Genomic DNA, 288,358 nt, shown 5'->3' on the forward strand with positions numbered 1-288,358 from the left:
TAATTCTTCTAGCCCGGGGACTGGGTGTTTGTGTTTGTCCCAACACTTTCCTATTCGTATTCACACAACACACTACACTACCAACCACCACAGAAACACGCAACAGTGCTTACATCCCTTCATATAGGGTTGGCGTCAGGAAGGGCATTCGGCCGTAAAACAGGACCAAATCCACATGTGCGACACAGTCCGCACCCGCGACCCCACAGGTGTGGGATAAGCGGTAGAAAAAGAAGAAGATAATACAGCACTGTATAAATACATAAAATAAATTCATTATAATGAATAATTATTATAGTATTATGCTTTCTAACAGCCTCCGTGACCGAGTTCGTTAGCTGCAGTCGCTTAAGTGCGGCCAGTGTCCAGTATTCGGGAGATGGTTCGAACCGCACTGTCGGCAGCCCTGAAGATGGTTTTCCGTGGTTTCCTATTTTCACACCAGGCAAAGGCTCGGTCTGTACCTTAGCTAAGGCCATGGCCGCTTCCTTCCTATTCCTAGGCCTTTCCTATCCCATCGTCGCCATAAGACCTATCTGTGTCGGTGCGACGTAAAACAAATAGCAAAGAAAAAAACAGCCTCCGTGGCTCAGGAGGCAGCGCGTCGGACTCTCACCGCTGGGTTCCGTGGTTCAAATCCCGGTCACTCCATGTGAGATGTGTGCTGGACAAAGCGGAGGCGGGACAGGTTTTTCATTGGGTACTCCGGTTTTCCTTGTCATCTTTCATTCCAGCAACACTCTCCACTATCATTTCATTTCATCTGTCAGTCATTAATCATTGCCCCAGAGGAGTGCGACAGGCTTCGGCAGCCGGCACAATTCCTATCCTCGTCGCAAGATACGGGCTTCATTCATTCTATCCCTGGCCCGGTCACTGACTGGATAACAGGTTGTAGGCTTTCATTTTCATATGCATTCTACCGTACCTTAACAGCTGCCATGTTGTCCTGTACGCTAAATGAAATTTTTCACGCGAAAGCATACTGTATAAACACTGCTAACCGCAGGTACAGTATTTACACACATTTTAGCACATGAAACTGCTCACTTTAAAAAGTTAGTGATTTTGTTTGTTTGGGTTTGTTGAGTTTTACATGATAGACAAAATCTTCAATTTCATTTAAAGCTTGAAACGCGTCGTAATAATCATTTGACTAAGCTACAACAAATTTTCTTTAACTTCCTACCTTTTTGAAAGCTTCAGACGTGATGTACAGTAGTCTCTTCTACGACGTCAGAACTGCTCTCATCTTCATTATAGGTGGTAGTGTCCTGCGCAGATATACAAAATATTATCCGCATCCACGAATGGTTATCCGCGGATATTGTAAATATTTAACTATATTACACCGAAGGTATTGAAACGGGTAGATCTGTTATAACGTGATAAAACATGCCTGATACCCGGCACAAGCCCACTACAGTGACAAGTTTATGAGGGATTGCCTCTTGGGAGAACTACGGACAGATTGAGCCGTTCCCTTCGGAATCTTTGTTCCTTCCTTCCACTAATTGCGGACATAAGCCAGTTAGGCTTAGGTAAGATTTGCGGCTTTATGTCACATGGCTCCTTATATATCATCATTCTCCCATACCAAATGTCAAGGGTCGTCTAACCACAAGCAAAAATAAGAGTATACCTGAGTGAAAATCAATACACTTCATTATTCAGAAATAATCAGCAAAATTATCCGCACTGCCATACAATTTGCATCCGCCAAGACACTACTTCGCGGATATCCGCGGATAACCACATCCGTGCAAGGCTCTAATCATAGGATGGATTGGAATTTTGTAGCACTTGATGCAGACTGTCAACGGCCGTAGCCGTGATGAAACAACGGATCCCGCGAGATCTCCGAAGTTAAGCAACATTGGGCGTGGTCAGGAGTTGGATGGGTTGCCACGCGCTGTTGGTTGGAGGTAAGGGAATGGAGGAGCGGAAAGGAACTGGCCACCCTACCGCACGTAAACTCCGGCTCGGGAACACCTCTGCGGATGTTCAGACCTGCCTTCGGGCAGAATAACCCTTACCTTACATGATGCAACATCAGTATCAACTGTTAAATACGCGCCATAACTGACATCAGTCACTACTTCTTGCCATTGCTCAGGTTCCACGTGAACTTCTAGTTCTTCAGGAACAATTTCTGCATTGTTTTCTTTATTTTTGAAACCTGTTTTACGGAAACAGTTTGCAATTGTTTGCGCACATTCCAAGGTTGAAGGGAACCGGTGGCCAAGTGCAGATGCCCGTAAATAAGCAGTGATCCATGCCATGCCGATCCTACAATCATTGACAGTCGCAGGGATAAAGGTTAAGTCTGTTAAAATAGTGACTATCTGATCATAATTAGGAAGCGACAATAAAAATAGAGAATTCTTGAGAATTATTTGAAGGTTTCAATTCGCGGAACAGTTGCAAAAGTGACTTGTGATAAAATCCTGGCTCCGAATTATCCAAATTTAAGCTTCGAAAATTCTAAAAGGGGAATGAACTTTTATTCCAATTATCTGATTTTCGAATCATACAATGTCGAATTAACCAGAGTCCACCGTACTATAACCCCCAGAATCGTTCCTTTCCCTCCTAGAACTCTCTGCATACGGTACTGTCAATATAAATACCTCTGATGAGATGTTTTTCAGTCTTTTAGGTTCATAGGAATAATAAAAAGTCAAACACTGTTTTACGTGTGGTCTATGGAAGATAAACAGAATCAGTATTTATTGGCACCAGAAATGGCTGATAGCGTACATAAGGTAATATTTTTGACAGAGTCTATTAAAGCAGCATTAAGAATTATATTTTCAATTTTGGGGGAAAATAAATTGTGATGATAAATAACGTACTTGAGAGGTTGGCATGAGGTGAACAAACTACTCAAATAATACATTAGACACTGAATTTATTTTAAAATTTTAGGCTCTAGTTATCATTAGATTACAATGTTTGTTCATCCAGGAAGTACGAAATCATTTCTCTCCATTTGTTGTAATTGCCAGGTTGGATCATCGTGAGACAGATGACTAAAATCCACTGCCCTAAAAAGACCAGCAATCTCAGATACTATCAGGTTTGCGATGTCTTTAGAGCAGATTGTGTGAGAAGCTAAAAGAAACAATAAAGATGTTAATATTAATCTACCATAGCACAGACTTGCCTCGTATCACAATGTGTCATATCAGACCAAGATCGACCCTGATTTGTTTGAAACTGTATCTGTAAGTGTCTCTTTCCCCAATTTTCCTCTTGGTACTTTTGTATTAATAATCGAGGTAATGAGGAAAACTGGTTTTAATGTGTTTAATATGAGGCCATTTTCAGAGATGACGGAGAAATACTCACTCGCTGCTGGAACCCAAACTTTCGTTCCGTCTCCAGAAGTACTTTTCTCGTTAAGGAAGTTGTCCATTGGAAGTGGATTCCTACGAATAAGGAGTTCTGACGAATCTGTACGAAATCAGTTCGTCCAAAATCATGCGTTCTTTGGCTGCATATTCGGCCAAATTATTATACGTCTGAGGTAATGGCGAAGAAATGAAGTTGTGAGACGGGAAAATAGAAGTAACTTACGGTACTGTTACAGTCTATGATGTGAGAGATACAAGAGACAGTTTTGAAATTTAATTTGTAAGCAACCCTCAACTGTAAAAATGAACCAGAAGAGGAAATAGAAGTACTGTTAGAGTTAATGATGCAAATAATATTTGTAAATATTCTTCAGACATAAGTGTTATAAGGTGAATAAAATATATAAACTGAAGTTCTTACACTTCCCTCCCCAACTTCACAACTTCTTCTGGACATTCCGCATGTGATAATTCGACTCTCGTTGGTCCCATAAATACTCCCTATCTTGTATCAAAAATATCAGCTTTTCAATATCCCTGGTAAAAGGCAACTCTTCGTTCGAAAATTCCAAACCAATTCCTGTGTTCGCTGACGAACAATGTCGGTTCTAATGGATGCAGACCAACTTGATTCCAGTGGTTTGGATCGTTCGGCCGTTTTCTTGCATGTTCGTACGAACTCCTCATCAGAACTTTTCGCAGGCTTCCGCTTCCAGTGGACGAGAGTCGTAACACCCTTTGTAAATGAGATTATGATAAAATCGGAATGAAATGATTACGGACTGTCTATAATACTTGATGTGATGGTCTTTAGAAAGATGCATACAAAAAGGTATGATACGACCCAAGTCTGGAAAGTCTAGCTGCTATGAGTGTTCTCGTGGCTCCTTCTCTTCGTGGTCGCAGCACAGCGACGCCTATTTTCCGAGCAGGATCTTGCGCGTGGCGCCGAAGTTCTGGCCGGCCTGCGTTGCTCCCTTGTTGGTGCCAGCCTGTAGTCCTATGATGGTCTCCCCAGCTCGGAGCTGTTCCTCAGTCCACTCTCTGCGGTGCTCCTCTGACGGCCTGGGCCCCAGATAGGGACCGCGGAACTCAGGGTGTTTGTAGGCCTGGAACAACAGCAAAATATTAGCTTCAAACACTGTTTCTCGGACAAACAATTATCGGATATGAGCAAACAATCTTTCACCTCCTGTATTAACCCTAAAATTCATGGTGTAACGCAGGGATGCACAGTAGCGACAACTGGAAATTAGAATTGAGGGGACCGGGCGAGTTGGCCGTGCGGTTAGAGGCGCGTGGCTGTGAGCTTGCATCCGGGAGATAGTGGGCTCGAATCCCACTGTCGGCAGCCCTGAAGATGTTTTCCCGTGGTTTCCCATTTTCACACCAAGCAAATGCTGGGGCTGTTCCTTAATTAAGGCCACGGCCACTTCCTTCCAACTCCTCGGCCTTTGCTATCCGATCGTCGCCATAAGACCTATCTGTGTCGGTGCGACGTAAAGCCACTAGCAAAAAAAGGAATTGAGGGGAGGGGAAGGCACAAAAATTTAGAGACAAGAAAAAGTACCCGGGTTTGAGAGACATAGCGGGCGGCGGGGCGGTGGGTGCGGGGTATATATATAGACTAAAATCTAAAAATGAACTGCAAAATGGTACGTTTATGATGCTTTCAACAAATTTCAACCAGGGGCGTATCCAAGTGAAGGGAGGTGTTACTGGGAGTTAGACCCCTCTCCATGAAATGTTACTTGTTATGTGAACGGTTCCTCTCGGTTTTTTTCCTAGTCGTTTAATTTCGCACTGACACATCAAAGGTTTTCGACGGCGCAAGGATGGGAAAGAGCTAGGACTGGGAAGGTAGCGGTCGTGACTTTAATTAAGGTTGATGCAAATGTAATGGAAACAATTCTCTAAACCCATGGGTAAATAGTGAAAATATCGAGCTCGATTAGTAGGTATTATTATTATTATTATTATTATTATTATTATTATTATTATTATTATTATTATTATTATTATTATTATTATTATTATTATTACTTGTGAGGTGTGGCTATGAAGTTGGTCACGTCAATTATTATTATTATTATTATTATGGCTCCACGGCGCAATGGTTAGCGTGCTGGCCTTTGGTCACAGGGGTTTCGGGTTCGATTCCCGGCAGGGGCGGGAATTTTAACCATCATTGGTTAATTTCCCTAGTATGGGGGCTGGGTGTATGTGCTGTCTTCATCATCATTTCATCCTCATCACGATGCGCAGGTTGCCTACGGGGGTCAAATCAAAAGACCTGCACTTGGCGAGCCGAACCCGTCATGGGATCTCCTGACACTAAAAGCCATACGCCATTTCATTTTACATTTCAATATTATTATTATTATTATTATTATTATTATTATTATTATTATTATTATTATTATTATTATCTACGTAGTTATGTACGACAGGTTGTCAGTACGGACTTTATTTGGTATAAGCCTGGGGTGAAAATAGGAAACCACGGTAAACCACTTTCGATGCTACCGGCCGTAGAGTTCGAAGCCGGAATCTCCCGAATGCAAGCTCATATCATCGCGACCCTAACTGCACGGCCAACTTGCTCGGAGTTCAATCGTGTTGACTGGCGATGGTCTTTGTCATAATTCTCCTAAGATATAAAACCGCGAGGTCATAGATCCATATCGACAAGGAAAATTGTGAAGATGATTATAAAAAATGAGAACAAACTGTAAAGAAACGATCGCTTAAAGAATATGTCCAGAAGGAGTCATGAAAGAGGGAAGAAGGACTCGCTTTACATTAAATGCCCTAACATACCAAAAGCTCATAAAAATGATCAACAATAACATTACATTGACCATTGTTGTGATGTGATTTGTCTCTTCACCTGCCACTCATCTCCAATAGATGGGAGTACTGCTGCGTCCCAAGTAAAACAGCATGTCTGAATATTGACCGAAAACAGCTGGGGAGTTGTCCCGTCAACAGCTAGTATTGTACGAGGGGCGTGCTATATTGTTTCACACTTTATTTATTGTACGTCCGGGTATAGTTCACATTTCACTTTTGAAGGTGGTGACGTGTAACTAGTGTCTTGTTCCACCGTCTGGTAGCAGCACATGCACAGACGCCAATGAATGCACTCGTCATACCATTTCATAACAACACTGTCAGCGTAGCAGCAGACAACGTGGAAAGCAACCGTCGGGGACAGCGCTATACGACTTGGTTCCTATGGAAAGAAGGCGTGACCACTGCAGAAATTCACCGGCGCTTGGTGGCAGTCTGTGGAGAACATGCGCCGTCACGGAAAACAGTTTACTACTGGGTGGAAGGTTGGAAAACAGGGCGCACATCGGTGGTCAAGGGAACCAGTTCTGGAAGGAATGTGACAGTGTCAACTCTAGCCAACATTGCCCGGTCGAACAGGCCATCCAAGGAAACAAATGCATCACATTTATGGAATTAAGGCAGCCACGGGAAATTGCCGAAACACCCTGCAGCGGATCGTGCACGGCCACTTACAGTTGGGGAAGGTGTCATCCACGTGCGTGCCTAGACTCTTGCGTGCAGACTAAAAGCAGAGGCGTGTGGTACCAACTGATTGTCACCTGTTCCGGAACATGAAGAAACATCTGCGTGGTCGCCATTTTGTGGATTTTGGAAAACTGGACACAGCTGTCAAGGCATGGGTACGCAGCACTCCGAAGAATGGTTTCAGGAAGGTCTGGAGAGACTGACACATCGATGGCAAAAATGCATACAAGGAGATTATGTTGAGAAGGTGGTCGTTACAACTGATGTATAATGTTCTTCATTTGGGTAGCAAAAATAAAGTGTAAAACAATATAGTACGCCCTTCATATACACTGACTGACAGAGCAAATGCAACACCAAGAAGGAGTGGTCAGAACTTTATGCCAATTGCAGGGTAGACTGACGTCACTGAGGTATGCTCATGATGTGAAATGCGCCGCTGTGCTGCGCACGTAGCGAACGATAAATGGGACACGGCGTTGGCGAATGGCCCACTTCGTACCGTGATTTCTCAGCCGACAGTCATTGTAGAACGTGTTGTCGTGTGCCACAGGACACGTGTATAGCTAAGAATGCCAGGCCGCCGTCAACAGAGGCATTTCCAGCAGACAGACGACTTTACGAGGGGAATGGTGATCGGGCTGAGAAGGGCAGGTTGGTCGCTTCGTCAAATCGCAGCCGATACCCATAGGGATGTGTCCACGGTGCAGCGCCTGTGGCGAAGATGGTTGGCGCAGGGACATGTGGCACGTGCGAGGGGTCCAGGCGCAGCCCGAGTGATGTCAGCACGCGAGGATCGGCGCATCCGCCGCCAAGCGGTGGCAGCCCCGCACGCCACGTCAACCGCCATTCTTCAGCATGTGCAAGACACCCTGGCTGTTCCAATATCGACCAGAACAATTTCCCGTCGATTGGTTGAAGGAGGCCTGCACTCCCGGCGTTCGCTCAGAAGACTACCATTGACTCCACAGCATAGACGTGCACGCCTGGCATGGTGCCGGGCTAGAGCGACTTGGCTGAGGGAATGGCGGAACGTCGTGTTCTCCGATGAGTCACGCTTCTGTTCTGTCAGTGATAGTCACCGCAGACGAGTGTGGCGTCGGCGTGGAGAAAGGTCAAATCCGGCAGTAACTGTGGAGCGCCCTACCGCTAGACAACGCGGCATCATGGTTTGGGGCGCTATTGCGTATGATTCCACGTCACCTCTAGTGCGTATTCAAGGCACGTTAAATGCCCACCGCTACGTGCAGCATGTGCTGCGGCCGGTGGCACTCCCGTACCTTCAGGGGCTGCCCAATGCTCTGTTTCAGCAGGATAATGCCCGCCCACACACTGCTCGCATCTCCCAACAGGCTCTACGAGGTGTACAGATGCTTCCGTGGCCAGCGTACTCTCCGGATCTCTCACCAATCGAACACGTGTGGGATCTCATTGGACGCCGTTTGCAAACTCTGCCCCAGCCTCGTACGGACGACCAACTGTGGCAAATGGTTGACAGAGAATGGAGAACCATCCCTCAGGACACCATCCGCACTCTTATTGACTCTGTACCTCGACATGTTTCTGCGTGCATCGCCGCTCGCGGTGGTCCTACATCCTACTGAGTCGATGCCGCGCGCATTGTGTAACCTGCATATCGGTTTGAAATAAACATCAATTATTCGTCCGTGCCGTCTCTTTTTTTTCCCAACTTTCATCCCTTTAGAACCACTCCTTCTTGGTGTTGCATTTGCTCTGTCAGTCAGTGTATTTGGAGAGCTTGTTTGACTTCATGTGTTTCAGATACTGGATTCTGCTACTCATATTTTCTTTCCAAATGTCTACGTTTTCTGATGTTGTTATTTTGTATATTGACTGCCTGTACAGTATCTTTCAGCCCATATTCCATTGTGTAGATTCCTGATGGCTGGAGCAACGTTGGTTTTGCGTAGTGTGTTATTTTCGTCAATGTTTATTGCAGCACACATGACATCGTTGTTTGTATTTTATTGGTAGTCCCCGTTCAAATTAAAACTGGATCGTTCATTATCCCTTTGTATTTAATTCCTTTCGTGAGTAGGAAAGCATGATTTACTTGCACATAAGAATCCATATACTCAAGGGAAGGAAGAATAATTCTCTTCCAAAAACGTGGACGCGCAACACCCACTAAAATATCCCCACGCCGTCGCTGCCGTCGACATTGTGACTTATTTTGTTCTATCGTATAACCTTCTTCTTCTTCTTTCTTATTCTCTAGCCTATTTCAATCCACTGCTAGATATAGGCCTCTTCCATATGCTTCCATCGTCTTCGGCCTTGAGCCACTTGGAAACAGCGTGTTCCAGCCAACAGCTTTGTCATCGAGCCATCTCTTCCGGGGTCTTCCAACGCCTCTCTTGAGTTCCCATGGTCTCCAGTGAACAATCCTAGAGGTCCACCTGTAACAGTTGTAGTCTTGCCATTTTAGTCTTGCTACTCTCTCTAGGATGTCTGTTATATTCGTTCTTCTCCTGATGTCCTCTGAACGGATCTTATCCCTAAGGCTGATACCTAGCATCTCTCTCACCATGGCTCGTTGTATTCGCTGAAACTTGCGAGCACTTGCCTTCGTCAAAGTCATCGTTTCCAGACCGTAAGTAGCAACTGGCATCACGCACGTATTATAAACCTTGGTCTCCAACATCCTTCTTGGTCAGGATGAATCTTAGTTTTCGGAATGCTATCCAACTCATATCTACTCTGTGAGGAATTTCTGCACGTTGGTTTTCCAAGTGTTATCTTGTGTCCAAGATAGATGTACTCATCGACAGCTTCTATATGTTCGTTTCCCATTGTAAGTGGTTGACTTTCTGGGCTTAGGATTTTCGTTTTCTTTCTTTCTTAATTTGGTTACCCTCCAGGGTTGGTTTTACCCTCGGACTCAGAGAGGGATTCCACCTCTATCACCTTAAGGGCAGTGTCCTGGAGCTTCAGACTCTGGGTCGGGGATACAACTAGGGTGGATGACCAGTATCTCGCCCAGGCGGCCTCACCTGCTATGCTTAACAAGGGCCTTGCGGGGGGATGGGAAGATTGGAAGGGATAGACAAGGAAGAGAGAAGGAAGCGTCTGTGGCCTTAAGTTAGGTACCATCCCGGCATTTGCCTGGAAGAGAAGTGGGAAACCACGGAAAACCACTTCCAGAATGGCTGAGGTGGGAATCGAACCCACCTCTACTCAGTTGACCTCCCAAGGCTGAGTGGACCCCGTTCCAGCCCTCGTACCACATTTCAAATTTCGCGGCAGAGCCGGGATTCGAACCCCGACCTCCGGGAGGGGCAGCTAATCACACTAACCACTACACCACAGAGGCGGACGATTTTCGTTTTACTAATGTTCATTTCCAAACCAATCTTAGTAGAGGCAGTTTTTAATTCTTGGATCATGCTTTCTAGCTCATCTACATTATCACTTATGAGCACCATGTCGTCGTATAACCTGCATTGTCAAAAATATAGCTTATCTTTTTCGGTACTAGTATTTGCAAAAACAATCCATTACTTTATTAAGAATGATCTCATTACGTCCGACTCCATGGCTAAATGGTAGCGTGCTGGCCTTTAGTCACAGAGGTCCAAGGTTCGATTCCCAGCAGGGTCCGGAATTTAAACCATATTTGGTTAATTTTGCTGGCACGGGGGCTGGGTGTATGTGTCGTCATCATCATCATCATGCCATCCTCATCACGACGCGCAAGTCGCCTACGGGAATCAAATCAAAAGACCTGCATCTGCGCGGGGCTCTAAAAGCCATACGCCATTTCATTTCATCTCATCATGTCATTGGTGAAGTTTGATTAAAGTGCTGGGAAATACTGTACTGAAGGTTGCTGCCCAAATTCATCAACGACTATTCAATCTTGAATAAAGAATGTAGCCTAAGGACAGTTTCACAATGTGTGAGGTTATGAACTAATGCTGGCGTTAATATTTTAAATATATGATTTATAAGGAATAATAATAATAATAATAATAATAATAATAATAATAATGTTGACTAACCAAAAATATCTATAACAAAAATGTATCTCCAAGCACACAAAACTAAGACATTACAATACAGTAATTACCAGAATATCTTTATGGATTAGAAACGCTAATTTTGAACAGGAAAGCAAGCATTGAAAACATTGAGGAAAAAGGAACGGAAAATCATAAGAAAAATTCTGAGCCCGAAACTCAGGGACGGAAAATATCAACTTAGAGGCAGACTGGAAATCAAACAATACACAAATATTCACAGTGACATTAGAAAACGCAAACTAAGGTTCTACAGACATATGAAAAGAATGCATCCAAACAGACTTACCAAACAAATAGTCGAATTCTATAAAAACAGGAGTATGCTAGAACAGACACAATGAAATGGATTGGAGAAATTAAAACCGATTTGAAACAGGCAGGAATTACACCAGCAGATGTCCAAAACAGGGTAATCTTCAGATCCAAAATTCACAAATGGCAAGTTGACCAAAGGAAAGACCAAAGAAGAAGACTGAACAACCTACTCTAAAGACAGAAAGAAAGCCCATAGTAAAAGAATGAAAGAAATGTGGGCACTGAAAACAAAGGCACGCCTCTATGTACTTTGCGTAGTCTTAACGGGCTTAATCGCATTTAATAATAATAGTATAATCTTAGCTACCGTGTGCAGACATTTTAATTTGACGCGATATGGCTGTCTGCTCGTCAATTTCGACGCTCCGTTTTGCTGTAAGGCCTACTAGATGGCAATATCTCTCTCGGGCGTCTATGGTTGTTTTAATTAATGTTATCGGGTAAACACCAAACGTGTCAACAGAGATCTTTTACATGCCGACATCGTACGACATGGAGTGTCGAATGGACTCTTTTTTCTGTCCTTCCAAAATCCGACTACCTCTGCCGGGTTTCAACCCGCTACCTTGGGATGCGGAGGCCGACACTACGACTGATCCATAGAGGCAGATGTGTTATGAATTAATTTAAATTCTTGGAACAGATTTGATGTATATTTGAATCTTTGTGGGACATTGATGATATACAAGCATAGACATCTGTGGAATGTTGGATGCTATTGGTGAGAGCGAGATATCATTGTTGTGTGGTCAAGGGAATCCGTCCATTGTTGACGAGGCATGTGAATCAATCAATCATGCAATATTGAATTAATTATTGTGCTTCTCTAAGCGGCGGTGCGGCTTTGATGTTCCTTGCCTTGTGCCGTGCCAATGACACCTTCAGTAAGATGGAATGGGGTTCACCCTCCGTCGTGAGTCCAAGTCCCGAGGTGGTGCAGCTCTTCTCAGACACACCCCCAATGGAGATGAGTTACACGGACCATTTTAACCACATGCCAAACCTCCTGCCGTTCTTAAATATTTGGAAGTACCGGGAATTGAACCCGGAGCATAGAAGGAGGACGGCACTAGCCGTACGCCAAGGAGAAGGACGTAAAACCAAGCGAGGAGCTGACTGATACGAGAGGCAGAGGACCCGGTCCCAAAAGCCAACAAAAGGCTGGGGATGTCGTCACACTCACTGGAACACACACGGTATCCCCTGCCTGTCGTAAGAGGCCGTAGGGGCTCTGGGCTTGGGATAGTGGGTTGGCGACCACGGGCCCCTTAGCTGAATCCTGACATTGCTTCCACTTACTTGTGCCAAGCTCCTCACTTTCATCTATCCTATCCGACCTCTCTTGATCAACTCTTGTTTTTTCCGACCCCGGCGGTATTAGAGCATTCGAGGACTAGGGAGTCTTCCATTTTCACGCCCTTCGTGGCCCTTATCTATCTTTGGCTGACACCTTCATTTTTCGAAGTGTCGGATACCTTTCATTTTTTCCCTATGATTAGTGTTATATAGAGGATGGTGCCTAGATGTAGTTCCTCTCAATACAAGGATTACTACCACCACAACGCCTTCGAAACAATAAATAACCAAGTTATTCAGCAAGTGGCAAAGCCCTAGTGAATGAAATCAGACGACTGGTATGTGAAATTGCAGCTATGGAGATACGACGAGTGTTTCGGTTTTGTTTTTGTTTTTTTGTTTTTTGTTTTTTTTTCCACCGATGCAACGTTTGTATGGGAAACGATCATTTTCAACAGCTGATTTAATGAAAGGAAAGATCTACACTAGTTTCCAACGTAACTCATTGTTAACTCTCAAGTAATAATTTATCCGCCTCTGGGGTGTAGTGGTTAGTGTGATTAGCTGCCACCCCCAGAGGCCCGGTTTCGATTCCCGGCTCTGGCACGGAATTTGAAAAGTGGTACGAGGGCTGGAACGGGATGCACTCAGCCTCAGGAGGTCAACTGAGTAGAGGGGTTTCGATTCTCACGTCAGCCATCCTGGAAGTGGTTTCCCGTGGTTTTCCACTTCTTCTCCAGGCAAATGCCGGGATGATACCTAACATAATGCCACGGCCGCTTCCTTCCCTCTTCGTTGTTTATCCCTCCGAATCATCCCAACCTCCCACAAGGCCCCTGTTCAGCATAGCAGGTAAGGCTGCCTGGGCGAGGTACTGGTCTTCCTTCCCAGGTGTATCTCCCCGATCCAAAGTCTCACGCTGCAGGTCACTGCCCTTGAGGCGGTAGAGGCGTGATACCTCGCTAAGTCGGAGGGAAAAACCAATCCTGGAGGGTAAACGGATTAAGAAAGATGGAAAAAAGTAATAATTTAGGTCTACAGCAATGAAACTGATTGCCCGCCCGCGCTGTCAGAGCTCACCGGTGAGTCTAGCAATGGATTGCGGGCAGTCTGTTCCCCCGTTGCCCCCGGCATAGTACAGTAAGTTTTGCTGCCTCGCCCTCTATAGAGTGTGTACGACAGACAGGAAAAATACTCATTCGCATCCTCATTGTTTGACAAGCTGACGCGGAAAAGTATGGCTTCTCTACCGCTTTTCACGAGAGTTCAATCCTGATGTAAAATAGGCGGAGCACCTTGCCTTTGCTCGTGGATATGGACGTAGTTGATTGGAGAAGCAACCGTCGCACTCAGTCGACTGTATGTGAGCTCGAAGCAAAGTAGTAGACCTACGTCGCATTAATTTTATTTTAGTTTATTACATTTAGAGAGTTTGGAATGCGTAATCAAATTAAAATATGGTTGTCATATATACCGGTATATATATGCCTTTTATATAAAATAGTGATTAAATAACGAGAAATGAATGCACAAGGCGTGGTGTAATACAGGAAGACTTCTGGTAGTGGGGGGAAAGTCCCAAGCTGCACAGTGTGTTGATAAGGTGTTGCATCTTCCAACAGTCAGTAAGTATTCATAGTGAGAGAAATGGAGCAATAGGTAGGACCATCGCGTGTAGTGAAGCACAAAGAGAGAAAAAACGCTCAGAAGTGACCATAGACAGGGCATTGTGAATGTGCTTAAAAAACTAAGTGAACAGAATCCAGGTTTAGTCGTAAAAGAGTTAGGGAAATTAAGTACAGGGTTGTTTGGTGTGTCGGCTAGTTCGGTTCATAATGAATAAATAAGTAAATAAATAAATAAATAAATAAATAAATAAATAAATAACATAGGCCTTAATCTTCAGCAGATCTCCCTTCAAACCCCTCCGTTTAGTTTCACACAGCTCAAAAACTGTTCCTCATCTATTTTAGGTAGGGTTCACAAATATGTTTATTCAGAAGTTCAGATCTTCGCACTGTTGTCGTATGCGATGCGCAGACCTGTACGTCCGAACACGAGACGTTGACGGGGTGGAGGTTGGTACTACACGCTCAGCGAATCGCAGCTCTTTCTTTGGTGGAGGCATGGACATACCATGTTTACATCAGGATTAAACTCTCGTGAAAAGACATATAATCAATGAGACAATGATAACAAGAGAGACTTACTGTTCTCCCGAGAGCGAAGATGGTCATGGTGACGTTAGCGATGTCCTTCTTGTCCCACAGGTCCACGGTCTGGAACAGGTCAACGTCAGGGACACCGTACTTCACGCAGGCCTTCTGGAACCTGCAAGAGAGATAACAAGAACTCAATAAATAATAATCTTAGCCAAAAAAACGAGAAGACGCTCAAGAGATGCTGGAGAGCCTGCATGAAATCGCCGAAAAAGTGGGTCTTTAAAAAATCTGTTATGAAAAGACATTATATGGAGTACAAGCACCACAGCGAGAGGTGCAGAGTGTGTCCGTGATTATGTTACAAACTTTTAGGGATGATGGAGGACGACAAATGGATCAATGTGACATAAGGAACCGTAGTCCGGAAACGTTCAAGTCAAAAGTTCTTAATGATTGTGTGGCAGGCCAGTTTCTTCTTCCTCTCAGCTTAAATGCACCAGTGTTTCACAGTGGTGCTCATAAATGTACTACCCACGTTCCTGGAACACATCCCACTTGCCCTTCCTCAACGGATGTGGTTCCAACATGATGGAGCCCCACCTCACTTTGGACTGAACAACTGGATCAGACATTCCCTGCAAAGTGGATAGGAAGAGGAGGTCCTGTTTCGTGGCCCGCTAGTTCACCTGATCTCACCCCACTTGATTTCTTCTTGTGGGACCATGTGAAAAGCCTTGTGAATGAGACACCTGTCAAGACTGAAGAAGATCTCTTGGCAAGAATTCTCGCTGCCTGTGATGCTGTTCAAACGACATAGGGGATATTCGAACGGGTACGGCAGGACTTTGTGCGACGATGTCATGCCTGCATTGACGCCGGAGGATGCCATTTCAGACGTTTGTAGTAAATAGAGCTGCTTTTGAAACTTGTGCAGGTAAACGGAATTAAATAAGTAGAATTTTGCTTAACTTTCGACTCGATCGTTTCCGGACTACGGTTCCTTGTCTCAAATTGATCCATTTGCCGTCCTCCATCACCCCTGGAAGTTTGTATGATCACCACGGATACACACGGTATATGGAGGCAAAACATGGCAGGATTAAAAGGACAGACAAGTTCAAATACCTGGGTGATGGATCCAACTCAACGGACTGGATAAAAAAAAAAAAGCAAACAAGGCAAGAGCCAGAAAATTAGATCTGGTCCACAAGCTAACATAGAACAGGCATAACAAACAGGCATCCGACATAATAACTCAGTAATAAAACCGGAAGGATTATACGCTTCAGAGTGCCTTATTTTAATTCTTTTTCTATTTGCTTTACGTCGCACCGACACGTATGTCCTATGACGACGATGGGATAGGAAAGGCCTAGGAATGGGAAGGAAGCGACCGTGGCCTTAATTAAGGTACAGCTCCAGCATTTGCCTGGTGTGAAAATGGGAAACCACGGAAAACAATCTTCAGTGCTGCCGACAGTGGGGTACGAACCCACAGCTCACAGCTGCGAGCTCCTAACCGCACGTCCAACTCACCCAGTATTATTATTACTACTTCCCAACTCTGGTAATATATACTATGCATTATACTGTATATAAAATGATAGTTCGGGTAACACAACGAACTCACGAAATAACAACAAAATAAAATTAAGTGTAAACTAAACTGATAACAAGATAAAATTAACGTATCCATGTGCCAAACAAAAACAGATCCAAGCCATAACAAGATCGAACTGCCACAACATAAAAACATTCACAGTCAATCACTTAGCTTGTACAATAGTCTATTATTATAGACAACATGGTAACGGTCACAATGCAGTCCACATAGGTAACAAACACAGCTGGGATCAGGCGTATGGCAGAATTTAGACTTGCAGACCTTACGGTGGTAGCCATGCACCGCCAAAGAATTTACAAAGAATTCAGTGTCACAAGCCCCCCAAAGCCCGTAACTTCACTGAATGTGAGGCCGTAACTACAGGCGTGCAGTTGGACATTGTCGAGCAGCTCGCCCCTGAATCGACTGAGAGTAGGGGTCCCATCCTCCAGAAACAGGGACTGTGGCATCCAACTCACTATTAAATTGTGTAAATGTGGTGACTTCCAGAATCGCACACAGCTCCTTGTCTGCAGCAAACCGGGTGAACCTTGCAACTATTCACGATCTTGAAAGGCAACGACAAGGTCACTGCGGCTGCTGAGTTTTGAAAAAATTAACTTGATTTGGACACGGTAAGTAAGTATTGACAATTTCTGGGCTTCATTTCGTCAAATATTTTCAGACGGACTTGGTTCACAATGGTTCTGAACTCCTCATATGACTTGTCAAACATATTTTGGATGGAAATACTATAGTTGTTTTTAAAGAAATACGGCAATGCGATTAGCATATTTCTCTAAATACAATGCATCTGTTTGGTTCTCAAAATGTGATTTATTTCTCATTCATTTCGAAAAATTCCGTAAGAAAATTACATCTGAGAATGAATAGTTGGTGGTTCAAACTAACGATCGCGCGGGAATTATACTACTGCCACCTGGTGGCGAACATCCTAAACAGCCGTGACCCCACCCAAGGCCATCACGTCCCGCCCCTACATGAAGATGACCCATGCGGTGCAGCCACATGCTCCAAATGATGGCCCTGCCCAGAAGGAAAACATGAATTGAAAGAAGGTATATTTTATTACTCCTGTACGTTGATGTTTTCCCATTACAAGATCCGACGCCTGCCGATCTGCACGCGTCCTCCTCGTCCTTACTTCATCGTAGCGCCACTTCCGTGAGAGTCCGTCATCCCTGTCCCTCCCTTCGTGTTCTCTTCAGACATAACAGCGTTAATTTCACAGTATTGAGCATTTCAAATTCTAATAAAGCCACTCGTTATTTTTTAAAGATCACTGAGCATTCATTTCTACCAGAACGATCTTGGAATATACAACCTTTTTAATAAAAGAGGCTGCGAGAAAGCTTAGGAAGTGAAATTTATTGAGATATTTCTACGATTTAGTTTTCTTTAACGAGATTTTATACTTGATAACAGAAGAGATAGTTTGACTCGCACTTATTTTTCTGCATGGGAAGACCTCGAGTGTCAAGGGAGATGTCTCCTTGACAATGAAACGAGGGTCAAATAATACTAAAACGGCCATCTTAATTTAGAAATGCTGAAAACAAAACTTACTTTTAATTTAATGTTGAAAATGCATACGTCATGATGTTTTTTTCTTGTTTGATTTTTATATACGCAACCCTAACGAAAAATATTCACTCATTATTCTTATTCCAACAACGGCGAGCTTCGTTGAGGTGTAAATATTGTCATTGAGATGGTGGAGGTGTGCGTTATAGTTTTTAAAATACAGTATTAAAGTAAAATGTAACATTTCAGCGAATCCCACATAAGCAAGTTTGTGTGTGGGCTGGTATGCAGTTATATACATTACTACACTGGTTCGTAAAATAATAATTAAATAACAAGTGGCTAAAAAGGGGGGTTTATTACCATCGGGAAGTAAAAATCAAGCCGCTGTTAAGTCATGATGAGTTACTTTCTTTCACTATTCGGATGTTTACCGGAAAAGCAGAATAATTTTAAATGTACAAACTTTACTTAATTATGAAAACAACGGGAAAAAATGAAACTTAGTTGTATGTAAAATCTAGATACATTTCCAGTTTTTCTTTCATTAAAATCCTATGATAATATTTATTAAACACGCTGTGTACATTAAGATTATATAAAGTTTTCGTCATTTGCCTAAAATGTTAGCGAATTTGTCCTCTCTTTGCAATCCAGCAAATGATACTGATCTCACATCATTGTTCACATAGGATCCAGATTATTGAAGTGAAGCCTGGTAAGCCTATATAACCACATTCCTGATGGTTAGCACGTGAGAGTAAAATTACATTTCAGATAACAGTGGTGAAAATAGTTATTTAAATAATAATAATAATTTCGTGTGGCTATTTCCAGCTGAGTGCAGCCCTTGTAAGGCAGACCCTCCGATGAGGGTGGGCGGTATCTGCCATGTGAAGGTAACTGCGAGTTATTGTGGTGGAGGATAGTGTTGTGGTGTGTGAGTTGCAGGGATGTTGGGGACAGCACAAACACCCAGCCCCCGGGTCAATGGAATTAACCAATGAACCAATGAAGATTAAAATCCCCGACCCGGCCGGGAATCGAACCCGGGACCCTCTGAACCGAAGGCCAGTACGCTGACCATTCAGCCAACGAGTCGGACAGTTATTTAAATGATGAAACTATATAAAAAGTTTTTTTTACAATTGGCTTTACGTCGCACCGACACGGATAGGTCATATGGCGACGATAGGAGAGGAAAGGGCTAGAATTAGGAAGGAAGCGGCCGTGGCCTTACTCAAGGTACAGTCCCCCAGCATTTGCCTGGTGAAAATAGGAAACCACGGAAAACAATCTTCAGCGCTGCCGATAGTGGGGTTCGAATCCACTATCTCCCAAATGCAAGCTCACAGCTGCCCCTGACCGCACAGCCAACTCGTCGGTAAACAGAACAAGATAGATTTTTTTTACAGAGGAACATAATTTGTTTTACTTTGTATGACCTAAGCACTAAAGTTAATGCAGCGTTAAGTATTTTTGAACGTGGAGTTACTAATAATACTGATAGCACTTGTAGCATGTAGCGTTTTGGAAGAAATTATCGTAGGTGAAAATTTATTATGTGACTCCCGTCTGTCTCATTGTCGTAACTGTCTTTGTAAGGTGCGTTACCACGTGATCATCTGCCCTTTTTAAAGAGGAAGATCAGGAAGATGACCATCGAAATGCTATTTTTTTTTTTTTTTTTTTGCTATTGGCTTTACATCGCACCGACACCAGATACGTCTTATGGCGACGATGGGACAGGAAAGGGCTAGGACTGGGAAGGAAGCGACCGAGGCCTTAATTAAGGTACAGTCCCAGCATTTGCCTGGTGTGAAAATGGGAAACCACGGAAAACCATCTTCAGAGCTGCCGACAGTGGGGTTCGAAACTACTATCACCCGAATATTGACTATCGAAATGAGACGAAACATGTGAAATACGACCACTCGAAGAAAGTGGAGTGAAAAGAAGAAGCATGGCTGAGGTGGGGTACGGCTAGGCCTGGGATGCTCTAATATCGCTGAGCCAGAAGAAAACGAAATTGTCCAAAACTCCTAAAACTGGTCAACACAACATAACAGTGACTTGACTGTTAATAGCACTACGGCCAACTTGATGTGTCGCTTGAAGTACCTCTAGCCAGAGCTGAAACCCCCTCTTCGCTACGTAAATTTGGAAAATGAATTTTGAGTAATTTAGTGAGAGTCAGGGATGGGAAGAAGCAGAAGAAAGGGTCCTTTTCAGGGTCAAAGTTTGATTTATATTAGTGAGGTAGGGTGCAAATGTAGAATAGTCCGAAAGTTAGCTTAAACCAGGTTGCGAGCCAGTTCTGAAGGCACCACTTCCAGAACAACGAAATCCACGATCTTTTTTGCTAGTGGCTTTACGTCGCACCGGCACAGATAGGTCGTATGGCGACGATGGGATAGGAAAGGGCTAGGAGTTGGAGGGAAGCGGCCGTGGCCTTAATTAAGGTACAGTCCCAGCATTTTCCTGGTGTGAAAATGGGAAAGCACGGAAAACTATTTTCAGGGCTGCCGACAGTAGGATTCGAACCCACTAGCTCCCGGATGCAAACTCACAGCTGCGGGCCCTTAACCGCACGACCAACTCGCCCGGTAATCCACGAATTCGATGCGGAAATGGCATCTTTGTTTCTCTTACTTGAGCTACGTACAAACAGCTATGCCATCTGCGTACTGTTGGACTTCCACTCCCTGGCGAAATGGAAGGTCATTTACATATAAAGTGTACAGGATTGCGGAAATTGCAGCGCAATTTACTTCGCAGTGTTAGGACCGCGGTTAGCACAGCTAGACAGCTTTTGTGTGTGTGTGTGTGTGTGTGTGTGTGTGTGTGTGTGTGTGTGTGTGTGTGTGTGTGTGTGTGTGTGTGTGTGTGTGTTTTGTGTATATTGTCCAGTTCATTAAGCGCTAGCTAATTTTTCTACAATTAAGCTCTTTTTAGCGCATAAAAAGTAGTTTCTCCTTAAGACAAAGTTGGCAACCCTGTGCTTTCTTAACTTTCAAAATTAACCTAATGAGTCTTAATCTCGAGTGGAAACAACGACCATTCTTATTACGCATCAATTGTTCATCAGATAGGATATTTTCTCTCCGAAATCGTTTCAGTTAATAATAATAATAATAATAATAATAATAATAATAATAATAATAATAATAATCAAGGAGGTCTGTTTGTTCTGCGGAGGTCGGAAACATGCAGTAAGTTAGGTCCTGTCATTCCTCGTCCTCACCTTGGAATCGGTTGAAGAGGAGCACAGAAGTTGTAAAGAGGTTCAACAATAAATATCAACCTATTACCTCTTTATAACGTATGCTTCCTTACTATGTGCAACCGTCAGTGCGGGGCTGATGTGTCGCAGCCTGCCGTCACGTCTTGGTAAGGAAGGAGGAGCTCAAGGAGCGCCGATGGTTCCTGTCTGACACATATAATACATATTTTTTTTAAGTTTATTTATTGTCGCGACATTCATATTTATACATACAGGATTAGGCTATTACATAGATTTACAATTGCAAAAATAACAACAGTACATAGTGATCAGATAGTGATTACATATCATTGAATAGATTTATTTGTTTGTCTAAAATACTTAATGATGTGTGCGAGAGTCAGTTTGCTATGGCCTATATGTATTCTAGTAATGAGCACTTGTTCTCGACGCTGAAGGAATGAAACATCAAATTTATCTGTAGATCCACGCCTGATATCATGGAGTCTTGTGGGTTGTTCCCGTGTCCACTCAGTTAACCATTGTTTTCGGATCTTTGTAGTAAGAGAAGGAGCAACATCAGGAAGACGAGTTGCATCTTTAGCTGATATGTCAGCTTGTTCATTGCCTTTTATTCCTTTATGGGAGGGAATCCATATTATGGTAACTTGCTGTCCTTTATTTTTCACAGTATTGTAAGTCTGCAGTATGTCTTGGGCTAATGTATTTGAGGATGATGCATTTTGAATGAGTTTTTTTACTGTTGATAAAGAATCACTAAGGATTAAAAAAGGTTATTTTGGGGGCGACTCTTTATGGATTCCATGGCTTTTAGGATAGCATACAGTTCACATGTGAATAGGGAGCATGTAGCTGGCAGTGCATACTTCATTGTGTGATCGAGGTGGACAACAGCACAGCCGCTACCATATTCGGTTTTCCAGCCATCAATGTATATAGGAGTGTGACTGGGCAGACTTTCACACTTTTCAGATAGTATTTGTTTAAATACGGTATTGTCTGTTGTTTCTTTATTGAATTCACTTAAATCCAATATTATTGGTGGTGGTTCGGCTTTCCATGGAGGTAATGTGATGTCTTTTTTAGTTCTTAAAGCAATCAGGGGAACTGAAGAATTAATTTCCTGTAAGTATTGCGTAAACCTAATGTGATTTCCAAAATAAACTTTCTTTCTTTCTTTCTTTCTTTCTTTCTTTCTTTCTTTCTTTCTTTCTTTCCTTCTTTCTTCCTTTCTTTCTTACTTTCGTTCTTTCTTTATTCCTTTCTTTCTTAATCCCTCATTCCTTCGGACTCGTTAGCCAATCAGATTACTTCGCGGGCGAATTCGAATGGGCTTTGCGCGGCGGTGTTGTTAAATCTGTACGTGACCAGTCGAAGAATAAAACTTCGCCAGGGAAGGGGTTTGAATACAGAGCTCCGAGCTAACAGCATCGCGACAAAGCAAGTTCGTTACGATGACACTGGCTGAAACCAACGGTGTGTTTGTCGTTGCTTCATGGCTTTCAAGCCGTTCTTAACTCGCTGCAGATTTAGCAGCAGTGCCGCTCAAAGCTCATTTGAATTTTTCTAAGTAATTATTTTATTTCTCACAAATGACAAGGTACAGTTTTAACATACAAAAGTAATATAACAAGCAAATCACTTCATCTCTTATTACAGTATAATGTTCACTTGTCACATGTCCTTCTGTCCTTGAAAAAACAAACAAAAATATTTTTGACATTTTCTCACGTATCCTATTGTTCTAGGAAATTGCCATTTCAAGTGAGAAAAAAGAAAAAGGAAAAAAAAAAGCCATTGACACAAAACATATTGCTTGAAAAACACTGCACGACTGTTATAATGAAACACTCTCGAGTTCCTGAACGTGATGTTTCTCTGTCGGTGGCACACGTTTCAATCATTTTTGTTTGGCATATTTTAGAAGTCGGATGAATGTGTTCAGGGACCGCTGTTCATTTTGCTGGACATAATAGAGATACCCCATGACAAGCCAAATTTCAAGTGCTGCGTAGCGAAATCTAGCTCTAAAGTTGCCCTGTAAGCTGCATTAGGATTCGCTGATCCTGTCATCTGTCTCAGCACAGAACAAAACCATTTCCAGACAACTTTGACACTTCCACAGGTAGTAAGTTTATGCCTCTGTGTGTCCAACTCCAGACATTTTTTTTACAGAGTAGGGACTGGGTGATGTTCTGACGGAGTTTTTTATCTTCTTGTTAGAATAATCTCCTTTATAGCTTTATATTGGAATATGAGGGTCTTTGAAAATTCTCCAGATTTCTTTCCATTTCCTATTGTGGTACTTCTCCGTGATCTGGGGTTGTGTTTCGTTCTTCTCTAATAGAGTGATGTATATTACGGTACTCTTGTAGGAGGTTCGTTGTTTCCTGTCACTCGTATCGTATCTATCGCTTGCAGCGCTCTGCTAAAACATCGTGTCGGCACTGAATACTTGAGGTTTTGCTGGCTTGTATTCCAAAAATAAGTATGATGAACAGCTCCTACTCCTGTCTTTGCATTCATTAACTCTCGCATTAAAAGCGCTTGACATTTTTCATCGACTGCTATGAGACCCAGTCCTCCTTTCTCCACTAATTTTCTCGCTTGTGATCTTGCTACACGAAACATATATCCTCGCCATAAATAATAACTAATACATACAGTAGAACCACGCTTAACCGAACTTCGCTTAACCGAAACCCGGCTTAACCGAAATGCTCTGACAAAATTAAATTTAAATATTTTGTTTTTACCCTCTCGTTCTTAGCCGTCGATATTAGTAATTCTCTTGCTATACAGTATGTGCTGAGAGCTACTAGGCAAACCCTATTTTTATATTATGACTTATGCCAGAATGCACGTGTAGCATAAAACAAAACAGTTTCTTACCCTTAGTTCGTTCCATGATACATTTTTCTTGAACAAGCAGCAATTATTATTATTATCATTATTATTATTATTATTATTATTATTATTATTATTATTATTATTATTATTATTATTATTATTATTATTCGTCATGAAGATTATGCAGACGACTCTGACCTTGACAATAGCAGTTCTGAGAATCGAGTTACATTAGATGATGGATTTAATGCATTGGAGGTAAGATTGATTTCGAATTTTTATTGAAATACAGTACCACACGCTTTAATTGCAGTACTGTAATAAAATTACTACATACAGTATTCAGTTCAGTAGTAACAAAAAAAGTTTAATCATTTCAGATTGCTTTGCGCTTTGTTGAACAAAGCGATTTTTTAAATTTCGTGTGGCTATTTCTAGCCGAGTGCAGCCCTTGTACGGCAGACCCTCCGATGAGGGTGGGCGGCATCTGCCATATGTAGGTAACTGCGTGTTATTGTGGTGGTGGATAGTGTTATGTGTGGTGTGTGAGTTGCAGGGATGTTGGGGACAGCACAAACGCCCAGCCCCCGGGCCATTGGAATTAACCAATGAAGGTTAAAATCCCCGACCCGGCCGGGAATCGAACCGCGACCCTCTGAACCGAAGGCCATTACGCTGACCATTAACAAAGCGATGAACCTACACCAGCTGATATATTGTTGATTAAACGATGGCACGACAGCGCTGCACCAAGAAAATTCAGAAGAAAATGAGTGATTTTATGCAATGAGTGATATTCTGTAAACATTTTAATGTTAATATATAGCATGCACCTTTGCTTAACAAAGTTTATGCATTTAACTTCCGAAAGTACTGTATTTGCCATGTGTCATCCGAAAACACGCGTCAACCGAAGTGGCTCCACCCCCTTTATTTCAGATAAACGGGGTTCTACTGTAGTTCAACTCACTGGCTTATTTTTTACCGGCATGGGTAGAATTTGTGCTACATACCACAATTTAGATAAGGCACACCTTTTGGATGATGTTCAGGTTTCGACTCAAACTGATTGAAAATGTGGCGCCTACCCCTGAAACAATGGTTGTCCAGTTTATGTCAATATTTTGAGCCATATTAGGGGTGGACACTAATCCCATAATCTTTAATAGGTGCGAACGCTATTGACATCTCTTATGACCAGCTACCATTCGCCCGCGAAGCGATCTGATTGGCTAACTTCAGCAGCTGATAAAAATGACAACCGTGCGAGATCTTTCAAATTATTTACCAGTACGACCAGCCCTCCAATACTCATATACCCGGTCCACGTTGTTTCCGACCAACCTGTGTACATTTATAATTCCTGGGATGACCTTCCTGGAATCTGTTTCTGCCTTAAAGTACCTATACTTCCCCTTCCATTTTTCGCTAAAAGTCGCACTATTGCCAATAACGCTTTCCATTATGCTATCCTTATCTAACTTCTTCGGAAAATTCAGTTTCCTGGCCATTTCTCCTTACTTCCCCAATGTTTCCTAACTCTATTCTTTCCAGCCTGCACTTCCTCCTTAATCTCTACTTTTCTCTGTTATAATATTATTTTTTACCATGCCTTACTACCTTTAAGGGTACATACCTATTTTCACACTCCTCAACAACTGCTTTAAACCCATCCCACTAGCTGTTCATTTTGTTATTTACCAACCCCCACGGATCATAATTACTTTTTTTTTAAACTTCCTCATGCCTTCCTTATCAACCATATGGTACTGTTACAAACTTCCATTCAATCACATTTATTTTTAACTACAACAAAAACAGCTTCGTGATCACTTATCACCCTTTATCAATTCAGTTTCCCTTGAGAGCCTCGTCCCACGCAATGAAATGAAATGTCGTATGGCTTTTAGTGCCGGGATATCCCAGGACGGGTTCGGCTCGCCAGGTGCAGGTCTTTCTATTTGACGCCCGTAGGCGACCGGCACGTCGTGATGAGGATGAAATGATCGTGAAGACAACACATACACCCAGCCCCCGTGCCGTAGGATTTAACCAATTAAGGTTAAAATCCCCGACCCGGCCGGGAATCGAACCCGGGACACTCTGAACCGAAGGCCAGTACGCTGAGCGTTCAGCCAAAGAGTCGGACGTCCCACGCAGTAAAATATTGTCTTAACTCTTTAATAAACATTTTCCATTCTATCGTGTTGAAAACATGTCCTAGCAATTAAGCAATTTCCTCAATTGTGCCGAAAGTTGAAGGGCTAAATGGCCCGGAAAGGTTTCAAATTGTTAGTCTTGAATAGCTCTATCGAATTGAAAAAACAAATTTCGAAAAATCACTTCCGGCCTAAAAGCAGTTCTGGAAAAAACAGCCTAAAATCGCTTATTTCCATACTCGTTTTCTTTTTAATTCAAATTCTAGCCATATTAACTTATTTACATAATTCTTTCTGTAATGTATTCCTTGGTTCAATACCTCAGACGCTTTTTGATTCTTTTGAAAAATACCCACACCGAATGTAGTTATAAGGGCTTAAAGTCAAACTCTGAATTGACTCACATTAGCGCTCGTAGTGGTGCTTAAGTGAAACAATGCATTGACTCACATTAGCGCTCGTAGTGGTGCTTAAGTGAAACAATGCATTGACTCACATTAGCGCTCGTAGTGGTGCTTAAGTGAAACAATGCATTGACTCCAATTAGCGCTCGTAGTGGTGCTTAAGTGAAACAATGAATTGACTCACATTAGCGCTCGTAGTGGTGCTTGGAACAATGCATTGACTCACATTAGCGCTCGTAGTTGTGCTGCTTAAGTGAAACAATGCACTGACTCACATTAGCGCTCGTAGTAGTAGAAAAAGGCGAACTGCTAATCTAATCGACCAGATAACGATGATTAAGAAAAGGATTGTATTTTTAGAAATAAGTAAAGAATACATTCTCATACTGTATTATATTTTATTTACCTAAAATTCTCAGATCATATCCCAAGGATGTTTTCAACCTTGAGTTGCTTGCCTGAAGGGATGGAACTGTGGATTTTTTAAATTTAATTTTTATTTTTTATTTTTTAAATGTTTTTGCAAGAAATGTCCGTACGTCAAATTACTGCTAGTATTAGGCTGTTCCTCCTGCAAATGAAGAAATGACAGTACGTAAAATAATACGAATAATATTCATGGACCAGCTCCGTGGTCTGAGGGTAGCCAGCCTGCCTCATACTGAAGTCCACGGGCTCGATTCCTGACCGGGCCAGGAAATGAGGGCTTGTTCGAGGTCCACTCAGCCTAGTGATTACAGTTGAAGAGTTATCTGCCAGCTCCGGTCTAGAAAACCAAGAATAACGGCCGAGGCGATTTAACAAGCTGACCACGCGTCACCTTTTATTCTGTCCGGCTCCATGGCTAAATGGTTAGCATGCTGGCCTTTGGCCACTGGAGTCCCGGGTTCGATTCCCGCCGGGGTCGGGAATTTTGACCATAATTGGTTAATTTCGCTGACACGACGCGCAGGTCGCCTACGGGAGTCAAATCGAAAGATCAAAAGATCTGCATCTGGTGAGCCGAACTTGTCCTCGGACACTCCCGGCACTAAAAGTCATACGCCATTTCCATTTCATTTACCTTTTATTCTGCAGGCTTTTGGACTGTTCAATACTAATTGCCAGATCTAAAATAACCACATATCAAGAAGGCTGTCAGAAATGTAGTCCTTGCAAAATTTAAAATGAAAACTCAACCTAATTTATCGAAATCTCATCACCACTCTCTTGAAGTCACAAATTTATTGCAGTGTACCTAATACTTAGTCACTAAATGTAAGTTATTTATAACAAGCTTATCTTCTTATGGTTAAATTAAAAATTTCGCAAAACATTACCACTATTCACAGTCTTGTATTTTTCTAAATACTGTAGTCTATAATGAAATATCTTTACTACTTGATAGGCCTTTGCTAGCGAGATGTACTGTTTACAGTGCACTATGTCTTCTGGTATGGGCTACATCAAATTTGTTACTTTCATTGACCTGTCTCAGTCTCATCCTTGGTTTTGAAAATATGAAGGTGACTGAGGTATGAGTGATGCTAGTAATACCATTGCTTTTGCAGCCAGTCCCTGTTATGAATGGTGTGAAAATATCGCTCATAGGTTTGGTTGGTGCATGCATTTCAGTGGGCTTGGCAGACTGATATGTAATAGCAACGGCTGGCTCGGTGAGGAAAGCAACGGGAAACTACCTCATTCCTCATTTCCCTAGTACACCTCTTCAGTGACGCCTAGGCTATTAATGACAGCTGTTGGCGGAGCTGCAGAGGATCAAACCAGCCTTCGGGCTGAATACCCAACATACAACAACATACACTTGATATCGTCCGACTCCTCGGCTGATCGAGCGAGTTGGCTGTGCTGTTAGGGGCACGCAGCTATGAGCTTGCATTCGGGAGATAGTGGGTTCGAACTCCACTGTCGGCAGCCCTGAAGATTGTTTTCCACGGTTTCCCATTTTCACACCAGGCAAGTACTGGGGCTCTACCTCAATTAAGGCCACGATCGCTTCCTTCTCACGCTTACTTGTTAGCCCTTTCCTATCCCATCTGATTCGGCGCAACGTAAAACAATTAGTAATATTTATATACATAGTTTCAGTGGTAAATAAATCCATGAGAAACAAGTGTTCTCTGTTGTTTATAGGCCTATGCAACATTGTTAGAAGAAACAAAAATGGAGGCTAGCTTAATATTGTGTGTGTTTTTAGTTCGAAAGTTTTTTCATTATGAAAATTATTGTGTATTCACCTTCATGAACGCCGCAGTTATAATTAAACTCGTTGTATAACCATAGCAGTGAGCATGTTTATTGACGCTGCGTAAACAAACCTACTTGTATGAACCTTTTCACTATCAAATTTCATTCACCCTCATACATGTCCCATCCCAGGTGGTTCTGGATGTTTTGACAATGGCTACATTAAGTTAATAATTATTGACTATGTGTTGATCATGTCCGCCTCTGTGGTGTAGTGGTTAGCGTAATTAGCTGCCACCCCCGATGGCCCGCGTTCGATTCCCGGCTCTGCCACGAAATTTGAAGGGTACAAGGGCTGGAACGGGGTTCACTCAGCCTCGGGAGGTAAATTGAGTAGAGGGGGTTCGAATCCCACCTCAGTGAGGAGTGGTTTTCCATCGTTTCCCACTTCTCCTCCAGGCAAATGTCTGGATGGTACCTAACTTAAGGCCACGATCGCTTCCTTTCCTCTTCCTTGTCTATCCCTTCCAATCTTCTCATCTCTCTACAAGGCCCCTGTTCAGCATAGCAGGTGAGGCCACCTGGGTGATGTATTGGTCCTCCTCCGCGGTTGTATCCCCCGACCCAAAGTCTCACGCTCCAGGACAATGCCTTTGAGGCGGTAGAGGTGGGATCCCTCTCTGAGTCCGAGGGAAAAGCCAGTCCTGGAGGGTAAACAGATTAAGAAAGAAGGAAAGAAAGTATTGGTCAACATGAGTTTTATTATCGCCTTGTGTGAAAAGATTGTTGCAGCGGGTTGAAAATGAGTCTTCAGCTCGGAACTGCAAGAAAACCAAGGTGATGGTTGTCAGTAGAGGAAAGAAGCTCACATTTAGTGGTCGTCTCGTAGGCCTAGATGTTGTTAATTCATCTGTTTATCTTGGTTCCTTGCTGAGCAGCACTGGCAGCTCCGAGCAAGAGATCAGAAAAAGAACTGCTCTTGGAAAAGTTGCAGTGGACAATCTCCGAACGATATTTCGTGACCGAGCAAACAGTAAAAACACAAGGAAACGACTGGTTTGTGTCTTCGTGTTTTCAGTCTTCTTTTATGGTTGTGAATCATCAACAGTGAAGGCCAAGGACAAACAGTGCATCGGCGCATTTGAAATGTGGTGCTGGCGAAGGATACGACGAATACCTTGGACGAAGAAAAGATCTAACTCCTCCATAATCGAAGAGCTTGGTATCCCGAATGGGCTTTCCACTCTCGTTAGACGGAGAACACTGCAGTTCTTTGAACATGTATGAAGGAGAGGAAATAGCCTTGAAAAACTAGTTGTTCAAGGAAAAGTACACAGTATCAGGCCGCGTGGAAGAGCTCCCACAAGATGGATAGGCCAGATCAAAGACGCAACTCACGTACCTCTTCGAATGACAATCCGGAAAACAGAAGACCGTAGACAATGGTGACTGCTGGTGGACACCTCAAATAGTAAACTAAGCATGAGATTACGATACTCAGGTATGAGTTATGAGACTGAGAAGAAGTGGAAAGACTGAAGAATTACCTGCTGGCTTTTTCTTAAATTTGATATTCACGTGACTTGAGCCTCCTTGGTTCAGGCGGCAGCGCGTCGACCTCTCACGGCCGGGTTCCGTGGTTCAAATTCCGGTCACTCAATGTGAGATTTGTGCTGGACAAAGCGGAGGCGGGGCAGGTTTTTCTCCGGGTACTCAGGTTTTCCCTGTCATCTTTCATTCCAGCAACACTCATCTGTCAGTCATTAATCATTGCCTCAGAGGAGTGCGACAGGCTTCGGCAGCCGGCACAATTCCTATCCTCGCCGCAAGATAAAGCCTTCATTCTTTCCATCCCTCACCCGGTCACTGACTGGAAAACAGGTTGTAGGTTTTCATTTTTCATTCACGTGACTGATACCAAGTACGAAGCCCTCAATAATCAACAAGGAGAGGACGCTACTATATGGTCGCCGACTTCGCTCAAACTTTGGGAAGCCGATCTACGTCAAATATAAAGAGATCCGTGTCCAAGCCCTTATGTTACAGGAAAGCAGCCCTTGAAATCCAACAGCTTTCATACCTGCAGACAAATTTTCATGCGATTATCTGTAGCACCGCGTCCCTGATTTTCATTTTTACTTCATCTTTCCTTTCCTTTTTTCCCCCCCTTTGTCTTTGATTTGTTTTTTTATGTCCATGCGGACTGGGAAATGTGCAGATGAAGTACAAGTTGTATCGTAACAAATATGTTTACTATCGTAGGCTAATATTCCATTTTCCGCCTACTTTCCGTGCACACTTTTACACAAAAATATCTTAAATTCATGCGTTCTGCATTCCAACAATTTAGCCATGGTACCGGACACTAACAAGACAATGATCCTGCATTATGTTTGTTAAATGTGTTGAAATGAAATGTCGTATGGCTTTTAGTGCCGGGATATCCCAGGACGGGTTCGGCTCGCCAGGTGCAGGTCTTTCTATTTGACTCCCGTAGGCGACCTGCGCGTTATGATGAGGATGAAATGATGATGAAGACAACACATAGACCCAGCCCCCGTGCCGTAAGAATTAACCAATTACGGTTAAAATCCCCGACCCGGCCTGGAAACGAACTCGGGACCCTCTGAACCGAAGGCCAGTACGCTGACCGTTCAGCCAACGAGTCGGACGTTAAATGTGTTATAGATAAGTTAATTCTGCCAAGCTTTTCACTTTTCTTAAGATGTGAGTGTCTTATCATAATAATAATAATAATAATGTTTAAAACCAAACCCCATGGCGCAACAGCCTCGAAGGGCTATGGCCTACCAAGCGACCGCTGCTCAGTACGAAGGCCTGCAGTTTCCGAGGTGTCATGTGGTCGACACGATGGATCCTCTTGGCCGTTATTCTTGGCTTTCTAGACCGGGGCCTCCATCTCACCGTCAGATGGCCCCTCAGATGTAATCAAGTAGGCTGAGTGGACCTCGAACCAGCCCTAGATCCAGGTGAAAAATCCCTGACCTGGCCGGGAATCGAACCCAGGGCCACCGGGTAAGAAGCAGGCACGATACCCCTACACTTCGGGGCCGTCTTTAATAATGTGCCCGTTGCATTTTCGCACGTGTTCCAAAATGGCGCCTAGGAAAGGTATAGACCACTCAGACCCAAGAGAGTATACAAGAAAGTCTTGACATGTGAATACAATATGAGGCCATGATTAACTTGGAACGACTACTTTTCAAAGGCGGTGCAGAACAGAGCAATGTCAGGGAATTGTTTAAAAAAAACAAGTAAAATAATAAAGATTATTGAAAAACTTACTTGAAAAACTGAACTCGAGAAAAGAGGAAGCCAATTGCTGTCGCTGCGTAGAAGAAAGGAAATTGTAAAAATTACGGCAGAAGTTTTTGAAGAATAAATATTGTAATTTAAGAGAAGACGGCAAAATACCTGCAGAAACACAGTGGATAATATAGATACAGCGGGATATACGAGAATTTATTTAAATACGTACAGTGATAGACCCGAGGCGCAAGATCAGCGATACATCGGAAATGATTAATTGGAAGCCGTAAAAGAAAAAAAGGATATGAGAGAATTACTCCGTCAGAAGAAAAATCAAGGAAGGAATAATACATACTGTTCCGAAGTATCTGTGGAACAGCAGAGGTGAAAGAAGGTGCGGGGGTGAACAGGTATCAGGCTACGAAATTAAAGTTAATTTAAAATTTAACAAGGTTATATTTTCTTTGCAAAATCAAGAAATAACAAGCATGGCAGGTACAGAGTAGCAAAGCAACAAAAGTACAATTACAGTATTTACAGGATTTGGGCTTCGAGCCCCGAACTCACAATTCTTGAGCAATTAGCCCAGCTTTACCCCAAAACAAGTTTCAACAGAGGGGCAGAAAACCCCATTCATGCCCAGGAGCACTTGCTCCAAATTACACAGTAAAGCCTCCTCGAGGCACGCAGAACCAAATTTCAAAAAGAGCAAACCGCTCTCAACGTTCAAGCCTATAAAAGGCCACACCAAACTCCACCTAAGGACATAAACACAGGGGTAAAATACCCAACCTACTGAGGCCTATTAAGTGAGAAAAGGTTAATTACATGGCCTCTAAAATACCAATTTGAGAGGAGGCGATCAGCACTCCTAATACATTTTGTTTAAAACCTAATCTGGCTCTAGGCCGCTAATGCAAGGGCTAATCCCATACTAAAGAGGTGACTTTAGAATGAAACAATTTACATTACGTTAAGGAAGAAACGGTTGAGAAAAAAATAAGTTCACCTCAATGCAATATGAGTGGGAGCTCGAGAGGGTTAAGCACTCTCTATCCCAATATGCAGCTTAAGAGAGAATAGATACTAAGAGTCTTTACATTTTAGGGAAAGGTTACATGGTGGAAAAGCATCGGACCTGCCCCGAGAGTTAAACTGCTGAGCTAGCAAGAAAAGAAGTTATTAAACGGCCATTACCTTGTTGTTGAACTGCTGCCCGAAGAAAGAGGTGCTTCCCGCCCCCCTGCTATGTACTTTACACACCAAAAGATGTTACTGGAGTGGCGCGGAGACCCGAAAATCAGCAGTTTATATACTCTCGCGGAAAGTTCGAGGCGTTTCAGGAATGAAAACACCCGCCCACAATCATTTTATTGGCTAGGGTTAAGCAACATATCCCCTTTGGGGAAGATACACCTGATTGGTCATAAATTAACTAAAGAAATTCGGGATTGGCTAAATTCAAAACAAGGGGAAAGAAAGGGTTAATACTGCCAACTTAAACCATGACTGCAAGAAATCTAACAAAGAACAAACTTATGAATTCAAATTTTCTCCAAAAAACAGTTCTTTCACTTCGCACTAGGGTGCACCATTGTAGTTCTTCAGTAGTGTCCTCTAGAAGAGGCAAAACTACAGGCAAAACAAAAATACATCGAAAACGACCCAGTTCAGAAACTTCAAAATTTCCAAGTAGTTATATCTTCTGAGAAACTTGAAAATTAACACCTTAGATAAAGTTCAGACTTCCTCCAGTAGGGGAGTTTCAACTGGCGTAAAGTTTGAATTAGCGACGTGGAGGTGTACCGCCCGGTACACATACATACATACATACATACATACATTATCATTATAGACTGTTATGCCTTTCAGCGTTTAGTCTGCAAGCCTCTGAGAATTTATTAAACATCGCCACAATACTCGATTTGCAACTAGTGTTGTGGCGTCATTTAGTTCTATACCTCTTATCTTTAAATCGTTAGAAACAGAGTCTAACCATCGTCGTCTTGGTCTCCCTCTACTTTTCTTACCCTCCAGAACAGAGTCCATTATTCTCCTAGGTAACCTATCCTCCTCCATTCGCCTCACATGACCCCACCACCGAAGCCGGTTTATACGTATAGCTTCATCCATTGAGTTCATTCCTAAATTAGCCTTCATCTCTTCATTCCGAGTACCCTCCTGCCATTGTTCCCACCTGTTTGTACCAGCAATCATTCTCGCTACTTTCATGTCTGTTACTTCTAACTTATGAATAAGATATCCTGAGTCCACCCAGCTTTCGCTCCCGTAAAGCAAAGTTGGTCTGAAAACAGCCCGATGTAAAGATAGTTTCGTCTGGGAGCTCACTTTTTTAGAAAATAAATAATTTAAAATTGAAGGTTTTCGTAAGACAAGACGGAAGATTTAGAGAATTGGTTAACTACAACACAAGAGAAGACTGAATAATTTAAAAAGAAATATTACTTTAAGAAAAACTTAAAATGAACATTTACTTGTCGACATTATTTGATTATATTGGCAGTTATTCCGAGAAGAAGATGACTTGCTAAGCATCCAGATGGACCAACCTGGAGGGAGATATCATCCAACCAGCTGAACCTACCTAGGATGAGATGAGGAATCCAACCAGCTGAACCTACCTAAGATGAGGTGAGGAATCCGACCAGTTGAACCTACCTAAGATGAGATGAGGAATCCAACCGAACCTCGAACCATGGTCAATGAACCAGCAATGTGACGAGCAGGAGGAGAGCAACTCACGACTGATATGATGAAAGACGAGCTAAGTGTTTGCCATAAGTATTATAATTCTTAATTTAGCTAGGCATATGCATTAGAATAGAGTATTCTAAGTGTGAAATATTTAAGAGTGTAAGTGAAACAGTGAAGTGAAGTGCGTTACATTTAAGCTGCTAATACTATATTAAGTTTGTGTAGGCCTATAATTAGATTGATATCTCGTGGAGTATGGCTATGCATGAAATAAGTGAATTACGAAGGTAATTGAGAATACGAGTAGGAAGAAAAGTTATCTAACAGCTGAATGCAAAGATTATCGTATGGTGAATAATAATATCTAGGGATCTTGCGAAACCATTCAGTCAACAATTACGTCACAGGGGGATCGCATGAGAGGAAGTGAAAGATGTAGTCGAGTTATTCCTTGTAAAGTACAGTAATGTTGTTAAATGCACGAACGCAATATTTAAGGTTAAGCATCGTAATTTTTAGAAGAGAATTGATCTATTTGAAGGGGTGTTTAGGTAAAGAAGAATGTTACGTCTTAGTAATTGCATTTATTATGAAGGAGGTTATGAATGATGAGAAATGGTATTGAGAAAGATGAAATAGAATTAATTAAAGGTATTATGATGAAGAAAGGAGATATATGAATTAATTTGAGTATATAATGTGCGTTATGGTAATTATGAGACGTATATATGGATGGTATATGCCAAATATGAATATATTGGATCAGTTAGACGATGCAAGCACAAGGAAAGATATACACCGTGGGAGTGACATAAAATAAGGTATGAATGGTGAATATTCACATATAGTTGAGATTTGAGAGGTGGTGTAACGTCAAGTACAGCTGTTAATATTCAAATATATGTATCTTATGACGAATTCTCGTAACATATGTGAAGTGAAAGGTGTGTTAAGCCAATATAGATTGTAGAAGCGACGCATATAAATAGTACCGACATATCATAACGTAGATACTTATTGAATTACTTGCACATATGATATATTAGAGATAAGTTTAACGAATGGGTGCATATTGAGCCGTACAGCAGTAAATTAAGAATTATTTAGATAGAATAGTAAGATAGATTATTTTATATTGTGAGTGTTGATTTTTAATTCATGTGATAATTGTAAATAAGAAGATAGTAAATTAGGAGCCGTGATTTAAAAGGCAATAGGGATGGAAACCTTAGCACGTCAGTCATCATAATACATTTCTTCACCAATGATATACTGCATAAACGAATTCAGATTTCATGATTTCAAACTTTATAAATTATAAGGAGGAACTCCAAGTTTTTTTTTTAAACTACGGTGTAATTGTGATGCAGTGATAGTTGTGAATGATTGATTTAATTTTTGAAAGATGATTATGAATATTGGAACTTGAGTTCATTTCAGAAATAGTGAATTCATTATATCATATTATTTTGTTAGTAAGCCAGCGCTGACTTAAATGTTGAATTTTACGAATTATTCTTGATTTTAATCAACGATTGTGGAAGTTCAAAATAACACGAGTTCTCAATTCTTTCTTACTTTTCCTTAGTTTAATAAATATGTTTTCTCATTATTTTCTAATACAGTGAGTGATAATTTGTAGTAGTTGTGAGTAGATTGACTTAGTTTTTAAGATGTTTATCGTGCGATTTGCGTTAGAATTATGCGGTAAGTGATGAATTCACACTTGTATGCGATAGGATGGAGACGTTCATCGGTGATTATCGCTTGCGGTCCCTACCTTTTTCTTTGAATTCACGTAAAGCCTAGCCTAGAAGAAAAATTAAATATTTTTCTTACGTGAAGAGACCCTGAGATTACATCTGACTGTCGGGATATTATGGCCGTGTCGTACCTGGACGCGGGAAGGGCTCAATAATAATAATTTAAAAAACAATAATCACCACCACTACCTTCTACTGCAGTGCAAAATTATTTTCTGGGTACGCCCTACTCTCCTACGCATTCCCTTTTTAGTGGAAAGGGATATTCACGAATAGTTTCATCCAGGAGACCAAACACTGGGAGAAATCATTCTTGCACCTTCTTATAACTCATGTTCGCCTAATACAAATGTTCCTCTTAGCGGGATTGTGGCTGTCCGTCAATGGTGGACAAGCGTGAAATGCAACTGTACCGCAGTATCTTCAGCATCTCTTCTCGTGAGAACTTGTCCTTAGCGTATTCCAGAATCATCGAACTCGAAGGTAGGATGATTATTGTTATTATTTCGGTCTTCTGTTTAGTTTTCATTAATGCCGCTGGGAGCAGCAAAGATCAGAACATCATTTAGCGAACAACTGAAATAGTTTACCTCATTGCCGCCAGATGCCAGTATCTGGCATATCATTCAGCGCCCAACCGAAATAGTTACTCTCAAGACCGTCAGATGCCAGCAGCTAATAGTTCGACCTTCTACGACTTGCTGCTTGCCTAATACATTGGATGTATACAGAAGCGAACAAGGCGAAGGGGGACCAACCATCATGTCGTCTGTCACTCACTCACTACGCCACTCCACTACCCGTCGCTTGGTTGTGGTGCATTTGGTAGTTCAGCCGCCTGTACAATACCGATCTTTCTCGAACTGTAAGGCCTCCATTAACGTTCGGTATCCAATTGGTCATCTCTACGTAATTCTTTCTGTAGTTTCCAGCAATTTCACCTGTCACAAGATCCAAGTACAACCTAACAACCTTCACTGAAGAAACGAATCTGCCACATCTGAGTAAAGAAAGCCTTTTTACTCTTAAGAGTATTTTAATAAAATTGGGGGGGGGGGGAGAATGTATATCATTTCCTAAACGTTCTACCATGAAAGGACAGTCGTTTCATGATAAGCCTATTCACGGCGTCATAGTTTAACAAATACAGTAACGGATTCCCTCCTAGTTGGGATGCGATTCCCCTTCAAGCTTTTTATGCAAGATTCATGGAAATCTTCGGAAGTTTCCTGTTGAAAGTTGAACACACAAACAAACGTTGGCTGAGAGGGCTTACCACGGGAGTAATGCCATACCGATACTCGAAAATTTCGCTGAAACAAACAAGTCTAAACTATTTGTTCAACATCAAAATACATGCCTGGATAAGAGCAGACCACCTAACTCCCATAGGACGGCAAAAATCGCCCCGTCGTGGTAGAGCAATGTACGTTTCGCGTTGCTGCTCGTAACTTGGAAATCATTGTGATCCATTCTCTCTCCGAGTGGAAAATCTACAGTAAATTTGCACCTGACAGGATTTGCAAAATACTGCAGAAGAAACATGTGATACAGAGCAGAAGCGTTTGTTTGATTGGATTGTTGAATGCTATCAGCAGGGTGGGGGATGTATTCCACCCGTGAATTAATGAAATTCGTAGACATTCCTAGGACGTGTGCAGGTCAGCTTCTTTCTGGGTTTCTGCTCGGGGCCGAATAATTACAATGTTCCGATCTCCTTCGTCGTCCGTCAGTTTTCTCACATCTATGTATAGTTTTCACTCTGAATGTAATTTCCTTTCACATGCAAGTGTGCTGTAAACAGGGGCGTAGCGAGGCGAGGGGGGGAGTGTTCTAGAGGGGTTAGACCCCGTTCAATAGAAATTTTACAAAAAATAAAATAAACAAACTGACAATAAACGAAATGAACATTCAGAGACATCATAATTGTAGAACCAACAGATGTGATGAATCTATTCTCTAAGAAGCCTCGAAAGTTAGATTTTAAATCGTAAACTGAACATACCATTCGCTGTAAAACTGTTGACCTTGATCGCATTATTCTTGTTCTGTATTTTCATGTAAGATTTTATAGTGTACTACAATCTGAATAACAACATAATTCACTTGTCAGTGTCATAATGACAAGTCTTGATTGCGCGCACCACACACGCACCTTCATTCTGTAACTGTAACTCCCCCCCATCGGCCGATCCTGGTTACGCTACTGTCTACCGGGCGAGTTAGCCGTGTGGTTAGGGGCGCGCAGCTGTGAGCTTGCAACCGGGAGATAGTGGGTTCGAATCCCACTGTCGGCAGTCCTGAAGATGGTTTTCCGTGGTTTCCCATTTTCACACTAGGCAAATGCTGGGGCTGTACCTTAATTAAGGCTACGGCCGATTCCTTCCCACTCCTAGCCCTTTTCTGTCCCGTTGTCGCCATAAGACCTGTCTGTGTCCGTGCGACGTGAAGCCACTAGCAAAAAAAAAACGCTACTCTCTGCAAATACTTATACACATTATAATGCTATCTATATAGTTAGTCGTAATCTGCCATGTGTAAGAGGGGTGGTAATTACTTTGTTCAGATGAAATCAAAGCAGATGTTTCTCGATCATTGAAGTTAGAAATTCTAGCTGGTTGTCCCTCTGTGTCATCATCTCTTACCACAATTTTTACCAGTCTGACTATACTTCTATTCATCTTCTCAGGAGTGCGTTATTATGTTTACTTTGCAGGCTGGTGTTTCAAACACATCAGTAATTTTCTCGAGGTTCTTCCCTCTCGTTCTCGTAAGTTGCAAATTTATAGAGAAAAAATGCAAAAGCATTATCTGAAGTCCTGTTCGTCCACCTCTCGTCTACTCCACAGACGATAAGTTTTGGATGTGGCAGGTTTTGTTGCAGGATTCCAACAGAGCTCGCACACGTAGTTAGTTGCTTGCGATAACGAGGATATATTTAGCTCTATGACAACAAATGTAACTACTACATTTCTGCTGTTGTCATAGCGTTAAGAGTGGAGAGAAACTTGACTTCGCCGTCTAGCCGGAGAGAGGAATGTGGGAGTGTGGGTGAGAAGCGAGGCCAGGCGTTCGGAGAGTGCAATACTTGTTAGGAGCACATAATACCATAGAAGTATACTGCACTACCTCTTGCAATATCATGCTCTGCCATTACTCCACTCGTTAGGAGCGGGATTTTAGCCACGCCTGCCGACTCTCGCCACTAAATTAATTACAATAATTTCTTCTTCTAACACAGGAAGTCGTTTTACTGAGATAAACAACGGTTTATTGTAATAATCACAATGTTCTGAAAAAGTCGCACATTTATTTCTGTAATAATATTATATGTTAATGTTATTTATAATTTATTTATTGGTTTTTACGTCCCGTTTACCGTTTTCGGCGGCACGAGGTACCGGAATTTTGTCCCGCAGGAGTTCTTTTACGTGCCAGTAAGTCTACCTCTACCTCTACCGACTAGTGAAGGGTCGCTCATGCAGGGGCGTAACACATGTGATACGGGCCAAAATAAAAATTCGCACCCCCTCAAACAAAAGGTAAAACCTACGAATAAACTAATTTAATTACAGCAGGTAGATAATAATGTAATAGGCCTATGTTGTCAAGTTATAAACAAAGAGGTTATTAACTTCTTCTTCTTCTTCTTCTTCTTCTTCTTCTTCTTCTTCTTATTATTATTATTATTATTATTATTATTATTATTATTATTATTATTATTATTCCACTTTTCCAAATCTGTGGGGTTGGTAGTGCGAACATGTGATTTGACCCCGTTTTACGGCCGGATGCCCTTCATGACACCAATCCTATACGGAGGAATGTAATCACTATTGCGTGTTTCTGTGGTGGTTGGTAGTGTAAGGTGCTGTCTGAATATGAAGAGAAAAGTGATGGGACAAACACGAAAGCCCAGTCCCCGACCCAGAAGAATTAATCAGACGCGATTAAAATCCCCTACCCGGCCGGGAATTGAACCCAGGATCCTCTGAACTGAAGGAGTCACTCAAGAATTCGGGCAAACGGGACTATTCACTATTGTGAGATTATTAAAAAGTAAGTTGAATATGTTTTATTTGCCTGTCTCCGAGGTTTTCCGGCTAAGCTGCCGAACCATTCACCACTTTAGTTGTTCTTGTTACAGACTGTATTAAAAGTAGCGCTGCAAGAGAAGCACTGCGTTTAGACCGAAAGCCGAGTTGTTCCGGTCGCAGTACGTTTTGGGTACCCAATGATCCAATTAGGCGGGTGAGAAGTCTCTCTCGATATGTTATAACAGGGTTATCGGTCTGTAATTTTGAGGGAATAATATATCCTTCGCTGGTTTTGGAATGACTGTCAGTTTACCAGTCTTCCAAACATCACGAAAGTATCCCAGTTTAAGACATGACGAAAATATTGCTGCCAAAAATACTGCTGCCAAAAATACTGCTGCCCTCTATGGCAGTGATTTAATTTTCTTATCCGATACCCTGTCATCACCTAGAGACTTCTCATGTAGGTCCTTAATAACCCTGCGCACCTCTGTAGGCTTGATATCCTGAATGTTATTGTTAGGGGGCCATTGTCTTTTGAAAGTTGAGACTTCTATGGGTCCGTCGATCGTGTTCATCATTGGGCAGCCTATAAAAAGCAACATCATTTAATCTACGGCCTAACGTGCCAGAGGTATTTTTCGATATTGAAAAGGCTTTTGACATCATCTGGCATGAAAATTGAATAGCCAAACTTTCGAATCTGAAAGTTATTCCAAATGACATAGTGAAAATTATATCGTCCTATCTCTGAAATAGAAAATGTTATGTCACTGTAGGAGAAAAACTCCCCTCGGAGGCTCGAGCCGGAGTCCCACATGGTGGTACAATCTGCCTAATTCTGTACGCCCTATATGTAAATGACCTACCCATGCTTCAGGGAGTAGAAGTCCAGCAGTACGCTGATGACATAGCTGTTTATGCCTCAAAAGGAGAAACAGAGATGCCATTTTGTCACTGCAATCTTGGATCTCTCTATTCTGGGAGTGGTGCCTTCGGAACAGAATTAAAATAAATGCCAATAAGGTCCAACCAATTATTTTTTCAAAACAAAGGTCTAGACTTGATCATCTTACTATCTTTTTTTTTTTTTTTTGTGGGGGCGCGCTGGCACGTTGGCACGTTATGCCGTAGATTATAAGAGGTCACTTTTTATAGGCTACCCAATGACGAACACGAACGACGGACCCATAGAAGTCTCTCTCGAATAATTTAGATATGTGATAACAGGGTTATCGGTCTGTAATTTTGAGGGAATAATCTATCCTTCGCTGGTCTTGGAATGACTGTCATTTTAGCAGTTTTCCAAACAACAGGAAAGCATCCCAGTTTAAGAAAAATGAAAACCTACAACCTGTTTTCCAGTCAGTGACCGGGTCAGAGGTGTAATGAATGAATCATATATAGGCTGTTATTACGATGGGGTCGCCACTCCCAAAGTGATATGTTAATGAATGATAGATGCTACGAAATGAGAATGGAGAGTGTTGCTGGAATGAAAGATGACAGGGAAAACCGGAGTACCCGGAGAAAAACCTGTCCCGCCTCCGCTTTGTCCAGCACAAATCTCACATGGAATGACCGGGATTTGAACCACGGTATCCAGCGGTGAGAGCCCGACGCGCTGCCGTCTGAGCCACGGAGGCTCCCCCCAGTTTAAGACATGACGAAAAAATTGCTGCCAAAAATACTGCTGCCCTACTCGATGGGTCGGAAAATCTCTGGTGTACTGCACTGGCGAGGCAGAAAACAATCTAACATAGAGGAGGTACCCCCCCCCCCAGCCAGAACTGAAACCCCGTCTTCGCTATGGAATTTGGAAAAGTAAGGTATATTATTTAGTGTGAGTTAGGGGCGGCCAAACTTCTTAACAAACGATCGTTTTCAGGGCCAAATTTTGATATAATTTAGTGAGGTATGGTGTAAATTTGGAATAATCCGAAAGTTAACTCAAACCAGGTCAAAAGTGAGCCAAGGGTCGAGGTGTTTGAGCCGTGTATTCGACTTCTTGGTTCTTATGACCTATTGAAGAATGGAGATGCCCGGGACAGTTGACTGAGCTTGTAGGATTCTACACTTGATCATCTTAGCTATCTTGTTCACCTGAGTTCTACGAGTCGAATACGAAGTTCGGAGCGTATCCTTCTATTAGATCTCAGGAGAGGGGCTCTGGTCATTTTTCTCAATAGTTTATTTTGGATATTTCTAATTTCGAAAAGGGAGTTTCGGGAATGGAGCACCAGGCCTCACATCCGCACAACAGCATGGGAATAATACATGCCAAATAAATATTTCTCTTAATATGAAAATATATATTTATTATAAAGTAGAGGTTTTAGGGCAACCATGCGAGCTGACGCTCACGGCACGGCCTGTTGCATACTCCTTCTCCATGTAAGACATTTGTCCATTGGTAGACCAAGATATTTGACTTGATTGGTACAGGATAGTGGGACATTGCTGATAGTAGGATGATCAAGTCTAGACCTCTTTTTGAATATAAAATTGCCAGGGTTTTTGCAGCTTAAATTTTTATTTTATTCTGAAGGCACCACTTCAAGAACAACGAAATCCACGAATTCAATGCGGAGTTGGCATTTCTGTTTCTCCTTCGAGAGGTATAAACAGCTATGTCATCTGCGTACTGCTGGACCTCCACTCCTGGCGAAATGGTACAGATAGGGCGTACAGAATTGGGGAAATTACTCCGTCTTGTGGAACTCCGGTTCGGAGTCTCTGAAGGGAGGATTTTTCGCCGTCAATATAGATGTAAAATTTCCTGTGTGATAAATGGGAAGATACAATTTTGACAATATAATTTGGAACAAGGTAGAAGTCGCACTCTAGGGATGTATGTTTTCACGACTTATTTTCGCACTACTTCAGTATAATGTACTTAAGGTCCATTTTCCTTTAAACGTTAGCATAGGAAAATGAACACAACGAAAATTATTCTGATGGACTGCATATCCATATGTGGCTGAGAGGCGTGACCAGTCTTAAGGAAGAGGAAGAGCATTCTGGGATACGAGATTATGATCGCGCAGCGACGATATAAGCTTTATCAGTCTGTCGAACACGAATATAACATTGCCCTTAAAAGCGCTACGCCATTGTATAGTAATCAAATAATAGATAGAATATATAGCTTAGGAATGATGAGGTCAAGCTGTCTTCCCGTGATTTTCGGACAAACATCTAGAGAGACAGGCATTAAAACTGCACTGAACTTTCGAGTTTTGTATAGCTAATTCGAAAAAAAAGCTAAGTGTGGGGCAAACATTTCAAGAGTATTTTATTTATGCAGATGTAACGTGCACAGGTTGAGGAAAGCCCAATGAGTACAACTGACACTCTCACACTCTTCTGTTCCCCTGTTCCGCCAGAGTATACACAGACCTGTGTGGACGCTAACCGGGAGCTTGGACGGTTTTGTGCGTGTTTCACAAAGTGCTTGGTATAAATATAGTGTGTTCAAAAAGAAAGTTCACAATCACTATATTGCAGCGAAATCATCGTTTCAAAACTTGTATTTCCGAATGTCGGTAGCTACGAGGGTAAATATTGTCTCTGCCTTGCATTTAAATAGTATATCATCAATAAAGACAATATCATCCAAGGGAAAATTATGAAAAACGGTTGAATAACATTTTTCGCTCCTACTGACAAACTGTAAAATGCCTGAAAGTTTTAAAGAAATGTCAAATGCAGTCATGTGTTACCTTTTTCCTCTAACTGATGTTGGAGGACTACATTTGAATTAGGATAGGAATGAGGAGCAATAATTCTTCCACACGCTATTTGTGCGTCAACCTGTAGTTAACCCGAGCTCGACCCAGAGCTTTACTTGGAGACTGTGATATTAGACGAACATGAGTTTTGGAGAGGTTAAGTAATGAATGATTCTCTGATCCCTTCCAATGTTTTAAATTGCGCAGTTTAAAAATTTAGTTGTTAACTGAAGATATGAAGCTGTCGTACAGATTTTCCTTCAGTTCGTCACAGTTTTATTAGACGGCACCACGTAACTTATAACTCCGGAACTAAAGATCCGATCCGAATGGTTGAGGTATCGTTCGATTGGAAATGTAAAACACGAGAGAACGTATGATACTCAGTGGGCCTCCGTTAAATACGTATGGCGCGGGAGTGTAAAACATGACGATTTGGTTTGTGATTAATAACTCTGAAACGAATGAACATACAAAGGTGGTTGAGGTGCCCCGTGATAGAGCATTTCACGCCTTATATTCACATAGCAAAATGTGCTGAATCCCAAAAGAATAAATACCATGGTAAGGAGGCGTCCAAATACTGAGTTGGATTTTATTTATTTATTTATTTATTTATTTATTTATTTATTTATTTATTTATTTATTTATTTATTTATTTATTTATTTATTTTAAGATTCCGTGGCTCTGGCGGCAGCACAATAAACTCTTACCGCTGGGTTCCGTGGTTCAAATCCCGGTCACTCCATGTGAGATTTGTGCTGGACAAAGCGGACGTGGGACAGATTTTTCTCTGGGTACTCCGATTTTCCCTGTCATCTTTCATTCCAGTAACACTCTCCAATATCATTTCATTTCTCAGTCATTAATCGTTGCTCCAGATGAGTGCGACAGACTTCGGCAGCCGGCATATTTCCTATCTTCGCCGCTAGATGGGGGTTTCATTCATTCCATTTCTGACTCGGTTGAAACTGGAAACAGGCTGTGGATTTTTATTTTAATTGTAATTATTTTTGTCCTCTGTAATTACTTTTAGGCCTCCTTTTTCTCCTGGTTGTATTTGCCAACTGTTTCATTTTTGCAGAGAAGCAAACATATTCTTTGAAGAACTCGATGGAGCTGCGATACTTGCGTCAGATTCAAGTTGTGCTGTGGTGAGGACATGTCGGTGTTTTCTGCAGCATTAATCTCTACCACTTTTGAATCATTCACAGTCTCACCTGAACTAACATCATTTACATGGCGAAATTTCCATGTATAACGATTTCTCCTATACTTTCTCTTGCCAGATGCTTTCGATCGAACCATTGTATGCTAGGAAAACACAATATCACAACACAACGATATACAATATTATGTAAATACAAACAAACGATATCAGAACTTTTCAACCGGACGAGTTGGCCGTGCGGTTAGGGGCGCGCAGCTGTGAGCTTACATTCGGAAGGTAATCCCACTTTTGGCAGACCAGAAGATGGTTTTCCGTGGTTTCCCATTTTCATACCAGGCAATTGTTGGGGCTGTACCTTAATCAAGGCCACGCCCGTTTCCTACCCTCTCCTATCCCTTTCCTATTCCATCGTCACCATAAGACCCGACTTTGGAAATTATAAGTTCAAATGTGAAACTCTGTAGAAGTGGGCGTGTCCTTCCAAAGGGAAACTTCATGAATGAAGTCTTCTTAAATACTCCTTTTTCATAATAATGACCTTTTCAACAAATTTGTATTCTCTCCACTGTAAACATATAAAAACGCCAAAAATCTCAGTTTCCATTTTTTTTTCTCTCCAGTAGCTGGGCATTTCTCGCCTTAAATCAGCGTGAAAAAGCTGTTAATGTAGTTCTACTGCCCTCCTAATTAAGTATCAAGTATTTAATTTTTTACTTGTCAGTGCGTGACTTCGCATTGCATCTCAAGAACAAAGGCTCCCAATATCAGGTGTGTTATACACTAATTATGAGACAGCAGTTCGAAGAGAACCTTCCAGATGACAATCGGTGATACGTGACTTCGTTACACACTTCTTCACATACTTCATTCTAGAGAACACTGTATATGTATATGTAATTGCTGCCAAAAAGAGATGAGAGTCGCACTGCTCGTCTTTAAATAACGGGATACTTTTACCAGCGGTCATATTTGCGATAGAATTCTGTTAAATTTACTTTCCAAGTCAGATGAGCACTGAACACCAACACAATCCACTTGCTCTCCGAAGAGATGGGTGGTTTGTGGGATACCGATTCCAGCCAAGCAGTCCCCAGCTCTCCAACCAAACCAATCAAGATCCTAACAGTCTCTTTAAACTGCTATTACTCAATCTCCTCACCTCACAAGCCCCACCAAGTAAATTCCCCATCCTTAACACACAATAATCAACCTACACAAATCCAAGCCCACAAACCAAGAAAACGCAAATCCCGCCGTCACATTCCATTTGCAAACACTCATGGACTTCTGGAGAACGGAGAAAAAAACTCGCCGTTTAAAAATGGTTTTGATTTCTTTGGAATAATTTCACTACTACTGCGTTTCAGATTGAGTGGACATATTCTTAAAACATGACTGTTGTCCCGAAACCTTATAATATTTGAGTTCAATAACTTTGTCTTCACGAAACTGACCCTCATGATCCGAGGAAGCATGTTTGGAGTCGTAATGTCGGTTAACATCGTATGTATGTACAACCCCTTACTCCCGTTTCATGATACGGAGTCGGGGATGAGGTGAGACGAAATGATATAGCAATTCTTTTACGGCCGGATGCCCTTCTCGTCGCAACTTCAGTTGAGGAGGTAATGAATTTGCAATGAATGATCGTGAATGAAGTGGGCAAGAAGCTTGAAGGAATCGGCTGTGATTATCCCGGGATTTTCCCGGAAGTGAAAATGGGAAACCACAGAAAACCATTCTCAGGACAGCCGACGATGAGGTTCGAACCCACTCGTCTCACGAATGCAGAGTTTGGCTCCATAGCCGTAGCGGGTATTATTATTATTATTATTATTATTATTATTATTATTATTATTATTATTATTATTATTATTATTATTATTACAGTATCCGATTGAACCAGGATCGAAACCACCAACTTGGGATTAGAAGGCCGTTTACCGACTGAATACTCTTGCCTGGCTCATTATAATCGAATAAGATCATATTCATTTAATACCATGAATCTAACTGTGGTGACATTTTAGTTATTCTGTAGTCTATCTCTGCAATACTCCATTAATTAACTTTGTTATCCTCGTGAATTTAAAGGTGCTACTAAAATATCTACAAGAAGAGGGAGCTTGTTTGTGACGTCACACAAGTAGACCGCTTGACGTCACGATAGAGAGGCTCGAGAAGACTTCGGAAGGCGACTGTTCTACCAGGAGAGCAGGAAATGAAAGAGTAAAATATATACCTTCTGAAAATACATATTCTCCTAATGAAAGATCCCACGACGCGGGAAGTGCGTGCTGCTACACCCACACGCCCGCCATCTTACAAGAGAAGGCTGCAATGTTTCTTCTCTACTCCTCTGCATTATTATTATTATTATTATTATTATTATTATTATTATTATTATTATTATTATTATTATATGCGAATAAGCCCATTAAGACTACGCCAAGTACTTAGAGGCCTTCTTTTGTGCCCGTATTTAGGCTATTTCATTATTTTACTGTGGAGTTCCTTTCTGTCTTCAGACCAGGTTGTTCCAGTCTTCTTCTTCTTCCTCTTCTTCTTCTTCGGTCTTTCCTCTTGGTCAACTTGCCATTTGTGAATTTTGGATCTCAAAATTACCCTGTTTTGGACATCTGCTAGTAATTACTGCCTCTTTCAATAGGCCTAAGGTTTTGATTTTGGCAGTCCAATTCATTGTGACTGTTCTAGCCAAGGCCCCACACCGCTGGCTGCGCAGAGGCGTGTGACTGGGGAAGACATGTCCATGCGCGTACCGCCATGTTGCGGGCGCTCCTAAGCTTGACGCGGAGATTGTATGGAATTCATGCTTTAACTTACATTTCGCACACATGAAAACATTCGCCTTATAAAATTAATGACAGCCTACACCGGCTACCCTGTACACACGCAATAAATATACATAATATCAAGACTGTGGTAATATTAAAATATACTTCTGTATATAAACTATATAAAAAAAGAAACCTTTAACAGACTGAATAAGAAGACTGAAAAATACATTAGCGGTACCTCGAAAATGATCATGTCGCTCACTTTAATATAAGGGCCATGTTTGTAACTGATGTGTTTGAACATTGTACGGATGGCAAGAAGGCCAGACTCAAAGGGTGACACGTGGCAATCTGTCTCTTGAGGGACCTAGGATAAACTATTAAGCTTTATTGAAAATATGAAGACATGTTCAAAAAGCGTTCTACAACTTCAGTATAATTACATATCGTGAGATAAAAATTACCTGTCTCTCAGCAGACTGGAGAAAACAAAAATATTTTACAAACACCTGTACCGATAACACTAATATTCAACATCAACAAAAAAGGAAACCTGTGAAATAAAATCTTTCTATGAAAGATAGGCCCTACATAGCTTATGATTCCTCTCAGATAAGTCATTACAGCAAACTTTAGTCAATTATCTGAACAGATTGTTTAAAAAGTACATGACTGCAGAAATCTTTCTAAAACAATCAGATACCGGTACATGTTTTATCATTTTCTGAATATGAAACGCCGACTCTGCGGTATAGGGGTAGCGTATCTACTTCATACCCGGAGGCTCCGGGTTCAATCCCCGACCAGGTCAGAGGTTTGTGCCTGGATCTAAGTGCTGGTTCGAGGTCCACTCAGCATACGTGATTACAATTGCGTAGCCATCTGACGGTGACATAACGGCCGAGAGGATTCGCCGTGCTGACCACATGACACCTCGTAATCTGCAGGCCTTCAAGCTGAGCAGCGGTCGCTTAGTAGGCTATGGCCTTTCGGGCCTGTTGTGCCATGGGGTTTGGTTTGGTTTTGTTTGGATATGAAATGACGTAATTGGATGAGTAGAAGTTAAATTATCATGTTTGTGTGATTTCGATTTAGGTAAATGCTGCCTGACATTCGTTACACTGGTGCTAGTCTTCTATTGTATATTTCTTAAAATTAAATGAATGTCTAGAGTTAGTTTGAGTTTCTCTGCGTGGTTTAGGCTTAAGCTTTATTTTTTTACAATTTGTTTTACGTCGCACCGGCACAGACAGGTCTTATGGCGACGATGGGATAAGAAAGACCTAGGAATGGGAAGGAAGAGTATGTGGCCTTAAAAGTACACCCTCAGCATTTGCCTGGTGTGAAAATGGGAAACCACGGAAAACCATCTTCAGGGCTGCCGACAGTGGGGTTCGAACCCACTGTATCCCGGATGCTAGCTCACAGCTGCGCGGTCTTAACCGCACGGCCAACTCGCCCGGTTAGGCTTAAGTAAGAATGTTATCATTTTAGATGTAAAACCCTCCTCATAATATTATCTTCTTAAATATTACTGCTTTTACGAACTCATTCTGAATTAACATTATCTGAGCACATAAAAATTGAAAGTGGGTTCTAATTTTTCTCTAATATGAGCACCATGGTTTACACCAGAAAGAAAATAAAATGGAATTGAAAGTAAAGCACTTGCAAACAAAAAAAGATTAATATCATAGTGAAAAGTTAATTTGATTAGCGTTTTCTAATGCAGACTAGGATTGACAAGATTGTAATGAGCTTTGTTTAGACTTTATATTGTCAAATTTTTCTGGAATAGCGCATTAACAATTGTATTCTTTTATTATAAAGCAAGTGGAAAAAATTTGAGAAATTAAGACATACGATACTAATAAATCATTTTTCAGATAATTGATAATTTGAAGCAATACGTTACCCTAACATTAGAAGGTTATATCAAGTTGTATCAATCATAGCTTACGGATTCTAGGCCCAGGTTTATCAAATTTATAATACCGCTACACAGTTTGTATGAAAAATATGTAGTCTTTTTCAGAACAGCTTTTTAGTTCTAAAAAATTATCCCCTATGAAGTGGAAAAAGGCAAACAAGAAAAAGAAGCCCATTTCATGTCCATGCGTTCTCTGAATAAACCACCCTATAACCTGTTTAGTTCTCGATTATGGCAAAGGAAAGTTTTTTAACAGTTCAATTTCTACTCACATGTGAAAAGAAATACCAGATCCCTTCTGATAGCAGTCTGTACAAATGAAGGATGCACACGAATTCACCCTCGTGAATATCTTTCCATTCTATCTAATATTGCCGATGAATGTATCTAACGTAATGTATCCCACATTACTTGAAAATATTTGACAATATATTATCACTCCGTCACATATAATACCAAACCAGATCCACTAACAGGCATGATTCAAATCGAAAACATGCATGGGTCTGTAAACATTACCACGTGCTAGCCATGCATTCGAAGCTGAAGCGCCCGCGACATGGCGATGCGCGAACGTGTTCAATAATCCGCTTAGCATCAGCGCGCTTCTTTGAGTCTAGATAAGTAATATTAAAGTCTTTGGTTCTAGCATACTCCTGTTTTCATAGAATTTGACTATTTGTTTGGTAAGTCTGTTCGGATGCATTCGTTTAATATGTCTATAGAATCTTAGCCTACGTTTTCTAATTTCACTGTAAATATCTGTGTATTGTTCGATTTCCTCTCTGCCTCTACGTTGGTGAGTTTTGGGCCTAGAATTTTTCTTATGATTTTGCGTTCCTTTTTCTCAATGTTTTCAATGTCTGCTTTCTTGTTCAAAATTAGCGTCTCTGATCCATAAAAGACATTCTGGTTTAATTACTGTATTGTAATGTCTTGTGCCTTTGCTGGCAAGATGTAGTGTTTACAGTGCACTACGTCTTCTGGTTTGGGCTAGAATAAATTTGTTACTTTCATTGACCTGTCTCAGTCTCATCCTTGGCTTTGACAATATGAAAGTGGCTGAGGTATGAGTGATGCTAGTAATGCCATTCCTTATGCAGCCAGTCCCTGCTATGAATGGTGTGAAAATGTTGCTCATAGGGTCGGTTGGTGCACACATTTCAGTGGGCTTGGCAGACTGATATGCAATAGCAACTTCTGGCCCAGTGAGGAAAGCAACGGGAAACTACCTCACTCCTCATTTCCCTAGTACGCCTCTTCAGTGACACCTAGGCAATCTATGACAGTTAATGGTGGACCTGTTGAGAATCCAACCAGCCTTCGGGCTGAATACCCAACATACAACATAATGTCTTAGTTTTGTGTGCTTAGAGATATACTTTTCTGTTAGTCGATTTGCACTTTCCATCTTTTGGCATCTAATTTCAGTGGTTTTTTGTTTCGAGTCCATTTTTCTGAATTGTTTCACCAAGATACTTAAATTGTGATACTCTCTTAATTTTGCCGTATTGTGTCTCTATGAATTTTGGTGCTTGTTTGTTGCATTGGAGCGTGGGTTGGCGACCACGGGGCCCTTAGCTGAGTCCTGGCATTGCTTCCACTTACTTGTGCCAGGCTCCTCACTTTCATCTATCCTATCCGACCTCCCTTGGTCAAGTCTTGTTCTTTTCCGACCCCGACGCTATTAGGTTTGCGAGGGCTAGGGAGTCTTTCATTTTCACGCCCTTCGTGGCTCTTATCTTCCTATGGCCGATATCTTCATATTTCGAAGTGTCGGATCCCTTCCATTTTTCCCTCTGATTAGTGTTAAATAGAGGATGGTTGCCTAGTTGTACTTCCTCTTAAAACAATAATCACCACCACCACTTGTTTGTTGCAGGTCATGTATTCTGTCTTTTCAAAAGATATCTGAAGGCCGACTTTTCCCGTTGTTCCTTTCAGGAGTTCTATTATTATTATTATTATTATTATTAGCATTATTATTATTATTATTATTATTATTATTATTATTATTCATCGATACGACCATCTGTTGACCTCATTTACACAATTTACCTGCCCTTCTGTCACGCAGACTTTCTTTAATTCTTAATTAAGTCTTCTCAAGCCTTTGGCTTCTGCCGCCGAGATGTTCCGTGGTTTGGCCAGTGGCTTTTCGGGTGCACCCCTCACTCCCACAACCTTTTTTCCTAAATGTTGTTCTGTTCTGCATCTCCCCCTCCCCCTCGCCCTTCATATCCACTTCTGCTAGGTCTTTGCGCACATGTGTCAGCGACCAAGGCTGGTTGTTTTTTTTTTTTTTTTTTTTTTTTTTTTTCACTTTTTCTTGCAGAAGGAGTATTTTGTTAGCCAAACTCTCTTGATTCATCCTTTTAATGTTCCATAATGTCGTCGTAATTTTTTCGATGGTTTTATAGAGTTCCTGGTTTGATCACAACCGGAAAGTATGTTGGTCATTTTGCGACTTCTCTGGACCCAGGATTTTTTTAAGGAACTTCTTTTCTCTTTTTCAAGGTCTGAGTCTGCTACGTTTCAGTATGTCTGCTCCATAAAAGCACTTCGTTCTTCTTCTTCTTCTTCTTTATTATTATTATTATTATTATTATTATTATTATTATTATTATTATTATTATTATTATTATTATTATTATTATTATTATTATTATTATTATTAAGCACAATGTGCATAGGTGATGAAATATGTAACTACCTGCGTAGCGTAATGTAGCATCTTAGCTGGCATCCTCAATGGCTTGGGTTCGATTCCCGATACTGCTACAGATTTTAAGAATGGCAGGACTGGTATGGTGCGTGCAGCTCATCTCCACTGAGGGTGTGCTGCATCAATACGGGACGTCCGCCTCGTAGCGTAACGGTTAGCGCTCCTAGCTGCCGTTCCCGGGGGCCAGGGTTCGATTCCCGGTACTGCCAAGAGATTTAGGAATGACAGGAGAGCTGGTGTGGGGTTAAAATGGGGGTGTATCTGAAAAGAGCTGCATGACTTCACGAAGAGGACATGAGTTTACTTTTTACCTCAGGACGAGGATTCGAATTTACTTACGGGATAAGTAAGCTATAACATAGGCCTACGGTACATTTGCGGGCAGAAAACGTGTCCGGTATGGGAACTCTGATTTTGGTTGGTAATTAATTGTCCTCTCCAGCGTAAACCACCTCCCACCACCCTCTTGCATGCTTCTAGTAACTTGATTGACAGGTGGATATCTTGCCCCAATGGATGAGTACTTTCTCCTTCTAGATCAGGCATGGCGAACCTTTTCCAACTAGTGTGCCATTTTAGTATGGTTTATTATTCTCAGCTGTCTACTGTGCCACTCGTTATTTTCTTTGGAACGGCTACAAACCCCCAACCCTCCCGCCCCCCCCCCCATCTCCCCATCCCCGACTTCTATTCTTAATTCCAAATTATGCTTCATAATACGTTACTACATACATATTGTAAATTAATATATTTAGTTGCAAGTTCTGTGGTCGTATTTTGCCAATCCGCAAAAATACGTGTTTAACTATGTAAGTTTTAAGAATAGACCCTATCCAACATTATTTTTTAAAATAATTAATAAGCGTCTATAGTAACACCCTTCGTCATTAAATATTAACAGATATAGAAATCCAAAATATTAATATTGCAAAAGGACTTTATGCAGTCGCTTAAGTGCGGCCAGTATCCAGTATTCGGGAGATAGTAGGTTCGAACCCCACTGTCGGCAGCCCTGAAGATGGTTTTCCGTGGTTTCCCATTTTCACACCAGGCAAATGCTGGGGCTGTACCTTAATTAAGGCCACGGCCGCTTCCTTCCACTTCCTAGCCCTTCCCTCTCCCATCGTCGCCATAAGACCTATCTGAGTCGGTGCGACGTAAAGCAGCAAAAAAAAAAAAAAAAAAAAAAAAAAAGACTTTAAGTGGAATATCGTTCTCAACGTTTGTGTGAAGCTTGTTGCTGAATCTTAGTAGCCATGTCATTTATGTTAGGTTCGTAACTTGTTATCTTCAATAACACACAATAAGCACTTAGGTCTGATCCAAGACGGTTTCTAACTGTTGACTTCACACCGTTCATTCTAGAAAACATCTGCTCGCAGACGTACGGTGACCCAAATAAAGTAAGGAGCGCTGTAGCAAGTTTCTTCATGGCCGAAAACATTTGTAGGAGGCTGTTCCACTGTTCAAGTATTAAGTTCTCCGGCTTCTGGAGAGAGTATTTCCGATCAACAGCACACTCAATTTTCACCAATGTACGAATTTGTTCACCCATATACTGCTTTCTTGAAATTCAGTCAACTCCACTTGTAAACTGACAATTTCTAACCACACACAAAAATAATTGGCCTTAGTATCACTCATTTCTGCAATATGAGGTTTTGAAATAAAGTGAGATAGTTTCTTCAAATCTCGAAATTGGGATAATCTCTTGGCAACTACTTGTCTTACAAAATTCAAAACAGTAAACAGTTACCTACTAAGAATAATCACCCACTGCTGGCAACCACACACAAGCCAAAGTTCACTAATTGACTGATGTGGCGAGTGAACGGCTCTCCGGCCGCATCTGACATTTATCTCACTTGGCTTCCGGACCTATCAATTTTGCCATAATGCACTTCCAAATGGAACTAGAATTTAGATTTTTGGTATTTATTTCTTAAACCTGAAACACTATAACTGCACGATGCACGAGATATGTATAGTTATAGTGTTTCAGGTTTAAGAAATAAATACCAAAAATCTAACATAGGTTCGCGATCCCTGCTCTATACTCCGTACGGCTCTACTTCTAAATTGACGTTTTGGTAGATTTTGGCTCTGTCTGGTGGTTATGTGCCGAAGCATAGACATCCAACCAATCCCAATCTGCCATGCATATCTATTTATATCGGCAGAGCACGATCTCGAAACCTAGTTGCCAACTCTAATATTTACATTCACCACGTGGTTAACCTATCTCGCTCAACGTGTATGGTATTCAGTACGGTTCGTGATCTTTTGCATTTCCCTTCAGTAATTAGTGTGTTTTTCATATTGCTGGAAGGTTCCAGTGACTCTGAGATCAGTAGAATATTCCCTTTGTAGGCCATAACCTCTTTCTGTGCCAGCCATTAGCGGTGAATGATGTGTTATTTCCTCATCATTCTCTTTTATTCTTAATTCTCTTTTAGTGTCAGATGTTAGTAAGTGTAGTTTTTGTGAAATTGTGTTCAATCCATATTCATTAGTTTTTCTGAGTACGATATTACATTTGACAAGGGCTGTTTACCGCGGTCGTATTGCATCAGCTCATCAGCTCTTCTCGCGGGTGTAGCGCTCTGGCAACGGAGGAAAGGCGATGCTAATTTGTTTTGCGAAACTTCAATTTAGAAGTAAGGCCGTGCGGAGTATAGTTGGTCAATTCTCTAATCATATTAGGCCTACATTGGGATAACCTTCCTCTCCAATCATGGTAAATTTTATGTGCCTTATTCTAACCCTCTGTAAGGGTGTAATGGCATCATGTAACCTCATGACGACTGTCTCCATGATTCTAGTAGTAAGTATGTAAAGGAGAGGGTGTATAAGTCTCTGGTAAGACGCCATTAGGATATTGTTCCAGTGTACGGTACCCACACCAGGACTACTTGATACGAGAACTGGAAAGCATCCTAAGGAAAGCAGCCCGATTTGTTCTGGGTGATATCTGACAAAGGAGTACTGTTAAGAAAATGTTGAAAACTTTGGGCGGGGAAGACGTAGGAGTAAGGAGACGAAATGCTCGACTGTTCGAGCTGTCAGTGGAGAGTTGGCGTGGAATGACATTAGTAGAGGAATAAGCTTGAGCAAAGCTTTTAAAAGTAGACAAAGGCAAGTCATCTCTGTACAGGCCATGAAGGCCCTGGGAGGGGTGGAAGGTAAAGGCTTCCACTGTCCGTAGCATCGGCACTTGATGGGGTGGAGTGGTTAGCTCTACGCCCGGCCACCTTCGTTCTCAGGTATTAACCTGATACTCATTTTTGGTGTAGGGTGAGTGAACTTCAGGACCATGTGCACCTCCGTAAGTGGAAATCTCGTTTATTACATTTGTTTATTTCCTGACCGTGGATCGAACTCACGTCCTTCCTTACCGCCTCGGCCAGAAAAAGTAGGAAAGATCAGAATATGAAGATAAAGCTGTCATAGATGGCCAAGGCGTCACTGAAGTAGCGTACTAGGGAAATGAGAAGTGGGGTAGTTTCCCGTTGCTTTCCTCGCCGGGCCAGAAATTCCTATTTCATATCAGTCTGCCAAGGCCACTGAAATGCTTGCACCAACCGATCCTATGAGTGACATTTTCGCACCATTCATAGCAGAGACTGGCTGCATAATGAATGGCATTACTAGCATCGCTCATACCTCAGTCACTTTCGTATCATCAAAGCCGAAGATGAGACTGAGACAGGTTAATGAAAGTAACAAATTTGTTCTAGCCAACAACAGAAGATATAGTGCACTGTAAACACTAGATCTCACCAGCAAAGGCGAAGATATTTTCCAGAAACAATTCTCAGAACAGTTGTCATGTGTCACTGAAGCGAGGAAAGGTTCATCTTTTGTACTGTTACCCTGTGTGTAAAGCGATATTTGGACAATATTTTGTTTTCGAAGTTTGGCGAGTTTATTAATTAATTTCGTGTGGCTATTTCTCCGACGAAGGTGGGCCACATCTGCTGTGTAGGCCTATAGGAAACTGCGTGTGGAGGGATAGTGTTGTGTCTGGTGTGTGAGTTGTAGGTATGTTGAGGACAGTACAAACACCCAATCCCCGAGCCAAGTGAATCGAACCCGTTACCCTCTGAACAGAAGAGCACTACGCTGACCATTCAGCCAGGGAGCCGTACAGTTTGGCAGGTATACAGTGTTTGTTGACTGTTCGCATGTCAAGCTGCAGAGAGAGGGAACAGACGGGTGACAGGCGTGCAGAATGCACGAATTTAATGACGGCGTTCTTGTTTTTTTAAATTATTATTGTTCAAAAGGTGTACGGATAATAGATTGAGGGGGACAACTTGTTTGCAGGCCTTTTTTCCTTAATCTAAAGGACCATTTTTCGTCCAGTTGGGGAAAGAACATTCAATCTTGTTTTGCGAAGTCTGACGGATAGGCTAAAAGAAAAGGCCAACTGAAAATTAATTACTGCACAGTTGAATTTTCATGTCAAAGTTTACGCTATAAATATCACATCACATTGCAAAATAAACGAACCTCATACCAGATTTGTCAATACCTCCAGAAAATTTCGGTACAGCTTGCATGATGAAGTGAGTGAGTGAGTGAGTGAGTGCTGCCACTCATACACATGTGTATGTGGGGACGATAGCGTGGCATACTTCCACAACTAGCGACCAAGGGTACATGATACATAGAGAGGTAGCTCAAAAGTGATTCCTCCCATATTGATCTTAGCTAAGCAATGTCAATCAATGGTTCAAACATAAAGGGCACTTGTATAGAGATACTGCTGTTCTTTATTTGTAAAACGCTGCCATCTGACAGCAGCGAATGTCAACTGCCGTATCCTAAATTAATTAATCCGAGAATTAATACTAAAACATTTAGTCCGATCCATTATTATTATTATTATTATTATTATTATTATTATTATTATTGTTGTTGTTGTTGTTTCGTTATGCCCATTCATAGAGTGCGTTGAAACTTGTTCATTGGCTTGATGATTTCGCCTTGCTATTCTTCCAATAATCTCGTCATGAACTCGTGGTGTTGTGTCTCTTCCGTTCTTCTGACCACTTTGTACCACTCCTGCTGCTAGTTTTTACCATAAATGTACAATATGTTGTTTATTTACTGAGGTCCTGAAGATTTCGCTATTTTTCACGATGTCTTCGCTCATGTTCAATTCATTCAGGTCTTCTCTTGTTTCCTTCAGCCAACTTTGGGAATTGAATCATCATCTTATGGGTCTATTATTATCCACCCTAAAAACATTTCAAACGACTCGTCCATACAGTAATGATGAAATTATCTGCGTGCTATAGAGGTCTGCAGTACGCCTTTCGATCCAAATTCCATTTTCTTGTGTAAGATGTCTCATGTAATCATTGTAAGTAAAACACTAAAATGATCAAAGATTGACGAACTCGGGTTATCTTCTGTCCGATGAATAGGCTTACAAACTACCGTAAACCAGGTGACTTAGCCGTGCGGTTAGAATTGCGTAGCTGCGAGCTTGCATTCGGGAGATGATGGTTTCGAACCCCACTTTCGGCAGCCCTGAAGATGGTTTTCCGTCGTTTACTATTTTCACACCAGGCAAATGCTGGGGCTGTACCTTAATTCAGGCTATAGTCGCTTCCTTCCCACTCCTAGCCCTTTCGTGTCTCATCGTCGCCGTAAGACCTATGTCGGGGCAACGTGAAGCCAACTGCAAAATAAAAAATCTATAATCATTCATAAAGTCTTACGTCATGCTAGGCCTATATTCATTTCTTACTTCTTTCATAAGATTCCCTTATCCAAACAAACCCCTGTGGGTGAGGGGATAGAGTACATCCACGGTATTCCCTACCTGCCGTAAAATGCGACTAAAAGGGAACCCAGGGGCTTTAGTCTTGGAAGCGTGGGTTAACGACCACGGCCTCCGTAGGTGAGTCTGGCATTGCTCCTTCTCACTTGTGTCAGGCTCCTTGCCTTCATATTCACGCACTTCGTGGGCATTCCCTTTCTTGTACCGATATCTTAATTCTTCTTCCACTTTACCTTTGAATATTGTTAAGAGAGATGGTTGCCCAGTTGTTCTTACTCTTAAAACAGTTATCACCACCACCACCATCACCTTATTCACATGAAAGACTTGAACCACTCATTTCAATTTATCTTCCGATTTTTTAAATAGTCAAAGTGGGCTTACTGCTTTCACTCATGTCACAATTGTGGAGCTTCAGAACTTACCTCCCCCCAACCAGCTTATCAACAACACAAAGCAAAACGAAACATTTACACCGAGCTGAGTGGCTCAGACACTTGAGGCGCTGATCTTCTGACTTCAACTTAGCAGGTTCGATCCTGGCTCAGTCAGGTGGTAATTGAAGGGGCTCAAATACGTCAGCCTCGTGTCGTCAGATTTAGTGGTACGCGAAAAAACTCCTGCGGAACTAAATTCCGGCACCTCGCGTCTCCGAAACCCGTAGAAGTAGTTAGTGGGACGTAAAGAAAATAGCAGTATTATTATTATTATTATTATCTCCCGAATGCAGAGCTTGGCTCTATAGCCGCAGCGTGTTAAAGTAGGCCTACAGTTAAAGTACAGTTTAGAGTTACAAATGTAACGAGAACAAAAAATTAACAGGTTACCGAGTAACTGCAACAGAATAACGTACTAGTGAAAACAGTAACTGGTGGTGGTGGTGGTGGTGATTATTGTTTTAAGAGGAAGTACAACTAGGCAACCATCCTCTACATAACACTAATCAGAGGGAAAAATGCAAGGGATCCGACACTTCGAAAAATGAAGATATCGGTCAAAGAAAGGTAAGGGCCACGAAGGGCGTGAAAATGAAAGACTCCCTAGCCCTCGCAAACCTAATAGCGTCGGGGTCGGAAAAAAACAAGTGTTGACCAAGGTAGGTCAGATAGGATAGATGAAAGTGAGGAGCCTGGCACAAGTAAGTGGAAGCAATGCCAGGACTCAGCTGAGGGCCCCGTGGTCGCCAACCCACGCTCCAAAGTTCAGAGCTGTCACAAGCAGCAGCGTACAGACACACAATGTGACCTTCACAGTTCAGATAGTACGCATGTCTTGCAAGTGAGAGCGCTTTCGTAGGAGATTGCTTTAAATACATTATAGTGTATTTGTTTTAAGTTGCTGCTGTCATCTGGTAACTAAACTGTTATGACATATTCAACTGCTCAGGGGTAATCGTTGACTCAAACAACGCGCAGGGCTATCTACATTAGAATATTATTATACGTTTCAGCCGTATAATTTTTCTTGTACCATAAATAAATTAGTATTCTAACTTTCCATATTGATATTTTAGATAATATTACTTCATTTTACTTAATCGATCTTCTTGTACCGGTTTGTGTCGAGGTTTGGCAGACAGATCATCATGTTTTCTTGTCTTCTATACTTGATCGGGGCATTGTCAAACTCACTCCTCTATATTTCAGAAAAGACACTATGTTGTCTTCTCATTTCATCCGTTGTCTGTCTCTCGTTAACTTTATAGCAAATGGAAATGCGTGTTTTCCTGCACCGACTTTCAACAGTGGAGTGATGCGTGCGCGCATGTGCGAGTGAATGAATGGGACTTCGCAACACAGACAAGCTTGAAGTCGTGACCAATAAAAGGTGAGTAACGTTGGACGTTATTTTTATCTGTTACTCTTTCACGGTTACATAGTTGTAACAGTAACAGATGTAGCAGTGACACAAAAATAACCGTTTGTCGCACCTCTAGTACGGCCAATCACCCTTAACCCCCATCTCTCCTGTCCAGAGAGAGATGGTGTTAATTTTCTAGTCTTCCATTAGGAAAAAAAAGTTGAAATCAAGTCTCTGTTGAAAAATTATTTACTGTGTGAGTTTCAATGAGAGGTTGATTGACATTTTGACATAAATATGTCTTAGAGTTGGCGGTCGTCAGAAAATCTGTGTAACGAAATAGTGCATGTAACATAATGTGCGACGGAAGCAGCCATGCAGGCTATGTCTTATGGCTGAAGGTTATCTGAAATTAGCAACCGTTGATGGATCGCCATGACCGAGAGACGAAAAGAAAATCTACAACCTGTTGTTTTCCAGTCATTGACCGGGTCAGGGATGAAATGAATGAAGCCCCATCTAGCGGCGAGGATTGGAATTGTGCCGGCTGCCGAAGCCTGTCGCACTCCTCTGGGGCAATGATTATTGACTGACAAGTGAAATGAAATGATATTAGAGAGTGTTGATAGAATAAAAGACGACAGGGAAAACCGGAATAACCCGAAGGAAAACTTGTCCCACCTCCGCTTTGTCCAACACAAATCTCACATGGAATGACCGAGATTTGAACCATAGAACCCAGCGGTGAGATGCCGGCGCGCTGCTGCCTGAGACACATAGGCACTGTAACATAGTAATGTTTAGTTAATTTATTTTTGCCTCATATCAGAATAAGTTTTCCTTTAAGGTACTTAGTTGATTAGCTCGTATTAATGTGATATCTTTCTGTTATTGTCCACTCTCCATTTATCCCATAATTTTTTCATCAGTAGTAATTTTAATTACTTGTATTATTGTTACTCTTTGTCTGACTTACTCGTCTTATCTCATAAACTGTAACTGAATACGAGTACCATGATATTTTAAATTACTGCTCTAAAAGTCTAAAAATGGTATGTGGTTAAGTGTAAGCGAGGGCCAGGAACCATAACTTCGCAATAAATAAATAAATAAATAAATAAATAAATAAATAAATAAATAGAATAGTCATTGTCATTCAACGTGTGATTACATTTTTAGAACACCATGTAGTAAAGTAAGTACGCCATGTACTGATTTATTATAATCTCTATTTTCCGGAATATCAAAACCTCTTAATTTCATCGTTCACTTGAATTGACCTTTGACTACGTAATAGCCCACATAACGCTCCTTCTAATACTACATGTGATCCTGGTATTTATCTCGGGGGCTCGCAGCTTTACCCGAGATATCTCGTTTCTCTGCCGAGGTCGGCAACATCAAGCCACCAACCACATCGATAGATAGACACAGCGAATATCGATGACAAGTGCAATCTATCGTCTTTTCCGATAGCCAAACAGCATGGTGTCACGGGAAACAGAACTTACAGAAATATAACAGTTTTAAAACACGCCGAGACTCTTAAATAAAGGTAAGGTAAGGTAATAATAGGTAAGAGATGAGTTAGTTATCAGATCCGGATTGTAGGCAAAAAACCTAGTTTCTTTCTGAAGAGATAACTTAAAATGAAGTTGTATTTACACGTTTCATGTATTCAAAAGGTTAACAACTGGGGTCTTAGTTAGAGTGCCTAAAAATGCCCAATTGACGTTAGAACCCTAAATTCCTACCTATTTTTACCCCTAAACCGAATAAAAATGCTTTTATTTATTCCGAGAAACTAAAATATTTGCCGCCTTGTTTTCAGATTCTTGAACAGTAGGCTATATTCTTGAAATACTGTACTTTTCAAACAAAACTTTAAAATCGGGAAACTATAAACCACACTCCCGCAGTAAGCACGCCAGTAGTCAGTATGTCACAAGGCGGAAAACATCATTTCGTTACAGTACACCACATCACGTCAGTTAAACTGGCCTATCTGAAGGAAAACCTGGTCAAAAGCTTCAGATCTTCAGTTTCCTTAAAAACTCTATTTGTCGTTCCGTTTTCTCAACGATAAACTGCGCAGTTTAGGGCCAAGGTAGGCTAACTAGAGGGCATTGTCTGAAAGGGATCTTTAGCAATGCAGTTACGTAACCTCTTTCTAATTCATGTTCGCCTAATACCCTAGTCTCCAAGTAAAGCTCTGGGTCGAGCTCGGGTTATCCACAGGTTGACGCGCAAGTAGCGTATGGAAGGATTATTGCTCCTAATTCCTGTCCTAATTCACATCTTGCCGTCTAACATCAGTAAGAGCAAAAAAGATAACACATCACAGCACATGACACTTCTTTAAAACTTTCAGGCATTTTCCAGTTTTCCAGTAGGGGCGAAACATTATTATTCAAGCGTTTTTCATGATTTTTCCTTGGATGATATTGTCCTTATTGATGATATACTATTTATATATAAGATAAAATCAGTATTTACCATTGTAGCTATCGACCTTTGGAAATTAATGTTTTCAAACGGTGATTTCGCTGCAATGTAGTGATTACGATCTTATTTTTTTAACACACTGTACTTATCCCCAAGCGCTCGGTGAAACACGTACAAACCATCCAAGCTCCGGTTAGCGTCCACACAGGTCTGTGTATACTCTGGTGGAACAGGAGAGCAGAGGCGTGTGAGAGTATCAGTTGTACACATGTGCCGCTAATATTCCCAGTGCACGTTACATCTGCATAAATCAAATTACAATTTTGTCTGTACACTTGAAATGTTTGCCCCATACTTAGCTTTTTTCTCGAATTAGGTATACAAAACTCGAAAGTAGGTTCAGCGCAATGTTTTATATCTTTCTAGATTAGGGTGACCAGAATACAAGCATAGGTGACTTTTGACTGCAGTTATTTTATTAGGCCCTATTTACGATTAGAATTTCTTTACACGAGCCACAGACCTCATAAAGAACACCATTTATTTATAGAAAAGCAGTACCGGTAGTGATTATTATTAGTAACAGTCTATTATTACTGTTAAAAATGGAAGCGGCCCAATTCCAGTACGTAACAAAAACATCAAGTGTTACAAAAAAAAAAAAAAAGGTCGCTGTGCAAGATTATAAGTAGCGATATTTATATTTTAATATAGAGTACGTCTATCTCACTGGTTTGTTACATTTAGTGCGAACCAAAGAAACGGCAATTACTTTACACAATGAGGAATAAATTATACATCAGAGCTTTGTGATAAATCTATATTTTATAAAAATTGATGAAAACTAAAGTCAGTCAGTCCGGTCATTCTATCCAGTCGATTCCCTTCATTCTTTTTTTACATACATACATACATTATCATTATAGACTGTTATGCCTTTCCGCGTTCAGTCTGCAAGCCTCTGCGAATTTACTAAACGTCGCCACAATCCTCGATTTGCAACTAGTGTTGTGGCCTCATTTAGTTCTGTACCTCTTATCTTTAAATCGTTAGAAACCGAGTCTAACCATCGTCGTCTTCGTCTACCTGTACTTCTCTTACCCTCCATAACAGAGTCCATTATTCTCCTAGGTAACCTATCCTCCTCCATTCGCCTCACATGACCCCACCACCGAAGCCGGTTTATGCGTACAGCTTCATCCATCGAGTTCATTCCTAAATTAGCCTTTATCTCCTGATTCCGAGTACCCTCCTGTCATTGTTCCCACCTGTTTGTACCAGCAATCATTCTTGCTAATTTCATGTCTGTTACTTCTAACTTATGAATAAGATATCCTGAGTCCACCCAGCTTTCGTTCCCGTAAAGCAAAGTTGGTCTGAAAACAGACTGATGTAAAGATAGTTTCGTCTGGGAGCTGACTTCCTTCTTAGAGAATACTGTTGATCGCAGCTGCGAGCTCACTGCATTAGCTTTACGACACCTTGATTCAATCTCACTTACTATATTACCATCCTAGGAGAACACACAACCTAAATACTTGAAATTATCGACCTGTTCTAGCTTTGTATCACCAATCTGACATTCAATTCTGTTGAATTTCTCTCTTTGGCTCTAATTGAGGTACGGAGTTCGTTTGGCCTAAGAACACTCAGTAGTGGATCAAGCTCTTTCATTTCAGCTCTTAATTATTCAAACTGGTTAATTCTGAGGAAAGTTATGAGTGCACATTCAATTTGACGTCTCTTCTTCAACATTTTTTTCTCATTGAAGCAATCATATCTTTCGTTCTAATTGAGGTACGCGGTCCGTTTTTTGCCTAAAAAATACTTAGTGGATCAAGCGCTTTCTTTTGAGGTAATAAATACTTAAATTGGTAGATTCTGAGAAAAGTTATGAATACATTTGTCTCCATGACGAAGATCTTTGAAGGACTTTTTAACAGTTCGGCGCGTAGTGTTGTTCCAAGGAACGTTTAATTCAATTTCTTTGTGTGATGTATTTTCAGGTGTTTTGTTGACATAATATTACATTCTATTACCACAGCAGATCATGCGCTTTATTTCATTAACTCGAAACTTTGCAAATACATCCGTGAAGATAGTAACGAACAACACCATACTTTGTACATTGCGGGCGGAGCCAGCGGAAAACTGCTAGTAAAGTTTAAACACTGTATTTTAAAACAGAGGCTACGGGACAATTCATGAAAAACGGGACAATATGCGTCCCGTATACTTTTTTGCTCGGATAACGGGACGCTCCCATGACAATTCCGTAAAATAAGGGACATTTGGTCACCCTACTCTACTGTGTAGATGTCTGTCCGAACATCACGGAAGACGGCTTGACCTAATCATTTTTTGTAACTCGATATTTACGTTCAGAGAGAGCTCTAGACGTCCGCCTCTGTGGTGTAGTGGTTAGCGTGATTAGCTGCCACCCCCGGAGGTCCGGGTTCGTTTCCCGGCTCTGCCACCAAATTTGAAAAGTGGTACGAGGGCTGGAACGAGGTCCACTCAGCCTCGGGAGGTCAACTGAGTAGAGGTGGGTTCGATTCCCTCCTCAGCCATCCTGGAAGTGGTTTTCCGTGGTTTCCCACTTCTCCTCCAGGCAAATGCCGGGGTGGTACCTAACTTAAGGCCACGGCCGCTTCCTTCCCTCTTCCTTGCCTATCCCATCCAATCTTCCCATCCCTGCACAAGGCCCCTGTTCAGCATAGCAGGTGAGGCCGACTGGGCGAGCTACTGGTCATTCTCCCCAGTTGTATCCCCGACCCAAAGTCTGAAGCTCCAGGACACTGCCCTTGAGGCGGTAGAGGTGGGATCCCTCGCTGAGTCCGAGGGAAAAACCGAACCTGAAGGATAAACAGATTAAGAAGAAGAAGAAGAAGAAGAAGAAGAAGAAGAGAGCTCTAGGCTAGAACGTCGCTGTTCGGGCAAAGGGTCATATCTAACAATGCTCTTCCTATCCATTATTTTCCTTAAGACTGGTCACGCCTCTCAGCCACATATGGATATTTTAATCCATCAGAACAATATTCGTTATATTCATTTTCTTTTGCATGTGTATAAAGGAAAATGAACCTTACCGTACCGAACCATAGGACTTTTTTACGCACTCATACAGCATAGTGTACTTATGGTTCATTTTCCTTTACACAATAGCATACGAAAATTAACATAAGGAATATTGTTCTGAAGGACTGCATTCCTGACCCGGTCGAATGACTGGAAACAGGCTGTGGAGTTTCATTTTTTTTTTTTACAATATATGGAAAAGATGAGATGAGCACGGGGGAGTGGTTATGTTGTTTACTTTCTTTTTTTGATATTTTCTTATTTTTCTCATTATTTCGTAGTTTTTCCTTTTATTTTCTATTTAAGGACGACACACATACCCAGCCCCCGAGCCAATTAAGGTTAAAATCCCCGACCCGGTCGGGAATCGAACCCCTTGACCAAAGGCCAGCATACTAACCATTTAGCTAGCCGTTTAGCCAACCAACTCACCACGTCATTTGATCCTCTTCCTCATATCGTTATTGAGCTCCTCGGTATCGAGGTTATGAGTAAGAGGGTAGTAAAATAACTAACGATGGCAGAAGTAAGGAGGACATAAAATGCAGACTAGCACAAGCAAGGAAGAGCTTTCTTAAGAAAAGAAATTTGCTCGCTTCAAACATTGATATAGGAATTAGAAAAATGTTTTTGAAGACATTCGTGTGGAGCGTGGCATTGTATGGAAATGATACATGAACGATAACTAGCTCAGAAAGAAAGAGAATAGAAGCTTTTGAAATGTGGTGTTACAGAAGAATGCTGAAGGTGAGATGGATAGAACGAATCACAAATGAAGAGATACTGAATCGAACTGGCGAGAGGAGATCGATTTTGCTAAATTTGACGAGAAGAAGATATAATGATACGACACACACGTCTTAAGACATCCAAGACTTGTTCAGTTGGTTTTTGAAGGAAGTGTATGTAGGTGGTAAGAACGGTAAGGGTAGACCAAGGTATGAATATGACAGGCAGATTAGAGCAGATGTAGGATGCTATAAGTTACGTAGAAATGAAAAGGTTAGCACGGGATAGGGTGGCATGGAGAGCTGCATCAAACCAGTCTATGGACTGATGACTCAAACAGCAACAACGAGTAAGAGGACAAAGTTTTCGCCCTGGGTCTCTCCATATACTGAACAAAACCGTCTTGTCCGACCGACTGAACCTTGAAATGAAATGTCGTATGGCTTTTAGTGCCGGGATATCCCAGGATGGGTTCGGCTCGCCAGGTGCAGGTCTTTTCTATTTGACTGCCGTAGGATGAAATGATGAAGACAACACATACACCCAGCCCCCGTGCCATTAGAATTAACCAATTAAGGTTAAAATCCCCGTCCCGGCCGGGAATCGAACCCGGGACCCTCTGAACCGAAGGCCAGTACGCTGACCGTTCAGCCAACGAGTCGGACTGAACCTTGGTGATCGTCGTCGACCTGGCCCCGGCCGGCTTCATCCGATCAGTCAGTCGTTCTACGAGAGGCCACGAACTTATTAGCTCATCAGAATATATCAAGAGGTATTCACTTTTATGGCCCATTTACTTTGTATTCCGAGGCAAATAAACTCAAGCGAAATTCCAAGAGAACACAAATATTACCCAGAGAACACAAGTATTAACTTATATATTTCTACAATACATGTGTTAATGAAGAATGAGGGGAGGAGTTCGAACTTTTGGCTCTTGTCTGTTCCAAACCTATTAATAAGTCCGCTCATTTTCTGCAAGACTTGTGGGTCCTTCTGTACCAGCATTGTTAGCCCTTCCCTTGTTACGGGCGCGAGGACTGCTGAGGGTGAAATTTTGGAGGTGTGGCTTCGCTTGCACTTAACAAGATTGTGATGTGTATGCACCATGACTCCGCCCACAGCTATTAAATCTTGGCGTTCATTTTCTCACTACCGCGTCATGGCGAGTATCGCATTCTGTAAACTTCAATTGTATGCCGATATTACAGCAAGGTAGTGTCATGTGTTTACGCTGTAATTATCTTTGCCACCCTTCCTTTTATCTTGCCTTCTTGTAAAGTGCTTTTCATAACAAAAAAGTTATTGCAAGTGAATTCGATAGGCCTAATGAGTTTGTAATCACAAACATTTTATCAGGACCGTTAGAGGAGAAAATAGAGATTAGAAGTATAATTGTAATTTTAATATAATATTTAACACTGGTAGGCTTATATTTGAAAAACATTACTGTCAAGAACACTACGTTTTGTTTTCCGTGTGTTTTGATACATTTTCTGCGAGCAAGGATAGGAGATTAGTTTTTTTAATATTAGTTCAGTCACATACGGTATTTGAGTTTTTAACTGTAAAAAAAAAAATTAAAATATTTGCCTTGCTATGTGGGTGATTGTAGACTCATTATCGAATTCATCTCTATTCACCTGTAGAATAGCAACCTTTTCTAAGTTATTATGATAAGCACTTTACAACAAGGCAAGAGAAGATGAACGGTGGCAAACAGCATTGCAGCGGAAGTACGAGTACCGAGGTGTTGTCCGGCTCCATTGATAAATAGTTAGCGTGCTTGCCTTTGGTCACAGGGGTCCCGGGTTCGATTCCCGGTAGGGTTGGGTATTTTAATCATAATTGGTTCATTTCGCTGGCTGGGTGTATGTGTCGTCTTCATAATCATTTCATCCTCATCACGTCGCCTATGGGCGTCGAATCAAAGGATCTGCATCTGCCAAGCCGAACTTGTCCTCGGACACTCCCAGCACTAAAAGCCATACGCCATGTAATTTCATTTTTACCTAGGTGTTTACAAAAGGAAAGCCCTTCTTTAGGATAATCACAAGAACGGGATTGTAATAAAGGTTATAGACCTCTTCAGATGGTTATGGCCTAAGGGTTTTTAGGGGTTGTTATAAGGATGTAAAGGAGAGGGCTGGTTACTGGTAAGACGAAAATTAGAGTATGGTTCCAGTGTATGGAACCCTGGTCGGGATTACTTCATTCGAGAACTGGAAGAATCCAAAGAAAAGCACGATTTGTTCCGCCTCTGTGGTGTAGTGGTTAGTGTGATAAGTTGTCATCCTCGGAGGTCCGGGTTCGGTTCCCAGCTGTGCCACGAAATTTGAGAAGTGGTAGGCCTACGAGAGCTAGAACGGGGTCCACTCAGCCTCGGGAGGTCAACTGAGTATAGGTGGGTTCAATTCCCACCTCAGCCATCCTGAAAATGGTTTTCCACTTCTCCTCCAGGCAAATGCTGGGATGGTATCTAACTTCGGGCCACGGCCGCTTCCTTCCTCATTCCTTGTCTATCCCTTTCAATCTTCCCATCCCCCCGCAAGGATCTTGTTCAGCATAGCAGGTGAGGCCGCCTGGGCGATGTTCTGGTCATCCTCCCCAGTTGTATCCCGACCCAGAGTCTGAAGCTCCAGGATACTGCCCTTGAGACGGTAGAGATGGGATCCCTCGCTGAGTCCGAGAGAAAAACCGACCCTGGAGGGTCCTTCTGCAGCCAGTCCCTGCTATGAATGGTGTGAAAATATTGCTCATAGGGTCGGCTGGTGCATGCATTTCAGTGGGCTTGGCAGACTGATATGTAATAGCAACTTCTGGCTCGGTGAGGAAAGCTTCGGGAAACTACCTCACTCCTCATTTCCCTAGTACGCCTCTTCAGTGATGCCCAGGCCATCTATGACGGCTGATGGCGGAGCTGTTGAGGATCCAACCAGCCTTCGGGCTGAGGACTAAACATACATAGCCTACATACATTATTATTATTATTATTATTATTATTATTATTATTATTATTATTATTATTATTATTATTATTTATTCCCATGTCGATTTCATTCTTCTCTTTCCTTTTAACGTGTCTTTTATTGCCTTTGATTTATTTTTTCATGAAAAAATGTGACAGACTACTTTAGGAATAAATGCTCTTCCTAACCATTATTTTCCTAAAGACTGGTCACACCTCCCAGCCACATATAGACAACAATATTCGTTGTGTTCATTTTCCTATACTTACGTGTAAAGGAGAGACGAGTCTTAAAGAAAATAATGGATAGGAAGAGCATTGTGTGATATGACGTTTTGCCCGAACAGTGACGAATTAAGATGTGTTTCTTTGTCGGTAGTATTAGCAACCCAGATATTTTGTAAATGTGCATATGAGTACCTATAGCACCCTTGGTCTAGTGGACAGTGTCACTGACTTTCGCTTGAACGTCTCGGTTTCAAGGAATGAGAGCCTATCATCTTTTTTCTTCTTCTCCATTATTTTAGGATTTTAAGATCTGCGGCTGTGAAAGCTATGTTTGGAATTATTTTAATGACTTGAAAAAGCACTGGTATTTTTTGAAGAGTAGCCTACTAATTTTTATTACAAAATATGTATTATTATATTATTTAAATGGAAAAGCACACAGTGTGCAAGAATATTGATGTCAAAGTAGCTTCGATCTCAGACTCGTGCAGCGGTCCATGGTTTCCAATCATATGGCATGTGTTGTACTTGGTTTTCTCAAACCCAACCATGATTTTGTGTGCCGATGGTGTGAAAATGTTGTGGTCGTTACCACGCCCTGGAGTTGCCAAAGAGGCCTTGGCTCTCTGACAAAAGTTTGTAACGAATAAGTTTGTAATTCTTGCACATTGTTTGTGCGTGCTTTAATAATAATAGCAACCTAGACATTGAGAAGTAATACCGAATTAAATTACATTCATTAGAGAAGCTTTGACAATGATGTACGTACGCGAGGGGGCGGAGGATGTCACGCCCAGAGCTAAACAGTCCCGCCTATCTCACACAGCCACCTATGGAATGGAATGGGGTCGTCCTCACCAGTCCAGTCGTCCTACGAGAGGCCTCCTAGTTACTAGCATTTCAGAAGGTACTAGGAGGTATTTTTGTTGTAACAAGAACAACTTCATTCGTGCGAAATATTTGCCAAAAATACTTTCAGAAAACCTCAAGTTCGAGCTTAATCTACAACTATGACAACAAAAACACTGCAAAAGAAGCTAATTATAATGACAAGAAAATAAAAGTGTCAGGATTAGACACACGCATGCTTTTTGCAACTCAGTGAACGTTTTCATTTTGTATATGTTATGTTCTCTCTATTCATCTGTCTGACAGGTTTACAGAATTTCCTTTAGCATTCTGATTAAATATTCGAATGGAGTTACAGCAGTACGAACTCGTATTTGTAAAACAGTGGCCATTGTTTAATTGTGCTGTATTAGTGGCTACGCAGGAATTTTATAATATAACCTTCTAACAACTTATGTTCTGCTAGTAAGATTGCGAAGTGTTGTAGGACGACTACATCAATCATCCAACAACCCCCGCATGCCCAATCAAGGCTTCTTCGTATCTTCTTACCTACTCTCGTAATAATAGCGTGAGCTCTCAGTGTAACATCTAAAATGCAAACAATCACACCAGCTGGAACCAGAGGAAGTATTATGGAGAGCAAAGTGTATACCTTCTTACCATCTATGTTACTCTAATATCTCCGCAGGTTAGGTATTACGCCGTGTGTGCCGCGTGGGACACGAAAACCATGATTTATGCAAGTTCCATCCTACGTCATGGACAGCGGGCTATTTGTATTCTGTAAGATAATGAAAATCCACAGCCTGTTTCCATTCATTCGACCGGGTCAGGAATGGAATGAAATGAAAAAAGCTCCCATCTAGCGGCGAGGATAGGAAATGTGCCGGCTGCCGAAGCCTGTCGCACCCCTCTGGAGCAATGATTAATGAATGATTAATGAACTGAAATGATAATGGAGAGTGATGCTGGAATGAAAGACGACAGGGAAAACCGGAGTACCCGGAGAAAAACCTGTCCTGCTTCCGCTTTGTCCAGCACAAATTTCACATGGAGTGACCGGGGTTTGCTAGTTGCTTTACGTCGCACCGACACAGATAGGTCTTATGGCGACGATGGGACAGAAAAGGGCTAGGAGTGGGAAGGAAGCGGCCGTGGCCTGAACTAAGGTGTGAAAATAGGAAACCACGGAAAACCATCTTCAGGGCTGCCGACAGTGGGGTTCGAACCTACTATCTCCCGAATACTAGATACTGGCCGCACTTAAGCGACTGCAGCTATCGAGCTCGGTGACCGGGATTTGAAACACGGTATCCAGCGGTGAGAGGCCGCATGAGCCACGGAAGCTTGCTTCTGTAAGACAATCTCGGACAAATTTTTGCTGTTAATATCGAATGCAGTCTGAACAAATTATAAAAGACTGAAAAGAACAAATACCCAGCCCCCGAGCAAGAGGAATTAGGCCTAAGAAGACGCTATTGAAATCTCCGATTCGGCTGAGAATCAAACCCAAGAGCCCTCTAAACCGATGATTTCTACGCTGATCATTCGGCCAAGGAATCGAAATCAAGCAACTTGGCCGTGCGGTTAGGGTCACGCAGCTGGGAGTTTGCATTCGGGAGATAGAGGTTTCGAATATCCACCGTCGGCACCAATGAAGATGGTTTTCCGTGATTTTACATTTTACATTCTCACTCCAGGCTGTCTGTACCTTAATTAAGGCCACGGGCGCTTCCTTCCCACTCCTCTAAGGAGATGCTATTGAAATGTCCGATCCGGCTGAGAATCAAACCCAAGAGCCCTCTAAACCGATGGCTTATACGCTGATCATTCGGCCAAGGAATCGAAATCAAGCAACTTGGCCGTGCGGTTAGGGTCACGCAGCTGGGAGTTTGCATTCGGGAGATAGAGGTTTCGAATCCCACCGTCGGCACCAATGAAGATGGTTTTCCGTGATTTTACATTTTCACTCCAGGCTGTCTGTACCTTAATTAAGGTCACGGGCGCTTTCTTCCCACTCCTAGCCCCTTCCTATCCTATCGCTGACATAAGACCTATCTATGTCGATGCGACGTAAAGCAAAACTGTACAAAAAGTTTTTAAAAAATCCGAAAACTGTCACTCTGTCACAATAATGTGGAGTTAAATGGTTATCCATAAATATAATAGTTGAGATCAAAGATTGGAATATGCAACGCTCTCAACAGAAATTGTAAAAAAGTATTAGTACATAAAATAAATCAATGCGACAACATGTTTAGCCATCATCAGGCAAATTTCATGTCATAATATAATATAAATATAATATAATATAATATAATATAATATAATATAATATAATATAATATAATATAATATAATATAATATAATATATGTTTTTGATTACACTGGGAAGTAGTAGGTGCCATGACTACGTAAAGGTCTCTCTAACAGCCAACCTTAAGAAAACGGTCCACGCACCAAAGCCGGTGAGATAATTGATTTCTTTTCTTTTTCTTAGATTAGAAGTTCAAAGAGAATATCTGGAACACCTTATAATGTTATAGGGTGATAAAATTACCATCTTACTACATGAACTATGGACTGATTGCTGGAAATTAAACAATAATAAATATATAAAACCAAGCAAGCTCACAAAGCATGTTATCTTGCACACCTCCTTACAACTTATATGATACTACTATCTCCGTAGGGTATGTGACAGGCTGCAATCATCGCGGAAGTATCGCGATGACTTAGTTTCACGCTCCTGCCATCAGAGGCACTGTAGTCGGTATGACATGTACAGCAGGCTACTTGAATTTTTTAGTACCTACTTCGCTACATTTAGACTGCGATAACAGTATTAACATCGTAAGGAGAACACATTTTTGAGTTTATATGTGGAGGCCAATCTCGGCAACGACAGAACGGTTTTCAGAAATTCTTTCACTATTAGAAAGCTGGAGCATTGGAGCATTGCGACCTATGGCTCTGAAACCTGGACTCTATTACAGGCTGATAAGAAAAGAATAAATGCATTTGAAATGTGGTGCTGGCGTCGAATGTTACGAATTCCATGGACTCACAGGCTAACAAATGAAGAAGTTCTCAAGAGAGCTGAAGAAACCATCAGTCTGGAAAAAATGATTGCGGAAAGAAGATGTAGTTGGACAGGTCATTTACTCCGGCATTCATCATGGTGCACCACACTGCTTGAAGGGAAACTGGAAGGAAAGACTAGAAGAGGACGACCTAGAGCAGGGTTCCTCGATGGCATTAAAGGGCGACGTCCATATCAACTAATCAAGCAGCTGGCTCAGGATAGAAGGTCGTTGGACGAGGACAGTCATGCTACCCACCAACCATCAGGTTGAGGAGAATGAGAGAGAGATTAGAAAGCTTAATTCACTCTGATTACTTATTATACACTATGAGTAAAAATATTATGCCAGCGTATCAAGGGAGCAGGTGATTAAAAACATGTAGAGTAAGTTGGAAAAAATTGCGCGTGTGGCAATATTAACTCTTTAAACTGACTTGTTTATACCACAATTTTAGGTAAATAAAATGTAATAAAGCTTGAGAATATATATTCTTTATCTATTCCTAAAAATTACAATCCTTCTCTTAATCAACCTTATCCGGCCGATTAGATTAGCAGTTTGCCTTTTTCTACCACTACAAGTGCTAACGTGAATCAGTGCAAAGCTTCACTTAAGCACCACTACGAGCGCTAATGTGAGTCAATGCTGTTTCACGTAAGTCCTGGTAACTACATTCGGTGTGGACATTTTTCAAAAAAAATCAAAAAATGCCTCGGGGTATTACACCAAGGAACACATTACAGAAATAATTATGTAAATAAGTTAATTTGTCTAGGATTTGAATAAAAAAGAAACCGAGTAAAGAAACAAGCGATTTTAGGTTGTTTTTCCGGAACAGCATTTAGGCCGGAAGTGATTTTCGATATTTTTTAAAAAGTTTAATAGAGCTATCCAAGACGCAATTTGAAACCTTTCCGGGCCCTTTACTGCAGACCAGGGCCTCTCAGGCTGCATGCGCGTGGTGCATGCACTGTGCACGGTGCATAAGACGACTTCTCTTGGTTGACCAGAGTGCAGATCCCCCACTCCTCGATTTGGAGCGATAGCGCTTACTCTCTCTTTCCTCACGCCTGTCTTGCTCGCTCCCACTGCCTTCCTCTTCCCCACTTGCCCCGTAGCGCTCCATATCCCAGCTGAGTTGAGCCGAGTAGAGCTGAGCTTAGCCGAGCTTAGCCGAGCTTAGCCAAGTAGCCCAGAGAGGAGCCAGCCGAGCGGGACCGATGCACAGTGCACGGAGCTCTTGCGCCTCGATTTGCACGCGTGAGATTTTGAGCGTTTGAGAGGGCTTGCTGTAGACCATCAACTTTCGGCACAATTGAGGAAATTGCTTAATTTTACGTTTTTCGTAGTGTGGGGACCCTTAGGGTAGCCTACTTTTGTCTGCTAAGAAATATTTTCAGCATTAAAATGGAGGCCGTCCTCGGGATGAGTAGCCCAGATTGGCAGATTCGATCCTGCCTCGGTCCAATGATATTTGAAGGTGCTCAAATATTTAATTCAAATACTGGGTCAGTAGATTTACTGGTACTTAAATGAACGACTGTTGGTCAAAATTTCTGCACCTCGGCGTCTCCCAAAACCATAAAAAAGTAAGTTAGTAGTACGTAAAACAATTTACTTATTATTATTGTACCGGGAGGTACACCCGGATCGTTCATTTAAATGAAGCGCCTTGAAGACTGCCATATAAAATGTAAAACTCGCAACACTAATACAAGAAGTTTGGACATTCTTCTACAGATGTCTCTACTAAAAAACTGATGTTATGCCCTGTGGTGTGAAGAGGAATTATTAAAATTGTTAAGTATTTTTCATTTTAAGGTTTCCTAAACTGAACTGATTATTCTTTGTTTTTGGTGTGTTGAAGTTTACAACACTTCGATCTCTTCCCTTCAACTTAAGTTGTTGGCCAATAGAAAATTTTGTATATTTATTTTTCAGCCAATAAGCTGTGTCTTGTATCTCATTATCTCATTAATTACCTAATGGAAATTGGGGGCGTGTCAGGCCTTAGCCCAGAGCTTTCTAGAACCTTCCTCTCGGGTATAAAAGCTGGCACATTTTTCGGACCAGGTTGTTTTATTGATAGTCCCAGTCGACAGTGTTAATAAAGGAGGCGCGGGTGCCTCGCCCATCGTCGAGCAGTCCATCAGCTCAAGGTAATGGTAGTCCTGGTTTTACTAAGTGATAGTCTTTGGAAGCTAGCTCGAGGGGAAGGTTTCCGATCTTTAACTATGTAACTTTAATATTCTGAAATGTAAATTCCAAGTTCAAGTGTAAATTTCAAATAAGTCAAAAGAACTTAGCAGAAATCAGGGAACAGAGAGTGTGATACCCTCTCGCGTTTCCTATCAACTTGATTTTGAGGTGACAATGATTTTGTAACCTTTTTTAGTTTGTAATCCTTGTAAGTTAAATATTCTCTCCATCTAGTCACCTCAGTAGTAACTTCGGGGCATAAGCCCAAATATGCTTTATAACTTTCATTTCGATTTTCAAGGAGCGCAAATATTCGCCTCCTCTCCATTTTGAATTTTGGGCCAGTAACTTAACCTGTTGTTTTTCACAAAGACCTGGTAGAATGGGTACTCGATACCCCTGTGTCATTTCTTTTATGTAAAGAGGTAGACTGCTGAGCACATAAGACAGTGCATACTGCTTAAATTGTAAAATGTAGGTTGTGCCTTTGATAGGCCTGGAAATTTCTGAAAATAGATTCCTAAGTTTCATAGAGCGAAGCCGCTCTTTCTAGTAATGTAACTGTTGAATGGTGCCTTTGGAAAGCTGTAATGTCATAAGGTTCGGGGGGGGGGGGGTAGTCTCCTAGATAAACTTGTAGAGTAAAGATGCTCTGATTTTGATGTAAAAGAACTTTGGAGACCCGTCTCATTTACTGTTTGTTAATGGGAGCAGTGGTGCCCATGTAACATTGGTAATTAGGGAGCTGCAAACTCAAGTTTGCTAATTTGTCATTAGTTGATTGTCTAAACGTTGTTACCTAACTTGTAAGCATAATTTTGGTACCTGAAATTGTAAAGTCTACCTTTGAAAAAAAAAAAAAAGGAAATAAAACCTTAATTAATCTTCTGATTACCTTCTATCGACCCTTCATGCCTCACCTTCTTTCGCCTCTGTCCAGCACGATATCTCCGTAACAATTATTATTATTATTATTATTATTATTATTATTATTATTATTATTATTATTATTATTATTATTATTATTATTATTATGTGATGGTGAGATAGTCACCGGGGTCTAGAAAGTCAAGAAAAACGGCCCAGAGGAATAATCTGATCACATTTCACCTCTTAATCTGCAAGTCTTCAGCCTGGGCAGTGGTCACTCGGTAGGCGAAAGTGGGCCTGTCAGAATTGCCATGCCAAGATTTCTTTTTTGTGCATTGTAAGAGCCTAATAATGAGAGCATTAATATTATTCGGACAGAATAATCTGAAATAATGACCAACGGGAACTTGAACGGCATAAAACAAACAACTGGTGAGTGCATAACGTGTAGTATTTCGATATATGCATTGTGGACAATTTTTGTTAGTAATAATAATAATAATAATAATAATAATAATAATAATAATAATAATAATAATAATAATAATAATAATAATAATAATAATAATAATTTTTTTTCGTCGCACTAACTTCTTTTACGGTTTTCGGAGACGCCGATGTGCCGGACTTTAGTCCAGCAGGAGTTCCCTTACGTGCCAACAAATCAATATTACGCCGAATAATTTGTTGTGATGAAATATTGAATAATCGCCAATATAAATTTAAATTATAACATAAAACCAGCCAGAGCGCTAAGTACAAAGTATAATATTACAACACTTTCTTGCCAGTTTTTGTTCTAAATGATTATGATAATAATAATATATCACACTGGAGTATTATTCTCGACTGACCGTCGTAGGGTGAAAAGCGCGGAGAAAATGGCTGTGAAACTGAGACATTGCACTGAATGGGGTACACAGAAGTTTATTTTCTTTTATTTCCTGAAGAGATAATATTTCTTCATTACTAAATTCTACCGTTTTTTATTGTTATTTAAAATCTCTCATAGGTTCAGAGGTAACATTTCGAACGCAGTGTGAATGGTTAAGATAAAGGATAGGGAAATGCGACGCTTTCCAAACAGAAATTCAAGAAAGTTTACGGAAGAAATCCATATGAGAACACGGTTAGCAAACATCAGGCAAATTAGGCCTACATGTCACAAGATGGCTCAAAATTATTTTTGTGATGATGATGATCATATTATTATTATTATTATTATTATTATTATTATTATTATTATTATTATTATTATTATTATTATTATATTCCGGCCTGGATTTGCAAAGGATATATTTGCACGTGAATTTCATTGTAGGAAAACTCACATGAAACAAGTCTTCTTCTTTTTCCTTCTTTTCTTTTCCCGGCAGCCGTAGGCTACTTGAGGTCGGCACTTTATGTGGATTAAGTCCAGTTTTATGGTCGGATGCCCTTCTTGACGCGAACACCATGTTAAGGAATGTATTCATTATGTGTGTTTGTGTGGGAGGATGAAGATGTGTATTAAAACGAACACCAACCCTCAGACACCGAGAGAGTTGTCTACCCATACACGGTTTGGTCACGTGCCTACAAACTTGTATTCTGGAGATGGTGGGTTCGAACACGACTGTCGGCAGCCCTGAAGGTGGTTTTCCGTGGTTTCCAGTTTACAGACAATGCTGTACGGTACCATAATTAAGGCCAGGGTCGCTTCCTTCCCAAATCTTACCCTTTCCTATCCCGTCGTCGTCATCTGCTTTGTCGGTGAGACCTAAACCGATTAGCTGAAATGAAAACAACACCCATCCCTCGAGCAAGATTAATTAACCAGACAAGGTTAGAATCTCCGATCCGGCTGAAATCGACCCCAGGTGATCTCTGAAACGGTCTTCTACCCTGGACATTCGGACAAGCAGTCGTACAAGTGTTAATATCACATATTTTCTATGAATTGTCCGAATTCTCCAAGGATGTTGAAGGTTCTGTCTTAATAATGTGAAAATAAGTTGCAGACATTAGGTTTATCCACACATCTGCTCAATGTAATACATACTTTCGATTACGCTGGGAAGGGACAAATTTAAATGAGCATGTAAGGTCTCTAACAGCCAGCCTGAAACGATCTCCACATCAAACCTGTGAACAATGGTTTTACTTTTCTTTTTCTTAGAAGAAAACTACGAAGAGAATATCTGGAACGCAGTATAACGTGATACGGGTTGGGCTTATATTGTTATCACCACATTACAAGAACACTAGAACTATGGACTGACTCCTAGATATTTTATTTATTTATTTATTTATTTATTTATTTATTTATAGCAGGTAAATTCGTAATAATAATAATAATAATAATAATAATAATAATAATAATAATAATAATAATAATAATAATAATAATAATAATACTGTATATGGCCAACCTTAAAGATCAAAGCAAGTTATTAGTTGCATACCTCCTAAAAATGTATGTCGTACTAATACTATCAGAGGGTAGGTGAGGCCGCGCACACAGTGAGAAAGGATCTCTCGTAAGTTTCGTACCCTTTCGGCATCAGGGGCACTCTAGTCGTTATGGCATGGGCAGCAGCCTAGTTGAATTCTTTAGTACGAATAATAATGCTATTGGTTTTATGTCCCACTAACTACTTTGACGGTTTTCTGAGACGCCGAGGTGCCGGAATTTGTCCCACCGGAGTTAATTTACGTGCCAGTAAATCTTCCGACACGAGCCTGACGTATTTCTTTAGTATAATCTCAGGATTATGATGACCGGGATTATAGGGTAATAATAATAATAATAATAATAATAATAATAATAATAATAATAATAATAATAATAATAATAATAATAATAATAATAATAATAATAAAGTTCGGCAACGATGGAACCTATTTCAGTAATTCTTCCACCATTAGAGCCGGCCGGTCCCGTGGTGTAGGCGCGGCGTGTCCGCCTCTTACCTGGAGGCGCCGACTTCGATCCCTGGCCAGGCCTGGATCTGAGAGCTAGTTCGAGGTCCACTCCGCTTGTGTGATAACAATTGAAAAGGCGGCCTACGTGAAGGTAGAGGCAGATAAAAAGAAAGGATGCGCCGTTGGCATGTAAAGTACGTAAAAGTCAACCGTAGTTGACATCACGGCAGATGTGCGCTACACTAGAAAAAGCTAGATCTACATTTGCGGTATAATGTATAGCTAAGAAAAGGTCGGTGGCAATTTGGATTATTAAACAAAGGCCCAGGAGGGATCCAAAGTTTCATCAAGCGGAAATGTTGGAAGGGGCTGGGTGTGATACTCGTATAGGTTTGGCCATTAAAATTTTTGTCGTAAAGGGCCTTGGAAGATGTTTGTGATTTTTACAATTACAATTAAAGTGGCCCCGGTCTAGAAAGCCAAGAATAACGGCACCTCGTAATCTGCAGGCCTACTGGCTGAGCAGCGGTCGTTTAGTAGGCCAAGCCCTTTCGGACCGTTGCGCCACGGGGTTTGGTTTGATTCGGTTTGGTTCGTTTCACCATTAGGGTGCTTAATTCATCCTCATTATTATTCTAGCGTCATCAACGGAGCAGGTGGTTTAAAAATGTACAGTATATTGAAAAAAAATGAACATTGGAACATCTAACTGTTGATACTGAAATGCAACACTGTTAAAAGTAAAAGCCGGTCACGCGTTCTAGGGGTAGGCTGCCTCTCACCCGAAGGTGCCGGGCTCGATTCTTGGAAATATTATAGATTTTTATCTGGACCTGATAGCTGGTTCAAGATCCACGCAATTGAGATACTACCTGACAGTGAGGTAGAGGCCCCAATCTAAAATACAGCGGTTTAGTCAATTGGATCATGATTTATCATTTCACCATACGTTTATTCGTGTGGGATATCAACTTCTCTTATCTCTGGGGTCGGGTAGCTGATATGACGCGAACATCGTTTCACCTTTTTCACATAGTTTCACCTTTTCGTCATGAGGGTCACGGTGACAGGTATGACATAATGGACAGCGGGCTACTCCATTCTTCAGTACCATATCAGCCATATTAGACTGGAATAGCCTGACGTTTTCTTTTAATACAGCGATTAACATCATAAAGAGATAAAGTTTGTGAGTTTATATGTGGAGGTTATCTGCAACTATGAAACGGATTTCAGTAATTATTTCACCATTAGAAAGCTTAATTCACCCAGATTATTAGTCCGGCTCCATGGCTAAATGGTTAGCGTGCTGGCCTTTGGCCACAGGAGTCCCGGGTTCGATTCCCGGCGGGGTCGGGAATTTTAACCATAAAGCCGAGTTTACACGAGGACAGTATGCAATACAGGACAATATTGTATTGTCCTGGTATTGTCCTGTGCTCCGTGAACAGTTCCCTTGCGCAGGGCAAGACAATATCAAGTCGTCCGCTTTCCATCCTCAAAATGGATCCACTACGATTCATATCTTATACGAAGATGTGTTAGATATAGTTGAAGACGTTATAACTAAAAATAAGAAGAGATTATGGTTACGGAAATGGTTATCACGCTGATCTTCATTAGGATCGGCTGTTTTATTATTAAAAGAATTAGAAGATCCTCAAGAATATAAAATGTGCATGAAGATGTCAACTGAATGTTTTGAAGACCTTCTGAGGAAGGTCTCACCGGTGATTCAACGTAACGATACATTAATGAGAGAAGCAATACCCGCCAGAGAAAAATTACAAATTACTCTAACATACTTATCAACAGGACAATAAGAGCGATGGTGGGGGGGAAGGCATTGGCCCGATAGATAGGAAGCGAGGCTAACTCGTAAGACAGTAGCTTACTCATTGTTCTGTCCTCGGCTAGTTCGTTCACACGAGGACAATATTGTCTTGGCCCACTGTATGTCCAGTCTACTGTCCTCGTGTAAACTCTGTGTAATTGGTTAATTTCGCTGACACAGGGGCTGGGTGTTATGTGTCGTCTTCATCATCACTTTATCCTCATCACGACGCGCAGGTCGCCTACGAGTGTCAATTCAAAAGACCTGCATCTGGCGAGCCGAACTTGTCCTCGGACACTCCCGGCACTAAAAGCCATACGCCATTTCATTGTTCCCAGATTATTAGACTCCGAGCCTCCGTGGCTCAGGTGGCAGCGCGCCGGTCTCTAACCGCCGGGTTCCGTGGTGGAAATCTCGGTCACTCCATATGAGATTTGTGCTGGACAAAGTGGAGGCGGGACAGATTTTCTCCGGGTTGTCCGGTTTTCCCTGCCATCTTTCATTCCAGCAACACATTCCAATATCATTTCATTTCTAGATAGTCGCCATATGACCTGTCTGTGTCGGAGCGACGTAACACAAACAAAAAATGAAAAAAAAATAACCCATCACCCGAACAAGATGAATGAACCAAACGCGGATATAAATATCTGAACTCTTTAATTTAAAACATGTTTTTGGTTACGCTGTGAAGTATCCGATGTATTGGCCATGTAAGATCTCCCGAATTAAAAAGAGCTAATTTCTTCTCTTTTTATTAAAATAGTTGTACAAATGATTGCCGTATAATGGGATACGTATTACACTATATTACAAGCGTGCATGCTAGAAATATGAATTGGCTACTAGAAGGTAAATAATGATAAATAGCTCAAAGATCAAAGCATGTTAGGCGCATACCTCCTTACAAGTTATGTCATACTAACATCTTGGTAGGGTTGGTGATAGGCCGCTAACATCATGCGAGGGGATCCCGATTATTTCACGATCTCGCCATCAGAGGCACTCTAGTCGATATGTTATCACAAGGTCTAGACAGACCTTGTGTTATCACGGACAGCGGGCTACCTGAATTCTTTAGAACCATCTCGGGATTATTTAGACTGGCATAATTGGATTTCTATGCAGTACTAACATCATAAAGACATAACATTAGTGAGTTTACATTTGGAGGGTAATTCCAGCAACGATGCAACCGATTTCAATATTTCTTTCACCATTAGAAAGTTTAATTCTTCCTGATGATTATACCGTACTTTTATATGTACTATATACCGTGTGAAGGGAGCAGTTGGAGTAATACATTTAGAGCAAATTGGAAAAAATGTGCGTCTGCGACACTTGACTGTTAATACTATATTGCAAATACAGTTAAAATATTAGTGGCCGACTCCACGTTCTCGGTAAGTGTGGCGTGATGCCATCATCCGAAGGCCCCAAGTTCGATTCTAAGCCAGCTTAGTGGTTTTTAACTGGACGTGAGGGCTGGTCGTGAGGAGCTATCTAACGCTGATACAGCTCCGGTCTAGAGGGCCAAGAGTGAAGACCGAGATGATTCGACGTCCTAACCATGCTGAACCGCGTAATCTGCAGGCCTTACTCCTGAACAGTCGTCGCTTGGTAGGACGACGCTCATGAGGGCTATCACGCCAAGTGTTATTGTGAATAATAATAATAATAATAATAATAATAATAATAATAATAATAATAATAATAATAATAATAATAATAATAATAATAATAATAATAATACAATTCTGACAGACTCTTAAAAATCACGAACGAAACATTGATTACCTACATAAAATCAAAACAAGAAACAGTGAGCGCATAGAGTTTAATATTACAACGGATATCTAAATAACCCTCATGTAGGCCTAATATCTCGACTGACTGTCAAAATATTCTTTCATTACAAATTTTTACCGTCTTTACCATTATATTTAAATTTTCTCTTAGGATCAGAGATAGCAAATCGAACACAAAGTGAATGGTGAGATGAAGGATTGGGAACTGCTCGGCTCAAGAAAAATCATAAAGAAAATATCATAAAAGAAATCCATGTGAGAAAAAGCAAATTTCATGACACAGGAGCGTTCGGTATTATTATTATTATTATTATTATTATTATTATTATTATTAGCCTATTATTATTATATTATGTAGGGCCTACTGGATTGTCGCAGGATATATTGGAACGTGAATTTAACTGTAGGAAATATCATATGAAAAACGTTCTTCTTCTTCTTCTCTTCTTTTTCTTGGCCTTCTCCTGATGCCATACTTGAGGTCGGCATTTTATATGAATTAAGCCTAGGTTTAAGGACGGATGCCTCTCCTGCTCTCAACTTTATGTCGAGGGATGTATTCCCTATTGTGTGTTTCAGTTGTGGTTTGTCCCTAGTGTAATGTGTTGTAGGCCTATGTGAAAGAAGATTTGAATTAAGAAGCCACCGATGGAGTTGGTTTTGGTTTTGGTCACGTAGATGGGAGCTTGTACTCTAGACCAGGCCCTCTCAAACGCCCAGAATCTCACACGTGCAAATAGAGGCGCATTAATTTAATTCTTGGACCTTTAGCCTTTAGGTGTCTCTACTATCGGCCTATGTGCACCCTCTGGCGGGATTACGGACAATTAATTTTTAAGGGAATTTTCAATGTTTGTAAACCTTAAGATTTGTAGTTTTTTTAGGTGCTGAGGTTGTCAGCAATCCTACGGCTTCCTTCTTCCTTATACCAGCGCCTCCTAGAGAACAAGGCCTGGCAATACGATTCGTGACGTCACGCGACTGGGCTCAGCCTTGACCACCACGGCTCAGCGCGAGTGCTTAGTAGATGAAGCTAATTCCTTACGAAAATTGAAAAATACGCTGGTTAAAGTACATTCTTCGAATATTCTTTCTCGTAGACGCGCATATCGGAAGCGTAATGAGTAATATACCGTAATAATTAGAAAGAACAATCAAAAATGCAAAAAAGAATTCAGTTATTTAAGAGAATACTGAACAGCTTTAATAATATGCCAATATGACACTTTCTTATGTATATTAAAGAGTCAAAAATTATTAGTCCCTTTTACAAAACTCGCCATAAGACCTCTCTGGGTTGCAATATATTAGTAGCAGTCCAGGAACATACAAGCTGTATTGCTCAGTGTTGTCGGTCATGAAAACAGGTAAACATTTTTTTACAATAGAAGCCTAACATAAATTAAGGGGGTGAAGAGCTCACACAGTTTGGCTGTTATGCAAAGAGAATGATTGCAGTACATGCCAACAATAGTTTGTTCATCAAGTCATCAAAATTATATTCACATTCCCTACTAGTGTATATAAATGTACTTATATGATTTTGGACCCTGATTAAAATAACCAGAACAGGGGAAAAATTGAAGTTCACCCAGACATTTTCTGAAATTGTTTTCAGGTTTTTTTCACCAGGTTGCTTAAAATTGAAATGGACATGAGGTGAACATGATATAAGAAAATATAAATGGTAATCTCTATGAACATTAGTTGTTAAAATCCTAAGAAATCATATTAAGAACTTGCATCCCTGCCATTACATTAATAAAAAAGTAGCAGAACACACACTGAACTACTCATTTCATGCTTTATGAACCAGCTGCATTATATAGATATGACACACATGAGATCAATTAAGTAATTAATCCCCAACTTTTCACAGATTCATGTTAGATTCATTACATAACAAAAGCTGGGAGGAGTGCTTTCTCCAAGAGGAAATTCATAATTGAATTCACAATTACTCAAACAGGAATGTTTACTACTGAAGGAACTTTCAGTGAATAGCCCTGAATTCAGAGTTTACACATTCCCTTTGAATGGAATTCATAGAGGTTCATCAACTCAGTAATTAATAATAGTAGGCCTAATGTACTAAAACAATGAGAAAGCCTCAGCTCACCACAGACAAAAGGAAAGGATGGTTAATGATTGTTTAGGATATGTGCCACCAAGGTAATGAACCGTATTTGTTAAATGACAAAATACCTGTTTAACATAAAAGGTGCCCTCTCAAAAATGTAACATCACTCCCTGAAAACATAACACCTGGCAATAAGTACGATAAAATAAAAGTGCCCTCGTGTTATTACTGTGTTCTCTTCTAAAGAAACTACTATGGAAAATAGAGCTACTAAATTTGTAGCAATGAGGGGAAATAGAATAAGTTAAAGATGAAAAAACAAGCATTTCCCATGAATAATTCCTAACTCGAGGCTTGTGAAGCAAATGAATTTGATCCCGTAAAAATGATACCATATGTTTCCTTAGAGGAAACTTTTTCTCAAGATTATCTAATATAGTATTAAAAATAACCATCGAGTCTTCAACACTGTCAGTTCCAAACTGATCACACCCACCATATACAGAGTGCACACTGTCAATAATATTTTCAATATCCATCAGTGAGTCAACAGGCATAGGGAGATTTAAGTTTCTACATCTTCTTACTTCAACATTCTTCACAAACAAAGAGGCACGTAAGTCACTTCCTACCTTAACACAGCAATAAAGATGTGGGATAGGCTCGTCCTTGATTAAAATGAAGTAAACACACTGTTCCTTTTCAATGCAGTTCCAGTCTTGTTTTACAGATATTGAACTTAATTTTTCTTTAAATTCCTGGAAGTTCTTGAAAGAAACAGTACTGACATGAGCTTCATAGGTCTCTAAACTTTGAGCAAGAGCCTTGGCCAAACTTTCATTGTCTACTCGACAACGCCTATCATCTGGAGCTTCTCGGTGGACAGATGTGGTATCAGACAAGTACTCTGGGCAGTTTGGAAACTGAGAAGGAACAGCTCCTAAAATATTTAGACCAAGTTAGAATGCATTCGCCTAGATATAAATGTGCTCGTCTATTAATTCATGGCACTACTTACTTCACAGGACCATGTCATGTCTTAGATATATCTGGTTGATTTTAACATAAAGTGAATAACACACCAGGAGACAGAGAAAATCATTGAGTGAATGTAACTTATAATAATTATACAGAACTTAACAAATGCAATAAACACAATAACATTGCTGTCTAGCCTGAACTAAAAATATTAACCCACACTAAGAGGTATATTCCCTCATGCGATGTAATAAACAGAACTGCCTCACTTGCAGTTAAGGGTCCAGCACAGAAGGAATACTTGAAAGCCAATACCTTACATGCCTTCATAATTTAGGCCCTACAAGTTTTTCCAGAATATCACCATACCCACAACAGTAGTCCTATGAAGTAATGTGAATACTCAGCACATCCCAAAATAAATGTAATAACTGGTCAATTCAATACAGCAAACGCTTAAATCAGTAAGATATAAATCACCCTGGAAAAATCTACTATTTCATTTATAAATAGCAAAGATATAAAAGACCTATCCACAAACCTTTCACAAGCCTTGGATGAGATAAAGGTGCAGTCAATAATTTCCCATTTCTCTCATCATACATGCTGGTTGTCCTTTCATCCTCATGAGTTTTGAAATGGAGCTCGCACACCTACAACACAGGGCTCCATTTCAAGGACCATTCCACAACTTAAGTGACTGAATGATTGAAATCATATATAATACACTAATAACTAAGACTTACCTTTGCATTTTTGGAAGGAACGAAATCATCTCGGCGAATAGCTCGTAACCACTTAGCTCTTTCCGAGTCGTCAGTTGGAAACGAGAAAACACTCACTTTAGGGCCAGTGCGATAATTGCCCTTACAATTTGGAACACTGCATTTCTGAGGCATCGTTATTCATAATTTGAAAAACAGTGATCGCAATTCACAACACACCATTAAAAATAAACTCAGTTCTAACCTCACGTGGTGGCCATGCCGGCACTTTAAACACAATTTATCAATATTAACAATTTATAAGTACTATCACCTTTAACGGAACTTACACTAATAGGAATATTAAGCGAGTGTTAACACACAAGACTCGATTAACATTAATATAATCGATGAAAAACACACATAATAGGGAAACGCGTCCTCATACACCAAGCAGCAACAAGCTAACTGAGTTACTGGCATGGGCCAACTTCAACATACGTCATCAGCTACTCTCATTCGTATTGCCAGGCCTTGTTCTCTAGGAGGCGCTGCTTATACTTCTTTTCACAAGAAATTGATGCTTGTTGTTTAAAGGGGCCTAACGCCTAGGTCATCGACCCTCACAAGAAATTAATCCTGATGTGGACAAAAACATATTTCATTGGAGAAGCAACCGTCGCACCCACTCGACTGTATGCGAGCTCGAAGAAACGTAGTGCGTCGCATTAACTTCATTTTATTTTATTACATTTAGAAAGTTTGGAAGAGTACGTAATCAATAATATAATATATGCTTGTTTATAAAATAGTGATTAAATAAGGAGAAATGAAGGCACAAGGCGTGGTGTAATACAGGAAGTCTTCTCGTAGTGAGGGAAAGTCTCAAGCTGTACAGCGTGGAGATAAAGTGTTGCATCTTCCATCAGACAGCGAGTCAGTATTCATAGTGAGAGAAATGGAGCAATCGCGTGTATGAAGCACAAAAGAGGAAAACCGCTCAGAAGTGACCATAGGCTGTGCATTGTGAATGTGTTCAATAAACTAAGTGAACAGAATCCAGGTTTAGTCGTTTATTCAAAAGTTCAGATCTTCGCACTGTTGTCGTATGCAATGCGCAGCCCTGTACGTCCGAACACGAGGCGCTGACAGGGTGAAGTTCGGTACTACACGCTCAGCGAATCACAACTCTTTCTTTGGCGGAGGCGTAGACATACCATGTTTACATCAGGATTACACTCTCCTGAAAATAATTATAGTATAATGCTGTATAAATTAATCTCATCTCATCCTGACCAGGTATCAATAAACGAGACTGAGAGGTAGACATACAAACAGACAGAGGAAAGTAGGCTGATTATATTTTGAGCAGCTGCTTACTTAACGTCATAGTATGAATATTTGAACAGTTTGAGCATTATTTATTTATTTTATTTATTTATTTATTTATTTATCATGCCTTTATAGGTGGCGAAGTTAGGGCTCTTGGCCCTCTCTTACACTTAACCACTGTACACATCATTGAGAGCAGAGTTTGAGTACATATTATATAATAAATGATAACCTACACAAAAATACCTTACACTTTTCTAACTCACATTCATACGATCATTCATTCTTTCCAGTCATACAAGTTAGTCAGCTGCATTCAGCAGGTAGTCTCGGCAAGCAGTCTTAAATTTAAGTAATGAAGTGGAATTTCTGACACTGACAGGCAGGGAATTCCAAAGTCTAGAACCCGCCACAACAAAGGAGTTGTTGTACATGGAGGAGCGGTGAACAGGAATAGAAAGGGAGGAACCAGAGCGGGTATTACTGCAGTGAAAGGAGGACAAATACTTAAGCTGGGATGAAATGTATAGTGGTCTGTCTTCAGAGAGCAGTCTGTATATCTGTATCAGTATGTGATACATCCGTCGTTTGTCAGGTTTTAGCCATGAAATAGTGTGATAGTATGGGGAGACATGTGTATCATAACTCAGACTGTATATAAATCTAAGGCAACAATTAAGCGCTCGCTGAAGTTTCGAAGTCTGCTCTTTTGTTGCATCTACTAGAATGACGTCACAGTAGTCGAGGACGGGAAGCACTAGCGTTTGTATGAGTTTGACTCTCACAATACAAGGTAAAATATCGCTGTTTCTTTTAACCGAATGAAGTATCGAAAATATTTTTTTACACACATTCTTAATATATTCAGACCAATTTAAAGTTTCGTTCATTGTCACTCCTAGATTTCTCACAGTTTGGCTGAATGGGATAACTCTACCATTCAGTATAACTGAAGGAATAGTTTCGTATCTTAGTGTGGCCAACAATTTTTGAGAGCCAATAATGATTGCTTGCGTCTTGGAGGGATTAAGGAGGAGGGAATTTTTCAAGGAGTAAGCGTTAAGTCGCTGAAGGTCAGCATTGATGCCTGCTATGGCATGCGGCAAATCAGAGGTCTTACAGTGACAGTAAATTTGTAAGTCGTCCGCAAAAAGATGGTAGCTACAATTCTTTAAATTAGAGGAAATGTCGTTTATATACAAAATAAAGAGCAATGGGCCTAAAACACTACCCTGCGGCGTGCCTTCCTTCCTGGTTCGCCAGTGAGAGGTTTGATCAAGGGTTATAATTCGTTGCGCGCGATTTTTGAGGTACGATGAAAAGAAATTAATAGTTCGTTGATCGAAGTAGTAAGATTGCATCTTGTTTAATAGAGTCTGGATGTTTATAGTGTCAAATGCGCTACTGAAATCGAGGAGAGTAAGTATTGTCACTAGTCTTTGGTCCATTGCGTGCCGTATGTCATCAGTCACTTTGAGCAGGGCAGTTGCTGTGCTGTGTCCCTTCTTGAAGCCAGATTGCAATGGGTCTAGGAGAGAATGGTTGTTTAAGTATTCCAACACCTGCTCGTGAACCAGACGCTCGAGTGCTTTGGAAATCGCTGGTAAGATAGAAATTAGTCTGTAGTCGGATGGTAGGGAGGGGTCAGGTTTCTTAGGCACAGGGATAACATTAGCTAGTTTCCATAGTGAAGGAAAGGTTCCGTTTTTAAGGCAGTAGTTGAAAATGTGGGTAATAATTGGTAAAACAGCACCAATAATGTTGTGTAAGAAAGTTATAGGGATATCATCCACTCCTCTGGCTTTTGATTTGATAGAATATAATACTTTTTTAACTTCATTAGCAGTAACAGGGTGGAATGTGAAATGTTGTTTGTCAGGTAAAGGGTTCATAACGGGGTTGGGTACTGAGTTTGGGGAATTTAGTACATTAGGTGGTGTTCTTACTTCAGTAAAAAATTCGTTTAACTTATCGAGTGGTATGTCTGGCACATGGGGTTGTTGTCGAGGTTTCCCTATGCCTAAGGAACGAAGCGCGTTCCAAGCACTGCCAGAATTCATGTTTGCAGTCATGTTTTTCAAATATGTAAATTTACGGTTTCTAACGAACTGTTTAACTCTATTTCTAAGGACCCGATAATTTTCGAAGTCACTTTGGTCACGAGTTCGTTTAAAGCGTCGGTAAAGTGCATCGCGGTGGGCCATCATGTTTTTTATTTCACTATTTAGCCAGGGACAAGATGGGCGTGTAACTTTTATCTGTCGCTTAGGGGCGTGTTTATCGTACAGAGTGATTACAAGGGAGTTGAACTTGTCTACTTTCGCGTCTATATCGTCCAATAGGAGTATGTCATTCCAGGGTAGATTGTAAGCGTCATGTCTTAACTCGTCCATATCCATGTCTTTTGTGTTTCTGGAAATAACATACTTAGGTTTATATTTTGGCATTCGGAGGAAGTAGGATAGGTAGATAAGGTCATGAGTGGAGATGGCTGGGACTGGAATCTGGCCGCGAGTTATGACTTTGTTTGGGTTATTTGTCACAATGTGGTCAATAAGCGTGTGTGTTTCGTAGTTTTCTGTGTAAGTATGATTAGTGGGCTCTAAACGGAGGATGGTCATATCACAGGAAGAAAACATGTCAATAAATTGTTTAGTTTCGTGCGTTTTAGTAAGCAGGTTAATGTTGAAGTCACCTACGGCAATAATATGCTCGTAGCTAGGCAGTAGGTCAAGTAAGCGAAATTCGAATTCAGTCATATTTGTTATTTTGGGCGGCTTGTATACAACAGCTATAAGGAGTTTCTGTTGGTTAATAATGACTTCAACAAACATGAATTCTGGCCCTAGCTGTGCATTGTTAGATGATACACATATCACCCGGCTTTTTAAATCGTTTCTGCAGTACAAGGCCACCCCACCTCCTCTTCTGCCATCGGATCTATCATGACGTAAGAGGGAATACCGGTCAAGTTGTACCATACCAGAGGGTATGCTCGGAGTAAGCCAGCTTTCGCTAATAGCAAAAATATGGATATTATTTTCCCTCATTATGGCTTGAATTTCGTCGAAGTGCGCTACCAAGGAGAGTGCGTTGACATGGCAACACTGTAAACAATTGGTGGAGGGAGATAATGCCTGTTTGAGGAGCAAGCCGGTGGTGAGAGGTGACGGGGTGAGAGGGGGAATGTTGCCAAGGTCAGTGTCAGGTACAGAGCTCTGGATCAGCTGAATAACGGAATGTTAACGAAATAGTAGAACAGAAATAGCATACAACTTACCTCGACATCCTGAAAAATGTTTACACTGACTGCCACTAACACACACACAGACACACACATAATACACTTACAAAAACACTTATGAATAACAAGCAGATGCACTATCGAGCTGTGCTGTTCCATTTTAATTGTCACAGTTATCTCGCAGATTTTTTATGTTATCCAGTTCCGCGACAGTGGTAATGGATCTTTTCGTCCCATTAGGCAGGTGAATTACGATGCGTCCGTCTTGGGTCCATACACGGGATGGTCCGAAGTGATCCCTAGCCAGGTTTAATATGCACTTTCGGGTTTTGGTGAGGGACTCTGTGATGAGTACCTTTGTGCCCTTCAGGAGCCGCTTCGCCTTCCACACTCGGTCACGTTCGTGGTAACGGGTAAATTTAACTATTATTGGGCGCCTGCCTGTAGATACCACGTCAGCTGCTGAGCGCTGAGGCTGCCCAATCCTGTGGCACCGGTCGAAGCTCTCCATCGTGAAGTCCACGTTCAACTTCGTTCGGAAGGTTTCCCTCACTTTTCCGTAAATGTCCTCCCGCGGTTCCTCGGAGACTCCATGGATTAGGAGGCAGTTTCTACGACTGTACTGCTCTCCTTCATCAATGAGTGCTTCTTGATGGTCGAGCTGCCGTGCTAACTTGCACAGCTCTTCTTTCAGCACGGCAAGTTCGGAGGAGATGGCGCCTCGGAAGTCTCGAAAATCCTGACTCAGCGAGTCTAGGGACTCTTCCCTGGGGTTGGCAGAGGTGGTTAACAACTGAAGGCGCGTCTCAAAGTCCTTCATCGTTGCTTCAAAAGCATTAATCCGCTTATTAACTTTCTGGACGGACATATCTGTTGTTATTTATGTCCAACTCGAACCACACTTTAAAGATCGCTTTGTACACACTTGCAGGACAAATATGCTACCAGTTATGCGGCTTCTGCGAGATATAGACAGAGCACTCCTACGCGTACGTTACAGTAGACGCCATGACAGCAGCCCATTTAATATTAATATTGTCCCCTATTGTATAGGAAAGTGTAGGTTAACTGTTAAGTATGACATGATCTATAATTGCTTTAAAAAGGGCAGCACTGTCGAAATTGTTAAGTGTTACAGCAAAATCCTTTGTTTTTAAATTGGAAAGTGTAAAATTCAACGGTTTTAACACGCCCATCTTTTGTCCTACTTCTTAAAACTCATTTAACTGCTTTTACACCCACAACCATCTGGTAACTCTAAATAAAAGGTGTTTTTTTGTTTTTTTGCAAGTAGCTTTACGTCGCACCGACACAGATAGGTCTTATGGCGACGATGGGACAGGAAAGGGCTAGGAATGGGAAGGAAGCAGCCGTGGCCTTAATTAAGGTACAGCCCCAGCATGTGCCTGGTGTGAAAATGGGAAACCACGGAAAACCATCTTCAGGGCTGCCGACAGTGGGGTTCGAACCCACTATCTCCCGAATACTGCATACTGGCCGCACTTAAGCGACTGCAGCTATCCAGCTCGGTAAATAAAAGGTTTATTTGAGTCCTGTTTATTCCCTGTCAGTCCCGATATAAACGCATCAGTCTCAAACGGTAAACATAAGTAATTTAATGACTTTCAACATACGATTCGTAAGATTCCCAGTTTCGCCACTTACTTGAGGGATGTCTTCCTGTACTAATCCTTCAGTAAGGAATTCCCTCACAGCAACCTGACTGTTTGTATGTCACTGATAAAACTTGATTGTTTGTATAAGATTGATTGCAAATGGGGCGACACCGCCTGGCCAGGTAGTCTACAACAGATCACAGCGGTCAGAATGAAGGAGGGAACAAGTGAGCCGGAATCGAGGGGTAAGAGCATGTAGAAAGGAATGCTGGAATGTGGCAACATCGTGAAATGGCACGTGCAGTGCTCCTCCCTCCAACCTTAGTCTAGTATAGTGAGTGTACGGCGTAATATGAGGCAGGGGCTGTAGGCCCGCATTCGGAACGCCCAACAACTTAAGATAATATGTGATAGCTCTAGGCAGAAAACTTGAGGGGAAGGTTTCAAACTTCTCTTATTAATGTAAAGTCCTAAAGACTCTGTTTAAATGTAAATTTTTGGAAGTCTACAGACTCTGCTCAAATCCCTGTTGGGAAACATGTAATTTAGAGAATAAAGAGTGTTCACCCTCAGTTAATTCCCATTCAACTTGGTATGGGGTGAATAAGATTGTCTGAAAATGAAAAACCTACAACCTGTTTTCCAGTCTTTGACCGGGTCAGGGATGTAATGAATGAACCATATAGGCTATTATTACAATGGGGTCGCCACTCCCAAGGTGATTGAATAAGATTGTCTAAACCTTTAAATTCTTCACAGTGCTTTGGTGCTTAACATTTCGCATCTAGTCACCCCTCTGTAAACTTAGTATAGGCTAGGCTTAGCCTCTGCAACTTCGGGCCATAAGCCCATTTAGGAGTTTTAAGTGTTTTTCAAAAGGAGTGCAAGAGCCTGGCTTCATAGCCTTTTGTTCATGGCCGATCGTCTGAAATCGTTTATTTTTTGCATTAAGGCCAATGGGCATCCATTCTCCCTGTTCAAAGTACAATTGCTGATAGGCAGATGGATAAATGACTGTTGAACAGAAGTGACTGTAAACACAGTTTTTGAAGTTCCTCTAGCGTAAGAAGCTTGTGCCTCCGAGAGGCTGGACTGTAGACAATTTTGGAGCTCAGTCTCCCAAAATGTGAGTGGAGCAAATATGCTCTTGTAAAATAGTGTACCTTTAGAGCTACAATGCTCATTGCTTGTAAACTATTGTATCGATAATCTTCTCCGTTGTATCTGATATTTTACTTAAAGTCATTGTTATTGTGGGAACTGACAAGCTCATCTCTATATTATTGTTGATCATCCAGATTCTCTACCTACCAAATTCTGACTCTGAAAAAAAGGAAAGAAATAAAATTTCAATATTTAGTGCTCTAACTTATACTCTAATCATTTCATTGTCCACTCATTCACCCCAGCACCTTCTTACACCTCTGCGTTCTACGAAATCCCCAGAACAATTAACATTGAATACCTACAAAAAATCTAAACAAGAAACAGTGAAAGCATAAAGATTAATATTACAACAAATTATAATAATCATCATTATATAGACTAACAGTCTACTAATAGTATATCGTACTATACTAATATCTCGGCTGACTGCCAAAATAGTCTTTCATTATATATTTATACCGTTTTTACCATTAATTAAAAATCACTTAGGATCAGAGATAGCAATTCGAACGCAATGTGAATAGTCGAGATGATGGAATGCAAACTGCAGGGCTCAAGAAAAATAAATACAATAAAGAATATACAGTAAACGAAATCCAAAAGCCAACATCAGGCAGACACAAGGGAGTTCAGAATTATTATTATTATTATTATTATTATTATTATTATTATTATTATTATTATTAGTAGTAGTAGTAGTAGTAGTATAGTAAAGCGAGCTGGAATGAAAAATGAAACGAACTGTCGTATGGCTTTTAGTGCCGGGATATTCCAGGTCGGGTTTGGCTCACCAGGTGCAGGTCTTTCTATTTGACTCCCGTAGGCGACCTGCGCGTCGTGATGAGGATGAAATGATGATGAATACAACACATACACCCAGCCCCCGAGCCATTGGAATTAACCAATTAAGGTTAAAATCCCCGACCCGGCCGGAAATCGAACCCGGGACCCTCTGAACCGAAGGCCAGTACGCTGACCCTTCAGCCAACGAGTCGGACAGCGAGCTGGAATGTCACAGCATATATTGGAACATGAATTCAACTGTAGGAACAATCATATAAAACTCGTTCTTCTTGTTTTTGGCCTTTACACGCTGCCGTACTTGAATTCGGCATTTAAAAAAATTAAGGCTAAGTTTACAGCCGGATGCTCGGATGCCTCTCTTGGTGTGAACTTTATGCCCAGGGATGTGTTCTCTATTGCGTGTTTCTGTGGCTGTTTAGAACAATGAAAGCATACAGTTTTATATCAACCTACAACAGACATTTTACCAATTATTAATTATTCTAAATACACTGACTGACAGAGCAAATGCAACACCAAGGGGGAGTGGTTTGAAAGGGATGAAAGTTGGGGAAAAAACAGAGACGGCACGGACGAATAATTGATGTTTATTTCAAACCGATAGGCAGGTTACACAATGCGCACGGCATCGACTCAATAGGATGTAGGACCACCGCGAGCGGTGATGCACGCAGAAACACGTTGAGGTACAGAGTCAATAAGAGTGCGGATGGTGTCCTGAGGGATGGTTCTCCATTCTCTGTCAACCATTTGCCACAGTTGGTCGTCCGTACGAGGCTGGGGCAGAGTTTGCAAACGGCGTCCAATGAGATCCCACACGTGTTCGATTGGTGAGAGATCCGGAGAGTACGCTGGCCACGGAAGCATCTGTACACCTCGTAGAGCCTGTTGGGAGATGCAAGCAGTGTGTGGGCGGGCATTATCCTGCTGAAACAGAGCATTGGGCAGCCCCTGAAGGTACGGGAGTGCCACCGGCCGCAGCACATGCTGCACGTAGCGGTGGGCATTTAACGTGCCTTGAATACGCACTAGAGGTGACGTGGAATCATACGCAATAGCGCCCCAAACCATGATGCCGCGTTGTCTAGCGGTAGGGCGCTCCACAGTTACTGCCGGATTTGACCTTTCTCCACGCCGACGCCACACTCGTCTGCGGTGACTATCACTGACAGAACAGAAGCGTGACTCATCGGAGAACACGACGTTCCGCCATTCCCTCATCCAAGTCGCTCTAGCCCGGCACCATGCCAGGCGTGCACGTTTATGCTGTGGAGTCAATGGTAGTCTTCTGAGCGGACGCCGGGAGTGTAGGCCTCCTTCAACCAATCGACGGGAAATTGTTCTGATCGATATTGGAACAGCCAGGGTGTCTTGCACATGCTGAAGAATGGCGGTTGACGTGGCGTGCGGGGCTGCCATCGCTTGGCGGCGGATGCGCCGATCCTCGCTTGCTGACGTCACTCGGGCTGCGCCTGGACCCCTCGCACGTGCCACATGTCCCTGCGCCAACCATCTTCGCCACAGGCGCTGCACCGTGGACACATCCCTATGGGTATCGGCTGCGATTTGACGAAGCGACCAACCTGCCCTTCTCAGCCCGATCACCATACCCCTCGTAAAGTCGTCTGTCTGCTGGAAATGCCTCCGTTGACGGCGGCCTGGCATTCTTAGCTATACACGTGTCCTGTGGCACACGACAACACGTTCTACAATGACTGTCGGCTGAGAAATCACGGTACGAAGTGGGCCATTCGCCAACGCCGTGTCCCATTTATCGTTCGCTACGTGCGCAGCACAGCGGCGCATTTCACATCATGAGCATACCTCAGTGACGTCAGTCTACCCTGCAATTGGCATAAAGTTCTGACCACTCCTTCTTGGTGTTGCATTTGCTCTGTCAGTCAGTGTATCATAAAATTAATATATAGTATATCAATCTAGAGCAATGTCTCGGCTGACTGTCAAAATATTCTTCCATTACAAATTTTTAGCTTTTCTTTTTACTGTTATTTCAATTCCTTCTTAGGATGAGAGGTTACAATTCGAACACACTGTGAATGGTTGAGATGAGGGGGGCCGATGACCTTCGATGTTAGGCCCCTTTAAACAACAAGCATGAGATGAGGGATTGGAAACTGCACGACTCAAGAAAACTAAAAATAATAAAGATGATTATTAATTATTATTAATTGTGAATTAAATAATAATAATAATAATAATAATAATAATAATAATAATAATAATAATAATAATAATAATAATAATAATAAATTCCGACCTGAATGCCAACGGATATAGCCTATTCGAACATGATATTAACTGTAGGCCTACGATAAATCGCATGAAACGAGTCGTCGTCGTATTTTCTTCTTCTTGTTCGCCTTTTCTCAGCTGCCGTATTCGATGTCGGCATTTTATGTGCATTAATCCTAGTTTTACGTCGGGTGTCTTTCTGACTGCAACCGCATGTGAAGGGATGTGTTCACTACTGTGACCGTTTGTCGTACGTGTCGTATATTTTAGGACGAAGCCATCGAAGGAGGTTTTTTTTTTTTTTTTTTTTTTTTTTTTTTTTTTTTTTTTTTTTTTTTTTACCGATTAGGACACACACTGCAGCTGGGAACTCGTACTTTAGACAGTGGTTTCTTATTTTCACACAGAGCAGTACGGTACACTTATTCCTTTCCTATAACGTCGTCGTCATATGGGCTGTCTGTGTCGGTGCGACCTAAAACAAGTAGCAAAAATGAAAGAAGTAATCCAGCACCGCCTGCAAAATGAAGTAACCAGACGCGGATAATATGACGCACACGGCTGACAATCGAAACCACGTGCTCTCTGAACCGAAGGCTTTTAAGCTAACCATTCAAGCAAGGAGTCGGACTTGTGCCAATATAATGTATTTCCATATATATTGTCCGAAGACTATCAAGTTGGTGTACGTTCTGACTCCATAATATGGATCTAAGTTGTTGACTCTAGATGTAGGTCTAAATATCCGAACTCATTAATATAATACATGCTATTGATTACGCTGGAAACTGACACAAGTATTGATCACACAACGTCTCTAACAGCCAGCAAAATGCCACATGTACCTCAAATCTGATATCACCGATTTATCTTTTCTTTTTATGCTTGAAATAAATTTAAGAAGAGAAAATCTGACACGCAGTATAATGTAATCAGTATTATTACGATGTAATACAAGCGCACAAGCAAGAACTAATGACTGAATATTAGGAGGTAAATAATAATTATTTATGTCCGAGCTTTGAGATCAAAGCGAAATAATGCTGCATACCTCTTAAGCTCTTATGTTATACTAACATCTTCGTAGGGCAAGGCCGCGAACATGAGCGCGAGCTCTCGCCATCAGAGGCACTCGAGTCGGTGCCATCATTGACAGCGGCCTAATTGCATTTTTGACTACCGTCTCAGCAATATCAGGACTGGAACAATGGGTTCTATACAGTACTAATATCATACAGAATATTTCTGATTTTATTCGTGGAGGCTAATCCCGATTATAGTATTCCTTTCACCATTAAGGGGCCCATAGACGTGCAATATTATTGCACAACAATCGGGTTTGTGCAATAAATAGAATCGTGTGGAGATAATATTGCTGGTTGTGCAATATATTGTGCAAAAGCGCTCATAGACGTACAATATGCGTGGCAATATATAGTCATTCCATGTCGGTATTTTGTTTGGTGAACACTCCTTTCTGTATCACGAAGCCGCTTCACTTCCTTCCGGAAGTTTGTACGCAGAGAACTGGTTTTTAAATAACTTCTTGCTTGTTTTCGGGTATTTTTCACGATATTTCTCGATAAGCACCTCGTTCTTTTCACCTTTCTTTAACGCGATTATTGTAATTTTTGCTCTTAATGTCCCATAGAGCCGGAAGGCTTCGATAAACGCCAAAATAAACTTTTTCACCACCTGTTGGTTGTCTGCCATCACGATACGTTCTCCCCTACTTGTTGACACCAACTGGCGGGAGGACGCGATATTGCACAATATTGCCAACACACAGCACAGTATTTTGCGATTTGTGCAATATCTTTCAAACTTTTTTGATTTCGTACAATATATTGCACAACCCTTCAATATTAAATGCACACTATCAATTATATTGCACAGACCCCGATATTGCGCAATAATATTGCACGTCTATGGGCCCCTTTAGGAAGTTCAACCGAGCAAATGGCTGTGCGGTTGAATCACGTAGCTATCAGCTTGCATTCGGAAGATAGTGGGCTCGAACTCCACTGTCGGCAACCCTAAAGATGGTTTTCCGTGGTTTCCCATTTACACACCAAACAAATGCCGGGGGCTGTACTTTGATTAAGGCCACAGTCGCTTCCATTCCCGTCCTAGGCCTTTCTGATCCCTCCGTCGCCATAAAACCTATCTGTGTCGGTGCGACGTAAAGCAGTTTGCAAAATGACAAGACACAAATGTTATGGACATTATGCAAGCGTATGAAGGAAAGAATGTTACAGAAATATAGAATAAGTTGAAAATAAAACTTGCGTCTGCGGTAGGTTACTTAGCCGTTAATGTTGAATTGTTATTACTATTAAAAATGGCGACTGACGCCACGTTCTGGAGGTGGTGGGACCGCCTCTATCCCGGAGGCTCCAGATTCGTTTCTAGTCAGGTTAGGGCCTTTTTATCTGACCTGAGGGCTGTTCTTGGTAACATCTGAGGAGTTATCTCTCGCTGATATTGCGGCTCAGGTCTAGAAAGCCAAGAAAAACGGCCGCGAGGATTCATCGTCGTGTTAACCATACGTCATCTCACAATATGCAGGCCCTTGACCGGAGCAGTGGTCTCTTAGGCCAAGGCCCGTCAGAACTGTCACGGCTAACGCCGTTTGTGCATAACAACAACAACAACAACAACAATAATAATAAAAATAATAATAATAATAATAATAGTGAACTTTGGTTGAATGGTCAGCGTTGATGCCTTCAGTTTATAGGTTCCCGGGTTCGAGCCCGAACAGTCGGGGATTTTAACCGTGTCGCATAAATCCTTCTTTCTCGGGGACTGTGGTTTGTCTTTGTCGTAACACACCCACTTCGTATTCAGATAACACACGTCACTACCAACCACCACAGAAACCCGCAAGAGTGAATACGTCTGACCCAAGGAACATCTGAACCGAAGGCTTCTTCGTTAATCATTCATACAAGGAGTAGCACAGGTTCCGTATAAATTGTCCGAAGACTATGAAGATGTTAAATGTTCTGTCTCAACAATTTGGAGGTAAGCTGTTGACCATAGGTCTCTTTGATATAATACGTGCTTTTGGTTACGCTGGGAAGTGGTAGATGTTTATTGGCCATGTAAGGTCTCTAACAGCCAGCCTTAAACGATGTACACATGAAAGCTGAGATAATCATTTTTCCTCTTTTTATTAAAATACATGTACAAAGGTAGGTAGTATAATGGGATACGTATTGCACTTTATTACAAGCGTGCAAGCTAGATTTCTGAATTGGCTACTAGAAGGTAAACTGAATGATTATAAGCATGTCTGTCTTGCATACCTCCTTATAATTTATGCCATACTAACATCTTGGGAGGTTTGGTGATAGGCTGCGAACATCGTTTGGGAGGATCAGGATTGTTTCACGCTCCCGCCATCAGAGGCACTCTAATCGATATGGCATCATAGACAGCGGGCTACTTGAATTCTTTAGTTGCATCACGGCAATATTTAGACTGCTACAACGGGTTTTCTATACATAATGCTGTAGCATTATTATGAAGAGAGCAGTTTATTAAATAAATTGGAAAAACTGTGCGTCCGGGACACCTGAATTGTAAAACTATTAAAGTGGTGGCCGACCCCTTGTTCTAGGTGAGGCGTGCCTGCTACTAATTCGGAGGCTCCAGGTTCGATTGTATCTGGAACTGACGGCTAGTCGTGAGGAGCTACCTAATGCTCATATGGCGGTTCCGGTCAGAAAACCAAGAGTGACGGCCGAGATTATTTTTGTGCTACCCATGCGTCACCTCGTATTCTGCAAGTCTTTGGCCTGAGCAGTGTTCGTTTGGTAGGCCAAGGCCCGCCAGGAATATAAATTCCGACCTGCATTGCCAAAGGATATAGGCCTATTGGAACATGATTATAAAAGTACGATAAATAGCATGAAACGGGTCGTCGTCTCATTCTTCGTCGACTTCTTTTTCTTCTTCTTTTTTGTCATCTGCCGTATTTAATGGCACTTTATGTGCATCAATCCTAGTTTTACGTCGGGATGTCTTTCTGACTGCAAACGCACGTGAAGAGATGTGCTCACTACTGCGTGTGTCGTATTAATAATGTTGACTTTAGGTGTAGGCCTCTCCTTAAATATGCGAACTCATTAATATAATACATAATACATGCTATTGATTACGCTGGAAAGAAGCACATGTATTGAACACACAACATCTCTAACGGCCAGCAAAAAGCCACCTGTACCTCAAATCTGATATCACTGATTTGTCTTTTTCACTTTATACTTGGAATAAAATTTAATAAAGAAATATCTGACACGCAGTATAATGTGATCCACATTACGATGTATTACAAGCGCACAAGCAAGAACTGTGGATTGAATACTAGGAGGTAAATAATAATTAATATTTGTGACCAACTTTGAGATCAATTCGAGGTTTCGGTGCATACCTCTTAACACGTTATGTTATACTAACATCTTCGTAGGGCAAGGCCGCGAACATCGTGCGGGAGCGTTTCACCCTCCATCATTTACAGCGCCCTAATTGCATTTTTTACTACCGTCTCAGCAATATCAGGACTGGAACAATCAATGGGTTCTATACAGTACTAATATCATAAAGAACATTTCTGATTTTATTCGTGGAGCTAATTCACGAACGATGGAGATTACAGTATTTCTTACACCATTAGGAAGTTTAACCGAGCAAGTAAGTGGCTGTGCGGTTGGGTCACGTAGACTTCAGCTTGTATTCGGAAGATAGTGGGTTCGAACTCCACTGTCGGCAACCCTAAAGATGGTTTTCCGTGGTTTCCCATTTACACACCAAACAGATGCCGGGGCTGTACCTTAATTAAGGCCACGATCGCTTCCTTTCCCGTCCTAGCCCTTTCCGATCCTTCCGTCGCCATAAAACCTATCTGTGTCGGTGCGACGTAAAGCAGTTTGCAAAATAACAAAAAACAAATCTTAATACATCCTGATCATTATACACCACATATATTGTGCACATTATGCAAGCGTATGAAGGAAAGAGTGTTAAAGAAGACATATAGAATAAGTTGAAAATAAAACTGTGCGTCTGCGGTAGGTTACTTAACTGTCAATATTGAATTGTTATTACTATTAAAAATGGCGACTGACGCCACGTTCTGGGTGTGGTGGGACCGCCTCTATCCCGGAGGCTCCAGATTCGTTTCTAGTCAGGTTAGGGCCTTTTTATCTGGACCCGAGGGCTGCTCTTGGTAACATCTGAGAAGTTATCTCTCGCTGATATTGCGGCTCAGGTCTAGAAAACCAAGAAAAACGGCCGCGAGGTTTCATCGTCGTGTTAACCATACGTCATCTCACAATCTGCAGGCCTTAGACCAGAGCAGTGGTCGCTTAATAGGCCAAGGCCCGTCAAAACTGTCACGACTAAGGCCGTGTGTGCATAACAACAACAACAACAACAATAATAACAACAACAATAATAATAATAATAATAATAATAATAATAATAATAATAATAATAGTGAACTTTGGTTGAATGGTCAGCGTTGAGGCCTTCGGTTCATAGGGTCCCGGGTTCGCCCCCAACCGTTCGGGGTTTTTAATCGTGTTGGATTAATCCTTCTTACTCGGGACTGTGTGTTTTTGTTTGTCGTAACACACCCACTTCATATTCAGATAACACACGTCACTACCAATCACCACAGAATCGCACAAGAGTGAATACATCCGAACCAAGGATCCTCTGAACCGAAGGCTTCTTCGTTAATCATCCGAAGACTATGAAGATGTTAAATGTTCTATCTCAATAATTTGGAGGTAAGTTGTTGACCATAGGTCTCTTTGATATAACACAGCTTTTGGTTACGCTGGGAAGTGGCAGATGTATTGGCCATGTAAGGCCTCCCAACAGCCTGCCTTAAACGATGTATACATGAAAGTTGAGATCATCATTTTTTCTCTTTTTATTAAAATACATTTACAAAGGAAGGCAGTATAGTGGGATACGTACGGTATTACACTGTATTACAAGCGTGCAAGCTAGATTTCTGAATTGGCTACTAGAAGGTAAACTGAATGATTATAATCATGTCTATCTTGCATACCTCCTTATAGTTTATGCCATACTAACATCTTGGGAGGTTTGGTGATAGGCTGCGAGCATCCTTTGGGAGGATCAGGATTGTTTCACGCTCTCGCCATCAGAGGCACTCTAATCGGTATGGCATCACAGACAGCGGGCTACTTGCATTCTTTAGTTGCATCTCGGCAATATTTAGAATGCTACAACGGGTTTTCGATACATAATGCTGTAGTATTATTATGAAGGGAGCAGTTTATTAAAGAAACTGAAAAAATTGTGCGTCCGGGACACTTAGGCCTAACTGTTTATACTGAATTGTGAATACTATTAACGTGGCGGCCAACCCTACTTCTGCCTCTCATCCGTAGGCTCCAGTTTCGATTGTAGGCCAGGTTTCTGAGTTTTATCTGGACTTGAGGGCTGGTCGTGAGGAGCTATCGCGCGCTCATACTCCGGCTGCGGTCTGAAAGCCAAGAGTGAGTGCCGAGAAAATCGTCGTGCTAACCATGCGTCACCTCGTAATCTGCATGCCTTTGGTCTGGGCGGTGGTCGCTTGGTAGGCCAAGACCCGTCTGGGATGTCGCACCATATTGTTTTAATAATAATAATAATAATAATAATAATAATAATAATAATAATAATAATAATAATAATAATAATAATAATAATAATAATAACAGGGTAATCTTTAATCTTATATATACGCCTAGGCGAAATTGAACTACGTGAAACAAGCGGTGAGTAAAGCGAGTAGTCTGTAATATGCGAGTGTTCATAATACCTGTACTAGTAATGAATTGTGACAGAATCGTAAATAATCGCCGATATTAACCTCAGTTCCCCCAAAATTAAAAAAACCGACAAGACCATAAAGTATGACGTTAGGCTACAAGGATTTTGTTATCAGTTATGTTTAATAATAATAATAATAATAATAATAATAATAATAATAATAATAATAATAATAATAATAATAATAATAATGAAATACATCTGGTCATCACACACCACGTATAATACTCTAGTAGTAAGCAAGCTAATGAAGGGAACAAGTGTGGAACAAATGTACAATGAGTGAATTGAAAAGCCTTTGCGTTTGCAACAATGACCTCTTTACACTCAGTTGTAAAGTAGGCCTAATTAAAAGTGGTGGGCGACGCCTCGTTCTCGGTGAGGCGTGCCTGCCACTAATTCGGAGGCTCCAAGTTCGATTGTATCTGGAATTGAGGGCTGGTTGTGAAGAGCTATCTAACGCTCATTTGGCGGTTCCGGTCTGAAAGTCAAGAGTGACGGCCGAGAGGATTCGTCGTGCTACCCATGCACCACCTCGTATTCTGCATGATTTTGGTCTGAGCAGTGGTCGTTTGATAGGCCAAGGCCCGTCAGGGATATCACACCAAGTTTTTTGAATAATAATAATAATAATAATAATAATAATAATAATAATAATAATAATAATAATAGTAATAGTAATCATCATCATCTTTATTATTTTTAGTTTTCTTGAGTCCTGCAGTTTCTAATCCCTCATCTCAACCATTCACATTGTGTTCGAGCTGCTGTTTCTCATCCTGAGAGGAAATTGAAGTAACAAAAAAAAAAAAAAAAAAAAAAAAAAAGTACGATAAATCGTATGAAACGAGTCGTCGTCTCATTCTTCGTCGACTTCTCCTTCTTTTTTTTTGTCACTTGCCGTATTTACTGTCGACAATTTATGTGCATAAATCGTAGTTTTATGTCGGGATTCTTTCTGACTGCAACTGCATGTGAAGGGATGTGTTCACTACTGGTTGTTTCTGTGACTGTTTGTCGTATGGTGTGCCGTATTAAATGTTGACTTTAGGTGTAGGCATGTCCTTAAATGTACTAACTCATTAATATAATACATGCTATTGATTACGCTGGAAAGTGGCACATATATTGAACACACAACATCTCTTCTAACGGCCAGCAAAAAGGCACCTGTGCATCAAATCTGATATCACCGATTTATCCTTTTCTCTTTATGCTTGAAATAAATTTAATAAGGGTATATCTGACACACAGTATAATGTGATCCGTATTACGATGTATTACAAGTGCACAAGCAAGAACTATGTATGGAATACGAGGAGGAAAATAATAATTAATATTTATGACCAAGGTTTAAGATCAATGAGAGGTTAACTGCATACCTCTTAACTCCTTATGTTATACTAACATCTTCGTAGGGCAAGGCCGCGAACATTGTGCGGGAGCGTTTCACCCTCTCGCCATCAGAGGAGAGGCACTTGAGTCGGTTTCATTTACAGCGCCCTAATTGCATTTTTTACCACCGTCTCAGCAATATTAGGACTGGAACAATGGGTTCTATACAGCACTAATATCATAAAGAACATTTCTGATTTTATTCGTGTCGGCTCAGGAACGATGTAACCATTCACCATTAGGAAGTTTAACCGAGCAAGTCTCTGTGCGGTTGGGTCACGTAGCTAGCTATCAGCTTGCATTCGGAAGATAGTGGGTTCTACTCCACTGTCGGCAACCCTAAAGATGGTTTTCAGTGGTTTCCCATTTACACACCAAACAAACGCCGGGGGGCTGTACTTTGATTAAGGCCACGTTCGCTTCCTTTCCCGTCCTAGCCCGTCCGTTCCCTCCGTCGCCATAAGATTTATCTGTGTGGCTGCGACATAAAGCAGTTTGCAAAATAACAAGAAACAAATCTTAATACATCCTGATCATTATACACCACGTATGGTACGCACATTATGCAAGCGTATGAAGGAAAGGGTGGTTAAAGAAATATGGAATACATTGAAAACAAACTGTGCGTCTGCAGTAGGCTACTTAACTGTCATTATTGAGTTTTTATTGCTATAAAAAATGGTGACTGACGCCACGTTCTGGAGGTGGTGGGACCGTCTCTATCCCGGAGGCTCCAAATTCGATTCTAGTCAGGTTAGGGACTTTTATCTGGACCTGAGGGCTGATCTTGGTAATATCTGAGGACTTATTTCTCTCTGATATTGCGGCTCAGGTCTAGGAAGCCAAGAAAAACGTCCGCGAGGATTTGTCGTCGTGTTAACCATGCGTCATCTAACAATCTGCAGGCCTTAGACAGGAGCAGTTGTCGGTTAATAAGCCAAGGCCCGTCAGAACTGTCACGGTTACGCCTTTTGTGAATAATAATAATAATAATAATAATAATAATAATAATAATAATAATAATAATAATAATAATAATAATACTGATAGACTGTTAAACATCGCAAATATTAACATTGATTACCTACATAAAATCAAAACAAGGAACAGTGAGGGCATAATGTTAATATTAAAGCAAATACCTTATCAATTATTAATTATAATGATCATCATGATATACTACAGTAATATCTCGGGTTGTCTGTCAAAGTATTCTTTCATTACAGTTTTATACCGTTTTTACCGTTATTTAAAATATCACTTAGGATCAGAGATAGCAATTAGAACCCAATGTGAATGGTGAGGTGATGGACTGGGAACTGCAGGGCTCAAGAAAATATATTATATTATATTATATTATATTATATTATATTATATTATATTATATTATATTATATTATATTATATTATATTATATAATAATAATAATAATAATAATAATAATAATAATAATAATAATAATAATAATAATAATAATAATGTTTAATGTTGTTGTATTGTGGCCAGGATTGTCACAGAATATAGGACTATTGGAACGTGAATTTAACTGTAGAAAAATAATCATATGTAGGCCTAAGCAGTTTTCTTCTTCTTGTTCTTGTTTTCTTTTTTCTCATTATTCATGTCCTTTTCACACCGCACTTGTGGAAGGCATTTAATATGAATTAAGGATGTCGTTCCTTGTATCAGAAGGGACGTATTCCCTATTGTGTGTTTCTGTGGTGGTTTGCAGTGCAATGTGTTGTTTGTAAATTAAGATGTATATTGAGACGAAGCCACCGATGGAGTTGGTTACAAGGTTTTTATCACATAGCTGGGAGCTTTTACTTTATACAGTGGCTTCGAACGCAACTGTCGGCAGCCCTGAAGATCGTTTTCCGTGGTTTCTTATTTTCACAAAAAGCTGATACCGATTTTTTTCACTGATATTTCTTACAACAGATGTACAAAGAGAATATCTGGTACGCAGTATAATGTGATCCGTATCACATTGTATGCAGACTCACCAGCTAGAACTATGGATTGAATACTAGGAGGTAAATATTAATTAGTATTATGACCAAGCATTAACAAAGAAACAGTGTGACATACCTCCTAACAGCTTATAACATGCCAATATATTCAGAGGGCAAGACCGCGAACATCGTGCGAAGATGTTTCGGTTTCACTCTTCCGCCATCAGAGGCACTTTGGTCGGCTTGCCATCATTGACAGCGGCCTAACTGCATTGTTTCATTTCTGGGAACTTTTAAATATAATACTTTTAAATATTTGTACATGCTACCGATTACTCTGGGAAGTGGCAGAAGTATTGTTCACACAAGGTATCTAACGGGCAGCCTTAAACCATCTGGACAACAAAGCTGAGATCATCGAATTCTTTCTTCTCTTTTTCTTGGAATTGATGTACAAAGAGAATATCTGGCACGCAGTGTAATGTGATCCGCATAATAATAATGTATTACAAACGCACGAGCTAGAACTGTGGATTGACTACTAGGAGGTAAATAATAATTTATATTTATGGCCAAGCTTTGAGATCATTGCAAGAACTTTGCTGCATACCTCCTTACCGCTTATGTCATACTAACATCTCCAGAGGGCAAGGCCGCGAACGTCGTGCGAGAGGATGGTTTTCATCCTCCCACCGTCAGAGGCACTCTCTCTAGTCGGTATGACATCGCAGCATATAAAATGTAACCGTGCAAGTGGCTATGTTGTTTGGATCACGTAGCTAGCTACGTCACTGTCGGCAGCCCTTCGGACAGGTGGCTAAGTGCATGTAGAGTAAATTTAAAAAATGTGCGCCTGCAACACTTAATTATTAAATTGAATTGTTGTGACTGCGTGGGACCTGCGGGTTTGTCGTGATTACAAATGAGGAGTTAATACACGCTCATAGCGCGTCTCCAGTTAGAAAGCTAAGAAAAACGGCCGAGGGCCCGACAGGGCTGTCGCGGATACGTTTTTGTGAATAATAATAATAATAATCGATTTCTGGATGGATTGGGGAGTTTAATCGCGTCCCATTAATTTTTCGGACTCGGGGACTGTATTTTTGTATTTGTCCCAACACCTCCCCTTCATATTCAGACAACACACGACACTAGCAACTACCACAGATTTACGCAATAGTGAATGCATCCCTCCACATAGGGTTAGTGGAGCTTAATTCGTGACTTGAGGTATAGGCCTACAACTTAATGTTTACACTCTTTACTATAATACATGCTATTGATTACGTTGGGAAGGTGCAGATGTATTGATCACACAAGGTCTCTAACGGCCAGCCTTAAACCATCTGCACATCAAAGCTGAAGTCATCGATTTTTTCTTAGAATAGATGTACAAAGAGATTATCTGGAATGCAGTATAAAGTGATCCGTATTACAATGTCTTACAAACGCACCAACTAGATCTGTGGATTGACTACTAGGAGGCAAATCATAATTAAGATCAATTCAGTGTTCTCTCTGCATACCTCCTAATAATTTATGTCGTACTAATATCTCCAGGGGCCTATTCCACAAAAGTATGGTCTTCTACATTACAAGTTCAGTGTGGGGGGGGTTCTTGTAATGTATGGAGTTGAACATTTCTGTTCCACAAAAGATTAAAGTATCTTCGTATTCGATTCGTTGAATTAGGTTATGCTTGTCTCATTTATCGTAATATGGTTCTGCAGCAAAGATTCAAAGAACTCTAATATTTCTGTGAATTTCTTAATGCTACAATGTTATTTTTCAGTTTATTTCTTTGATGATAGGAAATTACTCCGTTACCCATGCTGTTCTTCCGCGATCCTCGCATGTGTTCCGCGATAGTCTGTCATATTAGGCAGCACAGACGCATTTACTCAGTTTTGATTAATCCAGTAGGTTTTTATTAGCTCGCTGTGTCGAGCACAATGTTCATCCGACCAATTTGCACCAGTTGTCCACTTCAAATCCCGAAGAGTCCCAAAAGTCCCCGTACTTGTTCTGAAAAGGTCTCGTTTGTGCGCGTCTATTCTTCTTCTTATTATTATTATTGTATCAAGCCTCCGTTTCTCCGGCGGCAGCGCGCCGGACTCTCACCGCTGGATACCGCGGTTCAAATCCCGGTCACTCTGTGTGAGATTTGTGCTGGACAAAGCAGAGGCAAGACAGGTTTTTCTCCGGGCACTCCGGTTTTCCCTGTCATCTTTTATTTCAGCAACACTCTCCATTAACATTTAATTTCATCTGTCAGTCATTCATCATTGCCGCAGAGGAGTGTGACAGGCTTCGGCAGCCGGCACAATTCCTATCCTAGATGGGAGCTTCGTTAATTCCATTCTTGACCCGGTCGAATGACTGGAAACAGGCTGTGGATTTTCATTATTGGATGTTTTCTGACATGGATTGTCACAGGGTATATCGGGATATGAATTTAACTGCAGGAAATATCATATGAAACACTTCTTCTTCTTCTTCTTCTTCTTCTTTTGCTTCTTGGCTTGTTCACAGCTGCCGTACTTGAGGTCGGCATTTTATACCAATTAAGCCTAGGTTTACGGCTGGATGCCCGGATGCCTCTCCTGGTGTCAATCTTATATCGAGCGATGTATTCCCTATTGCGTGTTTCTGTGGCGGTTTGTAGAGTGATGTATAAAGACGAAGCCACTGACGGGGTTTATTGCGCGGTTTAGTCACGTAGCTGGGAGCTTTAACTTTATGCAGTGGCTTCGAACGCATCAATCTGCAGTCTTGAAGGTCGTTTTCTGTGGTGTCTTATTTTTCGTGGTGACTTAGTTTCACAAAAAGGACAAGGTCGCTTCCTTTCCAGTCCTAGCCCTTTCCTATCCCGTCGTTATAATATGGGCTGTCTGTGTCGGTGCGGCGTAAAATAAATAGCAAAAATGAAAAAAGTCATCCAGCCCGCGCATGCTGTTCAAATGTACCATCCGGTTGGGAATCGAACTCAGGGGTGCTGAGAAACGAAGGCTTTTACGGTGACCATTCAGGGAAGGAGTCGGACAAGTGTTGGTAGGGCCTACAGTTCCGTATAAATTACTGGAAGACTATCAAGATATTTAAAATTCTGCTTCAATAATATGGTGGTAAATTGAAGACTTTAGGTAGGCCTTTCCATAAATAGTCATATCTTAATTCTTTAATACAGTCGAGTAAATACTACTGATTACGCTGGGAAGAGGCAGATGTATTGATCATATAAGGTCTGTCATGTACAATCTTAAAATATCTGTACATTAAACCTGAAATCTATTTTTTCTCTGATATTTCTTACATTAGATGTACGAAGAGAATATCTGGCACGCAGTATAATGTCATGCGTATTGCGATGTATTATAAATGCACCTGTTAGAACTATGGATTGAATACTACCTACTAGGAGGTAATTAGTAATTATACATATGGCCAAGCTTTAAGAACAATGCATGGATTTGCCGACATACCTCCTAATGACTTATGTCATACTAACATCTTTAGAGGGCAAGGCCGCGAACGTCGTGCGAGAGGATCCCAATTGTTTCCGTTCTCGCCATCAGAGGCACTCTATACTGAAATTCAAGTTAAGAGCTTAGGAAAAGTATCCTTCCGCATGTGAGCACGTCCCCTGTTCCCCCTTCCCGTCTCGTCGCTGTTCTCCATCTCCGCCACAACCAGCTTATCATTAACGCCGTGCGTCCATCTGACAAGTACAGTACTTCATTCTGAAATAGTGAAGCATCAAACTAAATCACTGCCTTTTACATAGCTGTACTCTGATTACGTACCATACCTATTTATCCCTTCATTGACCATATAAAACCTACAGATTACTGACGAATTCCGAGGCAAGAGAAGCAGGAATTATTTTTGTTTCATAATGCGATTTGTGTGAGGCACATGGAGACTTACAACATACGTATACGATTCCGCTCTCTTGCAACGACTGTCAGCGGCAGTTTCTCATAGTTCAAAAAGCTGAAAAACCAACCGGTGAGTGGGATTGCAAAATACAATGCTTCCAGGAATGTTGTAAATATTGTAGTCTCGTCATTCGGAAGGTAAAAACGAACTCATGATCCTCTCATGACAACATTTCTGTAGGTAGAGTGCGGTTGCGAATATAAATTAAAGTACACATTATTATTATTATTATTATTATTATTATTATTATTATTATTATCATCATCATCATCATCATCATCGAATACGCCAAAGATCCTATTCCCATACCGTGTTAAGGCCCTTCCTGTTTTATTTACGGCGAGTGCTGAGCTGACACATCGTTCTTTCCCTGGAGACTTGGATTTTCCATTCCAAGCGAGCGGCGTAAACACTGTACACAGAAACGCCGATCAGCTGCGCGACCTTTTCACGTCTTCCACAGTCCACAGTGGATTCTAATCTGGTAGGCTACTGTAAACGTTTAAAACAATTTGGTTTAGATTTTCTACTTTATTTTCCTCTACTTTTGTTAGCTTTAAAGTATTTCACAGGGAACTCAAGCGCCACAGCATCACACACGTCTTGCTCACAGCTGGCAGCCATTATGAATACTGAACTGAACAGTGAACACGCTGTTGCAGCCAGTATTGCCAACAGTTTTCTTGGATCCATCTTCAACGTCCCACCTATTATGCGAACTTATCAACAGTGGAATGAACTCGAACAAACTTACTAAGTACACAGTGCAATACGATATCAATATCATATTAAATTATTATTATTTTGCTACATACACCACTGAGAACAATAACTATTCACAGCCATCTACGTATGAAATATAAGAGTTGGTAACGAACCCGAATAACATACAACCTGTGATATATTTTCCATATTTATACAGGGCAAAAATTTTAATTCATCAAGTCGGTTCACCAGAATATCTAACCAAACTGAAGGAAGCTCCTGACTTCATGAACAAGTAACAAACCTAGGGAACTATTTGGCGCTGCGGAAGCCTTTTCACCGACCAGAAGTCTGACTAACATCAAAGGGACCGCTAAGGTCTTACGTTGACTCTCAGTATAGTCGACATATGGAAAGGGGGGCTACTCGAATCGGCATTATTATACTGGCATAAGGAGTTTTCTATTCATTACTATAAGTGGAAACATAGCATCCGATTACAATAATATTTTCTTTCACCTTTAGAAAGTTTAATTTATACACCATGCCTATGTTAAAGAAAAGAAGAGGAAAGAAGAACATTTCGCCTGGGACACTTAACTATTTTAATACTATGTGGGTGGCCTGCCTCCCATTCGGAGGACCCAGGGTCGATTCTAGGCTAGATTAGGGATTTTTTCTGCTCCTGAAGGCAGATCGTGATTACAACCTAGAAGCTATTGAAGACGATATTGCGGTTCCGGTCTAGAAAGCCAAGAATGGAGCCAAGAAAATATATCTTATTTTTTAAATTGGCTTTACGTCGCTCCGACACAAAGAGATCTTTATAGCGACAATTGAGAAGATTCGTCAAGCTAACCATTCGTCACTTCGTTATCTGAGCAACGGTCGCTTGTTAGGTCAAGGCCCATCATGGCTGTCGCGCCAAGGGTTGTTGGTGCATAGGCCTAATTGTAATAACAACAACAACAACTACTACAATACCATAACTGAATAATCTTAAACAATCGTCAACGTGAACTTAAAACTACAAATTACAACCGGTGACTGCAGAGAGTGCGATACTCCAGTTTTTCACATCAGACTATTAATAATAACTACAGTATATTGTGCGGAATCGTAAATAATCGCCAATATGAACTTCAGTTACATAAAAATATAAAACAGCGAGAGCATAAAGGATAATATTACGAACATTTTTAGGAGTTGGTTTATAACAACAACAACAACAACAACAACAACAATAATAATAATAATAATAATAATAATAATAATAATAATAAATCTGAAGGACTCTTAAAATCCCTATATCAATATGATCACCTACATGACATCAAAACAAGAAATTAAATTACAACAAATATTGTACCAATTATTGGTACTATAAATTAATAATATAACATAATACAGTAATATCTCGACTGGATTTCAGGGGGTGAAGAGTTTGGAGAAAATGACGCGTGAAACCGAGACATCGCGGTCGATGTGATACACAGCTTGTAGCTTGTATGTATGTTCAGTCTTCAGCCCTAAGGCTGGTTGGATCCTCAACAGCTCCGCCATCAGCTGTCATAGATAGCCTAGGCATCACTGCAAATACACTTTTTAGAACTATGGATTGAATACTAGGAGGTAAATAATAATTAATACGTATAGCTAAGCTTTAAGATCAATGTACAGAACACGCTGCGTACCTCCTAATAACTTATGTCACACTAATATCTTTAGAGGGCAAAGCCGCGAACGTCGTGCGAGAGGATCCCATCAGAGGCACTCAAGTCGATTCTTCTTTTTCTTCTTCTTGCGTTCCGGCCTTCTAAGAACCACGTTACGATTTCAATTCTTCGTCCTTAGTCGTTCTTTCCTTTTCTTCCAGTATTCTTTCATTATTTGTTTCACTGTGCTTCTTTTTCCTGCCTTCTTTTCCTCCCTCCCTTGGATTTCATTTCCCAAAGGTATGTTCTTTTCCTTCCTCCCTTGGATTTCATTTCCCAAAGGTACTTGATGCTTTTGCTGGCAGGACCTAGTGTTTACAGTGCACAATGTCTTCTGGTATGGGCTAGAGCAGGGATGGCGAACCTGTGACACGCGAACACGACTTCTGTGGCACGTCAGACAACATACTAACATGTTTTAATGTTTTTAACATGCAATAAATAGGTCTTAGCGTTACGCTTTAATAAAGAAGTATGTCAGAATTAATTTTATGGCCATATTTTGTACACATTTTATTAGGTTAAAGCAATAAAAAGTCCACCTCTGTGGTGTAGTGGTTAGCGTGATTAGCTGCCACCCCCGAAGGCCCGGGTTCGATTCCCGGCTCTGCCACGAAATTTGAAAAGTGGTATGAGGGCTGGAACGGGGTCCACTCAGCCTCGGGAGGTCAACTGAGTAGAGGTGGGTTCGATTCCCACCTCAGCCATCCTGGAAGTGGTTTTCCGTGGTTTCCCACTTCTCCTCCAGGCGAATGCCGGGATGGTACCTAACATAAGGCCACGGCCGCTTCCTTCCCTCTTCCTTGCCTCTCCCTTCCAATCTTCCCATCCCTCCACAAGGCCCCTGTTCAGCATAGCAGGTGAGGCCGCTTGGGCGAGGTACTGGTCATTCTCCCCAAGAGTCTGAAGCTCCAGGACACTGCCCTTGAGGCGGTAGAGATGGGATCCCTCGCTGTGTCCGAGGGAAAAGCCGACCCTGGAGGGTAAACAGATGATGATGATGATGATGATGATAAAGCAATAAAAATATACCTTATTAAAATGCATCGGTTAAGAATATGTAATTTTCAGTGATGTTTGCACAAGTCCGACTCGTTGGCTAAATGGTCAGCGTACTGGCCTTCGGTTCAGAAGGTCTCGGGTTCGATTCCCGGCCGGATTAGGGGTTTTAATCGCTTCTGATTAATTCTTCTGACTCGGACTGGGTGTATGTGTCCGTCCAAACACTCTTCTCATCATATTCAGACAACACACTACACTACCAACCAAACACGCAATGGTGATTACATCCATATAGAGTTGGCGCCAGGAAGGGCATCCGGCCGTAAAATAGGACCAAATCCACATGTGCGACGCAGTTCGCACCCGCGACCCCACAGGTATGGGAAAAAGTGGTAGCAAAAGAAGTGATGTTTGCACAAAATCATGAAATATTCTGTCGAATGGATTTTGTTCGTAATGCAATATAATACAATATAATACCCAAATTAAGTCAGATGATGGGTTTCATGATGATTTTAAAGGAAAATAACTGCTGGCACACTGGACAGTAAAAAGTAATAGCCAAGACCTTAATTGACACGCTAGTCGACAGAGGTTTGCCATCCCTGGGCTAGAGCAATTTTGTTACTTTCATTGATCTGTCTCTGTCTTATCCTTGGCTTTGACAATATGAAAGTGACTGAGGTATAAGCGATGCTAGTAATGCCATTCCTTATGCAGCCAGTCCCTGCTATGAATGGTGTGAAAACGTTGCTCATAGGGTCAGTTGGTGCATGCATTTCAGTGGGCTTGGCAGACTGATATGTAATAGCAACTTCTGGCTCTTCAGTAATGCCTAGGCCATCTATGACAACTGATGGTAGAGCTGTTGAGGATCCAACCAGCCTTAGGGCTGAAGACTGAACATACACATACATAAAGGTACTTGAAGATTCGTAGTCTCTTGCCATCCATTCTGTAAATGTGTCCAAGAAATAGCAATCTCCTTTTTCTTATTGTTTCTGATATGTTTTTCTATGTTCTGGTAAATTTCATTGTTACTTCTTAATTTCCAAAACTCTGCAATTCTTAGAGGACCTAATATTTTTTTATAATTCTTCTTTCTAATATTTCTAATTTATCAAGCTTGTAGTTCAGTGCTAGACATTCGCTGGCATACAGGCATTCTGGTTTCACTACTGTGTTGTAGTGCTTTATTTTAAGTTTTGTTTTGTTGTAAGTATTCTTAGTTATACCGTACGCTCTTTCCATCTTTTGTATCCTCTCCTCTACAGAAAAAATTTTTATAACCATTTTCTTGAATTGTCTCACTCAAATATTTGAATTTCTTTACCTTTTCTATTTGACCAATATCCGTTACAAAAACTGCGGGGCACTTTTTATATTCGTCAAAAATTTTGTTTTCTCGGCAGAGATTCTCAAGCCTATCAAGTGGGCTGTCTGTTCAAGGAGATTGACTTGCATTGCTGCATCTGTAAGGCTTTCTGAAAGTATGGCAAAGTCATCTGCAAATGCTAGCCAATTTATTGCAACACCTTTGTTCTTCTTCCCCAGCACGAGTGGCAATATTTTGGATTCTTTCAGTTTTTCATTCCAAATTCTTACAATTTTCTCCATGACGCAATTGAAAAGGAGTGGAGATAAACCATCGCCCTGCCTGACACCTGTATTTATTTTGAAAGGTCGAGATATTTCACCCGTAAATTTTACTTTCGAGACAGTGTCTGTAAGTGTTTCACGAATTAGGTTTGCCAATTTCCAAATTCACGGATTACTCCACTAGGTTCTTCCGCTCTCTCTGCCGTTGGGACATTAAATTCCTCACCCGCTTCGAGACCGTTGATCAGATTTCACCTGTAACCCTAGGCAGGGGCCCTTACAGGGTGCTACCATCCGAAGCCAGATGGACCCAGTTTTCCTTACGAGGTTGTTACTCCTCCCCCTCCTCCTTCCCCATCACTCGCAAGATGAGGCCCCGGGCTTGGGACTGGCAATGGCGGAGTTCTCTAGTCGATTATTATTATTATTATTATTATTATTATTATTATTATTATTATTATTATTATCATCCTCTGCGAACCATGTGACCTTGCCGCGGTGGGGAGGCTTGCGTGTCCCAATGATGCAGATAGCCGAGCCGAAGGTGCAACCATATCGGATGGGTATCTGTTGAGAGACCAGACTAACGAATGGTTCATCGAAAGGGGGGTAGCAGCCTTTCGGTAGTTGCAACGGCGGCAGTCTAGATGATTGACTGATACGGCCTTGTAATAATACTCAACATGGCTTAGCTGTGTTGATACTGCTACACGGCTGAAAGCAACGGGAAACTACAGCCGTAACCACCTCCCGAGGACATGCAGCTCTCTCTGTATGAATGATGTACTGATGATGGCTTCCTCCCGGATAAAATATTCCGGAGGTAAACTAGTCCCCCATTCGGATCTCCGGGTGGGGACTACACGAGAGGGGGCGATCATCAGGAAGATGGATACTGACATTCTGCGAGTCGGAGCGTGGAATGTTAGAGGTTTGAATCGTTGTGGTAGGTTAGAGAATCTGAAAAGGGAGATGGATAGGCTAAAGTTAGATGTAGTTGGTATAAGTGAAATACGTTGGCAGGAAGAACAGGATTTTTGGTCAGGCGACTACCGAATTATCAACACGAAATCAAACAGGGGTAATGCAGGAGTTGGTTTAATAATGAATAAGAAAATAGGGCAGCGGATAAGCTACTACGACCAGCATAGTGAAAGAATTATTGTCGCCAAGATAGACACCAAACCAATGCCCACCACAATAGTGCAGGTCTATATGCCTACTAGTTCAGCGGAAGATGAAGAAATTGAAAGAATATATGAGGAGATAGAAGATTTAATACAATATGTCAAAGGTGACGAGAATCTAATTGTGATGGGAGACTGGAACGCAGTGGTAGGCCAAGGAAGAGAAGGTAGCACAGTAGGAGAATTTGGACTGGGACAAAGGAACGAAAGAGGAAGTCGGCTGGTTGAATTCTGCACTGACCATAATTTAGTCCTCGCCAATACTTGGTTCAAACACCACAAACGACGGCTGTATACGTGGACGAGACCTGGAGACACTGGAAGGTATCAAATAGACTTCATTATGATTAGGCAGAGATTCAGAAACCAGGTGTTGGATTGCAAAACTTTCCCAGGAGCAGACGTGGACTCTGACCACAACTTGTTGGTCATGAAATGCCATCTGAAGTTGAAGACATTGAAGAAAGGAAAGAATGCAAAAAGATGGGATCTAGACAAGTTGAAAGAAAAGAGTGTGATGGATTGTTTCAAGGAACATGTTGCACAAGGACTAAATGAAAAGGCCGAAGGAAACACAGTAGAGGAAGAGTGGAGAGTCATGAAAAATGAAGTCAGTAGGGCTGCTGAAGAAATGTTAGGAAGGAAGAAAAGATCAACTAAGAATCAGTGGATAACTCAGGAGATACTAGACCTGATTGATGAACGACGAAAATACAAGAATGCTAGAAATGAAGAGGGCAGAAAAGAATACAGGCGATTAAAGAATGAAGTGGATAGAAAGTGCAAGGTAGCTAAGGAAGAATGGCTGAAGGAGAAGTGCAAGGATGTCGAAGGCTGTATGGTCCTGGGAAAGGTAGATGCTGCATACAGGAAAATCAAGGAAACCTTTGGAGAAAGGAAATCTAGGTGCATGAATATTAAGAGCTCAAATGGAAAGCCACTTCTAGGGAAAGAAGACAAAGCAGAAAGATGGCAGGAGCATATCCAACAGTTGTATCAAGGTAACGATGTAGATAATTTGGTTCTGGAACATGAAGAGGCTGTTGATGCTGATGAAATGGGAGACTCAATTTTGAGGTCAGAGTTTGACAGAGCTGTGAGTGACCTAAATAGGAACAAGGCACCTGGAATTGATGATATTCCCTCTGAATTACTGACTGCCTTAGGAGAAACCAGCATGGTAAGGTTATTTCATTTAGTGTACAATATGTATGAGACAGGAGAAGTCCCATCCGATTTTCGGCAGAATGTTGTTATACCTATTCCCAAGAAAGCCGGTGCTGACAGGTGTGAAAACTACCGCACTATTAGTTTAGTATCTCATGCCTGCAAAATTTTAACACATATTATTTACAGAAGAATGGAAAAACAAGTTGAAGCTGAGTTGGGGGAAGTCAATTTGGCTTCAGAAGAAATGTAGGAACACGTGAAGCAATCCTGACTTTACGTCTGATCTTAGAGGATCGAATCAAGAAGGACAAGCCCACGTACATGGCATTCGTAGATCTAGAAAAGGCATTCGATAATGTTGATTGGACCAGGCTATTTATGATTCTGAAGATGATAGGGATCAGATACCGAGAACGAAGAATTATCTACAACCTGTATAAAAATCAGTCTGCAGTGATAAGAATCGAGGGCTTTGAAAAAGAAGCAGCAATCCAGAAAGGAGTGAGGCAAGGCTGCAGTTTGTCCCCACTCCTTTTCAATGTTTACATAGAACAGGCGGTAAAGGAAATCAAAGAGAAATTTGGAAAGGGAATCACAGTCCAAGGAGAGGAAATCAAAACCTTGAGATTTGCTGATGATATTGTTATTTTATCTGAGACTGCAGAAGATCTCGAGAAGTTGCTGAATGGTATGGATGAAGTCTTAGGTAAGGAGTACAAGATGAAAATAAATAAGTCCAAAACAAAAGTAATGGAGTGCAGTCGAACGAAGGCAGGTGATGTAGGAAATATTAGATTAGGAAACGAAGTCTTAAAGGAAGTAGATGAATACTGTTACTTGGGTAGTAAACTAACCAACGATGGCAGAAGTAAGGAGGACATAAAATGCAGACTAGCACAAGCAAGGAAGAGCTTTCTTAAGAAAAGAAATTTGCTCACTTCAAACATTGATATCGGAATTAGAAAGATGTTTTTGAAGACTTTTGTGTGGAGCGTGGCATTGTATGGAAGTGAAACATGGACGATAACTAGCTCAGAAAGAAAGAGAATAGAAGCTTTTGAAATGTGGTGTTACAGAAGAATGCTGAAGGTGAGATGGATAGATCGAATCACGAATGAAGAGATACTGAATCGAATTGGTGAGAGGAGATCGATTTGGCTAAATTTGACGAGAAGAAGAGATAGAATGATAGGACACATCTTAAGACACCCAGGACTTGTTCAGTTGGTTTTTGAAGGAAGTGTAGGTGGCAAGAACGGTAGGGGTAGACCAAGGTATGAATATGACAAACAGATTAGAGCAGATGTAGGATGCAATAGTTACGTAGAAATGAAAAGGTTAGCACAGGATAGGGTGGCATGGAGAGCTGCATCAAACCAGTCTATGTACTGATGACTCAAACAACATTATTATTATTATTATTATTATTATTATTATTATTATTATTCAGTTCCGGCCTTTATCATGAAAAGTTATATAATAAGTTTTACGTCTAACTAACTAACTAACTAACTAACTAACTAACTAACTAACTACTTTTACGGTTATCGGAGACGCCGAGTTGCAGGAATTTATTTGGTCCCGCAGGAATTCTTTACGTGCCAGTAAATACCAACACGAGGCTGAGGTATTTGAGCACCACCGTACTGAGTCAGGATCAGCAAAGGACTATATTTGAACATGAATTTAACTCTAGGGAAAGTCATATTTAAAAAAAAGTATTCTTCTTCTTCTTCTTCTTGCCTGAACCCAGCTGCCGTACTTGAGGTCGGCACTTGCGTGTATTAAGCGGAGTTTTACGGCTGGATGCCTTTCTTACTGCCAACCCTATTCCAAGGGATTCACTATTGCGTGTTTGAGTGGTGGTTTGTATGTTGCGCGTAGTTTCCGCAGCGTAGAGTGCTTCTAGTTTAACTACTGTATTATAATGTCGCAAGCTGTCTCTATGGAGTGCTTTCTTTGGGAGGGGGGAGCTAATAGATGGCGAGTCCCAGGGCGAAAACTATGGCCCTCTTACTTGTCTGTTTCCTAACAACATTTATTTATTCATTTGTACGGGACTATACAAGCCCATCGGTCGAATAGAAGAGTACCCGCAGTACTAAGAAAGTATAAGTTGTGAGGTATTGAATCTAAAGTGCACTGCTGGCACTTCATATAATCCTAGTACTGCGGGAGTTCTTCTTAGTCGAAGAAAGGCATTACATTATTGGGTGTCCATGGTTTAGTCGATCGATGACCGAGCGGTGGGTGCTTCAAGGTGACAATAATAGAGTTTTAAATCATAGTATTATTTACTAACTCTATGGTGACCATAGCTTTTCGCCTTGGGATTCTCCGTTTGCTAGTCCCCAACAACAAAAGAGATGTACAATGCAGTATGTGTAGTCACCACATGCACGACCTTCGGTAATGGTATCTGAGGATCCAACCAACCTCAAGGGTGAAGACTTAACAACAAGAGGTGGTTAAAGAAGCAATGCAATGCACTCTGGTTAACAATCCCGGCTAACGGCGAATTTGGATAGGTCCTAATGAAGTCTTCACTCTTTCCTCCGCTCGGCATGCTCATTCTGCCAGAAGTGAGAATTCGTTCGCCCTTATTTCTCCAATCATGATAGCTAACAACTAATTAGTTAATTAGGTTGATAGGTCCATTAACCTCTCTCTCTAGTTAATTAATTATTTGCCAATCAATCATCATGGAGCCGGTTCTGACGCTCCAATTTGTAACTTGATGTATTAGGGAAACATGCATCAGAAGCAGCATAGAAGCTGTTATTGGTAATTAGCTTTAACAGAATTTACTTACTATTTTGTTGCACGTTACTTTTCATTTTGTGATTTAAACGAATCATTCTATCTTAGAGAACATCCCCCTGTGGGCGGGGGCGATAGAATAACACCCACCGTATCCCCTGCCCGTCGTAAGAGGCGACTAAAAGGGGCCGCAGGGGCTCTGAACTTTGGAGCTTGGGTTGGCGTACACGGGGCCCTTAGCTGAGTCCTGGCATTGCTTCCACTTACTTGTGCCAGGCTCCTCATTTTCATCTATCCTATCCGACCTCCCTTGGTCAACTCTTGCTCTTTTACGACCCCGACGGGATGATTGATTGGAATGTCTTCTTCGCCTGGAAGGTGTCGAAGAATAATTTCCTCGTTTCCTCTAGGCCTATATTCTTTACTACCGGATTACTGTATTTACACTATGTACAACAACTTGCTGCCTAAAGGGACCCATACACGCGCAGACTTAGTCGGAGGTAAGTATGCGCAAACCAGTCTCTTCAGACATGTCTCTGTGTGTATGGCCGGTAAGTCTGCCGACAAAAGGTCTGCAGGCAAGTGTCTGACATTCTGGCGCTGCTTTAATTCAGCCGGAGACTTTGTGACGAAAGCGCTATCTCAGAGTTGCGGCAGAAAATGTAAATGTGGTAACCTACAAAAAAGAAAACTGAAATCTTTTCTTGAGCGTCTTCTTCGTGCAGAGCGCTACATTGTGTTCAAAATAACAACTCATATTCTATACCATCTAATTATTTCAATCCGTATACCTTTTTCAACCATCCGAAGCGCATAATCTTAAACAGAAAACAGCTGAGCGCGTCGCATTGAACTTCTTCGGTATATAATCATTTAGTCTGAGCGTGTGTGGCAACTGCATACTTCCGACTTAGGCCTACCTCCCGGAGGCAGTCTGTGCAGGTAAGTATTCCAGAAGTCTGCGCGTGTATGGGGCCATTAAGATGTAGGCCCTATGTCGTAAGAAGACAGAGAGATTGACGGCTATCCTAACTAGCTTCACTCTAGCCTCCGATTTCTTTAAGTCCGAAGTATTATTATTCTTATTCTTCTTATTATTAAATTCCCTTCACTGGCCGTCAGGGATAGTTTTAACAACTCTTTCTCCGGCTGCAGACGAAAGTCTATGCACAGTAGCTTTTCTAAGTGTGTAAAGCTTCCCGAACCTTCTGCAACGCCAATCAGCGGCCTATATTCCTGTATTCTTCCGATACGTCACGAAAAGTGGGGCAATATTGTACCAAAGCCTTAATTACGTCATTCCTCAGCGCCGTTTCTAAAGTCTCTGGCGCCAAGAGTCTTCCTTGCTGTTTACACCATATTTCTTAATTTTATCGAAGCTTCACTGCTTCTAGGCCTACTTCTTTTAAGACTTCATTTCCTAATCTAATATTCCCTTCGTTATCTGACATTTTTTCGACTACAGACCTATTCCATTATTATGGATTTATTTATTTTCATCCTGTAGATTACTTTTTCTCGAAGACCACCAGCCAGGATTCAGGTGGGAGTGAGGGCATATGACACTGTTGCTGGTGATTCGCCCGTCGGATGGGGACGCAAAGCCTTGAACTGATCCCTTGGTGCTATTCGACAGGAGTAGGCTGTGCGCCGGCAATAGCTTTCACCCTCTCTCTTCAGAATTTCACATATCACAGCATTCATTTCATCTCATTAACTTCTCCGATGGCTTGGCGTCAGGAAGGGCATCCGGTCGTAAACCTGTCTACGAAAGTTCATCTTCTGGAGACTCGGATAAAAGAACAGTTGTAGTTTGTCCAACCTTCTCCCGTTTCTCTACGGGGTCGGGTATGAGGTGACGTGAGATGAATCTGTCGTGGCGGGTTTTTATCACTGGATGTCCTAGGAAAGGCCTAGTAGTTGAAAGGAAGCGGCCGTGGCCTTAATTAAGGTACAGCCCCAGCATTTACCTGGTGTGAAAATGGGAAACCACGGAAAACCATCTTCAGGGCTGCCGACAGCGGGTTTCGAACCCACTATCTCCCGGAAGCAAGCTCACAACCGCGCGCCTCTAACCGCACGGCCAACTCGCCCGAGTTATACATTTTTAACTGTTGGAAGGTCACATCAGAAAGTCAACATTTTTGGAAATATTATTATGTACTGCACCCGTCCACCTCCCGAGTCCCAGACTAGCATTTATCTCAGGGGTGTCGGTTCATTATTTAAGTCATCAAATATAAATATAACGGCATAATAGAACACGGGAATGAACGGAGCAATTAAAATTAAAATGGGGAAGGCTCGATTGTAAACTTGAATTTAAGGACTCCATGAAAGGACTAGGAAGTGACTGTTAACTTTAAAAAGGGCATCATCTAACTACAATAAAAAGATTATGAGAATGGTTTCCTTTGAAATAATTGCCAGAAAGAGCAGTTTATTACGCCATCCGACGTACGAAACTTTGATACATTTGGCAACGATATTTAAATTTTCCACACATGTTACATAAACAAATCACTTGCTATACCGCAAGTGGTATCAATATCGTGCTGGGTTGCTTCTGAAATAAAATGACATTTTGAGGTATAATTTACGGATCGATTCCATTTGAATCGAACCGTTGTTCAAGGATATAGCTTCCTTTTATCGGGAGCCCGAGCATAACCCATGTTACGGTCGGCTTCTCGATTTAACTAAGATGATGTACTCCGGCTATATACATTTTTCCGAGACCGGTACTCGGACTGGGTAATGTTTCTCGTGAATTACGAAAAATGGATTACACGGACAGTTCCTATCTTACGATGTCCAGCTGATGCCATACCACTGAATTAGCATTTATATTTTATTTACACATGATCTGAAATGTTACAAAGTAGCCTCAGTAGACTACTGCCACAGATGAGATAACGAGAAGCGATGGGAAATACCGTGCGGAAACCGTGCGGAAATCGTACGATAACGAGGTCACAAATGACTAATATTATCACTGTTATTATTCAAACATACGAATTGAGGGATGTTGTCACCAAATAATTAATTAACTATCGTCAGAAATATTCATTTATCCATGAAATTATCATCCTCGAAATTATTATTATTATTATGCTCAACGGTTCCTGGCACTGTCACGTTTGATTAATATTGTCATTATTATGTGGGATGCAAACACAAATGGTTATTAATATTATTATTATTATATCCCTCTTGTGGTTATTATTATTATTATTATTATTATTATTAAATAGGTGACTCCAGATTTTATTATTATTATTCACGTCACTCAAAAGGTTATTATTATTAATGAACCGGTCACTTCCGCCAAAATATATTAAGATATCGGTCGCAATTACAAATATTTCACTGATCAACCAACGTCATCATTACTGTTATTATTATGACAAATATTATTAAGCTGATCGCGATGATTTAACATCGTCCTTACATTATTATTATTATTATCGGTTGCATATTATCATTTAAATTCCCGTTTAACATCTTTATCAACGCTCATTTACTTAAGGCGGTCCAATCATTTATCTGCAATATTTATTATTATTATTATTATTATTATTATTATTATTATTATTATTATCACGACATCATGATTGTCATCGCTCGTCATTACAATGATTACACTATACGATCATTTATGTGGACTCTGAACTCTCACTATCCTTAGATCCGTAGTATCTCGACGAATAGCTGTGCAGTCTATTTATTTCGTACATGCTGTCACGGGTTCGAATTCTACCCGCTACGTAACTCAGTATTTCTCTGTGACACTGCCCGTACATTTTACACTCATTTCAATATCCTAAGTGTCTCTCGTACGGAATTTATTTTCCTTTCTATCTCAATATTCCTTGATTCATTTATTTCTCACAGAATTATCAACTGACTTATTTATTCCACTTTTGACATCGTACGACCTTTTATTATCTGACTGCAGATTCTTTAACATTTTTCTATCTCATTTTGATCTACGCCTTAGTTCATTCTCCACAAATAATCGTAACATCTTGAAATTATATTTACCAAAATTTGACAATCATGGTTTCGTAATATTAGTCCTACGTGTTCCGGCTAATGAATTGCAACTTTAAGACACGACATTTATTCGTAAAGAAAAATATTGGACCGTAATTTAAACCACACGTTCATTAACATGTACGGATTATTAGCACCGATCTACTTTCAATATTATTAATTGATCAAGTTAAATTACCACACTCTTTAATTCCGAATTAAAAACGACATCCCGTCATTAAAGGATTCCCGGCAAACACAACACCTGATCACTTAAATTTTATTATTACGCACTGATCACTAAAAATTCCAATATCTCATGAATTATTATTATTTCCAAATTATATTAAAAAAATATTTCTGCTAAAAAAGTAGTTTTATTTTTATTTATTATTAATTTTAAAAAATATTTATTTTTTTGCCTGTTACACGGTAGTCCACTCTTAATATGTTTAACGCATAACCCCTCTCACAAATTCGATTCATTCTGGCACTAACCAATCCAGATATGATTTACTTGGAATATTATTATTATAATCGCTTCTCACAAATTTGAACAACTTCACTTTGAAAATATGAACATACTAATCACAACAAAACACAACTGGTATGGCGAAGCTGGATTTTCCTTCAGTGTCATTACATAGCTCGTTAAAATGACAAAAACGGAAAACACAGATCGGGTCTTATTTAACTATAATAACCAAAGTCAAATGAAAGAAAATTATTCTACAAAGAAATATGAATGCATGCATGACTTAACGTACTACACTATATCTACAAAATTTACATCTCCAACAAACTGAATACATAAAAGACCCGATTATTTACATTGTTATATTTACTACTGTCCGTGCTACAAATTTAGGATGGGGTCGTTAAGCGACTCATCTTGTTACAGAAGGTAACCAAGTATAATCAAATTATTCCTATTTTTCCCATCACGATAACATTTCCCAAATATATTTTACATTATGTACTCATCTTAGTTTCTCGGTATTCCATTACAGCTTTGCAGATGAGAGGCTCCTTTCGGCCCCTCTCTGCATTTTACTCCTCTATTCTTGATGGCGTAGTTCCACAAAAGATTTCCTGGCACATTACCATTTTACACTAATACCTTAATTATCACAAAACTTTCACCATTGGCAACGTTAACACTGAATACTTTAACTTTTATACAACAAATTAATCTCCTAGACCCAAACATTTAATATTTACACTATTTTAATCTTCGTCCAATTACCGCACAATGGACCTGGACACGTACGACGAGGTGTCAAATTTTACGCCCGTCGCGATTTATGTCGTCCGACGCGATACGCCCGTTTCATACGGCCTTCTTGAAGTGTTTATGATAGCGGTTCGATATTGCAAAGTACAGGCTACTATTCCCTTAAAGTACTGTTCGTCACACAGTAGGTTATGTACGTACTTATTGTGGTACAATTTATACTACTCTCTTACAGTGCAATTAATTTACTTCACTGATATTTATAACTGACAAACACTGTCCTACGTTAACTATTTCCAGTTCATGTTGCTTGAGCGCGATCACATCTTACAAACACTGGCGGATGCTCGCGCCATTAAATGTTGAGTTACTGTATGCCCGTAAAATTCGAAGTTAGCTGCGACCGACAGTTCAGCTCCAGAGATTCAGTTCAAGTGTGGTGGCGATGATCCCTTGTGCTCGTATATATGGATGAAGCTTTCTCCCTCGGATTCATTGACGTCATACCCCTGAGGGAGGGGGTGGAATTTTAATATCGGCATTTGCACTCCGAATTGGACGTTAACATTTACATCAAATTAATCCACTCCGCTAGCATATCTGCTGGATTAAATATGAACTCCTGGTGATCACAGATTTAGGAGATACGGGTGGATTTAGCTCCTCACATTTCGCGCCTTCGGAAGCGTCCCTTACAACGTGGTCTTTGTCCAGCCAATGAGATTCAAGCTGTCTGGTTTCCAAGAAATCCAGCCTTCAATTTATTTAATTTGCCAATAATTACTGATTATTTTTCCATGCGTGACATCTAATAAATTCATTACATCGATCCGTGTATTCACAATAATTTATTACTGATTACTTTTGAAGTTACGAGAATATCTCATCCATCATTCCTTAAGATGGTATCCCTGAGTCTTACATCAAATTTTTACGATTGGCCGGCAAGCGGTCACGTGATTTAAATCTCCACCTGCCCGAACCTAGGCTAGCGAATGTACTGGCAGCCGCTGTAGCTTTCCATGACGGCACGGAATTTCCGTCCTGCCAAAAATATCCCAGTGCATTACTCACGTAGCGAGCTTCCTATCCCCTTTCTCTTTCTGACCAAGACTTATTTGTAGACTTGTATTTTCTTGTTCGCCAACTAATGAGATCCCCTGCTGTGAAGTAGCTAAATTTTGTTGTGTCGAGCTAATCCGTCAGGCTCCAGTCTGTCGTCCTTCCTCGCTCATTATTTCGACACAGATGAAATATTTTCAACTACACTTCTGTATTTCAATAAATGTACCATATATTATTTTATCAATCAAATCATGATTGACTTTGGGCCTAAGTCACTCGGGTTCAGTACTATATACTCTAATTGGTTTCAAGTATCACCACCAAGATTCTTTTATAGACTTAGCAATAGTTGGGGGTCATCTTAGTATAAATATAAACATTTCGAAAAAATGCGGCACCGATTTTTGGGCGATTCTTTTTTCAAACCAGCGTTAAAATGGTCAATTTCCCCTTGTTCTTGTCATCGGTCTCAGTGTGAGCTATCGGCTTCAGAAATGTGTTCTTGGATGCCATCCGCAGAGTGCAAATGAAACTATCACGGCAGATAAGTCTGACGCCGATAGTTCGCCCTGAGACCTTGGGCCATAGTCTACATGACAAAGGCAAAGAAAAATCAACCATTTTGGCCCTGGATCGAAAAACATAAAACACGCAAAAAACGGTGCCGCATATTTTAGGAATTTTTGCATTTATACTAAAATGGCCCCCATCTATTGCTAAGTCTACAAAAAATTCTTGGTGGTGATACTTGCAACCAATTAGAGTGAACAGAACATTATATTACCAAATTTTTGATTTTTTTTGTGTGACTTTCCAAGAGTTAAAAATTCGTAACTTCTACAGCATTTGGACTAACTCACAACACATATCCTATTACATGTGAGAGCTCAGAAAGAAAATTATACAGGTCCAGTGGCACAATTTTAGGTTCTAGATGGCATTTCGTGATTTCTTTATGTGGTCCTAAAGTTTTGACCGGTACTGTAAAGAAAGACCTCACTGAATTAGGATCACCACATCTTCAGGATAGAAATGTAATCAGGAAAATTGTTTACACAAGGGAATATGAGGAAGATGAGAAGAACCCAACACGACGTACCTGGTAGGAGAAACATAAATCACAACAATAGTTGAAAGTGAAAAACTTGTGTCTTTTTGTTGTTGTTGTTGTTGTTGTTGAGAGCGAATACATGTGAGTCCCAGGGTGAAAACTATACCTTCTACTCATCTGTTTCCGCGACGTGCCGATGAGTCGGAAAATCTTCATCACGAACACTGTTGGAAGAGAAATGATCTGTCATTGAGGAGAAAATTTAATCCCATGTCAGAGATGAATCCCCCTTTTCGCTAACGTTAAACATTTTAATTTGTGGGTCCGAGTATAATAATAATAATAATAATAATAATAATAATAATAATAATAATAATAATAATAAAGGGATTCCAAGATCAAAGTAGCAAAAAACGGACCGGCAACAACTGGTCACGAGAACGTAAAGAAGCCCACTCCGAAAGGATGAAGAAGTACTGGGCCGATCGAAAGAGGAAGAACCGTAAATGAATGACGCTTAACGTGGTCCATAGTAGACCCATTCGAAAACAAGAAGAAGAAGTTTAAGGAGGGGCGAAAGCTTCGCTTCCTAACAAACGGGCCTTTTCAGGAGGGATTTAATTGAGACTTTTAGTGATTTATTTAATTTAGAATAGGCCGAAAAATGGGGTGGTAACCAGTTAATCGTAAGTTAGCCAAGGGCCGTAATGTTTGAAATGAATGTTTGGCTTCTTGGTTCTTACAACCCGTTTTAAGATTAGGACTAAAGAGGATTCTAGACTTACTGGGCAAGGAGAAAGCTTTAGAAATGTTGATTTCGTGTAGTTCTAAGCGACCTATTCGCGCAGAGTAAGAAGAAGAAGAAGAAGAAGAAGAAGAAGAAGAACCTACGTATTAAACGTTTCCAGGCTTGATAGGTAGATGGATAGATAGATAGATAGATAGATAGATAGATAGATAGATAGAGAATATGTTAAATTAAGTCATTAATTAAAATTAATATTGTGCTGCAGAGAACTCAGTAGTTTTGAAAATAACCTGGTACCTCTGCTAGTAACATAATTTCCTAATCAAACTTTTGGTAAAACCATTTTACACTGACATTCCAAAATATTTACGATCATTTTACCACCTTTTGTCTCGTATTAATAAACGTGTAGCCCCCCAAATTAACGAGTAAACAAGACACTTTCATAAACCCTACCTATAAATAACAAACACATACAGGAATTGTCAAACCAGTTCAATTTCTTCCTCTCGGATCATGTCCTGTAATAAGGCATCAGGAGATGAGAGGAGGTACGATCACTGCTTCTCACGCATCCTGGACTCCCGGTAGACGTTTCGTTGGATACAGATAGACGCAAAGCTAACTAAGCCGGAATATCTATATTGTATTATTATAATAAATGAATAAATATTACATATTCATAAAGTGTGCTATTTATTTAAACTGTTCACATCCGAGGTCTTTATGCAAATACGACAACGGGTACTAGGGCAGCAGCAAGTGACGAGAGGTTCAACAAATGCGCGCCAACAGTTCCCGAGAGAGCGCTTCCCATGTTCACACAATGAAAGACCAGACTCATCATCGTAAAAAGAAATGGACCACAATTAAGAAATACAAACTATATTTTAGAATAGCTTTTTTGATATTAATGTTGATAGGAAGATTTATTTTAACGCCTTTGCTTAATGTGTATCTAATATTTCATACTTAACCTCAATATTTTGCGTACTATAAACAGTAAGTACTATATTTGCAACACAGTAATATTTACACAGTAAGTACAGCAATAATATGCCATAAAATATAAAATAATACGTGAGGAAAGAAGTAGCAACAATATAAATTGATCAATAATACCGCACACGGTCGTGGCTCAATGTCCTTCAAAATTGTACAAACTGTTGAGTGTGATACATACAATTCCTTGGCGACGCTCACATTTGTTTCCAAATTTTGTGATTGCCATCTCATTTCTGACGTTTCTTCAATATTGAACACTTTCCCCTTTCTTTTGCTGCATCTTCACAGCGATGCTTGCCCTGACTATTTAACTGACAGACTGATTTGAAATCTACACTCTACTTTAATAATTTCGTGTGGCTATTTCTAGCCAAGTGCAGCCCTTGTAAGGCAGATCCTTCGATGAGGGTGGGTGGCATCTGCCATGTGCAGGTAACTGCGTGTTATTGTGGTGGAGGATAGTGTTATGTGTGGAGAGCGAGTTGCAGGAATGTTGGGGATAGCACAACCACCCAGTCCCCGGACCATTGGAATTAACCAATGAAGGTTAAAATCCCCGACCCAGCCGGGAATCGAACCCGGGACCCTCTGAACCGAAGGCCAGTACGCTGACGATTCACCCAACGAGTCGGAACAAGAGTTTGAAAGAAGTGTTACATTGTTGTCAGTAATTCCCAAACACTTAACGAACAAACATCAACATTGATCGTTGTAGTCGATACATTTTTCCGAAAATGTTATAACAATACGCCGTTTTATGTGCTATGTCTTAATAAGCGACGTCGTACTAATAGTGATGGGATAATCGAATACTTTTAATAATCGAATAACCTCCATCCGATTATTTAAATAATCGAATAAAATAATCGAAAGAGTTTCAAATATCATTCAGTTTTATCGCATAGAATATTCGGATGTGTATAAATAAATTTTTCGGTTTAAGTGTATCGGATGGGTAATCGATTGAAATGATCGAATAAATGAACTCTTATGAAGAATAGAAATACTCCTTTTTCCAACGTATCTCCAAATGTTGACACTAAATGAGCGAATTAACAGTCTTAATAACATCAGTTTTCATTCAATTATTTCGAAAGCATTCACTGTTCAGTTGCCTCATTCATTCGAATGAATAATCGAAAAATAATAGGATGGAAAAATATTCACTATTCGATTGCATCGAATGAATAATCGGAAAATAATCGAATGGGAAATATAATTGAATAAGCGATTATTTTGTATTCGATTATCCCATCACTACGTACTAAGTGATATTGTAAATACACTGTTTATATAGGATATAGCCGGGCCGTTAGATTTCGTCGTTATATCCGATACGTCGTTAAAAGTGATGTGACAATAAATGGTTTCGAGTGTAATTGTGTATGAGGATTGAGGTACTCACTGACTGAGGTTGTCCATCATCTTGTAGTCACCCCCTGACGTGTTGATACGGGGGATGATACCAGGCTGGAGCTTGTTCATCAGCTTGCACAAGATGATTCCATCCCTGAGAGCGTCCTCGTACGCGACACCCCGAGGGAAGTGCTCACCAATAACACTCTCGATCCATTGCTGGGCTTCAGCCTCCTGCTCTGGGTCCCGCTTGCCGGCCACCTGTAAACAGAACAGTTCACTTCTCAGATACTTGAATCTCCCCCATTCTTTCTGTTGTACCGTATTCTATAGAGGTACAACGACTTTAACATCAGTTTGTACGTGAAACATCACTCAAATCAAATTCGGTGGTATTTGAGGAAAAAAGTCTATGTGTCGTTTTTCATGCGATGCAAAAAGTATTACATATATGGGAATGCTTTATATAGGGCGTGCGGAAACAACGTGAATCGGACATATGAGTTTTAGAGGGTTGCTCATACTGATAACTAATTTGAAAGAAACAATTCGATAACCCGCGTTGTTGTTCTTTTATCAGCTGCTGAACTTTGCCAATCAGATCGCTTCGCAGGCGAATTCAAATGGCTTTGCGTGGCGGTGTTTGTAAATCTGCACGTGGCTTAAGACAGATTAGGCTTGAAATCCTCCTTTGAGGTGGCAATAGAATTAAGGTTTCAATAAAAGAGACAGACACACGCCAGGGCCCAAAACTTAATGTTAGGAGTATGTTTCAGTCTTCTAGCGATACATATCGGGCTCATACTTGAAGTATTGTACTCGTTCAACATAACGGCACGAGCGAATTTTCATTATGTAGGTATCTCAGTATGAAATTAAAGAAGACAGAAATAACTCTCTTTTGAGAACACAACAGTTCTCCACTCCACCCTCCAATGAGCTCTAGCTTAACACCACTGAAGTTGCAGAAGGCAGTGATTCGGAGTTAGTGGCACGAACGCTGCAGGACGCCTGTTGTTACAGGTTGTTCATTTACACAGTCACAGCTGGGATCACCTGTGAGATGGTGGAGGTGGCTAGCAGGCTAGATCTGAGGTTAGTTAAAAGCTTCATGAGACAGTAGTTTGAGTTGATGAGGAGAAGGAAAGATGTGCTGTGCGTTCCTGGAAGTGGGAGACAGTAATGTAAAACACAAATATGTTTACCCTTTAATTTGTGAACCGTTGGGTTGCAAGATAAATAATTTTCAGTGTGTATTGTTTACTGTACAGTTTCTATGTCACATGTGTGAATAACAGTTACATTGAAGTAAAGATATGTAAACATGTGCCGCTATTAAATCACCAATGAACAACCACTCCGAGTTTCGATAGTCCATGTAGGTTATTACGTTTCTTTGAGAATGGAGGTCATCTCGACGAGGAATACAACTTTTGAAATAGTGCCTTAATTGTAGATTAAAAAAAAAAGTTTTTTAATACTTGCTTTACGTCACACCTGCAGAGACAGGTCTTATGACAATAATGGGATTGGAAAGGAATAGAACTTGAAAGGAAGCCCCAGTCAGCATCTAGCTCGTGTAAAAGTCGGACCTCGCAGCCTCTTGCTGGGTTATATAAATAAATAAAAAATAAATAAATAAATAAATAAATAAATAAATAAATAAATAAATAAATAAATAAATAATACCATGTGGCCTCCGAAGAGGTCTGGTGCAGGTCTTTCGAGATGGCGCCGTATGGGCCACCTGCGCGTCTGTGAGGATGGGGCCCTACCTAAGATGAATTCTAATGATGAAGACGGAACACACATACCCAGCCCCCGAGCCGTTGGAATTAACCAATGAAGGTTACAATCCCCGACCCGGCCGGGAATCGAACCCGGGACCCACTGGATCGAAGACCAGCACGCTAACCATTTAGTCATGGAGCCGGAAATAATAATAATAATAATAATAATAATAATAATAATAATAATAATAATAATAATTGGATGCAGTCAGATAATGCAGGAAACATTACATTAGGATTGAAGTATTCAAGGAAGCAGAAGATTGTTGCTACTTCGATAGTAGAACAACCAACGATATTGAAATCAATGATGATTTAAAAATGGAACCTGCACGAGCAAGGGAGGCCTTCTTTCAGCAAATAAATTGCTAACGTCAAATAATAATGGCAGACCATTTGTTTTTATGCCCCACTGACTACTTTTACAGTTTTCGCAGACGCGGAGGTGCAGAAATTTTTCCCTGCGGGATTTCTTTTAAGTTCTGGTAAATCTACCGACACCCGCCAACTTAGGCTCAGAAAGCCAGCGTCTTAGGCGTCTGAGCCATTCAGCCGGCGCTTACATCAAACACAGATATGCATACTGAAAAAATGTTTTTGAAGTCCTTTGTGTAGTCTGTGGCGTAGTATGAAAGTGTCCGAGGACACGTTCGGCTCACCAGATTCAGGTCTTTTGATTTGACTCCCGTAGGCGACCTGCGTGTCGTGATGAGGATAAAATGATGGAGACGACACATACACCCTACCCCTGTGCCTGCGGAATTAACCACATATGGTTAAAATTCCAGACCCCCCCGGGAATCGAACCCGGGGCCCCTGTGACCTAAGGCCAGAACGCTAACCATTTATCCATGGCGCCGGACATTGTGTGGAAGGGAAACGTGAACAATTACTGGTTCAGAAAGGCGGAGAAGATAAGATTTTTTTAATGCGATGTTACAGAAGAATGCCGGGCTGAGTGGCTCAGGCAGTTGAGGCTTTGGCCTTCTGACGCCGTCTTGGCAGGCTCGATCCTGACTTAGTCCGGTGGTATTTGAAGGTGCTCAAATACGTCAGCCTGGTGCCCGTAGATTTACTGGCACTTATAAGAACTCCTGCGGAACTAAATTTCGGCACCTCAGCGGCTCGGAAAACCGTAAAAGTAGTTAGTGGGACGTAAAACCAATAACATTATTATTATTATTATTATTATTATCATTATTATTATTATTATTACAGAAGAATGCTGAAAGTTAGATGGACGGATAGAAATATAAAGGGAGAAATACAGAACTGAATTGATGAGAGGACAATGATTTAGCAAAATGCGACCAGATGTGGTGGTAGAATGATAGGGTGCACTCTGAGACAACGAGGACTTGTTTTCATTCCTCCCCTGAAGGGGGAGGCGGGCCACTTAGACGGTGATGCCGTGTCTCAGCTCGAGAGATTGGGTGACTGTGAAGGAGATGCAGGGAGAAGGTGAGGGGGTTGGCGGCCGTGGCATATACTAGGAACCGTCCCGGCATTTGCCTTAGTGCAGAAGAATGGAAAACCACGGAAAACCATTCTCAGGACAGCCGACGGTTGGGGCCAGCCGTGAGGTCCAGCCCTGTCCCGTCTCCCCAATGCAGAGGCGTACAGCCACGGTAGATCCGTGACCACCCTTCCTCCGTTCGGTTGGCCGGTCAGAGTGCAGAGCTGTTGAACAACGGACCAGCCGTGGCCACTTATGGGCCGAGACCCACTCTGCATCTACCGACCTAGTTTTTGAGGAAAATGTAAGGGTTAAGAACAGTAAACGTTGACCAAGACATGAATCAGGTTAGTGTACATGTAGGATGTAAGTAGTTACGCAGAAATGAAAAGGTTAGCACTGGATACAGTGGCATAGAATTCTGCAACATATCAGTCTATGGAGCCTCCGTGGCTCAGGCGGCAGCGCGCCGGCCTCTCACCGTTGGATACCGTGGTTCAAATCCCGGTCACTCCATGTGAGATTTGTGCTGGACAAAGCGGAGGCGGGACAGCTTTTTCTCCGGGTATTCCGGTTTTCCCTGCCATCTTTCATTCCAGCAACACTTTCCATTCACATTTCATTTCATCTATCAGTCATTTATCATTGCCTCAGAGGAGTGCGACGGGCTTCGGCAGCGGCGCATTTCCTCTCGTCGCCGTTAGATGGGGGCTTCATTCATTCCATCCCTGACCCAGTCAAATGACTGGAAACAGGCTGTGGATTTTCATTCATACCAGTCTATGGACTGATGACCCAATCATCATCATCATCATCATCAACAACAACGACAACAACGTCTTAATGTGTTGATTAATTCAAACTCGTTTTCCCGTATTTTTCTTAGAGCTATATTCAGTTTCAAAATTGTATAATAATGTTATTTGCTTTACGTCCGAGGTGTGGGAATTTAGCCCCGCAGGAGTTCTTTAACGTGCCAGTAAATCTACCGACACGAGGCTGACGTTGAGCATCCTCAAATACCACCGCAGTGAGCCAGGATCGAACCTGCCAAGTTGGGGTCAGAAGGCCAGCGCCTCAACCGTACGAGCCACTCAGCCCGGGAGTTTTAACATTTTAATGTATATCTAGTACTGTTCTCAGTAGCCTACGTGGCTCAGGCACCAGAGCGCCTGCCTCTCACCACTGGGTTCCGTGGTTCAAATCCCGGTCCCTCCATGCGAGATTTGTGCTGGACAAAGCTTTTCCTCCCGGTACTCCGGCTTTAATTCCAGCAACACTCTCTAATATCATTTAATTTAATCTGTAAGTCATTAATCATTGCCTCAGAGGAGTGCGACAGCCTTCGGCAGCCGGCACAGTTCATATCCTCGCCGCTAGATGGGGGCACCATTCATTGCATTCCTTACCCGGTCGAATGAATGGAAACAGGCTGAGAATTACAATTACCAACTCCAAAAATAAAATTTTACGGGAGAGGGGAGTGTTCTTTTTCTGAAGCAGTTCTAAAATAACAGTCAAGCGCTTTGAAGGCAGGGGAATTAGAAATCTCGTGTATGCTAATAATGTTAAAATAAGTATGAACGATTTTTCAGCTTTTTACACTATATTGAAACTAATAATAATGTTATTTGCTTTACGTCCCACTAACTACTTTTACGGCCTTCGGAGACGCCGAGGTGCCGGAATTTAGTCCCGCAGGAGTTCTTTTACGTGCCAGTAAATCTACCGACACGAGGCTGTAGATTTTCACCTTTCATCTAGTACTGTTCTCATATCTGTTCCTACACCTCTCATCATGTATTTTTTTGTGGGTTCTCGTTTCAGTGGGTGCACTGCCTAGTTGAAGTGTGATCTTCATTTGATTTATCTCACCCAACAGTTCCACGCATGTGCTTCGAATGTGTTTTCTTTTAGACTGGTAGAGATCGAAGACCCTTGCCAAGTGACGAAATAAAAGATTGTATCATGGTCTGAATGCATATAAAACATGTTGCCAAGTTTTAGAGATTGTAAGTTAATATGAAAGGCTAATTGGTTCTGAAGTGAGCTGTGACATCTTGGGTCCTTCACCTCAGTTATTGACACAGGGTTCAGTTTGGATGGAATATAAGGGAAATCTTGTTGATTGTGCACAGTATGCTTGGTTGATACAGTTCTCCATATCACTGTTCTGTCCTCGTAACTATTGCATTCTACATTTACTTCTCATTTTATACAAAAATAAAATAAAACCTCCTGAATTTGCGTGTTGCCAGTCACAGATTACGGTGAGAAGTACCCTTTTTGATAGCTTATTACTATGTACCCGGACTATTTAACTACTAACGACCCTGTTGTTGTTTCTTTCTGACTCAGAAAATAAGTCTACCTCGCAGTGACCTTTTGTACCTGTCAGTCATTAGTCATTACCTCAGAGCAATGCGACAGGCTTCCGCAGCCGGCACAATTCCTATTCTCGCCGCTAGATGGGGCTTCATTCATTCCATTTCTGACCCGGTCGAATGACTGGATACAGGCTGAGGATTAAAATTACCAAATCCAAAAGTAAAATTTTCCGGGAGAGGGGAAATACCTTCAGTGTGTTCTTTTTCTGAAACAGTTCTAAAATAACAGTCAAGCGCCTTGAAGGTAGGGGAATTAGAAATCTCGTGTATGCTAATAATGTTAAAATAAGTATGAACGATTTTTCAGCTTATTACACTATATTGAAACTATATACATCCGAACTTTTGGATACTCGCCTAGTAAATGAAGCGCAAAATACTTTTATATTGTCGTTTTCCGAAATTTCAAGCTCAAATTTCAAAATATTAAGCACTCAGTAACTTAGGAATCAGCCACCTCGAATGTCAAATCACTGTGTGTGTCTGAACAGTACAGTACCGGTCAAAAGTTTAGGACCACATTAAAAAATAATGAAGTTCCTTCTAGAATCTAAAATTGTGCTACTAGACCTCTGTATTTATTTCTGAGCTCTCACATCTAATATGGTATACGTTGCCTGATTTCAGTGATTTACGCCAAGTATTGTATAAGTTATACATTTTTAACTGTTGGAAGGTCACATCAGAAAGAAAACATTTTTGGAAATATTATCTACTATAATATTCTAACTGGTTGCAAGTATCACCACAAATATTCTTTTATAGACTTAGCAGTAGTTGGAGGTCATTTTAGTATAAATACAAAAATTCCGAAGAAATGCGGCACCGATTTTTGGGCGGTTTCTTTTTTCAAACCAGCGCTAAAATGGTCAATTTTTCCTTGTTCTTGTCATCGGTCTCAGTGTGGGCTATCGGCATCCGAAATGTGTTCTTGGATGCTATCCGCAGAGTGCAAATGAAACTATCAGGGCAGACAAGTCTGACGCCGATAGCTCGCCCTGAGACCTTGGGCCATACATGACAAAGGCAAAGAAAAATCAACTATTCAGGCCCTGGATCGAAAAAAATAAAACACGCAAAAAACGGTGCCGCATATTTTAGGAATTTTTGCATTTATACTAAAATGGCCCCCATCTATTGCTAAGTCTACAAAAAATTATTGGTGGTGATACTTGCAACCAATTAGAGTATACAGTACGTCATATTACCAAAATATATTTTTTTGGTGTGACCTTCCCCCCCCCCCATGGCACTACAGCCCTTGAAGGGCCTTGGCTTACCAAGCGACCGCTGCTCAGCCCGAAGGCCTGCAGATTACGAGGTGTCGTGTGGTCAGCACGACGAGCCCTCTCAGCCGTTATTCTTGGCTTTCTAGACCGGGGCCGCTATCTCACCGTCAGATAGCTCCTCAATTCTAATCACGTAGGCTGAGTGGACCTCGAACCAGCCCTCAGGTCCAGGTAAAAATCCCTGACCTGGCCGGGAATCGAACCCGAGGCCTCCGGGTAAGAGGTACGTACGCTACCCCTACACCACGGGCACGGCGGTCTGACCTTCCAAGGGTTAAAAATTCATGACTTCTACAGTATTTGGACTAACTCACAACACATATCCTATTAGATGTGAGAGTTCAGAAGGAAAATTACAAATGTCCAGTGGCACAATTTTAGGTTTTAGATGGCATTTCGTGATTTCTTTATGTGGTCCTAAATTTTTGAACGGTGCTGTAGTGACCTACGACGAAAATCACTCCTATTATTCTGATACTTATTTTCAGAACAGAACCGGGTGAGGAGCGCAATTAGGCCAGGGACACGGGGGTGGGGGGCGGTGGTACTTTAACAGATTGGACAGTTTATAATATTGATGTATTAACCTCATTCGTTCTTTCTTCAGAAAACCGTCTGTACTTGGCCACGATCGAACGCGTGATCTTAGACAACCAGTGTTGGCTCCCTATGCCAGGCGAAAATTTACCAGGCTCACAATCATCACACTACACAGATATCAAAATAACTACAGCCTCTGTGCCAACAAGTTATTGTCTTTAAAACAGATGTGTTTGACGTAATCAGCTGTCGTAGCGGTAGTCAACAAGTTGTACTGCGAGGGCGATCTGCCAGGAGTTCAACAGTCACATACCGTATGTTTGAGAGTGTGAATGTCTCGTGCACCAAAGGTGAATGTGAGGTGAAGGGCCAGGTCTAGAGATGAACGACATTTTTTCTTTTTCTGGAACAGTTCCAGTTGTTCCTGTTCCGGAAAAGTATTATGTTCCAAATAACTGTTCGAAAATAACAGTGAAGCGCATAGGAAGTAGGGTAATGAGGACATATCAGCAAACCTCGCATAATATAACAATGCCAAAATAAGAATGAACGATTTTTCACCTTTTTTACACTATATTAAAACTATATACACTGACTGACAGTGACAATGCAACACCAAGGAGGAGTGGTTCGAAAGGGATGAAAGTTGGGGAAAAAACAGAGTCGGCACGGAAGAATAATTGATGTTTATTTCAAACCGATATGCAGGTTACACAATGTGCACGGCATCGACTCAGTAGGATGTAGGACCACCGCGAGCGGCGATGCACGCAGAAACACGTCGAGGTACAGAGTCAATAAGAGTGCGGATGGTGTCCTGAGGGATGGTTCTCCATTCTCTGTCAACCATTTGCCACAGTTGGTCGTCCGCACGAGGCTGGGGCAGAGTTTGCAAACGGCGTCCAATGAGATCCCACACGTGTTCGATTGGTGAGAGATCCGGTGAGTACGCTGGCCACGGAAACATCTGTATACCTCGTAGAGCCTGTTGGGAGATGCGACCAGTGTGTGGGCGGGCATTATCCTGCTGAAACAGAGCATTGGGCAGCCCCTGAAGGTACGGGAGTGCAACCGGCCGCAGCACATGCTGCACGTAGCGGTGGGCATTTAACGTGCCTTGAATACGCACTAGAGGTGACGTGGAATCATACGCAATAGCGCCCCAAACCATGATGCCGCGTTGTCTAGCGGTAGGGCGCTCCACAGTTACTGCCGGATTTGACCTTTCTCCACGCCGACGCCACACTCGTCTGCGGTGACTATCACTGACAGAACAGAAGCGTGACTCATCGGAGAACACGACGTTCCGCCATTCCCTCATCCAAGTCGCTCTAGCCCGGCACCATGCCAGGCGTGCACGTCTATGCTGTGGAGTCAATGGTAGTCTTCTGAGCGGACGCCGGGAGTGCAGGCCTTCTTCATCCAATCGACGGCAAATTGTTCTGGTCGATATTGGAACAGCCAGGGTGTCTTGCACATGCTGAAGAATGGCGGTTGACATGGCGTGCGGGGCTGCCACCGCTTGGCGGCGGATGCGCCGATCCTCGCGTGCTGACGTCACTCGGGCTGCGCCTGGACCCCTCGCACGTGCCACATGTCCCTGCGCCAACCATCTTCGCCACAGGCGCTGCACCGTGGACACATCCCTATGGGTATCGGCTGCGATTTGACGAAGCGACCAACCTGCCCTTCTCAGCCCGATCACCATACCCCTCGTAAAGTCGTCTGTCTGCTGGAAATGCCTCCGTTGACGGCGGCCTGGCATTCTTAGCTATACACGTGTCCTGTGGCACACGACAACACGTTCTACAATGACTGTCGGCTGAGAAATCACGGTACGAAGTGGGCCATTCGCCAACGCCGTGTCCCATTTATCGTTCGCTACGTGCGCGGCACAGCGGCGCATTTCACATCATGAGCATACCTCAGTGACGTCAGTCTACCCTGCAATTGGCATAAAGTTCTGACCACTCCTTCTTGGTGTTGCATTTGCTCTGTCAGTCAGTGTACAACACAAAAACTGCGTTAAAACACTAGTAGTTGACGACGCACGAGGCTTCATCATCATTAGTCGTTGTGCTCATTACTGAGCGTCGTGACCTCATAACTCCATCATTTCCTTGTTGCACCCTTGACAAGATGTCTCCATCCCGAGCGGTTTTCACATTTCGTTAATATGACCTGAAGTGGTAGCCCAGTGATCTTCTATCCATCTGCTTGCTGTTCTTCCTCGTGGTCTACTGCCTTCAATTTTGCCTTGTAAAATTAAATTACCTTTCTCAAGTTCTCTCCGTCTCCTCTTAAAATGTGGCCAAGGAACTGGAGGTAACGCTCACTCACACGGGAAGATAGGCGTTTCTTGATGCAGAGTTCGTCCAGAATGGAAACATTAGTTCTTCTTTCTGTCCAGGGTACACGTAGCATTCTCCGCCAACACCACGATAATTAATATGAACAAAGATTAATATTAATCATTGGTCTACAGTGATTTTTCTATTGAACAGGAACTAATCTACCAACACTAATGTGAGTATGCTGATTACAGATCTGAGGTCCATTTTTTCTATTACGTCATGATTTTAAAATAATAGCATTAATAATAGTATACATTTAGATCCATTTTATTTAAATTGAGTTCTCTTGAACTCGAAGTTTGCGACACATTTTTACTGGTGACAAGTAGATTTTTAAGAGCTGATACTCATGTTGAGCTTGTTGTGTCGCTGACCAGGCACCACCCGCAAGTCATAATTTCGTGAGCGAGCGGTTCGAAAATCAATTCGAACCGCGACCTCACAATGCAGGAGTAAAAGTTAATATAAGAAATTTTGGGGTAAGAAATTGAAATAGAACTTCAAGGCATCAAGATAAAATAATTTTATGTGTAAGAAAATGAGATTGGAATATACATTGGGAATTATTAAGGAGATGCAGTTCTGAGCAGTAGAAGCTTTCAGGCATGGTGAAATATTTGAACAAACACAGGATATTTGTCATTTCTTATCACAGTATGTACATGGTCAAAAGGATGACAGGGCATAGCTTGAAACGCACGTAGTCCAAGGAAAATTCCGATGTGCGTCCTTCTGGAACAATTGAGAAGGTTTAGAATTCCCTCAGGGAAGGGATGATGCTAGCCAATGAGAATAAGACAAATCAGAAGTACACAGGGTTCAAAGTTCGGCTGAGCATAGCAACAGCGAAATACGAAATTAACTTAAGGGAGAACTCAGAGAGGTGATCAGTCAGTTCATAGCTCACAGTCAGAAGAGGTAGTTGGGAAGTTAGGCTGGAAGTCTGGTGGGGACAGTAAGCCGGTCAGATCGCGAACAGAACTTGAGTAACGTTCTAAGTCAGAATTACCAGCATCGGTATTAGGAATGCTAGGCATTGTGCCAGGAAGTCTAAACACTCAAGTAATAGAGTGTTAGGGTGAAAAAGGACTCATTAACAGACTTGTTTAACCATTAGCATAAACGGGAAGTCCTTAGAATACAACGTGACCAGGGAAACGTACAGAAATCTTGACAAGTAGCTGGAGCACATATCCTCTGCTGCTGGCAAGGACTTAAATTAAAGGGAGAACGATAAAAAACTTTGGCTGTTCATTAATATGAGTGAAGGTCTCTGGAGGAGCCCAATTAATAGTCGCTAACTACACGGAGGAACTCAAGGATGGTCATCAATTAAGACTCTGAGTATCGTACTTTCACGTGGAGCAGGGAAAAGACTGTACGGGATTGGACCGGATAGTTGGGAAGAGGTAACCACGGAATGACAGGTTCCAGTACATCCTGTGAAGTCATTGCCTAGGGATCCACCTAGACAGTAACACGAAGTAATAACAGAACTGTATCTCTTGGGAACTAGTGAAGGGAATCGGTGAACCAGCGTGTGCTAACGTGTGACAGTGAAATCCAGGCTTCAAGAAAGAAGACGTCGTAGAAGACTCCCTCCGCTCGGAAGATAAGTATTATCTAGTAAATAACTGGACTAAATAGGGAACCAAGAACTTATTAGCTAGACTGAACACTGTGTAGAATAGGAAGTCCCCTAACTCAAGAGTTGTATATGAATATATATATTGTATGGTGATTAACTTGGGCAATTCAATATAGTAGTTCTTGGCATTAAGCCACCTTAACTTGGTGTTTTTATTGTAGAATTTGAGTGCATTTTTAGAACCCTTTCCAGTCCCCAGCTTGCCATATCCTTAGGATATGACAAGCTAGTATATAACATCCTTAGAGCATTTCAGATTCTAGTTTATCGCATGTCTTTAAATATGCACTTTCTTCAATTACACCTTGAATGTTTGCCATCAAATCTCGGCGCTGTACGTGATGAGCATTGTGAAAGATTCCACCAGGGCATATCAATGATGGAATCCAGGTACCGGTGTCAATACGAGCATGATGGGCGATTTCCGCTGGTTTCTGCAGGGGTCAACCACATGCCAACATAAGCGGAAAAGCAAAGACCTCACGCACTTTTAACAGAATTTTTAATGCTTGCTCCATATATCAAGTGTAGGCCTCAAAAATTGGAGCAACATCCCCGAAGGCCTGCAAATTATGTGGTGATCTGTGGTTAGCCCGACGAACCCTCTCGGCCATTATTCTTGACTTTCTAGACCGGGGCTGCCATCTCTTCGTCAGATAGCTCCTCAATTATAATCACGCAGGCTGAGTGTACCTCGAACCAGCTATCAGATCGTGGTAAATCCCTGATCTGGCCGGGAATCGAACCCGGGATCTCCGGGTAAGAGGCAGGCCCGCTACCCGTAGCCTGCAAGTGTATTTAAAATAACATAACAGTCTGCATATAACATAAACTAAGCTCAGTTTATATCTCAGACTTTACGGTACAGCTATATACTGAATAGTGCTTTCTTCCTTTCTTTCTTACTCCGTTTGCCCTCCAGGGTTGGCTTTTCCCTCGGACTCAGCGAGGGATCCCACCTCTACCGCCTCAAAGGCAGTGTCCTGGAGCGTGAGGCTTTCGGTCGGGTCATACAACTGGGGAGGAGGAGCAGTAACTCACCTGCTATGCTGAACAGGGGCCTTGCGGGGAGGGGGGAATCGGAAGGGATAGGCAAGGTAGAGGGAAGGAAGCGCCCGTGACCTTATGTTAGGTACCATCCCTGCATTTGCCTGGAGGAGAAGTGGGAAACCACGTAAAACTACTTCGAAGATGGCTGAGGTGGGAATCGAACCCTCCCTCTACTCAGTTGACCTCCCGATGCTCAGTGAACCCCGTTCCACTCCTGGTACCACTTTTCAAATTTCGCGGAAGAGCCGGGAATCGAACCCGGGCCTCTGGGGGTGGGAGCTAATCACACTAACTACTACACTACAGAAACGGAGTATACTGAATAGTAAGAGTTAATGTTACAGTCCTGTAAGTCAAAAATTTGACATGCTATGATAAATCTCATTACAGATCTGGAATTAGCGCATGAAACAACATTTCCTCAGTATCATACAAGAATTTTTATTCAGAACAGTGAATCAGTGTCATGCATACCTACCGCGGATTCACTTTCTGTCACATTACTAACCAAGACGCGCACCTCTTACAATTTCATATTTCTCGGATACCCTCCTATGGTCCCTTGGTGCTACACCGCTGTTCATTGCAAGCCAGTGACTAGTTCTAAAAACATCAGCAACAGTGTAGAGAACTAGCGTTTTCGTTCTCCCGGAGTCGGAACAGCCCGCCAACCAGTGGAGCATGTGAGGTTCTCTAACAAATAGACCAATCCATCTGGAGTGCAGGCGATTCGGAACACTGCTATTTCGGAACAGAATGTTGCTGCGTACTGTTCATTTAAAGAACAGTTCCGAGACCGGAACAGTTCTAAAACACCTGTTGTGTTATTTTCTGCCCATCTCTAGTCATGTCACATAGGTACGGCTGTTCAGGATCTACCTTTCTTGACAGAACAAGTGAGGGCACCCTTGTATACATCGTCCAGTACTATGAACTCTGTCCGGCTCCTTGGTTGAATGGTCAGCGCAGTACCCTTCGGTTGAGACCGCCTCGTGTTCGATTCCCGGCCGTGCCGCGGAGTTTCGTCGCGTTGAGTCAAACCCCTTCTCGGAGACTAGTGTGTTTCTGTTCGTCTTAGAACACATCACACCTATTGCCGCCAGGGCCATTTGATTCCCATTCAGCAGCCTTTGAGTTCTAGCTGCTCGCTTTTGTACCTTAACACTACATTATGGTCTGTTCAGTGTAATCTGCTGCCCACTGAGAAAATTCTCCGGTTGGTTAGAAATGTCTCGTCACTTGGAGAGGTGTACAGAGAATTTAAAACCAAAATAGGCCTCCTAGACCACTAAAAGTTCGCTATATGAAGTGCAGAAAAATATCCGATCATCTTTGGAATAAATATAATTTCGTTCTCGAGGGATGTCGGTTATAGAAGTTTATTCTTTATTTCACAGTTTTTTTTGAATCGAGTACTGATTCTTTTGATGTTTGAGCATTATCATTTATTGAAAGCTCCGACGACATACAGATATGTTGATTGCCGAACGTAAATGCCTAGAAATGACTGAAAAGTGACGGAAAACAAAGAAAAATGACTTAAAGACAAGTAAAGAATTGCTGAAAATGACAAAATAATGGGGGAAAATTGAAGAAAAATGACCTGGCTGGTAAGTAAAAACCGGGCGAGTTGGCCGTGCGCGTAGAGGCGCGCGGCTTTGAGCTTGCATCCGGGAGATCGTGGGTTCGATCCCCACGATCGGCAGCCCTGAAGATGGTTTTCCGTGGTTTCCCCATTTTCACACCAAGCAAATGCTGGGCCTGTACCTTAATTAAGGCCACGGCCGCTTCCTTCCAACTCCTAGGCCTTTCCTGTCCCATCGTCGCCATAAGACCTATCTGTGTCGGTGCGACGTAAAGCAACTAGCAAAAAAAAAAGTAAAAGCAAACCTCTTGTCCTTATCCTGAACTGCTGTGGCTCTTTTCAGGCACTCCTCCAATTGAGGTGAGCTGCATGTACCATTTCAACCACATACCAGCCCTCCTGCCATTCTTAAATTTCTGGTTGTGCCGGGAATAGAACTCGGTCCACGGAGAACGTCAACGAATAGCGCTAACCGTCTTGCTACGGAGGCGGACATAAGTAATTATTGTAATCCATGCAGCAGGAATTTCAACCTGGGGAGGCCACAACCCGCTCTACAGCAGCGATAGCACAGGTGTCCTTGCACTGGAATGGTTAGGAGTTAAGTCGGCAACTTGTCCGTCCACGCCGTTAAGTGGATATGCATACCTTTCAGGCGTTCTAAATGGCGATACGAATGAACTTTCGCTTTAAAAAATACAAAAGATGACAGAAAGGCTTGATAAATACGCATTTTTGTCACCAGGGGCCCATGATCGGGATTTATATAAGTTAGCATTGTGTATGATGCACCAGTTAAAAGATGGCATGTCATCAAAATTCGGGCCTTGGTAATGAGACCAGTTTTGGTCTGCATTGTCCCATGTATAACAGGGATCAATTTACTGTGGACTTTCTTTACAAAACTTGATTATAACTCTTACGTAATTTCAGCAGAAATACGTAGACCATCCATAAATTAAGTTTCCCTATTTCTCTTCTTGTAAAGTAAACGTATTTAGCCTGGAAATATGAGCATGCGCGACAGATCTATGGCGTAGTAATCATATACCGGCCCGGCCGGACAGGTTCCACCTGGTGTCAGTAGTGCGGCAGCAATGGGTCGAATTGGCGGTTCGTAATCTTTCTCCCGACGCCTGCGAAGTTCGGTCTGTCTGTGATAATGTTTCTACGGAAATTGCGAAGGCCTATTCAAAACAAGACGTTGTATACTCAGTGCTGTGCTGATCTACGGCAATGATCGCCCACATACAGCTCGGGGTTCAGCAGCTGTTCTGCAGGAGTTCGGCTGGAAGGTGTTTGATCATCCACCGAACAGTCCTGATCTTGCTCCCAGTGATTTTAATCTTTTCTTGCTTCTGAAGAAACTCCTGTCCTCCTATCACCATTTTTACAGGGGTGAAGAGCTGAAGACGAATATCACTCGCTGGTTCCTTTCCTAGGCGTCTAACTTCTACGACACGGGCATACAAAAGTTGATCCTACGATATGACAAGTGTCTCAGTTCTGGTGGTGATTATGTTGAAACGTAGCTTCGTTCTTCCATAACATCGATATGCCGGTAATGAATTACTTTGTCGTAGGAATAATTCACCTTCTCTCAAATAACTGTGAAGGATAACACCTGATGTCATCTGCCCACAATAATTCCACCTACAGAAAAATTAATTCCCTTGGCTCATCAGACTGTGATGATTTATAGACACTAAACTTTATTTTTATCTGGCAGTTTCCTTTCATCTAACGTTTAACACAACATACGATTTTTGATTGATTACGAGTCTCCATTCTAAACAATTTTGTACAACATGAAAATATGTGAAGTGTTATTTAAAGGAAATCACTCAATGAAGAAGAAATAATCCACTATTGACAGCCTGTAGATTCAGAAGAGCACCTAGACGTCCACCAAAGGAACGCTGTCAGAGACCCTGCAAGAAAGATCTTTCTCCTGCACTTCTATTTAAAGAGCATAACTATTTCCCTGTATTCTGTGCTGGAGTACTGCCAGTCCCAAATGCATTACTTTGGCAGATGTGCTGTTTTCCTCAAGTGACCGGCTTGTGCTAGCTCAGTTCAACAAAAGTATCCGTGGCGGTTTTTGACGTCACAGGTCAGTTGTTGTAATTCGGACCTGTTGCGTCCAAACTGTGATTCTTCCCCTGTTCTTTACACTTCTTCAGGGGAGCAAGGAAGGAGGATTTATTTCCACTTCTGGGCACTAATTCTTAACCAATTTCTAATTTTAGTTACAGCACAATGATGTGCGATAGCAGACAAATCTATGCACAGATAATGTGCGATTTCAGACAACCCTATGCACAGATGTACGGAAAATATCCAATAATCCCATCCCATGGCAGAAGGGGTCAAGATAATTAAAATGAGGGTAGGGAATACGTCTAAAACTCGCTATATTCATGCACAATCATTCATCCACGAGATATGCGGCCCAAATATTCCTTGCATTGCCTAGAAAAGATCCTCCACTGCTCTTAAATTAGTTAGATTATGAATCCCATTCTTTTTGGTGTCTATAGGTCACATAATACAGAGTGGTAAAAATAAACATCACAAAAGACGCTGGATATGGCCTCATCTGAAGAAATGAAAAGCTGAAGATCAAAAAATTCTGACTACATTCAGAAAGCATCGGCAGAACTAAATACGCGAAGGTTCGTCTGGACGCTTTAACGCAAGCACAACAGTAAATTTGTAAGGATACAGATGCAGGTCCTTTCGACACGACAATCTCTTAATTCCCACTTGCACGGATAAACGGCGCTGAGATGTCGTCGGAATTCTTTCCAGACTTTCCTTCACTCGAGCAATGTTTCCTGGCGTTCGAATTCTTTTCCAACAGTTACGGTTTTTATTCGCTGCAGAGCCAGTTTCACGCAATTTTGCCACTAAGTTTTGAATTGCAGACTTTGCTGGAAGTTTTGCCAAAACACTTCCAGTCTTAAACTCTTGCGCAAACAGTTCAGCACAGGTTTTCCACGGGTCGTGCTTCGCATAAAACTCGACAATGAACACGCGCTGTCTTATCGTGAGAACCATATTGTGTTGCATAATCTGGTCAACCAGACACGTCTGATCCTCTCACTCACTCACACGTAATGACACAACGAGGTACTCAGCAGATTCGGGAGTTGCGCATGCGCACACATATGACAGCAACCGATTGGTGCATCGAAATCACGGTTTCCAGCGTTTCCTGTGAGGAGCAGTTCTCCTGTTCATTAACAAGGGTCAATTATGCGTCAGTCTTATATATATTTTCCTGGCCAGTTGTATTTTTGCCCACCCTGTATAAAGATCCGTCAAAACCTAGAAGTCCCTGCCGGGAATCGAACTCGGGATCCCTGTGACCAAAGGCCAGTACGCTAACCACTTAGCCATGGAGCCGAACACTTCCCTTAGGGATGTGGCTGAAAAGAGTTGCATCACCTCGAGAATTACGAGGACACACAGATTTTCAAAACAAAATATACATGAAATTATTGTCGAGGAAACAAATACCGGTATTATTATTATTATTATTATCATTATTATTAATATAAATAATCATAATGCCTCATCCACCACATGCAGGCATTTTGATTCGACGCCTTCTAGACTGCCTGCGTATCAATTTCGACGTTCAGTTTTATTCTACCAGATGGCAGAGTAGTATGCACCATATATCTCTCGAGCGCTCTAGGGCTGAATTTTAATTAATTTTGTCGGGTAAGCACCAAATCGGTCACCGGAGATTTTATACTTGCCCCAGTCGTACGACATGGAGTTCCGAATGCACTCTTTTCTGCCTTTAAAAAATCCGTGTACATCTCCCGGGTTTGAACCCTTGATGTTCGAATCCGGAGGTGAACACACTACCACTGATCCACAGAGAGAGCTAGGTTTGTAATACGATCTGTCGTCAACATCCGAGCTCTGGAGGAGGGTGTTGTACTTTGAGCTTAGTGTACCTTGGAACATTTTTTATGCTGCTATCCAGTAAGCTCAAACACAACCAAATTGTTAAAAAAAAACTAGTAGGTTGCACGGATGGGAGTTCTGATTTGTTTTGATCACAAACATGGATGCTGTAGAAAAGACAAAATGTTTTAGTATCGAAAATGAATGTTTCACTCCTCGTTGATGGATTTGTAACACAGAAAGGAAATTGTGTTTCTTACAGCTGCTGTGTGTTTCTTATCACCTGATAAGTACTCCATATTCTGACTTCAGTGATTTATTATAAGCTCTAACTCAGGGAATCAAATGTGTACAACGCGCATCCTATTGTATCGTAGAATACACAGCATCAAGGACCATTGTACATGATATTAACGCATCTTTCTTAGATTATACCAAGAAGCAAGTCGGGCGTCCAGAAAGTTTCGAAATATCCGGATGTCTTGAAAAAAATCCATTGAAGGAGGTACCGGTATGGCTCCTCCAGAAACCAAAATTTCTATCAGAGAAGCTTGCAAATTTTACAGTTTGATATTAGCTACTCTGTCAAGACATTTGTCGAAACTCTGAAGCCAAAATTATCTGTTATAGCCCAAGATTAGACTAAAGAAAAGTACGGTATTTTCCCAGACTGAAGAAAAGTGTTTGTTGAAGTGCATAAAAACAAATTGCAAATATGAACAATGGTTTGATCAAGAAGGGCGTTAGGGAACTGATTTACAAGTTTCCTGCGCCGGCAATAATAATTACCCTCAGTTATGATATAAACAAGAAATAGCTCGAGAGCAATGAGTTAGAGGATTCATGAGACGTTATCCTGACCTATCCATAAGAAAGCCAATAGTTACAAGTTTAAACAGGGTGACCAGTTTTAGCAAAATAAATATAGCTTTGTTTTTCGAAGATGTTGAAAATGTTCGTAGCTTTGAAGCTATCGCAACTGGGTGAATTTTGAACTGTAACGAGACTGAGGTGTCTACAATCCACACACCAAAAAAGAGAGTAGCTCTAAAAAAGAATAAGGCACATTGGGGATTGGATTTGTGCCGAACATGGCAGCCTTCTCTCAATTATTGTGGCATTCAGGGCAAATTGTATTAATATTTCTCCAATATTTGTGTTTCCACAAGTTAATTTAAGCCTAAAATGCTGTATGGTGTAAGGCCTGCGTCAATTAGTGCTGCTATTCCGTCTGGATGGTCAAACTTTCCAACCATTTTTGAGGAGTTATATCAAATTTGTAAAACCCTCCGAATAAGGACGTGTTCTGTTGTTCGTGGAAAACGGCGAGACTTCTCTACGTATGGAAGATCTTGATATGGCATATAATTAAAGCAATGAAATAGCCACCTTTCCCTTGATACCTCATATAAATTACAGCCTTGATAGAACTGTCTATTTTTCTCTGAAGTCTTCCCACAATCAGCTCATGACCTGTCAACCATCCAGGACAAACCTTTGACATCTATGGAGTGAGAGAAGGTATGGGGAAAAATAAATTACTTGCTTTGAATGTTGAAAAGAAAATGCCTTCTGAACTTAAAAACCATTTCAAATGTTTATTTACAGCCATTTCCCATCTATACTCCTCCTTTTTCATGATACAAGAAGGTATGTTCCATGGTACATGATCATATTTTACTCTGAAACACTTTACACCTCGCTACATATTAATTCTTTTACCCTTAATACGACTGAAAGACACAAAAATATACACAGAAGCTAGAAAGAAAACTCAATACATATGGTCAGAATTTATAGAATTGAAACTACCCAAACTCTTAAAGTATCGAATGAAAAAAATCATTCCATAGTACAACAGTCTCCCCTGCACATAATTTATATCAAACATGAAGATAGCGAAATCATAGAAGAGGGTTACGGATAGCAGTGATTTGTGCAATGGAGAAAATTAGTATAAAATTACATGGTTTCTTTGCAAGAACAAGTTTGTTATTTATTTAATTTGTTTATTTACTTATTTATTTATGAATTTATTTACTGATTTATTTATTTATTTATTTATTTATTTATTTATTTATTTATTTATTTATTTAAGGAGTTTAATAATGCCTTGTTCAGTGGCGAAGTTAGGGCTCTAGGACCTTGGTTACACTTAACCACATTTACACTGTATTTCTGAGAAATACTGCGTAAAATTATTCGGATTATCATAACAAAATTATTTTATCATTGTTCGTTTGAGAATATTGTTTAAAAATCGAGAAAATACTGTCTCAGAAGGTGGAAGCTGATATAAAGGCACTTCTATTGCCGACGCTTGCTTGGCGTTGGATGAGAAGGAAACACCACAGTGACATGGGAGAAACGTGTTTGGGAGCATCGTTCATCTTTAACGTAAAATAACAGGCCATTCATGTCGTGTTATTGATAATTTTGTCAAACTGGGAGCTGAGTTTGAAAGAGAAAACAGGAAGTATGATTGGACAAGAAGCTGTCACAACGCACTAAATGATTAATTCGTTCTTACGTGTAAAGGAGAATAAACCGTACCGTACCGCACTCTAGGAATGTATGTTTGCATGATTTATTGACGCACTCCTCCAGTATAATGTACTTAAGGTTCATTTTCCTTTACACTTTAGCATACGAAAATGAACACAACGAAAATTGTTCTGATGGACTGCGTATCCATATATGGCTCGGAGGAAAATAATGGATAGAAAGAGCAATGCGAGATATGATCTTCTTCCCGAACAGAGACGAATTGTTCGTAAAGAACAAGCCAATAAAAAGCATTCTTCTCAAATTGTGGCTAATTTGAATTTGCCAATGACTTTCGGACAAATTCTGGCAAGTGATAACAACCTAGCGTTCAAGAAACTAGTTAGCGAACCACCTTTATACACTTCCTACAAGAGGGCTAAAATGGCTTCTGCTAAGGAACATACGTATTGGATTTCAGAGTAGGTTCAAGTGATTTTCAATGATGAGAAAAATATTCAGTATTACTGGCACAATCTCTGTTTAGAGGAGCAAGTTCGGATGAGCGTAAAGTTTTGGGGCAGAGGCGTTACGACCTGGGCAGCGTTCTGCGCCAAAGGTAGGCCTTCGTCAAACCGTTGCCTACGGGATAACGCTTCCATTCACGTATCCGGAAAGTCGAAGAAGTGGTTCACGCAGGAAGGAATAACACTTCTGAAAGAACTGGCACACAAATTCAGATTTAAATCGAATCGAGTACTTGCGTTCCCTAGTACGGCATGGGTAATGCAATGGCTGGCAAATTAAGATTGTGGACGAGCTGAAAAATGAAATTCTGTCAGAGTGGGCTGCAATCTCATTCGCCGAAATAAATCTGTTAATTTGTTTAGTTAATAACAACAATGGCCCGGCCTGGAAAGCCAAGAATTAGCCGAGAGGATTCATCCTGCTGACCAAGCGTCATCTCGCAATCTGCAGGCCTTCAGGCTGAGCGGTGGTCGCTTGGTAGGCAAAAGTTCGAGGGGGATAATAAGAACAATGGAAATGCAAATACATACTAGAAATTTGTTGGGGAATGTTTACTGGGAGGTTTTAGTTTATTCTGTGAAACTACAGAAGTGCCATTGTATCAACTTCCAATTACAGGACAACGTGGTTTCAGTTTTTCAGTACTGTTTTTGAAAGAATCATAGCAACTAATTTTGATATGGTATGTCCGAAATTTATTCTCAATATCTACCAAAGCTGATGAGGAAAAATGCTTATGAAACAATACATAAAATTGTTTTCTCGCAAAAACCAAGTGCCTTTACGTTAATTTACCCCCTTGTACGAGGTTTGTCCGGAAAATACGTATAAAAGTTGAATAATAACTTTATTTGACAATTATTCAGGTATTACAATATGGTCTCCTTCAAAGTACTCTCCCTGAGACAAGATGCACTTCTGCCAACGCCGTTTCCACTGTTGACAACATTGTTGAAAGTCTTCAGTTGTGATGCTGTTCAGTTGCCGTGTCGTTTCTCCCTTGATGGCTTCCACATCACCCAAGTGCCGCCCCCGAAGCACTATTTTGCATTTCGGGAACAGGAAGAAGTCACAAGGGGCTAAATCGGGTAAATAAGGCGGGTGGTCTGTCACGGTGATTGAGCTTCGGGCCAAAAACTCACGCACAACGAGCGACGTGTGAGCGGGCGCATTGCCGTGATGAAGGATCCACCTGCCCCCTTGTGCCAAATCCGGTCGAATTCGGGCCACACGAGCTCTGAGACTTAATGTTAATGTTGATCAGAGAATGCTCCATACCGACGGCAGGTGAAAACGGGTAACTTTCAACAAGAGCCGCACACTGCTACTGACACGCAGAGCTCTCTGACTCGAACTGAGCGTTGAGAAGATTGGCGACAACAGCAGTGCCACCTGGCGGCGCCTCCACGATACGTGATACGTCACCCCGACGGATTTATACGTATTTTCCGGACAAACCTCGTATGTACCGAGGAAGTTAGCTACGCCATACGAGGAGTGTAATATAAGCTTGAATTCAAGGGATGACAGGTTTGAACCCCACAGTTCAAAGAGGTCTTCCGTGGCTTCCCATATTCATTGCATATAAATCAAATCAAATCAAATCAAATCAAATCAAATCAAATCAAATCAAATCAAATCAAATCAAATCAAATCAAATCAAATCAAATCAAATCAAATCAAATCAAATCAAATCCAATCCAATCCAATCCTATCCAATCCAATCCAATCCAATCCAATCCAATCCAATCCAATCCAATCCAATCCAATCAAATCCAATCCAATCAAATCCAATCAAATCCAATCAAATCCAATCAAATCAAATCAAATCAAATCCAATCAAATCAAATCAAATCAAATCAAATCAAATCAAATCAAATCAAATCAAATCAAATCAAATCAAATCAAATCAAATCAAATCAAATCAAATCAAATCAAATCAAATCAAATCAAATCCAATCAAATCAAATCAAATCAAATCCAATCAAATCCAATCAAATCCAATCAAATCAAATCCAATCAAATCCAATCAAATCAAATCCAATCAAATCAAATCCAATCAAATCAAATCCAATCAAATCAAATCAAATCAAATCAAATCAAATCAAATCAAATCAAATCAAATCAAATCAAATCAAATCAAATCAAATCAAATCAAATCAAATCAAATCAAATCAAATCAAATCCAATCCAATCCAATCCAATCCAATCCAATCAAATCAAATCAAATCAAATCAAATCAAATCAAATCAAATCAAATCAAATCAAATCAAATCAAATCAAATCAAATCAAATCAAATCAAATCCAATCCAATCCAATCAAAATAATTTATTTGCAAATGAGGTGTCTACCTCGGTGGTAAATGATACACAAAAATATATTATTATTATTATTATTATTATTATTATTATTATTATTATTATTATTATTATTATCATTATTATTATTATTATTATTACTGTTATGCAGTAAATTTTAAATTAAAAAGAAAAGAGGACATTTTCCTAAAATACAGTATTATACAATTTATAGTAACAATTTTTCTATTAAACACCCAGTTCATCTTTAATACATTTGCATTATTTACAAAATTCTACTCATAATATATTCTGTACTTACACACATAATCAACTCATATACAGTATGTGGAATCATTTCAGAACTGCCATAAGATTTAAATTTACATTGCTTTACTCTTCTTAAGCCCATTTTGGTACCTAACATGGATAACGACATGCTGCGTCTTAAACAGAGCCCCTTTTTGCCACCGCTTTTCAGAGTTCCTGATGGGACTGTAGTTAAGGCCACAGCTGCTACGATTTCCATTCCATCCCCATCAAACACCTGCTTGTGTTAGTGTGCCATGGCACCTTTAGCAAAGAGAACATAAATACAAGGGATTATGATTTTGTCAATAACCTGAGTTGCTGAGGGAACTAGATACCAAAGATTACATTTCTAGGGAGCCGAAAGCGCTCGAACATAGCAGCAAGTAAGCTACGCTATTTCTATTCTCGAAGTTATGTGTCCCCTCCAAGGTGGATGTGAATAATCGAGACAGCGGAAATGTTCCGTGCATTTTCTAAATTAATGCCACCTTCGTCTGCTCCGACCGCCTTACTTCATCTGTATGAACTGGCCCATTCACGATTTTAGATATAGCAGTGAGTGTATAGTCATAGGATACACTAGAGCAGTCGTCCTCAATTATTTTTACGTCGCAGATCCCTGATTTATAAGAAGGGTGAACAGTAATACTCTCGTTACACATTTTTTACACCTATGAGGTCTGTTGGATATAAATGGATGCATTATTTATTGTATTGTAATAATAATACTACTACTAACAATAATTTTACCGAGCAAGTGGTTGCGCGGTTTGGGTCACATAGCTATCAATTTCTATTCGGAAGATAGTGGGTTCGAACCCCATTGTTGGCAGCCCTGAAGAATCTTCTGGCCTGAGAGACGGTGTCACCGTCTAAGAGGCTCGCCTCCCCCTTTAGGGGAGGAATGAAAACGTTTATTAGTAATACTTGCTGTGCGACTGGGTTACAAGATGGAACATCAAAATTAACGCAGAAAAATGTGTGTAAATAAATAAATAAATTGTAAAATTAAAGTGAATGCCTTTCTATGAAGAGCATATTATACAAACTTCAATTAGACTCGCCTACTGTTCAGCACTATTTTACATTTTGCCATAGGTTAAAATTCATACCTGGCAGCCAGGGCTGTTCAGGTTTTGTTAAATATATCTGGTGTTCCTCGAAAATTAAGTAAGCGGGGGCTCAGTAGAAGCCAGGGCCGCAGGCCTTTCGAGCGTAGAATACGTTGCGTGATTGTTCCTTGAGTGTTGCCCCGGTGTTGCGGGAGTGTTAGAAAGAGGTGACTGCCAAGAATTGAGATTTAGAGGGAGTTCTTTTGTGTGTGGCTAGACTATCCTCTTCTGAATTTTGTGCAATCACTCTATTTCCAATCAGCAGTGACACCATTACATCTTCGGGATTATCTATATCCATGGGCTAGATGGGAGCAGTAAGTTTAGACACAGTTGGTTACAGTTTGTGGAGCCTGACCGCCTGGCCTTTCTTACTTTGTACATGGGCTCCCTTGAGCCCGCCCTAGGATTTCTCTTTCACTCATTAATTCTATTTGATTTCATTTGCGATAGAGTTGGATCTTCTTTAAATTAAGATATTGAGACATATTTACAATATTTCACACTTTTTGACAAATGTTACTTATCACACATATCTCGCGTAAACGAAACGGACGGTACTTCACTTTACGTGCTATCTCGACGCAGTCCCGCGTTATACGAAATTTACACCACTCTCCAAACCCCGGCTACATCACAAAATGGCGGATGAGCGTGCCGATTACTAATACGCCCTTTCACCTTAAAAATGATTTGGGTACAATGTTTGAATCTTCCTATTTTCAAATCAGTTATTATATTTATGCTTCTTTTTATACTTTTGAACCGGGCGAGTTGGCCGTGCGGTCGGGGGCACGCAGCTGTAAGCTTGCATCCGGGAGATAGTGGGTTCGAACCCCACTGTCGGCAGCACTGAAGATGTTTTTCCGTGGTTTCTCATTTTCACGCCAGACAACTGCTGGGGCTGTACCTTAATTAAGACCACGGCCGCTTCCTTCTCTCTCCTAGGCCTTTCCTACCCCATTGTCGTCATAAGACCTATCTGTGTCGGTGCGACGTAAAACAAATTGTAAATATATTGAACCCATGACCAAAAGGGTTCAATATATACTTTTGAAATTATTGAGGCGAAACTGCTATACACTTTCTTGGGATACACAGATTTTAGATACGTGTTTCAGATATGAACATGCTGAAATATTCGTATGGACTGACAAGGAGGGATAGGGTAACGAATCAGACAATCAGAAGAACATTTGGTGGGGAGGAGTTAAACACAAAAGTTAGGGAAGCAAGATTGAAGTGATTGCTTAAGAGGAGTACGGAAGATTATGTAAGCTCACCGGACCAAAAATTGGTCACCTGGTGCGCGCACAGGTGGATCGTTAAGTTCGTACAGATTAGTGATGGGACATTCGATTCATTTTACTGAATCGATTCATTTGATTCCGTACACGTTACTGAATCGATACAGTGATCCGATTCACGGCACATTAGTCACCGCTCCTACTGCATCTGTGTAGTATGTGCTGGTAAGACAGCAGCAACAGCATTCAGTGCTCGCAGCTGCCATCTGGTCTTCATGCTATGAACTCCTTTCAAAAAAAAAAAAAAGCTAGTCACTCTAATACATCGAAGGTTTCCGGCGTCGCAGGGTGGGAAAGGTTAGGATTAGGAAGGTAGCAGCCATGGCCTGAATTAAGGTACAGTCCCAGCATTTCCTGATGCTACTTAATAGCTACTTCAGAATTATGGTTTGACTACTTTTTTAACACTGCAAATAAAACCATCTATTATTTAAACCACCCAGTAAGAAGAGGACAGTGAATGAAATGGGTATTATTTTCAAATGAGCTGAGCTCGAGAATCCATTATAGCATACGATTCTTTCAGTGTACTGTACCATGGCTCACTGTATGTCTCGCTGCAGCGGAAGCTCGGCTCTCCGCCAGTGTCCAACTGTCCAGTGTGCCGATAAGGAGCCGTGTATCTTGTGTTTCACTGAGCCGTGCTCGTTCACGATTCTTTCGGTGTGCCATGGCTCACTGTATGTCTCGCTGCAGCGGAAGCTCAGCTCTCCGCGTGTCCAGTGAGCCGATAAGAAGCCGTGTGTATCTTGTGTCTCACTGGGCCGCGCTCGTTGACGATTCTTTCGATGTGCCATGATTCACTGTCTCGCTCCCCGTCAACGTCCAGTGAGTGCGCCACTCAGCACTGTCCGCTGGGAGTAAGCTGAATCGTGTGCCGTGAGCTCGCCGTTCCTGTGAATCGATTCACTCGGACACTTGAATGAATCGATACACTGCTTCGAATCATGCATTCAGTAGCCAACACTAGTACAGATGGCGCAGCGAACGAATTCCGTGCTCAACCGCACACACATTGTCTCTAGGTGAGAACAAAATTCAGTAACGATGAGTGAGACATTCAGTCGGACAGTGTACGTCAACATGGATAGATGTATAATAATTTCGTGTGGCTATTTCTAGCCGGATTCAGCCCTTGTAAGGCAGGCCCTCCGATGAGGGTGGGCGGTATCTGCCATATGCATGTAACTGCGTGTTGTTGTGGTGGAGGATAGTTTTATGTGTGGTGTGTGAGTTGCAGGAGTGTTGGGGACAGCACAAACACCCAGCCCCCGAGCCATTGGAATTAACCAATGAAGGTTAAAATCCCCGACCCGGCCGGGAATCGAACCCGGGACCCTCTGAACCGAAGGTCAGTACGCTGACCATTCAGCCAACGAGTCGGACATGGATAGATGTAAGGATGTGGCAAAAAGGAGCAATCGTGTTTGGCCGTGCCTATAGCCATACCGTGCGTAAAGTTGCTGGATTTGTTGGTGTTTCGCAGCGGACTGTTCAACGTGTATACAAGCAGTGGTGTACTACTCGTGGCCACGAAACACAACGTCAGAATTATAGTCGGAAAAACATCCTGACTGAAAGGGACTGGAGACGCGTTTCACGGCCTGTGAATGAAAATCGCTTCCAAAACCGACATGAAGTGATGGAGTCAGTGAATGAAGGTCCATCCCAACCTGTTAGCGTGAGAACATCACGACAGAAACTGCATGCAATGAACATTTGGAGTGTCACCTCGCAAGAGGCCATTCCTCACATAGGCACATAAAGCTGCACGTCTTCAACGGGCTAGAAATAATCGAATGGACAGTAGCTGACTGGCGGAACGTTATGTGGTCTGACGAATCCCGTTTTTTCCTGTATTCCAATAACGTACGTCGTCGAGAGCACCGAAGGCCGAATGAAGCATTTCATCCTGGATGTGTGCAAGGTCAGGTTCAAGCCGGAGGCGGGTGTGTGATATTTTGGGGGTGTTTTTCGTATCATGGATTGGGCCCGCTCACTGAGGTGACCTTCTTCTTCTTCTTCTTCTTCTTCTTCTTCTTCTTCTTCTTCTTCTTCTTCAAGTGCCATGTCCTCGCAGAACGTTGGCGATCAGTAGCATGATCTGTTGTTTGTTCATAGCTGTTCTGAACAGAGTAAGCTTTATCAGCCCAAACCACTGGCTCAAGTTGCCGAGCCATGATGTCCTACTTCTCCCCGGACCACGTTTTCCATTAATTTTCCCTTGGAGTATTACTTGCAGAAGGTGGTATTTAGAGTTCCGCATCATATGACCAAAGTATTCTAGTTTCCTTCTCTTGATGGTAGTGAGAATTTCTGGTTCTTTGTTCATACGGTGCAAAACGTCTATATTGGTCATTTTAGCTGTCCAAGGTATCTTCAGCATCCCTCGGTACGTCCACATTTCAAATGCTTGCAATCTCTTGCACATGGTCTCGGTTAGTGTCCATGCCTCAACGCCGTACAACAGAATGCTGAAAACATAGCACCGGAGTAGTCGTGTTCGTAGGGAAATGGAAAGGTCACGGCTTGTTAAAAGTTTCCTAAGTCTCTGAAAAGAAGTTCTGGCCTGCTCAATTCTGCATCGGATCTCGTGAGTAAGGTCCCAGTCATCATTGATGTGACCGCTAACATGTTTATTTGAACATTCTGGATGATCAGGTGTCGTCTTTCAGTTAACATCTGTATGATGAGTATGTTATTGATACCCCGATTTTTCAAGATCACAACAGCAACGTTCATCGGGTTGGACGCATTTGTGACTGGTTGTATGAAAACTCCAGCACCGTATTACATCTCGATTGGCTTGAAAAGTCACTTGACTTGAACCCAATTGAAAAACTGTGGGACATGCTGGAACAGCGGGCAAAACGCCGACACCAGCATCCCCACAATTTGGTGGAAATGCGCGATCAAATCCTCAGCGAGTGGCTTAACCAGGACGCGATGTACCTACACAACCTTGTGGACTCACTTCTTAACCAAATCCAGGCGGTTACCAAGTCAAGAGGGGAGTTACGCGGTATTAGATGATGTCTGTAATGATTTCTCCAGCGGTGACTAATTTTTTTGTCCGTCGAACTTAGAAAGGAGGGAAATACAGATGGCAGTGTCTGATAAGAGGAGGAAGGGAAGACTGAAAAGAAGATGGTTGATTGTATAAATGAGGATATTGCAGAGTTAAACCTACAAGAAAACCTCGTAATAGATAGGAACAGTCTGCACCAGCGACCCCAGTTAGTGTGGGAATAATGGAGAAGAATGTTTTAGCGAAGAACCTATCACTGGAACGAAACGATAGACGTATTATATGTCAAAATCGCTGCATTAACGCACGGGGTGTGCTTGAAGGTTTGTTCTTGCTTCTAGTAAGATGCTGGAGATAATGGCGTCCACTGCCTTGTGTGCCTAGTGTATGTGGGTTAAATCTCTTTGATAGCCTGTGTGAATCCGAAGTTTATTTCTGGTGCACTGGGGCTAGGATTGGGAAGAGGACGGCTACTATTCTGATTTTGACCTGATCGAAGTAGGAGAATTAGGCAGCCATGAGTCGAATTCCGGCAATTATATGTCGAATATTTGAATTAAAATGAGTGACGTCCCTATCTTTGGGTAGTGTATAGTAGTGGTGATTATTGATTTAACGCGACACTCCGGAGATAAAATCGACATTTTGGCCATTTTGATTAAATATTTTTTATAACTGAAATTGAAAGGATTGAGTTTTCTTTTTTCTTGTCACGAAATTATTCCGCTGAATTCAAACAATTTATCACTGTAGTAATGGTTTGTTTGCCAATTGTAATTTTACATTTAAATTCCATTTTTCCCTATAATATTCTGCCAAATTGAACAAAATTTGGATGGTATATGTATCACAAATATATTAAGAAACCTACATATGGAATGTTTGATTGCAGAATTTTTTCAAGTAGTAGGAATTTTTAAGTCCAAAATTTTAGAAAGTAAAAATTGCACAGACTTTAGTACGATATATCTGGGTATATAAATTATCTACAGAAAAAATCGGTATGTAGTGACTTTAAAAGAATTATTATCTACCTAATTACGAATTTACATTCACATGGTAATTAAATTTCATGAAAAAATGGAATTAAAAATTTAAAAAATATTATTTGGAAAAACTATTAATTGTATAATGAAACAAATGTTCGTGATATCTCTACTTTTATGCAGGTGACATTCCCACAAAGTTTCGTGAAAATCCATGCATTAGGTAAAATATCTTTTTATCTCCGGAGTGTCGCCGTAAGGAGAAATAGAACGTAACAGCCATTCTCTCTCAACACTAATTATATAGTCATAGCGCCTACAGAAAGTGCTACGTGATAATTTTCAGCTTAGAACTCTGATCAGAAAGGTTCTGTCATCTAAGTTTCAGTGTCGCATGAACTATATACTGTAAAACGAATTTTCGTTCTGTGATACATGTTCTGCGGGTCAGTATTTCTCCCCTGAACATTGTCATATAGCGGTATTTCGACACATAGCCACGATATCGGAAAGAGGAAGATGCCAGTTTCTTCGAAAGTGCCGATGACCTTAGATGTTAGGCCCCTTTAAACAACACACCATCAAAAGTTTACTAGAAGAACAAAGGTAGAGATAAAACGAAAAGAACGTGCATTAAAGATCTAAAATTGATTTCTTGCTGTGCAATTTCTGTTACATTATTGATTTCTTGTTGTGCAATTTCTGTTACGTTATTGATTTCTTGTTGTGCAATTTCTGTTACGTTATTGATTTCTTGTTGTGCAATTTCTGTTATGTTTTACGTAGTGCCAGTTATCAGCTATTTTGAAGATCAAGGTGTGTGTAGGAGCCATAAAAAGCGGAGAGGAGGGAATATTACTGGTTGGAATGACCAAGAACAAATACATTTAGAAAATATTTGTTTTAGTTAGAAGTCGACTAAATGAACTATATTATGATGGAACTTAAATCGCACATTAATTGAGAATATTTGCAGAGTTTTACAATATTTAAGATAAATTTACAATTTTCATTTTTGCGGCATGTATAATAATTATTACATAAGCACGTCTTCGACAGTCAAAATTACCATAAAGAACTAAAAGAAAATTTTAAATGAATTTTTAATATATCTTATGAAAGTAACCTACACCTTCCAGGGTTTATACAGCATTTGAATGGAATCAGAACACGTATTACATTATTTCCTTACGACGTATATTGAGTGTAGTTGTAGAGTGGAGTTGTACTTTGACTTCTATGGATCTGCGTACTCCTGACTAAACTACATACAGCTGTCCAAAATATCGGAGTGGAGAGATTTATCCGAACTTTAAAATTTGTCCTGTTTAATTATTAATTGTGACAGAGAAGGTTAAATATAGAGGAAATTACCTCAATTTAAGAACGAATGGTATACTGGGATTAACAGGTGCTAAATCCATTCTTGGGATAAAACACTTTTTTGTCTCGCTTCAGTACAGTCAATCTCGTTCCGTTGCAGAAACCAGACTTAAAATTTCATTAATGTCATCACATTCTACGTGGTTGATGCTGATGTGCGTTATTTGGTCACCTATCAAACTATTCAGAACCTGTTGGTTGATGACGTTAATATGTTTGTTTCTTGGGCATAAAATTGCTACTTCGGAAAAAAAATGTGCTCTCACTTGGACGAAAAGAAGAACTAAGTTAATTCACATAATATGTTTTGAAATTTAGTTTCTTAAATCTCGATAATGCCATTTGGCCCAGTTCTCCGTTGCTGAGGTTTAGAAGCCTTTCACTGAAGTTAATTTTGGGTCACAGAGTGTATTATTTTAAACCACACTGGACAACACATGCTCTGTGAGAGGGAGCAATTATTTCAGTCATTGTCGGATGATAACAGATAAGAACTGTTGAACAAAATAATACCATCGGTGTATTGTTGTATTAACCTTAATGGTCATAACCCCACTCTTTATACATTAAATAGTAATGGTTAAATTAGTATAATTATTATTGAATTTCCCATACATAAAAGAACCCCATTTTATATTGTATATTAGGGTTATAGATGAATAAATCAAAATATACATTACTTACACACATAAATTATTATCATGAAAGCTTACTGAAGATGAGAATATCAACACTGTCTTTTAGAGTACAGAGGTTTAGCCAGTTCATTATTGCACGAGTTTAAATAACATTCTAGAGTAAATCTTGCTCTTCCAAAAACAGGGCAGTCAAATAGAAAATTATGCAGAGTTTGAGATGATTCACAAAAGCAAGAGTAACCATCTGCAGTCTTAATCTTAAATCGCTCGAGGTATGACTTAAATTTACCGTGGTCAGGTAGGAACTGAGTAAGCACAAAGTTCGGTATAAGATTTTTACACTGGAGTCGATGCTGGATTTCAGGAAAAGATAGTTTTCTACTAACGGATCCTTTCGAAGTAGCGGTCCAGACATCATTCCACTGAGAAGTAATATATTCTTTAATCTTTCTCTTCTTTACCGAGCTCGATAGCTGCAGTCGCTTCTTGTGCGGCCATTATCCAGTATTAGGGAGATAGTGGGTTCGAACCTCACTGTCGGCAGCCCTGAAGATAGTTTTACGTGGTTTCCCATTTTCACACCAAACAAATCCTGGGGCTGTACCTTGATTACGGCCACGGCCGCTTCCTTCCCACTCCTAGCCCTTTCCTGTCTCATCGTCGCCATAAGACCTATATGCGTCGGTGCGACGTAAAAAATGTAAAAAACCTTCCTCTTCAAGAAACATATTGGAGTTTCGTTGTACGAAATTTCCAACGTACATTTTGCAGCTTTTTTGCCTCGAAATCTGCCCTTTCATTTCCGGTAGACCCTGTGTGTCCACGAACTCAGGACACACAAACGTGGATATTTTGTTGAGTCAATGCTCTTATATCGGCAAGTATCTGGTTATATTGTACCGGGTGGTTTATTGCATTAAGTGCATTAGTATATCTATTTATTTATTTATTTATTTATTTATTTATTTATTTATTTATTTATTTATTTATTTATTATGCCTTTGTAGGTGGCAAAGTTAGGGCTCTTGGCCCTCTCTTACTCTTAACTACTGTAGTGATACATCATTAGGAGCAGAGTTTGAGTACATAATATTATATATTGCAAGTAATCAGCTTCATTTTCCGTATCAAATTCTAATCACAGAGAATTACAATAATTGAAAATTGACCGGCAATCAGCTTCAAAATTCCGCATTAGACTCAATTTAGGGCACGTTAAGCAAGCACAAGACAAATAACAGCCTACCTGGAAGGAGTGAAAGAAATAAACATTCAACAACAATTTGAACAGTGTCAAGAAGCCAATCATTTTAAAACCTTTTAACAGAAAGACAAACAAATATGTTTAGTACAATAGAGTTAAAACTTTTGACAACTATTCTAATTAATAGATATAGTTTTTAAGCTGACTATGTAACGATCCAGTCTCATTTCATTAACCCATTAACCCCCACATCATTTTAACATCATTTTAATATAGTTTGTATTCAAATGGTCTTTAAGAGGAACTATGTACCTGCAAACAATGTATTCAGAAACTTAGCGATTCACCTAAGCTTAACAACAGCTGAAGATGTTCTCAAGTGAGAACGAAACATGTACTGTTTATAATTGACAATTTGCTAAAAAGCAAATAAAAAGTATCAAAAAGGTGGAAGATTTTCAATTATTGTAATTCTCTGTAATATTATATAGTAAATAATAACTTAAACAAAAATACATTACACTTTTCTAACTCACATTCATTCGATCATGCAGTCATACAAGTTAGCCAGTTGCAGTCAGCAGTCTTAAATTTAAGTAATGAGGTGGAATTTCTGACACTGACAGGCAGGTAATTCCAAAGTCTAGAACCCGTCACGACAAAGGAATTGTTGTACATAGAGGATCTGTGAAGAGGAATAGAAAGGGAGGAATCAGAGCGGGTATAACTGCCGTGAAAGGAGGACAAATACTTAAGTTGGGATGAAGTGTATAGTGGTTTGTCTTCAGAGAGCAGTCTGTATATCTGTATCAGTATGTGACACGTTCGTCGTTTGTCAGATTTCAGCCATGAAATAGTGTGATAGTATGGGGTGACATGTTTATCATAACTCAGACTGTATATAAATCTAAGGTAACAATTAAGCGCCCGCTGAAGTTTCGAAGCCTGCTCTTTTGTTGCGTCTACCAGAATGACGTCACAGTAGTCGAGGACGGGAAGCACTAGTGTTTGTATGAGTTTGACTCTCACATTTCAAGGTAAATTATCGCTGTTTCTTTTAACTGAATGAAGTATCGAAAATATTTTTTACACACATTCTTAATATATTCAGACCAATTTAAAGTTTTTTTCATTGTTACTTCAAGATTTCTCACAGTTTGGGTGAATGAAATAACTCTACCATTAAGTATAACTGGAGGAAGAATTTCGTATCGTAGTGTGGTCAACAATTTTTGAGAGCCAATAATGATTGCTTGTGTCTTCGAGGAGTTAAGAAGGAGGGTATTTTTCAAAGAGTAAGCATTAAGTCGCTGAAGGTCATCATTGATGCCTGTTATGGTTTGAGGTAAATTGGATGCCGTTATGCATCAGTAGACTAAGCGCCATTTGACGAAAATTGAGATTTTAGCGCCATCTTGTAGAGGAAGGCTTGAACTATTTATAAAAAATTCCCCACTGCATTACAAGAGGCCGTTAGTTGTTAATAAACAGAAAACCTAAGCGACAAAGCGGGAATCAGTAAAAATGTATATTGCATCAGTAGACTATGCGACGTTCCAGTTTGCATCATTGGACCAAGCGCCACATTCCTCACATTGCGCGCGGATGACAGCGAAGGAGCCCGCGTTTTCGATAGTACTGACATTTTTACGTGGTGATACACTGAGTAGTTTATCAAGTGAGGAAGTTAAGCGATGTATCAAGTACTCCCAAAAGTAAGGAGAAGGACAATGCTACTTATGCAGCTTGCTAAGAAGGCTGAGTCTGAGAATCACTCTCTAGAATTTGATGGTGAATCTCAGGAAGTAAATCTAAATAAGTCAAGACAGAGACGACCACGGGAAAGTAGAGTTCCCTTTCACCAGGCATTAATACCATTTTGGCCAAAAGGAAAACCTATTATCTCTGAAGCCAAAGTAAGAGACCTTGGTTCGCTGATGCACCTAATACCTGCAGATGCCAAACATTTTTACCAGAATCTTCAAGCAGATTCAGACATCGTGGATGACGTAGATAGGTTTAATGGATATCCTGATTTCGAGATTGAATGAACTGAGAGCAAAAATATTATTACCTATCCAGTGATTTGTGTGTATTTATGGGAGAAAACATCTTTAATCACATTTTCTGTTTCAAGCAGAACAAAACAAGGCTTAAAAATATCACGTCAATACTGTACTCTCAGAACATAATAGGCCCATCGTGAAGGAAAATCCATTCAAAAATTGTACAGACTACAATGGCTCATGTCTTACAAATGTATTTGACTCAGATAAGTTGAAATTCCTCAAATCAGTAAGTCGTTATAGCAACGACTTTAGAGAATAGCTTTCCTTCTAGAATTTCTCCATCTAAAACTTGAATAATGTACCGGAGTTGTGGCGCGGCTCGTGGTGGATCAAGCACTTAGCGGGCCTTTTCAGACAGTAGGAGATTCAGTTTTTAATCGTGGCTGCCGCCATGTTGTATTTTTTGAAGTTTTACTCAGTAGATACTCAACAGTTGAAGGTTTTTGGTGTAGCATCGTGATACATTATTCGCACTTGAGAAAACCTTAAATTGCATCAGTAGACTAAGCGCCATTTCTTCAAGAAAATCTATGTAGTGCGAGTATAAAAATGTTGAAATTTGGTGAGAAGGTACAATCTATTATCCTACAACACCAGTAATACCATATTTCGTAAAATTATGTTCGCTCGAATTTACACATAGAACCAAATTTAAACGCGATTATCTCGCAACCAACTTTTGGCGCTTGGTCTAGTGATGCATAACGGCATCCAATTAAGGTCTTACAGTGACAGTATATTTGTAAGTCGTCTGCATAAATATGGTAGCTACGATTTTTTAAATTATGTGAAATGTCGTTTATGTACAAAATAAAGAGCAAAGGCCTAAAACACTACCCTGTGACGTGTCTTCCTTCCTGGTTAGCCAGTGAGAGGTTTGATCAAGGGGTATAATTCGTTGCGCGCGATTTTTGAGGTACGATGGAAATAAATTAATAGTTCGTTGATCGAAGTAGTAAGATTCTATCTTGTTTAATAGAGCCTGGATGTTTATAGTGTCAAATGCGCTACTCAAATCGAAGAGAGTAAGGAGTATCATCACCAGTCTTTGGTCCATTGCGTGTCGTATGTCATCAGTCACTTTGAGCAGGGCAGTTGCTGTGCTGTGTCCCTTCTTGAAGCCAGATTGCAATGGGTCTAGGAGAGAATGGTTGTTTAAGTATTCCAACACCTGCTCGTGAACCAGACGCTCGAGTGCTTTGTAAATCGTAGATAAAATAGAAATTATTCTGTAGTCGGATGGTTGGGAGGGGTCATGTTTCATAGGCAGAGGGATAACATTAGCTTGTTTCCATAGTGAAGGAAAGGTTCCGTTTTTAAGGAAGTAGTTAAAATGTGAGTAATAATAATAGCACCAATAATGTTGTGTAAGAAAGTTATAGGGATATCATCCACTCCTCTGGGTTTTCATTTGACAGAATATAATATATTTTTAACTTTATTAGCAGTAACGGGGTGGAATGTAAAATATTTTCGGTCAGGCAAAGCGTTCATAACGGAGTTGGGTACTGAGTTCGGGGAATTTAGTCCATTAGGTGGTGGTCTTTCTTCAGTAAAAACTCATTTAACTTATCGAGTGGTATGTCTGGCACAACATCGTTCAATTTTAAAAATAACTTGAAATCAAAATTCCCTTCAACTGCACGGCAATGGGTATAGAAGTCACATCAACAAAACGCGCATTGTCCGCATAGAGAGCATTACCTTGTATGTGACCCGCCTTACCCTTTACAGGTAAGGACTGAAAACAGTTCATGTTGATTACACGCACGTCGGTAAGGGAAGGGAGTGAGTGGAAGGAATTGTCAACGGTACTGTGTCACACGTCCCTCCTCAACTCCACGTCACCGAGTCTCCGAATGGCAGTTAACCCATAGCCTTTGTTTTGGTGTATAAAACCCTAGCACTGATAACTGCTATTCAAGAAGTCGTACAAGATATAGCGATAAGAAAATAGATGGGTAGTGGCAGGGAACAGTACAGTGAGCCAGTCACTGCTCTATCACTATTTCACCGGCCATGGACACTACCCTCACTGGAGTGATCGTGATAGTGTCAAATGAACAGGAGGTTAATAGCCTTGTTAACGAAATTACACGAATGAATTGGTAAAGGAAGAGGTGCAGTATGAGAATAAACAGAAGAAGACCAAGACAATGATGTATACAGGATATGTTGACCAAATTGCCAATGGGTTGATGGATGGATGGGTAAAAACTAGGCCAAGTAAAGGAATTCAGATATCTAGAAGTCTGACCACATCTGACGGAAAATGTTTGAGAGAAGTAAACGCTCGGAGAGCACAGGCGAAGGAAGCTTTCTCAAAGAAAAAGAACTGTCTACTAACGATCAGCATGGAAGTACGAAGGTACTTCGTGAAAAGATTTTTTATAGACTGTTGAAAGCTATGGGTCAGAAATATAGACCCCGCGAAAAGCGGAAGCATTTGAGATGTGGTGCTGGCATCGACTCCCAAAAATGCTTGGACTGATAGAGTCTCAAGCAAGAACGCTCTCAAACGAGCAAATGAGACACGAGCCTTGGTTGAAATCTTAAACAGAAGAACTAATAGCTTCGTCATTCTGACCGGTGTAACGCCCTGTTTGAAGGAAAAATTGAAGGTAGAAGTATTAAAGGAAGATCTAGAGTACAATTCGTAGACAGCATTAAAGGCAAGGGCACCTATTGCCACCTGAAGCTGTTAGCCATAGATAAAAAATGCTTGGATGGCAACCTTAGGGCTCTGGAGAATAAGAATACTAATAAGAATATCCTACAGCCCGCTTTCACTTTCAACCGGGCCAGGAATGGAATGAATTAAGTTCCCATCTAGCGGCGAGAAAAGCCTTTTGCACTCCTCTGAGGCAATAATTAATGACTGGCAGATGAAATGAAATAATACCAGAGAGTGTTACTGGAATGAAAGATGACAGAAAAAACCGGAGTACCCGGAGAAGAACCTGTCCCGCCTCCTTTTCGTCCAGCACAAATCTCACTTGGACTTTGAATTCAAGAGGACAAATTAGGGCAAATATTCATTTATAGGAAGAGGAGTTAGGGATTGGAATATTTTACCAAGGGCAATGTTCAATAAATTTCCAAATTCTTTACAATTATTAAAGAAAAATAGATAAACAACAGATAGGGAATCTTCCACCCGGGTGACTGCAATAAATGCAGATCAGTGGTGATTGAAAAATGCTAAAGATGGCGCTTCTTTCTACTGCCGAAACCTTACACAGTTGACACTTAAGGTGATCTGTTTTTAAATGCACCTGTGGATCGCACTTTGAGTGGGAGGACTTTGGCGGGAAGTGAGAACAATGAGTGGAACGTAGGCTGGAGATTGGCCAGCGTTCTTCAGCTGTCTCCTGTTCTGTGTGAGTGAACAGTTTTCTAGAAGGCGGTGGAACGTGAATGGAGGCGGCCTTATCATGTCTCCGGTTTACAATGGCCATCTTTGCTCCTCGAGATTGATGACGACAACAAGTCGGCTAAGTTTAGGCCCCGGTGGGTTTTCCCCACCACCCCTCCCCCTCCACCCAGTTGATCGGGATGCCAAAAGGACGCCACTCCCAGTGCAAGACATCAGTCGGTCGACAGACGTGAACCGGGTAAAGTGGTAGCAGAAGACAGCTTTCAACATGCCGGTAAGAAGGTCGTAACACCTGTCATTTTAAACAGGGTACAGGTGCCGAGTGCTGTGATTGTTTATACTCCCCCCTCCACACACATTTTAATCACTAGGTGCCAAGGAATACATTCCTCAATTTTTAGTGGAAGAGCCATTGGTGTAGTCAACAATATCCTTGCAAAGTAAACTATTTTCATAGGCGAACAAGATAATCTTAAGGAGACCTAGAAGCGAGAACATATTCAAAATATAATTGTTCTGAAGATAATTTTCTAAAATAAATTCACTTAATTTTCTCAAAATTTGACACTCTTATTACTAAGGTTCGGATGTCAAGCAAAAATCATATTTCATTTCTGAGGTCATTTCACCTGAAATCTGAAAGATAAGTGTGAAAGACGGGCCCCTGTCTCCATCTAAAAGAATTGTATGTTGCATGTAAATGCATATTTTGTTAATTTTTATTGCTTCGGTCATATTTTGATAATTTTAGTGATATAAGATCACATTTCGTTACATTTTGAGAATTTTAATTTAAATTGAGGCGTCGTTTTTTAACAAAGTACATGTTATCTGCATCGAGTTTCAAACACAGATTTTCAAAATACTGTAGTAGGTGTATTTTTCTTTCCTTTTCCAGAAAGAGATAGGTAGCAGGTTTAGAAGACATGATTCCGAGAAAGAGATGTTGCACGAACGTACTCCGACAGAGACCAAAAAGCATGTTAATACTTCTTTTTTTTTAAAGGAAAAGAGAATGGGAACTGCGCCTCAGAGCTATTGGACTGAATGAATATATACAGTTTTAATTTACCTACTGTAGCTCTGTCAGTTTGAATGATTAAGTGTGTCTGCTGTATCAAACGTGTTTAATGTTAGTAATACTTGCTACCTATCCATGAAATACAAGTACTTTTTTACTATTTCTAGGTCATATTTTGCTATTTTACGGCATATTTGCTTGCATATTTTGTACTTCTATACGCCATAGACTTGCGAACCCTACTTACTACAAAATCTGTTCGCAACCATTTTGTTGAATATCATTAACCAACACCAGTTTTTAGACCAAGAAATATTAACGCACTTTTTCAAAGAATTCAGATTACAGCAGAATATTTAGGTACATATTTTCAGCATTTCATGAAGCAGAACCTAATTTTACAATAATTTTTACTGTCATATGCTCATAATATCACCCTATAACTTTTATTGATTTAGAACCATAAGTAATAGACAGTTTGACTTGAAATGTTTTATAACTTAAATGTAGTGCAATTTTATCGGGAGGGGGGGGGGGATTAGCTCAGTGCTGGATTCCCACTCAGAAAGTTGAGTTTGGAATCCCGGCCGATTCTCGGTTGAGATTTTCATCTCAAAAATCACGTGGCGTCTGGAAGGACATCCGGTCCTAAATCCTGGCGAAATCCAACATGAACCTGGATGGCTCAAGCGACCGCAGAAATAGTTGGGATAAGCTGACAACGTTTTATGTTTCAATTTTATTACAAATATTTGCAAGGTAATGACGTGTTTTCAATTCTCGGTCTAGAAAGCCAAGAATAACGGCCGAATGGATTCGTTGTGCTGACCATACGGCACCTCGTAATCTGCAGGCCTTTGGGTTGAGCAGCAGTCACTTGGTAGGCCATGGCTCTCCGTCCTGTGTTTGATTTGAAGTGTTTTAAATTTAATTAACTTTTCTTTGTTAGAGGAAATAGAACGTCTAATATTCATATACGTGGAGAATTGTATTATTTCGGAAGATAAATGAACCTTGCTTTGCAAATTATACATTTTATAGGAAAGCTTTTTAAATCTTGTTACTGTAGTAGCTGTACTAACTCAATTTAAGCTTACAGCTACAGAGTAGCCAACTCACTGGGTACTTGAAGGACTGAAAATGACTGCTACTGTGAACAGGTGGTTATACTGACAGGACTTTAACTTAAAGTGGCAATGATTATATTTGATAATGTTGCGCTTGTGGTGATAAGAACGTTGTTGAAGATATCTTACAGGCAGAAAAAGAGGTGTCGTGAACCAAAGGCCTATTTAACTCACATCAATCAACTTCCCATAGCCAATGTTAGGGTACGTAACTTCCATAGTGTTGTTCAGGCTGTTTGATCGTATTATTCAGGTTTAAACCACTCATAGTACAGTAGTTTACAGAATAAATGCATTTGATAGTTTATTTCGTTCTCAGTTTAATCTATGAAGATTTGTTGCATCTCTATAAATCAATAGTGACACTGATTTAGTTATGACACATTCCATCATTACAGTCTCCAACTTTTTTTTTTTTGAAACCAAGAGTTCAAGAACCTATTTCTTTAAAACAAGTGTCAAATATTCATGAAATTACAAACATTTCGAATGTTTGAACTTGTATTGGACACTTGCTATAAATTTGATTGTCTCTACTTTATTATTATTTCCATTCGACATTAACTAAAAAGCTTCCTTGGCTCAGGCGGAAGCGCACCAGCCTCTCAATACTGGGTTCCATGGTTCAAGTCCCGGTTTTCTCCGGGTACTCCGGTTTTCCCTGCCATAATTCATTCCAGCAACACACTCCCTTATCATTTAATTACATCTGTCAGTCGTTATTCATTGCCCCAGAGGAGTGCGACAGCTTCGTCTCCGGCACAGTTCCTATCCTCGCCGCTAGATGGGGCTTCATTCATTATATTCCTGACCCAGTCGAATGGCTGGAAAAGGCTGTGGGTTTTCATTGGTCATAAACTTACGAAAAATACATCCATAACTTCTTTAACCATAACTGAATGTTCCTTACTATGGCTTGTGATTTAGCGAGGCGTTGTTCGTGATTTGAATTAAACTTTTGCTCCAAATCCCCGCATAAAGAGAGAATATTTTGCTGAAATTTCGGAAACTCCGCTTGGATGTTTTCCTTTCTTCTTTAGAAAAGGAAATGTCCAGGAAGAAAAAGAAGTGGAGGTTATGGCTACCTTAGAGTGTAACAGGAGTAGGGGGAGACTTAGGAGACGAAGTCAGAAAACTGTATTTAAGGAAGATAGTGGTAGGTCAGTGACATCGTGCCCATCTCCTCTACAGGTCGGCTGCAAATCTAATCCTGGTCAATTCATTTGATTTCATTGAAGTCACGTTCTTGTGATAGGAAATGTAGACCCTGTGGTTTGTGATTGTAAAATTGTTAGGACGTCAATAAACAATTGCGTGTTTAAAGAATAATTCATTACTTCACGGCGGATAGTCATATATTGCAGTTTCATTTGAAGTCTCAAAATCATCAATTAGCTCTTCAATCTGTTTTGAATCCAAAAATAGTTACAAACTCTTTTGTACCCATTAACCTTTACATTGGCCGTTACGATTTAACAGCAAGAGAGAGAGAGAGAGAGAGAGAGAGGAGGTTTTGTTTCCGCACTATCAAGTACAATCGTAGTTAGAATTCGGTAACTACAGAACGAGTTGGCTATGTGGTTTGGGTTATGTAGCTGTTAGTTTTTCTATGGTTCCCCAGTTTCACACCGGGAAAGCCACTGCAGATTCTTTCTCAATTCTAGCTCTTTCGTATCCCACCGTCGCCGTAAGACCTATCTGTGTCGGTGTGACGTAAACCAAATAATAAAAACATTTTAAAAAGTCGGTGAATTGTTAGTCGGAATTCGTTCGACAACTATTTACAAAAATAAATTCTTGGAAATGTAAATTATCTACCAGATATGAGATAGAACTCAGTTTTATTTACATGAGCTTTTCATATTGTTTTTCTTAAATTATTTTTGGTAATGTACCGGATTTTGATAATTTGTTATTCCTAGTATATAACAATCTACTTCTCCTTTTGCCTGGACTTTTCTCCATTTTATTGGAGGCCAGCTCTCAATGTGGATTTGGATTATTTTTATGGTCGGATGCCCTTCCTGACATGTGGAGGAGCGTATTCATTATTATCTGTACCTGTGGTGATTGGTAGTGTTGTGTTGTATGTATATAAAGATACGTGTATTAAAACTAACACAAACGCCCACTCGCCGAGCCAGGAGAAGTAACCACACGCAGTTAAAATCCCCGAACCGACCGAAAATCGAAACCCCGGGCCCTTCGAACCGCAAGCCAGTACACTGATTTATCAGCCAAACCTAGGAGCCGGACATATAGCAATATATCTACTGATACGTAATCAACTCAGTTCTTCTTCTACTTCTACCGCTTTTCTCACACTTGTGGGGTCGCGGGTGCGAACTGTGTAGTACTTGTGCATTTGGTCCTCGTTCTTTTTGCAGCTGGCTTTACGTTGCACCGACACAGTTAGGTCTTATGGCGACGATGGGATAGGAAATGCCTAGGAGTGGGAAGGAAGCGGCCGTGGCCGTAATTAAGGTTCATCCCCAACATTTGCCTAGGGAAAATAGGAAACCACGGAAAACCATCTTCAGGGCTGCTGACAGTGGGGTCCGAACCCATTATCTCCCGGATGCAAGCTCACAGCTGCGCGCCCCTAACCGCATGGCCAACTCGCCCGGTTGGTCCTGTTTTATGGCGGGATGCCCTTCCTGACTCCAACCCTATGTGGAGGGATGTAGTCACTATTGCGTGTTTCTGTGGTGGTTGGTAGTGTGATGGGTTGTCTGAATGTGAAGAGGAAAGTGTTCAGATACACAAACACAACGTATCTGAACCAGAAGAATTATTCAGGCGCTATTAAAATCCCTGACACGACAGGAAATCGAACCCGGGACCCTCTGAACAGAAGGACACAACGCTGACCATTCAGCTAGGATTGGGCTATATGAAACCATCAGCTAATATATACAAATTTTGAAATTAGTTAAATGGGGTACGGTTCCACTGCTAAACTGTTAGCATACTGGGCTTTGGTCCACGGAGTGCCGGGTCTGATTTCCGGCCGGGTCGGGGTTTTAACCTTCATTGGTTAATTCCGATGGTTCGGGGGCTGAATTTGTGTGCCGTCTTCAACATTAGAATTCATCATACGTAGGGCTCCACCTTCGCAGATGCGCAGGTCGCCTGCACCCAGCCTCTCCGGATAGTACAAGCCATAAATAAATAAATAAATAAATAAATAAATAAATAAATAAATAAATAAATAAATAAATAAATAAATAAATAAATAAATAAATAAATAAATAAATAAATGGTAGGCATATCTGGAGTCATACCAACTTTGATTAAACTAGTTATTCAAAAATATATGATTAATATCCAAAGGTCCGACTCGTTGGCTGTATGGTCAGCGTACTGGCCTTCGGTTTAGAGGGTCTCGGGTTCGATTCCCGGCCGGGTCGAGGATTTTAACCCTCATTGGTTAATTCCAGTGGCTCGGGGGCCGAGTGTTGGTGCTGTCCCCAACATCCCTGCAACTCACACACCACACATAACACTATCGTCCACCACAATAACACGCAGTTACCTAAACATGGCAGATGCCGCCCACCCTCATCGGAGGGTCTGCCTTACAAGAGCTGTACTCGGTTAGAAATAGCCACACGAAATAAAATTAAATATACAAAGTTTTTCTGGCAAATCTCGAATTTTTCTGAGGTGATTAAAAGAAATTAAGTACTTCTATTGTAGTTTAAAATTCACATTGATCGGTGTATAGAATCTAGTTTCTACCAATATCAATAATGGTGACATTTCTCGCACTTTTCTTGATAGTGTTTTGTTTCAAGTTGGTAGTGAAACATCAAGAACTTAATAAGTTTAAAAATAAAGGGTATACATTTTCAAATCTAACCAACTGTTCTATATATCATCCAGAGGATTAGTGTTTGAATGCTGATTGATGGAGGATTAAAAAATACCAAAGATAGCATCTCAAAAAGCGTGAAGAAGACAGACACTGCCACGCCCTGTTGATCTCCATTGTTGTGATGAGGAACAAGTCTTGTCTGTGTCGAGTGCGGAGCGCAGTATTTATAGCCAAAGTGTTTAGCTTGGCAACTCCGACAAGAACAGCCGCTGAACCATCTGTCTTCCTGTCTTCCTTCCTGTTACTCCCTTCCACAGCCTCATCAATACTGCTATTCATTAAATCTCTATTAATTTGTGGTTCAGCGTGTATTTCGATCACAAAACGAGGATGGATCCATCGAATAGCTAAAAATATGTAAAACTGTACCCTATAAAACAAATTTGACCTAAATAAGGTACGTTATTGTTGCCAGCTTAAATAGTTGTTTATAAAAATCACATTTATTCATGTAACTTAAGATGTGATCCTAAATAATAATAATAATAATAATAATAATAATAATAATAATAATAATAATAATAATAATAATAATAATAATAATAATAATACCGAACGAGTTGGCCGTGCGGTTAGGATCGTGTAGATGTGAGCTTGTATTCGGCAGATAGTGGGTTCGAATCCAACCATCGGCAGCCTTGAATAGGATTTTCCGTTGTTTCCTATTTTCACACTAGGCAAATGCTTGGGGCTGTACCTTAATTAAAGCCACGGCCGCTACCTTCCCAATCCTAGCCCTTTCCAATCCCTGAATCGCCGAAAACCTTCAGTGTGTTAGCGCGACTTAAACCTTTACCAAAAAATATTTAATAATAATAATAATAATAATAATAATAATAATAATAATAATAATAATAATAATAATAATGGTTTTACATTCTCCTAAGGACGCTCACGGTTTTTCGAAGCGCTGAGGTCGCGGAATTTCGTCCAGCAGGTAATTGTACCAACACGATGTTGACATATTTGATCGCTTTCAAATACCAACGGTCTGTACCGGGATCGAACCCGCTATTATGGGCTTAGAAAGGCAGTGCTGTACCATCTGAACCATTCAACCCAGATAATACTACACCTACTATAATATTAAACATTTTATTCATACCTGTCACTATTCTATTTAGCCTACCCGATAATAGCCTTTCATCCCGAGAATTAATCAATTACACTCTGAAATTTTCCGGTAGTGACTTCCGCCGTACGACGATATGAAATTTCGCAATAGTTCATCGCATAAATCAAGAAAAATGCAACAGACACCAACAACTACTACTACTGCACAATAAAAAGGTAATCTGCTGGAGCCAGTAAGTTGATTATGTTGTCCCGTAGGACAAGAAAATATCAAACAACGAAACAGACAACTGAAGAACACATCGAGGCAGGAATTCGACAGATCCATAAACTTCATTATGATAAAAGACAACAGCCAAAAGCACAAACTGAAGATGTACAGAACTGACATCTTGTGAGATGTCACTTCAAACTGCTTGAAACAACACAAACGTTCTTCATCCAGGTTTGAGTTACATACGACGTAGAGTCTACAACACGCCACACTCCACTCCAGATTACAGTGGGTAACGACATATCACGAGATACTTGGTAGTTGCTAATGCAGAGTGGGTCTCGGCCCCCAAGGGGCCACGGCTGGTCCGTGGTCGAACAGCTCTGTATTCTCACCGGCCAACCGAGCAGAGGAGGGGTGGCTACGGCTCTACGGCAGGCCCCAACCGTCGGCTGTCCTGATAATGGTATTCCGTCGTTTTCCATTCTCCTGCACTAAGGTGAATGCCAGGACAGTTCCTAGTATAGACCACGGCCGCCAACCCCCTCACCTTCTCCGTGCAGCTCCTTCACAGCAACCGCCTGAGAGACGGCGTTATCGTCTAGGAGGCCCACCTCCCCCTTCAGGGGAGGAATGAATACATTTTAGTAGTAGTTGCTAGGATCTTGGCTGGAGAGAGGGCGTAACCCTCTAGGTGGCCCGCGAAAACATTGATAGAGAGGTAGTTGCTAAGTCGGTGGCTGCAGAGTAGGCTTCCGCCTACAAGTGGCCACGGCTTGTCCGTGGTCCAACAGCTCTGCACTCGGACCGGCCAACCGAGCAGAGGAGGGGTGGCCACGGCTCTACGCCTGTGTATTCGGGAAACGGAGAGGGGCTGGTTCCTTCCATCGGCTGTCCTGAGAATGATTTTTCCATTCTCCTGCAGTAAGGCGAATGCTGGGACAGTTCCTTGTATATGACACGGCCGCCAACCCTTTCACCTTTTCCGTACATTTCCTTCACCGTATTAAATGTCCTGGCTCGAGAGATGGCGTCGTCTAGGAGGCTCGCCGTTCCCTCCAGGGGAGGAATGAAAATAATTTAGTATTGGTAATCGGCCTACAAGTGACAACGGTTTGTCTGTGGTCGGACAGCTCTGCACTCCGACCGATCAACCGAGCAGAGGAGGGCTGGTCACGGTTCTACCGTGGCTCTACATTTCTGTATTCAGGAGACGAAGAGGGCCTGGTCCCTACTGGCGGCTGTCCTGAGAATAGTTTTCCATGGTTTTCCATTCTCCTACGCTAAGATAAATATCGGAACAGATCCTTTTACAGGCCATGGCCGGAGCGGCCTCTCATGTCCGCACCTCAAATCACCGCTTAAAATCTCCGTGCCCTGAGAGAGCGCGTAACCCTCTAGTAGACCCGCCCTATCCCTTGAGGGTACAGAATTATAAGAACTCAGTAGTAGTACTTGCTCCAGTATTCGGGAGATAGTAGGTTCGAACCCCACTGTCGGCAGCCCTGAGAATGGTTTTCCGTGGTTTCCCATTTTCACACCAGGCAAATGCTGGGGCTGTACCTTAATTAAGGCCACGGCCGCTTCCTTCCCACTCCTAGCCCTTTCCTGACCCATCGTCGCTGTAAGACCTATCTGTGTCGGTGCGACGTAAAAAAACAACTAGCAAAAAAGTAGTACTTGCTAACGTTTACAACCATACTCCGTTACACAAAATAAAGAACGGAACTCAACATATTTTACCCTACAAGCACCAAAGTGAAGCTGAGGGAAATTTCACCACTCGCCTTGTATTTTCTTATCATTGTGCTTCAAATTAATTCACAAATTTATGATCCATGCAGTCTTAGACATGGTATGAAGAAAGTGCGCCCCTATTCGCACGTGAACAACCGAGACACTATGCAAGTTATAGCGTGTGTGACTGATAGCTTGTTCAGTTTATATTGGTTAAATTTCACGACAAAAAAAGGTTGCTTGTGTTGTCGTGCATATTTTAAAAAGTCTGAATTCATAGATATGTGCCACCATTTCCACTTGTCTATAGAGAATTGCATCGAAAGAATATTCTGATCACAACAAAAATAAATACGCAGCCTTTGAAGTCCAGTAAAGATAAATTTTTAAAATTTTTCATAATTTATTTGTTTTTGCTGTCCACCTCTGTAGTGTTGTGGTTAGTGTGATTAGCTGCCACCCCCGGAGGCCAGTATTCGATTCCCGACTCTGCCACGAAATTTTTGAAAAGTAGTACGAGGGCTGGAACGGTGTCAACTCAACCTCGGGAGCTCAACTGAGTAGAGGTGGCTTCGATTCCCACCTCAACCATCCTGAATGTATTTTTCCGTTGTTTCCCACTTCTCCAGGCAAATGCCCGGATAGTACCTAACTTAAGGCCACAGCCGCTTCCTTCCCTCCTCCGTGTCTATCCCTTATAATCCTCCCATCCCCCACCAAGGTCCCTGTTCAGTATAGCAGGTGAGGCCGCCTGGGCGATGTACTGGTCATCCTCCCCAGTTTTATCCCCGATCCAATGTCTCACGCTCCCGGACACTGCCCTTGAGGCGGTAGAGGTGGGATCTCTCACTGGGTCTGAGGGAAAAAACAACCCTGGAGGTAAGCAGATTAAGAAAGAAAGATTGCTAATCAGGTATAAATATTATTCTTCGTTCCAAACTTTAGCAGCCTAATTATGCTGTTCGCCTGATCACAAATCAAATTCACTCAGTAAGATGGTGAGTGATAAATCTTTCCGTTTCAAAAGCAAGTCTGTCCACTTTGTCGTAGAAGGTTTCTTCTTCCCTTCCTTGCTCGATATGATTCCACTCAAGCCTTCTTACAAAATTGTAGGAAAAATTGAATGGTGTGTGCCAGTCTCCTTGTTCCGTCTAATCTAGGCATTTGAATTTTTAAGGTCGATATCATTTTAAATGAACGCCAAGTCCCAGGAGCTTCCTTACATTCCCGAATGTGAACACATGATTCAGTTACACCGAGGTTCGAATGTATGCTGCAACCTAATTTTATTGGCCAAAATAATATCGTGTCACTCTTTTAAAAATCATCCTCCAAGGGCACTTTTTCCAAATAATGTGCCGTGCATGAGTAAATTACAGACCGAACGAGGTGGTCGTGGTTTAGGGCCACGATTATGATTTTCAATTTGGAAGATAGTGGGTTCGAACCCCACTGTCGGCAGCCCTGAGGATGGTTTTCTGTGGTTTCCCATTTTCACACCAGGCATATGCTGGGGCTGTACCTTATTTAAGGCCATGACCGCTTCCTAGAGATTACAGTAATTAGTGTTATTGATTTTTACGTCTCCCTAACTACTTTTGACGGGTTTTGGAGACGCCGAGGTGCCGAAATTTTGTCACGCGGAAGTTCTTTCATGTGCCAGTAAATTCCGATACGAGGCTGTCGCATCTGAGCACATTCAAATACCACCAGACCGAGCCCGGATCGAACCTGCCAAGTTCGACTGAAGACACTCAGCCCGGTTAGAGACTGCAGTAAACTCCCGATTATTCGAGTGCTGCTTATCCGATCTGCGGGCTATTCATGACCTACATGAGAATGACTTTGATTTGCTGTATAGTGTACAATATAAAGTAAAATATAGCATCTAAACGTCTGCGAGAATTCAGCCCCCGCAGTAGTGGCTAGATGAGATGGGACCAATACGACGCTCCATCTTGCTATCTGTCCATCACCTTGACATTGGAGACAGAAATGAGGTGAACAGCTTGTCACTTGTTATAATGGCATTTGAAATGCCACATGAGGGGCAGTGTCTGTCAGAGATCTGTCGTGCACTCTTAAAGTCAGGAATAGCTGCACGGCACAGGTGTGAAATGAGCACTACAAATCACACCCAAGACGTGCCTACACGTTGAACTCAGTGCCAAGTAAGATGCTCGCAAATAGCTCCTCGCAACTGTATTGCTGCTTGCAGCATCTCACTAAATTTATATAGTCATGTTAAGAGTTGCTCTACGTTCCACTGGTTAGCGTCGAGGTTCGATTCAGAGGATCTTGATTTTGATCCTCAGCCGATCGGGGATTTTAACTGCATCTGGTCAATTTATCTGACTCTGAGACTGGGTGTTTGTGTTTGTTCCAACACATAAATCTCCAATATGTTATGTACGAAGACAAATCAGGCAATATATTTTACATTGCTGGAATATTTTATGGACATGTAGATTTAAAGGATCTCTTACGCGAGAAATATTTTTTTCCCGGAAGTTCAAAATCGACTATTACGTAAAGCAGTAGTGCCGAACTTTGTTTTAACTCGATTATTAACTGGTTATGGAAAATTTAAATCGTATTTAGAACGCTTTAAACTTAATGTTTCAGACGGCTCCTTATGCTTTTTTGGATCAGTTCAGACAGCGCATCATTTGATATTTGAGTGTCCAGTATTTGAAATGGGAGGATTTTTTTGCAATGTCACCTGAATGGTTGTAACCTGGAATTTTCTAAACCACTGTATAATGTACTCAAGAGACAATGTTGTTATGTGCAAATTCTCACATTCATCAACATTTTTTTTTTTTGTAAACGAAATTAATAAGAACATCTCTTTGCTGTGATTTTAAACTATAACCCTGATACCTATGGTAAAATAGGGTTCCTGTATTGTTTTTGGATACTAAATAAATAAATAAATAGTTCTACACACTACCAACCAACGCACACGTAATAGCGTATACATGTCAAGTAGGGCATCCAGCCGTAGAACAGTGTCATGCTCACATTCACGACTCAGTTTGTGGGAAAAGCGGCGAAATGGTTTCCAAATTTGTTTGATTGGGCGCGAGGAAAATGCTCATGAGGCACTCCTCGACAGAGATCTTGCTTAATTAATGGTGTGTGGCCTCCGGAGAGGTCTGGTGCAAGTCTTTTGAGTTGACGCCTTATAGGGAACCTGCGCGTATCTGAAGATGGGAGCCTACCTAAGATGAATTCTTATGCTGAAAACGGCACAAACACTTAGTCCCCGAGACAGTGGAAATATCTCATGAAAGGTGAAATTCCGACCCCGCCGGGAATCGAACCCAGCACCCCTTGGATGAGAGGCCAGCATACTAACCATTTATTATTATTATTATTATTATTATTATTATTATTATTTCTTTCTTTCTTTCTTTCTTTCTTTCTTTCTTTCTTTCTTTCTTTCTTTCTTTCTTTCTTTCTTAATCTGTTTACCCTCCAGGGTTGGTTCTTCCCTCGGACTCAGCGAGGGATCCCACCTCTACCGCCTCAAGGGCAGTGTCCTGGAGCGTGAGACATTGGGTCGGAGCATACAACCGAGGAGAATGACCAGTACCTCGCCCAGGCGGCCTCACTTGCTATGCTGAACAGGAGCCTTGCGGGGGGATGGGAAGTTTGGAAGGGATAGACAAGGAAGAGGGAAGGAAACGGCCGTGGCTTTAAGTTAAGTAACATCCCGGAATTTGCCTAGAGGAGAAGTGGGGAAACCACGGAAAACCACTTCCAGGATGGATGAGGTGGGAATCGAACCCACCTCTACTCATTTGACTTCTCGAGGCTGAGTGGACCCCGTTCCAGCCCTCGTACCACTTCTCAAATTTCGTGGTAGAGCCGGGAATTGAACCCGGGCCTCCGGGGGTGGCAGCTAATCACACTAACCACTACATCACAGAGGCGGACATTATTATTATTATTATTATTATTATTATTATTATTATTATTAAAAATTCTGGCCGAGGCGGTAAAGGCGTCCTCGGTTCACCCGGAAGGACGTGGGTTCGAATCCCCGTCAGGAAGTCGTAAAATTTAAGAAACAAGATTTCCACTTCCGGAGGTGCATATGGCCCTGAGGTTCACTCAGCCTACACCAAAAATGAGTATCAGGTTAATTCCTGGGGGCAAAGGTGGCCGGGCGTAGAACTAACCACTCTACCGCATTACGTGCCGAGGTTAACAATGGTGGAAGCCTTTACCTTCCACTCCTCCAAGGGCCTTCATGGCCTGTACGGAGGTGACTTTGCTTTTGCTTACATCGCAATTAGGTAATTTCCCGGTGGCAATGACCACTTACATTAGTGTGATAATAAGGTAAAGTTAAAACAATTACCGAAAAAGGACATCAACAACTACAGTACCCAGAAGCAATTCCATGGAAAGAAAACATTACAAGAAATACTACTAGTTTTACATTCTAAACCCAGCATCATCATATACAAATTCACAAATGCCTTAAATAACTTAGATGCCTTAATACTACAATTTACAGTGGGTTGAGCGATGCATTAAAATATGACTCCATCACATAGAAATTTACAAACAATTTACAGAATGCTGGAGTCTATTCTTGAAGCATCTCACATTTTTGGAAAAAGGCTCTAATCATCAATTCCCCAATTTACAAACAAATATTTACCATAGTTAGTTCTCTGTGATCTACCTTTTACTTTATGAGGATGATCTGTCCTACTTTAACAGGGTTTTTCTAGTCGACTGTTTAACACTCCTCAAGCTGGCATTATTTAGCAATGGAGCCGGGCTAAAAATCTTGGGACACTGTTATATGCACTCGAAAGTGGCTGTTGACGTAATTTAATTTAAGAGAGCTATAAGATTATCCAACAATTATAACTCTGAATAGTTTGAGGCATTGTAATGATTAGACTACAATTGTCCAAAAAACTCGTCAGAACATCTGTGGTCAGTGACGCCGACTTCAATTTAATTTGGAAGGAGGAGTATGGGGCATGATTGAATCTGGAGAAAAATACAGTAAAGTATATATTTAAATAATATTGGTGTTCATTTTTAAAGATGTAAAAGTAGGAACGATCACAAAATGAAGATAAAGTTGTAATTCAGAAGGACAAATTGGGGCAAATATTCGTTCATAGGAAGAGGAATTTGGGATTGGAATAATTTGTCAAGGGAGACGGAAAACCATTTCGAGGATGGCTGAGGTGGGAATCAAATCCCCCTCCCTCTACTCTGTTGACCTCCCGAGGCTGAGTGGATCCCTTTCCAGTCCTCGTTCCACTTTTCAAATTTCGTGTAAGATTCACGAACCGAAAACGGCCTCCGGAATGGCTTCTAATCACACTAACCACTACATCAAAGAGGCGGACTCATATCATACTCATTACAACTACTTCCAAGTTCCAAGACTTGATTGATCTGAATTTATTGCCGTTGCCCAGGTGGCAGATTCCTTATCAGTTCTTTACTTAGTCTGTTCTTAAAGGATTTCAAAGAAGTTGGAAATGACCACAGATGTTCTGACGAGCTTTTTGGACGATTGTAGTCTAATCGTTACAATGTCTCAAACTATTCAGAGTTATAATTGTTGGATAATCTTATAGCTCACATTGAGCACATGTTGTGAAGAGAGCAACCAATGTTTACAAGATTTTTCCCCTTCATTTATTGCGTGCTGCCTCATCTGCTCATATTGGAACTTTTATCAAGGACACCCTGTATAAGTATGTATGAATGCTTGCCTTAGGTCACTGTTGACATTATATTACAACTAGACTGGGTTAGGTTAATTAAGCCCATGTCGCCGTATTTTGAACTTGTTCCATAAGAACTGAAGAAGCCTTAACATCATATAACATTTTCCAGGAAGATCAGCTGGACAGTGTACAACATATTTCTTTGATGAGAGAATTTCCTCTAAAAGCGTCGAACTTTCCTTCATTAAACTGTTGCAAAAGTGAATGTAAAGGATCCGACTCGTTGGCTGAATGGTCAGCGTACTGGCCTTCGGTTCTGAGGGTCCCGGGTTCGATTCCCGGCCGGGTCGGCGATTTTAATCACTTGTGATTAATTCTTCTGGCTCAGGGACTGGGTGTATGTGTCCGTCCCAACACTCTCCTCATCATATTCAGACAACATACTACACTACCAACCACCACAGAAACACGCAATAGCGATTACATCCCTCCATACAGGGTTGGCGTCAGGAAGGGCATCCGGCCTTAAAACAGGGCAAAATCCACATGTGCGACGCAGTTCGCACCCGTTACCCCACAGGTGTGGGAAAAAGCGGTAGAAAAAGAAAAGTGAATGTAAAGGACATTTTATTAGCATAGTTTTTGCTGTTTGAACGAGCGTATTTTGAAAGGTTGGTAGTGACCATTGAATATTTAAGAAACTAGAGAAACATTTGTCCGCCTCTGTGGTGTAGTGATTAGTGTGATTAGCTGCCACCCCCCGAGGTCCGGGTTCGATTTCCTGCTCTTCCACGAATTTTGAAAAGTGGTACGAGGGCTGGAACGGGGTCCACTCAGCCTCGTGAAGTCAACTGCGTAGAGGAGGGAAGTTCGATTCCCTCCTCAGGCATCCTCGAAGTGGTTTTCCGTGGTTTCCCACTTCTCCTCCAGGCAAATTCCGGGATGATACCTAACTTAAGGCCACGGCCGCTCCCTTCCCTCTTCCTTGTCTATCCCTTCCAATCTTCCCCTCCCCCCACAAGGCCCCTGGTCAGCATAACAGGTAAGGCCACCTGGACGAGGTACTGGTCATTCTTCCCAGTTGTGTTCTCCGACCCAATGTCTCATGCTCCAGGACACTGCCCTTGAGGCGGTAGAGGTAGGATCCCTCGCTGAGTTCGAGGGAAAAACCATTCCCTGGAGGGTAAACAGATTAAGAAAGAAAGAAAGAAAGAAAGAAATATTTAAAAAAACGATATTGGGAAATGGGACGCAGTATTTGAAAAGTGGGACATTCGACATCCCAAGCACAGATTTCTCGGGTCATAGGACAAGATTCTTCACGTCGCACCGAACACAAATAGGTCTTATGGCGATAATGGAATAGGAAAGGGCTAGGAGGGAGAAGGAAGTGGCCGTAGCCTTAATGAAGGTACAGCCCCTCTATTTGCCTAGTGTGAAAATGGGAAACCATGGAAAACCCTCTTCAGGGCTGCTGACAGTACGGTTCGAACGCACTGTTTCCCGAATGCAAGCTCACAGCTGCGCACCCCTAACCGCACGGCCAACTCGCTCGATCTGAGAATAAGAGACAATCCCGTTAAAGATCGCATTCTACAAGCCTGGAGGAACATTGTGAATCTGATTCAAATTAAACTACCGTAGATATTTAGTATCAGTTTCAGTAGAATAATCACTGCGTTCATTTAAATAAATCGGCATTTATAACTCCCTGTCGTTGCAATACCCAGACGGTCGAATTCTCCCTCTGAACTCGCCTGAACAGCTGCTGACTCGGACCTGCCCAATTACCGCGGTTTGTGCCGGTCATAAATTTAACGCCTGCACTTCGGAACGTTCCCGCTTACAAGTTCCTTTGCCAGGCTGCAATGATGTAACGTGCAAATCAAGTTCTGATGTCGTAAAACGACTAAAAATAACGTATTTATGTCCGGCGATGTTTACACAGCGGATGGTGTATTCTAACGCTACGAATCTCAGCTGCCAGGCGGCAAAAATTATGTAGCAAAGAAAAGAGACACTTACACGCCCATAAATAACCAAAAAGAAATTAAACAATCAACAAAGACGTTTCATTTATTTAGCGTATTTAGTGCCAGGAGTATCCGGGAACATGTTCTGGTCTCCTGATACAGGTTTCTCTGTTTCATGTCTATGAGCAATCTGCGCGTAAGGGTGTGGTGATGATGATAATGGGGTAGGGAGAGAGTGAAATCCGGTGCCGGCACATAGCTTACTCCTGTCGAAGAACTCCAAGGGGTTTGCTCAAAGCTTAACGACTCCATCCGATGGATTAATCACCATTAACAGCATCATATGACTTCACACTGTGGTAAATACTTCCCTTCATTTAAGGGAAGGTGGACGACATTATGGGGGAAAGTGACAGAAAAATAGGTAATATTTGAACTGGAATATGTTACTCCATGTTTGCAATATAACTTCGAAACTCTCAGAACAGGTAAACTTGTACTTCTTCTTAACTTTTAGCATCCGAAAAGTTTTCAATGTTACTAGAAAATAGTGCTATTCTATATTTTTTAAATATAGTACAATTTAATTTTTAGTATGCATCCCAAATTTCAGGCACACTTTTCTAGGTAATGGCTCTACTTCAGGAAGTAAAATTTCAGAATCATGCCTACTAGGCTTGGTGTGTGATAACAGACTTCGGTTAGAACAAAAATTATACTTACTTTTTATTTTCAGACACTTTAAATTTCTGATCATGAAAATGAAAAAAATTCTAAAAATAAGCCCTGTGGGTCACTAAGGAATAAATTTTTTTTTAAAGTCTGTATTACAGATGACAGTACACATAGATATAATGTTTAATTTCAGCACCGTATATTTAATAGTTCCTTAGTAATGTGTACCTGAAAAGAAAAAGGAAAAGTACAAATTTACCTGTTCTGAGAGTTTTTAATTTATATTGCAAAAATGGAGTAAGATATTCTAGTTCAATCTTACCTATTTTTATTTCACTTTTCCCTGTAATATCGTCCACCTCCCGTTAATGTAATTAAGACACCATCTTTTAACTATCGAAATGAGTTCTGGGTAAAATTACTAAACAGCAATGTGAAAAACAGTTCCAAAAACTAATTAAACCTAATCTCGTATTTCTGACCTATTGAATAATTCACATGCATAATGTAGATATATTTGACGAAACTCAAGAAAGGAAAACTGAAAACAATACTGTAAATTACGACAACAAATTCGTTCCAATAGTCTGCGAGCATCGAAACACTGTCTATGTGTCCCAGCGACAGGTTGCATAACTTGATAACTGTTCCAACTTGTAGCACATATTTAATACATTCCATGTTTCCTAGAATGTTTCCTGTGATGATTTTGAATGAGATTCATGCATTTTTTCTCAACCTCATTGAAAATTTGTTCGACATTCGTATCACTTATCAACTGGCGTATCTGGAGTTCAATGGAGATACCTTCGCTTATGAGAAAATGTTTCCCTCAGATACTGAGACAATCGTTGTTCTTTTAACATGGATCTGCTTATGGGCTGGGATTCTATCCGGAATTAGAGTGGACAGAACATGGACACCGTGGTAAGCAGTGTTCGTCAACTGTCTATACTAAGTCTTCGTCATCTTCTTCCTCACGTTATTACCACGTGACAGAGCACTGCCCTCTATATACACCAGTTACAAATGGCGCCGTGTTTTAAGCGAGTTTCCACTTTTTTCGACTGGCTTTTCGTATTTAGTTGGGCCCACGAGAGGTGGACACTCACATTTGAGCGGCGAAACCAGTAACTACGAAGTACGCTGCGTTGTCATAGTTACCTTCATCTGCGGCATATCACTCTTTCATACAGCCCAAGTGTTTAACTAAACACGTGTAGGCTTAATGAAACTCAATAAACTTTGAACCGTTTTTAAGCTCGTGCTAATATTTCCAACATTTAAGGCGGAATACGTCACTGCCGATAAATATGATGTTTCATAATCACCAACAAAATCATCAGTTTCTGACAATCACCTCAACAAATGCACATGTTAGATACGGAATAGAACTGTGCAACTCGCCACTGAGTAACTTATACAAAATTAACTAACAATGGCAATGCCACAATAAGACAACGACGGCATGGATTACGGAAGTTCGTAAAGATCTAGAGGAATCTTACATCCAGAAAGTTCAGATGTTAGACAAGAAAACATTTCGGACCATGATTCAAAATTTGAAAGGGTTTAACGTCGAAAGAACTGCAACGACGGGAAGAACGTGGACTGATGAACAGAAGGAACAGCAGAGCGCCCATGTGAAGGAGTACTGGAAGAAGATGAACAGACAAAGAAGAAATTGTAGCGTGATGCTCAGTGGTCAATTCGCAAATAAAAATTAATATAATATTAAAAAACAAACACGTAAATACACTGACTGACAGAGCAAATGCAACACCAAGAAGGAGTGGTCAGAACTTTATGCCAATTGCAGGGTAGACTGACGTCACGGAGGTATGCTCATGATGTGAAATGCGCCGCTGTGCTGCGCACGTAGCGAACGATAAATGGGACACGGCGTTGGCGAATGGCCCACTTCGTACCGTGATTTCTCAGCCGACAGTCATTGTAGAACGTGTTGTCGTGTGCCACAGGACACGTGTATAGCTAAGAATGCCAGGCCGCCGTCAACGGAGGCATTTCCAGCAGACAGACGACTTTACGAGGGGTATGGTGATCGGGCTGAGAAGGGCAGGTTGGTCGCTTCGTCAAATCGCAGCCGATACCCATAGGGATATGTCCACGGTGCAGCGCCTGTGGCGAAGATGGTTGGCGCAGGGACATGTGGCACGTGCGAGGGGTCCAGGCGCAGCCCGAGTGACGTCAGCACGCGAGGATCGGCGCATCCGCCGCCAAGCGGTGGCAGCTCCGCACGCCACGTCAACCGCCATTCTTCAGCATGTGCAAGACACCCTGGCTGTTCCAATATCGACCAGAACAATTTCCCGTCGATTGGTTGAAGGAGGCCTGCACTCCCGGTGTCCGCTCAGAAGACTACCATTGACTCCACAGCATAGACGTGCACGCCTGGCATGGTGCCGGGCTAGAGCGACTTGGATGAGGGAATGGCGGAACGTCGTGTTCTCCGATGAGTCACGCTTCTGTTCTGTCAGTGATAGTCACCGCAGACGAGTGTGGCGTCGGCGTGGAGAAAGGTCAAATCCGGCAGTAACTGTGGAGCGCCCTACCGCTAGACAACGCGGCATCATGGTTTGGGGCGCTATTGCGTATGATTCCACGTCACCTCTAGTGCTTATTTAAGGCACGTTAAATGCCCACCGCTACGTGCAGCATGTGCTGCGGCCGGTGGCACTCCCGTACCTTCAGGGGCTGCCCAATGCTCTGTTTCAGCAGGATAATGCCCGCCCACACACTGCTCGCATCTCCCAACAGGCTCTACGAGGTGTACAGATGCTTCCGTGGCCAGCGTACTCTCCGGATCTCTCACCAATCGAACACGTGTGGGATCTCATTGGACGCCGTTTGCAAACTCTGCCCCAGCCTCGTACGGACGACCAACTGTGGCAAATGGTTGACAGAGAATGGAGAACCATCCCTCAGGACACCATCCGCACTCTTATTGACTCTGTACCTCGACGTGTTTCTGCGTGCATCGCCGCTCGCGGTGGTCCTACATCCTACTGAGTCGATGCCGTGCGCATTGTGTAACCTGCATATCTGTTTGAAATAAACATCAATTATTCGTCCGTGCCGTCTCTGTTTTTTCCCCAACTTTCATCCCTTTCGAACCACTCCTTCTTGGTGTTGCATTTGCTCTGTCTGTCAGTGTACATAAGGCAGCAACAACTAACACAGGTAACACAGTACCACTCCGAATATCACAAACGTGACCGAAAGTGAGAGAACCCACGTTGTGATAGCTTCCTTAAATGTGGCATCGCTGTTATCATTGCCATAGCAACAGACTCTTTTCGAGCAGCGTTAGTCAACTTTTTCTCGCCGGTGGCGCTAAACGTCAGACTCCAAGTCTCGGGGGCCTTAGTATAGGTCACAGCAAAGCCTCTTACAGACGGTAACGTCGCGGAAGGCAATCGGTCTTCATAATCTATGTATTAGGTCAGTAGCATAATATTATATACATTGCTATAAGAACACAAGCTAATTTCTTCGCGAAAAAAATACTAATTGAACTTCTACACTCCTGTAATCTAGTACAGTCACTCTCACTACAGGAAAAGCATAGAATTGTTCATATGAGCTCACTCTATCACCTTCTAAACCAGAGATGGCAAACCTTTTCCGACTAGCATGTAAATGAAGGTCTTGTTTAATACGAAGCATGTTTTTCAACTAAGTACCGTCTTTAAATATGGCTCCTGCAGCGCTTTGATCGTCGTTCAAAGCATGTGCGCTTAGTGCGTTCGTCTCTAGGATAGCCACATACGCCATTATGGAAACATTCGCCCGTATTTACGTTTGTTTGTGCGTACTGAAAATGTCTCTGACAATTAGCGGTCCCGCCGAGTGTGAAGTACGCGCTCTGATTTAATTTTTAAATGGAAGATGCGTGAAAGTTTTTGAAATTCATCGGCAGATTAGTAAAGTGTATGGAGAACACACTATAAACAAATTAATGGTAAGAAAATGGGTTAGAACATTTAAAGAATGTCGTAATAATGTCCACGACGAGAAGCGTAGTGGGCGACCGTCTGTCAACACTCAACACTTGGTGCAAAGAAGTTGATGCAATGCTTCGAGAAAACAGATGCTGTAAGATTTTATCATTAAGTTATGAGTTTCCTGAAATTTCAAGGAGTGTTCTTTATGAAACTGTGTCAAGATGCTTAGATTATTGGAAGTTTTGCTCACGCAATCCAAAACAAACGGCTTGTGATGCTCACAAGGGAGATTCTTTTGCTTCATGACAATGTGCGACCTCACATGGCTGATCGAACCCGAGTCCTCATCGCTTCGTTTGGTTGGGGACAATTTGTTTATCCTCCGTATAGTCGTGATCTAGTGTATAGTGACTACCACTTGTTCTTGCGCCTAAAAACGCATTTAGGAAATCAACGCCACGACGATGATGATGACCTAAAAACGACCGTACTGCAATGGCTGGCGCATCTGGCGGCAAATCTCTGTGAGGATGGAATTCAGAAGCTAGCTTCACGATATGAAAAGTACCTTAATACTGCTGGAATTTACGTTGAGAAGTAGTATAAGGTACAGGCTTACATGTAAATAAACAATTGTTTAAAAATGCGTTACTCTTTTCTATATCAAAACGGTACTTACATAAAAACATGCTTCGTACCTTTTACTGTCTAGTGTGCCACCGATTAGTTTCTTTTAAAATCACCATGAAACCTATCATCTGACTTTATTTAAGTATTAGATTACATTACACACATAAATCCGTTCGACTAAATGTTTCATGATTTTATATTTTAAGAATAAGATATATCTTTGCTTTAACCTAATAAAACTTGTAAAGAACATGGCCATAGAATAATTTGTGACATACTGTTTTATTAAAGCAAAATGTTAAAATACGCTATGTTACCAGATTTTCGACCTACATTAAAATATGTTAGTATGTTGTGCCACAGAAGTCACCTAGTGACACGCATGTCATAGGTTCACCAACCCTGTTCTGAACAATAAAACATATTCATGGCTTTCATCTTTTCCGAGTAGAAATTTCTCCACTCGCTTCACATAAAACTTAAACCTAATATTATGTGTGGGAGGGCGAATTCGATTCTTCTTAAACAATTTTTCTGCAGGAGTAACTGAAGCAAAAGAAGATCAAAAACCAAACCAAACCCCATGGCACTACAGCCCTTGAAGGGCCTTGGCCTACCAAGCGACCGCTGCTCAGCCCGAAGGCCTGCAGATTACGAGGTGTTGTTGTCTGGTCAGCAAGACGCATACTCTGGGCCGTTATTCTTGGCTTTCTAGATCGGGGCCGCTATCTCACCGTCAGATAGCTCCTCAATTCTAATCACGTAGGCTGAGTGGACCTCGAACCAGCCCTCAGGTCCAGGTAAAAATCCCTGACCTGGCCGGGAATCGAACCCGGGGCCTCCGGGTAAGAGGCAGGCACGCTACCCCTACACCACGGGGCCGGCTGCATAAGAAGATCAGTTCCTTATAAATGAAGCATTTCATTCATTATATTATCCCACTCAAATAGAAATAATCCCGCTTTGTCGGATAGGCCGCGGTATAGCAACGCATTCCTACCTATTGATAAAAGAACCCCCCACCCCCATCCTCGGTGTGTACTTGCGACGGTCTTCTTACTGTGATACACATTGCTCTATCGCCGATTCAAACCTCCCCACCCATCTCCTAACTCCTTCAAATCTCCAAACCCACCGAATCTCCTCTCCAGAGAGAAAGCGTCAGTTTCTGGAAGGGGAATGAAAACCTTTCCTACGGTCTTACGGAGTGTGTGGACTTGGCCGATCTGCGCTGTAGTCTAGAACTTCCCAGTACTATCTCCCTCATCCTACGAGATGACGAGCAGTCAGCAGACCTCGTCTTCCGTTTTATGAGGGATGGTAGCTTGTTTTATCGTGTATAAAAGCGAGTTTTCTGTTTCTTAATTTATAATTTATTGTTAACTACGTTTAATGTGTTTTTTTAATTTTAATTATATATATGATTTCAATTGAAGGCATTGCCTTATTATATATTTTTCAATCACTTCATAAGAAGATAAGGCATTGCAAATTAGATCCACTGATTATTTTAAATGCATAATGATGTTTCCATCATCATTTGCTTTAAGTTCTGATGATGATGATGATGATGATGATGATGCTTGTTGTTTAAAGGGCCTAACATCTAGGTCATCGACCCACTTTAAGTTCTAGTCAGTGGATACATTTTAAAATTTTAATTATTATAACATTTCGTTTCATTTCGTACAACTAGGGGCCGATAACCTAGATGTTAGGCCCATTTAAACAACAATAATCATCATCATCATCATCAAAAGAGCTTTGAATAAACGCTTTATCCAAAATTTCCCGATTTTCTCAAAATTATGGCATGAGACAGAAATATATTACAAATTCATCAGGATAAATGCTTTCAAGAATACTCATCAATTTCGAGGAAAGTAAAACCTTGAAATGCAGTGAATCTGTCAGTTTCTAGGGAAATATTTTTTCGTTCTGCCTAATGCACACATTCATCTCGTGAGGAGGAAATAGACTTGTCTTTGACGACGGTCATTAGAACGTCTTGTCTGTCACTAGATGGGACTGACGACCGCCAGACATGCTGGGAATGTGCCGAGGAAACAAATTAGGTGTGACTCTGGGGTCGACATTCTCAATTAATCCGGAGGCCAGCTCAGGGTGAAGCTGATCTCTCATCGATGTGGGAGGGAAGAGTTTCCGTACAAATAGCGGCTTTGAATGAAAAAAATAAATGAAAGAATGTGTTGGTAGGGAAGGAAAGAATAACGTGAGAATTGTTGACTGAACATAATCTGTAACCTCGTTAGTGAAACTGCTAATCGGAACAGAGCACCTGTCACATGTCAAACAGTGGTATGTTGTATACGTCCGAGGTCATTGCCTTCTCTCTCCCTCGATGAGTAGTCATGTGACGGCTTCCGGATACCAAGATCACGGGTTCAGACCTGTCATAGATATTCGGACTTTCGATAAATTGACTGATTGATTTGAAGGGCGGAAATAAAATCCATTCGACACACCGTGTCTATGGTATCGGCATTTGGTGTTTACCCAGCAAAATGAACTAAATCTCAGCCATAGAACATAGATATGGATTCCTCTGCCATCTAACAGAGTAAAACGGAACGTTGAAATTGACTCGCAGGCAGCCTATATGCCGTCAAATTAAAATGCCTGCATAGAGTAGTTAAGGCTTTTTTATTATTCCTCTTCTTCTTCTTGCTCTTTCCAAAATTTATTTGGGTCGGCACTGGAATTGGTTCAGTTTTACGGCGGGATGCCCTTCCTGCCATCAATCATATTATGTGGAGTGATACGTGCGCTATTCTGCGTTTCTTTGGTGGTTGCTAGTGTGATGTGTTTAGATGAAGATGTGTATCAAGACGACGAACACAAACATTGAGTCCCCGAGCTAGAGGAATTAACCATGTAAAAATCTCCGACTCGAACGGGAATCGAACGTGGGGCCCTCTGAACCGAAGACCAGTATGCAGAACACTCAGCCAAGGAACCGGACAGCTAGGGCATACGATTATTATTATTATTATTATTATTATTATTATTATTATTATTATGGATCCACTGGTTGCCATTCTTGCTCCTGTAAACATGATTAAACACTAGTTTTGTCAATCTGCTATTATCCATCCTCATTATGTGACCAAAAAAATGTAATTCTCCTCTTTCTGATCGTATCTGACATCCTTTCGTTTCCTTCGTCCTTGTATACATTTTTATTACTCCTGTGTCTAAACTCTCCTTCCTCTGTTTTCAATGGTCCCCACATTTTCCTCAATATTTATCTTTATTTTCTTCTCTATCTCTTCTGTTGAACCGGTTTTAAAAGAGAACATGCGTTATGTGGCATACAGACTCTCTGGTTTGATTGCTGTATTGTAGATTATTATTATTATTATTATTATTATTATTATTATTATTATTATTATTATAAGCCACCTTTGGTGTATGGGTAGCTTGCCTGTCTCTTATTTCAAGGTCATGAATTCTTTTTCCGGCCAGTGAAATGAAATGTCGTATGGCTTTTAGTGCCGGGATATCCCAGGACGGGTTCGGCTCGCCAGGTGCAGGTCTTTCTATTTGACCCCCGTAGGCGACCTGCGCGTCGTGATGAGGATGAAATGATGATGAAGACAACACATACGCCCAGCCCCCGTGCCATTGGAATTAACCAATTAAGGTTAAAATCCCCGAACCGGCCGGGAATCGAACCCGGGACCCTCTGAACCGAAGGCCAGTACGCTGACCGTTCAGCCAACGAGTCGGACTTCCGGCGAGTCTAAGGATTGATTTTAATTCTAACCCGAGGAGTAGAACGGGGTTCAGTTGATGGGAGATTTTCTCAACCTCTTAGTTACAGGAAGAAAACGCACAATGAGAAGATAGGTTCTAGGACGTTCCGTACCACTTGACCGGCTGATTACCTGCGAAGTGTCAGTTAGTGACTTTTAAATATTTACGAGAGGACATCCCGTACCACTTGAAAGAATGGGAAATATTGCGAAGTAGAAACGATATCCTATCCATTGTCCACTACTGGCGCAGAAGCCTCTGCATGGTGTGACCACTGCTGATGTTAACCTTCTGTCGGGCGCAACTGATCTGATTGCCGCACGTGTTAATTCTTATGTCGTATTCGTTATTTGCAGGGACCTACTTCCACCTTTCAGTAGTTTCCTGTTTCCGCATGACCTTCAAGCTCATATCAGGCAGTTCATCAGGACCTTTTATTTTACTTACTTGATAATGAAATAATGTACTAGTTTATAAATATTCACAATAATAGTAATATTATCCATCCTTACGCTCGTCAGGCACATTGCGCCCGAACATAATCTGTATTTCTATTGTATTGTTTCAGGATTTATACTTCAAAAATCGGCTTTCTTATCATAATATTTACGTAAACATTAGTGATAAGTATAGTTCAAAGGGCAATTGTTAAAATAACATAGACATTTTCTTCAGCAAATGTTTTAAATTGTTTTTGTTTCTGATTTCTAAAGTGTAAGGCTCATTACTCCCGCTGGCGTGGAAACGAAATTCCAATTTGACATCAAGTGGTACGGATTGTCCTGGTGTAAATATTTCAGGATTACAGGAAAACTTTTCGCAGATAGATAACGACCTAGGTGGTATGAAATATCCTCAAAAATCAAGTGGTTCGGAATGTCTGTGGTAGGAAATGTGCGGACACCGAGAAGATGTCGCTACTGACCTAGTGTACATAGACGAACGGCGGTTGCCATGGTTACAAAGGTGTGGGGAAATTGATCATGCTAATTCCAGATGGACCCCCTTTCCAAAAACATATCCATGTTAAAAATATGTGTTTAATGCGCAGGCACTGGGATATGATCCAGTGGCCGTGATGATGGGCTGTTTGCGATCTTCATCTTCAAGTGTCATCGTATTTGGTCAAGGATATAGTTATCCCTTGCCTCAGAGATGGAAATTATTTCACTAGTGTGTGTGTGGTGTCCAATGTGATGAATCCATGTTATGTGTGATGATGAGATAGGGAGAGGGTGAAACCCTTGTCGGTGCACAGCCTATTCCTGTTGAATAACATCAAGGGATCTGAGCAAGGTTTAACTTCCCCAGTCTGAAGAAGGAATCACCATCAACATCATCATACGAACCATGCGAACTCTGCAGAGAGATTTGGAAATGAACCCGGGCTTTGGCATGCAACATGTTGCTTAGGAATTGTATAGCACCCTTTTTGCCAATATTCTGATGGTGAAAATATGGAATTCGAACCGGATGACCACGGTGTAATTGCATGTGATTCATGACAATCATGTCCCTATTGTGTGCAACAAACATCCAAGACACAATAAGGAAGCATTTCGATCAATCCCCTACTCCAATTACAAATGACGTTATTAGAGCTCGTACGATCCCGGAAGAGAGTTACAAAACGCTGGTGTTGAGCCACACCCGTGGGTGCAGCAGCTAGCGCCGACACAGCCAAAGCTATTTCTGTCAAACTCTATTCCTGGTGATGAGGGCTGCGCAAGATGGAGTTGTGTAATGTATCCTCCGCCAGTAATTCATGAACCCTTCTCCACGAATTGGGGCGGTGATCCCACTTCCGCCTCAAAATAGCGTTAATGTGACTGCATTTGGATACCGTAACAAAAGAGGGGGAAATGTTCTATGGAAAAATAGTGAATTTGTAACGAATGAAAGATATAAACCTGTCTCCAGCTTTTCCCTATTATTTCTGGAGACAGTCAGGCTCATTTCGGTTTTGACCAGATCCTCTTCCTGACGCCATGTTAGTTTTCAGATGAAAATCTCAACCCAGTAACGACCCGGATTCGATTCCCAGCCTTCCAGGTGAAAAACCAGCAGACACTCCAGTGAGCTTATCACGCTCTAAGTGCTACATGATATAAGGAACAAATGGTATACCTCTTCATTTTAACCATTTCAGGGTTGCCCTGAACGAAATATCCACGCGTCAGTGGAATCGAAGCAGTACTTTTCTATTGGTTTGTGCTTCTGGTATCAGATATCAATTAAAGTTTCTTACTGTTGGAAATCTGAAGTTCCATGCGCTTCCTTTTTCCCATTGGAGCTATTGATTCGAAGGGAGAAAGTTGGTATTTCGTGTTATTTACATTCTCTGGGTTATTTGTCATCATGGCAAAGAAGATAGAAGGATATTTTTGTACATATTTCTATCATCATCATCATCATCTGTTTACCCTCCAGGTTCGGTTTTTCCCTCGGACTTAGCGAGGGATCCCACCTCTACCACCTCAAGGGCAGTGTCCTGGAGCTTCAGACTCTTGGTCGGGGATACAACTGGGGAGTATGACCAGTAGCTCGCCCAGGCGCCCTCACCTGCTATGCTGAACAGGGGCCTTGTGGAGGGATGGGAAGATTGGAAGGGATAGGCAAGGAAGAGGGAAGGAAGCGGCCGTGGCCTTAAGTTAGGTACCATCCCGGCATTCGCCTGGAGGAGAAGTGGGAAACCACGGAAAACCACTTCCAGGATGGCTGAGGTGGTTATCGAACCCACCTCTACTCAGTTGACCTCCCGAGGCTGAGTGGACCCCGTTCCAGCCCTCGTACCACTTTTCAAATTTCGTGGCAGAGCCGGGAATCGAACCCGGGCCTCCGGGAGTGGCAGCTAATCACGCTAACCACTACACCACAGAGGCGGACACATATTTCTACACGGTGGAAAATCGCCAGAAAGGAAAAGAATAATTTAAATCTAAGAATAATATTTTGGGGACCAATTTTCGTATTAACACTAAAACTGTTTAGAAGTGTTTTTTCCAACCTGAAATATTCTATTACAAATTAAATTAATTTTTATCTTTGAAAAAGTGTGCTTCTTATTAATATTTTCCTAACTGCACGAAAAATCACTGAAAATAACACGGAGTTTTACCAAATAATAGATCGGAAAAAGTATTTACCGTAGGAGAGTCAATTTTGGACAGACTTTTAAAATATCCTTGTCATGCAGAAGACTATGAATATCATCCGATAAAATGTTGCAATTTGAAATAAACATGCTATGTACTCTATAGCCTCCGTGGCTCAGGGGGGTAGCGCGCCGGCCTCTCACCGCTGAGTTCCGTGGTTCAAATCCTGGTCACTCCATGTGAGATTTGTGCTGGATAAAGCGGAGGTGGGACAGGTTTTTCTCCGGGTACTCCGTTTTTTCCTGTCATTTTTCATTCCAGAGAGTATCATTTCATTTCATCTGCCAGTCATTAATCATTGCCCCAGAGGAGTGCGACAGGTTTCGGCAACCGGCACAATTCCTATCCTCACTGCTAGATGGGGGCTTCATTCATTCCATTCCTGATCCGACCGAATGCCTGGAAACAAGCTGCAGATTATTAGGTACATTATTTAACGGTTGTGGATAAATAGCTCCCAACCGTTCGATTTCCTGGCACGATGTTCAACTGGCGGCACTGTGAGGTCACTGTCCTAACAGCAGCGTTTTTGTGTTTCAGGCGAGAAACAAGGAACAGGAAGCTGAGGTCCTACAGTGGATTGAGGATGTCCTGGGAGAGAAACTGCCCTCACAGCAGTACGAGGATGTGCTGAGGGACGGAGTCATTCTGTGTAAACTGATCAACAAGATAGCGGGGCCTGACTCCGTCAAGAAGATCCAGACCAAGGGTACAAACTTCCAGCTCATGGAGAACATTCAGAGGTGAGTCCTGCCCTGCGAAGGTACCGACTTCAGTTCTTGATAGACACAGAGAGCAAATTCCAGCACTGTGTTGCTGAGGTGATAGTACATGACTGTAAGTACCTAGATGTTAATCTAAGGGATGATCTTCATTGGCGTAATCACGTAATCGGGATCTCTTCATATGGTAATGGATTTATTTAGGAGTTTTAGTAAGTATGTAAAAGAAGAGGGCATAAGACCACAAATGGAGTGTGATTTCAGTGTAAGGAACCCTCACCAGGATTACTTGATTCGAAAACTGAAAAAGAAAATCAGCTCGATATGTTATGGGTGATTTCCAACAAAATAGTAGCGTTACGGAAATGTTGCAAGGTTTGGACAGGGAAGACTGGAGAAAGGAGACGAGGTAAGTGGTATGTTCCGAGCTGTCAGTGGAGAGATGGCGTGGAATGATATAAGTAGACGAATAAGCTTGTATGGTGTTTTTAACAGTAGGAAATATCCCATTATGAAGATAAATTTTGAATTCAAGTCGATAAATTGTGGCAAATATCCATTTATAGGAAAAAGAGTTATGGATTAGAATGATTTATACGAAGGGAGAAATATGATAAATTTCCATGTTCTTTAAAAAGACAAGGTAAAAAACTGATAGGGAATATGCCATCTGGTCGACTGGCCTAAATACATATCATTGGTGATTGATTGATTGATTGATTGATTGATCGATTGATTGATTGATTGATTGATTGATTGATTGATTGATTGATTGATTGATTGATTGATTGATTGATTGATTGATTGACTGATTGATTGAGACCCTCCGTGACTCAGGTGGCAGCGGGCCGGCTTCTTACCACTGGGTTCCCTGGTTCAAATCCCGGTCACTCCATGTGAGGTTTGTGCTGGACAAAGCGGAGGTGATACAGGTTTTTCTCCGTGTACTCCGGTTTTCCCTATCATATTTCATTCCAGAAATACTCTCAAATATAATTTTATTTCATCTGTCATTCATTAATCATTGCCCCAGGGGAGTGCGACAGGCTTCGGCAGCCGGCACAATTCCTATCCTCTCTGCTAGATGGCGGCTTCATTCATTCCATTCCTGACCCGGTCGAATGACTGGAAACAGGTTGAGGATTTTCATCTTAATTTCATTGATTGATTGATTGATTGATTGATTGATTGATATAGACAGGACACTCGGCGTTCAAGGTGATCCCACTTAGAATAATATTCATCCAATCAGAATTTTATTTGTATTTCCCTTTCAGATATGTTAGGATCAGTGAAACGTGTTTGGTTCACCTGGAATGACGTGAGTTCGATTGTTTGTCATAATTAGTGGTATAAGGCTAAAGTTTTCCTGGCGTTAATATCTATGTTGCACTTTATTTATGACGTTTCCTTTATCCTCCGAAGTTATGGTTTCCAATAAAGAGGTACTTAAGTGATTGTAGCTGACATCTGTGCTTACTAGTTAGTAAATTGATGACCCTGAAGGACTATGAGGATGATGTTCTACTACATTTTCGCAGGTTCCAGGCGGCAATCCGCAAGTACGGTGTTCCAGACGAGGAGATCTTCCAGACCGCTGACTTGTTCGAAAGGAGGAACATCCCCCAGGTCACACTGTGCCTCTACGCTCTCGGCAGAATTGTGAGTATACCTTAAACTCCATTACAACACTTAATTCTCTTCATAAGTTACATTCATTTCAGGATTTTAAGAAAGGTGGATGGACGTTTTACTGCGTTGTCTATTGCAAAATTAATTTTGTTGAACTCTAGGATCGGAATTTACGGGTAGTGAAAGCTGATACCAATCGTGGGATATTGTCTGTTAAGTCTTCAGCTCAGACGGTAGTTATATCCTCAAAATAGCATTACCGAAGATTATGCCACTATAGGAAAGCTGCAAAGATTGATGGTTTCCCCGTAATAAGGCGTACGTGATTAAGTAACATATGCCATCTGGCTTTCGCTGCTTAGCTTACAATGAATTTCGCATAGATATGTGTGGTACAAAAGTTATAACCTCTACTATTTATACATCCCTCCCAGCATAATGTAGAGCATGCAATAGGATATGTGATAAACTTTTACATTCTATCCTATTACTCTATGTAATTCCTAGCTATTTATGGATCGATTATCGATGTTTTAATGCGGCGTTAACCCATTGTAATAATAACAATGATAATAATAATAATAATAATAATAATAATAATAATTTTTTTTTGCTAGTTGCTTTACGTCGCACCGACACATATAGGTTTTATGGCGACGATGGGACAGGGAAGGGCTAGGAGTGGGAAGGAAGCGGCCGTGGCCTTAATGAAGGTACAGCCCCAGCATTTGCCTGGTGTGAAAATGGGAAACCACGGAAAACCATTTTCAGGATGGCCGACAGTTGGGTTCGAACCTACTATCTCCAGAATACTGGATACTGGCCGCACTTAAGCGACTGCAGCTATCGAGCTCGGTAATAATAATAATAATAATAATAATAATAATAATAATAATAATAATAATAATAATAATAATAATAATAATAATAACCCTTTTGGGTTAAAGATCATCCTTTTCTATAAACTATAGAAGGTATATGGCCAATTTATTATTTTTAATAACTATCCAGTAGAGTTGACGTAAAAGCCGAAGTATCATAGGGTCTTCTTTCTGGGCATGTTCTTTTTAACATTTCGCGTAAACTTCAGTTAGGTACTGTACACCGAACCAGTTATCGAATTTCGAGTTTGGGTTGTCACACAAAAGTTACTGTTCAAATTTCGACCACTTGGAGTGGGAGGCAATGGGTCTGGTTCGATTCTGTCCGGATTCGTTCATTTCTGAATCTCTCCTGATCGTTTGGCTTGTTGTCTTACGAAACTAACTGAATAATAGAAGTGGAAAGCTTTGAACTAAAGGAATAAGTACAGGCTCCCTCATTGGACTGCTGTGAGTAGCAACTTATGTCTGTAGCATTTATTACGGTACAGCTTCAGCATTTGCCTAGTGTGAAATTGAGAAAGCGCTGAAAACCAACCTTAGGGCCACTGAAAGTAGGATTCGAACCTACCATGTCCTGAATGCTAACTTACAGCTACGCGGTCAAATATCTCGATAATAATAATAATAATAATAATAATAATAATAATAATAATAATAATAATAATAAAAATCCACAGCCTGTTTCCAGTCAATCGACCGGATCAGGAATGGAATGAATGAATCCCCATCTAGCGGCGTGGATAGAACTTGTGCCGGCTGCCAAAGCCTGTCGCACTCCTCTGGGGCAATGATTAAAGAATGACAGATGGAATGATATTGGAGAGTGTTGCAGGAATGAAATATGGCAGGGAAAACCGGAGTACCCGGAGAAAAACCTGTCCCGTCTCCGCTTTGTGCAGCACAAATCTCACATGGAGTGGCCGAGATTTGAACCACGGAACCCAACTGCCGCCTAAGCCACGGAGGATCAATAATAATAATAATAATAATAATAATAATAATAATAATAATCATCATCATCATCATCATCATCATCATACGATGGTTCATGGTGTGGGTTACTGTAGTCACGCCCTAGTTCGTGAACCATGGGCAACGGCTGAATGGCCTAGTAAGTGGTCCTGAGAGTCGGGATACCAGTTGCTATGGAATAGGAGTGGGCGTCTCGGACATATTCTGAGTCATGGCCCTCCTTGTGCTCAGGCGGCTAGGACTATACAATTCACCCGTTAGAGGAGACATCCTCACTTGGACTATGTGCAAATACGGTAGCATCCTGCTTCATTAATTTACCGAGCTCAGAACATTTTAAGCAAGCCTCGGACCTATGCAAGTGACGGAGTCCCACTCCCATTTGACAGGCGAGGGACTCCTTGGAAACAACTTGGCGAACGAAATGGAATTCGATGGGGAGCTATCAATATTAATGGGGCTTATGGAAGAAAGAAAGTAGAGCTGGCTGAGTAAGCAAAGAGGATGCATTAGGATGTGCTAGGAGTAAGTGATATTCGGGTAAGGGGAGATAGCGAGGAAGAGATAGGAGATTATAAAGTGTACTTGACGGGTGTTAGAAGGGGAAGGGCAGAGTCCGGGGTAGGGCTCTTTATCAGGAATACCATTGCACGCAACATAGTTTCTGTTAGGCACGCAAATGAGCGAATGATGTGGGTAGATTTGTCAGTTGGAGGAATTAGGACTAGAATTGTGTCCGTGTATTCACCATGTGAGGGTGCAGATGAGGAAGAAGTTGACAAGTTTTATGAAGCATTGAGTAACATCGTGGTCAGGGTCAACCGCAAGGCTAGAATAGTGCTAATGGGCGATTTCAATGCGAGAGGTGGGAATAGAACTGAAGGATAAAAAAGGGTGATTGGTAAATGTGGGGAAGATATGGAAGCTAATGGGAATGGGAAGCGTTTGCTGGACTTCTGTGCTAGTATGGGTTTAGCTGTTACGAATACATTCTTCAAGCATAAGGCTTTTCACCGCTACACATGGGAGGCTAGGGGTACCAGATCCACAATAGACTAGATCTTAACCGACTTCCAAGTCAGTAAATCTGTTAGGAATGAACGAGTTTTCCGGGGAATTTTCGATGATACAGACCACTATCTGATCTGTAGTGAACTAAATAAGTAGGGTAGAGAAAGTGAAATATGTCTGCAAACGAATAAGGGTAGAAAATCTCCAGGACGAGGAAATTAGACAGAAGTACATGGATATGATTAGCGAGAAGTTTCGAACAGTAGACAGTAAGTAGGTTCAGGATATAGAAAGTGAATGGGTGGTATACAGGGTTGCTGTAGTAGAAACAGCAAGGGAATGCCTAGGAACAACTGTGGGTAAAGATGGGAAAAGGCGAACATCTTAGTGGAATGATGAAGTGAGAGCAGCTTGTAAACGTAAAAAGAAGGCGTATCAGAAATGGCTCCAAACAAGGGCCGAGGCAGACAGGGATTTGTACGTAGATGAAAGAAACAGAGCGAATCAAATAGTTGTTGAATCCAAAAAGAAGTCGTGGGTAGATTTTGGTAATAACCTGGAATGGCTAGGTCAAGCAGTAGGGAAACCTTTTTGGACAGTAATAAATAATCTTAGGAAGGGAGGGAAAAAGGAAATGAACAGTGTTTTGAGTAATTCATGTGAACTCATAATAGATCCTAGAGAATCACTGGAGAGGTGGAGGGAATATTTTGAACATCTTCTCAATGTAAAAGGAAATCATCCTGGTCGTGTTGCGAACAGCCAGGCGCATGGGGAGGAGGAAAATGATGTTGGTGTAATTACGCTTGAAGAAGTGGAAAGGATGGTAAATAAACTACATTGTCATAAACCAGCAGTAATAGATGAAATTAGACCTGAAATGTTGAGGTATAGTGGGAAAGCAGGGCTGAAATGGCTTCATAGAGTAGTAAGATTAGCATGGAGTGTTGGTAAGGTACCTTCAGATTGGACAAAAGCATTAATTGCACCTATCTATAAGCAAGGGAACAGGAAAGATTGCAACAACTATCTATGTATCTCATTGATTATTATACCAGGCAGAGTATTCACTGGCATCTTGGAAGGGAGGGTGAGATCAGTCGTTGAGAGGAAGTTGGATGAAAACCAGTGTGGTTTCAGACTACAGAGAGGCTGTCAGGATTAGATTTTCTGTATGCGTCAGGTAATTGAAAAATTCTACGAGAGGAATAGGCAGTTGTGTTTATGTTTCGTAGATCTAGAGAAAGCATATGACAGGGTACAGAGGGAAAAGGTGTTCGCCATACTGGGGGACTATGAAATTAAAGGTAGATTATTAAAATCAATCAAAGGCATTTATGTTGACAATTGGGCTTCAGTGAGAATTGATGGTGGAATGAGTTCTTGGTTCTGGGTACTTACAGGGGTTAGACAAGGGTGTAATCTTTCGCCTTTGCTGTTCGTAGTTTACATGGATCATCTGCTGAAAGGTATAAATTGGCAGGGAGGGATTCAGTTAGGTGGAAATGTAGGAAGCAGTCTGGCCTATGCTGACGACTTGGTCTTAATGGCAGATTGTGCCGAAAGCCTGCAGTCTAATATCTTGTAACTTGAAAATAGGTGCAATGAGTATGGTATGGAAATTAGCATCTCGAAGACTAAATTGATGTCATTGGGTAAGAAATTCAACAGAATTGAATGTCAAATTGGTGAAACAAAGCAAGAACAGGTCGATAATTTCAAGTATTTAGGTTGTGTGTTCTCCCAGGGTGGTAATATAGTAAGTGAGATTGAATCAAGGTGTCGTAACGCTAATGCAGTGAGCTCGCAGTTGCGATCAACAGTATTCTGTAAGAAGGAAGTCAGCTCCCGGACGAAACTATCTTTACATCGGTCTGTTTTCAGACCAACTTTGCCTTACGGGAGCAAAAGCTGGGTGGACTCAGGATATCTTATTCATAAGTTAGAAGTAACAGACATGAAAGTAGCAAGAATGATTACTGGTATAAACAGGTGGGAGCAATGGCAGGAGGGTACTCGGAATGAGGAGATAAAGGCTAATTTAGGAATGAACTCGATGGATGAAGCTTCTACGCATAAACCGGCTTCGGTGGTGGGGTCATGTGAGGCGAATGGAGGAGGATGGGTTATCTAGTAGAATAATGGACTCTATTATGGAGGGTAAGAGAAGTAGAGGTAGACACAGACGACGATGGTTAGACTCAGTTTCTAACGATTTAAATATAAGAGGTATAGAACTAAATGAGGCCACAACACTAGTTGCAAATCAAGGATTGTGTCGGCGTTTAGTAAATTCACAGAGGCTTGCAGACTGAACGCTGAAAGGCATAGCAGTCTATAATGATAATGTATGCATGTATAATAATAATAATAATAATAATAATAATAATAATAATAATAATAATAATAATAATAATAATAATTTTTTACAATTTGCTTTACATCGCACTGACACAAATAGGTCTTATGGCGACCATGTGATACTAAAGGGCTAAGAGTGGGAAGGAAGCAGCCGTGGCCTTAATTAAGGTACAGCTCCAGCATTCTTCTGGTGTGAAAATGGGAATCCATGGAAAACCATTTTCAGGGCTGCCAACAGTGGGGTTCAAATCCATGAAGCAAGCTGACAGCTACGTGATCTAAGCCGCGCAACCACTTGCTTGGTTATGACAACAATACTTATCTTCCAAATAGATAAATTCAGGTATCTGGGCAAAATTATTCAATAAAAAATCAAAGTCATCTCCGTACAGGCCGTGAAGGCCTCTGGAGGGGTGGAAGGTAAAGGCTTTCATTATCCTTAACCTAGGCGCTAGGTCGGGTAGAATGGTTAGGTGTATGCCCGGACACCTTTGCCTCCAGGAATGAACTTGGTACTCATTTTTGGTGTAGGCTGAGGAACATTTGCACCTCAGGAAGTGGAAATCTTGTTTCTAAAATTTTACGACTTCCTGACGGGGAATCGAACCCACGTCCTTCCGGGTGAACCGAGCACGCCTTTACCGCCTCGGCCAGGCAGCCCCCAAATTATTCAACCAACAGGGCTAAATCAAGAAGCAAACAAAGATAAAAATCGGTAAACTGCAAAGAGCTTAGAAAATCACCTGGAACAGTACTCTTCTCTTTCTTACCCACCATCAGCACATCCGGGATTCAAGGCGAAGGCGGGTTGATTCATGTATCACGACTAACGGGGGCACTTTAAACATTTTATGTAAGAGAGATTTTCTTCTTCTACGTCTGAGGAATGTGTCCTGGAAGTTTGGCGGCACATTATTGTTACTCTCTGTATCAGGGCCTCTCAAACGCCCACAATCTCACGCGTACACATCGAGGCGCAAGAGCTCCATGCACCGTGCATCGGTCCCGCTCGGTTCGCCCCGGACCAACGCTTCGTTTCTGGGCTACTCGTCTAAGATCGGCTCAACTCGGCTCCACTTGGCTCGGATGTAGAGCGCTACGGAGCAAGCGAGACAGGCGTGGGGAAAGAGAGAGACGCGCTATTGCTCCAAATCGAGGAGTGGGGGTCTGCACTCTGGTCGACCAAGCGAAGTCGTCTTTTGCACCGTGCACAGTGCATGCACTCTGAGAGGCCCTGCTCTGTATACACATAAGAGAACTTACTATGCCATTCATTGAATCACCCTTGTCATTCTAACACGTCTACGGTAAGATGTAGTGATACAGTTGCGCTGTATCTTCTGGTATGGAGTCCGGCTCCATGGCTAAATGGTTATCGTGCTGGCCTTTGGGCACAGAGGCCCGGATTCGAGTCCCGGCAGGGTCAGGAATTTTAACCATCATTGGTTAATTCCGCTGACACGAAGTCTAGGTGTATGTGTCGTCTTCATCATCATTTCGTCCTCATCACGACGCGCAGCTCACCTATGGGCGTCAAATCAAAAGACGTGCACCTGGCGAGCCGAACATGTTGTCGGACACTCCCGGCACTAAAAGCCATACGCCAATTAATTTACTTCTGGTATGGGGTAGATCGGGTTTGTTGCCTTCATTAACATGTTTTAGTCACATCCTTGGCTTTGACAATATGAACGTGACTGAGGTATGAGTAATGTTCGTCAGCAATGTAGAGAGTCTCTGTGAAAATGTCGTCCATACGGTCGTTTCGTGTATACATTGAATGGCCAAAAGTCACGGGAAGGGTTGTCCCATTAGAAAATATACCGTGTACGACCTCTGAGCATTGCGGCTAGCTGCGGCGTAGCTGAGCAGTCTGTCACAGACACCAGTGTTATGAAGATGGCAACACTTCACGAGTTAACCGACTTTTTAATGTGGGATGATCATCGGCGCACAGCGCATGGGTCATAGTATTGCAGACATTACACGCCAATTCGGGTTTCCGAGGTCAACAGTGTCGAGGGTGGATCTTCAATATCGCAGAGGGAATGTGACCACCCACGTAAACCGCTGCACGGGAAGACAACAGGTGTTTAACGAACGGACATCACGTCACCTCCGCGGAACAATACCGGGCGCTCGACAGACTACTGTGAGTCAGATTACCGCTCAGTTGAATGATGGGAGTCAGGAACCCATTTCTACCAGGACTATAAGGAGGCAACTGCACCGCATAGGCTCACCAGCCGACGACGAACTCGTGTCCCTTTCTCGACACAGAGCTTAACGACGTGTATGGGCCCGCGAACATCGGCAATGGACCATGGAACAGTGGCGGCGTGTGGTATGGTGCGATGAATCCCTGTTCCAGTTGTATCGAGCTGATGGGCGCGTGGGAGTGTGGCGTATGCCCGGTGAAGCTGTGAATTCTGAGTGTCAACAAGGTTGTGTCCAGGCGGGAGGTGGCTCACTTCTGGTCTGGGCGCCGTTCCCATGATCGTAAATAGGCCCCATTGTCCGATGTGGACATTCTTTCAGACCAACTGTATCCCCTTCTGGCTCTAGAGTACCCTGATGAAGTTGCCATGTTTCAATAGGACAATGCACCATGTCACCGCTCTGCGGTGGCACGCACGTGGATGGAAGAGCACTCCAGTGAAGTTACGACAATAGATTGGCCCTCCAGATCCCCTGATCTTAATCCAATCGAGCATTTATGGGATGCTGTCGATGCTGGTGTACGCTCCATGAACCCCACACTAACTGCATAAGACCAATTGTGGCTAGCAGTCAAAATGCGTGGGTCCAGATCCCTCCAGAAAGATTCCAACACTTGTAGAGTCGATGCCACTCGTACTGTTGCCGTTTCGAGGGCTCGCGGAGGAGCAACTCGTTATTAACACCACATTCAGTGTCTTCCCATGAGTTTTTTTTTGCTAGGGGCTTTACGTCGCACCGACACAGATAGGTCTTATGGCGACGATGGGATAGGAAAGGCCTAGGAGTTGGAAGGAAGCGGCCGTGGCCTTAATTAAGGTACAGCCCCAGCATTTTCCTGGTGTGAAAATGGGAAACCACGGAAAACCGTCTTCAGGGCTGCCGATAGTATGATTCGAACCTACTATCTCCCGGATGCTCCCATGAGTTTTGGCCACTCAGTGTACATTTTCGGGGTGTTGGAGACTGATGTGTAACACCTCTTTATGGCTAGATGAGAGAAATAACAGGAAACTATTTCACTCAGCACGCCTCTTCAGTGATGCCTAAGCCATTTAAATCAGCTGATGGTCGATCATTTGAAGATCCAAATAACCTTCGGGATGAGGACTTAATATATCGTCGTTGCGCCTGCGAAAGCTGCTTAATTAAGGTGCAGCCCCAGCATTTACCTGGTGTGAAAATGGGAACGCACCGAAAACCATCTTCAGGGCTGCTGGCAGTAGGATTCGAACCCCTATCCCCCGAATGCAAGCTGACAGCTAAGTGCCTCATTAATTGTTGCTGCGACCATTCTTATGATTAATATTTTAAAAAAACACTATAAAATCTTATATAAAGAAATACCAATATAACATGGCTAAAGTCAGCAGATATTGAACGTATTAAAATACATGGGTCCGCCTCTGTGGTGTAGTGGTTAGTGTGATTAGCTGCCACCCCCGGAGGCTCGGGTTCGATTCCCGGCTCTGCCACGAAATTTGAAAAGTGGTACGAGGGCTGGAACGGGGTCCACTCAGCCTCGGGAGGTCAACTGAGTACAGATGGGTTCGATTCCCACCTCAGCCATCCTGGAAGTGGTTTTCCGTGGTTTCCCACTTCTCCTCCAGGCGAATGCCGGGATGGTATCTAACTTAAGGCCACGGCCGCTTCCTTCCCTCTTCCTTGCCTATCCCTTCCAATCTTCCCATCCCTCCACAAGGCCCCTGTTCAGCATAGCAAGTGAGGCCGCCTGGGCGAGGTACTGGTCATACTCCCCAGTTGTATCCCCCGACCAAGAGTCTGAAGCTCCAGGACACTGCCCTTGAGGCGGTAGAGGTGGGATCCCTCGCTGAGTCCGAGGGAAAAACCGAACCTGGAGGGTAAGCAGATGATGATGATGATGATTAAAATACATGGTAGTAATTTCTTGACGTTATTAAAATCTTAAGAGTCCAGCTACTCGTATTAATGAGATCCAACTATTTTTTTCTTCCGAATAGTTCAAGCCTGTAGTCAGCCCGACTGTGTTTCATACCACACTTGTATGTGCCCCTTCTAACCAGCGTACATTCGCAGAGTGACTTCGTGTGTGATGAAATTAGCCCAATATTAGAACAGTACGGATCCAGAAAGTCCTGTTGTGATGTAAAATAACGTGAATGAACCAGGTACTGTGGTGTATTGTTACTTATTATTTAGCGGAGGCAGCAAGTTTCAAGTCCCACCAAACCCGCAATGAATGGAAGGAGGTCAAAAAAGGTCAAAGTTGTTAATCTGCTGTTAAGTCAATCAGAAGAGAAAAGTGGGTGAGGTTCGATTCGTCGAAGAATGGAAGTGTCGCTAAAAGAAAGGAAAGGATTTGAAAATGAAAGGTGCCCTTAGTTCCGCAAGCCTAATGACTTAGAGGAGTAAAAGAAAAAAGATGAAAGTGAATAGCCTGGAACACTACATAGGAGCAATGTAAGACTCATCTACTAGCCCGGAGTCGTCAATTCACAATATTAATTTGAAAAATCCTGGGGATCCCCTTTTAGGATAGGCAGGGGATACCGCGAGTGTATTGTACCTCCTGCAGCTGCAGGGGGATACAATCTCCTAGCAACAGCTTTTTCGGAAAGTCTTACTCATTGCGTTGTAATTGATTGTACTAGGGAAACAAGGCGTTAGAGTCTATCAAATGAACCAAAATAATAGAGTTCGAAAAATTCGGCTCCATGGCTAAATGGTTAGCGCGCTGGCCTTTAGCCACAGGGGTCCCGGGTTCCATTCCCTGCAGGGTAGGGAATTTTAACCATCATTGGTTAATTTCTCTGGCATGGGAGCTAGGTGTATGTGTCGTCTTCATCATCATTTCATTCTCATTACGACGCGCAGGTCGCCTACGGACGTCAAATCAAAAGATCTGCAGCTGGCGAGCATAAAATGTCCTCGGACACTCCCGGCACTAAAAGCCATCCGCCATTTCATTTCATTCGAAAAATTTCGTTTCCTTCCTTGTACTTGGCTCCTTTGAAAATTGAAATATTTCTTGTATTTACTATTGGTTATTTCAAATTGCCTACTGAAATCGCTAAACTTTCTCTTCCTAAATCTAGCGCAATGATGCGATTTTGAACATTTCCAACAACTTCAGAAGATACATGGCGGACTTTCCTTTGCCATCGTTTATTTAAACGTCGCGCCAGATCAGGAAATTTTGGCGATGATAGGTTAGGAAAAGTCAAGGACTGGAAGGACGAGACTAGGTCATAAGAAATAAGAAGTCGAATACATGGCTCAAACTCCCCGGCCCTTGGCTCACTTATGACCTGGTTTAAGTTACCTTTCGAACTACTCCAAATTGACACCCTACCTCAATATTTTAAATTAAAATTTGACCCTGAAAAGGACTGTTTTTTCGGCTTCATGGCCACCCCTCACTCTCACTCATTTACTCTAAATTAATTTTCCAAATTACGTAGAGAAGAGGGAGTTTCAGCTCTGGGTAGAGGAAAGTACCGCCTCTAAGTCAAATAGTTTTCTCCCCCGCTAGTGCAGTAAACTAGAGAATTTTCGACTCATCGTGTAGCCCTAGGAAACAGATGAGTAAGAGGGCATAGTTTTCGCCCTGGAACTCTCCATTTAGTCGCCCCCAACAAAAAAATAAGTTTTAATTAAAGACTAGGCCTGGTATTTACCTGTTGTAAAACTGAGAAAGGACTGGAAAACATCCCCAGGACTGTGAATTCAAAGATGGCGGGGTTGACGACGCATTGAATTGTGTATACCAGTAATATTTATAAAGAAACTTGTTGATAAATAGGGCTGGAAGGAGGGGCATTACAAGTGCCATTGTAGGGTATTGCCATATTCCTGCATTCCTATCTCCTTTCCTTCGCTTCCGGCTCACTTGTTCGTTCGTTCAGACCGCTGTGTTCAATTGTGAATTACTCAGAAGTGAGATCTTTGGCAACTCCAAGCAACACGAGCCGGCCAGCAGGCTTATCTCTATGGCAACCGCAGTTGAACCGCTCGCGTTCCCATGGCAACCATACCCCTTACTCCCTTCTCCCCACCTAGGCAGGCAGTCAACATACCTCCATATAAGAACTGTCAGAACGCATCTTTCAATATTACGACTATAGAGTAATATGATCCCACTTCCGAGGAAAACATCAAAATTTAAAATCTCACTAAGGTGCTTCAAAAAAAAAAAGGTAACAGGCGTTCTTACGGAGGAACTTTGTTTTGCAGACAGATATAAGGATATAAAATTGTAGGGCACTCATACGCATTACTATTCAACATAGTCACCATTCTTGTTCCAGCACTTTTCTAGTGGTACAGTAAGGTATCAATACCGACATGGAAGAAAACTGCGTCCAATGTCTGAAGCTACGTCATGACGGCGTGCTGAACGGTCGTACCGTCGTTGCATCGCTTACCACCCAGGTGCTTCTTCAACGGTCAGAAGGGAAGGCAATCACTGGGTGCCAGGTCAGGGTTGTAAGGAGTATGGTCCAGGGGAGTGACAGTGAATGCTACCAGTTACTGTGACACACTGGAGCGTTTCCTAGTAGCAGTCCGCAGAACACGGCCTGGACTTATCTTCAGAGGCTGTCGTGTTGCTACACGGCAACGCCAGGCCACACGCAGCCAAGAGTACGCTTGAATTGTTACCGATCAAGTACTGCACCGTCCACCTTACAGTCCCGACATTGTACTCAGAGATTTCCATCTCTTCGGAATATTAAAGAAGCACCTAGGTGGTAAGCAAATCAATGGAGATACATATTTACCCACTCGTAGAATACGATGTAATTAAAGTTCTTTTTCATTTACATGGGCGTATTCGAAAATGCACCCAGCGAAAATTGTTCTGGTAGACTACATATCAATATATGACAGGGAGGCGTGACCAATCTTAAGGGGAATAATGGATAGGAAGAGCATTGTCACATTCTTGGTTTCGGCACAGCAGTGACATGTGAAAATAAATAATTTCGTTTCCTACGCATAAACTAATGAAATGAACATAATCAAAACGTATTTACTTAGAACAAGGCGTTGGCATATATAATAACTTATTCTGTTTCCTCACCATAATCTAATACATTAGGCACAATAAAACTGTTAAATGTTTAAATCTGTTTACATACACGCCCCTTCACTAGTTGCAACTGAGAGCCGTGCAAGCAGCTGCTAGGCTGTACCATACTTTGCTCCTTTACCAACCTGATCTGGAGCACTACTCATTGAGCCGAATCGTGCCCGCTTTTGCTGTACGGTATATCCTAGAGTCTTGTAGAAACTGTTTTTAAATTCGTGAAATATCTCGAAAACGCTGTGTCCTACAGCAAAATTGACAATTTTAGACCCTCCTTGGGTGTACACGCCATCTGCTCTCACCACCTAGTTCACTATGGCTTAAGTCGAAAATGTATAGGACCAATCTGGGTCAAATTGCCACATTTGGGGCCTAAATGGAAAATACAGTGCGTCTTAGAGAAAAATGGGCAATTTTCGAACTTCCTTAAGCGGCAGCAGCCAGCGAACATGATATAATATTGCTGTATTAGGCTGAACATTTTATGGCTAACCGAACTTATCCCTGAGAATACCGTAGCTTGAAAATCAACACTGTGTAGCTAACAGAATACAGCCAAATGGGGGTGGAAGTAACAAGAACAAATATAGAGGCCAGTCAAATGAAAACAGATCACCTACCAATAAATATAGTAGAATATTTCATACCTCAAAAGTAGTCAGCATTACTGTTAAGACAGTCAATCTCATTCTTGTAAAAGCTGGCGGGCTGTCTATGGAGTCACGCACGTTGCCATCCGATGCAAACCGATGTCCACGAAACTTTTTCTTCATCTCGAGAATGGGGACGTAGGGCCATGAAGAATGTTGCAGAAATTGAGGCGCGCCAAAAGGTCAAAACGTCCGTGCAAACTATCGAACGGCGTTTTCCTTCTTGACAACGCCCATTCCCCAGATTGCCAAACCCGTGAGGAATATGCTTAAGAGATTTGGGTGGGAAACTCTTCAACAACCTCCCTAGAAACCAGATCCTTCCCCATGCGATTTTCGCATCACTGGGGAGTAAAGCCTTTGCCCAAATATACCGGCAAATGAGAGCTGGGGTACAACAGCCACTTGAATGCTCTATATTTTTTCTGCCCGCGCTGCACATTCTACAGAGGTTCTTTGATAGAGCTTGTAGATGATGTATTTTCGGTATTTCTTTGTGGCTATCACCTAGTTTTGAATGGTCACCATGCTTCTGTTCCTCCAAAAATGTTACCCTGTTGCAACCACTTACATCGTGCGTGGAAGTCAATATCTGGCTGGTTCAAAGGAGGCCGGATATCTGCCATGGAGCTGTTTACTTTTCCATCTTTGCTATTTTTTTCAGTGTCGTGGTCGATCTTCCCGTCTAGCGAAAGGTCTCGATCTGCCAGGGATGTGATGTGCACATCGACATTACACAGTACATCATGCGTCATTGCTTCTTTCATGGAAACACTTCCTTACTGCACGGATTTTTATTATTGTTATGATTATTATTATTGTTATTATTATTTCTCGTGATTTTTGACGAGTAAAAATCTTGATTTACAGACCCAGAAGCATCCTGAGTACACAGGTCCCCGCCTGGGACCCAAGATGGCGGAAGAGTGCAAGAGAACCTTCACTGAAGAGCAGTTGAGGGCATCCGAAGGTCAGCTCAACCTACAGATGGGCTACAACAAGGGCGCGTCGCAATCAGGGCACGGAGGCTTCGGAAACACTCGCCATATGTAAAGAGAACGCGGACGGAACAATCACAGCCTAACGTCATGCCTGAATTAGATCTAAGTTATCTCATCAATACTCGGAGATAGTTACGCTGTGTTTTGTGTGTATAAAACAAGGACTGAGTGGATGCATATTTATCACGATTACGAGTTATTTTAAAATGATCTTTTGTAGAAATAACGGGAGTGTTTAATCGCGATGAATATGCCACGTTGTTGGGTAACAATACTTTGCGCAACCTGCCAATAAATTACACTCCTAATCAAACCTATTGAGGAGTATTGTAGATTCGTACGTCTTGTTCATTAACATCTGAAATATGTAGATTATTATTGTTATTCTTAGAGTAAACAGCAAGATTTCGCCTCTTCAGCTAATATACAAATAATTGTTGAGAATGTAATAAACAGTACATTGCTCTGTTTTAGAATAGTTGCACTTTTAAAACAAATAACTATTTTTATATCAATGGAAGCTTTAGAATTTTTCTTTTGTAACTAATTTAGAAACTAGAAATACATTCTTCTCAGAGATAAATGTACACTTCATGTGTATTGTTTGTGGGTGGTAGTATGACGTGTCATTTGGGACGGTTCCCTCATAGAGATGGCAGTGAGATGCGCTTTACAGCAACACCAAAGAGCTTGGCAGCCTGACAAGATGAGTAAGTGACTGCTAGATAATATGAAATATGTTATGTAAATAGCTTGTACTGGCAAGACCTCTAATGATCTGTTGGGCAACAGCTCTGCAGGGACACCTCTTGGCACTAGACTTTAGTGTCTCTTTCTAAAAAGTTCCTTCTGGGTAGCTGTAAGGGTCTTTTTTTTATAATGGCAACTGTGTTATATCCTCCGGTACAACAGCGTGATTCCATTATTTCATGGTTGCGCCTGCGATAATATTTTTGGACGAATACTGACCCGCAGCACATACTTATTATGGTTAGAAAAATACTGACCCGCAGCACATATATTATGAAGAGCGAGAATTCCTGGACAATATTCATACAGTATTGAATCTTAGATGACAGAACCTGACCGGCTAAAGTTCTGAGGTAAAATATTTCAAATAGTGGTGTTTGCAGGTTCAACGACGATATGCGTTTGAAGGCCATTGAAATGTACTTCTCTGTGTTTGCAGAAAATTGGCGCTAACAGCAGGGGCAATCGAAATATACGTAAATAGAAATCATTGTTTTATTATGCACACAAATCTTGCACATCAGCAAGTCTTGTTGTAAACTTCACAACACTGCCTATGCAGAAATCTCCGTATTTGTGGATCATTCCTGTATAGTACAATGCCTGTCTTTTGTAAGCACTTTTCGATGAAAGTCAATGACACCTGTGTATGGGTTTTGGTCCAAGGGTTCTAGGGTTCGATTCCCGGCCGGTCGGAGATTTTAACCTTCATCTATTCTTCCTTTGGTTCGGGAGCTTAATGTTGTGCCACCTTAAACACTAGATTTAATCCTAGGCAGGGAGAGCCCCATCTTCACAGACACCAGGTAACAGACCTCCAACGGACCTCCTCGGAGGCTGCACGCCATCATAATACCTCTGTATGCATGGACACTGACGTTCACTCTGTGACGGTTTAAAAGTTATTCACTTGAAGGCCTCAAAAGTTCGATATGGCAAAGCACCAACACTTCTCTTAGCTACGTATGACACTGGTGTACATTTCTACCCTGGGAACTCTAATTTCACATCGTCGCAGCTGTGCCAAAACCGCGAATGTGACATTTTCTCCCTATCCATTATTCCCCTTAAGACTTGTCACGCCTCCCAGCCACGTATCGATATCCAGTTCATCAGAACAACTTTCGTTGCGTTCATTTTCTATACTGCAGTATAAAGGAAAATGAACCTTAAGTACAACACTCTAGGAGTGAGTAAATATTTCATGTAAATATACATTCCTACGGTACGGTACGGTTAGGTTCATTTTCCTTTATACATTAGCAGAGGAAAATTAACACAATGAAAATTGTTCTGCGGGACTGCATATCAGTATGCGGTTGGGAGACGTACGCGGTTTTGGCGCAGCAGCGACGACATATAGGCTGATGACACACGGAGCGGTTTTTGCCGAGTCGGCAGCCGCGTCGGCCGCCGCCTGTGATTGATACACAGAGCGGTTTTTGCCGACTGTGACGAAACCACTGCCTGCTCGAACTGCATCTAAAATGACTGCTTATAAGCAGTCATCGGGTGCGTATCGAGCAGGCAGTAGACAAAACACATTAGTGAGCGTGACGTTAGGTGAGGAAGCTAGCTAAAATTACCGAAAATAAAGATTGTTCTTATTCTTATTCCAAAAGTCTACTTACTCTATATGTCCTTTTACGTGTATATTATTGAATTTCAAAGATACTTCATGATATCTAATACAAGAATACCTACCAATGATGCAATCGCCGCGTAAATTCAGCCACGCCCGACTAGAGCGAAGCATCAAGTCGGCCGTAATTTAGCTGAATGTATTAAATCTATGGCGCTAGAGCGCGCACAAAGTCTTCAAAACGCTCGCTGCACCGCCAGCTACACGACAGGCCGAGTCGGCAAATCTGCCGCCTGACGGCGAGCACCGCTCTGTCTGTTTCATCCCATCTGATACAATAGAAACATGCGACTCGGTGAAAATCGCTCCGTGTGTCATCAGCCATAATCTCTGTTCAGTTTTACTTACATCCCTCTTGGAGCACAGCTGATAGTACGTTAACTTTTTCTAGCGTTGTTAACTTAATTATCAACTCACAAAGACGCCATCTATCGGTGACATACAGTAGAGAGTGATACAAGACTTACCGTGTTCCCACATGTTGAGAGGATATAACGCGGTTGTTATGGTTTACGAAACGACCTCCATCTTTAAAAAGATACCTTCTCCTGGGTGTTTCAATCTAAACCTTAGTTTAATTTGTGAAAATAAAAAAGTAATAAATAATCCTGGAGAAAGTGTAATCTGTACCAAGTAAGTCTAGGATTAAAGCCAAAAAAAGTTAGTGTCTCCTAAGAAAACACATATTCTAACAGGCGGTTTATTTTATCCTTTGGATCAAAACGATACTTAATGAATCATTTTGTCAGGAATTTGAGAAAGAATGTAACGAAATGCCAGACAAATGATTTCCTATATCTCAGGTCCTGTGTTAATAGCACGTAATCGGACAAATAATGTTCCTTATATTAAGTACGGTAGTAAGACATGTACCCCGGAGGCTATCATAGACAACCACTAGGCTCTGGCAAACGGTATTCAAGGATATGCTTTCACAAGGGTCGTAGAAATGGTTATGATACACACGCTGTTATCTATGGTGTGAAACTCCAGACCTATAAAATTTCACATGGAAACTTAGCTTAGCTCGGCTCAGGAATGCGTTTGGGTCATCTGGATGATGATGATGTCATTTCCGAAACTTCCTGACGCATTATTTCATTGCAGATGGAGCATGGGGAAGAAGTAGGTGCTTGATAAAACCAAAGAAAACCTCCTCGAACTATCCCTAATAATGTGCTGGACGTGAGAATAAAAAAAATCTGCTCCGGAAAAATATATGAAAGTCTGCTCTAAATCTTCAGGTTTGGATTGTCATATTTATCTGTAGAATACACCTAGCCAACTTCCTATGTGAAAACTAACAACGTTGAACGTTTTGGGTAGTTGGTATACGAAGAAAAGCAATGGCCCTGTTTTGTGCAGAATTTGTGACGGTAAACGTCTTGATATTGTTGAGAGCACGGTAAGCGGTTGGTTCTACCCAGCATGGTACAATGCTGAGACATGCAACTAATTTAAACTCACTTTATCATTAACGTTTGTAGTAGAGCTGAAGTATGTGTGACTTAACGTAATAACGTTGTTGCTGGTATGTACTTACTTTATGGAAGATTCTTTTCATGGCTGGATAATAAATGACAACATTTTTAACTGCCGTAGGAAATAGCTGAATTGAATTATGACTGGACAAATGCCATTTTATATATGTTATTTCTTACAAATGAACATTACGAGAATGTTCCAGAATAAAAGACTTGATGTTTGTGGAGATTTTTCTGTGCCCATAACTTAACAGCTAGTATCATTTGACAAGTCCCAGAAGTGGATTTTTTGTCGCTCTCCGTAATGAGAAATACGCCTTTCTCCTATTGAAAAGCCTTTTACTCCATTTTTACAGTGGGTGATGTAAGTGATATTTCTGAAAAGAAACTAGAACCATTTCTGATTACGGTTCATCATCATGAATGCTTTGATCCTTACCTTTAATATACGCCACTTTAAAGATTTTTCCATAAAGTTTTCGCATATTATTTTCAAATGTGCAATATATACATTTAGGGAAAACGATCGACAAGTAACTCGAGAGGTACAATGAAGGGTAGAAAACAAAAAAATTTGAGGATAGTAACAAAAACGTTGAATTTTGCTACAGCGCTCTAGATGGTGAGTTCTGTGAATAGAAAAATATCGGTTCACACCAAGTTCTCGAAGTAACGACTCTGTTACTTAGAGGAGTGCCACACTGATATGTGGAGTGCCTGTTCAAGAGTTGCCTTTTCTACTTCCGAAAAATAAATCGGTACTTATTCGACATGCATTACAGTAGTTGAGTATTATCGAGTGTCATGAGCAATCCAGACCAGAAAGGTGTAACTCTTTAAATGTTGTACCAAACCCGATCAGGGGTGTGTTCCACCTTTCTTGCGTTTTCCCACAACTTTCTCAGTGTGGAAATAGCACAGTTGAACAGACACTCCTCATATGGAATTCCAGCATATGAGTTGTTCATTTCGTTTCATATCATATCAGTCTAGCAACAATTTTTCGCATCATTACCTCAAAGAAATGGTGAACAGAGTTTTTGTACTATTCTCGAAAATGTTTCGCTTGCACATTTCACCCTGAAGGAGCTTTTACTCGTTTTATTGTTATTATTGTTATTATTAATTTTTTAATTATAACGGGATTTATTGCAGTTACTGAGCTGTCGCCTTTAATATGACATGTAGTAATCACTGGCTTGTAACTTCTAATCCACCAATAAATAATATTATTTTTTGTATGAACCAAGAGTTTTATTTCAAAGTAGCCAACATTTCAACACTTCCTTTGATACATCCTTTTCATTTTAGTTTGCTCCCTGTGTGGATCAGTGGTAGAGTGTCGACCTCCGGGTACCAAGAACACGGTTGGAAAAATGTTCATTCGAAACTCCATGTCGTACGATATCGGCATATAAAAGACCTCTGGTGACGCACTTAGTGTTTATCTAACAGAATCAAATATACTCATCCATAGATCGCTCAAGAGAGCTGTGCTTTACTCTGCCATCTCGTGGAGTAAAATGGAACTACGAAACTGAAGTGTAGGTAGCCTAGATGGCATCAAATTAAAATATCTGCAAGCGGTAGCGGAGGCCGAACTATAATATATTTATTTATTTATTTATTTATTTATTTATTTATTTATTTATTTATTTATTTATTTATTTATTTATTTATTTATTTATTTATTTATTTATTTATTTATTTATTTATTTATTTATTTATTTATTTATTTATTTATTTATTTATTTATTTATTTATTTATTTATTTCGACTTTCTCCAACTGGAGATTGCGCCGGAAGACGAAGTATAAACAAAAGCAAGATAGATTTGAAAAATAATTGTGAGTTTATTACATAATGGTTTGTAAGGACATTTGTTGCATTAAAAAGTTTGGGAGATATGGTTCTTCAGGATTTGGATCGAATATTTCTAATGCTGTCACTGCAACTTCTCTTATTAATGCCTGATCGAGGTTAAATGATTTGCAGAACTTGACGATGGTTCCCCTACAGCCAACCATTAATCATATGACTTTTATATTATCCAAATGGTATTCTTGATAATACAATGGAATGGATTGTTCATATCTTGTTTTCTTTTCCTCATGTACTTCGTGGGGTTGTGGTTTGGATGTTTCGAATCTGATCGTCGGATCTATCACAAAGTCCTTTCGGTGGTCTTTATTATTAAAATACAGAGTTTGAGGAAAGATTTTCATTTTCAACCATTTTTGCTACGTATTTAATTATTAATTTTGAAGAAATGTGAAATAAACAGTGTTCTTTAATTTCTAAAATATGATAGTCAGAACTGCCCTCATACAATATTGTAGAACAGAATACTCCCATCCTCTAGCTATGCATCACCTGACACTTGCGAAAGAGTAATTATTTTATTATAATCCAAATTGTTCTTTTTATATATGCACGCTTTTCCTTATTATAGTTAGTTTGTCTATTACTACATTAAACAGTCTAAACCTAATAACTGTTTACACTCATTCTCCAGACTGTCACGTGTTCTTTGCCTAGATGTTACACGCTGTTTTATATTTAGAATAACACGTATCCTATCCTCCGTTATACCGGGCGAGTTGGCCGTGTGCGTAGAGGCGCGCGGCTGTGAGCTTGCATCCGGGAGATAGTAGGTTCGAATCCCACTATCGGCAGCCCTGAAAATGGTTTTCCGTGGTTTCCCATTTTCGCACCAGGCAAATGCTGGGGCTGTACCTTAATTAAGGCCACGGCCGCTTCCTTCCAACTCCTAGGCCTTTCCTATCCCATCGTCGCCATAAGACCTATCTGTGTCGGTGAGACGTAAAGCCCCTAGCAAAAAAAAAACTATCCTCCGTTATTTAAATTAGCGTTTAATTTACTTTCTCTTATTTCCTTTTGCCACATATACAGTTGCGCTCGTAAGTAATTTGACAACAACGTCTGTATCAATTGTTCCGCCTCTTGTCAAATCTATAGCATAAAATATGAACAAGAAACATACGTCAAAACAAACTAACGTTTTGGGAATAGAATATTATCTGTAATCAAATTTAATAATGAATTTCAAAACTCATAAATATTTGGACAAATAAATCAAACAAGTGTTTATTTTCTCATCGTGGCAATTAATATTTCCTTGCATAGCCTTTTGCATGTATCATAGCATTACATCTCGCAGCAGGCATGAAAACAATAAGGGATCTAACTTTGTCTTTAGGGATTTTTTCCCATTCCAATTTCAAAACGTTAAAGAACGCCACTTTAATTGTATGCAATTCTGTCCTTACACGCGAGTCCAGCAGCTTCCACGTGCGTTCTATTGGATTTAAATCCGGACTTTGACTTGGCCGGGGTAGAACTTCTATCTTCTTGTTTTGCACATATTGCTCCCTTTTAGTCGCCTCTTACGACAGACATAGGATACTGTGGGTGTTATTCTACCAACCCCACCGTCAGCGGCACCCCATTATCTCCCGAATGCAAGCTCACAGCTGCGTCACTCAAACCACGTAGCAAATTCATTTAGTGCATAGTACTGAAACTAAATGGGTATTTATACAGTACATGTAGCATATCATAGTACAGAGACTGACATTCTGGCGAGTACCTCAGTGTCCTTGTAACGTTTTAACTGGTATGTATTCCATGTATACTCACTGTTAATTTTTTGGCTGCTGCGGTTTGCAGTGATTCTTGTACTCTTTGATTCTCGTTATTTATCCTGCATCTTGTGCTGAACCTTTCGTCATTAGCAGTCCTCCGAAATAATCGAAATATTTTGGTAAGCGAGGACATCCCTCTCCAGCATCTTTTCTGATATCGGCTTAGGAGGTCAAAATTAAGGTTTGATCTTCTTGCGCAATTTTTCTAAATGATAGACATAATTCACATTCAGCTCAACATTTGAAGAACATCAATAGCGACACAAACACCCACACAATTTCTAAAGCCAAACTGCGTTTCGCTTGAATAACTACGAGTACGTGACATTTAATTATAATTCCTAAGCTAGCTAGCCAATTATCGTCGTTCTGGAAGCTAGCATCTGGTCCGGTACTGGAGCCAACAGCAGAGAGAGGGGAAGAAAATAAACATAATCTTTCTCTCTCCCTCGCACTGCTACGTCATTGTAACACACTAATCTATTTTTATCCACATACAGTGGCTTCCAAATATGTTCGCGTGCGAGAAAATCTGTGTTCCGTCAGGAAATGATGCAGCGATATTTCCTCTCCGTTAGGAAGTGCAAATTATATCGCAAGACCAGCTAATCAATATTTTCTCCTTCACAATGTGAATAGGGGACCGAATACATCCATAACACTGAGCGAGTTAGCTCTGTGGTACGGACTACTATCAGCGCACTTTTTATCGAAAAATTTGTGTACGGGTTTGAGGAGTAAGGAGGGAGCAATTCACGTTCCAGTAGTACTGCCAACTGAATGGAAATGAAATCTGAATTGCATCGATAATATGATCGATCGATATGAATTTTGCTAAACCTTTGTTATCTTAAGCCAACAACTGTGTCACACACACATTATATAACATTTATCGATGCGAATCTTATTTCTAGAGTGAATTCTATAGTTTGGCTTTGCTGTGTAAATAACAACAGTACTAGTACGTAAAGTGTACGCCAGATGTCGCACAGCGATGCATAAGCAATTCATAGTTTGTGTTTCAAAGGTTGCCAGTACGAATCTCGAAGATTGCCGAGGTCGACCAATTCAGCACTAGGGTGTAAATCTATCCAGAAAATGTGCGCAGATAGTACGTATCTGTGAGATGACGATTTTAAACTTAACCATGGCAGTCCAGAAGATGGTTTTCTGTGGTTTCCCATTTCACATTTTCACACCATACTTGGCTACGCTCGGTTGCTTCACAGTCCTAGCCATTTTCTTCCCCATCATTGCGTAAAACCTATCTGAGTTCGTGGGAAAAAACTCAAACGACCAAGCGAGTGGATTTTCGATCATTATGTAGCCTATTTATTGCCCGTATGTCACAATATTTTGAAAGAAATATATTTTTCGCTATTCTTCGCACCACAATTTTAAAAAATGTCCGTATATTTGTAGAACTCAACGAACACCTCACAATATATAGGCTATTATCACGCTAGACTCTTGAACTAATTGTTAGCCGCGCGGTATGGCGATTGTAGAACCTCAAGATGGCAGCACTCTTCCATCACCCGAAGATGTCATACCGAAGTCAGAGTTTTTGGATGGGTCAATGGCCCTTCCTCTTTACAAATAGATATTGAACACTGCCATGACAGTGGTTGTCTGCAAATTATTTCGATCTGAAAATTTCCATGTTTATTTTACCGCTGATCATCTCAAGTACGATTCTGAAACTCCAGACGTATTGCACGTCAAAACATTCCATAGCCTATCCATACTAAAAGGGGATTAAATGGGTTGACCGCAGAGGAGGTCTCAAATTGGAAGCTAGGTTATTGACCGTGGGTGCCTAGCATTGGTTCCAGTTGTACAAGGCTCGACGTTTCCATCTTTCCTATTCGACTTTCCTTGGTCAGCTCTTGTTCTATTCATGTCTTAGGTTTCCAATTTCTAGCGAATGTTCCATTTCCATGTCAGCCCTTCCTTTTATATTGCTGACTTCTTAATTCTAAGAATTGTAGGACCCAGTACTGGATCTTGTGGTAGGTTGACTACGCTGGAATCCAGAAGTCCCACCCTCAGGCTTTCTTTAATTTCAATGACAAGTACATGTTACCAGTGAAATAAACGGTGTTATATATTGATATTAGTCGACAACTGAACCAAGTTCGTAACGTTTCTTAAAAATCACTACCAGGCGTGTACTGAGGCTGGTGGAAGACATTTGGAACACTTGCTGTAACTGGTACAGATATTTCAATATTTGAATATTGCAATGTGAATTCAATGCATTATGCACGAATAGTTAACATTTCATAGCGACATATAAAAACACTCTTAACTCCCAAACGGTGCATTTCCGGATATGGGTTCCTTAATGAAAACTGTTCATATTGATCTCTTCTATGACCCCTGGAAGTTCGTAACATAGTCATATGTATAACCTCTGTTTTCATTTTTCACATTCATTTTGTGAGTATGTATGTACAGTATATTGCTTTGTTTTTTTATTATTATTATTATTATTATTATTATTATTATTATTATTATTATTATTATTATTATTATTATTATATCACAGCACGTCAGTCCATGTCCACCATCGCACTACACAGAAAGCTACAGAGAAGGAAAGAAAGGCATTAGCTTCGGTTTTTGACTGTTGACTACTGAAACGTAACGTCAAAATTGCGCGCTGAATAATCACTGTTTGACATTCACTGACATTCACCCACACTCTGGCGTATTTTTAACTATGAGTAATGGCTGTTGCATTCCAACATCTTGCGGCAGGTCGTTAGATTTACCTCTCACAAGACAATACCTACCCGCAACACATTGTGTGTGCCAAATTCCTCTCAGTAGGCAACCCGCGCAACTCATCAACGATTCCATCTTGTAAGATGAAATATACCCGTCTTGTTTTGTGCACGTAAATATTATTGGTAATGCATAATTTAGGGACTATGGAAATTGTAATCTTCACATTGGAGTATTTATTCCCGCCCCCTTCCTTCTTCTACCCTCCAGCTCTCCCTCTGCGAGTGTTTTAACATGGTGAGTACTTTTCTTCTTAATGGGCGCTTAGGTTGAGAATGTAGGCTAAATTACTCCATTCCAGCAACGTATTTCTACGCCGTACAAAATATGTATGTTCAACAATGTCCTGTTCCTCTACGGGGTCGAGTATGAAGTGAGATGAATCTTCGTAGTGAGTTTTTAAGACCGGGTGCCCTTCCTGACGTCAAACTTATCACAGGAGTTAATAATATGAGATGAAGTGAATTATGTGATACACAATATTAGTGAAACCCGGTGACGTCACATAGCCTACTCCTGCTGAATAGCACCAAGGTGTTTCCTCAAGGCTTTACATCCCAATCTGACGGACGAATCACCATTAACAGAGGCATATACTCTCATTCCGTACGAGCAATGTGAAGAAGTTTAGAATTTGATCCAGGCTCTTGGCACGGAATATAGTGATTATGAATTGTATACCACGACCTCCCATACCTCGCCGGCCAACATTCTGATAGTGAATTTTTTTCAAATAATGGGATTCGAACCGGTTAAAATTGGTGTCAGACCATATAGACTTCAATGCCTTAACGATCATGTCCACCAGGTGGTATCTAAGCCGTACAATATATATGGACATGTATATTGTATAAGGCGTTGCAACGCATCTCCTCCTCCTTAGAATTTTCCGAATTGTCTCTTGAATCGACACATCGTCCGACTCATTGGCTGAATGTTCAGCGTTGAGGCCTTCGCTTCATAGGGCCCCGGGTTCGAATTCCGGCCGGGTCGGGGATTTTAGTAGCAACTGACTAATTCTTCTGACCCGGGGACTGGGTGTTTGTGTTTGTCCCAACACTGCCCTCTTCATATTCAGAAAACACACCACACTACCAACCTCCGCAGAAACACGCAATAGCGATTACATTCTTCCATATGGGGATGGTATCAGGAAGGGCATCCAGCCGTAAAACAGGGAAAAATCAACATGTGCCACTTAGTTCGCACCCGCGACCTCACAGATGTGGGAAAACCGGTAGTATTAGTAGTAGTAGTAGAAGAAGAATAAGTCTGGAATCGTCACATCACATGGATTCGGTCAGTTTCATGGTCAGATGGCCTTCGTGATGCCAACGCTATTTGAAGGCATGTATTCACTATTGCTTATTTCTGTAGTGAAATGAAATGTCGTATAGCTTTTAGTGCCGGGATATCCCAGGACGGGTTCGGCTCGCCAGGTGCACGGCTTTTTATTTGACTCCCGTAGGCGACCTGCGCGTCGTGATGAGGATGAAATGATGATGAAGACAACACATACACCCAGCCCCATGCCAGGGAAATTAACCAATGATGGTTAAAATTCCCGACCCTGCCGGGAATCGAACTCGGGACCCTGTGACCAAAGGCCAGCACGCTAAGCATTTAGCCATGGAGCCGGACAGTGTTTCATGTAGACGAAGGGAAATGCATTAAGACAATCACAAACACCCAGTCCTCGAACCAGAGAAATGAACCAAATGCAGTTAAAATTTTCGGCCCGGCCGTAAAACGAACGCGGGGCCTATGAACCGAAGACATCAATGGCGACCATTCATCCAAGGCACTACAATGGACAATGGGTAATGCCCTTGCATTTTGTAGAGCTCTTTGGGTGAATGTTCAACGTCAAGGCTTTCGGTTCAGAGGGCCCGTGCTCGATTGCCGGCCTGGTCGGGAATTTTTACTTTGTCTAGTTAATTATTTTGCTCGAGGTTTGAGTGTTTGTGTTCGTCGTTACAAGTCTTCACATGGATACAAAACATCACACTACAAACCACCACACAAATACGCGATAGAGAATAAATCCCTCCACATGGGGTTGACGTCAGGAAGGGTATCCTGTTACAAAACTGGGATAAATTTATACAATGTGCTGACCAAAGGTTACTCTAAAAAGTGTCAGCTGTCGGAGTGAACCTTACAGCGGCTTACTTCAGTATGATGGCCCTTCGTGGAGGGACTGTCTGGATACAATGCATGTATTAATGTTTAATTTTCATTAACGAGTCAGCTTTTGTTCATCACCTGTTACACCTCACTAACAATTAATTATGTTTGTTGCTGTTGTAGTTATTCTTGCTGTTACAGCTATTTCAAGTAGAGGGCTTGGGTTTCAGTCTTGTGAATTTAAGTGGTTAGAGACCCCATAATCACAGAGTCTGTGACGGAGTACGCTACCCGTATTGTGGGAGCCTTAGGACTGGGTATGAGCATTACGATTACTACTACTACTACTACTACTACTACTACTACTACTACTACTAATAATAATAATAATAAAAATAATAATTTGAAAATGTTATATATATATATATGTGTGTGTTATTTGCTTTACGTTCCACTAACTACTTTTTAAGGTCTTCGGAGACGCCGAGGTGCCGGAATTTAGTCCCACAGGAGTTCTTTTACGTGCCAGTAAATCTACCGACACGGGGCTGTCGTATTTGAGCACCTTCAAATACCACCGGACTGAGCCAGGATCGAACCTGCCAAGTTGAGGTTAGAAGGCCAGCGCCTTAACCGTCTGAGCCACTCAGCCCGGCTAATTTGAAAATGAGAGCTTTCAGACAGTATGAGGACGAGGAGCACTGATTACCTATTGGCCCGCATTAATCCAGAGAGGTTAACGAAGAGAATGTTTGATCATTTCGATAATAACCACAAAACAAAATTCCGGTGGTTCATCGAAATTAAACAGGATATGGCTGAGCTGGGTATCACAAGGAACGGGATATCAGATAGAGCATTTTTCATCAAAAGTATTAATGAGTTTGAGGAGTTCCAGGAGAAAAAGAAGAAAATATATCTGGACGAAAAAAGGAGGAAATATAATCAAAGAATGATACAATACTGAAAAAAGAGGAAGGCTAGAAGCTGGCCAAGATGGAAGAAAGAACAAGAAGAAGAAGAGGGGGAAGAAAATCCTGAAATTAGTTCACGTGGTCCACAGCTGGCCAAGATGGAAGTAGTAGAAGAAGAAGAAAAGCATAGTCGTAAGGGCATCCAGACGTAAAACTGGATCAATTCCACATCAAGAGCATAACCCAATAAATTACGAAAAAGCCAGTAAGAATCGTCATAGCTATTTAGTATCTTCTAAGTGGTGCCATCTACGCAGCCCGAGTATCCATTTAGATGTTCTGATCACTGACATCTGACAGTGAAGCGGAAATCTGACAGACCATTTTTAAGGCTAACTTAATTTTGTCTGACGGAGGCAATGTTCCCAAATTATTTCGAGGAAACCGTAAATCACCTCGTCTTCTATCACATTTAGGAAAACAGAATTTTCATTTTGTCTGTGGGTACACTACAATTTTTTGGCATCATACATACTTCGTTGTCATCTCGGATTAGGTTCAGAATACTCTAAACTAGTTTTAGTTCAATTTTTGTCTGTCAGTCAGTGTGTTTGTTTGTTTGTTTGTTTGTTTAAAGCGACACCGTCGGAAAACACCTAGCCGTGGTGTGTGTAATTAGTATAAAGTGGCGTAGCAATGTTAAGGTGTCCAAAAGGATAAATATCAAATTTCTATATCAGTTTACTAGGCTATATCAAAAGGCTATACGAAATAAAATGTGTGTGAAACATACTTTAAAATATCTTTTGTATTTTACTTTTTTACCCTACGAGTAATAATGACGTCAATATCCGCGAGTAGTAGTTATTTTCACAAACTTCTAAATATTTCCGAAAATGTTACTTCCACCTAAAAAGAAGACATAACAAACATGATAGAAAATCCAATACCTTATATTTGCTACATTTATATTTTACTTATATATTTTTATTTATTTTTATTTATATTTTGTACTCGAAGAATGAGATAATAAGGAATCGAAAAAGGGGAGCCGAAATTGTCGGCTTCGAACGCCGTAATATGGCCGAGCTGGAAGAAAATCAGAATTCTGATAACCTATAATGTCCTAAACCTCCTAAAACTCATCAGCAATAACATTACTCTGACTGCTGTTATGGTGTTTTTCCGCCTTCTGTTTGTATGAGTGGCGGCGCTATTTTCCTAACCACATGGCACTAAGAACTATAAAAATTCGCATCGTTCTCGCTAACCTCTTCGTACGCATTGATTTAGAAATAATCTCATGTTTAAGACACGAAAAACGAATAGAACGACGAAAATGGAACGTTCTCACACGCACTATAGGGTTCTCTTTTCAAACTCTAACATACCCCACGCGTTCAACCATATTGCCTTATTAAATGGCTCCATCATACTATTTCTAGAACTCGTCAGGGAGAAGACTGTATGTATGTGCAGTTCGGTCATTTTCTAATTACGTATAGCCGCTCGAAAAAAAACAAGGATTAAGCGCATAGTATTGTATGTTCCTCGCATTGCTCAGGCGGTCAGGGGCTAGCTTTCTGAGCTCCATTTGGCAGGTTCGATCCTGGCTCAGTCAAATGGTACTCGAAGGTGCTCACATACGTCAGCCTCGTGTCCGTAGATTTACTGGCACGTAAAAGAACTCCAAATGGAGAAACTTCCGGCATCTCGGCGTCTCCGAAAATTATAAAAGTATTATAAAAGTAGTTAGTGGGACGTAATTACTGGGATATTATTATTATTTTTATTATTATTATTATTATTATTATTATTATTATTATTATTATTATTATTATTATTGTTGTACCAAAGGAACACCAACTCCGTATTTTCAAACTAAGCGCCTTTTAGAAGGCAATCTATAATACGAACAGTGAACCTTCTACTGGAAGAAGTGTGAACGTTTATCGTCAGATGTCTCTACTGTCGTCTGATGTCCTCCCTCGGGTGCGTGGATGAACAATCAATTTTCGAAGTAATTTAGTTCTGTCAAGGTTTCCAAAACTGAATTGTTTGTATATTGTTTTTGGTGTTCTAAGTTTGCTAGCACTTCTTATCTCTTTCCGCCTGCTTAAAATTTTTGAAAATCAAGAATAGTGTTTGTGGGTGTGTCCAGGGCTTCGGTCCAGAGAATTCTGAAACCTTCCTCTCCAATATAAAAGTTGGGACCTTTCTGGCCATGTTGTCTTTCGATCTCTCCAGTCAAGAGGCTTGCCTCGTCCATCTCCGGAAGGCCCACCAGCTCAAGGTAATGGCTGACATATTTTAATAATTTAATAGACTCAGAAAGCTAACTCGAGGGGAAGGTTTCAAAATCCTTTCTTAATGTAATCTTTCAATGCAAATTTTCAATCAGGTCCAAGACCTTGGCCTAACTTAGGGAATAAAGAGTGTGAACCGTCTTGTATTCCCCTTCTCCTTGGTATTGAGGCGAATATAATTTCGTAAACTTTAAAACTTTCATTTTGTAATTTAAAAATTTCTCTCCATCTAGTCACCTCCGTAGTATAGGATTAGCCTCTGTAACTTCGGGCCATAAGCCCACATAGGGTTTTTAGAATTTTCATGTGAACTTCAAAGGAGTGAAAGTGTTCATCTCCTAACATTTTGGTTTACGGCCGACCATGTTAAATCTCTTCGTTTTCCACTAAGGCAATGTAAGGCACATTTTGCCTCCGTTAAAAGTTTATATATTTAAACATAACGTAGACTGTCGAGCGGGTAAGGCAGTGGAAACTGTATTAATCTAGTGTTAAAATGTAGATTGTGCCTTGGAGAGGCTTGATTGTAATAAGTGTGGAGAGTAATCTCCTAGAGGGTAATCGCGTGGAGCAAAGACGCTCTTTTGAATGTAGTAAATTTTGGAGCTCAGTCTCCTAGAGGATTACTTTAATGGAGCAGTGATGCTCTTGAAAAACTGTAACTTGGGAGCTTCAAGCTCATTCTGGTAAATCGTTGTTGGCAGATTGTTCTAGGCTTTTCTAATATTGTTCTAAAGGTTACGAGCTAATATTTCTCTATCTAATTGTTATTTATTATTGTTTAACAAGTTTAAGGGGCTGGCCCCGTGGTGTAGGGGTAGCGTGCTTGCCTCTTACCCGGAGGCCACTGGTTCGATTCCCGGCCAGGCCAGGGATTCTTACCTGGACCTGAGGGCTGGTTCGAGGTCCATTCAGCCTACCTGATTAGAATTGAGGAGCTATCTGAAGGTGAGATGGCGGCTCCGGTCTAGAAAGCCGAGAGGATTCGTCGTGCTCAACACACGACACCTCGTAATCTGCAGGCCTTCGGGCTGAGCAGCGGTCGCTTGGTAGGCCAAGGCCCTTCGAGGGCTGTAGTGCCATGGGGTTTGGTTTGGTTTGGTTTGGTTTTAACAAGTTTAAAATCTATAAAGAAACAAAAATTGAGGAAAGAAAAAATTCTAATTGTAGAGTTTTAAATTATACTTTGGTCTTTCCTTTGTACTCCCATTCATGCCCGCATCTTCTTTCACCTCTGCGTTTGACGAAATCCCCGGAACAATTATCACTATGATTATTATTTCCTCGAATTTAATATTATATCAAACGTAATTGTACTTATCATAGAAAAATCACCTCCCTTGTACATACAAACCTTTTGGATACCACAATATACATACATCATATAACTATAGGGTCAAATGTTTATCAGAAAAGTCTACCATCGAAGAGCTTATCGTCGTTGCATCTCGAAAAACCGCTATGTGATAATATTTCAGCTTAGAACTCCGACCAGAAAGGTTCTGTCATCTAAGGTTCAGAATTGCATAAACAGTATCAACGAATTTTGGTTCCAAGTGCTATATGTGTTGCGGGTTAGTATTTCTCCCCTCAACATTGTTACATAGGGGTATTTCGATGCACTGGTTAATTTCGCTGGCACGGGGGCTGGGTGTAAGTGTTGTCTTCATTATCATTTCATCCTCATCACGACGCGCAGGTCGCCAACGGGTGTCAAATTGAAAGACCTTCACCTGGCGAACTGAACATGTCCTCGGACACTCCCGGAAATAAACGCTATACGCCATTTCATTTCATTTCGATGCACAACGACGTTATACAATATTATATGTTCATTCCGTTTTTGAACGACTGTATATTTTGTGAACACCAAGAAATGCGGCGTCAGCAAATATGCGTACACTTGATGTACTTGTGCACAACTCTTTGTTTACATCAGGGCATGTACTGAAAGGGGAATCTGTATTTTATAGTTGAAACGTGCTCTGTTTATTCTGCTACCACTCACCTCCGCTAGATGGCATTACTGTTGGGATTACAACAGTTCTCAGACTATATAAGTAGGTTATCTGTGGACAGTCCGCTGAGTGCTGAGAGGGTCTCGGCCACCAAATGGCCACGACTGGTCATTGTCCGACACCTCTGCACTCCGACCAGCCAACCGAGCAGAGGAGGGGTCGCCATAGCTCTACCGTGCCTCTACCGCGGCTCTAAGCCTCCGTATTCGGGCTGGTTCCTAGAGTAGGTTGCCGTGAGAGTGGTTTACCATTCTCCTACACTAAGGTGAATGCCGGGACAGTTCCTAGTGTAGGCCAATACCTCCGATGCTCTCACCTCCACCACACATCTCCTTTCTTCGATACAAATTTCCTGGCCAAAGGGACGGCGTCACCATCTAGGAGGCCCGCCTTACCTTCAGGGGAGGAATGAAGTAATTAAGTAGTAGTAGTGAAAGTAGTAGGTGTAGTAGTTGGCTCCTCTTTGATACAACGATGGTTCAGAGCAATTCTATCGTAACTAGCATTTTTCACATCTTACATTAAAGGAAATTAAATCAAACTTATGGCTGTCAGCGATTTTGGCAATATTGACAGCCATAAGTCTCCATGGTGATTTCTGGCATACAATAAGAACAATCCGTTCTCAACAACTCTATTTATGACCTTCCCAGCGACAGCATGTCGACGGTTCAGAGTATATTTTACATCTTACATTAAAAGCAAATTAAAAGTTCCCGTGTATCCATCGATCACATCGAAGGTTTTCGGTGGTGCAAGGATGGGAAAGGGCTAGGATTAGGAAGGAAGCGACCGTGGCCTTAATTATGGTACAGCCCCAGCATTTGCCTGTTGGGAAAATGTAAAAACAAAGAAAAACATCTCAGAGTTGCCGACTGTAGGATATAGAAAAACCTCTATGTGATAATATTTCAACTTAGAACTCTGACCAGAAAGGTTCTGTCATCTAAGGTTCAGTATTGCATGAACTATATCAACGAATTTTCGTTCTGCGTGATACGTGTGTTGCGGGTTAATATTTCACCCCTTAACATTGCCACATAACGGTATTTCGAGACCCAACGACGATATCTTACTTACTGCATTATCATACGTCAGTTGTCTTGAACAATACGTTCGTCTGTGTTATTCTGGTGAAGTCGACAGCCGACATGTTTGTGAACTGGCTCCCAACGAATTTAGGCTAAATGCAAGAATGAAATAGTAACAACAAAACAACTCAGACTCCAAATCGTCCGTAGATAATTTCTGTCACAACTGCGTTGCTCGCGGAAACTCACAACGCCTCTGCCCCGTCATTTATGTGGTTTTAGCATTTCCTTTGCATTGACTGGCAGCCTACACTTACCCTTTACTCGTGATGGATGGAGGTCAAGATAACTGAAAGGTCAAGTTAACAATCTGATAGGCTGGAAACCTTAGCCAATATTCAGAGTTAATCATTTATCTTCATTTAATTATATGTTCAGTGGTTTGCTAGAAAATGAGTTGAAAGCGAATATTTCAATCCCTTCCACGGATGTGAAATCCTTATTTTTGTGTTTGCTTTATTGGATTTAAACAGCTTAAATAAATAAAATTAAATATATCACCCGGAAAGGTCTTATTCCATTATGTCTTTAAATACATTACAAATATAAGTTTGCATTAGAAACGGTTTTTATCGAAGAAATGGTAATAAAACTGATATAATAAATCATAATTATTTAACTTTTCATGACGAAAATGTAAGTAACTAATACGACTGTAGACCCGCCAGTACAGTGCCGCGGTCAACCTCTCTCTGTGTGTGTGTGTGTGTGTGTGAGAGAGAGAGAGAGAGAGAGAGTTTGGGTGTGTGTGTCGCTGAGCTATTGAAGGCGGAAACTTTCGGAGTACTGTTCCACTAATCTAGTGTAGACTCACTTTACACGGCAGAGCGATTCAGAAAATCAAGTTCACCTTTTCATTACGCCTGTCGTTTCACTTTTCACCTGATCATAGGTTAGTGTTGTGTGCCAGAATACAGGCTCATCAAAGCGCTGGTGTGGCCAAAAAATGGTAAGGAGGTTCTGCCAACATTACGTAAGAGTAAACACTGTTGGAAACTGGGTGTATCCGCACAATTCCGTGCACTCGACTGTACATTCAGATGGCTTCCATAATGTATTCTATTAATTTTAACAATAGCAATATTTTGCGTTCAAATGTGGAAAAATCCATTTTATGATGCAGAACAACAAATTAATAATATTAATGTTGTTCAACTAAAGGAGGAAGTGTCTAGCCGAAGTGGTAAAGAAGTGTGTTTTATCTGGAAGAGTCGTGAGTTTGATTCCATCTCAGGAAGTCGAAAATTCAGAAACGAAATTTCTACTTATGGGATGCAAATTGTCCGCCCTTTTCCCAGTTCATTTGACCAGCACTTGAATTGGATTTGGAGGAATAATGAATTGACTATTACGCATCTCTGTGTTGATTGACATGTAGACGAGAAGTTATTAACACAAATATTAAAATCTAGCCCCTGAGTCTGAGGAATTATCTACTCGTGGTTAAAATCCCCGGAGCGGCCAGGGATCGAATCCAGACCCTCAAGAACCGAAGGTAATTGCGCCGATTATTCAGACAAGGAGCCGGATTCTAATCTATATAATAGAATTTCAAAACAATAAATCACAAATAGTCACACGACATTTCGAAAATCTACCAAATTCTTTTTAAAACTAACACAATTTATAAAATATTGTCCCAATTTTCATGGTTTCTTAGTTAGTGCCATGTTATACAACTCTTCGAATTTGGGGTAAGTCGGACAAAAATAACAAAATATATAAGTATTAAGCATGGGCTGCCCTTAAGATTGGAAGAGGTTTTGTTTTTCAATGGATTCCCACAACACGTGACATCTGTATTGCGGGTCGGTATTTCCCTGGCAAGATTGTCACGGAGCAGTTCTTCTAGGTCAGTGGTTCCTAGCCAGGGTTCCACGAAAATGTGTTAAAATATATATGATCCTCTAGTAGATACTCCACATGAACTTTGCGCAGGATTTGAAAAATCACATAGGACTGTCAGTAACCAGAGAATGATGCATTAAAAAACGTTTAAACTTTTAACTGAGACTGAATATGTAAATGAAATTAAACATTTTTCACGAAAACATCGTGGTAGAATATGTTTTCTTCATAACAATGAAACGAAACAAACATGAAAAATTGTACACGTTCATTTTCACCGCTACAAGGAAAAAACACGGAATCATGGATCTGTTTTTGGGCTTGGAAGACGAGAATGCTACGAATTCTTTGGTTTCTCCCCCCTCGCCCCTTTAGCAGTCTGTTACGACATGCAGGAGGTACAGATTCTTTGACTTCACCTACAGGGAAGATATAGAGTTCCGATAATTCGAAAGAAAAATGAGTATATCCACACAAGAATAGTAAGGCTCATGAAATGTAAGAAAATGAGACATTTTAGACATCGTAAATATAATACCAATCTTCTTCTTCTTCTTCTTCTTCTTCTTCTTCTTCTTATTATTATTATTATTATTATTATTAGCCAGACGAATGATATAGTAGGAAGCATGCCTGATTCTTATTCCATAACCCTGGGTTCGTTTTCCATCCAGTAAAGGGATTTTAATTCTGGACCGGGAAGTAGAACGGGCTACACTTGGTACAAGCTATTAGTTACAGAAGCACACAGTGAAAAGATGGCAGTACTATTGAACACTGGTTTCCATGGTTACAGTAGTGTCAGGAAACTGATGACACTAATTCCAGACAGAATCCCAGCCCAAAAACTTATCCATGTTAAACTGAAAAAATGTATTTAAGATATTTTATTATCCGATTTTACTCTATCCTCTTTTAGAGGAACTTTCACATCCCAAGAATCAATTACTAAGAAATTAATGTCGGACGTTATTATTTAATTAATTTCCGATTCGTTGGCTGAATGGTCAGCGTACTGGCCTTCGGTTCAGAGGGTCCCTGGTTCGATTCCCGGCCGGGTCGGGGATTTTAACCTTCATTGGTTAATTCCAGTGGCCCGGGGGCTGGGTGTTTGTGCTGTCCCCAACATCCCTGCAACTCACTCACCACACATAACATTATCCTCCACCACAATAACACGCAGTTACCTACACATGGCACATGCCGCCAACCCTCATCGGAGGGTCTGCCTTACAAGGGCTGCACTCGCCTAGAAATAGCCACACGAAATTAAAAAACTAATTAATATTGCATACAATGGGTTATAATTATTACTACTATTATTTTCTAAGAGAGAGTTAATATTTAATCTAACATTGATTAAAATACACAAAAATACACAAGTATATAAACGAAACACAGAATTATTCTTCACACTCTAAAGTTATAACAATAAAAGTAATAATATTATTATTAATAATAAATAATGTTATTGAGTTTGCGTATTACTAACCACTTTTACGGCTTTCGGAGACACCGAGGTGCCAGCATTTAGTCCCGTTGGAGGTATTTTATGAGCCAGTAAATCTACCGATACGAGGATGGCGTATTTGAGCACCTTCAAACATCACCAGATTGAGCGAGGATCAAAGTTGCCAAGTTTCGAAATTATACTTAACAATGCTTTATGGTAGCTACGACTACAACTGAGTACACGCACGCTCTATACGCTTGTTGATAAAGCTTCCCGAGTGTCGCTTTTAACCTAGGAAGTCATCTGAAAAAACCTATTCATCGTTAAAATGCCTTTCAAAAACAGTATTAATATAAAATTTCTTTATTTAAGTGCTTTCGTAAGAAGATAGAAATTCCGCTTCTGCCAATAACAGTTTTTGTAAGTTGTAACTTTATAGTGAATGCCTTTCTTCTTAAAATAAATGATTGGCAATATAATAATCGCAATTTGGCACCCTTACTATTTTATCTTATACTTTACCCCAGTTTCAACATTTCGAAATTCGTTGAGGAATTTTGGAAGCGCCTTTCGGCTTGCCCCATGTTATACAACTCAGTCCAGTGATACAGAACTTCGCCTAAAATACACATTTGCCCTTAAGACTGCAAGATGTCTCCTTTAACAGTGGATTCTCACCATACGTGACATCTGTACTGCGGGTCAGCATTTTCCTGGCAAGATTGTTACGGAGTGGTTCTTCTAGGTCAGCGGTTCCTAATCGGCGTTCAACGAAAATGTATAACAATGTAATTTAAATCTTTTAAGTGAAAATGGAACATAGTGGCCCAGTGACATTTTACAGTAAGTTGTATTTTTATATCGTATGGAAGGGGTGTGTGGTATTTAAAATTGTTTTAGTCTTAATTAACTTACTATCGCTAATTGAATCTATTGTGTGAACAACGGTGTTCATTAACATACTTATGAGTGTATACTGAGTCCTATTTGCTACTTTCCTTGCAAGGCAGTATTTCAAATATATATTTATCAGGCTGTCCGGGTTCCCCAATGCAGGGTGCGAAATCGTGAGGTGGGGGAGGGAAGAGTTTACCCCCACTGACGATTTTATCTCGAAAGTTCCTCCCGCCAAAATTGCCCGCAGGGAGGGGGCATTATTTCATTATAAAATAATGAGGAAAATGTAGAACGCATATTTTACTGAAATTAATGTCTTAACTCTGCATATTTTCGTAAAATCATCCGCAATAATACACATAATATAGAAATAATAGAATGATTGCCAGACCTTGAGCAATAAAGCAACGTAGCTGTGACAACTTCGCACATGCAACCTATTTTTCATGTTTTACTCTGGCAAGTCCATCTGAAATCCGGATATAACTTTCCAATGTTTATAATTCTTGTTTTAACAACGGAATTCAAACAAAAAATATACATTTTTCTGGGGGAGAGGCATTTGTTGGAAATGATATACCCCCCTCCCCTGCCGGGTAATTCCTGAAATAAACAACAGCCCTGTGATCCTTCTTCGCCCTCCACCCCCAGCCATTTATTTCTGATTTCGCACCCTGTCCAATGTTTAGTTTAAAATGTGTAGGGTTCCTAGGAAAAAAAGAAAAGAAGAAAAACCGGCAAAAACATTTCAAAATTCTGTGACTAAATGGGGTTAGCTGATTAGCAACGACAATATCAATTTTTCCCAGCCCTGAAGTCAATTCATGTCGAAACTGCACTTGAAAGGAACATCGTAGGCGTCCACGCACATTTCTCTCGAAAGAGCATTTTGGCGCACATGCCACTGCTATTTTTAGTGTCCCGTATGTAGCATACATCTAGGAGCTGTCTTAATGTTTCTTTCGCTGTTGTAAAATTCGCAGCTGTGTCTCCTTATCACCCGGAAGAGCACCATACATCTCCCATCGTCCAAATGCTCGCTGTCAGACATACAAGTTCCACCCACCTGCCACAGAGGTCTCGCTGGTCCTGGCATGTTGTAGTGGAGAGAAGAGAAGTAGCTAACCAGGTCTTGTCAGCTCAATCGGCCCCGAAACACTGGAGCTGTCGCGTCCATTGCGGGCCTCGAGGGCGGGACACGGAGCAGGGGAGGGGTTGCTGGGGGAGGGGAGGGACTCTTATGATTTTTGAGGTCAATCCCGTTTTAGGATTGCGATGAGGCAACAGGTTTGTTGGTGACGTCACAAAGAACATTCCTGTGTCACCCCTGACTCACTCCGTCGTTGTCAGAGGCTGAAAATTACTTTCCTTCCGAACAGGGCTCCATCTGACTGCAAGGAATATGACTTATTTTCTCTACTAATTAGGTTTTAGTGTGGTCCGAATCCTTGGCTGAACAGTCAGCACTGCGGCCTTCTGTTCAGAGGGCCTAAGGTTCGAATCCCTACTGGTCGAGGATTTTAGCTGCGTCTAGTTAATTCATGTTCTTCGGGGACTGGGTATTTATGTTAATCTCAATACACATTTTAATACTTAACTTTGGGAATATTAGGTCGTGTAATGATTATAATATGCTGTCAGGTTTCGAACCTCCGACCAGGATCATCTTGAGAGTAATAAAAAAAAAAATTATTGGCATAGTTAACTCGTCAACATCTTTCTCATTGACTCTGGACCCCCTGGAATAAACTATATTTCTAACAGTGTGTATCTCTCTTGAGTCTGGTTACTATGGAGTAACTGTTGCCAATAAAAAAAAATGCTCTGAAGACGATCCTGGACGCAGGATCGGAACGCGTCAGCATATTATAAGCATCACACGACCTAATATCCCCAAAATTAAGTTTTATAATGTAATTTAGTGGTCGTGAAAGTCTACGTCTTAAGATCAATAAACATTTCTTTACATAGATAACATAGCACCCTATCAACCACCACAGAAACACGATAACAAATACATCGCTCCACACAGAGTTGGTGTAAGAAAGGGCATCCGGAAGTAAAACAGGACGATGCCCACATGTTCTCCATAGTTCTCACCAAAGCGAAGACGAAGTGCAAGCAGAAGAAGGATTAAGTCTTGTTGTGGGGGGCTGTATTCAAGTTCTTGGCAGAGGAAAACATCTCTCTTTAACTGATCAGTAATATAAAACAACGGAAAATCTTCCTGTCATCGAACAGCAAAATCATTAGTTCAGTCATCTCCATTCCCTCTTTTACGATTTAGACTCGGGATTTTTAGTTTTAGGCAGTAATAGTTTAGAATGTAAACTAATTTCGTTGATAGGAAGTGTCCTTTAGCCCGTTCTTACGCTATGCAGGAAGAGTAGCATACATTCTGGGGGTTCCGATGGGCCGTACCCCTGAAGTATACGCAAGGCTCATAACACAAGAGTTAGGGTAGACTATACTTGTTAAGCGCTTCAGAAAGTTTGCATTCTTAACCTATTACTGACTAAAACTTCGGAGTCTTAGTGATCATAAAGTAGTTCATCACTATACTAAGTGTATGCATAAGTCTTGTCCGGTTTCACTAAGAGATGGCGCCAGCGAACAGTACGCAGCGTTTGTTCGTTTGACATTAACCTACTAACACACACAAGTTAAGTCCGCCCAACACTAGCGTCTGTGTTGTATCATTCAGTGATCATGTCGACGTTTGTGTCTGAAAAAGAACATTTGAGGCACGCATTGCTTTTCTTATTCAATCAAAAGAAAAAAGCTGGGGAAAGTCATCATTTACTGGTAGAAACATAAGGAGAACATGTGAGGCACAGTGCGCGCTCTGGAAGACCACAAAAACTCGAAGACGAGCAATTGTAGGCGTTACTGGATAATGACCCAACTCAAACTAAACAGCAATTCGCACACGCATTAAATGTGTCATAAAACAATCAGCAGGCGTTCACGAGCAATGGGATGGGCCAGAAGACATGGCAAAGTGATTTTGTTACACGACAATGCACCGTCTCACACAGCAAACCCAGTGAAAGACACCTTGAATACGCTTGGATGGGACATCCTTCCGCACCCGCCGTACTGCCCCGACCTGGCACCATCTATCACCACTTCACACCAAAGGGGCACGCGCTCGCAAAGCAGCACTTCAGCATTTTCGAGGAAGTTGGAAAATGGTTCGACGAATGGTTTGCCGCAAAAGACAAACAGTTTTTCTGGCATGATATTCACAACTTACCTGAAAGATGGGTGAAGTGTGTAGAAGCCGGTGGCCAATAGTTTGAATAAACAAAAAATGGATATCTCTTGAAAATTACGTGTATTTTACCACAATAACCGGCGAAAACTATGCATACACCTGGTAACAGTGAGGAGAATACACAGCAACTCCTACTGGTATGGTGATCTATAAGAATGAAAAGTTATTCTCTGAAACAAGTTTTGTATCAGACCTGTGCAACTAATAATTTCCCATTTGAAATTTCACAATCAGTGAACAGGCACATTATATACAGCGTAACTTCACGGTAATGGGCATCATTTTGCGATAAATTCGTTTTAGGATTCATTTGATTATACATACCTTGGCTCTATGGTCATCAGTAACAGAAAGTCTACCAACGCGATCAGGCATAGAATAACAATGCCAAGGAAGGCAAGGTCGTAATATGATTCCTTTCGGAAATACCACTTCTTTTCCATTTATTTCAAGACGTAGCTAGTCCGAATACTCATCTTTTCCCTTTTCCTTTACGGAAAAGAGACGTCGACTGCCAATACATCTGACAAGAATATAGTAGAACCCCGAATATCCTAGCTGCGACTATTCGAGGTGCCTGATTATCCGAGCCAGATCTGTAAGTTTGAAACAATTTAATTTAATTTTGAACACTGTACATCGTTGGAATATTGCTGCGGCAGAGAAACGAGGTACCACATGAAACAAAAATCTCCAAAGAATTCTTTTCAGAAAGTTTCGAATTTTAAATTTTACAAAATGATTAGTTTTTGTTACCTTCTTTAACTTTAAGTTCATTATACGTTTTTTTACTGTAGGAAAAAATTATTATACCGTATTAAAATATAACAATGTAGTATAGTACATAGAAATAAATTTTATTTCATAACTTAGCCTATTTGTTCGTATTACCTTCATACTGTATGTAGTAAACTATTTACTACAAAAATAAACGTGATTGTATTTTTCTTATTTTTAAATAATACTACATGCGCTGAGCTATGAGAATATGTTTAGTAATACTTCACGATACTTATTATTTATTTAGTCCATTTACCCTCCAGGATTGGCTTTTCGCCCGGACTCTGTGAGGGAGCCCACCTCTACCGCCCCGAGGTGAGTGTCCTGGAGCATGAGACATCTGGTCAGGGATAAAACTGGGGAGAAGGACCAGTAACTCACCCAGACGGCCTCGCCTGCTATTCTGAACAGGGGTCTTGTGAGGGATGGGAAGATTCTAAGGTATAGGCAAGGGATGGGAAGGAAGTGGCCGTGGCCTCAAGTTAGGTATCATCCCAGCATTTGCCTAGAGAAGAAATGAGAAAACACGGAAAACCACTTCGAGGATGACTGAGGCGGGAATCGAACCTCCTCTGCTGTTTACCACCCGAGGCTAAGTAACCCTGTTCCAGTCCTCGTACCACTTTTCAAATTCCGTGGCAGAGCCGAGAAGCGAACCCGGGGATGGCAGCTAGTCACACTAACCACTATATCATAGAGGTGGACATCTACAGGGTACTTACTGACTAAATTTTATGTCCGTATGGCATTTCGTGTTATTCGGCTTTTCACTTATGCAAGTTAGCCTCGGACCACATTACCACGAATAACTGGGGTACTACTGTAGATGCATTCGAAACGTAGTGTTGGAGATACAGTACATGCATTACAGCACTATCTAATTTACAGGAACTGCAAGTCGAGGACAGTGTGTCCAACATATGTCTGACGGAAGCTGCAGTTCTCTGGTCACATTGCCCGAAGAGGTTGAGAACTCAGATAATTAAAGTACGTGAAGCATGATCTGATCCTTTAACAGTGGGCCCCGCAAGGAAGTATAATTGGAGCTCTATGTTTCGTAATACCGGGTGACCCACTATCCTCTTATTTTTTCGAAGATACTCAATCCAACGAACTCGTGCACCATCATAGCCAACCTAAAAACTTTGGAACCTGATCCTATATTGCCTTAGTATGACTATACCGTTGAGTTCATGCTAGAGAATTGAGGCGAAATCGTTATCGCCAAGGCTATTTCAGTGATCTAGGCCTAAACAATAATGGATATTTAAAACGAGCACAGCTGCGAATAGTATTACCTTACACGTTTGGACAGGAAGTATCTATTATTTTGCTAGTGGCTTTACGACGCACCGACACAGATAGGTCTTATGGCGACGATGGGATAGGAAAGGCCTACGAGTTGGAAGGAAGCGGCCGTGACCTTAATGAAGGTACAGCCCCAGCATTTGCCTGATATGAAAATGGGAAACCGCGGAAAACCATCTTCAGGGCTGCCGACAATGGGATTCGAACCCAGTATCTCCCGGATGCAAGCTCAAATGTAGGAAGTTGACAGGCGCGCACCCCTAACCACACGGCCAACTCGCCCGGTGAAGTATCTATTAGGACTACAAACAGATTCCATACGTACCAATAAAGCGCCACTGCTTTCCGTAGTTAACGTGGCCACATCAGGCATCACTGCTGTTGCGGAGCCAAACTGCAAGGAACAGGTTCAATTACCAAGCTGCTACACCTTTTTCTTTTTTTACGCTGTAGGCCATTAACAATGGATGTGATATGGCCACTTACCTATTTGTTCCAACGAGTGAATTTTTATTTGGTCCTGAAAAGGACAGTTTTTATCGGGAGTTAGTAGCCAGGTTGGATTACGACATGATGGTCTGTACGTACAAATATGGTTACGCTGCATATTCAGCGCAGCAAGTGTTCTAAATACTGACCACCTTGATTTACACAGATTTCAATACAACGTTGTGAAGACATTCTTGCTTCTTTTAACATGTGAGGCAAAACAGCTTGGCATCTCTCTCTCTCGATGATGATGATCGTATCCAAGTATCTTCAAATGTAGAAAGCACTCCGGTATGAAGCAGCCACAATAGCTTTATCACCGACTGCAATGAAGTCTACAAGTTCGGTTTCCACAGGGCAGTTTGAACAATGAAATAGATGCTCACGATCTTGAATTACACCACAGTCGGTGATCAGTCACCGAAGGTGACCAAGATTTTCAGGTTTCTAAACATCCACTACTTGCTTTATGTGACCCCACAAGAAGAAGTCGAGTGGAGTAAGATTGGGTGAACTAGCAGGCCAGGGAACGGGTCCTCCTCTTCCTATCCATTTCTTAGGATATGAAGCATAAAGATAGTTCCAGACGACTACTTATCCTTGTGCGGCCCGGTCCTACTCAAACCAAATTCATAATCGGTCGAGCAGTGGAACGCTCTCCAGGAACTACTGTAGGAGTTCACTTTGAAGGAAATGAATGTAACGTGTTTCCCATAGATGGTCCTACAATAAATATGGTCCGATTAGGTTGTCGTCCAAGATCCCACACCAGACAGTTAATCCCCACTGCACTTGAAAAGCACCCTGTGTTACCCAAAGGGGAGTTTCCACGCTCCAGTAGTGCTTGCTCTGCCGATTCATTGAACCATTGTTGTGAATTCGTGATTCATCTGAAAACAGGTCTCTTGACGAGAAATCTGTATCATTGGTCAAACTGTGCAATGCCCAAAGAACAAATATTATTCGAACACCGAAATGACACCGGTGGAGTTGCTGGTGTAACTGCCGATGGTGCTGGGGAAATTTATTGGTATGCAAATATTCGTATAATAGACAATCGGCTGATGTTCGTCTGCCATGTATTTCTTTCAGTTTGCTTATGGCGACGATAGGAGGTGGTGGTAGTGATTATTGTGTGACACAATAACCGTACACCGGGCGAGTTGGCCGTGCGTGTAGAGGCGCGCGGCTGTGAGCTTGCATCCGGGAGATAGTAGGTTCGAATCCCACTATCGGCAGCCCTGAAAATGGTTTTCCGTGGTTTCCCATTTTCACACCAGGCAAATGCTGGGGCTGTACCTTAATTAAGGCCACGGCCGCTTCCTTCCAACTCCTAGGCCTTTCCTATCCCATCGTCGCCATAAGACCTATCTGTGTCGGTGCGACGTAAAGCCCCTAGCATCCATCAATAACCGTACACTGCGAAATGACAGTGGCGTTCCGCAGGATATCGCAGTGTCAATTAGCACCACAAGCAAGTTTGCGACTACTCCATACGACAACGTTCAAGGATAAAGGCGAGCCACAACTTTATAGGAACAATAGGTGGAAAGAGTGAGATCTGGGCAGGACCAAGGTCAAACAGGACCGAACAGAGGGTGGATCAAGGTTACAATAATCAGAACGGACAAGGAAAATTTTCCTAAAAACAACAAGAACACATGCATGATAGCTCAAAAAGGAAGATTTAATGAATAAACGGTGGGTGAAAAAATTACAACAAGGAAAATAAAACTGGAATATAAGTAAAATTTCGTAAAATGAAAACTTTACAAATAAATTCAATTATTTAAAATAAATTACACTGTTGCCATAAATAATCTTAACTGAAAGGCTTTTCCTTTTTCCTACGACGGACTGCAGTCTGGTGTAACTTATAACCCAAATGCATAAGGCTCATTTACATTAAAGACAGTTATTACAATAAATTTTCCTTCTCCATGGAGTTCTTTCTTAAGTGATGAGTATCCATTACCTTTCTAAAACTAGGACTACCAATAGAACACTAAAATGAATTAGGATAACAAAAAAAAATCATCACGCCAACTAGACTACTCGAAACGAGAAAATGTGAAAATAAATATAATTCACCAAAATGCAAAATTAATTAAAAATTAAAGTTAAGGAGAACAAATCTGAGAAAACTGTGAATCCAGAACCCACATATTACATCCATAAAATGAACACAAGACGAAATTAAAAACGTAATTAAGTCGACAAGTTTCCAGAAAATTTAAGTTTACTAAATAGGAACACATTAGTGATTCCAGAGTTCCACAACAACACAAATAAGTTCACTTGCACATTCCTTCGTAATACAGGAACAATAACAGAACAATAGGATGCTGCCAATTAAAAGCGTCAGTCACGTAAGAAGATTAACTAACAATTGACAAAAAGAGATTGTTTAACCTGTCTTATCAATACTTATCGTTGCCCAGCCAAAGTAACAAAGGTGGCAAAGATCAGATGACGTAATAATGGAAACCGACCCAAGAAGCAAGTAACATGAAATGTGAGAACAAGAAAATAGGAAGAAAAAATGCACACCATAGAATTAAACCCACCCTCTGTGGGTTAGGCCGACTCAGTCGTTATAGGCCTTCGTACCTCTCTACGACAGCGCACGAAATGCAATGCAATGCTGCTATCTAGTGGTAAAAGTGTGAAAGTTGGTTAGGGCAATTTATAGTGTCATGATCAAAGTGATTACACTTTCATAACTAAATGTCGTCAAAAGCTTGTATTATTTTACCAAAGCAATAATCTCGCAAAGTCAATCTTCGGAGTTGATCCGTTTGTGCGTTGAACGCTTCAAATAATGCGACAATCGACCGGCATATCGGATGATTGTGATCAACATGTTGACCAGGTTGGATGTAGGTGTTGGCTGCCTTGTTTATAGCACAGTATTGTCAATATTTGTGGCAGAACATCACGCTCAATTTTTCTTCTGTCAGAGATGGGTTCTTTTTTCGTTTTTGTGCGTGAAATCGGTGGTGAGTAGGATAATGGGCACAAATTACTTGGAAAAGTTGCGTCAATGATCTTGTTTCCCGCAACCACGACTACAGTTTATGACCCTGTTGACATCCATAGAACACGGCTAGTCTTGGCGCGCGCGATCGAACTAAAAATACCAGCAGTGTTGTCCTTTCACAACATATATTGACACATGACATTGCTAGCGGACCGCACAATGCCGAGAGCGTTGAGAACAATCAGAACTAATTGGAATGGGCCCTGTTCGGATTAGCCAAACTTCGGATTATCCAAATTACAAATTAGTGTGATGTTAAATCAAAAATTAAGTTCTCCGAAGGAAAACATAATTGCATTTCACTTACTGCGAAGCTCTTTAGGCTTTTTCAGTTGTGAAAATTGCCAGTGTTTTGTCACAGTGTAGCAGTGGGCTCATCAGTTGGATTCACACCCATTTCCAAGACGCTGGTGACTATAGTTGGGCCCACGAGAGTTGGAGTCTGACATTTGAGCGGCCAAAGCAGTAACTACGAAGTATGCTGCGTTGTCATAGTTACCTGCCTTGCAGCATTTCAGCATTTCATACAGCCTGAATATTTAATAAAATATGTTGGCCTAATGCAATTAAATAAAATTTGACCCGTTCCTGAGCTCGTACGAATAATTCCACCATATTTCATAATCATTAAACTGACATTAACCTCAACAAATACACATGTTAAATAGAGAATAGAACTGTACAACTAGCCACTAATTAACTTACAAAAAACTAAGAACGAAAATAATATTCAGGAAACAAACACGTAAATAATTGCATAAACCAACAACAACTAACACAGTACTACTCCGAATAACATCACAAAAGCGACTGAGAACAAGCCAGCCCACGTGGCGACAGCTTCCTTAAATGTGGCATCTCTGTTATCGTTGCCATAGCAACAGGCCATTTTCGAGCAGCGTTAGTCAACTTTTTCTCGCCGGTGGTACTAAACGTCAGACTCCAAGTCTCGGGGGCCCAGGGCTATAGTGCGCCGTTGAGACACCACTACAAGCCTCCTATGAAGGACAATGCTATTACTGACAGCTCGGAACATCCCGCTTAGTCGAGCAGCTCGTCTCCTCATTCCTAAATCTTCGCCGCCCAAATGTTGCGACGTTTCCGTAACACTACTCTTTTGTCGGAAATCACCCAGAACAAATCGTGTTGCTTTCCACTGGATCTTTCCCAGTTCATGTATCAGGGAATCCTGTTGAGTGTGCCATACACTGGAACCATACTCTAATTAGGGTCTTGCCAGAGTCTTTATTGTAGCTGTCAGTGGAGAAATGGCGTGGACTGATATTAGTAGACGAATAAAATTGAGTGCAACTTTTAAAAACGTAGGAAAGATCTTAACATGAAGATAAACTTGGAATTCAAGAGCACAAATAATAATTTATAGAACGAGAAACAAGGGATTGGAATAACTTATCAAATGTTCGATAAATTGTGAAGTTCTTAAAATAAGGAAACGGCTGTGGGCTGTGAACAGGAACTGTCCCGGCATTTGTCTGGGAGTGAAAATGAGAAACCACGGAATACCATTCTGAAGACAGTCGGCGGTAGGGTTCGAACTCATTCGTCTCTCGAATGCAGAGCTTGGCTCCATAGCCGTAGCGCGTTAACAAACGCGTCCACTTCGCTCGGTATTATTATTATTATTATTATTATTATTATTATTATTATTATTATTATTATTATTATTATTATATTTTATGCCACACTTAATGTTGAGCTACAACGCCATTCAGGGGGCAGTGCGATAGTGAAAGGTCGTATAAGTTTATCCTGTCCTATACTCATACCTAGAATTCGCATATCTGGAAGATGTTTGCGGTTCCGTTTCTCGTTTTTGTTACTTAAAAGAGGGCTTGCAAGTAAAGAAACCAGAAATAAATTACTTTCAGTTACATATATTTCATTATTTGAATGTCCTTTTTAGTCTAGGTAAAGTTCATTTCTGCTATGAAGGCAGTGCTTCGCAGAGTTCGTACGTGAATGATAATAAAATCTGTACCTACCAGTGAATGAGAAAACCAGATTTCGTAGACCAGCAAAGTTTCAACCATCAGTTAAAATGAATTGGTTCGATCAGCTGATTAAAAATCTAACTGGTACCAAAAGTCTGTGAAACGGTTGCATACATTTCCGCGGTCAGCATCTATCCTTACGGAATATGCTCAAGTTTTATTTACTTTCAATAATAATAATAATAATAATAATAATAATAATAATAATAATAATAATAATAATAATAATAATAATAATAATAATAATAAATAGGGATAACATTTTTCGTATTTGTCTATTTTATTGTTATATACAGAAACGTAGGCTTTTAACATATAAAATCGTTTTAGGCTCTTTTTAACAAAACATTTCGGTTTTATTTTGCTTATAAATGCCTAATTCAGGGATTCGTGCCTACTTTGAGTATAATTGCCTATTTCATGCTTTTTGACAGTCCTGTAAAGAATCCATTTTTCCTCCAGTGAGTTGTATTATAGCTGAGGTGATCGAAATAATTACTATCTTGTTTCTCAACATCTGTTTACTCCACTGACAATAAGGAGAAAGTAGTATAAGTCACGGGTTCTGCGGCCTCCACCTATACCGGCCCTCCGCAGAGGCCTCCTCCAACACCTCCTGCACACGCTCTCGGGAGAGGCCTCCACGCTGGCTAAGAGCACGACCCTAACCTCACATCCGCCATCTTGGAGGGGCTTAACCTTTTTATGCGTAAGAGAGCTAGCCTAACCTCATGGAAGGGTCTAACCTCAGTTTTACGGCCGGATACCCTTCCCGACGTCAATTGCACAAGATGGCGGCTATACATGACTCCTTATGAGACTCCTTAAGGGTGTTTGCGCAAGAACTTTTGACACGCAAGACAGCAAGCCTAACCTCATAGAAGGACCTAACCTCAGTTTTACGGCCGGATGCCCTTCTCGACGCCAATTGCACAAGATGGCGGCTATACATGACTCCTTATGAGACGCCTTAAGGGTGCTTACGCAAGATGGTGGCTGCAAGATGGCTGCTATACATGGCTCTTATGAGACGCCCTTGGGATGCTTGGGTAAGATAGCGGCTACAAGATGGCGGCTATACACGGCTCCTTATGAGACGCCTTAAGGGTGCTGGCGCAAGATGGCGGCTGCTCTTATGAGACGACTTAAGGGTGCTTGCACAAGATGGATGCTGCTCTTATGAGACGCCCTAAGGATGCTTGCGAAAGATGGTGGACACAAGATGGCGGCTATACACGGCTCCTTATGAGACTCCTTAAGGGTGCTTGCGCAAGATGGCTGCTGCTCTTATCAAAAAAGCTAGCTTAGAGGCTAACGTACCGTACTGGTTCGATTCATTAAATTTGGGGCTTAAATGAAAATGTTAAAATCTCGAAAACGGTGCGTCGTAGAGCAAAACGGACAACATTTTTCTGCCTAATACGTAGGTTCGCAGTATCAGGAACATGATAGCATAAGAAAAAAGTAGTCTAATGATGAGATCAACGGTTCGGTTCCTACTTAGGCCTTTTGGCATCTGGTCTGTTTTAGGTGTATTGAAGCAAGTTTTCGTAACTTGCTTAGGTCTTGCTATGGTAGAGAGTATAACGTACCGTGCTGGTTCGATTAATTAAATCTGGGGCTTGAATGCAAAATGTTAAATATCTCGAAAACGGTGCGTCGTAGAGCAAAACGGACAAAATTTTTCTAGCTACTACGTAGGTTCGCAGTATCAGGAACATGATAGCATAAGAAAAAAGTAGTCTAATGATGAGATGAACGGTTCGGTCCCTACTTAGGCCTTTTGGCATTGGCAGCTATCTAATTCTATAAGATGGCGGCTATACATAGTCTCTTATGAGACAGCATAAGGGTGCTTGCACAAGATGGCTGCTGCTCTTATGAGACACCCTAGGGATGCTTGCGCAAGATGGCGGACACAAAATGGTGGCTATACATAGCTCTTTACGAGACGGCTTAAGAGCGCTTGTACAAGAAGGCTGCTATACATAGGCTCTAGTGAGACGCCCTAGGGATGTTTGCTCAAGATAGCAGTCAATAGAGAAGTAAGACGTATGGTTTGGTCGCTAATGGGCATCTATAAGATAATATATAAATCTACAGCCTATTTCCCGTCATTCGACCGGGTCAGGAATGTAATGAATGAATGAAGCCCCCTCTAGCGGCGAGAATAGGAACTGTGCCTGGCGGTCTGAGTGGCTCAGACGGTTGAGGCGCTAGCCTTCTGACCCCAACTTGCGAGGTTCGATCCTGGCGCAGTCCGGTGGTATTTGAAAGTGGCCAAATACGTCAGCCTCGTGTCGGTAGATTTACTGGCACGCAAAAGAACTCCTGCGGAACTAAATTCCGGCACCTCGGCGTCTCCGCGAACCGTAAAAGTAGTTAGTGGGACGTAAAGCCAATAACATTATTATTGTCAAAGAACAAAATATGGATAGTAATGAAAGAAATAAAGAATTGTATCTCAGGATGGAGAAGATCTCGTAAACCATGCGGCAAAGGAGAGTCATATTAAGCCAATCAACTAATTAATCAATCAATCACTTAATTAATTAATCAATCAATCAATCAATCAATTCTTCGGACACACTACAGAAAGGAACCAGGGACGTTAACCAACCAGACGGTGGTGGTGGTGGTGCTATTAAGTGGAAATACAGATAGGCAGCTATTTATTCTTAATACTAATAAGAAGGAAAAAGGAAGAAGTCTGACACTTCGAAGAATGAAGGTATCGGGAAAATAGTAGAAAGAATCACAAAGGGCGTGAAAATGAAAGACTCGAAACATAATACCGTCGCCGTCGGAAAAGAACTAGGGTTGACCAAAGGAGGTCGGATAGGATAGATGAAAGTGAGGAGCTTGCCACAAGTACGTGGAAGCAATACCATGACTCAGCTGAGGTCCCCGTTGTCACCAAACCACGCTCCCATGCTAACAGTCCCTGGGGCCCATTTTGGTCGCGTCTTACGACAGGCAGGGGGTAACGTGGATGTTATTCTACTACCCTCACCGACAGGGTGATAACCAATCAAATAGTGAGGTTCTTTGACACCAAGAGAACTACAGTTCGCTGGCATCAAGAGCTGAAAAGGGACCTAGAAGAAATAGGAATACAAGGAAAGGAAGTCAACAACAGGGAAACATACACGTCTACAGTCAAGAACACCACGAGTTCCCAAGGAAAGATTCGATCCCGGACCCAGTCACCATGGACGGAAGATACAGAGTGAAAGAATGAGGGAGTGCTGGGCAAGGGTCATAGACCTGAAGTAGAACCTAGTCCAGAGCCGGTCTAAATGAAAAGAGGAGAAAGAAGATATATGTATGATCATGTCGAAAGTACCTTTATGTTAGAGCACGACAGGTGCCCCTTACAAGTTTAAACGAATGTATGGCTTTGCACCTTGCGACACAGGATTGGAAATTTGCCATCTCTCCTTGTATGGGCCATTTACAATCAAACAAATAGTCTTCGCTTTATCTTCCGTATCATTAGTCACGCTTACGGATTTGTTAACAGAATTAAAACGCCAGATTTAATTCTCGTCTGAAGCAATTAGGATAAGACACAGCGAAATGTTTACCGCAAACGTGAAGTTAATTTTACTAAAACCGAGCTTAAAGTGCAGTCGTCTGCTTTCTTGCTCTATATGCATTTGTACTGGTAGAGCTATAATAATAATAATAATAATAATAATAATAATAATAATAATAATAATAATAATAATAATAATAATAATAATAATAATAATAATAATAATAATAAACTCTTTATTAATCATCATAATTAATAAAGATACAGCACACAAATTGTCATTGTATAAACAAAGTTTGTCATATGTACTGTCACCTCTCACTATTACAGAAGTTCACAATGGATAATCCCCGGTTTTTGCATGTGATTACACCGAGCTCGATAGCTGCAGTCGCTTAAGTGCGGCCAGTATCCAGTAATCGGGAGATAGTGGGTTCGAGCTCCACTGTCGGCAGCCCTGAAGATGGTTTTCCGCGGTTTCCCATTTTCACACCAGGCAAATGACGAGGCTGTACCTTAATTAAGGCCACGGCCGGTTCCTTCCCATTCCTAGGCCTTTCCTATCCCGTCGTCGCCATAACTGTGTCGGTGCGACGTAAAGCAAATAGCAAAACAAAAAAGCATGTGATTACGTGATATCGACTGCAATGCTCATTGCACAGCTTGCAAACACAGGTTTCGTCGGGGTCATGGAAGTACTCGGTGTTGCACAGTTTATGGTGATACCCATGAGCCGCCATCGAGTTAACGAAATGTCGCATGTCTTGATTAGTCTTTGTCCATGTTCTATTCATCATCGCCTCCGTTGAGTAGAAATTGAGCCAGATTTCTTCCCTCTTCTTCACTCTGTCCTGCAGTAATTTTTCCCAAGCATCTGTGGATGGAAACCCTCGCTTCATTCGGAGGTCCTCGATGAAGAAGGTTTCCTTTGCAAGCCTTGATTTTGTGTATTTTGATATTCCCAGTGTAGCTTTCAGGAAGCGCGACTTGACTGCTTCAATTGTCTTCAGCTCAGCCAGACCCAGTTTATCCCATACTAGCGAATGTACCCGTGCTTCGCTACGGTATTCTACATTGTATTCGAATATCGAAGTAAATAGTGTGCATGCAGTAAATAAGATTGTTTTAAAATTGCATGTCTCTTAGCGTTATCCGAGAAAGAGCATGGGGAGGTCCCCGTACGTTGTTTCCAATGTAAAGTGTTCGTTATGGATTTGTGATATAACGGCAGGCTCACTTGCCTACTGCCATTCACAATCGAGTTGGGAAGTTTACATTATAATATTGCAGGCCCCATTGCCTACTATGCGGACAGATTCGATTTGGGGAGTTTTCGTTAAAATGGCAGCCCCCCTTTCCTACTTCCAGACAGATTACAGTTTTTATTATAATGGCAGGCAATTACCCTACTATCACTCGAAATTGAGTTGTGCAGTTATCATTATAATGCCAGGCCCATTTTCCTACTTCCAGCCAGCTTACTGCCAGTCACACCAAGTTGGTGAGTTTCCATCAAAATAGCAGGCCACTATGCCTAATGCCAGTCACATTTTAGATGAGGACATTTCTTTATAATGGTGGGCACCCTTGCCTACTGCCAAACACAATCGGGTAGGGGAGTTTTAAACAAAACTGCATGCTCACTTGCCTTCTGCAAGTCAAATCGAGAAGTGAACTATTCATTACAATTGTAGACCTTCCTTACTAATGACAGTTACACAGGAGTTGGAGAAGGAACCCTTTCATACTGCCAGTCAAAGTCGGTGTGGGGAGTACTGATTACAATAGCAGACCCACCCTTTCTCGATCACTACAAATCGACATCAGTGAATATATATAGATGGACATACGAAAGTATATGCGTGTTTACAATATTGAAGACCTTCATTTACAGATTAACTGCTACTAAACGTACGTCATATCGACAAAGGATTATACCATAAGACACGCCGGATTTAGTGGCCTAAATGGCTGGTCCTATGATATGTCATCTATTCTTTGGTCAGATTGAGTTAGAAACGTGGAACAGGGTAACGTTCTTGTAAGATTATCTCACATTACATTACTTTTCGGATAATTATGTGACAGCTACATACATAGCATTTGGCTCATATATGGCTACTGGGTGGGCCAATTTTCGTGAAGAGTTTGATGATTCTGTATTTCATATAAGTAATCGAAGGTATGAATTATGCATGTGAAAATTCAAAATTGACTTAACATCCATTAATAGAGAAAAATCAAACGTAAAAGGGATACAGATACGGCAAAAAGTCATAAGACCCAGGTTGTAGATCATTCCAAATTGAACGGAGATTGTGCAATCTGTTATGTGATAGGAATTTCCGAAGGTCTGCACCATCATTAAAATTGCCTGCATATTTCGATATTCTTCGGGGATAAAAAGTGAAAAATGTAATGATCTTGGATGTTTTCCGTTCGTTACAGGCTAAAACGTATAATTTTGTCAAATTTCAATTATCTTCTTTTTCTTCTGGCAGATTATGCCGAAATCTGGATTTTGGGCGAGGCGGGTAAAAATTAGGACTTTCAGGAAACTAAACCAAAAATTATGCAGATGGTCATTATTATCCCTTAAACGGAAAGCTGTACGAAAATTTCGCCAAAATAGTCAGTGTAGAGGCACACAGTCGTTACGATTTGATTTATATAGATAAGGAATCTGCTCCATGTAAAACACCTTTTTGGCTATGTCCGCTGGACTTAACCTGCAAAAGTGACCATTCATGATATCTCCCTTATTAATCCTCCTGACGAAAAAATGCACATGAAAAAAGGTTTAGAGGTGGAATTCCATCACGTTTGGTCGATTTCCAGTCAGGTTGGTCTTGTTCTGTATATATTGTGGAAGAGTAAAACCACCATTTCGGTTCCCTATAAACCGCCAGTCCATTCCGGAACTTGAAATGTTATTTACGTTTAAAACCTACCTTTGGACAGGTGGATGCTAAATATGAATTTTGGTTCGAATGTCTTCAGTAGTTTTCAAGTTGTAAGGAATACGCTTTACACGCACCCGCTCGTGAGTTAAGTCCGATGGGACTTGTACAAAAAAACGGTCCGTTAATGATATCTCCCTTATTAATCCTCGTATCGAAATGATGCACATGAGAAAAAAGGTTTAGAAATTAATTTCTACCAAGGCAGGTAGATTTAAATTAACGTTGGTTGTGTATATTTTGTGGAAGTGCAAAATCACTGTTTCGGTTTCGTATAAACCTCCAGTCAGTTCAGGGATTTAGAAACAATATTTGCCCTAAAACCTATCAAGGACAGGTGTATTCTAAATACGAGTCTTGGTAGAAATACATCCAGTAGTTTGTAGCACTCGCGTACATACAGCGTAATTAAGGAAGAAAGCAGTCAGATACGTTGCCATGGTAACCTGTAGGTTCGTTGTCGGTCTGTCGGTCACTCAATGCAGAGCATGGTACCAGCAGAAAATTGTAAATTTCTCCGTCATGTAAAGAGTAAGGTAAATTATGAACATAACGAAAGTTGTTTATAATGAAGAGACGTTTCACGTACGGTAAACGAAGCTTACAGAAAATCAATAGTATAAGAGAAAATGGAGGAAAACCATTCTGGTTTTCCTATAAACCCCGTCTATTCAAAGATTTTAAAATGATATGCATATTGAAACCTTCCCCGGGATGAGTATACTCCAAATATGAAGTTTAGTTGAGATCTATCGAGCCGTTTCGACGTGATGGTGGAAAAACCATTCTGGTTTTCCTATAAACCCCCGTGTATTCAAAGTTTCTAAAATGACATGCATATCGAAACCTTCCCCGGGAGGAGTATACTCTAAATATGAAGTTTAGTTGAGATCTATCGAGCCGTTTCGACGTGATGGTGGAAAAACCATTCTGGTTTTCCTATAAACCCCTGTATTCAAAGATTTTAAAATGATATGCATATCGAAACCTTCCCCGGGATGAGTATACTCTAAATATGAAATTTGGTTGAGATCTATCCAGCCGTTTCGACGTGATGGTGGAAAAACCATTCTGGTTTTCCTATAAATCCCCCGTGTATTCAAAGATTTTAAAATGATATGCATATCGAAACCATCCCCGGGAGGAGTATACTCTAAATATGAAGTTTGGTTGAGATCTATCCAGCCGTTTCGACGTGATGGTGGAAAAACCATTCTGGTTTTCCTATAAACCCCCCGTGTATTCAAAGATTTTAAAATGATATGCATATCGAAACCTTCCCCGGGATGAGTATACTCTAAATATGAAGTTTGGTTGAGATCTATCCAGCCGTTTCGACGTGATGGTGGAACAGACAAACAGACAAACAGATACAATTTTATTTATATAGATAATTTTCAGTCCATATGTGGCAATTAGCGCAATTTTCGCATCGAATAGTTTCATAGCAGATTCTAGTGAAAGCTTGATAATTGATTTAATATCATATATCATTTATCAAACCTGAAGCTCTATTCGTCTCGGAAACCTTGATCATTGGAGGTAGATCACTTATAAAAAAATAGAGAAACAGGAGAGGAAAATCTTTGGTCTAGTCTGCTCAGAGGGAATCTGGATGAAACGGAAGTCTCGGGAGCTTTAGTAGCATTGTGAAAAAACACTGACACCATCAGGAAAAGGCGATTAAAGTGTCAGCAAAGGGACACGTCTTGGTCGTCCGCTGGTGAAGCCTATGCGGTGCATTTGCCTCTTTACTGTCATGATATAAATGGGTTCCTGACTCCCAACCTTCAACTATACTAGACTTAACTAAAGTTGGTGTCTGACAGGTAAGGTTGGAGGGAGGAGCACTGCACGTGCCATTTCACGATGTTGCCACATTCCAGCATTCCTTTCTACATACTCTTACCCCTCGCTTCCGGCTCACTTGTTCCCTCCTTCATTCTGACCGCTGTGATCTGTTGTAGACTACCCGGCCAGGCGGTGTCGTCCCATTTGCGATCACTCTTATGCAAACAATCAGGTTCTTATCAGTGTCAGGTTTGGCAGCTCCCAGCAAGACGAGCTGCCCTGAAGTTTTATCTCCATGGCAACCGCAGTCGCCCCACCCTCGTTTCCATGGCAACCACACAGCCACTCCCTTTATCCCGCCTCGGCAGGCAGTAAACGGACCTCCCTCTAAGAAATGTCAGACACCAACTCTTATTATTAGCAGTATAGGCGGTAATCTGACTCGCCGTAGCCTGTCGAGCGCCCAGTATGGTTCTGCGGAGGCGACGTGATGTCCGTTCGTTAAACACGTGTGGTCTTCCTGTGCAGCGGTTTACGCGGGTGGTAACATTCTCTCTGCGATATTCAAGATCCACTCTCGACACTGTTGACCTCGGGAACCCGAATTGGCGTGTGATCTCCGCAATGATATGACCCATGCGCCGTGAGCCCATGTTCAAAATCGGTTAACTCGCGACGCGTTGTCATTTTCACGACACTAGAGTCTGTGACAGACTGCTCAGCTACGCCGCAGCTGAGGGGTTGTACACGTACATTTTCTAATGGGACACCCTTTCCCGTGACTTTAGGCCACTCAGTGTACATTCCTACTGTACTCGATAGGAAGAACATTGTTCGATACGCGGTTTTGTTTCCGCAACGAAGAGTTGTAGGCCTATTCGTACAGTCCTTGATCACAGCAGACACAAAAACAATCTTACTGCCATCGAGCGAGAAGGTTTCGGAGCAATATTCAGACAAGTGCAGACTTGGCTGTTTAAGAAAAATAGACGTGATCGGTTTTTGCACCGAGCAAAGTCGGGACGGGTCACTAGATTGTAATGTACTGCGACAAGGAAGGTTGAGAGCGTCCGGGACAAGCGGATGACGTCAATACGAAAATAATGGTGGAGCAGCGAGGAAAACAATAGCGCCAGCGAATTGTTGAGACTCGCGATAAGGGTGCTCCTAAAATAAGCTGGAAGCTGATTAAGAATGAAGAGTGCGCCCAGAGTTATGTGGAAGTGGAAACTGGGAGAATGTTCTGCAGGCCTATACCATAAAGAGTGAACCGGACAAGAGAGTCAGTCTCGAGTGAGTCAATCTTCTATGCGTCAATCGTGAGAAAACACAAGGAGTTACGAAACGTTCGCGAGTCCGTGACGAGTCAATTCTTTTTTTAGAACGTGCTTTACGTCGCACCGACACAGATAGATCTTATGACGACGATGGGATAGGAATGGCCTAGGAGCGGGAAGGAAGCGGCCATAGCCTTAATTAAGGACTGCCAGCATTTGCCTGGTGTGAAAATGGGAAACCACGGAAAACCATCTTCAGGGCTGCCGACAGTGGGGTTCGAAGCCACTATCTCCCGGATGAGAGCTAACAGCTGCACGCTCTTAACCGTACGGCCAACTCGCCCGGTACGAGTTATTTCATGAAGAGTGAGTCCGTCAGATGGTTGCGCGAAGTTCAATGAGCCTTGGTATTAATAGTTGTGAAGTGGACTGTTCTGCAAGGACACTGCGCTGTCCAGGGAACTGTTGTGGAGAACGGGGTGTCTACGCACTACTGAGCTGTGTGTTCGTGTGTGTTATAATAGCAAGTATAAACTTTGTCGACTGGAGAATTCAAACAAATTTCATAAATTTGTCCGTTTCGTTGGCTGAATTGTCAGCGTGCTAGTCTTCTGTTCAGAGGGCCCTGGGTTCGATTCCCGGTCGGATCGGGGATTTTAACTTGTGTAGTTTATTCCTTTGGCTTGGGATCTTAGTGTTTCTGTTCATCTCATTACATTTACATATAACGCACTACGCTCCTATCCACCACAGCAATAAGCAATAATGAATGCATAACATCCCATAGTATAGTTGATGTCAAAAAGGGCATCCAACCTAAAAACGGTATCAAATTCACATCAAGTGCCAAATTAAATGGATTGGGAAAGAGACCAGGAAGAAGAAATTAGTTCAATAAATGTAGTGGATAGTAAATCGCAGTACTCTTCTGCGTAGTGATTTTAGTGTTAAGGATTCTGATAACCCGCCATAGTACATAAGTAGCATACATTAAATCGAAGTCCCAGGCTGTGTCTGACGAGTTTACCAAGATAACACACCCTGTAGCAGTCTTAAGTAAATCAGGCTAAAAGCTGAACTATCAATATTTAGTTGGCAGACCTCACTCAACAAACCCATACAGACCTAATTTTGGACCAATAGAAGCCACTCATTAAGAGAAAGGACGGCGCCAACGGCTTGCAACACACAAACCAGACTACAGATGGCATAACGTGTGGGTAGACTAGGACACAACATATTTTATGGTTAATATCACACCTATGGTATCGCCAGAGAAATCCAAACAACTAAATACTAAATGCCATCTCCCATAACACTTTTACATTAGTCACTGATTTCTAAATGAAATTAGCACTTACGGTAGACGTTAAATCTCTTCTCACCGGATAGAAAAGGGAAACAATATATATATAAAATAACATGTGCTGGCTGACTGATTCATCATCGCCGAGCCAAAACTACTGGACAGAATGAAATGAAATTTTGGGGATACGTGTATATTATAGTGTAGGTGTTCACGAAAAGAGGGTTTTTGGATATTTCCTCGCTAAGGGGGTGAAAACGGGGTGAATTTTAAAATTAGGGTATCTATATCTCAAAAACTTGACAGTTTAGAGAGGTTAAAATTGGTATTTGGAATCTACTTTAGAAATAAAGAAACAGGTATTTTTTGTTCTCGGAAAATCCACTTAAGTGGGGTTGAAGAGAAGTGAAAAAGGGGGTTGAATACCTTTTATGAGGATACTGGTGATGTTACAGGCATAAAAATTGGTATTTGGAATATCCTTTAAAAAAGAAACACCTATATTTTCCTTTTTGGAAAATACAATTAATGGGGGGTGAACAGGAGTGACAAAGGGAGTGTATTTAAAAAAAGAATATATCTACAGTATATCTCAGAAACGTAACATAATACAGATTTTGTATTTTTGATCTCTTTTAAAAATAGAGAAACACATATTTTTTGTTTTCGGAAAAAAACATTTACGCGGGGGGGGGGCTGAAAAGGGGGTTTAATTATTTGTATTAGGATACTTGTATCTTAAAAACTGAAGATGTTACAGCCGTAAAAATTGGTATTTGGAGTCTCCTTTAAAAATAAAGAAATGCGTATTTTTACGTATTTTTAGTTTTCGGAAAATCCACTTAAGGGGGATGAAAGAATTGAAAAAATAGTTGATTTCTTTGTATGAGGATACTTGTCTCTCAAAAACTAAAGATGTTGCAGACGTTAAAATTGGTATCTGCAATCTCCTTTAAAAGTAAAGAAACACGGATTTTTGGAGGAAAATCAACTTGGAGGGGGATATGCCGATACATATATCTCAAAAACTTAAGATGTCACAGTCGTGATAACTGATATTTGGAAGCTCCTTTATAAATAAGGAAACATGTATTTTTAATTTTCTGAAAATTGGCTTAAGGGGGGAGGGGGTTGAAAGGAAGTGAAAAGATTGAATTCCTATTATGAGGATACTTATATCTCATAAACTGAAGATGTTACAGACGTGAAAATTTTTGTATTTGGAATCTACTTTAAAAATAAAGAAACATGTATTTTTTTGTTTTCGACTTGAGAGAAGACTGTTTCTCACATGTACAGTTCAAAATCGTATGGTCATATTAGCCCCAAAAGGTAATACCACAAGCGCGGTTTACAAAGAATTTTTGGGGTAAATGAAACTCTATTTTTCGGTGAGGGATTTTTAGATAATGTCTTAGTACAGTACCGAGGAACGATTACTTTTATCAAATTACGGAATCCACGCGAGCTAAAACGCGAGTAACTACTTGATAGGCTATAAAAGCCAGTTTTCGGGTGGGTTTCTTATTTGTTTACGCGCTAGTTTTTAATGTTCATAATGACAGAATTACTGGAACATTTGAAAACCCTTATTCAGGACAATCTTACAGCATTCGAGTGTCTATTAAAACTGGTAGCAATTCACGTCATATTAAAGGCTTATTATTATTATTATTATTATTATTATTATTATTATTATTATTATTATTATTATTATTATTATTATTATTATTAACGAATCGCCCCGCCTTCGCACGAGAGCAATTTTGAAATTATTGTGGTAAGCCTTATAAGTAGGGCCCAGATTTTTAGGTACTATAAACTTTCATTTTAGGTTTCTTGTATGCTTAAAATAATTTTTTTAAAGGTTTTGCTTCGTGGAAGCAGCTACTGATGTCTTCTAAGAATGTTCTTATAGTCAGTGGCGAAGCGTGAACTGAGTAAACGGGTAGACACAGATTTTTTAATATTTAAACTATTATTATTTTCGACGCATTAAGATCTATATTCAACATTATATTAATGATTATGAAACTAAGACAAACCCTATAACAACCTACAATCCTACGTGCACTCGTTTTATATTTAAATATAGACTAAATAGGCAGCGGGAGTTGTCAAATAACAACATACTTTTAGAATAAAAAATGCCAATATATTTCATTGTTATGTAGATTTAATGAGAGAAATAAGAAATAAATATATTTTCGTACAAGTCATCTTAAACAATACAGTTCAATCCGCCTGTCCTTCATTTCAGCAAATATCTCTATTAGTCCCGTCTTGAAGTCAGTCATGTTGCTAATATGCCACAGCAGTGCTCCTTCTGTATAGCTAGAGTTCCCAAGTTAGACAGTCTCTGGTTGGTCATCGAATTCCTTAAACAGGTTTTAATTCGTTTGAAGGCACTCATAGCGTGTTCACTAGCAACTGACGCTAACGGTATATATAGCATCAATTTAAGCAGTTTTGTTGTTTTCCGTATTCACACACTGGAGTTCATTATTAAGAATGTATGCCAATAGTTTTTGGGGTTATAATAACATAACTAATATTGGCGGGCAAGAAAATGCATGTACTTGAAGGGTTTTGATGCCATCATTCATTCATTACGTGTAAGTTTGCTATACTTCGTATTTGAATATTATATTGTTTTTATAAGTGCCTTATAATAAAGTGAATTCAAATTAACTACACTAAAACCATGAATCACATGGTAGCCAATAAGAACACCTTTATAACCGAGATCCAAATACTAGCCAATGAGAGCAAAAAGAGACGCTGGTAAGTCTGTCTACTGGGCGGAGAAATCTCGCTATAGGAAAGTCATAGTTCCACAGTCAGAACCTACAGATAGCGTTAGTGTTCCTCTATCTGAAAGCCTTGAAAATCAAAGGGAACATACACAGAATGGACAGCGTCTACTTTCGCCTACGTGCTTCGTGTAACTGACGCGAGCCCTGACATTGCCAAAGTGAGACTAAAATAATTAAATCGGGGAATAAAATAACATCATAAATGTAGAAATAAGTAATGTTCTAAAAAAATAATTGAATTAACTTGACAACATTTCGTTCACAAAATGTTAAGGGTACACGCTGTCTACCTTGTCTCCCCTGACGCTTCGCCCCTGCTTATAGTCAGATTGATTAGTATGTTCCATGGGACGTTTTCAGACACTAACATCTGGCGTAGGCGAAACTTTTAGACGTAATCTTCAGGACTACCAACTGTGGAAGAAATAAGCGTTTGCTTACTGTTCCTACTGGACTTATTTTTCCTACCTACACTAGCAATGTCCACAGCTGCAAATTTATGCTGTCCAAGATGAGATTTCTGCTCACATTTAACCTGAGAAAAAAATCTGCACACTTCAATAAGCGTGCTTGGGTATTGCAGTGCAGTTTTTAGGTTAGTTACGGGAACGTACTTGTTTGGAGCATGTCTCACAGAAGACTACTCGATCATCCGCAGTAAAGATTCAGCCTGTAGCAATTTATTTTTTCAATTAGTGCGATTTAGGCATTGTTTCGCTATACAACAATTAAAGTTAGAAAAGTTTTGCACCGAGCTCAATAGCTGTAGTCGCTTAAGTGCGGCCAGTATCCAGTATTCGGGAGATTGTAGGTTCGAACCCCACTGTCGGCAGCCCTGAAAATGGTTTTCCGTGGTTTCCCATTTTCACACCAGGCAAATGCTGGGGCTGTATCTTAATTAAGGCTACGGCCGCTTCCTTCCCACTCCTAGCCCTTTCCTGTCCCATCGTCGCCATAAGACTTATCTGTGTCGGTGCGACGTAAAGCAACTAGCAAAAAAAAAAAAAAAAAAAGAAATACCAACGTTTTGCAGCAACCACGCTTTCTGCCAGCTGTACTCTCTGTGGATGAATGCAGGCCGACCCGTTACGCTCCTCCTGGGCATCTCAGCTGCATCAAGGTGTCATCTAATGTTACATGTGCATGGGAAGTGCTGCATTTAATCATAGTGACCTGACATCTCTCCGTCCTACTGCTTATAGGAGTGGTGGAAATAATTTCACGATAAGGTTTAATGGGAAAACAACAATTATTCCTAATTTGAAGAAGTGCAGGAAATGTGAAATGAATAAATGTCTTAAAATTTGTTATTTAAATAGCCAGGAAAAATATGTTAAAACATAAAAGTCCGAGCTTTACTTATACGACTTTTTGTAGACTACAGTATATTATTTATTTTTAATAAGGTTATTGACCTGAATAAACAATGTATTTTATTAACCATTACGTGATTAATCTCTTAACACGGCTTCTAATTTCAGGGTTGAGTTTCCTTGCAAATTGTAACAAAAAAGGAAGGTCATTCCGGCCACGTTTCTGTTAGCTCGTTTCACTGGTGCGACGAATTTTCGAACCTCGGAGGAGAGCTGAGGCGTAATACAAACAAATAGGTTGTGATGTAGGCGCGTGAGCATGTGCGGGTTTGTTTGTTTGTTTGTTTGTTTGTTTGTTTCTTTCTTTCTTTCTTTCTTTCTTTCTTTCTTTCTTTCTTTCTTTCTTTGTCTGTTTGCTTCTTTTTTGTTTCCTTGTTTGTTTAATTGTTGAGTACTCATCGCGAAGGCTGTTTGGATCCTCAACAGCCGTCACAGGTAGCCCAGACGTATCTGAAGAGGTGTATAAAAACAGAGAAGTGAAATAGTTTACCGCTGCTTTCCTCACCGGGCCAGAACTTGCTGTTACATATCGGTCTACCGGTGTTATTGTTTGTTTCATCAGTCCATAGACTGGTTTGATGCAGCTCTACATGTCACCCTATCCTATGGCAATCTTTTCATTTCTTCGTAGTTACTACATCCTACATCTACTCTAATTTGTTTGTCATATTCATACTTTGGTCTACCCCTACCGCTTACCTCCTACACTTCTCTTAAAAACCAACTGAACAAGTCCTGAGTACAGCTTATAAATCTCATATTTTATCCCGTATTGGCTCAACACAACTAAGGTTAAGTTATATGTAGGTTCCCACCTTCCAATACTTATCAATTTCTATATAATAGTTTTATTAATTACATAATATAAACCAGCTTAATCTCTAGGACATGTTTCGTTCCGATTATGGAACATCTTCAGCTAAAAGATTTGACAAAATGGCAAGACAATTAAAACGCATTGATAGTTATGATGATACAATAGCTAAAATATTTGACAAAATGGCAAGAAAATTAAAACACATATGGTAGTTAAGATGATAAAATAAAATGTTCATTCATGTTGGTTAAAAATTTCAACAAGTCAGTGTCCAAGTGACGAAGTAAAATCGGCGATAAGGTTCTTCTTTATGTTGGGAACGTGTATATTTGTTAATCTTGAAGATACAATTAGAGATATACAAGATTTTCTTAACGTATAGTTATCGGGGGAACTCTTGATAAAACAACCGTAGTTGAAGTTGAGTTGCGGTTGGACTATTGTTTAGCTATTTAGCTATTGTATCATCACAACTATCAATGTGTTTTAATTTTCGTGCCACCACATTTCTCCCATTTGCCTGGTGTGAAAATGGGAAACCGCGGAAAACCATCTTCAGGGCTGCCGATAGTGGGATTCGAACCTACTATCTCCCGGATGCAAGCTCACAGCCGCGCGCCTCTACGCGCACGGCCAACTCGCCCGATTTCTATAATTCTATCCAGTCTTCTTGTCAAATTCAGCCAAAGAGATCTCCTCTCACCAGTTCCATTCAGTACCTCTTCATTCGTGATTCGATCCATCCATCTCACATTCAGCATTCTTCTGTAACACCACATTTCTCCCAACGCCGCTAAAATTCATATTCTAAGAGCAACACTGTCGTGCCATTTACCACAGGGACTATCATCGCTCATACTGCACCCAGATCCCTAGTACTCAAAGAGTACAATACAGCAGCCACTTTCATGTTGTCGAAGCCAAGGATGAGACTGTAACAGATAAATTAAGGTAACAAGCATCATCTAGCCCATCTCATATCATGAGGCACAGAGATAGATTTGGGCAGAATGTTAGCATATCGGATCACACACATCCTGAGAAGTGGACGGTTCTAGAGGGTAGGTCATGTGGCGAAGTAATTGAGATGGAGGGAATACTACGAAAAACTCGACCTCTTGATAAACTGACTGCAATGACTAGATGAGCTGAAAAATAGACCTGAGTGGCTTAGGCGGTTGAGACGCTGGCCTTCTGATCCCAACATGGCAGGTTCGATCCTGGCTCAGTCCAGTGGTATTTGAAGGTGCTCCAATATGTCAGCCTCGTGTCAGTAGATTTACTGGCACGTAAAAGAACTCTTGCGGTACTAAATTCCGGCACCTCGGCGTCTCCGAAAACCGTAAAAGTAGTTAGAGGGACGTAAAGCAAATGACATTATTATTATTATTATTATTATTATTATTATTATTATTATTATTATTATTATTATTATTATTATTATTATTATTATTATTATTATTATTATTATTATTATTATTATTAACTAACCTAACCCAAGCCTCCGTGACTCAAGCGGCAGCGCGCCGGCCTCCCACCGCTGGGTTCCGTGGTTCAAATCTCGGTCACTCCATGTGAGATTTGTGCTGGACAAAGCGGAGGCCGGACAGGTTTTTCTACGGATACTCCGGTTTTCCCTGTCATCTTTCATTTCAGCAACACTCTCAAATATCATTTCATTTCATCTGTCGTCATTAATCATTGCCTCAGAGGAGTGCGACAGGCTTCGGTAGCCGGCACAATTCCTATCCTCGCCGCTAGCTGGGGCTTCATTCATTCCATTCCTGACTCGGTCAAATGACTGGAAAGCAGGCTGAGGATTTTTTCTAACCTAACCCCATGGAACTACAGCCCTGTAGGGCCTTGGCCTACCAAGCGAGAGCTGCTCAGCCCGAAGGCCTGAAGATTACGAGATGTCGTGTGGTCAGCACGACGAATCCTCTCGGCCGTTATACTTGGCTTTCTAGACCGGATCATTAATAATAGACCTAAACCAATAACGTGTCGCGGATGACTGGCAGGGAGAAGTGGTAGTGATTATCGATTTAAAATAGGGTGACCAGACGTCCCTTATTTTACGGAGTGGTCTCTTATTTCTCTAAAGTATCCCGTTGTCCCGACAAAAAGTATACAGGATGCATATTGTCCCGTTTTTCGTGAATCGTCCCGTATATTTTAAAATACCGTGTTTAAACTTGATCTGTCACAAAGCTCTGATGTATATTTCCCATTGTGTAAAGTAATTACTGATTGTTTGTTTGGCACTAAATGTATCTAACAAACAAGTAAGATAGACGTACATAAAATGTAAACATGGCAACTTATAATCCTAAATACTGTAGTGAATATTGTTTAGACATGAATATGTTGTATGACTGGCAGGCATCCGAAAATCTGTATAACGTGACAAAATGTGTGTGGCGGAAGTGACGTCACATTAGTCGTTACCGTTGTCTTGATCTGTGTAATGATGCAAATAAATAGTTCGTTATCGATATTTGAGTTTCATTGTATTGAAAGACATATTCATGATCGTTAGCTTTTCCCAAAGGGAAAAGTTTCAGTTTTGCAACACTTTATGTAGTGGAAAGCCAGCCCCGCGGTGTAGGAGTAGCGTGCCTGCCTCTTACCCGGAGGCCCCGGGTTCGATTCCCGCCCAGGTCAGGAATTTTTACCTGGATCTGAGGGCTTCGATGCCCACTCACCCTACGTGATTACAATTGAGGAGCTATCTCACGGTGAGATGGCGGCCCCGGTCTAGAACGCCAAGAATAACGGCCAAGAGGATTCGTTGTGCTGACCACACAACATCTCGTAATCTACAGGCCTTCGAGCTGAGCAGCGGTCGCTTGGTAGACCATGGCGCTTCAGGGCTGTTGCGCCATGTTGTTTGGTTTGGTTTAGTTTGGTTTGGTTTGGTTTGGTTTGGTTTGGTTTGGTTTGGTTTGTTTCATGTACTGGAAATGGACCGCTTCCATTTTACACTGACTGACAGAGCAAATGCAACACCAAGAAGGAGTGGTCAGAACTTTATGCCAATTGCAGGGTAGACTGACGTCACTGAGGTATGCTCATGATGTGAAATGCGCCGCTGTGCTGCGCACGTAGCGAACGATAAATGGGACACGGCGTTGGCGAATGGCCCACTTCGTACCGTGATTTCTCAGCCGACAGTCATTGTAGAACGTGTTGTCGTGTGCCACAGGACACGTGTATAGCTAAGAATGCCAGGCCGCCGTCAACGGAGGCATTTCCAGCAGACAGACGACTTTACGAGGGGTATGGTGATCGGGCTAAGAAGGGCAGGTTGGTCGCTTCGTCAAATCGCAGCCGATACCCATAGGGATGTGTCCACGGTGCAGCGCCTGTGGCGAAGATGGTTGGCGCAGGGACATGTGGCACGTGCGAGGGGTCCAGGCGCAGCCCGAGTGACGTCAGCACGCGAGGATCGGCGCATCCGCCGCCAAGCGGTGGCAGCCCCGCACGCCACGTCAACCGCCATTCTTCAACATGTGCAAGACACCCTGGCTGTTCCAATATCGACCAGAACAATTTCCCGTCGATTGGTTGAAGGAGGCCTGCACTCCCGGCGTCCGCTCAGAAGACTACCATTGACTCCACAGCATAGACGTGCACGCCTGGCATGGTGCCGGGCTAGAGCGACTTGGATGAGGGAATGGCGGAATGGCGGAACGTCGTGTTCTCCGATGAGTCACGCTTCTGTTCTGTCAGTGATAGTCACCGCAGACGAGTGTGGCGTCGGCGTGGAGAAAGGTTAAATCCGGCAGTAACTGTGGAGCGCCCTACCGCTAGACAACGCGGCATCATGGTTTGGGGCGCTATTGCGTATGATTCCACGTCACCTCTAGTGCGTATTCAAGGCACGTTAAATGCCCACCGCTACGTGCAGCATGTGCTGCGGCCGGTGGCACTCCCGTACCTTCAGGGGCTGCCCAATGCTCTGTTTCAGCAGGATAATGCCCGCCCACACACTGCTCGCATCTCCCAACAGGCTCTACGAGGTGTACAGATGCTTCCGTGGCCAGCGTACTCTCCGGATCTCTCACCAATCGAACACGTGTGGGATCTCATTGGACGCCGTTTGCAAACTCTGCCCCAGCCTCGTACGGACGACCAACTGTGGCAAATGGTTGACAGAGAATGGAGAACCATCCCTCAGGACACCATCCGCACTCTTATTGACTCTGTACCTCGACGTGTTTCTGCGTGCATCGCCGCTCGCGGTGGTCCTACATCCTACTGAGTCGATGCCGTGCGCATTGTGTAACCTGCATATCGGTTTGAAATAAACATATATTATTCGTCCGTGCCGTCTCTGTTTTTTCCCCAACTTGCATCCCTTTCGAACCACTCCTCCTTGGTGTTTCATTTGCTCTGTCAGTCAGTGTAATAATAATAATAATAATAATAATAATAATAATAATAATAATAATAATAATAATAATAATAATAATAATAATAATAATAATAATAATAATAATAATGTCCGTCTCTGTGGTGTAGTGGTTAGTGTGGTTAGGTATCACCCCCGGGGGCCCGGGTTCAATTCCCGGTTCTGCCACGAAATTCGTAAAGTGGTACGAGGGCTGGAACGGGGTCCACTCAGCCTCAGGAGATCAAATGACTAAAAGGGGTTCTATTCGCTCCTCAGCCATCATCGAAGTGGTTTCCCGTGGTTTCCCACATCTCTTTCAGACAAATGACGGGATGGTACCTAACTTAAGGCCACGGTCGCTTCCATCCCTCTTCCTTGTCTATCCCTTCCAATCTCCACCCCTCCCCCTGAACCCTCCGATAAGGCCTCTGTTCAGTATAGCAGGTGTGGCAGCCTGGGCTAGGTACTGGTCCTGCTTCCCAGTTGTATCCTCGACCCAAAGTCTCACGCTCCAGGACACTGCCCTGAAGCGGTAGAGATGGGATTTCTCGCTGAGTCCGAGGGATAAAGCTACCCTGGAGGGTACACGGATTAGGAAAGAAATAATAATAATAATAATAATAATAATAATAATAATAATAATAATAATAATCAGTACAGGTTTTCTAGTAGTATAATGGGAGAGTTCTGCCGCCTCCTCCTCCTCGCGCGGCGCGGGAAATTTGAATTCTGGCGGGAAATTTGAATTTTGGCGGGAGATTTGAATTTGTAAACAAAGCCACGTGCTTTTTGACAGCTGTCATCGACAACAACGCATCGCTAACCTCACTGCTGCCATCTTGACGGGCCTAAACCTCACTAGTGCCAACTTAACCTAACTAGCGTGAGGTAAACAAAGCCACGTGCTTTTTGACAGACAACAACGCATCGCTAACCTCAGTACTGCCATCTTGACGGGCCTAAACCTCAGTAGTGCCAACTTAACCTAACTAGCGCGAGATAAACAAATCCACGTGCTTTTTGACAGCCACGTGCTTTTTGACAGATTTGTAAACAAAGCCACGTGCTTTTTGACAGACAGCAACGCATCGCTAACCTCAGTACTGCCATCTTGACGGACCTAAACCTTAGTGGTACCAACTTAACCTAACTAGCGCGTGGTAAACAAAGCCACGTGCTTTTTTGACAGCTGTCATCCGCCATCTTTAAACACTATGCTGCCCTCTTGCGTCACCTGTCATCGGCAGTGCTGCCATCTTGGTGGGCCTAAACCTTAGTGCTACCAACTTAACCTCACTAGCGTGAGATAAACAAATCCACGTGCAGCTGTCATCCGCCATCTTTGAGCATCATGCTGCCCTCTTTAGCTACTTACATTTGAAATGTGGTACGTCATCCGCCATCTTGCATCGCAAACCTCAGTGCTGCACTCTATGTAGTGGTGGCAAATTCCACGTGCTCTTGTTTGGAAACAAAGCCACGTGCAGCTGTCATCCGCCATCTTTCAGCACCGTGCTGCCCTCTTTAGCTACTTACCTTTGAAATGTGGTACGTCATCCGCCATCTTGCATCGCAAACCTCAGTGCTGCACTCTATGTAGTGACGGCAAATTCCACGTGCTTTACAAACCTATGCGCTTTTTTGTCAGCTATCATCCGCCAGAGAGCACCATGCTGCCCTCTATGTGGTGGTAGTAAATTCTACACGCTTTACAAACCCATGTGCTTTTCTGACAGCTGTCAACCGCCAGAGAGCACCGTGCTGCCCTCTTTATGCTGGTGGCAAATTCTACGTGCTTTTTGACAGCTGTCATCCGCAAGAGAGCACCGTGCTGCCATCTATGTGGTGGCGGCAAATTCCACGTACTCTTGTTTAGTAGACAAAGCTACGTGCAGCTGTCATCCGCCATCTTAGAGCACTGTGCTGCGGGTAATTTCGTCAGCTGTCATCCACCATCTTTAATCTACAGAACACCGTGCTGCCCTCTATGTAGTAGCGGGCAATTTGAAAAGTTCTGTTAGCTATCATCCGCCATCTTTGAGCACCGTGCTGCCCTCTTTAGCTAGATACCTGTGGTGGCGGCAAATTCCACGTGCTCTTGTTTAGTAAACAAAGCCACGTGCAGCTGTCATCCGCCATCTTTGAGCACTGTGCTGCGGGTAATTTCGTCAGCTGTCATCCACCATCTTTAATCTACAGAACACCGTGCTGCCCTCTATGTAGTAGCGGGCAATTTGAAAAGTTCTGTTAGATATCATCCCCCATCTTTGAGCACCGTGCTGCCCGGTGGCGGCAAATTCCACGCGCTCTTGTTTGGAAACAAACTCACATGCTTTTTTGACAGCTACCATCCGCCCTGCTCTCTGTAGTAGCGGGTAATTTGAAAAGTTCTGTTAGCTGTCATCCGCCATCTTTGAGCACCGTGCTGCCCGGTGGCGGCAAATTCCACGTGCTTTACAAACTCACGAGCAACTGTCATCCGCCATCTTACATCGCAAACCTCAGTGCTACACTCTATGTGGTGGCGGATAATTTTAAAAAGAAAAATTCTACAGCAGCCATCTCTCGACGCTAATTGCACAAGATGGTGGCTATACATGACTCCTTAAAGGTGTTTATGCAAGATGATCGCTATACATAGACGCCCTTGGGATGCTTGCGAAGATGGCGGTTATACAAGGCTCCTTATGAGGGATGCTTGCGCGAGATGGTGGTTGCTCTTATGAGGCGGCTTAAGGATCCTTGGCTAGAGATACCCTAAGGATGCTTGCGCAAGATGGCGGATGCAAGATGGCAGCTATACATAGCTCCTTATGAGACAGCCAGTACTCGATACAACATGTGATCAGAACATTGATTGATGTGTTCAGAACACAAAATAAGTAGAATCGAACACTGTACTCGATACAACATGTGATTAAAACATTGTCTGGTGTGTTCAGAACACTACATAAATAGAATTTGATTTGAGATAGCTATGCGATATGTGCACAGTGTGTGTTAATCATTGAAGTTGTACTGAACACATCAAACAATGTTCGATTCTAGGCTTGCTATGTTTCAATCTAAACAAAGGTATCCCCTAACATGTTGTATTGGATCACATGTAACGACATCGAGTGCAGTGTTCGATTCTAGTCTTGTTAGTTTCAATCTAAACAAAGGTATCCCCTAACATGTTGTACAGTGTTCGGTTCTACTTGTTTCGTGATCTCAACACATCAATCATTGTTCTGATCACATGTAACGACATCGAGTGCAGTGTTCAATTCTAGTCTTGTTATGTTTCAGTCTAAACAAAGGTATCCCCTAACATGTTGTACAGTGTTCGGTTCTTAGGACAAAGGTATCCCCTAACATGTTGTATCGGATCACATGTTAAGGTTAACGACATCGAGTGCAGTGTTCGATTCTAGTCTTGTTAGTTTCAATCTAAACAAAGGTATCCCCTAACATGTTGTACAGTGTTCGGTTCTACTTGTTTCGTGATCTGAACACATCAATCATTGTTCTGATTACATGTTGTATCGAGTGCAGTGTTCAATTCTAGTCTTGTTATGTTTCAATCTGATCTTCTTAGAACAAAGGTATCCCCTAACATGTTGTACAGTGTTCGGTTCTACTTGTTTAGTGATCTGAACACATCAATCAATGTTCTGATTACATGTTGTATCGAGTGCTGTGTTCAATTCTAGTCTTGTTATGTTTCAATCTAAACAACGGTATCCCCTAACATGTTGTACAGTGTTCGGTTCTACTTGTTTCGTGATCTGAACACATCAATCATTGTTCTGATCACATGTAACGACATCGAGTGCAGTGTTCAATTCTAGTCTTGTTATGTTTCAATCTAAACAAAGGTATCCCCTAACATGTTGTACAGCGTTCGATTCTATTTATGTAGTGTTCTGAACACACCAGACAATGTTTTAATCACATGTTGTATCGAGTACAGTGTTCGATTCTACTTATTTTGTGTTCTGAACACATCAATCAATGTTCTTTTTTTTTTGCTAGAGGCTTTACGTCGCACCGACACAGATAGGTCTTATAGCGACGATGGGATAGGAAAGGCCTAGGAGTTGGAAGGAAGCGGCCGTGGCCTTAATTAAGGTACAGCCCCAGCATTTGCCTGGTGTGAAAATGGGAAACCACGGAAAACCATCTTCAGGGCTGCCGACAGTGGGATTCGAACCTACTGTCTCCCGGATGCAAGCTCACAGCCGCGCGCCTCTACGCGCACGGCCAACTCGCCCGGTCAATCAATGTTCTGATCACATGTTGTATCGAGTACTGGCTGTCTCATAAGGAGCTATGTATAGCCGCCATCTTGCATCCGCCATCTTGCGCAAGCATCCTTAGGGCGTCTCTAGCCAAGGATCCTTAAGCCGCCTCATAAGAGCAACCACCATCTCGCGCAAGCATCCCTCATAAGGAGCCTTGTATAACCGCCATCTTGCGCAAGCATCCCAAGGGCGTCTATGTATAGCGATCATCTTGCATAAGCAACTTTAAGGAGTCATGTATAGCCACCATCTTGTGCAATTAGCGTCGAGAGATGGCTGCTGTAGAATTTTTCTTTTTAAAATTATCCGCCACCACATAGAGTGTAGCACTGAGGTTTGCGATGTAAGATGGCGGATGACAGCTGCTCGTGAGTTTGTAAAGCACGTGGAATTTGCCGCCACCGGGCAGCACGGTGCTCAAAGATGGCGGATGACAGCTAACAGAACTTTTCAAATTACCCGCTACTACAGAGAGCAGGGCGGATGGTAGCTGTCAAAAAAGCATGTGAGTTTGTTTCCAAACAAGAGCGCGTGGAATTTGCCGCCACCGGGCAGCACGGTGCTCAAAGATGGGGGATGATAGCTAACAGAACTTTTCAAATTGCCCGCTACTACATAGAGGGCAGCACGGTGTTCTGTAGATTAAAGATGGTGGATGACAGCTGACGAAATTACCCGCAGCACAGTGCTCAAAGATGGCGGATGGCAGCTGCACGTGGCTTTGTTTACTAAACAAGAGCACGTGGAATTTGCCGCCACCACAGGTATCTAGCTAAAGAGGGCAGCACGGTGCTCAAAGATGGCGGATGATAGCTAACAGAACTTTTCAAATTGCCCGCTACTACATAGAGGGCAGCACGGTGTTCTGTAGATTAAAGATGGTGGATGACAGCTGACGAAATTACCCGCAGCACAGTGCTCTAAGATGGCGGATGACAGCTGCACGTAGCTTTGTTTACTAAACAAGAGCACGTGGAATTTGCCGCCACCACATAGATGGCAGCACGGTGCTCTCTTGCGGATGACAGCTGTCAAAAAGCACGTAGAATTTGCCACCAGCATAAAGAGGGCAGCACGGTGCTCTCTGGCGGTTGACAGCTGTCAGAAAAGCACATGGGTTTGTAAAGCGTGTAGAATTTACTACCACCACATAGAGGGCAGCATGGTGCTCTCTGGCGGATGATAGCTGACAAAAAAGCGCATAGGTTTGTAAAGCACGTGGAATTTGCCGTCACTACATAGAGTGCAGCACTGAGGTTTGCGATGCAAGATGGCGGATGACGTACCACATTTCAAAGGTAAGTAGCTAAAGAGGGCAGCACGGTGCTGAAAGATGGCGGATGACAGCTGCACGTGGCTTTGTTTCCAAACAAGAGCACGTGGAATTTGCCACCACTACATAGAGTGCAGCACTGAGGTTTGCGATGCAAGATGGCGGATGACGTACCACATTTCAAATGTAAGTAGCTAAAGAGGGCAGCATGATGCTCAAAGATGGCGGATGACAGCTGCACGTGGATTTGTTTATCTCACGCTAGTGAGGTTAAGTTGGTAGCACTAAGGTTTAGGCCCACCAAGATGGCAGCACTGCCGATGACAGGTGACGCAAGAGGGCAGCATAGTGTTTAAAGATGGCGGATGACAGCTGTCAAAAAAGCACGTGGCTTTGTTTACCACGCGCTAGTTAGGTTAAGTTGGTACCACTAAGGTTTAGGTCCGTCAAGATGGCAGTACTGAGGTTAGCGATGCGTTGCTGTCTGTCAAAAAGCACGTGGCTTTGTTTACAAATCTGTCAAAAAGCACGTGGCTGTCAAAAAGCACGTGGATTTGTTTATCTCGCGCTAGTTAGGTTAAGTTGGCACTACTGAGGTTTAGGCCCGTCAAGATGGCAGTACTGAGGTTAGCGATGCGTTGTTGTCTGTCAAAAAGCACGTGGCTTTGTTTACCTCACGCTAGTTAGGTTAAGTTGGCACTAGTGAGGTTTAGGCCCGTCAAGATGGCAGCAGTGAGGTTAGCGATGCGTTGTTGTCGATGACAGCTGTCAAAAAGCACGTGGCTTTGTTTACAAATTCAAATCTCCCGCCAAAATTCAAATCTTCCGCCAAAATTCAAATTTCCCGCCAGAATTCAAATTTCCCGCGCCGCGCGAGGAGGAGGAGGCGGCAGAACTCTCCCATTATACTACTTTTTCTATAAATAAATAGTACTCTTTGTGAGGTCTGTGGCTCTTGTTAAGAAATTGTAATCTTAAATAGGGCCTAATGATCAACGGCAGTTGATGTGTCCCGTATTTTCATGCTTGTAATCCGGTCACCCTAATTTAATATCATCTTCTGTTAGCACTACTCAGAGGGAGAAGAAAGAGGTCCGACACTTGGAAGATTAAAGAGGAAGGGAAAGACCACGAAGGGCGTGATAGCGAAGGACTCCCTAAGCTCGGAAACTTTATACCGTCCGGGTGGAAAGAGTTAACCAATAGAGGGCGGACGCTAAAGTTAAGAACCTGACACAAGTAAGTGCAAGTAATTCCAGACTCAACTAGAGGAGACGTGCTCACCAACATATGGTCTTGGACCCCCTTTTAGTCGCCTCTTACGTCAGACAGGGGATACTGCGGATGTATTCTATCGCCAACACCCAGAGGGGCTTTGGAAGAGAGGAGCACTAGCTCAGCAGAACGTCGTCTTCAGGATCAGTGATTGCTGAATGACGAAGATGAAACAGATCAGTTGTTACGTCCAATACGTCGAACTATCCAGTAACGTGTGTCAGTGGAGCAGAACGTCAAAGGCATTCTCTATGTTACAGTATGAATCATACCAGAACTCTTACACACGAGCCGAGTGTAGGCGGCAGTAAGAAGCGACCTCAGCTGGCTTTGGTCCATAAATATATGGGTGGGCCCCAAACTCATGTTCTCAGCCTGAAGGCTGGTTGGAACCCGAAGACTTTCACCCCCGGGCGGTCACTGGAGGGAAGTACTAGGGAAATTAGTACGTCGCATTGCACTGCTCGCCCAGTATTAAAAAAATAAATAGAATGACACTTTGACATGAACATAACAACCAAACCAAACCCCATGGCGCAACAGCCCCGCAGGGCCATGGCCTGCCAAGCGACCGCTGCCCAGTCCCAGATTATGGTCAGCAAGGCGAATCCACTCGGCTCTTATTCTTGGCTTCCTAGACCGGGGCCGCTGTCTCACCGTAGGCTGAGTGGTCCTCGAACCAGGCCTCAGATTCAGGTAAAAATCCCTGACCTGGCCGGGAATTTACTCCGCGTCCTCCATTTAAGAGGCAGGCACGCTACCTCTACTCTGCGGGGCCGGCTTGACATGAACATAGACAGTTTTAAAATTTGAAAATCTGTAAATTTATTTGGTAGCAGTTTTAGAGCTGGTTCTGTTTTATAGAGCTCCCTGCAGTCAACTTCGTACAAACTGCTGCCATTAATGTAGAAACGTGATAATCATCTCAAATCTATAAGTACAATTATTTCATTATTTTAATGCCCTGCTCTTTGGCTGGATGGTCAGCGTAGTAGCCTTCAGTTCAGAGGGCCCCGGGTTCGATTCCCGGCCAGGTTGGGGACAGGTTGTTAGTCTGAGATATTTTATTCTGCAGGATTGTCTCCTCTGCATGCTACAGAGCTCCTTCCGCCATAGGAATTTGCTGTCAGGGTTTCATTCCCTTAGTCTATATGCTATGTCTGTCTGTTAGGTCATCAGCCCAGAGGCCGGTTGGATCCTCAAACAGCACCACCAAAGGTTGTGCGATTATAAGGAAACCCCAAAAACCAATGGCAGCACCAAAATGAGGCGTACTAGGCAAGATGAGGAGTGAGGTAGTTTGCCATTGCTTTCCTCACTGGGTCAGAAAGTAATATTGCAGCACGGCTGACCCTATGAGCAGCACCTTTCATAACACTCAGATGCACTAGTCATGCTCCGAATGTCATTACTCAGCACTACCCATATTCCAGCAACTTCCATATTGTCACAGCCATGGATGTTGACTGGGACTTCGGTGGAAGCTGCACTTTACTCTGGCCTGTGCCAAGAGATGGATGCAAAAGTACTGTATCCATCAAGAAATGACAGCAGGCAGCTATATGCTATATGAGTGTTATATTTTAACCAACATCTTTTAAAAAATCCAAACATGAATTACATAATCTGATATGAAAAGGAAATATCGAGTGTACATACAATGACTCGCAGGTAAAACTTGACAAACGATCAGATGAACTGAAAGAGAGCATTTGATATAAATTTAATTAATACGCTAATTCAATGGGTAATCAGTGAACGACGAGACTATTCGGACGGATGAATTCAAACTAACGATTAGGTCATGTTGCTAGCTAATCTCTAAGAGAGAACGGCACTCATGGGAGATTCATAGTCTTAGGACAAACAGAGTGAGAACATAACCACTTTGTAGATGACACACACCAACAGATATGGAATACCAACATAGAAAAGATGAATGTGTACGTTAAACCAAATCATATCTTTAAATTCCCCCAAGAATTCCAGAAACATCACTGCGAAGGTAAACAATTACTACCACTTCATTGCAGTACACTGTCAATCCACAAACTAATAATAATGTTATTTGCTTTAAGTCCCACAACCTTCTTTAACCGTTTTCGGAGACGCCGAGGTGCCGCAATTTAGTCCCGTAGCAGTTCTTTTACGTAGCAGTAAATCTACCGACACGAGACTGACGTATTGAGCCCCTTCAAATATCACCGGACTGAGCCAGGATCGAACCTACCAAGTTGGGGTCAGAAGGCCAGCGCCTTAATCGTCTGAGCCACTCAGGCCGGCAATCCACAAAATGTTAGTGGGTACCACATACTCAAAATGTTGAGTATATTGAGTATTAGCTTAATTTTGACAAACAGTTTACTAGGATGTGAAAGAAGTTAATAAAATAGGATATGATATGAGAAAACTTGGAATATCTTATTTTTATTCTCCTCCGTAAGGTAAGTGGTTGATTGGACCAAGCTACAGTATTTGAGATCCTGAAGGTGATCGCGATCAGGTAACGAGAAAGAAGAATTATCTACAATCTACATAAAAATCAGTCTGCAGTAACACGAATCGAGGACTATGAAAAAGAATCAGCAATCCAGAAAGGGGAGAAGTAAGGCTGCAGTTTGCCCCCATCCCCCCCCCCCCCCACTCTTTCATTTATATAGAACAGGCAGTAAAGGAAATCAAAGAATAATTTGGAAAGGGAATCACAATCCAAGGAGAGGAAATCAAAACCCTGAGATTTGCCAATGGTATTGTTATTATATCTGCTGGAGAAGTTGCTAAAGAGTATGGACGGAGTACTATTGGGGTAGGAGTACAAGATGAAAATAAATAAGTCCAAACGAAAAGCAATGGAATACAGTCGTACGATGTCAGGTGATGCAGGAAATATTAGATTAGGAAATGCAGTCTTAAAGGAAGTAGATGAATATTGTTACTTGGGTAGTAAAATAACTAACGATGGCAGAAGTAAGGAGGACATAAAATGCAGACTAGCACAAGCAAGGGAGGCCTTTCTTAAGAACAAAATTTGCTCACTTCGAGTATTGATATAGGAATTGGGAAAATGTTTTTGAAGGCTTTCGTCTGGAGCGTGGCATTGTATGGAAGTATGGACGATAACTAGCTCAGAGAGAATGAGAATAGAAGCTTTTGAAATGTGGTGTTACAGAATAATGCTGAAGGTGAGATAGATAGATCGAATCGCGAATGAAGAGATAGTGAATCGAATTGATGAGAGGAGATCGTTGGGGCTAAATTTGATGAGAAGAAGAGATAGAATGATAGGACACATCTTAAGACACCCAGGACTTGCTCAATTGATTTTTGAAGGAAGTGTAGGTGGTAAGAACGGTAGAGGTAGACCAAAGTATGAATATGACAAGCAGATTAGAGCAGATGTAGGATGCGGCAGTTATGTAGAAATGAAAAGGTTAGTACAGGATAGGGTGGCATGAAAACTGCATCAAACCAGTCTATGGACTGATGACTCAAACAACAACACCAAGGTAGATGAATAATTTGCATTTTCTTTCTTTTGACAACAGCTTCAAGTGGTAATAGTTGCGCTTGCCTTTAATGTGGTCTATACATTGCCCTGTAGGTCTTCCTTTGCTTCTTCTGCCTTCCAGTTTCCCTTCTGACAGGGTAGGGCAATAGTCAGAATGACAAATCTAGTGGAATATATAGAGGATACAGGATAAGATACAGGATATTGAGCGACTGCAAAAGACCTCAACAATGTTGTGAGAGCGACAGAACACAACGGTATGACGGTAAACGGGCTCGGTGTTTTACCAAGAGGAAAAGTCCTCTCAGTTTCAATTACTGTGTTGATGAATGGGGATCACTGTAAGTTCATAGGTGTTAATATAAGAACAGATTTACATTGGGATAAACACATTAACGGGACTGTAAATGAAAGTTGCAGATCTCTTCATGTACTTGTGATTGTATTCGGGAGATAGTGGGTTCGAACCCCCCACTGTCAGCAGCCCTGAAGATGGTTTTCTGTGGTTTTCGATTTTCACACCAGGCAAATACTGGAGCTGTGAAGGCCACGGCCGCTTTATTGCCACTCATAGCCCTTTCCTAGCCCATCTTCGTCATAAGACCTGTCTGTGTTGGTGCGACGTGAATCAGCTAGTAAAAAAAAGAATGTACTTGTGAGGGTAACAAGGAGTGAAAAAGAGGGCGTACAAGTTACTGTTAAAGACTCTAATTGGAGTATAATTCTAGTGTATGGGACCAACATCAGAATTACTTGATTCGAGAATGGGAAAAGGTCTATTGGAAAACAGCATTATTTAAATCTGGGTGATTTCCGACGAGTCCGCCTCTGTGGTGTAGTGGTTAGTGTGATTAGCTGCCACCCCCAGAGGCCCGGCTTTGATTCCCGGCTCTGTCACGAAATTTGAAAAGTGGTACGAGGGCTGGAACGGGGTCCACTTAGGCTCGGGAGGTCAACTGAGTAGAGGTGGGTTCGATTCCCATCTCAGCCATCCTGGAAATGGTTTTCCGTGGTTTCCCACTTCACCTCCAGGAAAATGCCGGGATGGTACCTAACTTAAGGCCACGGCCGATTCCTTCCCTCTTCCTTGTCTATCCCTTCAAATCTTCCCATCCCCCTCCAAGGCCTCTGTTCAGCATAGCAGGTGGGGCCGCCTGGGCGAGGTACGGGTCATCCTCCTCAGTTTCGTCCCCCGACCCATAGTCTGAAGCTGCAGCAAACTGTCCTTGAGGCGGTAGAGGTGGGATACCTCGCTGAGTCCGTGGGAAAACCCGATCCTGGAAAGTAAACAGAAGAAGAAGAAGAAGAAGAAGAAGAAGAAGAAGAAGAAGAAGATTTCCGACAAACGAAGATGTTGCAAACTTTTGGCTGGAAAGACATCGGAGAAAGAAAACGAGCTGATCGACTAAGTGGTATGTTCCGAGCTGTTGGTGAAGAGTTGGCGTTCAATGGCGTTACTAGGCGAATAAGCTTGAATGAGTTTTCAGAAGTAGGAAAGATCACAAAATGAAGACAAAAATCAAAAGGCAAATTAGGGCAAATATTCATTTATAGGAAGAGAAGTTTGCGATTGCGAAGAAACAGAAGATGATGAATAAATTTCCAAGCTCTTTGAAACAATTTAAGAAAAGACTAGATAAACAATGGTAGAGAGCCTGCCACTAGTGAAACGTTCCTAAATTCAGGTCAATGGTGATAGAAAAAAAAAAAAAAGAAAAGAAATGAAAATTCAGGTTCATTGAGGATATCTGATGATGAAATTCGTTGAGGACAGGCATGAAACCGCTCACTTTTGAATTCGTAGTCCTTTCATGGCGAGTATCTTAGAACGTATGAATGTGGTCCAAGGTGAATGGTAGAAAAATGTATGCTGGACACCCCGTGGGACGCCAATAATAGCTCGAGTGACTTGTACCAGCTGATTGACGTCAACTTCCTGGCCATGAGCGCAGGCGTGCGGTTCCCTTACGCTATCGTTGAGGTAAATATAGAGTTCCTAATTTTAACTCCATCATCCAAAAGTGAGAGGAGAAGAATTCGAGAAGTTTCTCATTTTACTGTATGAGTAAGGCCATGTCACATGCATGTGCAGAAAGTTCCAGTTATCATTGTAGAAGCTCGATTTGTGTTCATCTAACATATCTTTAAAATAGAGTTCTTTCTCACCGTAAAAAAAAAAAAATGACGTGTGGCCTCCAAAGAGGCCTGGTGCAGGTCTTTCGAGCTGACTCCCTATAGGCGACCTGCGCGTCTGTGAGGATGGGGCCCTACCTATGATGAATTTTAATGCTGAAGACGGCACACACACCCAGCCCCCGAACCATCGGAATTAACCAATGAGGGTTAAAATCCCCGACCCTGCCGGGAATCGAACTCGTGACCTTCTTGACCAAAGGCCAGCACGCTAACCATTTAGCCGTGGAGCTGGACCTCACCGTAGATGACTATAGATCGTCATTAAAGATTGTTATGCCATTCAGCATAGGCATGTCAGAGTACCAAGGGAAAAGTTGTTAACCGTGCTGCGGGTTTATGATATTAGGATAGGGTATTACAAACAATCGGTCCACGGTGAAAATCAGTGGTGGCGATTATGGGAAGGGTAGAGGGGCGAGGCGGGGGTGGGGCAGTTGTGGAGAAAAGATAAATTTTTAACTCCATCTTAGCCACCTAAAATTAGGAGTTATAAAAGCATCAATTTATAAAAAAAAAAACCCTGTTGTATTTCCACCTAAGTGTTTTCTTTAATTTCTTTAATTATTAAAAGAATTACTTAGCGGAAATACTGTACTTCACTAAACACAGCTAACCGATTCGTACAGCGCCACAGAAAGGACGCAGCAGCGTGTAGAAGCGCGGTCACTGTGTGATGGCACAAAACCTTAGTTGCTCACTAATTGAGTTTTGCGTGCGCACAATTCCATGTGGTGCAACATGTCAGAGGGGAGGAACATTCACTTCGAAGTGTTTACATCGTATCCTGGCGACCACGTTGGGGTGACAAAACTTAAGCCCCATTCACAATGCAAACGTAACATAACGTAAACTTATCTAATAGAACCATTCACAATGCGCCGACGTAAACTTAACTGCTAGTCCGTAAAATTAAGGGATTGCAAACTCCAAGCTCTTGCGGTTAATTTTACGTTAGGTTTAAGAAGCACCCAATCAGAGCAGACGTAAACATTATATTTTGTGCGCGATATAATGACTTCTTTCGACGAAACACTTGTAATTCTCTTTCAAAACAATCTTTATATGTATGTATGACAAAAGGAAAAAGAATTACAAAGAGGCCGTACCGAAAAAGAATACGTGGAATTAAATATGCTGTAGCAATGAAATCTGACGGTAAATGGCGGGAGACAAGCTCGCAGCGCTGGCGACCGAACGAGAGACAATTCCTGTCATAGATAAAACAGTATCCCTGTATATACATTTTTTAACATTATGACAGACTACTAGTTTACGAAATCGATATCATCCAAACATCTCATCGGAGTGTGATAACTAGGCGCATAGATGTCGGTAAAGGAGACCTTACATTTCTTTTTATTAGGAAAGGGGAATCAAATTGCAAGATAGGAGTAAAGCAAGAGATGTCTGAAGTAATTTGAATTCCGCTACCACGTTGTTTGATTCCATCGAGATATTAAAATATACAACTGCGAGACAGCCTAAAACCCGACTTCCGTGCTAAATAACATAGCAGTGTTTTGATTGGCTGCTGTGTACACTTTATGTCCATGTTACGTTCCTCCATTGTGAACACCACAAATTTTATGTCAAGTTTACGGTTACGTTTGCATTGTGAATGGGGCCTTAATTTCGCTTCGAATAGCTCAGCAGTAGCTATCACCTCCACTACCTTCCTTCGCTTACTTTCCCCTGCAAGCTCAGGGTTTCCCGTAAGTTTATGCCATCACTCCATCAGATAGTTATCGCCGCACTTCTAACATGTACTGTGAAGAAGGGTAGCAGGAGTCCTAACTTAAGGCCACGGCCGCTTCCTTCCATCTTCCTTGTCTATCCCTCACAATTATCCCATCCCCCCACAAGGCCCCTGTTCAGCATAGCAGGTGAGGCCGCCTGGGCGAGGTACTGGTCATCCTCCCCAGTTGTATCCCCCGACCCAGAGTCTGAAGCTCCAGGACACTGCCCTTGAGGCGGCAGAGTGGTAGGTAAAATGATAAAAGTCTCTCTGCATTAAGTAATGGACTCCTTTGTTCCTTACATCCCTGTGCTACCTTTTCTAGCTGTTCTGAACATGTTTTGGAAAAGTTATCAACTATATTTTCTAGTGAGCCTTCTCTTCCTAAATAATGTCTTACCGTTCCTTCTATTGTCAATTTCTGTTTAGTCTTTAGCACATCATTTAATAATAATAATAATAATAATAATAATAATAATAATAATAATAATAATAATAATAATAATAATAATAATAATAATGGTACACGTCTTAATCGTTGTAGATGCAAGTCTTTTTATAATACACCCTTCTTTTCGCACTAAGTTGCTTCGTAATACAGTATTTAGTTTTTACAATCTAAGTCGATATCTTCGCTAGAATTTTTTTCCGTTTTACAGAAGACCTTATTTTAGGATTCCCGCCCAAAGCGCAGCTGCTCATGCGCGTTAAAGAGATAAACAGTGCCCTACCTTCCCGCATGTCTTAGCCTCCTGATCCGAAACGAATCAGTTCGAATCCCTCTGTGGTATTACCTCCGTCATTGATCGCCATTGATTTCATTGGTTCCAGAAGTTCCTGATCGGCTTCTCAGAAGACTGGCTGGCACTTCTGAAAGCACAGATTCTTATTTAATGAGATATCTTTCTCCAAAGAGAAATTTCCGCTATAGTTTTGAACGACAGCAATCGCTACACAAAACGAGCGACATTTTACGATACAAGTTTTTAATACTTATATGCTTCTTTCTAACTCCGTTACAGATGTCGAAACGCTAATGAGAAAATTTTCTTTACACATCACACACATCACAGTTTCGTCACAACGACGTCAACAACATTGAGCGGCACACGAAACGCTGTCTATTAGGAGAACAGAATATTAAAGGAGGCTATGTCATAAAATGCAGTGTACTTCGTACTTCAGTGTTTACTCAGTGCTACCTTCTGCCACTTCATCACGTCCTGTTAAGGTTGTTGTTTACAGTTTGGCACTTGTTGGTGTGTTGTTTCAGTGTGGGGTTTTTTTTTTTTTTTTTTCCATTACGATACAACTTACGTCAGAGTAAACAAAGAAAATCACCCGCAAGGTTACAAGACATTTTTAGATTTCTAAAAGAGCCCGCCCATAAAAACTGTGATCGTTCCTTGAAAGTTGGGCGGCAGCAAAGTGCTTGGTGCCTTGAATAGTGGGTGACATAATAACTATCATTCAATCAATTGATATGAGGACTCGTATTGATGATAGATAATATGTACAAAGAGAGCGCTTCCATTGAAAATAAAACAGAACGCCTTAACGATAACACCCCAGTCATACAGTATAGAGTTGGTATTTTCTGTTTCAAGTAATATTTTACTTCATAAGGCTGTTGACAATTTGATACATTTCAGGTCAGAAACACATAATACTGATTTTTTTTTTTTTTTTATCTTCGATAAAATTTGGAGACATCTTCTAACTATTTCTGTTCTCCTAGTAATATTTTCCTACTCGTGGACGCCAAGTAAACGCTCTCATTAACCTCGCTTGCAGCCAAAGGACTGGGGAAAAAATAAATTAGAATAAGATTATGTTACTTCATTACCAAATGAATCTTATCAATAGCAGCAAGCCCTACCTCTGCTTCTATTCTGTTCTCCTATTCCAACACCGCTTGTGATTGGGACCAGAGCGGATTATTGCTTCATTAGTCTACACCCAGAGCGCGCAGACTGCCCAATCGTAAGGACCTTCGCTTAATCTGCACCCTCCCACCCACCCGATCTAAATAATAAAGTGAGCAATCATCATATTTCGTCATACGAGCTGTGGTTTTTGGAGGGCCAACATTGGGGGAAATAATGGTGAAAATATAATAGTTACAGAACGGGGCATAACCAAGAATTTAACAGTCGTTGTAGTAGACAATTAGGAAGTGTTAGGAGGTAACATGTAAATGTACAAGAGACAAAATGGCGACTGAGGAGCAGTTCTTCTGCAGACTCGTTTTAAATACTGGATTCACAGAAACCGCTGGGCAGACTTGTAGTAAGTTAGTTCTAAAGAGTGACACCTTCCTTCCCCTCAAACCTAACCCTTAAATATATAATTAATTGTTCAATGTGATGGGAAGAGTACAATAAAAACTCGATTACAGTTATTTGAGAAACATTTTACTCAGTTACAATTACAAATGTGTAAAATTACAATTACTTTACAAAATTGTGTAGAACTTGTGTTATAGGTTAGAAATCTAGGAACCCTGACTGTTCATGGGGAGTGAATAATGTATATAAACTCTGAGAAAGGACTTACAGCCTTTAAAAAAAACTGCGAAGAATGACAAAAGCCACACTCCTGAGATCTAATAAAAAGATACGAACCGAACTTCGTATTCCGCTTATTAGATCTCAGGTAAATAAAATAGTCAAGATGGCCAAATCTAGAATCCTCCTAAGTCAATCTACTGAACCGGGATCCCTGCTCTTAAAACAGGTCGTGAGAACCAAGAAGTCGAACACTCGTTTCAAACATCGCGGCCTGTTAAAACTACCTGTTTAGACTGGTCACCTCCCCACTTCTCGGCCTGTTTTGAATTAATACACTAAATTACTAAAAATCTAAATTAAATCCCCCCCTGAAAACGCTCGTTTGTTAAGAACGGAAACTTTCCACCCTCTCTAAATTCTTCTTCACCTGTCGTGACCGGAAATGGATCCCACGAGCTATTCATGAGAATGTTGTCAGTTGGCTCCCCGAGCGGTAAGGGATAGTGCTCTGGGTCTGGATAATTCAGCTACGTGTGAAGAAGTACCGTAGAATCTCTCCCAAAATATTTAATGCTGGCTAAATTATCTTATAGGTCTAATATACTGTGTACAGTCGAAGAATGATTTATGGTGTAACCAGCAGTGAAGAACCACGAAGTTCGTCCTAGGCTATGTACAAGCCTCCTATTCTGACCAAGTCTAATACTGGACTTAAGAATGTTAATAATGAAGATGGTATCCCCCTCAACAGGCGGAGATTCGAGGCGGTGCTCTCTAGACGGAGGATGGCTGGTAAAAGGCCCCTGTTTATCTCTT

General features: G+C 41.4%; 2 protein-coding genes across 2 annotated transcripts; one reads left to right on the forward strand and one right to left on the reverse strand.

Moving 5' to 3' along the window:
- Positions 1-2,690: 2,690 nt before the first annotated feature.
- LOC136878946 (muscle-specific protein 20) lies at positions 2,691-240,797 on the reverse strand. Its single transcript, XM_067152574.2, has 4 exons — positions 240,646-240,797; positions 132,445-132,656; positions 14,761-14,881; positions 2,691-4,465 (listed from the first exon to the last, which is right to left on the reverse strand). The coding sequence occupies exons 1-4, from the start codon at positions 240,673-240,675 to the stop codon at positions 4,274-4,276; spliced, it is 555 nt and encodes a 184-aa protein (XP_067008675.1). The 5' UTR covers positions 240,676-240,797; the 3' UTR covers positions 2,691-4,273.
- On the forward strand, positions 171,271-217,183 carry LOC136878943 (muscle-specific protein 20). Its single transcript, XM_067152568.2, has 4 exons — positions 171,271-171,414; positions 200,617-200,819; positions 202,340-202,460; positions 216,464-217,183. The coding sequence occupies exons 1-4, from the start codon at positions 171,409-171,411 to the stop codon at positions 216,644-216,646; spliced, it is 513 nt and encodes a 170-aa protein (XP_067008669.1). The 5' UTR covers positions 171,271-171,408; the 3' UTR covers positions 216,647-217,183.
- Positions 240,798-288,358: the final 47,561 nt, after the last annotated feature.

This window comes from Anabrus simplex, chromosome 8 (assembly GCF_040414725.1).
Source record: "Anabrus simplex isolate iqAnaSimp1 chromosome 8, ASM4041472v1, whole genome shotgun sequence".
Classification (NCBI taxonomy): Eukaryota; Metazoa; Arthropoda; class Insecta; order Orthoptera; family Tettigoniidae; genus Anabrus; species Anabrus simplex.

Bases quoted from the DNA above. Each gene is read 5' to 3' on its own strand.
- LOC136878943 (XM_067152568.2), top strand. The intron at 200,820-202,339 runs GTGAGTCCTGCC...ACATTTTCGCAG, and splicing joins CTCATGGAGAACATTCAGAG to GTTCCAGGCGGCAATCCGCA. The intron at 202,461-216,463 runs GTGAGTATACCT...CTTGATTTACAG, and splicing joins TCTACGCTCTCGGCAGAATT to ACCCAGAAGCATCCTGAGTA.
- LOC136878946 (XM_067152574.2), bottom strand. From the start codon at position 240,675: ATGCCAGGACCAGCGAGACCTCTGTGGCAG. The intron at 132,657-240,645 runs GTGGGTGGAACT...TTCTGTTTACAG, and splicing joins CAGCGAGACCTCTGTGGCAG to GTGGCCGGCAAGCGGGACCC. The intron at 14,882-132,444 runs GTGAGTACCTCA...TCTCTCTTGCAG, and splicing joins ATGATGGACAACCTCAGTCA to GTTCCAGAAGGCCTGCGTGA.